This window comes from Octopus sinensis, linkage group LG9 (genome assembly GCF_006345805.1).
Source record: "Octopus sinensis linkage group LG9, ASM634580v1, whole genome shotgun sequence".
NCBI lineage: Eukaryota > Metazoa > Mollusca > Cephalopoda > Octopoda > Octopodidae > Octopus > Octopus sinensis.
The window spans coordinates 28,942,443-29,189,942 of record NC_043005.1 but is presented as its reverse complement, the minus strand read 5'-3'; the positions used below and the strand labels follow the sequence as shown (position 1 = coordinate 29,189,942).

At 37.3% G+C, this 247,500-nt stretch overlaps 4 protein-coding genes across 9 annotated transcripts; 2 read left to right on the top strand and 2 right to left on the bottom strand.

Moving 5' to 3' along the window:
* The first annotated feature begins 47,770 nt into the window (after positions 1–47,770).
* LOC115215552 (hamartin) lies at positions 47,771–106,550 on the top strand. Of its 3 annotated transcripts, none has more exons than XM_029784745.2 (23): positions 47,771–47,914; positions 75,830–75,913; positions 79,918–80,115; positions 82,073–82,176; positions 82,639–82,791; positions 85,842–85,986; positions 86,685–86,839; positions 87,942–88,015; positions 88,909–89,129; positions 91,534–91,722; positions 94,160–94,200; positions 95,295–95,427; positions 95,873–96,439; positions 97,359–97,505; positions 97,985–98,151; positions 99,659–99,789; positions 100,397–100,493; positions 101,425–101,520; positions 102,393–102,534; positions 103,577–103,665; positions 104,181–104,249; positions 104,694–104,808; positions 106,308–106,550. In XM_029784745.2, the coding sequence occupies exons 3-23, from the start codon at positions 79,956–79,958 to the stop codon at positions 106,466–106,468; spliced, it is 3,156 nt and encodes a 1,051-aa protein (XP_029640605.1). In that variant the 5' UTR covers positions 47,771–47,914; positions 75,830–75,913; positions 79,918–79,955; the 3' UTR covers positions 106,469–106,550. The 3 variants fall into 3 exon arrangements, with proteins under 3 accessions (XP_029640605.1, XP_029640607.1, XP_029640606.1); XM_029784747.2 differs by lacking the exon at positions 47,771–47,914 and adding an exon at positions 62,152–62,448; XM_029784746.2 differs by lacking the exon at positions 47,771–47,914 and adding an exon at positions 64,459–64,628.
* On the bottom strand, positions 104,805–121,268 carry LOC115215553 (28S ribosomal protein S18b, mitochondrial). 3 transcript variants are annotated; one of them, XM_036505859.1, is made up of 6 exons: positions 117,838–117,993; positions 115,595–115,730; positions 113,788–113,882; positions 109,682–109,753; positions 108,477–108,603; positions 104,805–105,036 (listed from the first exon to the last, which is right to left on the bottom strand). In XM_036505859.1, the coding sequence occupies exons 1-6, from the start codon at positions 117,901–117,903 to the stop codon at positions 104,990–104,992; spliced, it is 543 nt and encodes a 180-aa protein (XP_036361752.1). In that variant the 5' UTR covers positions 117,904–117,993; the 3' UTR covers positions 104,805–104,989. The 3 variants fall into 3 exon arrangements, with proteins under 3 accessions (XP_036361752.1, XP_029640609.1, XP_029640610.2); XM_029784749.2 differs by lacking the exons at positions 104,805–105,036; positions 117,838–117,993 and adding exons at positions 106,636–106,722; positions 121,064–121,268; XM_029784750.2 differs by lacking the exon at positions 104,805–105,036 and adding an exon at positions 106,636–106,722 and having other exon boundaries at positions 117,838–117,991.
* Positions 121,269–123,291: 2,023 nt separating this feature from the next.
* LOC115215741 (HEAT repeat-containing protein 1) lies at positions 123,292–192,760 on the top strand. Of its 2 annotated transcripts, XM_029785035.2 has the most exons (45): positions 123,292–123,377; positions 124,942–125,093; positions 126,939–127,155; positions 127,975–128,116; positions 128,262–128,363; positions 129,439–129,696; positions 132,190–132,281; positions 133,878–134,138; positions 135,832–135,936; positions 137,216–137,438; positions 138,952–139,044; positions 139,230–139,312; positions 140,469–140,647; positions 141,042–141,124; positions 141,920–142,090; positions 143,348–143,498; positions 147,801–147,952; positions 149,746–149,929; positions 152,490–152,668; positions 155,007–155,186; positions 155,574–155,813; positions 156,509–156,640; positions 159,201–159,295; positions 160,664–160,804; positions 161,481–161,587; positions 163,000–163,121; positions 163,393–163,521; positions 164,910–165,155; positions 168,205–168,358; positions 170,208–170,374; positions 171,290–171,457; positions 171,824–171,958; positions 174,184–174,354; positions 175,471–175,655; positions 175,976–176,075; positions 178,949–179,016; positions 179,352–179,436; positions 180,810–180,944; positions 181,608–181,721; positions 185,818–185,888; positions 186,966–187,066; positions 188,780–188,916; positions 191,241–191,393; positions 192,413–192,521; positions 192,625–192,760. In XM_029785035.2, exons 2-45 carry the CDS (start codon positions 124,949–124,951, stop codon positions 192,711–192,713), a joined length of 6,354 nt encoding a protein of 2,117 aa, XP_029640895.1. In that variant the 5' UTR covers positions 123,292–123,377; positions 124,942–124,948; the 3' UTR covers positions 192,714–192,760. The 2 variants fall into 2 exon arrangements, with proteins under 2 accessions (XP_029640895.1, XP_036361749.1); XM_036505856.1 differs by lacking the exons at positions 123,292–123,377; positions 124,942–125,093; positions 126,939–127,155 and having other exon boundaries at positions 127,984–128,120.
* Positions 192,761–194,948: 2,188 nt separating this feature from the next.
* LOC115215818 (eukaryotic translation initiation factor 4E) lies at positions 194,949–223,105 on the bottom strand. The gene is made up of 7 exons (XM_029785133.2): positions 222,950–223,105; positions 217,682–217,878; positions 217,518–217,581; positions 196,446–196,559; positions 196,153–196,292; positions 195,819–195,873; positions 194,949–195,644 (listed from the first exon to the last, which is right to left on the bottom strand). Exons 1-7 carry the CDS (start codon positions 222,977–222,979, stop codon positions 195,585–195,587), a joined length of 660 nt encoding a protein of 219 aa, XP_029640993.1. The 5' UTR covers positions 222,980–223,105; the 3' UTR covers positions 194,949–195,584.
* Positions 223,106–247,500: the final 24,395 nt, after the last annotated feature.

Below are 247,500 nucleotides of genomic sequence, written 5' to 3'. Positions count from 1 at the left end.
CTTGTTGATCTCTCAATGAAGACACTAATTTGGACGACAAAATAATTAAATCGGATTTTTTTCTCTCTCGTCAGATTAACATCTTTATTGGTTCGCTGATGATGCTTTCTCAAATTATATTAATTATCAGTTGGGAAATTGTATTTTTCACTTCACCGTTATGATTACCACCATCTCCATCACCACCATCAGCATCACTGCAAACACCAACACCACTATCACCATCATCATCATCATCATTGTCATCATCATCAGTGGTTCAATTCCCCCTACCCCCCCCCATCGCCATTACTGATTCCACTGCCATCATCATCATCATCACTGTCATAATCATAACAACTACCAGTATCATTTGCCACTAAAACCACAATCGGTAACATCATTACTACCGCCGCCGCCTCATCATCATCATCATCATCATCATCCTTATCACTACCACCATGACCATCACTACAAACACCAGCATCATAAGCACTACCTCAATCACCACTACTACTGCCAACACTACTAATGCCAATACTACAATCCTCATCATCAGCAGCATCATCATCATCATCATCATCATCATCATCATCACCACCCTCATCATCACCATCATCATCATCACCATTGTCATCATCACCATCATCATCATCACCATCGTCATCATCACCATCATCATCACAGTCATCATCATCATCACCATCACCCTCATCACCCTCATCATCATCATCCTAACCACTATCATCACAGCCATCAACAACAACAACAGCAACAACAGCAACAGTCCATCAAGACAACGCAGGCCTCTAATACAGAAATGCCTTAATCCAACCATCACTTCATCTTTCTTCATGGCTGATCCTATTTCTCAAGTCCAAATCCTGGCTCGGTTAAGGGAGCCTGAACATAGTTACAGAGCCTGCTAGAAACAGCAGCCAAATCAATTTCAAATCAATGTTACTGTCTGAAATAAATTACAAAACTATCACAGTTGGAACACCTTTGACCATAGGTTTACTTAACCAGATTAAACCCAAGTAGGTTTTCTTCTATAAGCTTATGCGTTTGTATGCTGAAGATAACTCACCACCAACCAACAGAAGGGAACACATCAAGGAATGAGGCCCACAATGGTAAACTGGACTTTCAGCAGTTAAGAATCTTATCCAAGGACACATTACACTGAACTCTGCCACACTGTAGTACCTATTTATTGCTAATTTGACTGTGTTATTCGTAGTTAAGTATCTTGACCAAGGACACAATGTTGTGAAGTATAACACACTGTGGTACCTACATACAGCTAGATAGACTGGGCTCTTCATGGTTAAGTTCCATGCTTTCTTTTGAATAATATTTAACAAACAAAATACGTCACCATTGAATAACGTTAACCAACGGTGGATGACTGAGTTAGGTATGAACATCACAACATCACGTTTCTCTTTTACTATGTCCCTCATATTTTGTCACTAAGAAACTAATCACATATTATTATATTTAGGTGAACAGCATCATTGTGATAGATTTAGTTAATCCATATTGAGTTTCTAAGCAAGAAAGTCCATTGATAAAGATCAGAGGTAGAAGATTTTAAAGCAGATAAAAGGGTCTTAGAAACTTTGAAATACTTTCATTCAAAGGAATACGAGTTTGGCTGTAATTCTTCATTAATGTTCTCCAATGAACAACACTTTAAATAGAAGAGAGGAACAAAGGTGGCACCATGATATCATTTATTGAAGAATTACGTGTTTGTATGGAAACTGAATTATTGAAATGTATTCATACAAGACAGTGTTCTCTTTGAGACACTAACAGAATACTGAAGAATATTGACTAAAAACAGATGAGAGTCATGTTTATTTAAATCAAGTAAACTTTAATCACCCTCTCCACACAACCCTCAAGCAAATTCAATTGGATCATTTAATGAAGGTATAAACAATTTCATTTAGAATCTATAAACGACTGCTTAATTGCAAAACCTTAATGAGTCAAACCAGAGTTGAATATAGAATTCATGGTTCTGTTTTCTAAGTAAAGTGTGAATTTAGGTTTATATGGACAATGATGCAAAGCAAGCAGTCTCTCATGAGAGACTCTCTAGGTGAACGTTTAAGCTGCTAGAAATAACAGCTAAAGCTATCTCAATTCACACAAAAATAGTAATCTTGGGAAAAGAGAAAGGATTTATTGAATATTATAACCCTAGAGATCCCTAAATAAATGAGATGGTAATGATTGTAACGCCTGTTTCAAGCTTCTCTTCAGTCAGGGCTAACTTAAGTGGCTGGGACCACCTGGAGACAGGGCTAAACAACAGCAATAACAGCTCACTTCCTGGTCCTGTCTCTTTTAGATAGATTTATAGCTTTCATTCACACACACACATGTACTCATGCACCCAAACAAATACACATACAGGCATTCACATAAGTACATAAATGAGAAAGGCCACATGCTAGAAGTAGCAACCAAATCCTGCAAATCACACCCTGTCATTTTTAGGATAATAATAATAATAATAATAATAATTGTGTACAGTGCTCAGGTGCACTACAACTCATCTAATGTATATATAATCAGGTGTAGTTTCGACGGATTTCGGAAGCATGAGGCCTTAAAGGATGCAGTGTCATGGCAGTCAACACTGATGCAGGCAGTTTATTCCACGCTTCAGCAACCCTGAGCGTGAAAAAATGTTTCCGAAAGTCATGGAGCTGTGCTGTTTTCTGACTTTGTAGGCATGTCCACGTGTGTTAGACACATGGAGATCAAAAAGGTGGACAGTGTTTTGTTGTTGTGAGGTGGTTGATAACCTTGTGGGTGTTTACCAAGTCCGTCGCTAGACGCCGGAGCTTCATGAATCCATGCCCAGGGAAACAAGGCGCTCAGAATATGGTAGGTGTCTGATGGAGGGTATGCGTTTGGTTGCACGTCTCTGGACAGATTCCAGGAGGTCAATGTTCTGAGCAAGATAGGGATTCCAAACTGATGATGCGAATTCCAAGTGTGGTCGTACCATAGCTGTATACAGTTTTAAATAGATGGCTGGAGAGCGGCTAACAAAAGTCTTGCTGAGTGATGCCAAGACACCCTCGGCCTTCTTGACAATTTTAGAGATAATGCCTGAATAGCTAGTGCCATCACCCTGGCTATCAGAAACCATCAACAACTTCTTGGGAAATCTTCAGCCAACAGAAAGAATTTATCCTATGGGTGCTCATACTCTGAATTCTTGCTGTGCATCTACTACATACAATGTCCTCCTCCTCTGTTAGCCAGACTTTGATCCCTCTACGTCCGTTGTACTCTCATAGTTTATATGGGGTGCATTCTATGGCCATCTTTACCCACTCCCTAACAGCTTAATAATTATAAATGATAAATGGTATGAACATGAACCTGGTACAGTACTAGACAGTAAGAAATATAAGATGTTGTCGGATTTTACCATTCAGACAGACAGAGTAATAAAAGCCAGAAGACCTGATTTAGTAGATGAAGAGAATAGAAAGTTCTAGATAATAGACTTTATAGTTGCAAATGATGAAAAAAAATCAATATGAGAGATACAGACAAAATAGCAAAGTATTAGGACCTAGCTATTGAATTAAAGAGACTATGGAAAGTGCAGGTAAAATGTATCCCAGTAGTATCCCAGGTGCATTGGGAATTATCCATAAAGATCCAATCAGATGGATAGAGGAAATAGGCATAAAACCCAGTTCAGTACAGCTGCAGAAAACAGTGTTATTAGGGACAGCTAGGATACTTAGGAGGGTTCTTGGCAACTAAGGTTAACCTGATATTAGGGATTTTTCTGTAACAAAAGTCTAATCTGTTGTGCATAGAGGAAACAATAATGATGGTGGTGGTGGTGGTGGTGATGATGATAATTTCAAATTTTTGCCACAAGGGCAGCTTGCGGGAGGTGTGGATGGGTCGATTACATCGACCCCAGTGTCCAACTGGTATTTATTTTCTTGAACCCTGAAAGGATGAAAGACATAGTCTACCTTGGCGGAATTGGAACTCAGAACATAGTGGCAGACGAAATACCTATTTCTTTACTACCCACAAGGGGCTAAACACAGAGAGGACAAACAAGAACAGACAAACGTATTAAGTCGATTATATTGACCCCAGTGCGTAACTGGTACTTATTTAATCGACCCTGAAAGGATGAAAAGTAAAGGATGAAAGGTAAAGAATTTGAACTCAGAACGTAGCGGCAGACGAAATACCGCTAAGCATTTTGTCCAGCTTGCCAACAATTCTGTCAGTTCACCACCTTAATAATAATAATATAATAATAATAATAATAATAATAATAATAATAATAATAATAATATAATAATAATAATAATAATAATGATGATGATGATGATGACGATTTCATTTATTTGCCACAAGAGCAAAAGATAAGGGGGACAATACAGAGACAGACATAAAAAAGATATAAAAATGAAATGATAAATAAAAAAAAGAAAAAAGTATACATGATATACATTGGGAAAGAGAAGACATGCATAGCATACAGGAGTAGAAAAAAAGTGGGGGTGATGATAGAGATGTGGCCTTCCTGATACAGGAACGCCTCTCGGGATAATCAAGGAAGCCCACTGTCTGAGATTTCCCTGAAATTCTCTAAGCAGGTGCCCTCTCCAATTCCTTCTCTCTGACTCACAGCTCTACACTTAGAGAGGTACCATCCACAATTTTGTCAGTTTGAACCTTTAATAATAATAATAATAAGGATTTTCTTTTGTTTTTGTTTTTTTTTTTTGTTTTTTTGTTTACATGATAATGATTTCTTAATGATAATGAACTTATTATATGATATTCAGGTGCACAACAACTTGTTGGAAAAGAGTAAAAATGAGAACAGAATGTTGCAACAGATCAAATTGAGACAACAATAATGGCCTTGGAATATTAAACATTAACAGACATACATACACAAACATATTTGCAGGCAGTCATAGATGAATGTCCACAGCTGTCTTTCACTAATAACTTTAGGCTCCCCCATAACCATATATCATCGTCATCATCATCATCGTTCAACGTCTGCTTTCCATGCTGGCATGGATTGGACGATTTGACTGAGCACTAGTGAACCAGATGGCTGCATCAAGCTCCAATCTGATCTGGCAGAGTTTCTAAAGCTTGATGCCCTTCCTAACGCCAACCACTCTGAGAGTGTAGTGGGTACTTTTACATACCACCTGCACGAGGGCCAGTCAGGCAGTACTGGCAACGGCCATGCTCAAATGCGGTTTTTTACATGCCACCTGCACAGGAGCCAGTCCAGCGGCACTGGCAGTGACCTCGCTTTGATGTTGTTTTTCACGTACCACCAGCACAAGTGCCAGTTAGGTAATGATGGTAACGAGCATGCTCGAATGCTGCTTTTTACATGCCACCAGCATGGAAGCCAGTCAACTGCTCTCGCAATGATCATGCTTGGATTGTGCTCTAGCACTCCACTAGTACGGATGCTAGTCATTGAATTTGATTTCGATTTTGATTTCACTTGCCTCAACAGGTCTTCGCAAGCAGAGTTTAGTGTCCAATGAAGGAAAGGTACACATAAGTGGGCTGGTTACACCCCTAGCATAAGCTATGGGTTATGGTTCCACTTGGCTTGCTGGGTCTTCTCAAGCACAGCATATTTCCAAAGGTCTCAATCACTAATCATTGCCTCGGTGAGGCCTAATATTCGAAGGTCGTGCTTCAACACTTCATCCTAGGTCTTTCTGGGTCTACCTCTTCCACAGGTTCCCTCAACTGCTAGGGTGTGGTACTTTTTCACATAGCTATCTTCATCTATTCTCACCACATGACCACACCAGCACAGTCGTCTCTCTTATACACCACATCTGTTGCTTCTTAGGTCCAATTTTTCTCTCAAGGTACTTACACTCTGTCAAGTATGCACATTGACATTACACATCCAGCGAAGCATGCTGGCTTCATTCCTTGTGAGTTTACACATGTCCTCAGCAGTCACAGCCCATGTTTCACTACCATGTAGCATGGCTATTCATACACATGCGTCATACAGTCTACCTTTTACTCTGAGCGAGAAGCCCTTTGTAACCAGCAAAGGTAAGAGCTCTCTGAACTTTGCCCAGGCTATTCTTATTATTGCAGCTACACTTTCAGTGCACCCTCCCCCGCTACTGACTTGGTCACCTAGGTAACGGAAGCTATCAACTACTTCTAGTTTTTCTCCCTGGAATGTGGCAGAAGTTGTTCTCTGCACGTTTTCAGTGTTTATTGCTCCTGAGCATCTGCCACATACAAAAACTATCTTCCCAGTTAGCCTTCCTTTGATATTGCTGCACCTCTTATGTGTCCATAGCTTACCCTGGGTACATCTTATAGAGTTTCTACCTACGCCTTTTCTACAGATCGAGCAGGGCAATCTACCTGAAGGGTTTTGTGGTTTGCCTGCCTTTCTACATATTAGGACTTTGGTTTTAGCTAGGTTGATTCTAAGGCCCTTCGATTCTAATCCTTGTTTCCACACTTGAAACTTCTCCTCTAGTTCTGATAGTGACTCAGCAATTAGAGTAAGATCATCAGCATAGAGAAGCTCCCAGGGGCATCCTGTCTTGAATTCCTCCATATAGCCTGGAGGACTATGATAAATAAGAGAGGGCTGAGGACTGAACCTTGGTGGTCCCCTACCTCTACCTGGAATTCTTCACTGTACTCATTGACAACCCTCACCTTACTGACAGCATCCCTGTACATGGCTTTCACAGCTCTCACTAACCATTCATCAATCCCTAGTTTCCCCATTGACCACCTGATAAGGCATCTGGGGGCCCTGTCAAAGGCTTTCTCTATGTCACCAAAAGCCTGGTACAGAGGTTTATCTTTGGTTAGGTATTTCTCCTGCAGCTGTCTTACCAGAAATACAACATAAGTGGTGCTTTTCCTTGGCATGAAACCAAACTGCATCTCATCTGAACTGACTCTCTCCCTAATTAGTTGGGCTATGACCCTGTCCGTGACCTTCATTACCTGATCCAACAACTTGATACCTCTGTAATTATTTGTATCTAAAGCGTCACCTTTACCTTCGTAGCAGTTGACTATGGTACTGCTACACCAGTCATAGGGTATGACTCCTTTATGTATCACCTGGTTAACTATACAGGTGACTAGGTTATAGCCAACACCGCCAGATATTTTGAGCATCTCTGTGGTGATTCTTGATGGGCCTGGGGCTTTCCCTATCTTCATACTCTTAATTGCTTTATCTACCAAGGTACTATCAATTCAATAACTGGTCCCTATATATATAGTCAATCCAAACAAGAGCAAGCAAGAAAAAGCAACAATGCGGGGATGTGGAACAAATACTGTGTTATTGGACTTTCAGGAAAGGAAAGAAAAGAAAGAGGATTTCATGTTTTGAGTGGAGCTCTTCATCAGAAATATAGAAAAAGTCCAAAGAAGACAGAGAAAGAAAATCGCCAACAATACACATGAGGTCACATATTGAAATGACCAGAAGGGAATGAGTGAAGAAAAAGTTCTTTCCAAGACAGGAGAGTGCAAGAGAAGGAGGTATGTGTGTATATGTGTAGGTATGTGCATGCCTGTAGGTATGATTTTGTTGAAATTTACAAAATAACAAAAGACGAAGACAGGTGTATTAGGTGCAAAACACCTGAGAGACCTCCATTTATATACATATATGCATACATATAGATAGATAGATAGATAGATAGATAATAGATAGATAGATAGATAGATAGATAGATAGATAGATAGATAGATAGATAGATAGATGTGGTGTGCAAGAGAGACAACTGTGCTGGTATGGTCATGTTTTGTGACTGGATGAGGACATCTGTGTGAAAAAGTGTCAACCCTAGCAGTTGAGGGAACCTGTAGAAGAGGTAGACCCAGAAAGACCAGTGATGAGGTGGTGAAGCACAACCTTCGAACATTGGACATCACCGAGGCAATGACAAGTGACCAAGACCTTTGGAAATATACTGTGCTTGAGAAAACTTGGCAAGCTAAGTGAGACCATAACCATGGCCTATGCCAGTGTTGTATAACTTGCCCATTTAAGAGTACCCTTCACTCATTGGACACGAAACTATGCTTGCAAAGACCTGTTGAAGCAAGTGAAATCACTGCCAATGACAATACCGCCTGATTGGCACCCGTGCTTGTGGAACGTTGAAAGCACCATTCGAGCATGATCATTGCCAGGACTGTTGACTGGCTCCCATGCCGTTGGCATGTAAAAAGGCACCATTCAAGCATGGTCATTACCAGTGCTGCTGGACTGGCTCCTGTGCAGGTGGCATGTAAAAAGCACCATTTGAGCATGGCTGATGCCAGTACTGCCTAACTGGCCCTCATACCAGTGTCATGTAAAAGCACCCACTACACTCACGGAGTGGTTGACATTAGGAAGGGCGTTGAGCTATAAAAACTTTGCCAGATCAGATTGGAGCCTGGTGCAGGCTTCTGGCTTGCCAGTCCTCAGTCAAACCATCCAACCCCAACCCATGCCATCATGGAAAGCAGACGTTAAACGACGGCGACAACGACGATGATGGTGAGGAGTACAATAAAGGTAACTCTGCAACCGAAGTGACTCGAAACATACACTCAGTTTATGGGAAAGTGCTTGAATGAAAGAACTTGCAGGAGATCGTTTGCAAAATTGAAGATGAAGATCGAATAGGATGTCCAGTTGAGTTTGATGATAAGCTCCTTGAGGCATTACTTGAAGAAAATCCGTCATTATCAGTTGAAGAATTGGCAATAAAACTTACTTCAAACCATACAACAGTTCATCGTCATCTTCAACAACGTGGACATCTGCTCTTCTCTCCATTCTCGCAAACTCATTTCACCCTTTTTCGATAGACTTGTGACGAAAAATGGATTTTCTATCGAAATGTTAAACGTTGTAAACAGTGGCTTGGTAAAAGGGAAAATGCTCAACCACAACCGAGAAGAGAACTTCATGGGGAAAAGGTTCTACTCTATCTGGTGGGATTGCAAAGGCGTAATTCACTATATATTATTACCACCTAATGCAACAATCAATGCTCAAGTCTACTGTCAGCAATTAGAGCGTTTGAACCAAGCTTTCAGGGAAAAAAGAGCCGCTTTAGTGAGTTGAAAACGAGTGATGTTTCATCAGGACAATGCGCAACCCTACACTGCAAAGATCACATCACAGAAGATCGAAGAGGTTGGTTTGGAAAAAATTCTTCATCCAACTTATTCTCCCGACCTTACTCCTTCAGGATACCATTTGTTTCATAGTTTACAGAATTATTAGGGGGACACAACTTTCGCAAGCCAGGAGGAGGTCGAACCTGACAATTCAGAGTTCTTCGCTTTGAAACCAAAAGAGTTTTACATTGATGGGATTAAAAAGCTTGTAAATAGATGGAAGTAAGTCATAGATAATCAGGGAAAGTACATTGATGATTAACTTTCAATTAAATATAATATTGATCACTTGGATTCTTTATCCAAAATTCGGACAGAACTTATGGGATGACCTGAGATATATACACCGGCGAAAATATAATTAAGACCGACGATAAAAGTTCTATTTCTTACAAAATATTTTGTTACTTACACCATACAAATTATTTATATCTTTTACACCTTATGCAAAATTTATTTCTCTTTCGAATGATGCAAACAATTTTTATACAACTTGACGAATTCTAATGCTAAATTAATATATATTTCTTTACTGCCCACAAGGGGCTAAACATAGAGGGGACAAACAAGGACAGACAAACGGATTAAGTCGATTACATCGACCCCAGTGCGTAACTGGTACTTAATTTATCGACCCCGAAAGGATGAAAGGCAAAGTCGACTTCGGCGGAATTTGAACTCAGAACGTAATATAAACGTTTCAAATTTACCGGCAAAATTAGTTTAAGACCATGTAATATGTATGCAATTTTTTTGGCCAAAATGGGTGGTCACACAACGAGCCTAAATGCACCATATAAAGTTATAATTTAATGTTATTATACAATTTATTAATAATGGGAAAACAACGTAGCCTTAGTCCAGTCACGAAAGCAAAAATCGTATATTACAGCAAAAAGTTTCCTTTTCGAACATCAACAAGCAACTAAAGTGCAGTAAACCGGCTTGCGTGCAAGCGTGGAAGTTATACTCGGAGACTGGTCAATATAAAGATCGGCAGTGTGTATATTATATATATATATATATATAATGTATATAATACGAGAATTTTTTCTTTTTCCCGAGCTCGTGACGTATTTGGACGTAAGCCCTCGTAAATATATGGAGAAAAATCCATTCTTAGAGGGCCTACGTCGTGGAAAAATTCGGACTTAATCCGCCCGTAATCCTTCCGGCCTATCCTGTAGATATGAAAGTCTTTTGAATTCGTTTTTTCAACTCGTTTGGCAGTTGGGATAACTGCCAAACGGTTGACCAGTCTATTATTTGAGGCCTTTATGGCCATGTATGTGTTTTCTTTCTTTTTTAAATTCCCTTTGGGAGGGGTGGACTGTGTTTTGTTTTTCTTTTTCTTAGAAAATTTCGACCAACCCTCCTGTCTTTCTCTTCACTTTCTTCCGTTGTTGGTGATACAACTTTAGGTGTTGGTACTGGTGCTTCTGTTGGTATCGCTGTTGTCTCCTCCGGTGCTTCCTCCCTTCTTTCCTTTTCTTTTGGTGGGCAATCGGCCCTTATATGGCCCTTCAATCCGCAGTTGAAGCACCTCGGCTTTCTGCCTTCTACGTGGACTATGAGTCGCTCTCCTCCGCCAACATTTATGGTTTCTGGGATTTCCTCGAGTGTAGTCACCTCGGCTTGAATTGCCATTGTCAAACTCTGGCCTTTCCACCGGTCTTCCTCTACCACTGAGGCCTCGAGAATATTTATTTTCTCCTCCAGGCCTAGGGTTATTGCTGCCACTAAGCAAGTGGCATCAACCTCAGGGGGGATATTATTTATATTTATTTTTGAGGTTCTTCTTCCCATATATATTGGGAGAAGAACCATCTCCTCTGATCTCAATGTCTCTGACGAGAACCTCTTTGCTGCCTCCTCCGTTCTGAATCTTACCTCCACCGTACCGAATCTTTTTCCTCGGTTGATGTATGTGATTTCCGGTAAGATTGCTTTGAGGCACTTTTCTACTTTGCTCTCTTCAATTCGTTGTATCATTTTCTTTTCTATGCTGTATGTTTTATAAATTATTCTTATCCTGTTTACAGCATCTGTCTCTTCCTCTGTTGCAGCTACTGTTATTTCTGTTCCATTCCTTTTTAATACGTGTGTATATTTCTCCACGTTGGACCTTTCTGTATTTATTTTCTTCACTTTTTTTCCCGCTACCTCTGCAAATTTCTTTGGTGGGGTAGCTGGTGTATTTCCCTTTTGTTTTTCTGGCGTTATCGCCGGTGGACTGTCTTCTTCACCTGACACAGGTGAGTAGGAAATTGGTGTTTCTATAATGAGTTGGCTAAAAAGCCTTTCAAAAATTGGCTTAAAAAGCCTTTCGCAAGAGATGGCTTCAGAAGCCTTTTCACAAAAATGGTTTAAATAGCCACAGAATAACAATAATTCCCCCGCATGGGGGAATTTCAAGAATTAGCTTTCAAAGAAAGCAATTAACAGTTCTTTTTTTTTTTTTGAAAACCAATAATAATATTCACAGTAACAAATAACAATAATCACAGAAGCAAATTCACACACACCTAAGTAGTAGAGTTCAACAAACAAACCGACGGCACTACATGGTGAGTATTCAGTTGGTGTGAAAGTTCAGTTTTTGAGTATCGATGAATAAGTGACAGATTTTTAAACCACGTTTAAATAAGAAATGAAATTCATTGAAAGGTTAACTTTAGTTAATCATGCAAATAATAGCCAATGGGAATATTCCACTCTCTACTATAAAAAAATAATTTAAAATTACAGGTTTGTGCATAAGTGTTCATTGGATCTAATGATCTAATCGGACCGTATTTTCAAAAAGCTTTTATATTCTAAAAAATTATATTTTAATGTTTAAGAAAACTAATAAACCTGTTTACTGTTTACACACCAGTCTTTGTCTTTTGTTCGTTTCTTTTGTAAATTCCAAATATATATGTATGTATGAGTGTGTATGCATATATGTATATATATATATATATATATATATATATATATATATATATATATATATATATATAATATATATATATATATATATATATATATATATATATATATATATATATACACATGGATTTCGCAGACAGGAACTGAAACAAATCGATCGTATATATATGTATGTATATATGTAAGTGTATGTGTTTTGGTATTGGCAACATGAATGACAATGGCCAGAGACTACTTGAATTTGCACATACCATAACCTGTGCATCACTAACACATTCTTTGCCAATGGATCTCATCATTACACGAAGACCCTTTCTGAATTATGTTCAACTGACTCGTAGTCACTACAGCGCGGATTGTGACACAGATCATTCACTAATAAGAAGTAGGGTGAGGATTCTGCCTAAAAAGTCTATCACTCCAAGAAAATGGGCCGACCACGCATTAACACTGCCAGAACCTCCGACCCTACACTGCGACAATGTTTTGCTGTTTCTATCAAAGTTGCCCTCAGTAGCTGCCCAACCACCTCTGCTGAAAGTAGGTGGAATTATATCAGGGAAGCTTTGTATACCACATCAATAGATACTTTCGGCATGAGAGAAAGGCAAAACCCAGATTTTGTTCAGTGCTGGGCTCTCAGAGCTGGAAACAGTTATCGAAACAAAGCGTGCAGCTCTGATGTAATACAAGAGTGATTCTTCTATAAAGTCACTCGAAGAGATCATCAAAACCGGCAAAAACACCATCCTGCTTCGGCACATTCATGAGCTTCTCTGTCAGTGCTGGGAAGAGGGTACAGTCCCTCAGGATATGCGAGATGCTAACATCATTACGCTTTACAAAAACAAAGGTGACCGTGATGATTGTAACAATTACCGTGGAATATCTCTTCTAAGCACTGTTGGAAAGGCCTCTGCTCGCATTATCCTGTCCAGGCTGCAACTGCTTGCTTCTCGAATTTATCCAGAATCGCAGTGTGGCTTTAGAAGCAGATCAACTACTGACATGATATTCTCCATACGCCAACTTCAGGAGAAGTCCAGGGAGCAGAAAATGCCATTATATAAGGCCTTCATTGATCTGACAAAGGCCTTTGACTTGGTAAGTAGAAAAGGCCTCTTAATCCTGCTCCAAAAAATCGGATGTCCACCAAAGCTGCTGAGGATCATCACATCTTTCCATGATGATATGCAAGGCACCATACAGCACAATGGTTCAACATCAGCCGCCTTCCAAATAAAAAATGGGGTAAAGCAAGGTTGTGTCCTTGCTCCTACATTATTTGGCATCTTCTCGCTGCTGCTGTCACATGCCTTTGTGACATCAGATGATGTAGTGTTTCTGCACAGTAGAAGTGATAGAAAACTGTTCAATCTCTCGCGTCTGCGTGACAAGACCAAAATCAGAAGTGTCCTGATCAAGAAGATGCTATTTGCTGATGATGCCGCTCTGGTATGACACACAGAAGCCCTATAAAGGCTCATCAACTGTTTTGAGCAAGCATGTGGCAACTTTGGCTTATTTATTAGCCTCAAGAAGACCAACATCATGGGTCAGGCTACATCGACCATCCCAAACATACATATTGGAGACCACAGACTACAGGAGGTGGAGAAGTTTACCTATCTTGGCTCTACCGTCACCTACAACCTATCCCTTGATACTGAGCTCAATATACGCTTTGGCAAGGCAGCTGCTGTGATGGCCCAACTCTCCAAACGGGCATGGGACAACAATAAGCTGACCAAGACCACAAAAATGAAGATTTACCAGGCATGTGTACTTAGCACTCTACTGTATGGAAGTGAGACTTGAACGCCATACACACGCCATATGACGCCATACGTCGCCTAAATATCTTTCACCTGCGCTGCCTCCGGAAAATCCTTCGCATCAAATGGCAGAATCATGTCCCCAACAAAGATATCCTCAAGCAATGTATGTGTATATACGTGTATGTATGTAGATGTATGTATGTATGAATATAACGCGTGCGTGCGTGTATGTGTATGAGTGTACGAATGAGAGTGTGTGTGCGTGCTAATGAGTGTGCGTGCGTGAGTGAGTGCTTGTGCTCAAGTAGAAAGATAAAAGGGACTAGCCAAGATGTTTGTGACCAGCGGTCAAAGATAACAAAAGTAATAAATGAAGATAATAAAATTAAAATTAGGGAATGGGTTTGTAATTGTATGTATATATGTGTGTATGTGTAGGTATGAATAGGTACACATATGTATGTATGTATGTGTATATATGTGTATGTGTGTGTGTGTGTATACATACATATATGTGTATGAATGGGTACACATATGTATGTATATATATATATATAATATATATATATATATGTGTGTGTGTGTGTGTGTGTGTGTGTGTATACATACATATATGTGTATATGTATATATGAGTATATAGGGACTTGTGTGTTGTGTGTGCATGTGTGTATGTGGATATGTGTGTGTATGTGAGTATGTGTATGTGTGTGTATGTATATATATTTTTTTGTGTGTATGTGTGGTCGTGTGTGTGTATATATACATGTGTGTGTGTATATGTATATGCATGTATATGTGTATGTATGTATATGTATATGTATATATATATATATATGGATATATATGTGTGTAGATATATGTATGTATATGTGTGTGTGTATATATATATATATATATATATATATATATATATATGGGTGTGTGTGTATGTATGTGTGTATGTATATGTGTGTGTGTTGAGAATTTCCTTATTTACCTAAAACTCTATTCTTCTATATAATTTTTTTTTTATTCTTTTTTTATTCTTTTATTTATTCTTCTATCTAATTTACCACTGACTCCTTGACCACTCCCCCAAGTATGATTTTTTTGCGCTATGCCTACCCCCAAAAAGTCCCCCACCACCACCCCTATAAACCTGCCTAAATGTATAAATGCCAATACAATTCTTGTTAACTAGCTTCCTGAAGATTTCTCTTGAATGAAACAGTTCTAGTCCTGTAGAAGCTCCTTCTATATAATAAATTAATTTTACTCTGCTATGTATTGAGTACCTTATTTACTGTGGTTAACCCCGAATCAACCCGGGACCTACATATATATATATGTATATATATAAGTAGTTGAGTGAATTATCCTAGTATGGATAATTCGGTTAACCGATACCCGGGTAGCAAATTTACGTCAGAAAACATGGTTGAAGCTACATGCTAAGGGCAATAAATGCATTTGTTTTGTTAACAATTTCCTTAAGGAAGGTTTCTTTCGGTGGTATTGGTATGTCCTTAAGGGATGCGTTAATGTCGAACAACTCCATTTGCGGTATCGGTTAAGGTAGCCGGATCTCAAGGATACTGTTTAAAGGAATTTTGTTAAATCATCATTCGACTCCATTCTTTCATTTATATATATACACACACACACATACACGCACACACTCAGTGAGAAAGAGGCAGTCATTGACATATATGTATTGTGTGTATGTATGTGTGTGGAGGGGGGTGTTTATATAAATTTTCCTCATTTATTTTTCAAATTATTCATCACTAGAGAAATAATTGGTTTTCTAGCCTAGACACCAGGCTCTTTCATTGGAATTTAGGCAACATTAAACAGGGTAATCTTGCATGTATATATATGTATGCATGCAGGCATATATGTGTGTGTACATGTGTGTGTGTGTGTGTGTGTAAACATGTCTGCATATAAATATGTTTGTACACATGTAGATATGGAGACAGCGATGGGTAACATTGCAGATTATGGATCCTATTTCACATTGGCCTTCTTGAATGTTTTCCATATTTCGTATGTGTATGAACATATGTATGCATGTATACATATATAAGTATACGTATGCATATATATGCGTGTGTGTGTGTTTGTTAGTAAGTGTATATATATATGTACGTGTTTGTGTATGTACATTGTATATATCCATGCCTGTATGCATGTCTGTAGTTAAATATAAATGTGCATTGTATGTGTGTATGTATGTAGGCATGTATGTATATATATATATATATATATATGTATGTATGTATGTTCTCTCTCTATCTCTCTCTCTCTCTCTCTCCTCTCTCTCTCTTATCGATATTCTCTTAATTATTAATATAAAGTGAGGTCAATGTTAAACGGTGATTCACATAAACACACAGTCGATAATTATGTATGACATTGTCAATATTTAAATTTTATTCATACCTTGCCATTGTGTGTGTGTGTGTCTGTCATGTATGTGTTTATGCATATGTCTATACGTTCATATATATATATATATATATATATATATATACATACAAACATACATTTCTAAATATATATGTATATATATGCATATATATATATATATATTTATATATGTGTGTACTTTTTATTTGGTCTGCTCCTCCCAGGGTTCAACAGTATATGAATATGTATATACATATATATATGTATCAAAAGAAAAACAGGACGCAAAGGAGTTTGCGGTACATATGTTTCGGGCTTTATTGAACAACTTATATCAATGCATAATTGATATAACAGGTAGATCAAAAGCCTTCTTCAGCCACGTACAATTACTACACCAAGGACATGTATCACATTATAACAGGTTTGAGAAAAAGTTTGAGAAAAAACCGAGTTTCATTGGGAAAGTAAATCCTCATAGGCGTACATGGTATTGCGAGACTCCAAAACAAATATATATATATATATATATACATATATATATATATATATATATATATATATATATATGGCCTAGTCGCCCACATTGTAAACCAGGTAGTTCATGATGGAGTCATACACAATGATTGGCGTAGCAGCACTATAGTCAACTGCTACAAGGGTAAAGGTGATGCTCTAGATAGAAATAACTACAGGGGTATCAAACTGCTGGATCAGGTGATGAAGGTCACAGAGAGGGTCATAGCCCATCTCATTAGAGAGAGAGTCTGCCTAGATGAGATACACTTCAGTTTTGTTCCAGGTAGAAGAACCACTGATGCCATATTCCTGGTTCAACAACTGCAGGAGAAATACTTAGCTAAAGATAAACCCCTATACTTAGCTTTTGTGGACTTGAAGAAAGCCTTTGACAGGGTCCCCCGGTCCCTTATCTGGTTGGCAATGCAGAAACTGGAGATTGACGAATGTTTAATAAGGGCTGAAGAGGCCCTATAAAGAGAGGCTGTTAGTAAGGTTAGGATTAGCAATGAGTATAGTGAAGAAATCCAGGTAGAAGTAGGGGTCCACCAAGGTTCAGCCCTCAGTCCCCTTTTATTCATCATAGTCCTCCAGGCAATAACAATTCAAGATGGGTTGCCCCTGGCAGCTCCTCTATGCTGATGACCTGGCCCTCATAGCAGAATCACTACTGGAACTAGAAAAGAAATTCCGGGTATGGAAGCAAGGTTTAGAATCAAAAGGCCTTAGAGTCAATGTAGCAAAGATCAAAGTTCTAGTAAGTAGGAAGGCGAACTCATCACACACACACACACCCTCAGGTAGGTGGCCCTGCTCAATCTGTAGAAAAGGTGTAGGTAGAAAATCCATAAGACGTACCCAGTGTAAGCTATGGACACATAAGACATGCAGCAACATCAAGATTAATAAAGAAGACAGCTTTCATGTGTGGCAGATGCACAGGGGCAATAAACACCACAGATGCTCAGAAAACAGACTCCATCACACTCCAGGGGGAGAAACTAGAAGTAGTTGATAGCTTCCGCTACATAGGTGACCAAGTTAGTAGTGGCAGTGGATTGTCAGAGAGTGTTAGCACTAGAATAAGAATAGCCTGAGCAAAGTTTAGAAAGATTTTACCCTACTGGTGACAAAGGGCCTCTTGCTCAAAGTGAAAGGTAGATTGTATGACGCATGTGTGCAAACTACCATGCTTTACAGTGAAACATGGGCCGTGACTGTGGAGGGCATGCATAGGCTCGAAAGAAATGAAGTTAACATGATCCTCTGGATGTGTAATGTAAGTGTACACACATGACTGAGTGTAAGCGCCCTGAGAGAAAAGTTGGACATAAGAAGCATCGGATGTGGTGTGCATGAGAGACGTTTGCGCTGGTATGGTCATGTACTACAGATGGATGAGGAGAGATGTGTGAAGAAGTGCCACTCTCAAACAGTTGAAGGAATCCAGAGCAGAAGTAGAGCCAGGAAGACATGGGATGAGGTGGTCAAGCATGACCTTCAATCATTGGGCCTCACAGAGGCAATGACGAAAGGCCAAGACCTCTGGAGATATGCTGTGACTGTGAAGACCTGACAAATAAAGTGAGTTCACGGCTGTATCCTACACCAGTTTCACATAACCAGCCCCAGCTCATTCAAAAGTACCTTTTTGATCGTAGGGCGACCTGCTGTGCTTGAGGAGACCTATAGAGTCAAGTACATCAACATCAAAATAAGAATCAAATGGAAATTGTAGTTGTGATACCCGTGCCAGTGGTACATAAAAAGCACCATCCAAGTGTGGCCAATGCCAGCGCCACCTTGACTGGATTCCATGCCGGTGGCACATGAAAAACACTAAGCAATCATGGCCATTGCCAGCCTCCTCTGTGGAAAAACTGTAGAAAAACTGCCAGATCAGACTGGAGCCTGACGCAGCCTCCTGGCTTCCCAGACCACGGTCAAACTGTCTAACTCATTCTAGTGTGAAAAATGGATGTTAAACGATGATGATGATGATGACATATATATATATATGTATATATATATGTGTATGTATATATATATATATATATATATATATATATATTATATATATATATATATATATATATATATCATCATCATCATCAGGTGTTTGTGTATATATGTGTGTTCTTATGTGTGATTGTGCATGTATCTACGTGTATTTCTGTGTATGTATGTTAGCATGTGTACGTGTGTGTATGTGTAAGAAAGTGCTTGTTCTTCTATGTATGCATATGTGGATGTGTGTGTGTGTGTGTGTGTGTGAACTCTGCCTATCCAAGCTTTAGAGTAAGTATATCATGTACCTTCATGTCATAAGGGGTGTCTAAAAGGGTCGGCAACAGAAATGGTACACGGCCATAACACAGTGACTCAGAAAACCTGTCCAACCCATCACAACATGGAAAAGAGAATGTAAAACAATGTTGATGACAATGATGGTGGTGGTAGTGGTGGGGGTGGGGGTGGAAAAATGATGACGACGATGATGGTGATGGTGGTGGTGGTGGTGGTGGTGGTGGAAAAATGATGACGACGATGATGGTGATGATGGTGGTGGTGTGGTGGTGGTGGTGGTGTGGTGGTGGTGTGGTGGGTGGTGGTGGTGGTGGTGGTGGTGGTGGTGGTGGTGGTGGTGGTGGTGGTGGTGGTGGTGGTGGCGGTGGTGGTGGTGGTGGCGGTGGTGAGGAGGAGGATGGTGTTGTTGGTGGAGGGGGTAGCAGTGGTGGTGGTAGTGGTAGTGATAGCAAAATGATGATGATGATGACAATGATGATGGCATCAGCAGCAGCAGCAATAGTGAGAGTGATGATGATATATGCATGTATTTGTGTATATACATACATACACAAAGACATATATACACACTCACTCACAAACATATACATCTGAGTGTATCCATGTGTATACATGTGTGTGTGCACGTGTGTGCGTGTGTGTGTGTGTGTGTGTGAAGGTGTATATTTGAAGAGAATTAATATTTTTCTAAGTGACAAAGGAAATAGACTTTTCAAGTGTTCTTATTTATAACATGCGAAGGTGACATAGAAAGATTGAAGAATATATAATTAGTTCTGTATGACACACACAGAGGGAGGGGAGAGAGAGAGGGGGAAGAGAGAGAGAGACAGAGAGAGTCTTGTGTCGCCACAGCAATAGAATTTGACTGTCTTTAAATGGAACAGTTTCTTTACCAAGAGAACTGTTTTCACATCAGTTAATCTCTCAAATTATATTTACCTCTTCAACTACTTTTTTGCTCATTCTCAAGAAACTACTTTTCCTTTTGAGATTGTTTCCTTAAGGGACAATTAACTTTGAGGGACTATTTTCTCATAAAACTGCTTCCTTGAGAACGTGATTAAGACAGTTCACTAAAGGAACTACTTTCTTGAACTATTATTTACTGAACGAGCATTAGTACACAATTTAATGTCAACACATTTAATACATACAACATTAAGATGCTGACCCCCCCCCCTCGCCTTCTCCATACACTCTTGCAACTTCTGTCTGCCCACATTTCCTCTCCTGACGCCAATCACTTCTATTCACCTTCTTCTACCAACAGGGTCTGCCTTGACACTTCATCCCCATTCTATTATCTCTCTTTTCACCTCCTCTTAGATTATTCCTTCTGTAATGCAAACAGCCATGTCACTCCTTCACAGCAAGAAACCTACTTCAGCTCCTTCTTTCATACTTTAACCCCTTCTTACCCTGCATGAAGCTGCATCCCTTGATACTGTACCTACCCTCAATCAAAGGTAATCTTGGTCTTGTGAGCCACATGGTGACCTCACTAGTGCTGGTCCCACAAAAAAGCACCCAGTACACTCTGTAAAATGATTGGTGATAGAAAGGGCCGTCCAGTTATGGAAACCGGAGTCATACCAAAAGAGTTTTTGGAGATAGATGCAGTTCTTGGACCTGTCTGATACTGTAAAGTCATTCAACCTGTACTAGCAGGAAAGAAAGGCATTAAAAGATGATGATGATGGTGGCGGTGGTGGTGGTGGTGTTGGTGGTGACAACAAAGATGATGAGAATGAGGAGGAAGACAATGATGATGATGATGATGATGGTGGTGGTGGTGGTGGTGGTGGTGGTACTGACAACAAAGATGATGAGAATGAAGAGGAAGAGAACGATGATGATGATGGAGGAGGAGGATAATGATGATGATGATGATGATGTAACAACAATGACAATAATGACAATAATGACAATGACGATGACGATGATGACAATGATGATGATGATGATGACGACGACAATGACGATGATGATGATGATGATGATAACGATGTTGATGATGATGACATGGTGAGTAAAAGCAATATTAGTCAATGGTTAATTGATACAGGCTCAAGAGTAGATGCATAAACAACAAACTCACCTCACAACCAGTTTGATCCCACCACAAATGTCTCTTGTAATAGACTTTAGAGGCTGATCAATGCTGTGAAAATGGAATTTGACTGAAGAAAAACTGCTTATATGTATACATACATACTGATCTAGATAGATAGACAGATAGACAGACAGGTAGACAGACAGGTAGACAGACAGGTAGACAGACAGATAGATGGATGGATAGATAGATAGATAGATAGATAGATAGATAGATAGATAGATAGATAGATAGATAGATAGATAGATAGATAGATAGAGAGTTGGATAGATATGTATACAACTGAGTGGAGAAACGAATGAAAGAGGTTCTTGACACATTTAGTGGATGCTGCATATATTATTCTTTGTTAAAAGCCGCTGCCAGTACCACCTCACTGGCCCTCATGCCAGTGGCAAGTAAAAGCACCCACTACACTCTCAGAGTGGTTGGCGTTAGGAAGGGCATCAAGCTGTAGAAACTCTACCAGATCAAGATTGGAACCTGGTGTAGTCATCTGGTTCGCCAGCCCTCAGTCAAATCGTCCAACCCATGCTAGCATGGAAAGCAGACGTTAAATGATGATGATGAGGAGGATGATATACACACATATTATTTTTGTATTTCATGTTGTTTATGTTTTGTGATGTCCTTTACCCATATACACACACATATATATATACATATGTTTGTATGTATATATGTGTGTGTATATATGCATATATATATTATTTATATTATTATTTGATTGAATGCCACGCATCCATTTCCAAGTAAGCTTTATCGTTATATATACATACAAACATATATATGTGTGTGTGCGTGTATATATATACTTATACATATATATACATATACATATGTGTATATAGATAGACAGACAGACAGACAGATAGACAGACAGGCAGGTAGGCAGGCAGACAGACAGACAGATAGACAGATAGATAGATAGATAGATAGATAGATAGATAGATAGATAGATAGATAGATAGATAGATAGTCGCCATGATAGATCATTAGCCATTACACACATTTTTTTCTCTCCTTGTTTCTCTCCTTGTTTTTTCTGTGTCCCTTTCTGTAGAAGAGCATAGGCTTGAAACATAAAAGACTCTTTCTATTCCTTAGCATTATACTAATACATCTATTTGTTTTGTACACCACCTGTCTTCGTCTTTTGTTTTTTTCATAAACTCTCCCTAGATAGATAGATAGATAGATAGATAGATAGATCATATAAATTGAGGTTCTGCAAATCCATAATTAGGAAAGCCCAAAATATTTTTCAAGCTTTATGCTGCACTGCAGTGTGTACTGAAGCAAACTTCTCTGCATTAAAACACTTGAGAAAGCTGCCAAGATCTTTCCTTTTTCATATCACTCTTATTTCACTTTTGAAGTAACACAGAAAATTCCTATGAAACTCTGAAACTATTAAAATATGCCATTCGTTTATTCAATGAACATCTTCACAAATTTATATTTGTGTTCGTGCGTGTGTGTGTGTGTGTGTGTGTGTGAGTGTGTGTGTGTGTGTGTGTGTGTGTGTGTGTGTGTGTGTTGTGTGTGTGCATGTGTGTGTTGAGCATGAATTTTTTTCAAATATTAAGAATGACAATGAATAAAACAATAAATTAATATTTGAAAGAAATGTGTTATGTGAGAAAATATCATTTGAACAATACATGAAAGAGGCCATTATGCAATGTGTATGTGTGTGGAAACACACGCACACACATACACACGCACTCATACATACACTCACATACATTCATTCATATATACACACACATTCACACACATACACAGACATACATACATACACACATACATACACAAACACATACATACATGCACACACATACATGCACACTCGCACACATGCACACTCACACACACATATATGCATACATACATACACGCACATACATACACACACACACATACATACACACACACATACATGCATTCATACGCACACATACACACTTATATGCACATTCGCCAGCATGCACACACACACACACACACACACATACATACATACATACATACATACATACATACATACATATATATAGCATTTATACAAAATATTTCAGCAAGCGATGTAATGCACTGCAATGACTCCTCATTATTTACATTATTTACATTTGATAGATATTTGTCCTCATCCTGTTCGTTGTTAACACAGCGTTTCACCTAATATACACTCCACCCTTCATCAGGTGTCTTGGGGAAATTTCGAACCTGGATTCTCATTCCTAATAATATTAATAACATCGAATGAGAACCCAGGTTCAAAATTTCCCCCAAGACACCTGATGAAGGCTGGAGGGTATATCAGCCAAAATGTTGTGTTAACAATAAACACGATGAGGACAAATATCCGTCAAATGTAAATAATGTAAATAATATAAATAATTCCTCATCTCTTAAATATAGAACTGTAATGACTTCTCAGTTTGGTTTTCCACTAAAACTGCATCTGGAACTGCAGCTGGAACAGTGATGCTGAAATTGCCTATCAAAGGTGGCTAGAAGTGGTTCATCATTGAGCAGGTAGATATACATGAAAACAGGTAATGAACAAACAAAACATATGGCATTATTGAAAAAGATTTAATTTATAATTTATCATTTAAACATAAGGCAGAGTAATTATAAAAATGGATAACAGGTAATTTTAATTATCCTTTGCTGCCAGCAACTATCATAAAAACTTCACCTATGGAACAGCTAACTGACATTATTTTTGATGTAGGATTTTATTAACCTTTCAGTCATGGAAATACCAAACACATCTTTCTTTCACCTTGGAAATTCCTTGGTTTCTTGAAGAAATGTCATCTTATTAAGGTGGCGAGCTGGCAGAAACATTAGCATGCAAGGCAAAATGCTTAGCGGTATTTCATCTGTCTTTACGTTCTGAGTCCAAATTCCACCGAGGTTGACTTTGCCTTTCATCCTTCTGGGGTTGATAAATTAAGTACCAGTTGCATACTGGGGTTGATCTAATCGACTGGCTCCCTCCCCAAAAATTTCAGGCCATGTGCCTAGAGTAGAAAAAAAAAAGAAATGTTATCTTAAAAAATTCTGCATTTCTATATTTTGTTTGTGTGTGTGTGTGTGTGTGTGTGTGTGTGTGTGTGTGTGTGTGTGTGTGTGTGTGTGTGTGTGTGTGTGTGTGTGTGTGTGTGTGCAATGGCTTATGTTTATTTTTGTGCTGTGAAAACATGAAAGAGCTAAATACAGCATTGTGTTAAAAGTGTCTGGAGATTGAATAATGCAGAAGGTCAGTTACACCTTTAAGGACCACATATTTAGTCCCGTTTAAGAATTATATATCCTATGTAAATACACGTGTGTGGTGCACGTGTGTAAGTGTGTGTAACTGTGTGTGGGTGTGTTGTGTGTGTGTGTCTTTGGGCTTGTGTTGTGTGTGTATGTGTGTGTATGTGTGTGTTGTGTGTGTGTGCCTGTATCTTTGGGTTTGTGTTGTATGTGTGTGCATGTGTTGTGTGTTGTGTGTGTGTTGTATGTGTGAATATGTGTACGTGTGTGTGAACGTGTGTATGTATGTGTGAACGTGTGTATGTGTGTGAGTGTGCGTGTGAACGTATGTATGTATAAATGTATGTATGTATGTGTGTGTGTGTATGTATGAATGTATGTATGTGTGTGTATGTATGTATGAGTGCGTGTTTGTTTGTGTGTGTGTTTGAGGTGAAGCTTTTGTCTGCTGCTGTTCTAAGTTTAATGTTCCAAGTTTTGATTTTATTTTGATGTTTTTTATAGTTTTTATTTTTTTGCTATTTTATTTTCACAGCATGAAAAATGGAAACATGAAACTCAGCCTTGTGATGGAGATGGGTGGGGTGGGGGGTTCAGCATAGAATAAATACACACACACACACACACACTTTCACACACACATACATACACATACATGTACATGTGTATATATATCTATATATGTGTGTATGTGTGTGTGTATGTATGCACATATATATATATATATATATATATTATATATATATATATATATATATATATTATATATATATATATATATATATTATACATGTGTATGTATATATATATACATATTTATATATATGTATATACATATGTACATGTATGTATATGCATATGTATGTGTATATATAAACCTCAGTGTGTGTGTGTGCGTGCGCGCATAAAGATATGATGGTGTCACAATTACAAAGGAACAAAGTTCGACCTCAAACATACACACACATATATTAAAATCATAGTGGCATCATTGGTAGAGAGAGGCAGGCAAAGAACTTCATTTATAGAAGATAAACAAGAACAAGAATTTAACAGCAAGAATACACACAGAATGAATATTTTCAAGAGCCACCACCAAAAAGACAAAGGAAGAGCCATTGATAACTTCTCATATTATCAGCAGAACAAGCAAGATTTGTGAAAAGCACAAAAGCCAGATGAAAAATTTGGGGCAAGTTACAAATCTAAGGTCTCTATCTTTGAGCAGAAAATAGATCTGAAGATGCTTGGTACCGCCATCATCACCATCATTTAATTCCCACTTTTCCATCCTCACATGGGTCGGATAGAATTTGTTAAAGCAGGTCTCCTGCAGATGGATGTCCTTCCTGTTGCCAACCCTTACTTCTTTCCAAACAGGGTATTTTTTTTGTTTTTTCTTTCCATGACTGGACCTGTTTTCACAGAAGACTGGAGATAGATGACACCACTTGTATCATGGTGACATTCATTTACAACTATCATGTGATGTTAAGGGAAGGAAACACCAACTCATACCTGCACGCATGCACTCACACACACACACATGCACAAACATACACACATACACATGCATATTCACGCACATGCTTGGCTAACAAAGAATGGTACGAGGCCTAACCTAATTCAATTCTTTCTCCACCTTACGGTGCCTTGCAAAAGTCAACACACCCCTTGGAAACTGGATGTATTTTGTTTATTTTGATAGGAACAATTAATATTTTAAACTCCAATAATTTGTTTGAATAAGGAGATCTATCACACTTTTATTCAATACACAAAATACATTTAAAAAATTTTAAACTGATTCTTAAACAAGGATAATTTTGAAATATGTCTTTTCAAAAGTCTCTACCCCCTTTGGAATGTCTTCAACTAATACTTTATGGATGATCCTGCTGCATCAATTACAGCCTGCAGATGCCTCGGGTAGCCTTCCAGGAGCTTGCTGCAGTGGTCTGCTGACAGTTTTCACCATTCTTCATGGCAGAACTGTATGAGGAATGTTGGTGCACAGTCAGCTTTAGATCTCACCATAGATTTTCTATAGGATTGAGGTCTGGAGACTGGCTGGACCACTCCAAAACTGTGATTTTCTTGCTAGCAAACCAAGCTTTAGTGTTTTTTGACACATGCTTGGGGTCGTTATCTTGTTGAAACTTGAAATTGTGATCCTAATGCAGAGCTCTAGCAGATTTCAGCAGTTTTGCCTCCAATATTTCTTGGTACTTGACACTGTCCATGATACCTTGGATGGTTACCAACTTTCCAGGCCCTGCAGTTGAAAAACAGCTCCAAAGCATGATTAGCCACCACCATGCTTTACAGTGAGGACGATGTAACGACGTTGGTGAACAGTGCCTTTTTTCTGCCAAACATAGCGTTTCATATTTTTTCCAAATAACTCGACTTTGGTCTCATCTGATCACAAAATCTTTTGCCCACATGGTCATGGAATCATTAATGTGACTTTTGGCAAAGTTTAGCCTAGCTTGCTTGTGTATAGGCTTCAGAAGGGATTTTTTTCTAGCTACCCTCCCTTGCAGGCCAGACCGGTGCAATATTCTGGAAATTGTAGATGCATGGACATCTGTTACAGTGCTGGAAACTGAAGCTTTCAAGTCTTCCAGTGTTGCACTAGGGTTAGAGGTTGCCTCTTGGACCGGTTTTAACTTTGCTCTTCTGGTAAGTTTGCTCGGTCTCCCAGATCTTAGTAGGGTAGCAGTGGTTTTGTGCACTAACCACTTCTTAACTACAGTTTTAACAGTGCTTAGGGGCAATTCTAAAGTTTTTATCCTTTTATAGCCATTATTTTTATTGTACTTTTGAATACTAAGGTTTTTAACTTCCTGAGACAGAGGCTTGCCCAATTTCTTTCCCAAGTTGGACACCTTGTGTTTACAGCCAGAGTCCAAAGACCAACATACCAAAAAGCCATGTGGTGAATGATTTTGTAGACAGTTAAATCACCTCTTATAGCAAAATAATAGACTGGCCAAGTTTGTTTGTTATGGTAGAACGCACATGTCACATTTGATTGTTTTGGATTGTACACATCAATGACAAACTACCTGATAACACAGTATAATATCTGGTGGGTGTAGACTTTTGCAAAGACATTTTTCTAAGTTATATGATTTTAAGAATCAGTGTGAAATTTTTTTAATGTAATTTTTATATCAAAGGAAAGTGTGATGGATCTGCTTATTATTTAACAATCATTGGAATTGAAAAAATGTGTTGTTTCTGTTAAATTATGCAAAATATATAAATTTTCAAAGGGGGTGTAGACTTTTGCAAGCCACTGTATCACTCCATGTTTCTCCCTTACATCCTCCTATTCTCATCATTCCATCTTTCTTTCTCCTATTTCTATACAAAATACTCAATTTCCCCTCTGTATTGCCAGCCATCACTCTCACTTCACTGGCTCATTTTTATTATCATCCTCCCTTCATGTACTGCCAGCCATCACTCTCTCTTCCCTGGCTCACTTTTATTATCCCCACCTCCTTGCCTATTCTTATCTCTGTTCATCTCTGCTATTACTTGTCACAGCATCTTGGTTCTCTTTCACACACTATCTTGCAATCCAGAACACCTCACACCTCTGATCCTTTCTGCTTCTGTCCTTGCTAAATAGACCTGTGACCTACCTCCCCATCCATAGTTGTTTGCCCTCCTCCATTTTACCAAGCCTGCCTCCTCACTTTTGTGCCCCTGTCTACCCAAGTGTTCCACCCCCATGTTACCCTCAGTCTCATTGAAGCTTTCACTTGGCCACAGATTTGGCCTGACAACCTCAGTAGGCTGTTCTGTATTATCTGTCCCTCTCTTTTCTCTTCCTTGTTATCAAATGCCTCAATTAGATTCTCTCCAAATTTCTGATTCTTGAAAGAATCCTAAACCTTCTACAGCCTCCTTTTGCATCTCTGAGTCCTTCTCTTCCTAAATCCAAAGTCACTAACCTATGTCGAGCAGTACATTCCTCACCAGGGAAGGATTCTACATTCAAAAGTATCGTCCTATTCCTCTTTCTGGTGAGAATAATGTCAGTCGGGATTCTGTTCCCACCAGATTGGTTGTGATTATGTGACAGGCAGGTTTTCTACACACACACACACATACACACACACACAGACACACACATGCACACACGTATGTATGTTCGTATATGGACACATGTATATATGTGTGTGCCTGTGTGAGTGCACATATATATATATATATATATATGTGTATATATATATATATATATATATATATAATATATATATATATATATATAAGGTATAAGTTAGAGGTGTTTAAACCCTCAAAGGGATAGATGTATCCAAAAACACTCTTGGTAATTACCTCAGTAAGTATGGTCCTTGTTATAAGGTATATATATGGTAGTAGGTAATTTAAACGGTAAACCATAGTTAATGTATATATAAATGATAAGAAAATGGAGGAAAAATAACAGTGAGAAGTGTGTCTTTGGTGCTAAAAAGTCACTATTCAATTAATTAAGCAAGGTGAGGGTAAGAGTGAGTTTACAGCTGTTTCTGTGTACCATGTTCAGGTAAATATGTATTTGCCTTTTGCAAATGGTAGACGTCATCAGAACGAAGAAGTCATAGATAGACAAGGAGGAGAATAGAGTGAAAGACAAGGAGAATAGAGTGAAAGACAAGGAGAATAGAGTGAAAGACAAGGAGAATAGTGTGAAAGACAAGGAGGAGAATAGAGTGAAAGATAGAGGGAGGAATCGGAAATGAAAAAGTTCAATGATTCGAAAGTCTTACATTTTAGTTGGGTTCAAAGTTCATTAAATCCATTGTGAGGCAAATGAACAATAGAGGTTGGTTGAATCTAAGGTCTTGTAGTTAGTTATTAGCATGTGTGTGTGTGTGTGTGTGTGTGTGTGTGTGTGTCTGTCTGTCTGTCTGTCTGACCCATGCATGCATGGAAGATTGACATTAAACAATAATGATGATGATAATATATATATATGTATATATATACATATATGTACATGTGTGGTAGGGTGGATGTGGGTATATCATTGTCTGGACTTCATGTGAGGGTTCTAAATGAGCATCACTGTCATACTGACGATGATGTTTATTCTCAATCCTCAACAAAAGAAATGTCTGCCCGTGGGGAATTATTGCCGCACTTGGAAGCAGCTGAGTGTTAAGATACGAAAGGGCACCCAGCCATAGAGAATCTCCCTCAACGAATCCCATCCGACCCATGCAAGCATGCAAATTGCTGGCGTTAAAACGATGACGATGATGGAGTTGGTCGTGCTCATGATGTTAATGGTATACGTATCTGTATATCTGCGTGTGTCACCACACATCAATCCTTTTCCTTATAAAAATAAAGGACGTCACCATGTATCACTGAGTGTCACTATATCAATGCGTGTTGTTATATAACTATCTGTATCACCGTATATCAATCAATATATGTTACCACATTTCAATGTATGCCACCATATATCAATGTGTGCCACCATAAATCAATGTGTGCCACCATATAATAACGTGTGATACAATATCTATGTGTCACAAAGAAATTTTAGCAGACTGTAAGGAAGGTTATTTCCCTTGTAAGAGAGTTAACTCCCTTACATTTTATACATTTCGGGTCTTCTTTTTTGTCTTTTATTGGCAGTTTTGATCATTTTAATTAATCGATTTTGTTGAGACAGTTGGCATCATTCGCTTGAAATGTCTTTCTCGCGTTCCAAGAGGGAAGTCTTACTCTTCAAAGCGTGGCTATATTTTCTGGCTGGCCAAGAAGGAGAACTAACATGTCATTACTTGTAATGCAACGGGAACAAAACCCACTCTTCCCAGACCAATGGTGTTACTACTACTACTACTACTAATAATAATAATAATAATAATAATAATAATAATAATAATAATAATAATAATAATCCTTTCTACTAAAAGTACAAGCCTGAAAATTTGGGGGACAGGACTAGTCGATTACATCGACCCCAGTGTTTCACTGATACTTAATTTATCGACCCAACCACCAAAGGAGGAAAAGCAAAGTCGATCACGGCGGAAATTGAACTCAGAACGTAGTGCAATAGGCAACATACCGCTAAGCATTTCGTCCAGCACGCTGCCTTAATAATGACGGCGATGACGGCGGCGGCGGCGGCGATGGCGGTGGTGGTGGTGGTGGTGGTTATTAACGGCAAAATGGTTCAGAAAAACTTTGTACAATGTGAGAGTACATCAAATTGCATATAGAAAGGCGACTAACAGTAACAAAAAAATAATGAATTCCAAGCAATATCTAATTCCCCAGAAGAGGGAGATTTCTGATGGCTACTCGCAGAAACTCCCCAAAACTAGTTACCCTGACCACTAAGGCAAGTACCTTCTCCCTTGTTGTCCTCCTTCGATCTGTCTGTAGTAGTGGTAGTGGTGGTGGTGGTGGTGGTGGTGATGGTGGTGGTGGTGGTGGTGGTGGTCAGGGAGAAGGCCTGTGATTTTGAGTGTGAGGGTGTGTTGCTAATTGCCTCAACCCCTCCCCTGCTCAACTGGTATTATTTCTTTGACCCTGAAAGGATGAAAGACAAAGCTGATCTCAGCAGCATTGGAACACAGAACATGAAAATGGTCAAAATGGTGCTAAGCATATTTTCCAATGCACAAAAATGATTTTACCAATACACTTTCAATTCTCAACAGAAGGTCTGAAATTTTCGGTGAGGAGGGCTTATTTGATTGCATCAATCCCAGGGCTCAACTGAAAGTGATTAAACCAAAATTTGAAACTAAATATCTTGGAATTTTGTCCAACTTTCAGTTTACGATTTGAGTTCAAGTCCCATTGAGGTTGACACTATGTTTCATATCTCCAGGGTCCATGAAGTAAGTACCAGTTATGTATTAATACCAATTAATTTGATTGTAAATACTTTCACAACAGATTTGGGGCTTTGTTTAAATATAGGAATACATAATTATAACCTTCTGTGTATCGTTTATAATGGCAAATCATCTGAGACATTTGTCTGCGAATAATATCCCTTATAGATGCACAAAACACTATATCAGTAGCAGACAAAAGTTGTCCAACAATGATGGGGAAAATGCTAGATGTGTATTTCTGCCTCATTAGGCTTCGTCAGTAGTATGAAGACAAAGCACAACATGGCAAAATGGTGCAACTAGCACTACCACTGCTGGAAAATGTTCATCTATTGTTGGTATATTTTGGTGATTTTGAGTTCAGTATATCCATAAGGAATATCATCTCTGGACAAATACTATAAATAATTTGCATTTTGTGATGTATCTGCATTAAGTATAATACACAGATAGCAATTTTAATGTAATACTGCTTCTGTTGCATGTAACAAATATGTTATTCTGTTAATAAAAGGCCAAAATAATATTTTGTTAAATGTATTGCTTATTTATTCACTTTGTTTTCAGTTAATCATACATCATCTCATAGCTTCCATGTTTCGATGAGGTGACTGTCTATTTTTAGGATGACATTGTAGGGCAGGTATGAAAGGATGAATCTAACATGTTTCAACAGAATATTTGGTCCAGAAATGGCAGGTTTAAATGCTGATGGGTTAATGGATGTCCCACAGAACAGTATTTTAAACTGACATAAAATAGACAGCTACACATACACAAGGAAAGTGGTAATGTATTTCTGTTGTGTATGATTTATTAATGTCAACATTATTGCAAAATGCTGAGTTAAACATTAAATAAATGTTAATGCAGACATTACACATTAAAATAGATACATACATTTATAATGGGAGCGTTAATGCATGTTTTATTCATAATGTCTTCTATACAGCAGTCTTATCATACAACGTTCATGTACACATGCATGCACACACACACATACACACATATACACACACACATACACATACACACACATACATACACACATACACATACACGCACATACACATACACATACACACACATACACGCACATACACACATACACACACTTACACACACATAGACACACATACATACACACATACACACATGCATGCACGCACACACGTACACACACGCACACACACATGCACATACACACACACGCACACATACATGCACATACACACACGCACGCACACACACACACACAGATAACCAATTATGTTACCTGGGCAACATAACCAGATTATGTTGCCTAGGTAACTACTTCCAGCAAACATTTCTGACCAGTTGAATGGTTTCATTTCGTTGATGCTCTTACTGCTAATAACTGTAATTAAATAATTTTAATAAATTTATTAATTAATTAACTATTTATAATGACTTTTTTTTTTCTTTTTGAAAATTTTAATAATCAGGGACAGATATGGGTGGTTTAAAAGCTTGCTTTGCAACCACAGGAATATGAGTTCAGTTCCACTGCACAGTACCTTGGAGAAGGGTCTTCTTCAATAGCCCTAGGTCAACCAATGTCCTGCAAGTGGATTCGGCAGATGGAAACAGTGGAAGCCCAGCATGTATATGTGTGTATGTATGAATTTGTGCAAGTATGTGTACGTGTGTGTGTGTGTGTTTGTGTTTGTCCCCACCACCATCACTTGACCACCAGTGTTGGTTGGTTTATGGCCCTGTAACTTATCAGTTTGGCACAAAAAGACCTATAGAATAAGTCCCAGACTTTATAAAGATTAAGTCCAGGGGTCAATTTGTTCAACTACATCCTTCTAGGTATTGCCCCAGCATGGCCACAGTCCAATGACTAAAGGGAAACAAATAAAAAGAAAAAAGATGAAGATTATGGATTTTTTAATAATTACTGAAAGTAACAGGGCGGGGATGGAAAGGGAGGTTCTATTTTACATTTAAAACACGAGGGATTTTGTCCTTCATTTGATTATCTCAAGTTTCCTTCAACAGTAAGAAAACCCGACAGTCTTTCTCAAAGTGGGTGTTACTACCCCCACCACCACCCTACAGCTGGGGGAAGGAATCAATACTTTTATAAGGGTACTGAGGACAGAGAGGGTGGTAATCTGGTGGGGGGGGGGGTGATAAATGCATCTGTACAGTTTTTTTAGTGTTTCTTTCCTATTTGAATATTCTTTTCTACTCTAGGCACAAGACCTGAAAGTTTTGGGAGAGGAAGGGGGATCCAGTCGATTAGATCAACCCCAGTATGCAACTGGTACTTAATTTGTCAACCCCGAAAGGATGAAAGGCAAAGTCGACCTCAGCGGAATTTGAACACAGAACGTAAAGACAGATGAAATACTGCTAAGCATTTTACCCGGCGTGCTGTTTCTGCCAGCTTGCTGCCTTTCCTGTTTGAATATCTATATATATAAAACTGTAGTTGTGTGAGTGTCTGTCCCCTTCGATTTAGATTCCTAACTACTCCCACATTTTGCGGTGCAGTTTAACCAAATTCGGGTATCTTATAGTCGTGATTCATATCGAGCCCGTCTGGGTATTAGCGCGCATCTACGATGAGTCTACGATTTTAAAAATAATTTAACATCATTTTTTTCCATTTCTTCCAATTTTTTCGTGTGTCGATGGCGGCGGAGTTGGCGTCCATGCTCACACCTGCACCTGTGTTGCTTCTCCCCCTTCTTCCCTCCCTCGTGAAGCTGTGGGGAAGGGAGTGTAAGGAAATCAACGTCGTAAAGCGTTGTCAAGGAGACCAGCGTTCTTTTAGAACAACGACTTCATGGCTTGAAGACACCAAAATTACCATCATTTTTTATTCCATTTTTAATGCATTTTTTTGCTATAACTCACTAAAAATGCTTATATAGTTATTTCCCTTACAAACCCGAGCAACGCCGGGCGATACTGCTAGTTAACTTCTAAAAATAAATTCAAATTAATGCTATGATAAACTCAATTCTATATTTGTGAGATGAAGAATTCGTACATATTGTGTATCTTGTTTATATTTGCCGAACTGGTGTCCTCGTCTTAATTGTTGCTCTCGCTACATTTTGACTGTTGTACAGAGTGAAAGTAACAATCAAGAGCAGAACTCTACTCCGATATATATATAAACAGAACACACGGTTATGATAAACTGTTAGCTCAACTCACAACAACAACAATAGCAGCAGCAGCAGCAGCAGTAACAATAACAACATCAACAATAGACTTTGAAATGTGAATGAACACTGGAAACCTACCTCTACCCCTCCACTACGTGGATAAATTATAAACAATCAACTAAATCGCGATACACAGATTTTGTTTTGAGCTGAGTGGGGTTGCTAGATTCCCTTGTTCAAAAATATAAGGACACAGATCGTGTCGTATAGCCAGCTGGAGACGATGTCTCCTGCCTGGGGATAAATTACAGCAACATTCATCCTAAACCATGTTATGTTGGCAAACAAACTTTAATCCAATGTACTGTTGCTGAATATCTCTCGTTGTGAGATTTAAAAATAGTAATTTTTGGGGTCTTTCCATATATGTAATAAAGACAGTTTCTGCACCTGTTGCAATAGATAACATCCTGACTGATATGTATCCTGACATATACACATATATGACTGTATCCTGACATATACACATATATAAGGAAGATGCGGATGAAAACATCCAATTTTTCACTGACTCCACAGTTAAATACCCAATTTTGTAGAGAAAAACCTTACAAATATGTATATTAGGATGTTTTGAAAATAAAAACTAATGTAAACTATGTTTATCTGAATAGTTTTAATCAAGAATGTAATCACCATCGTTTTTCAATGACTGCAGCCCAGCAGGAAAATAACTTTTTAATGCCACATTCAAAGAAACTTATTTCTTTTCCTGGAAAAAAAAAGTCTGCATGTCTGTTTTCAATTTCTTCTCTCTTTCAGAATGTTTTGCCTCTCATAAAATGTTCTGGTAATCTAAATAGATGGAAATCCATAGCTGCTAAGTCAGATGAGTATGGAGAATGTGGAGGAACTTCCCATCCTAACAATCTTATTTTTCCTTGGGTTTCATTTGAAGAGTGTGGTTGTGCATTGTCATGCTGGAGAATAACACCTTTTCTGTTTACCAAAGCTGGCCCCTTTCAACATAATTTTTCATTTACACAATCAACTTGTTGGCAATAGATATCTGCATTGATGGTCTTTCCATGTTCCAGGAAACTCATATACCTTTCATGTTCCACCAAACACAAAGTAAAGAGGGGTTTCTAGTTTGGGTGTTGGCACTGGCCTCTCATTATGTGAGAATCATTGTCTTTTTTCCTTTCTGATGTGATGCAAAGCCCATTTTTCATCACCTGTAATATTGTGCTGCAAAAATGACAGGCTGTTATTCCTGGTTAGAAGACTGCTGCAGATGGTGGAACATTGTGTTCAGTTCTCAAGCATAAGGTCATGTGGAACACAAATTCCCTCTTTGCATGTTTGCCCAATAGTTGAACATGACACATTAAATTTTTGCACTAAATCTCTGGTGCTTTGACATGGATCTAATACAATAGTCTCATTCAAAAGGTCATCATTCAGAGTGGGTCACCTTCCATAACAAGGCTTGTCAGATATGTCACACCTTTTAAACCACAGAGTTCTTTGCCTAAAAAACTGCTCTGCAGTTATGAGTAAACCATTTGGAAGATTTGGTGTTGTTAGTTATGGTTCTGCATGGAATGTAGAAGTACTCATTAGACAAGAGAGCGTGTTATTTTAATCAGGGTACACAATGTTAAAATTATATTACGATATTGTTTTAATCAGGGTACACAGTAGTGTTATAATTACGGAAAATATAATATCTTTCTTTCATCATAGTTCAGTCCCACTGCATGGCACCTTGAGCAAGTGTCTTATACTATAGCCTTGGGCTGACCAAAGCCTTGTGAGTGGATTTGGTAGATAGAAACTGGAAGGATCCCGTTGTATATTATCATCATCATCATCATCATCATAACCATCATCATCATCATCATCATTTAGAGTCTGTTGTCCATACTAGCATGGGTCGAACGGTTTGACCAGGACTGGCAAGCTGGAAGGCTGCACCAGACACCAGTCTCTGATTTGGCATGGTTTTCTACAGCTGGATGCCCTTCCTAATGCCAACCACTCCATGAGTGTAATGAGTCAGCATGGGTGCCATTTGCATGACACCGGTATCTATCATGATTGCGATTTTGCTTGGCTTAATGCATCTTCTTCTCAAGCACGACATAGTGCCAAAGGTCACAGTCATTGCCTCTGTGGGGCCCAGCACTCGAAAGGAACTCATAAATATATTTGTGAGTCTGTATTTGTTCCCCCATTATTACTTGACACCGATCTTGGTGTGTTTACGTCCCCGTAACATAGCGGTTCTGTAAAAGAGATCGATAGAATAAATACTAGGTTTACAAAGAAAAAGTCCTGGGGTCGATTTGTTCAACTAAAGGCGGTGCTCCAGCATGGCCGCAATCAAATGACTGAAACAAGTAAAAGAACTCCCTGTGGAAAACACTGAATTAAAGGAGGTAACTAGGAGAGACATTGCTGTTTGACAGAGTTTATTAGGAATCAGGAAGAAGCAATCGCTTCTCATTTTGTTGTTTTGGCGAAGGGAGTTGCCAGTTGGAGCGCCTGGAACGAAATGTTGCAAGAAAAATAAGATTCTAGAAAATGTACACTTAACAGAGTTATCTCCCTTAGACTGTCGGATATGAAACAACAGCGCGAAGAAACTGTGTGTGTATGTGAGTTTGCGCGCATGCGTTCGTGTGTGTATGCGTTTGGTGTATGTTGTGTGTGTGTATGTATACGTGTTCATGTGCGCACGTGCTTCATGTAAGTTGTGTGTGTGTTCACATTTCCGTATGCGTGTATCTGCACACACGTGTTCGCTTGTTTGTAAACGTTGTTTACTCGTGATCTATTCTAATTGTAACCATCCTTTTTTTGTAGGACTCATTATCTATTCTGCACATTACTTTCTATTTCATGGCACTTAGGGTTACATGTATATGTGACAAATAAGTCAGGTTTGTCATACTTTACGACAACCGCCATGCAGCCTGATAATACTGATACATATTCCGGGGACTGCCTGTAAATGTCTCATAGCCCCACTCCTGGCTCAACATTCCACTGTGCAGGTAGGCCATAAGTCCATTGTACTGCTCTAAGCGCAACTGAGCCTGACCGTTGCAATCTGCTTCCCTCAATCTTCACATAAGCATCCACTAAGTACTGTTGAAATAGCTTCGCAGCTCTGGGAATGATACTGAAGCCTCCTCTGAAAACGAGACGATATCTGTTGCACACCATTGCATCGTGGGCCGATTGCGAGCGTGTGTTCTGTGTTCCGTCACATGTAGCGTCTCATAGTGCCATAGGAATTCTCCATGAGGGAACAGAAGTGGATAATCCATTGGATCTAAATGGCACGATGTGTATGCGAATCTCTCTGGAAGTGTATTCTTGGAATCAGTGGCGGCTCGTAGATAAAATTAGTTGGGGTGTAGTTTCACAAAATTTTTAGCCATTTTCTTAATATTGTGTAAAAGGAAACAAACATATAAAAAGAAAATTCATACATCAACTTGATCGGTTCACGTTTTAGCCACTACCTGGTAGTGTGTTTAATTTGTTCACTGAACACTGCCGCAAATTCCCCCTTGTTTTTCAAAAATCCCCCCTAAATCACAAAATAAGTGGTGGGTGGGGAATCCTCCCTAATTTTCAAATCATGGCAGCAACACTGTAGCTGGAAGCAGGATAATAATCTAATTCTACACTTTATTACATTCAAGAATATAAACATGTTTTTAAGCCCAACACACGCAAAGTCAAAAATAAACACTACCTTTCACCCGGCACACCAGGGTCGGCACTGCATGCACCACAGTACAATCTCTCCCTAGCATGCAGCTTCCTATCTCAGACATGTGAGCATGCGCACAACAGCCAAACACCGCGGCACTGGAACTATGAAGTGCACAGTTCTATACAAGGATTTTTGTATTTTTTTTCATAAACTATGGGATGGCTATTGACATTAAGCTTAAGGATTATATAATGTACAAGTATAAAGAAAGAATTAAAGAAAAAAGAACTCATTATATTGAATGTTATCGATAATATCAAATAGAAATAGAGAGTGCTGCAGTTCCGCAGTGCCTATACACGAGCCGCTACTGTTTTCACCAACAAACACTGCAGCTATTTCATTGCTTGTAGGAAAATTGTAATGCCTTATATCAGCCCCTCTTCTGAAGTGTAGTTCACACTTTCATAATGGTACATTTTCACTTCTGGCACGTTCATTATCTTGTTATTCAATTAAGGGCATGTTCCTAAATAACTCAGCATAAGGATTTGTTGCATAACATCATTAATGGCAGCCATTGTTTGTGGGGAGCATTCTGAGTTCTGGGGTGCTCCCATTCTGTGTTGCACAGCTTCATTTGCATCAATAATATACAACTGGCCATACTGCAGGCGACCATTGACAGGATGCAGGTTCGTAGTGTTGTAGTAATTTTGACCCTGAATACAGAAACAATATGGACTTCTTCCTGGTGGCACAAAGAGTTTCATACCAAATAATGTAAAGGAAAATATGCAGTTGTAATTTCAGATGTTTTCCTCTCTCTCTTCCTCTCTCTGCCTTTCTTTAATTTCACCATCAGAACCATCACCCCTCTGCTAAAATTATATTTGTAACGGTTAGTTCCTCGTTGAAGTCGAGGGTCACCAATTTGTAACAGTTGTTGTTAAGGTGTTGGTTGACAGTATGCAAGATGGAAGAAGAACAGTGATTAAAGTTGTAAAGAAATATTTATTTACCGTTACTTTGTATAATTCTAAAATCATGACAGGTTGGGGATTAAAAAATCTGTGCTTGAGATGGAAAAGATCCTGTACACAATCTCATAGTAGTTTATAGATAGAGATATGGTAATATTATAGAGAAAAGAAAGTGAGTTAGTGAAAGTTATAGAGTCGAGGGAAGTTGTGTCTCATAGTTGGCTGGTTGTAACCTTCTTTCTCCCTCTGGCCATTTGTCTTTAGTGGCTGCCTGCTTGTGACTATGACTCTAGTTGTCTGTTCACAAACTAATTTCACCTTGCCAAATTCTAGTATTTATAACTATCCAAAACTAGTTAGAAAGATGGACATATTGTTGAGAACAATAGATTTCGTTGGCAGTCTGTTATCTCTATTCTAACTTTTGGTAGCCTAGAAGAGATTAGAAGGGTCATTGGCAAAGATATTATTCTGCTTAGCAAATCATCTGGTAAATGTAACTGCTGTCACACAGAAAAGCTATTGTTTTACAGAGAGAAAAGTGCTGTTGAATTGTTAAGTAAAATTTGGCAATCGAGGATCGAATCCATGCCATGCCTGCATAACTTTTTTAATTACATAAAAATTATATTCTCCCTACCACATGTGATGGATGCTTCTCTCGCCCTCTTTTTGTCTCTCTGTCTTTTCTGTCTCTCTATTTTTCTTTCTGTCTCACTCTTTGCTTTATCCTCTTTTTCTGTCTCCTTTCTTTCTCTTGTTCTTTCTTTCCCTTCAACTAATCACGTGAAAGCGTTACAATTACATTCTCTCTAAATCACATCATGGACGCTTCTCTCTCCCTCTTTTCCTCTAATCACGTGACAGTGTTACCGACAGGCTAAGTAACATAATGACAAATGGAATTATTATAAGATGGCCTACCTTTCTAAAGATAAAAGGTTGTCATTAGAAGAAGATTTTGCTGCTATTTCCAACTCAAGCATGCATATATAAATGTGTCCACAAGTGTATGTGTGTGTGTGTGTTAGCGCACATGCACAGGCATACACACATGTGAGCATACACATGCTAGATACATACATACACACACACACATATACATACATACATGCAGGAATTCATGATGGCAGTCAACTCATGAAGACCATTTCCTACACCCATTTCTTTCTTAGAAACATCTCAAGTTTGATCTCCTCATTGCTGATGGCATCACACGCACACACATACACGCACGCACATACACACATACATACACACACACACACATACATACATGCATACATCATCATCATTAACGACATTTAAATGTTCCCTTTTCCATTCTTACAAGGTCATACGAGATTTGATGAGTGAGATTTTCTACAGCTTGATGCTCTTCCTGTCACCAACCTTCACCTTTTCCAAATAAGGTAATATTCCCCCGCCCCATGACCAGACATGTTTATCATGGAAGATTGGAAATAAATCACATTGCTTGTATGACAATGATGCTCGTTTACAACCATCATGTGATGTCTAGACAAGAGTATGCACACACACACACATGCACACACACACACACACACACACACACACACACAACACACATGTATTATCCCAACAGATTTTTCCTCTGGTTTTACTCTCTCTCTCTCTCCATTTTTCTCTTTCGTCCTTCTCTGTCAAAGAGCATAGGCTCAAAGCGTCAAGGATTTTCCATTCTTCCCAAACATCAAACTAATACACCTGCTTGTTGTTATTTCACCTGTCTTTGGTTTTCTGTATATTTAAATCATATATATATATACAATTACATTCTCTCTAAATCACATCATGGACGCTTCTCTCTCTCCCTCTTTTCCTCTAATCACGTGACAGTGTTACCGACAGGCTAAGTAACGTAATGACAAATGGAATTATTATAAGATGGCCTACCTTTCTAAAGATAAAAGGTTGTCATTAGAAGAAGATTTTGCTGCTATTTCCAACTCAAGCATGCATATATAAATGTGTCCACAAGTGTATGTGTGTGTATGTGAATGTGTGTGTGTGTGTTAGCGCACATGCACAGGCATACACACATGTGAGCATACACATGCTAGATACATACATACACACACACACATATACATACATACATGCAGGAATTCATGATGGCAGTCAACTCATGAAGACCATTTCCTACACCCATTTCTTTCTTAGAAACATCTCAAGTTTGATCTCCTCATTGCTGATGGCATCACACGCACACACATACACGCACGCACATACACACATACATACACACACACACATACATACATGCATACATCATCATCATTAACGACATTTAAATGTTCCCTTTTCCATTCTTACAAAGGTCATACGAGATTTGATGAGTGAGATTTTCTACAGCTTGATGCTCTTCCTGTCACCAACCTTCACCTGTTTCCAAATAAGGTAATATTCCCCCGCCCCATGACCAGACATGTTTATCATGGAAGATTGGAAATAAATCACATTGCTTGTATGACAATGATGCTCGTTTACAACCATCATGTGATGTCTAGACAAGAGTATGCACACACACACACATGCACACACACACACACACACACACACACACACACACACAACACACATGTATTATCCCAACAGATTTTTCCTCTCTCTGGTTTTACTCTCTCTCTCTCTCCATTTTTCTCTTTCGTCCTTCTCTGTCAAAGAGCATAGGCTCAAAGCGTCAAGGATTTTCCATTCTTCCCAAACATCAAACTAATACACCTGCTTGTTGTTACTTCACCTGTCTTTGGTTTTCTGTATATTTAAATCATATATATATATACAATTACATTCTCTCTAAATCACATCATGGACGCTTCTCTCTCCCTCTTTTCCTCTAATCACGTGAAAGTGTTACCAACAGGCTAAGTAACGTAATGACAAGTGGAATTATTGTAAGATGGCCTACCTTTCTAAAGATAAAAGGTTGTCATTAGAAGGATATATAAATGTGTCCACAAGTGTATGCTAGCATGGAAAACGGACGCTAAACGATGATGATGATGATATAACAGGCTTCTTTCAGTTTCCATCTACCAAATCCACTCAGAATTATAGCAGAAGACTTTTTCTCAGGTTAGTCACAGTTGGAACACCTTTGATGTTATCTGCTTGATCAGAGCTGAATTAAGTTATGTAACACCAACAACCACTTCACAACATCCTCGCTACCACTACCACCACTATCACACATACATGTACATACTACTATTATGTACACACCACTGCTGCAGTGGTGGTTAACACCTAGCTAATCCTGGACAGCAAATTATCACAATAGTAGTAGTAGTAGTAGTGGTGGTGGTGGTGGTGGTGGTGGTGGTAGTAGTAGTCGTCGTCATCGTAGTAGTAGTAGTAGTAGTAGTAGTAGTAGTGAGAGGAACCATTATGTGTGGTCGGGGAATGAGAGGTTGTAGTGTGTTGAGTGTGAGTTTTTATAATGAGGTAGATGACCTTTTGTAGTCTAGGGTGTTTGTATGTACAACACCATCCCAAATATGGAAGTGGTGAGTATTCCATTGAAAGTCTCTCACTGCTTGAAACAGCAGCCACATCTGCTGTATTTTAGTCATATAGGGTTAAATTTCTTCCCACTACTTGAAATATAGAATTTTGCCAACATAACATAGCAGATCGTGTTATATAGCCAGCTGGAGATGATGTCTCCTGGGGCTAAATTACAGCAACATTTGTCCTAAACAAGGACTGTCATGTTATGTTGGCAAATAATCTTTGCTACAAAGTACTGTTGCTGAATACCTCTCATTGTGAAACTTAAAAATAGTAATTTTCTAAAATGAAATATTTCAAATTTTCACCAGTTTTTTTTCAAATTTTCTACATTGATATTATTATTAATTTCTAGAAGAAATTTTTGCCTTCATCATGTAAAACTACATTTTTTGAAGATAATCTGTTGAATATATAAAATATTTCAAGTGGTTGAAAGAAATTTGATAAGACCTGTCATATACATTTATTTCTTTATTGCCCATGGTGGCGGGGAGGGGCTAAACATAGAGGCACAAACAAAGGGATTAAGTTGATTCCATTGACCTCAATGCGTAACTGGTGCTTATCTAATCGACCCCGAAAGGATGAAAGGCAAAGTCGACCTCAGTGGAATTTGAACTCAGAACATAACAGCAGACAAAATACTGCTAAGCATTTCACCCAGCATGCTAACGATTCTTCCAGCTTGCCACCCTTCAAGATCTGTCCTTATGAGTATCCTTCATTCCTTGGATAATAAACTTTGCTTGTGAAGACCTGGTGAGGCAAGTGAAATCAAAATCGCTGACGTGGTCGATGACAGTACCACCTGATTGGCACCCATGCCAGTGGAACGTTAAAAGCACCATCTGAGCATGATCGTTGCCAGGGCTGCTGACTGGCTCCCGTGCCGGTGGCACATAAAAAGCACCATTTGAGCATGATCGTTGCCAGCGTCCCCTTACTGGCACCTGTGCTGGTGGCATGTGAAAAACAACATTCAAGAGTGGTTGTTACCAGTGCCGCCAGACAGGCTCCTGTGCAAGTGGCACGTAAAAAACACCATTTGAGGGTGGTCGTTGCCAGTACCGCCTGACTGGCCCTCACGCCAGTGACATGTAAAAGCACCCACTACACTCTCAGAGTGGTTGGCATTAGGGAAGGCATCCAGCTGTAGAAGCTATGCCAGATCAAATTGGAGCCTGGTGCAGCTTTCTGGCTCTCCAGACCTCAGTGAAACCATTCAACCCATGCCGGCATGGAAAGCAGACGTTAAATGATGATGATGATGTTATGTAATTTATGCTACATAACATCATTTGCTAGATTTAAAATATACTAAATGTACTATTTAGTTTGTATATTCATATGGTTTATATTCTCTGTAGCAACCCTCACCAAATTAGATGTCCATATACTCTTAGGATGCTTTAAGCTAAGCACTGCAATCTAAGAAAATATTCTTAAATTACACACAACTCACACTGCTTATAACAGTGAGAAACACTTTAATCTGGTGCCTCTTTACAGATAAGTAGACTGGGCTAATAGTAAATTGTTGTCTTCGTTACTATAACTGGTAACAGGATATCAAGTGTAGATACTTCTACCAACAGTGTCTTTTCTGTAAATCTTGAACTTCTGTTATTATCTACCAATACATTAATACGGGATTCATTTAACAGTAAACAGGTCTGGTTTATGTTCTCAAGCAATGGAGACTTTAGAATGCATCTAATTGTAGACTTTAGGTATCAGGTATCTAACAACAGAATGTGTTAGGGGTCTAACAGCAGAATGTAGATATCAGACGTGTAAGTATCTAAGTGTAGGATAAAAATATCAGATATCAAACTCTAGATATCTATGCCTGTGCTGATGCCAGTTAAAAAAAACACCCAGACCACTCTATGGGGTGGTTGGTGTTAGGAAGGGCATCCAGCTGTAAAAGCCATGCCAAAACACACACAGTAGCCTGGTACAGCTCTCCAGCCTTGCCAGTACCTGTCAACCCATACCAGCATGGCAAGTGGACATTAGATGATGATGATGATGACGATAAAGATTATCGGTTGGTTCAGTTTATAAGAAGATCAGAGAATCAAAAAGTCAGTGGATTGTATTTCTTTGCTGGCGGTTGTCTTTGTCCATGATGGAGACTCTTAGCTATCAGTAAGTAGGTACCACTCCAGGGTATAATTCACTGTACTGTGTCCAGGACAAAGACATACAACTGCCAACAGCTTACTAAGCTGTAAGTAAGGTGCCACAATATAATACAAATCAATGTACTGAATCCATGAACAAAACATTTAATTATCAACAGCCCAGTTCATCTACCTCTAAGTAGATACTGCAATGTGTTATAGCTCACTGCATGTTCATACCCAAGACAAGAGTTCAGACCCTGCTTCCATGAGCAAGATACTTAACTGTCAACAGTAAACTCTACTTAGCTATAAGTGTTGGTCATGGACACACTACAGTGAACTATACCACATTGTGGTCACTATTTACTGATAGATGAACTGGGCTGTTGACAGTTAAGTATTGTGGAACTGCACTATGACCAATATACATTAATGTTGACTGCTCAGTTTTCTAGCTTTATGTAGAGACCACAATGTGGTATAGATCATTGTTCTAAGTCCACCACCAAAACATTTAATAGTCAACAGTCTACCTAGCTGTAAATACCAGCTGGAGTCAAAATTTGTTTTAGAATTTCTAGCTTTAACTAAGAGCTCAAACAAATTGCAAACAAAAAGTGCCAGAAGCTCATTTCAATGCTTTTACTATTTGGCTGGTTTGGAGGCAAAAGACTCCCTGCACCCGTTTTCAAACTCATCCACATTGTTGAACCTCCGTCCAGGCAGGAAATGAGCAATGGCTCAGTAAAGGTTGTAATCTGATGATGTAAGATTTGGAGTGTAGACAGGCTCAGGCAGCACTTCCAGCCCTTTAAGTTTGTGCTTAGTCACATTAACAGGCTGTGCTGGGGCATTGTCTTGCTGTAGAGTGCACATTTTCCGTTGACCAATGCCTAGTAACAGGACTTCAGTGTTATACAGTTGCTGCAGCTGTTGAGTATAAAGATTAACATTTACAGCATGAGCATCTGGGACAAGCTCAAAGAGCAGCACCCACTCAAAATTCCCCCAAACACACAATATGACCTTCAGTTTAAACTGCCCTTCTTTGACAACAGGTTCTGAAGCCTGACTGGAAAAAAGCCACTGATTTATTAGGATTACAAAAATAATTCATTTTGCATTCCAAGTTAGAATTCAACAAGGATTTACCAGCAGTTGCTTGTAAATGTTCACGCATCATTCAGCCTAGTCATTGATCAGTTCACGAGGAGCTTCCTTGTCAGCATCTGTTCACAATCGTGAACTGACCAATGACTAGGTTTGCTGGAAATAACTGGAAAATCTCAAACAAAAGCATCGTCTTAAAAAAGGTCACGTTGGATACGGTAGTTCCTAATATATAAAAAGACGATTTGACTGGAATTACTTTAATCAAAAGTTTGCTCGACCAGGTCTCATCTGGAGCTAAATAATAGCTGGAGAGGAAATTTAAAAAAAAAAAAAAAAAAAAACTGAATATTTTCTATTATCTGTATTTTGAAACTTAAATATAGCTTAAATGACACAGGAATGAGAAAATATCCAAAGTTCATGGTATCTTGCCATTCTTTGCTAAACTAGTTATTTTAATTATATAGTTTTTAAAATAATTTAAATATTTGCCAATTTTCTCCAACTTAGGTAGGCTTTCAATAATAAAAAAAAAACAGCGAAAATAATGTGATAAACTGTTGAAATACTACGAATTAATTTTTTTCTTCCATCTAACTTTCTGTGATTGTTTTGTATTTTTGTCCGGAGTCTGTCCAAACCCTATAATAAAGTTATTAAGACTTAGGTAATTGTTTAAATTTTCATAAACATGTTTAATACTTCTTGCTTTTCAGATAAAGAACGTAATTTTTCACAAAATTACAATTGTGAAAATCTAAAGTTTTATAAAGTTAGGATTAACCAATTCTCGATAAAAAGACTGATTTTATAACAAATATATTAAATATTTTAAGTGATTTTCAACAATTATTAATTTGCTAACAAAGAGGTTTGTTTTAACGACGTTATTGTTCACCAATTGCGATATAAATATAGTAACAGAAATATATTATTCAATTATTTCAAGGACGTAAGTTTTTTTCGGTTCATCTAAGGTTTTCTACGTTTAACGTTAAGATGTATCTTCGTTTAAATTCTCATCAGTGTAACAATTCTATATGTGCTATTATATATACATTATAAATGTATGTTAGATACATCGATGCAGTGTCAATCATTTAAGGTGCCCGTTGGTCGGCATGGTTCAAGAACATCAACATCGTTAAGCATGGCTTAAGACATACATAATGCAGAAAGGCCTATAATACTATTGCATCATGTTCCTATTTTATTATCGGACATAAACGAGGTAAACGAAACAAATAACAACCATGGAACCTTAGAAACAGACTTATGTAACACAGGATAGTTTTATCTCTCTATATTATAGTCGTCGTTGCCGAGTGAATGTCAGTTGAGAAACGTGCAATAACACACTCCTTAAGACAGATAGGTACCGTGATAAGATGCAGTTCCTTTCTATAAGAGACAGAGGAAATGTATAAAAAGAGAGTTTAATGAACAATGATGAATTTCCTCTCATGGATATGCAAAAAGCAATTGAAAAACCACTTCACAATATCATCCTATCTATATTTAATACATACGGATAGACGTCAATGGTAGCCTCGATATATTACTTCGACATATTCAGATAGTTTTACTATATGTATTAATAAAATTTAGAGCCTACAATAAAATCGACAACGTGAACAGGAGAGACACCTGCTAATATCCAGTCCACGCCTCTGTGTGTCAGTATGGCTAAGTCTTTCCCCGCCGTCTTCTCTCTCTGACTTCTCCTTCAGCAGCAGCTAAATATCTCTTTCTCTTTCCTTCTGTGTCATATGATCGGCGTATTTTTACAGAATGTCGACTACTCAACATCATCTGTTTCTATCACAGACGGCTGGTCTTTACAGCACTTACTTCACGGTAAGTAATAGACCAGACGGTCTACAGGCAAACTATAATTATATTTAACAGCTTCATTTGTAACTTCGACTAACTTTTAATATATGATACGCTTTAAAATCCTTTAATATCACAGAAACATAATTTTTCTTTTAATTCGGTTAGAAGACATGTATGAATGTAGAAAGACGTAAACTGTAGAGAGAGGGAGAGAAGCATTAAGTTTTATGTCGGATTGTCTTAAAAGAAACTACTATATTTTTCTCGGGCTGGTCTTTTAAATATAGAGACCAATAAATTTATAAATCCTAACAACTAAAAAAAAAAGCACTATTTGTGTAAAAAGATAAATTTCACTTTAAATTTGTAGAACCGCTAAGACTACACTGAACATGGTCACAAAATCGGAGACTTTTTTTATATTTGGTTTATTTATATTTAATGAAAAGAAAACCTTTTTTCCCCGTCTACATGAGTGCTCGTTGCCTGGTGATGGTTGCTCCTGGACCTTTAATTTTTATATATGCTGAGTGGATGTATAAGCATCGTGAAAAATACATCAATGGTATTTAAAAGCTCAATTATTATTAACAAGACTCCAAATACATTATTATAACATATTTATTGAGCTTAGTGTAAACATTGCACAGGAGCATTGTAACTCCTCGGAAAAGGGTTCAAAGAGAAGATTGAAAGCAACAATAAGAAGGAAAAAAAAAAGCAATGATAATCAAAAGCATGAAAAGATAATACAGGATAAAACACAAAAAGACAGAAAATTGAAAAGAACCATTAAGAGGAAAGGGTGCATAGACACTTCTGGAATAGTTTTGGCGAATTGCAGGAAGCATGGAATTGTTGAAGAAATTGTTGGTGTCCTGACTGCGGACAACCGCCCTGGGTAGTTTATTCCATGCTTCAGAGAGAGAAAAATGCCGATTATTGTTATTATTAGGATGATGATTATAATGATGTAAAATTTTCGAATGAATACGTAAACAACGATATCTTCTTGTCGAGAACGGAAGGAACCACCATACGTGTAGAAATGGCATGCTGGATTCCCCACCTCCAGATTCTAAAGCATGATGTTATTTTATTGTTTGTTAAATATATAGTAAAATGGTAATTAAGTTAGTTTACCATTTTTATCGGAGTACTCTCAACGCGTCTTCGTTTGCTCATAATACTCTATGCGGGTGAAATCACCTAATGTCTGAAAGAATTCTAAGATCTACTGTTTTACGTCTATAAAATAAATACACGATAAAACGGGAATTAACTCAGTTTAATTATGAATCTTAGTAGTCACGTAAAATTATGATTTATTTGCAAATTGGGTAAAGCGGTATGTCATTTCTATATTGTCCTTTCCGTTTTGTACAAGAGGTTGTTGTTTACATACATCTTCTACAGCTTAATCATCAGAGCCTTCGAGGTAAATGTACTTGCGGTTCTTTACGTTCCGAGTTCAAATTCGGCCCAGGTTGATTTGCCTTTCATCCTTTCGGGGTCAAGTACTGGGGTTAATATAATCGACTTGCCCCCTCTCTCTAAATTGCTTGCTTTGTAGCAAATTTAGAAATATTTTTTTAATTATTATTGACGTCCTATTATTTATGGCTTAATACGTTCTTCGAGATCCAATTCCAAAATCGAATTATTATTTACTTACTCCTTACACTTCGTTAATTTATTTTCCCCTTTTCCCGGCTCCTATCCCCTCGAAGTTCTGGGAGTCATTAAGTCTCCTCAAGACATCTTGATACTACTGGAGACGAACTAGACCATCCGGCTTCCAAGAAACGTCTGGCGTAAGAACTGAAATATGAGATTGTCAATGTCGTCTCTCTCTGAGGGTATGGAGCCTGGAGAGGAATTGTTATATTTATTTAGAGAAATATGATCATAGATATGGGTAGGCAAAAATGTTCTTGCTTATGGTTAGAAAGCCATTTGAATACATATAGGGAACACTGCCACATGCAACCATCAAGTGATTGATATATATATATATATATATATATTACAAATAAGAAAATGGAGAAACAATTTAGTTGGTTTATCAGCTTTAGGATATTAGAATGTTGATTTATTTATTTAACAAAACAAGAACCATAATAACATACATATATACATTAAAATTCAATACATATAAGATAAGAATACAATTTAAAAAAAACCTTAATATAGATTATATGTATATAATCAAAATAAGCAACAAGGATATCCAGAGGTAATGCAGTACGATCGTTTCATGCAACTCCATTTAATTTAATTGAATAATGCAATCATTACATCAATTTAAAATGTAGACCAGTCTTCAGCTGCACAAAGACAGAATTTAAGTTCCGACTATACTGTTGTAGTTACAAGATGTTCTTTGTCTATCTTCTTAACTTCTTGGAGATTATAGGTAAAATTATACTAATGTGTCCATCTGTTCTAATTTAATTATATTCTATGTCTTTGTGCAGCTGAAGATTGCTCCACAAATGAAATGGAGTTTCATGAAACGATCGTACTGCATTACCTCAGGATATCCTTGTTGCTTATTTTGATTTTAATCACCTTATTTTGAAATTGAATGGATAATACCGTTCTAAATTCCGGTGCCTCAACATAAGTACCATATTCATCTAAATATATATATATATATATATATAAATATATGTGTGTGTGACTTGTAATTTACCTAATCCCTCCACAGCACCAGCTTTAAGAAGTCTGCAAGTGAACATGACAGTGATCTACATTGTCAAAAAGGTGAAAAAGTATCTAAACATCATTCAGTAAAACATTCATTCGTCATTCACCGGCCATCTATTTTGAACTCACCCTCCTTTCTCATTCTCATGATCTTACCTACATTTTCACATCCAATCCTCTGGACCATATCTCTTATTTTCACATTCCTGTAATTTGAGGGAAACCCCCTGACACCTCTTCACCATCTCTTCTGCAAGACATCTATTTCTATTATTCTATTATACTTTAACCACTGGCAGAAACCCACCCCTTCAGTTGAGGGGTCTTGTCTTGCATGTTACCTGGTGACCTCACTTGTACCAGTACCATGTAAATGGCCCTAGAATACTGTAAAGCAGTTGGTGTTAAGAAGGGCATGCAGCCATAGAAACCCTACCAAAGCTGACCTTGCAGCTTGCTACAGTCCCCTGGTCCATCAGTTCCTGTCAAACCATCCAACCCAACATGGTCAAGGATCATCAAACAATGATGATATGGCTAGGGTACAAGATCTGATCTACAAGTACCTGGACTGTTGCCATAGTAACGAAGCTAAAGCACACAGAGTGAAGCCACTTGGCAAAGATTGACCTTGAACTCTGCTGTGCATATGCACTAAGTGCTAACATTCTAGCTCACTTCTGCTGTTTATAGCAGTGCTTGGAAGGAAGGTGTGTAGTGTATCATTGTTGCATTAACCATGACAGAAAAAGTTTGCCAGGGTGATACCTGCTCAGAGGCCTATACAAAGTTGTAGAAAGTGAATGGAGAGGAGTGTATGAGTGATTCAGATGTTTCCAAGATGGCCAAAAAGATAACAATGTTGACTGAGAAAAACAGTGCAGATGTGCGTGCAGCTGTGAGGGGAAATTGTCAAATCACCATCCATGAGTTATCAGAGGATGTGCAGGTTAGTTACAGTTCAGTTCAATCCATTATCACTGAAGATTCAGGTCCGAGATGTGTGTCTGCTGAGTTTGTACCAAAACTGATTTCAACTGACCAAAAAGACACTTGGGTTTCAGTTGCACAAGATCTTGACTGTGTCAAGAACAAGGAAAATTTTTTGAAAACTTTGCATATGCCTCTGAGCAGGTATCGCCAAGATTGGGTGTCATGTTATGCTCTTGGACAAAATACTCCATTTCACATGGCTTGCTCACCTAACCAGTGGGGTGGCATCATTTGAAGTTTAAAATTGATGCAAAGTGCATTGTGTCTATCACTGTCTAATTGGTCATGTGGTCCCATGATATGGCACGGGTATGAACCAAAACCTTTAGTTAGATAAAAATAGATCTTCAAGTTCTATAGACTTGCACTATATATATAATAACCATAACCGTTTATAATAATGCATAAATTGCACTGCATACTCTGTTATGTGTGTGTGTAACCAGACACTTACCCTGTCCCATCTATTCTACTTTTATCTTCTCAACCCTTAGCATAAAGCCACCTGCCTCTCTACTACTACTACTACAACCGCCACTCACTTGATGGGGACTTGTGTTGTTTGTTATTTCATGACCTTATTAGTGCTAATTCATGAAAAAAGCACCCAGTACAGTCCGTTGGCAGTAGGTATGACATCCAGCCATAGAAATCATGCCAGAGCAATCATCATGCTGGCATGGGTTGGACGGTTTGACATGGAACTGGCCAGCCGGTCAGCTGTCTAGACTCCAGTTGTTGTGAAATTCCTTCTACAGTTGGATCCATGATGATGTGTCCAAAGCATTTACTCTCAGGAGAAGAGCTTGCTATGTCTTTAAGGAGTTCCAACTGTTTCTGCAGGGGACAAAATATCTCCAATGTTTATTTCTGTCACTCATACACAGATATATATGCACAAAAACGTATGCACACACACATACATACATACACACACACACACACACACACACACACACACATAATATGTATTTATATACACATACATACACTCAGATACACGTTCGCCACCACAACCTCATTTAGGCTTAGCAGCCCTTCCTGTTTGTTTTCATTGTCCTGTTTGTGTTACCTATTCTGATCCTCCACAAAATCCCAAAGTTATTTAATTTGCTTTGTGGGAACAACTGTTTTACCAAAAGAATATCTTGTTGTTAAATGCTTGAAGTACGAAAGTCGAAAAACAGCCCACAACTAATGAAGGGTCGTTCTTTATGTTGTTTGTTTTGTTATCCATTTGTGTCTTTCGAAAGAATAGTTCATATTCTATGTACTTGTGCTTCGTATCTTTTTGTTGTACACATTCATGACGTCCTGTGCCCACATATGCATATATATATATATATATATATATATATATATATATATATAGATGTAAGTACGTACATATATGTATGTATGAGTGTGTGTATATATATATATATATATATGTATAATATCATAATAGAAGGAATGTAACATCAAGATGCTGACTGATTACGAATATCAACAAATTGTAGTCGTGGCTGATGCCAGTGCTGTCTGACTGGCACATAAAAAGCACTGTTCAAGTGTTGGGCCTCATGGAGGTAATGACAGGTGACCAAGACTCTTAACAATATACCATGCTTGTGTTGATCTGTCAAGCTAAGTGAGACCATAGTCGTGGCTGATGCCAGTGTCAGGTTAATGGCAAGTAAACTCCCACTACACCCTTGAGTGGTTGGCGTTAGGAAGGACATCCAGCCATAGAAACCTTGCCAAATCAGGTTGGAACCTGATGCAGCACTGCCCTCCCCCCCTTAGCTTACCAGTTTCAGTCAAACCATCCAACCCATGCCAGCATGGAAAGCAGATGTTAAACAATGATGGTGATGATAATGAACATGTCTAAGGGGAAAATGCCCCAAGGATAAAATGTTTTTTAAGCACACATATTATTCAGCATTTCTTGGGTTAGGGTTAGACAGAATTGGTTGAAGCAAATTTTCTATGGCCAGATGCCCCCCCCCCTTTTGTTGCCAAGCTTCACATGTTTCCAAGTAAGGTAATATTTCCTCATGACCAGACATGGTTTCATGGAATATTGGAAACTAATGAGACCACTTATATGATGAAGCTTGTTTAAAACTATTGCTTGATGTCAAGATGAGGAGGCACAAAAGATGCCTACACACACGTCTTCAGTTTTGATCTATAAAATCCTTTCACAAGGCTTTTGTTGTATTACACAGTAAGAGTGAACCTAAAATCACATGGTTGAGAAGCAGACTTCTTAACCTTACAGCCGTGCCTGCATCTACACTCTCAAATGCATAATTTAGTAGCTGAGCCATTTGTTCTTACTCAGTTTTTGGCACATGCTCAGACATCTTCAGGTGACACTGATAAATCATAAGCGCCATCAGAAGGCATGCAAACTTGCACCAAGATTCTCAAGTAATGCCAAACAGCTCAGCTGAGAAGACCCGACAAGCCAAGTGAGACCATAACCCATGGCCTATGCCAGTGGTGTATAACCAACCCACTTATGAGTATCTCTCATTCATTGGACAATAAACTTTGCTTGCGAAGACCTGTTGAGGCAAGCGAAATCAAAATCACTGATGTGGCCGATGACAGTACCGCTTGATTGCCACTCGTGCCAGTGGAACATTAAAAGCACCATCTGAGCGTGTTCATTGCCAGGGCTACTGACTGGCTCCCATGCAGGTGGCACGTAGAAAACACTTTTTGTGCATGGTCGTTGCCAGTACCTCCTGACTGATCATCATTCCGGTAGCATGTAAAAGTATCCACTACACTCTGAGTGGTTGGCATTAGGAAGGGCATCTAGCTGTAGAAACTTTGCCAGATTTGATAGAATTTTAAAAATATTTGTTTAAATAAACTCATTTCAAGAAAGTAACAAGCGGACTGCAAGATAAAAGTCTGCAGGCCTCTTGTTGGACCAGCCCTGTTCTTATACTGTTAATGTATACCTTGGCAGCTTATCACCATCTTTGTTATCCCTTTTTCCAGCCACTCCCCTACTTATATAATATAGGTTAGCCATACATCTTCCATGAAGCAAGAAACCTATTCCCTGCCCTCTATCATTCTTTAGCCTCTCAACACCAAACATAAATCCACTTCTCCATCTACTATATCATCATTAAGTCATGGATATCTCTTTGCCTTCCAAATTATTTGGTAAGCTCACTAGTACTGGTGCCAGGAAAAAAGCATCCGGTACATTCTGTAAAGTGGCTGGTGTTAGGAAGGGCATCCAGCTAAAGAACCTATTCCAAAGCAGACATTGGAACTCAGTCTAAGTCCTCTGGCTCATCAGATCTTGTTGAACCATCCAGCACATGCCAGCATAGATAAGGGACATTTAATGATCATCATATATCATCATTATCATTTTCATATCCACTTTTCTAAGGTTGCCTGGGTCAGATGGAATTAGTTGAGGTGAATTTTCTATGGCTGGATGCCCTTCCTGTCACCAACCTTCACTTGTTTCCATGTAAGCTAATATTTCCCCCCTTGACCAGACATGTTTACACAGAATATTGGAAATGAAAGACACTGCATTACAGTGACACTCAATTACAACTATCACACAATGTCAAGGCAAGGAGGCAGTCTCTCTCACACACACACACATTTTGTCTGACCCATGCAAGCATGGAATAGTGGAAGTTAAAATAATAATATCATTTACGTAAAAGCACCAACCGATTGTGGCCGTTTGCCAGCCTGCGCTGGCTCCTGTGCCAGTGGCACGTAAAAAACACCCACTACACTCACGGAGTGGTTGGCGTTAGAAAGGGCATCCGGCTGTAGAAACACTGCCAAATCAGACTGGAGCCTGGTGCAACCTCCATGGCTTACCAGACCCCGGTCGAACCGTCCAACCCATGCTAGCATGGAAAACGGACATTAACTGATGATGAGGGGAAGTCAAAATTATTTGCACTTTCACCATAACATACCTTTATAATTGTCATACTGCCTTCTCCGCACATGTGCTTATAGTTGGTACTATTGTGATCATGTGATCGAAGTTTGAGCCTGATCATGCCATCTTTCTTTCTGGTTTTACAGTGTAAGCACGGCTGCTCCACTAGCAATGTGCACCAAAGAAGAAGAACAAAGAGCAGCGATCCGATTTCTCTGGTCGGAAAGTGTGTCAGGTGCTGAAATTCATCGGAGGGTTTTAGCACAATACGGGGACAGTGCGCTATTGCATAGAAGTGTGTATGAATGGATCGAGAAGTTTAAAAGTAGCTGGACAAGCATGATGCATGAAGAGGGAGCAGGACACACATCAACCACCACCACTGATGAGAAAATTCAGCAAGCTTAAGAGATGGTAATGGTAAACCAGTTCCCCATTACCATCTTTCAGATTCCTAGTGGAGTGGCCATGCTTACACTGTAAAACCAGAAAGGGAAACGGCATGATCAGGCTCAAACTTCAATCATGTGACCACAATAGTACCAACTATAAGCATTCATGAACAGAAGGCAGTGTGATAATAATAAAGATGTGTTATAGCAAAAGTGCAGATAATTTTTGACTTCCCCTCGTGTATGTGTATGGAACGTTAAAAGCACATCCGAACGTGGGGTGTAACCAGCCTACTTATGAGTACCCCTCAATCATTGGACAATAAACTTTACTTGCGAAGACCTATTGAGGTAAGTGAAATCAAATCAAAATCGCTGACGTGGCCGATGACAGTACCGCCTGATTGGCACTTGTGCCAGTGGAACGTTAAAAGCACATCCAAGTGTGATTGTTGCCAGGGCCACGGATTGGTTCCCATGCTGGTGGCATGTAAAAAACACCATTCGAGTGTGATCATTGCCATTGTTACCTTACCGGCACGTGAAAAACAACATTCAAGCATGGTCATTGCCAGTGCCGCTAGACTGGCTCCTGTACAGGTAGCACATAAAAACACCTTTTGAGTGTGGTCATTGCCAGAACTGCTTAACTGGCTCCCATGCCGGTAACATGTAAAAGCACCCACTACACTCAGAGTGGTTGGCATTAGGGAGAGCATCCAGCTGTAGAAACTTTGCCAGATTAGATTGAGCCTGGTGCAGCCTTCTGGCTCACCAGTCCTCAGTCAAACCGTCCAACACATGCCGGCATGGAAAGCTGACATTAAACGATGATGATGATACCTATGTATATGTTTGCGTGTGTCATCATCATCATCATCATTTAGCATCCATTTTCCATGCTGGCATGGGGTGGACAGTTTGACAAAAGCTGGTAAGCATGAGGACTGCACTGAACCCTATTGCCTGTTTTGGCATGATTTCAATAGCTAGATGCTCTTCCTTATGCCAGCTACTTTACAGTGTACCAGGTGATTTTTATGTGGCATAGCACCATAGGGTCACCAAGTAACTTGTGAGACAAAGTCCCTTCAACTTGGGTTGTTGGGTGGGGAGTAATATTGAGGGAGGTGGCGTTGTGCCAGTTGATGAGAGGCTAACAGGAATAGAGGTAGGTATCTTACTGTAAAAGAGATACAAAGATACCCAAGTTGGAGAAGAAGGGAGAGAATGAGACTTAATTAGGAATATAGAGATGAAGAGAGTGAGAGAGAGGTGGTGATGGATGTAGAGTGGGGCATGAATATAGGTGAAGTGATGCGAAGGATTGGACTGGGTGAGTGGGAAGAGGGGAAACTTTCATGAGAATGTGAGGAGAGATGGTCAGATGGGATAGAGGTGAATATAGTAATCGATGGTGGGAAATACAGGAGTGGCTGAGGGAGGGTTATGTTAGATTTTTGAGGGGTGTTAAGGATGGAGAGGAGGAAGCATGGATGAATGAAGATAACAAGGATTGGAAGTGGGGAGCAGATGTTATATGCACCTATTCTGATGACAGGTGATTATGGTAGCCAAATAATAGCAGAAACAGAAGTGATGAGTGTTAAGGAATGAGATCTAGGGGAAAAGCTTGACAGGGCAGTGGGAATGGAGGTGGGGCAAAGCTCAGCATTTATCAAGGTGTGTGTGTGTGTATACATACACTTATCATCATCATCATCATTTAGCATCTGTTTTCTATGCTAGCATGGCTTAGATAGTTTTGACTGGAACTAGTAAACTGGAGAGCTGTATCAAGCTCCAGTCTGATTTTGGCTTGATTCCTGCTGCTGGATGCCCTTCCAAATGGCTACCACCCCAAGGGTGTAGTGGGTACCTCTTATGTGACACTGGCACCAGCCACAGCTATGATTTCACTTGGCCAGCGAAATCTTCACAAGCACAGCAAACAGCCAAAGGTCTCAATTGTTTGTCATCGCCTACGTTAGACACCCCCACTATCTGAAGATCATGCTTCACCACCTCCTCCTATATCTTCTTGGATCTACCTCTTTTACAGGTTCCCTCCACAATTAGGGATCACCACTTTGCACAGCTGTCCTTGTCCATACACATCACATGACCATACCAGCGCAGTCTTCTCTTGCACATGATTGTTTGCACACTGGCATCATACAATCTGCCTTTCCCTCTGAAGGAGAGGCCCTTTCTTATCAACAATGGTAGATACTCTCTGCACTTTACCCAACCTATTCTTATTCTTGCAGTCATGCTCTGAGAGCATCCACCTCCACTGCTGACTTGGTCATCCAGTTAATGGAAGCTATCAACCACTTCTAAGTATCCCACCTGGCATTTGACAGAGTCTATTTTCTCTACGTTTCTTGTGTCTATTGTTCCTGTACAACTGCCACACACAAAGATTATTTTCCCTGTTAACCTTTTATCCAGTGCAGAAAAATATTTAGAAATTCTTGTGTATTTCCGTTCATGCATTGTAATTGTATCCCTTGTTATGAAACCAAGGTTTGAGTGTTAAACAGAGTATCTGTAGATAAAATAAAACATAAAAGATGTTTAGAAAATTATTATTTTTAAATTTCACAAGAGATATTCAGCAACAGTACTTTGGAGTAAAGATTGTTTACCAACATAACATGGCAGTCCTGGTTTTGGACGAATGTTGCTGTAATTTATCCCCAGGAGACATCGTCTCCAGCTGGCTATACGACACAATCTGTGTCCTTATGTTTTCAAACAAGGAAATCTAGCACCCCCACTAAGCTCAAAACAATATCTGTGTATCGCTGAGTGGGGGTGCTAGATTCCTTTGTTCAAAAATATCAGGACACAGATCATGTCTTCTGGCAACATTTGTCCTAAACCAGAACTGCCATGTTATGTTGGCAAACAATCTTTACATAAAAGGTGTTTAGTTTTGTCATCTTACATATATTTCATTAACATAAGGTAATTGGTAATTACATAATGCAAATTATATAAGACATTGTGAGATCATCAGAGACATGTAACTTTTATACATAACATTATTGCATTGGAAAGATTACAGAAATTTACCATCATGCAGAAGGTTAGTAACTCTTGCTAGCCATCTCCATAATGTCATGTTGACAATGCAATAATGATACGCATAAAATCTGATGATTTTACAAATCTTGATTATGTAATTTGCATATTGTAATTATCACCTTGTGTTAAGTTGGTGTAACTAAATATCTTATAAACAATCTTTCATGCTTTGTTTTCTACATATATAGATATATAATAAGTATATATTTATATGGAATATTTATACAATATGTATGTATGTATATATGTGTGTGTGTGTATATTTTCACCATGATAGATTGCTAGCCACCAAACCTTTTTCTATTTTCTCTTCCTGTTTATTTCTGTGTTCCTTTCTGTCGAAGAGCATAGGCTCGAAACGTAAAAGACTTTCTCACCTCCCGAGCGTTAAATACATCTGTTTGTTGTTTACACATCCATCTTTGTCTTTTGTTTGTTTTTGTTTTGTAAATTCTCACTATGTACATATAGACATGGCTGTGAGGTCCCACTGTGTGGCACCTTTCACAAGTGTGTTCTATAGTCTCAGGACAATTAAGCCTTGTAAATGGAAGTGGTAAAGGAAAACTGAAAGAAGCTTGTCGTGTGTGTTTGTGTGTGTGTGTTATATAGTGAGAACTATCCAAGCCATGTACAGGGATGCTGTTAGTAAGGTGAGAGTTGCCATTGAGTATAGCAAGGAGTTTAGCATTCAAGCAGGTGTCCACCAGGGGTCAGTTCTTAGCTCCCTCTTATTTATCATGGTCCTCCAAGCTGTAACCGAGGAATTTAAGACTGGCTGCCCCTAGGAGCTCCTCTATGCTGATGACCTTGTTCTTATTGCTGAATCATTACCAGAATTAGAGAAGAAACTTTAGGTATGGAAGCAAGGTCTGGAACCAGAGGACCTTAAGAGTTAATTTAGTAAAGACCAAAGTATTGATAAGTAGGAAAACAGACAAATTGCAGATACATTCAGGGAGAAGGCCCTGCTCGATATATAGAAAAGGTGTAGGGAGAAACTCCATAAGATGTACTTGGTGCAAGCTATGGACATACAGGAGGTGCAACAGTATCACTGGATGACTAACAGAGAATTTAGTCTTTACATGTGGCAGATGTACAGGTACGTTAAACACCAGGAATGTACAAAAAATAGACTCCTCCATATGCCAGGCGGGGATCCCCAGAAGTAGCAGACAGTTTCCATTACTTAAGTGACCAAGTTAGTAGGGGTGGGGTGGTTCTGAAAGCACAGCTGCTAGAATAAGAATAGGCTGGGCGAAGTTCAGAGAGTTACTACATCTGTTAGTAATGAAGAGTGTCTCCCTCAGAGTGAGAGGCAGTTTGTATGATGCCTGTGTACAGACAGCTATGCTGCATGTCAGTGAGACATGGGCTGTGACTACTGAAGATGTGTGAAGATTTGAAAGAAATGAAACCAGTATGCTTTGCTGGATGGGTAATGTCAGTGTGCATATACGACAGGATGTAAGTGACTTGAGTGAAAAACTGGGTATAGAGGGCATCTGATGCAATATACAAGAAAGAAGACTGTGCTTGTAGGGTCATGTAATGTGTATGAATGAAGACAGTTGCATCAAGAAGTGCTGATCTCTAATTGTAGAGGGAGCATGTGGAAGGGGTAGGCTCAGGAAGACATGGAACGAAGTGGTGAGAAAGGATCTACAAATGTTGGGACTTACAGAGGGGATGACAGGGGACTGGGATTCTTGGTGGTTTACTCTGCTTGAAAACATTGGTCATTCAAAGCAAAAGCATGGTTGACTTTGCATACAGGCTTGTCCCTTACAACCCTCTCCAGCTGAACATCCCTAATCTTGCAGGCTCGAAGGTGCTGGTGCTATGTACAAAGCGTCTGTGCCAGTGCTGTGTAGAAGCACCCAGTACACTCTGTAAAGTGGTTGGTGTTAGGAAGGGCATCCAGCCGTACAAACCATGCTAAAACAGACATGAAGCCTGAACAGCCCTTCAGCTGGTCAGCTCCTGTTAAACCATCCAACCTATACCAGCATGGAAAACAGATGTTGAATGATGATGATAACACACACACGTATGTGTATCTGCCTCCATATCTTGACATTGTATGATGGTAGTTGTAAATTAGTGTCACTCTCATAGAAACTGTGCCATTAGTTGTCCCCCCCCATATCTATACACACATACACACACACATTTATACATATATGTATTACATATATACATATAACACATATATATGCTTAAGTATTTTATATGCATATATATATATATATATATATATATATATATATATATACGAGCAAAACGCCCCCCCCCCCCGTCCAAAGGATGGTGCCGAGTTGTCAAACATTTAAACCAAATTTTCTCAAAACAACTTGTCCGACCGTCCCATAGGCCTCCCCTTTGAGAAACACTGATTTAACCTAAATTTAAGACACCGTGCATTTTTCTCGCGTGCGCGTAGTATCGATCGCAACAGCTGATGTACTTGCGCATACAAATGCACGTTTCCACGGCTTTATCGATCGCATTCTCACCTGGAATCGATTTTTGTAATTTTTTCAAGACTTATACACGCCCTGATACCGTCGGTATCTACATATCAAATTTGAGCGCAACCGGATGGAGGATGCCCGGGATCCTAGAAGACACACAGACAGTCAGAACGGATTTTATATAATAGATTTAATATATACACACACATATGTATATTAAATATATTTATATACATACATATATATAATCTGTATACATATACATATATGCTGGAAGCTGCTTTAGTGGCCCTAAACATGTTTAGGGTATTATTACACCCACTGGATAATGTTTGCCGGTTATTTTTATCTTAAAAACTGCATCCCAGTCATCACAATTAGCTGCTTCCACTATTTGTGCATTCTCTCTCTCTCTCTCTCTCTCTCTCTCTCTCTCACACACACACACATACAAATACATGCATGTATACATACATACGCACGCTTGTGACAGCCTTGAGATAGTTTACAGATTGTTGTTTTGTGTTAGTACATTGTTTGGCATTGTTCCAAAACATCCATAAACGCTATTTGCTATTTATTATTTTATATACACTCAGTAAATATCTAGTGTATATGTGTGTGAAGTTGTTGCCACCCACCTCAGTAATTTCTGTACAAATCTACTTGGCTTGTCTTTCCATATAACAACATCGAAGTAGGAGGTAGGAACATTGTCAAATTACTACAAGTGTGTGGTTACGTTGATGCTGCTTGTGATGGTGATGTAAGACATACAACATAATTATATGCATCTAACATGTAAAATCGCTGCTGTTGCACACTGTCTTTGCTGGTTTATTACATCAAAGATCAGATGATGTCCTGTCGGCATTGAAACTTTGACCAATTATGTCATTACGGCCTGTCACACCTGCTAATAGAAGTTATCTCGTCAAAGTCCCATACATATATCAATTGACTAAGGTAGGAGACCGATATTTTTTTTTTGATGCCGTTGTAATTGCTTTAATTAAACGTAATATATTACTAGAATATATTTAATCAGCGACACCTGCCTTTGTGTCTGGCTAAATTAGAATTGGACCCGAAATAAAGGTTTTAAGAAAATTTCATCTCTTTTCATATAGTATGATAACCAACCATTTCACCATCCTCATCACCATCATCGCAATCCTTTATTCTGTCGTAACGGGATGTTTCGTCGATATTGTTGTTGGTAAACATCGCATAAAGAGAAATGTATCTGATATACTTATTTGAAGAAGAAAAAAATTAGTTGTTATAACGAAATTCAGTTCAGCATCTCACGATTCCAGACTGAAATTAACCCAGGGATTTGACTTCAACCTTTTATTTCTCTGAGAATGTGAAAATAAGTACCAGTAATACTCTTTTGAAATTCAAGGATTGGGTTGAAACATATATATATATATATAAATACATACATGCATATATATATGTGTATGTGTGTTTATATGTATGTGTATATATATATATATATATATATATATGTATGTGTGTGTTTGTATATGTATGTTTATATATATATATATGTATGTGTGTGTTTGTATATGTATGTTTATATATATATATATATATGTGTGTGTTTGTATATATATATATGTATGTGTGTGTTTGTATATGTATGTTTATGTATATATATATGTATGTATATATATATATGTGTGTGTGTGTGTATATATATATATGTATTATGTATATACACTCACACATATAGATATTATACCGATGTATGTATACATGTGTATATATACATATATATATAACACACGCGTTTATGCAAAAAAGTTTTTTGTGTGCTTTTTTCAGACGTGTATAACTGACTGATATATATGTGTGTGTGTGTATGAATGTATGTATGTATGTGTATATATATATATATATATAATATATATATATATATATATATATATATATATATATATATATATATATATATTATACTCTCTATCATTTAAATTTATAGTCTATATTTTATTGAACCATGTTTAAATTTACCTTCTAATGATCATCCCAATTTTCTGACATACTGTATGCTATTGGGGTGTAAAATATACATTTAAATAAATCACATGTATCTAATATTAGCAGTCAATGTGTAACATTAACTGCATTATTTATAATGCTAATGTTAACCAAACATATAGTTTGTATTTAAGCGTCTGAAATTTAATTCAGTCATAAACACAATCATACTGAAAGCTGACTAAATTGCTAATTTTTATTCAGAACATTTCTATCTTGGTAGAACTGTTCACAGTTATATAAACTGTCCTGACTGCCTGCCATCCATTCAAAGTCTGACAGAGATAGGATAGAATAAAATAAAATAATTTTAAAAAAGCATAAATGATATTGTTTAATCTAAGACAAAATATTTACACTTTGATCGTAATTCATGATAAATGAATAAAAAAAGAAAGGGGAAAAAAGCTTAGGAGACAATCACTATAATTTAAAAGATGTTGTGTGAAGCAAGTTGTGAATATTTAATATGTCCAGCTGTAAGCAGTAGTGTAATTGTTACCAACAGTCAGACCACTTTTACAGTAATTCTTCCTTCTCTACTTTTGTTTCTCTTTCATTCTTTCTTTTCTACAATGTCACACACACACACACACACACACACACACACACACACGAACATACTCCGGCTCTCTCTCTTTTTGTGGCTCATCTTTCTTATCTCTAACATTCTCTTTCATATGATTATCACTCTATCTGTCTATCTTTTTATCTATCCCTCTTCTCTTTCACTCTCTCTCTCTCTCTCATATATATGTATATATATAATCATAATCCGCTCTCTTTCAGCCCCTCTTTCATTATAACTTATTACCTCGCTTCTTCCTTACCGCTTCTATTTCATCACGTTTATTTTTTTCACCCACTGCCTCCGTCTTCTCTTTCTTTCTTTCTCTCTCTCTCTCTTCTATATCCCCCCTATCTTTCTACCTACCCCCTCCCCATAGTTCTTGCTCCTCCCTTATTGCCACAGACCTTGCCACAAGTCGTTAGCTGATGTCTGGGAGAAGATACAAGCCGTCGCCCGTTCACACCGAAATATCATTTCCATGCAGCGAGCACTTAACAGCATATATGTCCAGCATCTTAGACATATGGTATGGTACCACAACATCTCTCATTGCACCCGGATATTTCTACCCCTCGTTTGCAACTTGTTGGCTTTCTAGTTGTTGCTATGCATATATTATTAGTAGTAATATCACTAGCCTTCGCGGCTTTGTACACTAGATATAATGTATATGTATGAATGTATGTATATGCACATACACACACGTACGTATCTTGCTACAATACATTATGACTATTTAGTTAACCTATCTGTGTATATTATGTTGATATTAACATATTAATATCGCGATTTCTATTCGTTTTTCTTTCTTCCTATTGTGACAGATGTCGACATCGTAGCATAGTAAACTCGGCGAACCGGTTTCGGTTTCTCCGCTCCCTTAACTGTTTCACATTAGTCATGTTGCTAATATATTTGAGAACGGCATATGTGCCACCACGGCTCTGCCCTTCCTCTACCGCCTGTTCATAGAAAGAAGTTAACATTTTTACTTTTTAACAGCTAATATATTTGTTTCTCTTTACGTTTCTTTCTTTCGTTACTTCGAAAGTTATGGGCTTGTCCTCTGCTCGTGTGGCTTCGCGTTAGCATAGGATAGTGTTATATATAAAGTAATTTGACAATCACGTCGATGTTAATGTGGTAATTAACAATTAATTAACTCTCGTTATCAAGCACAATATTTACATTGTGCAGGCGTATGAACGAAATGTTATACACACATATTTATGTGTATATATTATGTATGCATGCACATATTGTGTGTGTGTGCTTTTATATATATATGTGTGTGTGTGTGTGTGTGTATGAATATACACGTGTTTATATGGCTGTATGTATATATAAATGCATGTATATAATGTACATTGATGATTTATTTACACTCCACAGAGATATTGTCTTTGTTATTGTATGTGTGTATGTGTTTATACATGTATGTATATTTTAGTTAAAGAAGGAAGCGCAGCACCCTTGACTTTCTTATTTTCAAGGTCTTCGGTGAGTAGGAGTTATCCTCGAACCAGAGAGACCTGCTATCCGAATTGTTGCCACAGAATGGGCTCTTGTTAGAGATTCTGAGGGTGATATAATGCTGGGCGACAGATAAAATCTGTGGTAAATTATATATACGTGTGTGTGTGTGCGTAACACATATATATATATATTCATATTCTCGGTGTTTATGGTATGGTATCAACTGAAGTCCTCCCTTCGAAATCACTGACCTTGTGCCTAAACCAGAAACAGAACAAAGCTAGCAGAATCGTTAGCGAGTCGGACAAAATGTTAGCTGCATTTCTTCGGCTTTTCACATTCTAAGTTCAAATTCTGCAAGGGTCGATGAAAATTAAATATCAGACAATTACTGGGGTAAATTTTATCTACAAGTTCCCCTCCCACAAAATTCCAGGCCTTGTGCTTATAGAAGAAAGAATTGTTGGTGTTAATTTTCTTTTTTGCTAGGGCAGAATCGGTAGAGCTTTGGTGAAGACGGTCCAAAATGTTCTTGTGTTATTAAAATTAGTCAGTCACAGATTCTAAATGTTTGATGTGCCTTTCATTCTTCCGTAATCGTTGAAATAAGTAGAGTAGTCCGATATCATGATCAATAAATACAGTAGCCTTCCCCTATAAATATATTTGACCTTGCACCAATGGTATATGTTTCTCCTACCGGGGCCGATAAAATTAGTGTCACAAACAGAGGGATATTTCAACCAACTTATTTCCTCATCTACAACAGCTGTTCTTGTGCCTAGGAAATGGTTACTGCTGTGGCAATTCGGTTGTCTTTCAAGAAGAAATAGGACCCGGGTTAAATTATAAAAAGTAAACCTTATTTCAAACTGCTTGATAAGAATTTTAGTAATCGGTGCTAAATACATATGATATATGTCTCTGGCTTACGAGTATATTATGCCAGTACATGTAGTGTACATGGGGTACTAAGAACAACAAAGAATAAAACAAGTAGAACAAGGTACTTCTTTACCAAAAGGTACCTCCCTCTTTATCTCTCACTATGGGGAGGAGAGGTAGGCTCCCTTAAAATCGTAGACCCATGGCAACTCGCCCTCTGTAATTGTCTCCCTCTGTTCTATGGTGACGAGTACAAAATTCGATCTCAATCTCCTGCTATTTATAATTCACTTACAATGTGTTATGTCTCATGCTGAGTCAACAGATATTACTGAACATGTTTTATAAAACTGTCCTATGATGAAGTAGAGCTGAATACTACAACTGAGACAGTGGTGGAGGTTGTGATGACTATATATAATATCAGAGATAATGGCTGTTCTATCAGGGATGATGGTCATGGTTGTACTATCAGGGATGGTGGTGATAGCAGTGGCTGTTGGTATTAATACAGTGGTGGCGGTATTGGTGACCGTAAATCTGTGTGGTAGTGGTGGTGGTGATGTAGTATCAACATAGTGGCGGTAATATCAATGTGATGACGGTGGTAGTGGCAGTGAACAGGTATTATACTACAGCTATCATCATCACTATCACCATTACCACACTATTCCTGTTTATCTCACAAACATTCTCTAATATCAGACTTCCAACATAGTTATATTGAGCACTTGTATATTTTCTACTACACGAATAAACAATAGCTTGTTGTATATTTTCTTATTTTCAGGCAAAGTGTATCTAGGACTGCAATATCTAGTCTAGTATATACTTCTCTTTTTTATTTTTATTCTTTAGATTGTTGTGTTCATTGAAGGCAGTTTGGCTGCTATTTTTCAGCTTGCGATCAAACTCTCCCGTTACCTCACTCCCAACTACATTCTGCCAGTCAATGACAAAAGTATGACTACCTCCTCGTCTCAAACTGTTTCCATTAATGTCGGTAGTTTTGTCCGCTGACCCCACCTTTTTATTTAAAAAGGGTGCCGAACAAAATACTCTTAATTTATTCTGTTCCCTGTACCAATTCATCAAATATCGACTTACTAATTATTCCCTCTCAATTGATAATTACCGGCTGTGTCCTGGAGATTTTTATCCAGTGGTCTGCTTTCCTTGTTACAAATTTGTGAGAAAATTTAGCCCCAGGTCAGCCCAATTTTAGCAGACTTTCTACTAAGGACATTCTAACTATGGCCATCCCACTTTTTATTCAGATATGGTGTAGCTTGGACTACATAAACAATGTGTGTGTATGTCTTTGTGTTTCTGTTTGTTCTCACCACCGCTTGACAATCAGTGTTGGTTTGTTTACGACCCCGGCATAAGAGACCAATAGAAAAAGAACCAAGCTTAAACATTAGTCCCAGATTAGATTTATCCGACTACAACCTTCAAGAGGTGCCTTAGCATGGCCGCAGTCCAATGACTGAAACAAAAGATATAAGCTGTAGTTTCGCCCAGGACAGTCCTGATTTTTCAGATCTACGATCAAAAACAGACCAATTTTGACCATACAGTCTTCTATTCAGACATTGTTTATCTGAGACGATTCCTTTTTATATTTATAACGATAGGGTGTTGATTAAAGGGATTTGGCTGTTATTTCTAGCAGTTCGAGTGACCACGTGAAAACTCTTGTACATGAGTCAAGGCGACAAGATTTCGATTCAAGCTTGTAGTTATTTCATTTTGTTTAATAACCTCGGACTTTTTCGGTTTCATCTTCACCTTCTCCTGTGAAAGGCATGCAAGCCACACGATCTCATTTCCTGCTCACTTTTTTTTTTATATATATAAGAAATTAGTTGCTCCATCGTCATCACGCCACCTCTTCTCCGCCACTGTCACCTCCATGACGATCATAACCTCCAACACTACCACCGAAACCACTACTACTACTACAACCACTAACACCACAAAAAATGCAACCACGCCACCGCCTACTGTGTTTAGTTCCCTTTGCATTCTGGGTTCAAATTCCACCGAGGTCATCTTAGCCTTTTATTTTTCTAAGACTGATAAAACAAAGTACCAGTCATATGCTAGCGTTGATTAAATCTTCCACTCATGTTGTTGTAATCGTCATTCATATGTGGTGGGGATTGTTGTGTGGCTGTAGAGTTGCTATTGTTGACGATGTCCTTCATATTCCCACATTGTTGCTGTTATTCCTGGCTGCTACTATGCCTGTCTCGCGGCGGCTGATGATGATGATGCTGTGGTGGTAGTGGTAGTGGTGGCGGCGGTAGTAGTTTAGCTCTAAGTCCTGCGTCAGCAAAAGTTATCACATCACTTATTGTTTGTTCATTCGCATAAATACTCCATCTTCCCTCGTGATTAGCTTGGTATGTGGTTGTGAGAAGAGGAATCTAGTTTTCAGGACTGGCCCTTCGTCTCAGAGATGTCTACAGACCGTCAACCAAATTGCAAGTACCTTGTTTTTTCTTCTACCCGACCTCTCTAAGGTCTGAAGTAACAATCACTGATGACGACCAATAAGCCTGAAACACGTTCGGTGTTGTCTAAGTGCTGTTAAACGTCAGATTAAACTCCCTAATTGTGTTTAATATTTAATAAATTTTAATTAAAGTCTCGGGGTCGACTCCCCTGCCTTTCTTGGTCAGAGTTTATTATTGAGGTAAACTTTTTCTTTCATCATTAACAGTGTAGATTTAGCGTGATTTAACTCACTTCATTAATCCATGTTATTATTACAAGCAAGGATGTTCCCATTGTGACATAGTGTATCTAGGACTACATTAGACATTTGCGTCAAAGATGTAAAACTAAAATTGGGTGGGGGTTCTTTCAGAAATCGTAATTCCCTTTGTAAAAAAATAAAAATCAATAAGTAAAAAAAAAAAAGGCAATTCTATGCCCCTTTCTTTCCAGGTGAGGTAATGTAATAAGATTTCGTTTTTGGATTTGGTTTGCAAGATTCTTTATATGAGTTCGTGTGTTGAAGCATATTCTGTTGTGTCTGGGGAGAATCATTTTGTTTTTGTGCCTTATAATCTAACACACTCATCGGTAAAATTTCCACTTTTTCCTTATTTTTATTTTCCTAAAATTTTCGTTGCGTCTTGCAACCTTTTCAATAGAGAGTCAAAACTATTGAAAAGGTTGCAAGACGCAACGAAATTTTTAGGAAAATAAAAATAAGGAAAAAGTGAAAATTTTACCGATGAGTGTGTTAGATTATAAGGCACAAAAAGAAAATGACTCTCCCCAGACACAACAGACTGTAATAAGAGCTGTTCTTAAAAAACTCCATCCTATATTATCTAACTTGTCCATCGTTATTTTTTTTTTTTTTGAGGCAGTGTCATTTGAAGAGGGTTAATATCTAGATCTGCACCCTTGAAGAGTGTCTGGTTGATATTTCTAGGAGGTCGAGCGAACACACAGAATGTTCCATGACACCCATTGTCTTCTTTCTTTCTAATCTCTTGTCAATGTGGTATCATGCAGAATGGACACTGTCTTTGCCCAGCATTCTTACCACTCCCTACTGTGAAGCCATACCGCACGCGCGCGCGCGCGTGCAAGGGAGAGACAGACAGACAGAGAATGGACAAACACATTTGGCGATGAAAAATATTGTCCTTGATAAGTTCGTAGGGTGTTGGATTTTAAGAATCTGGACTGGTCCGAGCACTCATTTAGTGTTCGTCTATTCTACACTTATACTAACAGAAATAAATTAATATAGATTGATAGATACATAGAATACATACATTCCGTTATTCTTTATTGCTATGCCAGATGTTTAATGTGCATATACACAGGTGTAGTCATACAAACATATTTACGTTATATGTTTTTGTAATAGCATAATTGCATGCACATGTATGTGCATTCATTACAGATTTGCTGATTTGTGCTGTATCGTGCATAAAATATTATTCGATAGAGATTTGACTTGCTTGTTGTAGTGATGACGAGCCCTCAATTAACTCGTAGAATATTTAATTGATTTTTAAAACGTTTCATATCAGAACGTAAATATGATCCTCGATACGGAATTTTTATTTTTATTTATTTTTCCTGTTTTGAAAAAAATATTTCCAAGACTGTGCAATAACGAAACTTTACATCTTTTGGTTTCCAGGACTGAAATTGTTTCTTACGTACTAAATGTAGTGTGCCTGTCTCGGTTGCTGCTGCTGACACACACACTTGTTTGGTCATTAGCATTAATTAATTAGTTGTTAACATTACGGAACTGTGATGTGACGAACGGGATGTGGAGACAAGTTTTCTATCATGAGTTGGCATGTTTGCTGTGTGTGATCCTATCATGACGTCACTTGTGATGATAGTGGTGATGCTTGTATCCTGGTAGTGGATGGCGATGACGGCCGGGGTTACTTTTTATATTTTCAATTATTTAATCCCTCAATCAGTTTCTGGGATGTATTTAGTCTGTTATAGGGGTTGAGTTTAAGTGAATTATCGGGTGGGCCTAATTTAATTATTGGGGCAGATTTATTCAACTACAGGGTGGGTTCGGCCAGTTATAGGGATAAGTTCAGTGAATAATAGAGGTAGATTTAGTCAAATGGAGTAGGGTACTTAATTATAGGGGTGGGTTTGGTCATTTATAGAGGTAGGTTTAGTCATTTACAGATGTGAGAGGGTTTAATCAATGATAAGGGTAGGGCTGAGTTTGGTCGATTATGAGGGTGGGTGAGTCAATAATGGGTAGAATTAGTTACTGGGGTGGGTTTAGTCAATAACAGGGGTAGATTTAGTTACTGGGGTGGGTTTAGTCAATAACAGGTGCAGATTTAGTCAGTCACTAAGGTCGATTTAGACAATAACAAAGCTAGATTTAGTTATTGGGGTAGATTTTTAAAATTCTGTTTTTCTCTCAAACGATGTCACTTCTTATTACTATATGTGTGTGTCGTCAAAATTAATGGCAGTTTATTAACTATAGAGAATAGCACATCTGTTCAGAAAAATTGAATTTTAAATTCTTTTCTAATTTTGGAAATATCGTCATCTCAATCACTTACTTTGTTTGTGTTTGTGTGAAGTTAAATGTTATGTTTCTTGTTTTATATAGGAAACTGTGAAAGCTTTTGGCTTTGTGGTTAGGGCATTTGGCTTATGACCATAAGATTGAGAGTTCTATATCCAGTAGTGAGTTATGTTGTTAAGCAAGACACTTTATTTCACATTGCTCCAAGCCACTCAGCTGGCAAAAAATGAGTAGTACCTGTATTGCAAAGGCCCAGCCTTGTCACATTCTGTCTCACATTGACTTTCCTAGAGAACTACATTAAGGTACATGTGTCTGTGGAATGCTCAGCCACTTGCATGTTAATTTCATGAACAGGCTGGAACACTTGTCATAACCAACAGAGTTCCCATCACATTGGGAACTGTGCTTTGTTGGTACTAAAAGAGTATATCAGAGCTAAAGTGAGTTTCCGCCTGTAACGCAATTGTTATTTCCCCACATAATTTCTGGCCTTTGCCTTTCATCCTTTTAGGTTGATAAAATAAATGCCAGTGGAGCATTGGGGTTGATGTTATCAACCAGCGCCTGTCCCTAAAATAATTTGAGGCCTTGAGCCTATGGTGGAAAGGTTTGTTATTATTCTAAGGCAGCAAAGCTGGCAGAATCATTAGCATGCTGGGCAAAATGCTTTGTGGCATTTTGTCCATCTTCATGTTCTGAGTTTAAATTCCACTGAGGTCAGCTTTGCCTCTTCCAGGGGTCAACAAAATAAGTACCAGCTGAGCATGGGGGTGGGGGAGCAATGTAATCATTTACCACCCACCCTCGCCCTCTGAAATTGCTGGCCTTGTGCAAAAATTTGAAAGCATTATTTTTATTATTATTTCTTTCTTCAATCTTGTTTCCATTTCTTGCCAAGTGCCTTTCCGACACACCAGGCATAGAAACTCATTCTATACATTGATAAACTATTAAAATAAACACACCAAATTATTAATTTATAAAATCAGATAAAGTTATGTTGAAAAAGACTTATTTACATGGAAAGTAATTATTCTCACAGAGACAATGCATTTCTTAATATGTATGACATACCAGTTAGAAAAAAAAATCTTTTGCACTTCTTGCAGGGATGGTAAGCTAAGGATCATTCTTAATTTTAAATTCCTCTTTTGAGCATTCTTAGAGTTCCTAGAATCATTAGTATTTTTATCAACTTGAGATGCCACATTTTTTTCAATTTCAATCAGCAAATCTTTATATTTTCTAAGCTTATCAGAGTTTTTTGTCAAGACATTTTGATCACAAAAGATACTCATGTCAATCTATAAACAGACTTTATTATTTTGGTCTTTTGCTATAATATCTGCTTTATTAGCTTTTTTGGTTCTGTCTGTATGTGCTGGAAAGTCCCAAAGAATTGTGACATTTTCACCTTTAGTTACAGCCTCAAGTTGATGGTTATACCACTTGTGAACAGTTTTTGTTTTATCATACCAACATATTAACCAGTATAGATATTGGCCAATTCTGTAGTGGTTAAGAGTGTGGGGTACTAACCCCAAGAGTCCGGGTTCGATTCCAAGCAGTGACCTGAATAATAATAATAATAATAATAATAATATCGAAAAGTACCTTAGGAATGAGAACCCAGGTTTGAAATTTCTCCAAGACACCTGATGAAGGCTGGCGGGTATATCAGCCGAAACATTGTGTTAACAACAAACAAGATGAGGACAAATATCTGTCAAATGTAAATAATCTGTCATATCTTCATTTATATTCGACTGGTGCTAAAACTTTATATCCAAAGATTAGGTGGTTCACCTTCAGTTTCATCATTGCAGAATTGACACTTTGGATTTACTCCATATTTCATCATAATTGCTTGGTAGTTCTGAGTCAATACGCTTTGATCTTGAGCAGCTAAGATAAGGTCTCCTCTCTCTGCCTTTGCAATGCAGAGGTTTCTGATTATTATTATTATTATTATTATTATTATTATTGTTATTATTATTGATATTTATTATTTTTTGATGGTGAGCTGGCAGCACATTATCACAAGACAAACTGCTTAGCAGCAGCATTTCTTCCAGCTATTTACACTCTGAGTTCAAATTCTGAATAGACAAGGTATATACCTGAATGGTTAAGGGTGTGAAGCAGCTACACAAATATAAAATAATTGTGAGCTACTGACCTCATTCATTAAATATGTAAACCCTTCCTCTCTGTCACTTGTATTGTGTTGTATACATAGAAATTACATGTCCCGCCTTACCTGATTAAAGCAGTGACAACCTACCTCCAGGTCATGAATAAATTAATGAATATCAAAGCTAGATTAATGATTATCAAAGCTTTTGTCTTCATGGTGCCCCAGAGATCAAGTAACAACAAGAGCACTCAGAGAGTGCAAACCTACACCAAGGCAACATCAGCGTCCTCTCAACGATTAGCCAGAGATGATTTTTAAAATGAGAATATCTGAAATAAACTTGACTGCTCTCACAAATGAGAATAGTAAAAATTAGCCCTACTGCTCTCAAAAATTAAGTAAAAGAAAACGGAAAAATAATCCAGATTCCTTGTCTGGTACCTATTCGATCCCAAAATCTAATAAGTTTGTGCCAGTCATGAGGCCAAACATCCCTGAAAGTTTCATCTGAAACCATCCAGCATTTCTTGAGATACTTCTGCCTTTGCTAAGGCAGAGGTAATAATTACCAACACACTTTGCCTGGGTGGTTAAAAAAACTGAAATAGTTAACCCTTTTGATACTACCCCACCTTGATTTAATGATACATACTTCCAGTTCTAAAGTAATCAAAATTTCTCGTTAATTTATGTTCTAAACACCAAATTAGTTATGACAAAATTATTTTACTAAATTTTTATTTTCAAAATTAATTGAAACAGAGCTAAAACTAAAGGAAAATAATAAGCTATGCTTACTTTATTATACTGTAATTCTTTGATTGTCTTAGGTGTTACATTTCAAATCCACCCATGATAGGTTAAAATCTGCAAAGTAGAAACAGTAAAGTACCATATATTTTTTATTGTTATTATTTTTATAATTTGTATATATTTATTTTATTATAAATGCAAAACAACACCACAGAGGAATCAATGTAAGCTTAAATAATAAACTGCAATATGGCGATAGATAACTATACTTCATTATTTTATTACTTGTATATAAGAGAATTATAAATAGCATGTTATTCAAGACACTTACTCAAGCATGAGTATGAATTTGTTAAAGTCATACATTTTCATCATCTTTGTTTTAAGAAAGTCTTTTCCATGCTTGCCTGAATCAAACAAGATTTGTTGAGACAGATTTTCTAGTCAGATGCCCCTTCTGTAACCAACTCTTGTTTGTAAGCAAATAAATATTTCTCCATGGTCAGTGTTATAATGTGGATCCCTGCCCACTTGTATGTTATTGCCAACACTAATATTTTTATCGCCACTGTTATGTTGTGGCGGTATTCTGCATCTTATTATCTTTGTCTCATCTATCGTGCTACTGCAGATAGCTCCACAAGACGACTTTGTAATGTCTACCTTGACGGTAACTCAAACTTGTATATATATCACTTAACTGACACTGACTCCAACTGAGAACTCATGCAATGACTCTTCTACTACTAACTCCTACAACAACTGACTGTCTGACTTTATAGTGGCTGGGTCATACCACTTTGTCACATGGGAAGGGAGTACGATTTTCACTACAACAGTTAAACATGTTTTTCATGGAAGACAGGAAATACCAAGTGCACTGCTTGTACGTCAACAGGGCTCATTTACAATTATTGTGCAATGTCAAGACTACACACACATATTTGCATTTATATGATGGGCTTCTTGTTTGTCTACCAAATCCACTCACAAGGCTTTGGTCAACCTAAGGCTGTAGCAGAAATCCTCTGCCCAAGGTGCTATACAGTAGGACAGAACCTGGAACTACATGGTTGAGAAGAAAACTTTTTAACAACACAACCATGCCTGTACCTAGATTATATTTTTTTACATTCACTGACGCACCATTTACAAACCACTGGACAAGGTGGTCACTAAGCTGTCTATAAACTACAGTAAAATATTTGGCCCTGTAAATTAGACCTGAAACATGATAGAACATATTTTCCACAATGTCCCATGATGTGATGTATTTATCTCCCCTTTGTTTCACCTCTTCATTTCTCTCCTTATCTATGAATTCATGTATTTTATGCTGATAACCACCTACATATATGTTTGTGTGTGTTTTGTCAATGTTAATGACTCTACTGAGAAAAATTCTTTACCGTTTATTCTACAGTCTGTCTGATGTATTCTAGTGGAAGGATTTTCAGAATCCGAAGACTAAATGAGGTTGACGGAAGATCCCAAGATTTCATTTTAGGTAAGAATTAATATCTTTATAGAAATATTTGTATTTTATATATACATGCACACACACACACACACACACTTTCTCTCTCCCTCTGTCTCTATCTATCTATCAAGTATATATATATATATATCCACCTTATCCACCTAGTGGTTTATCCCTAAATATACATATATATATATATCATCATCATCATCGTTTAACGTCCACTTTCCATGCTAACATGGGTTGGACGGTTTGACTAAAGGCTGGCAAACCAGATGGCTGCACCAGACTCCAGTCTTGATCTGGCAGAGTTTCTACAGCTGGATACCCTTCCTAATGCCAACCACTCCGAGAGTGTAGTGGGTGCTTTTACATGCCACTGGCACGGGGGCCAGTCAGGTGGTACTGGCAACGACCTCGCTCGAATCTTTTACACATGCAAACGGCACAGGTGCCAGTAAGGCGATGCTGGTAACGATCCCATCGAATGGTGCCTCTTACATGCCACGGGCACATAAGCCAGTTAGCCGCTCTGGCAACGATCACGCTTGGATGGTGCTCATAGCACCCTACTAGCATGGGGCACTAGTGCCAGTAAGGCGATGCTGGTAACGATCACACTTGAATGGTGCCTTTTATGTGCCACTGGCACGGAAGCCGGTTAGCTGCTCTGTCAACGATCGCGCTCGTATGGTGCTCGTGCCCGTCATCAAATTTCACTTTGATTTTGATTTTGATTTCACTTGCCTCAACAGGTCTTCGCAAGCAGAGCTTAGTGTCCAAAGAAGGAAAAGGTACGCACAAGTGGGGTGGTTACACCCCTGGCATAGGCCACGAGGTTATGGTCTCATTTGGCTTGCCGGGTCTTCTCAAGCACAGCATATTTCCAAAGGTCTCGGTCACTAGTCATTTCCTTGGTGAGGCCTAAAGTTTGAAAGTCGTGCTTCACCACTTCATCCCAGGTCTTTCTGGATCTACCTCTTCCACAGGTTCCCTCAACTGCTAGGGTGTGGCACTTTTTCACACAGCTATCCTCATCCATTCTCACTACATGTCCATACCAGTGCAGTCATCTCTCTTGCACACCACATCTGATGCTTCTTAGGTCCAACTTTTCTCTCAAGGTACTCTGTCGAGTATGCACACTGACATTACACATCCATCAGACTATATATATATAACATCTACGTGTGTGTGTGTGTGTACCCTTATCTCAACATCACTTAATTGTTGTAAACAATATCATTCGTTTTCAAAGTTCCATGAAAAATATGTCTTGCCACGGGAAAACATTATCCTGGTCGATAACAAATGAAAGTTGGCAACAAGGAGAGCACCAAGCTGTATAAAACCTGTCTCAACAAATTCCATTTTACCCATACAAACATGGAAAAGTGGATATTAAATAATTGTGATGATTTGCTCTTATCAACTACTCTTCTTCATCTATTACATACAAAATCCTTCTTCTGTATCACTTTGGCTATTGCAGTAGTGTCCTGTTTTCTTTGCTGCAAGCCAAAACTTTTCACTTTACCAGATTTACTTCAAGACATATTGATTCCATTGCTTTCTTCCACATTTGGAATTTTCTTTTAACCTTCAGCAAATTCATCTCTAATATTAGGTCACCAGTGTGTAACAATAACAAATTTTAAACTGTTCTGGCCTGGAGTAGTATAACTGAGAGGAAGGCCTTGAGAAATGAAACCTGATGGGCCCCTATACTTATTAAATTTCTCGCTAAACCCTTGCCAACTCTCACTTGTTGACACCATCTCTGTACATTAGATGGCTCCCAGAAGCCATCTAATCTGCACCCACTTCCCTTAGTATCACAGGCCTTCTACCAAGTCAATGAATGTTAAATGTAGTCGCTTGTTTTTTGTTCTTCTCTAATTTGTCGCACAAACTGCATTTCGTCTAAGCTAATACTCTTCCACTGGACATGATATTTTCAATATCTCACCAACTATCCTTAATGGTCCACCTGCTTTCCTCTCTTCATATTTGAGGGTTGAGAAAACCCCATCTCCTAACCCTTTAGCATTTAAACGAGCCATATCTGGCCTAAATATTCTACCTGTTTAATGTTATTCAGACTGGCCAGATCCAGCATCTCATGTCTACCCTTCAATGTTATTCAAAAGATATGCAATCACATCATTGAAATCTCAAAGTTATAACACCATGCATGAGTAATTCAAAACAATATGAATAAATAAGTATTACATTTGACAAAGCAATTTGAATGCTAAAAGGTTCAAATTGCTTACTTTGTGCCTAAATCAGAAACATAGTGGTGAGCTGGCTGAATCATTAGAGTATCAGACAAAATGCCTGTTGCTTTTGGCTTTTTAAATTTTGAGTTCAAATCCCACAATGGTCAATTTTGCTTTTAAAGTACCAGTCAAGTACGAAGATCAAAAGTATTAATTAACTTCTTTTCAAAATTGCTGGCCTAAATTAAAAACCATCATTATTGAATGAGAGAGCAGTGCAAGCCATCATAGTGACACTGGAGTAAAACATGTGAAGCCCAGTATACCCTTCATGACTATTCGTCTGATAAGGGTACACCAGGCACATGCATCACAACCATATATGCATGACACTGTGATCTCATATCAAGATAAACAGTACATGACCTTGCAGGTGGGGCCCAGTTAGAATTTTCTTCAGGTCAAGTAGCCTATTCCACCCAAGAGGTCCCTGAATAAGAGTTGTTTAAGGATGATGAAGGAAACACCCATGTTTCCAAAGGTGAATTATTCAAATCCCAAAGAATTCTCAGCACATGGCTATGATGCTCCCCCACTGCTTCTACTCATGATCAGAGATGCACATATCGTCAGCCACTAAGGGACATGTTCAACCAGTTACGGTCAAACAGCTGACAAGCAAATCTGTGGTATTGAGCAGAATATTTACTGTAGCCCTTCTTTTATACCAAGACAAAACAATGTGGTGTTGTTGTTGTTATTATTATTATAGGTGGTGATTTGACAGAATTGAGTGTAAAAATTCTTTATAATATTTAATAATGGCTCTTTATGCTCTAGGGTCAGTAAAGTACCAGCCAAATATTGGGGGTCAGTGTAGTTGACCAGTCCCTCCCCTAAAATCACTCATCTTGTATCTAAATTAGAAATTATTGTTATTACTTATTAAGGCTGCAAGATGGCAGAATCGTTAGCACAACAGGCGAAATTCTTAGCAGTATTTCATCTGTCTTCATGTTCTGAGTTCAAATACTGTGACGGTCAACTTTGCCTTTTATTCTTTCGGGGTCAATAAATTAAGAACTAGTGAAACACTGGGGTCGATGTAATCGACTCATCCCCTCCCCCAAAATGACTGCCCTTATGGCAAAATTTGAGACCATTGTTGTTATTATTATTATTATTATTATTATTATTACTTTAGGTGCAGCCATGGCTGTGTGGTAAGAATCTTTCTTCCCAACCACATGGTTCCAGGTTCAGTCCCACTGCAGGACACCTTGGACTAAAATCCTTCAACGCAGTGCTCCAGCATGGCCAGAGTCAAATGACTGAAATGAATAAAAAAATTAAATAATTATTATTTTTTAAGGTGGTGAGCTGGCAGAACCCTTAGCATGCCAGGTAAAATGCTTAGCGGCTTTCCATCTGTCCACCAATACTTTGCCTTTTGTCCTTCTGGGGCCAATGAAATAAGTCCCAGTTGAGGACAGGGGGGTCGATGTAATCACCAACCCCCTCCCCTCAGAAAATTGAGGCCTTATGCCTGGAGTAGAAAGATTATTATTATTATATTATTCAACATTTGATAGTTTCAGGCAGATTTCGGCTGCACCACCTGCTACTCCTCCATGTTGCTGGGGGGTATGTGCAGCATTGTGTGTTCTTTTTTGTTGTTGCAGGGAGGACAAACTCTTCCTGGTATTGTGTTGCATCCGTTTCTTTTGTTATGGGAGTACATGTTGTGGGTGATGTTTTTTATCATTATTATTATTATTATTATTGTTGTTGTTGTCTCTTTGTTTCTAGCTGTCTTTGCTGCTACCGAGTGTGTCACGTGAGCTAGAATGCCAGACAGAATGGCTACAGAGTGTCACAGTAACATTGCCTGCAGTTCTTCAACTGTGCACGAAGTAAATGTCAAACAATTGTTTAATCTCTTGGACAATAATGATCTGGCTGTGGTCAGTCAAACCCGACAGCTTATACAAGAAAACCTGCATACAAGTGAGTTATTCACCTCTCCCTCTTTCTCTCTCCTCCTTTCTCTCTCTCTCTCTCCTCCTCTCTCTCTCTCTCTCTACTTTGTTCTTGTACACTATTACTGTTATTGCACATGTTTTGCATTTCAACAGTTTCTTTGATCTGTTAGTTTGGTGTGCATGGCTGCTGCAGTTGTGACTATAGTGGTTGTATGGTAGCTTTAGAATTAATTGTAAAGAAGCTTGAGTAATAGTGTGGTTGTTATAGTGGTTAAGTGTGGTTGCTGTAGTAGTTGATGATAGAAAATATATTCCAATACTGTGCACATGTGTAGAAATAAATATTCTTTTATTAATTTAACTTTTTAGGTCTATTGCCATCTTCATATTCCATAAGAAGAAACAAGTTTTTACAACAGTAATCCCAAACAATGTCTCCAAAGTGCTGGGAATGCAGGGAAACTGCATGCGGCTATTGGCAACACTGTTGTGTTTTGTCCTGCATGCTCCTTGCTGCCACACTCAAGTGCGTTTCAGTTCCAATCTGTATCAGTCTCTTAGGCAGCATTTCAGGTGTTGTGCCAAGTCCACCAATAACCACAGGAAAAATTGTTGTTTTACTTTCCTGCAGACTCCTCAACTCCCTGGCCAGATCCTGATATTTCTGGTATTTTTTCAATTTCTTTTGTATCAACTCTGTTACCATAGGGAATTGCAAAATCTATGATCTTCCACTCTTTGTATATTTTGTCCTCTATAATCATATCTGGTCTTCTTGCTTTAGTTGTAAGACCAAGCAATTGAAGTAAATAGACCAGAGGTCATCATGTCAAGGGCACTAGAGGTAAGATCTGCAAATCAATTGACATTAATATACAGAAACATTGCCAGATCAGATTGGAGCCTGGTGCAGTCTCCTGGCTTGCCAGTCCTCAGTCAAACCGTCCAAGCCATGCCAGCATGGAAAGGACATTAAATGATGATGATGATACCATCAGATAAATATATATTGATGAAAATGTTTCAAAAGCCAAGTCAATACAAATTGAATTATATTCATACAATTCTACACTTATGATTTTATGTATATAGAAGTGGCTGTGTGGTGAGTAGCTTGCTTCCCAATCACATAGTTCCGGGTTCAGTCCCACTGCGTGGCACCTTGGGCAAGTATCTTGTACTATAGCCTTGGGCTGACCAAAGTCTTGTCAGTGGATCTAGTAGACAGAAACTGAAAGAAGCCCGTCATATATATATATATATATTATATTAAATTAGAGATAAAACCACTATTAGGCAAATCAAACAATGAAAAACTTAAGCCAATACATAAAATTAATTAATTTATATTATTTTAAATATATATCAAAAGTATTAAAAGTTTAATAAAAGATAATGATATATATGTGTGTGTGTGTGTGTGTGTGTTTGTCCTCCCACCATCGCTTAACAACCAATGTTGGTGTGTTTACGTCCCCATAATTCTGGGGTCGATTTGTTTGACTAAAGGCAGTGCCCCAGCGTGGCCGCAGTCAAATGACTGAAACAAATAAAAGAATATGTATAGGCACAGGTATGGCTGTATGCTTAAGAAGTTTGCTTCCAAACCACATGGTTGCAGGCTCAGTTCACAACATTGCACCTTAGGTAATCTCTTCTGCTGCAGCCTTAGACCAACCAAGGCCTTGTCAGTAGATTTTCTTAACAAAAACTAAAAGAAGCCTGTCGTGTGTGTGTGTGTTTTCTTGTCTTGACACCACTTGATAATTGTAAACAAGCATCACTGTTACAAAAGCAGTGTCATTTGTGAAAATGCGTCCGTCCATGGGGAAATATTATGTTACTTGGAAACAGGAAAATTAGCAACAGGAAGTGCATCCTGCTGTAGAAAACCTACCAAAACAAAATTCCATCTACCCCATGCAAACATAGGAGAATGGACGTTAAAACAATGCTTATGATGATGTATCATTTTATTTCAGCCAAAGAATCCTGGATGGTATCAGGTCTACTTGACTACTACCTCAGTACACATTCTGATGAGGCTCTTAAGATGTTGTCTGCCATTAACAAACAACATGAAAAGGTCAGTACTAGCTTCTCTGGTTGCAATAATGGTTGTTAAGGAGCTCTATTCTACCTGTTATTCTAATAACTATCTTACCATGTTGTATTGTTATGTGACATAAATATATTAATACCACTTGATAATATCATGTGGCAATAAGATGCCATCATATTCTAAATGTTATTCTATCAATCACTATTATCTTGCCATGTAGGAAAATTCTTACATGATATTGATGCTTTATTGTATGTTAATGACATCCTTCCATTTGGTATGGTTACTAGGCTGTATTGTTATCACATGGCTTAGATATTTCACCATGTGATATTGTTACCATATGATATTGATGGGACATAGCAGATATTGACATTCTGCCATATCTCATGTGGTATTGTTATTTCTATTTTCCATATGTTAACATGTATGTTCTACTGCTGCCTGATTCTTTACCATATGGCTGTGCTGTTGATCTCACTAAAGGTATTGCTGGACAAGCTACATGAGAGTATGAAATTCCCAGACCACCGCTTGCCAATTCTTAGAATTGTACTGTATGCTGTCGGTGAAGAACCACAATGGCTCTACCAGATTGGAAACGCAAATCTTTTCTATGACATCATCAAGTGTGTTAAGGTTAGTTTTACTTCCTTTTTTCCCCTTTATCCATTTCAATGTTGTACAAGACATATCAAATGTAGATCAAAGAAGAGATTTACAGACATATTCCACCCATCTTTACTTGATTGCTCAATGCAGGGTAAGCTTTGCTGTCCTCTTCTACTATGCTGACCAACAATCCATATTGGATGTTATATTTTGAAGACTTCCACTCCCTAATAAAGGACAAAGGTCATTTAACTACATTGATGTTATTGGTAGAGACAGACAGCATGAAATTGAGAATCTATTGAAGCTAATGGGGAATCCTGGTATGGAACTGTGAAATGCATCTCGGTTGTGGCTTCTTGAAGAAGAAAACATATCCCCAAGCTGAATTTATTCATTTCTCCAGTAAAGTTCTAAGCCATTGTGTCACTACTGCATTGATGATCAAACCAATCAAAGCATAGGGTATAGATTAATATTGTTTACAGTATATATATATATATATATATATATATATATATATATTATATATACATGCCTTAAACAAGGTTAATAGTACAGATGTATATTTTTGCCTTTAATAAAGATGAGGGAGATCAATGATAAGATATGTTGCTTGTATATATATATATATAATATATATATATATATATACATGCCTTAAACAAGGTTAATAGTACAGATGTATATTTTTGCCTTTAATAAAGATGAGGGAGATCAATGATAAGATATGTTGCTTGTATATATATATATATATAATATATATATATACACACACATTCTAAAGATGAAGTGAATAGTGTAGATATAAATATTATTTACAATATACACACTATATTTATATAGAAGTAATTTATGTACAAACATCAAAAAATATATCCATGATAATTAAGAGCTTGTTAAACTCTAATACAATAAATCCAGGTGAAACAAATTTGCATTTTTATACAGAATCATGGGTGGATGTTGTCTACCTTGACTTTGCTAAGGCTTTCAACTCTGTGCCACACAAAAGGCTTATGGTGAAACTCTCTGCAATGGGTGTGGGGGATGACCTTTTTAACTGGTTGAAATCCTTCATCCTCAGCCGAAAGGAGGTAGTCACAGTTCTAGGACAGCACTCTACACCATATGAGATGTCATCGGGTGTACCACAGGGATCTGTCCTTGGTCCCCTCCTGTTTGTGGCATACATTAATGACATAGATGCCAATTTAAAGAATGCCACAGTATTGAAATATGCAGACGACATCAAGCTGTACCTTGAAATCAAGAGGACTGATCCTGATGTCTACAACTCTTTCCTGCAATCAGACCTAGACGCAATGGATCACAGACTGGCAACTGAAACTGGCTGTGGACAAGTGTACCACCATGCATTTTGGGAGAAAAAACCCTGCGTCCACATACTCCCTCCACAACACTGATATCAAGAAATCCTCTTGCGAGCGTGACCTAGGCATCACTGTCAGCAGTGATTTGCGTTGGACAAAGCATATCTCTAAAATTGTCAAGAAGGCCGAGGGTGTCTTGGCATCACTCAGCAAGACTTTTGTTAGCCGCTCTCCAGCCATCTATTTAAAACTGTATACAGCTATGGTACGACCACACTTGGAATTCGCATCATCAGTTTGGAATCCCTATCTTGCTCAGAACATTGACCTCCTGGAATCTGTCCAGAGACGTGCAACCAAACGCATACCCTCCATCAGACACCTACCATATTCTGAGCGCCTTGTTTCCCTGGGCATGGATTCACTGAAGCTCCGGCGTCTAGCGACGGACTTGGTAAACACCCACAAGGTTATCAACCACCTCACCAACAACAACACTGAACACCTTTTTGATCTCCATGTGTCTAACACACGTGGACATGCCTACAAAGTCAGAAAACAGCACAGCTCCCATGACTTTCGGAAACATTTTTTCACGCTCAGGGTTGCTGAAGCGTGGAATAAACTGCCTGCATCAGTTGTTGACTGCCATGACACTGCATCCTTTAAGGCCCTCATGCTTCCCGAAATCCGTCGAAACTACACCTGATTATATATACACTTTAGATGAGTTGTAGTGCACCTGAGCACTGTACACAATTATTATTATTATTATTATTAAAATGATCCTTTAGAGCATGTTTAGGATAAAAAGCAGAAAAGTCTAAATTTTTTAAACATAGGTCATAATTTAATTGTGCACAACAGGTGTGTCATTAACAATAAACATCGTTAATTACAAAATCTCATAATTACCAAATTAAGATATATAATTTAAACTTATTTATAAGTGACGTTGACTCTAATTAAGAGTAATGTGTTAATCAGGAACCATTAATATAACACATAAATGATTTAGATAAACATTGCTTTTAAATTAATTAGTTATGCATGTTAATTATGGAATTAATGATGTTTATTGTTAATGAAATAGCTGGAGCACAATTAAATTATGAATTGTATGTGAATGCTCTAAAATATTGTTTTAGCCAATGTATGTATACACTGTGGTGATGTGGTTATAATATAATCTTAACAATTCATCTTTGACATTAAGACATAGAATTACAGCTTTATCATCTAAGATACATGTGTGTGTGTGTCCTGCATTATTTCCTCTAATTATGTGTCATGGTACAAATAGAAAATAATTGACAGGGAAGGCTTAAACGTTTTTGTTTAGCTCTTGGTCTGATTTTATTCAGCAAATTTATAATCATTGACATTCCAGTTGTGATCATCTTGTCTTATTTTAAAACATAGTGTTAATAGGGTGCATGATCTAATGTATCCTGTTTTAAGATAGCTGGGTATAAAGAGAAAAATACTGGGTCACTTAGCCTGCTGTTGCTAGCAGGCTGAGTGACCCAGTAGCATGTCCCTCATCAGTTTGACTGAAAGTGTTAGTCATATGTGACATATCAGAGTAGATTATCAACAAGGATTACAAAGGACTGTGGTGTGTCTATAAGAAACACAGATTTATTTTTTGCTTTTTAAATCTCATTGATTTGTTTTTAATTATTTAAGTTTGTTTTTGTTTTTTTTTATTACAATATATTCCAACCATGTTTCTCACTACAGACCGACACCGATGTTCCTGTCTTGATGACTGGCTTAACCATTCTCTCCGCCCTCATGCCTGTCTTACCAAAACATACAATGCCATACCTTACAGACTTCTTTGAGATATTTGGCAGAGTTGCAGAGTTTACCTGTGAAAAGCCAGGTAAGATTTTGTCAGGCTTTTAGATTTACACATCTTTCTCCTGCCCTTCATGTAATATAGGGATTGTAGTGGAATTAGGGCACAAAATGTTATAGTATAAGATATACTGGGATTAGTGTTGGATATGGCTAAGGGCATTGCTGATGTTGTTATTTAGTCCAAGGTCAGCCCTAGTCAAAGCAGATCTTTGATCAAAGATGTTCTAATTATGACCAATCTGTATCTTTGTATATCAGGGATCTATTGTCCAATGAATCCTTCTTTATTTAAAAACAGTAGGGTTTTATAATTTGAGTAATTTTGGTTGTTTATTCTAATATGTCTCACTACCATGTAGATGGTTCCCTTGTTAGCTCATACATACATGTATGCATAAAACTGTTGATGTGATTTGAGGGAGATTCGGCTGCTCTTTATAATATGTTTAGTTATCTTGAAGAAGTTTCCCTTGTTACCTCTTACATATATAAAACTGTGGGTTGTGATTTGAGGGATATTTGACTGTTATTTCTGCTAGGTCTAGCTCTCATGGAGATGTCTCCCTTTTACATATATTCATAAACCAATGAGATGTGATTTGCAGTAGATTTGATGTACTTGCAATAAAATCAAAATATTTCTTTGTAAACTTCCTGTTGACTCTCAAATTTCCTTAATCCCTTTGCCTTTCATAATAGAATTCTTTCTTTGTCTTGCAGGAAGCGTTCCCAAAATCTTTGTTATACATTTGAAAGCAGCTCTGTATGCTTTTTTCTACCGTCTGTATGGAATGTATCCCTGTAATTTCTTGATTTTTCTCCGTAACTTTGCAAGACGAGAAGAGAACCGAAACATTTATAAGGCAATAGTGAAGGTAAATCAGAAAGTTTCAATTGAAATTTAGAAACATATTCCCTCTCCCAACCCCTTGGTTGTCCAGTGTGTGGCATCTTGGGCAAATGTTTTCTACTATAGCCCCAGGCGTGGGGGGATTTAATGGATGAAAGCTGAAAGAAGCCCATTGTGTGTGCGTGTGTACACTTCTACTTCTCTGTATCCTGTTGCTACAAGCAATGATGTTGCCATTTCCCCTATCAACAATCATCCACTGATATTGTGCATTCAAAGTTATGTGAAATAAGAGATCCCATACTTGAAAACCAAGTATGGGTTAACAACAGCAAAGGCATCAGGTTGTAAAACAAAACCTTAATAACATTTGCATCTAACCCATGCCAGTATGGAAAAAAGATGCAAAACAAACAAATATTTTCATCCTTTTTTTATATTTAATATGTATTTATTCTATCACAACTCTCGTCAATGTGTGAGTAGTGGCATCATTCAGAATAGTGACAGTCAATCATAAGCTTCAAACAAGTCAAATATACTCTAGTATAATGTATTGAGTACTTTTCTCACACACACACACACACATTTTATATATAATCATATATATAATATATATATAAAAACGTATCTTATACATAAACATGCATCTTTGGTAGACAAAAACTGAAAGAAGCCCATTTTGTGTGTGTGTGTATCTCTCCAGTTCCACCCAACCACTCCCACCTTCTCTTCTAAAAAGTGAGTAGTCATGTAACTCCTTTGCGGCAAGAAACCTGTTCTGCTCTGGTCCCTTCTTTCATACTTCAACACTTCATCTCCCAGCTTAAAGCTGCTGCTTCACTCGGGGTTCATTGTTTTACAAATTGCGTGGTAACCTCACTAGTGCTGGTAGCATAAAAAAGCACCCAGAAAACAGTATGGTTGATGTTTAGGACTGGCATCGAGCCATAGAAACCATGCCAAAGCAGACATTGGAGCATAGTGTGGTCGTTGGATCCATTGGATCTTTGTCAAACTGTCCTACCCATACCAACAGGGAACATGGACATTAAATGATGATGTCTTATATTTAAAATATATGTTTTGTATGTAAATATATGTTTTATATATAAATCTGTTTGTAGCCAATGCTGGAGAGAGTACGCTTTAACCCACTTCTTGTCACAGAATCAAAGGAAATGGAGACGGTATCCAGCCGGTAAGATGTTATGCTTTGTTTTCTTTTGTTTTTCTCTTCCTTTCAGATTTTCTCTCAATAGTTGTTGCTCTTGTCTTCATTAACAGCACATTAAAATATACTTTCTGTACCATTTTCCTTCAAAAGTACATTTTGTTTTATAATAGAATTCATTACAAAAATGGCACTTAACATTTTTATCATCTTTTCTAGCTTAACTTCCAGTGGTAGATATTTTGGTACAATTGGAGTTTTATTTGAATTTCAAATGCTGACAGGCTTCGTTTCACCTGCAAAGGGCGCTAGTTTCTTTTAGAGTTTAGCATTACCAACTAATGTTTGTTACTTGCACTTTTGCTATTTATAGCAGCAACCTATACTTCATTAGTACCTTTTTACTACTAGTGGAATGAATTCAGTAATAAACTGTACTGTCAGCTGGTACTTAGGTGCAGTTGGTGACATGTACCTTACATTATGTCTAGATTAAATGGATATAATAGGGAAGCTCATTCTCACACCAATTTTCGGAAATGTGGTATTAGTCATTAAGAGTTAGATATTTGAACCAACAATACAGTGCAATGCTGGTTACAGAAAATGAACACTGGACTATTCAGATAAAAGACCAATCGCATATAGATGAGGATAACCGTTTGTAGTTGATCTAAATATTATTTACAGACTTAACAAATCTTTACAAAGAGATATTACTTGTGAGTGAGTGGATTGAGGATTTCTTGCCATGTCTGATCCATCTTCCATTCCTCTCTGTCATCTTTGGCATTTTTAAGCTTTGGATAAGTACATCTTGTATCTTCTATCATAAGTCCATAGAAGTAGATTCTGGTGCATTCTTCAATTATCCCATCCATGATGTGTTTACATTAATCCTAATCTCCTGTTCATTTCAGTTGGCACAGTAAAGAAACACATGACATTCTAGCCAGCTGTACATCTCTCATCCTCGATCCTATCGAAGGCACTGTCTACAAAGATGAAGAAATTCCAGCATTGTTCTTTTATCAAAAACAAGGTCAACGTCCGTCGGTGGACCTGACAACGCAACCAAACAACAATATTGTTACTGGAAACTGTTCCTACAGAGATTCTTTTCTGTCTTCAGGAAGTCTTGGTAATTATTTTTCAACGTTACCTTTATTATCTCCCCTTCACTCCATTGAAGGACATTGTGGTTGTCTTTCCTTGAGTTACCTCATAGCAATAGATTCGAGTACAATGTAGATCAATTATATAACGCAAAAACACTCTTCTCCGTTGTGTTCGCCTCGAACCAGTGCTATCAAGTTTTTAGCCTACAGTCCAAGATGAAGTTCCAGAACGTAGTCTATAGAAAAACCATGTCAACAGAAGAATATTTAAAACAGTTTTTCCCAACCTTTAGTTTGGACCTGAGCTTGCCCTACAATGGGACTAAACCCCAAACCACATGATTGGAAAGTGTGTTGTGCTCTTGAACAAGACACTTTATTTCAGGTTGCTCTTGTTCACTCAGCTGTAGAAATGCGTTATCAGCTCACTGGTATCGGCCCTTTTACTTTTCCCTTTTAATAACATTGGTGGCATGGAGAGGGGAGGCTGGTATGTATGAACGACTGCTGGTCTTCCATAAACAACCTTGCTTGGACTTGTACCTCAGAGGGTAAATTTCTAGGTGTAATCCAATGGTCATTCATAACCATAGCAGGAGGGGGCTTTACTTTATGTGTGTGTGTGAGGCCTTTTTAATGCTAACCAGTTTACAGGGCGCATCCACAATACACTCTGAAAAGTGGTTGGTATGAGGAAGGGCACCCAGCCATAAAAACCAGACCAAAACACACAGGAGCTCAATACAATCCCCCAGCTTGGTGGGTCCTGTCAAACCATCCAAATCATATTAAGATGAAAGATGGACACTAAATGATGATGCATGTATACAAATGATATATGTTTTAATTAAATGGGTGTGTTTGAGCAATGTCATTGTGGGATCATTAAGTTAGGGTGGCAACTTCATCGACATTGGCATTGCTATGTTAAATGTAGTGACATGATGGCCTTAAATGGTCTGGAGTATTTAGCTATGATTTTTAACAGTCTGAGTTTAAATTCCACTGAGTTCACCTTTGCTTTTCATCTTTTCTGGGCTCAAAAAATATGTACCTGTCATAAACAATGATCAGTTCAAACAAGCTCACTTTTAAAGTGAGAGAATTTAAAACCAGTGTCAGAAATTTGTTATTAATGGAAATTAATGAAGGGAGTGGGGAAGAATAAAGTGGCAGAGATGGTAGTGTGCTGGACTAAAAGCTTTATAGTAGTATCTTGTTTCATTTCTCTCCATACTGGGATCAAATAGAATGGGGTGATTTGGACAGTGAACCTGTTTTGGGTATGTTTTTTTTTTCTCTCACACACACACACACACACATGTGCATACACAAGGAAATTCATACATAGATCAATAGACAGAAAAAGAGAGAGAAACGTTACATTCATTGAACTTGAATGACATGACACTTCCCCTTTGCTTGCAGTCAAAAATAGAGAAGGCACAGAAAGAACAAGAGAGACAAAATGTATTAAGCAAACCCAAATGCATCCCTTCATCATCATCATTGTTTAGCATCTGTTTTCCATGCTGGCATGGGTTGGGCAGTTTGAGGTCTGGAGAGCCAGTATCTGCCTCAAGCTCCAGTCTGATCTGGCAATGTTTCTACAGCTGGATGCCCTTCCTAACGCTAACCACTCCAAGAGTGTAATGGGTGCTTTTTACATGCCTTTATGCATAAAGAAAACTCACAAACACATAAACAATAGATTGAAAGAGAAGTGTCTGTGGCAATTGGAGCTCATTTGATACATTTTAGTCTCTCTCTCTCTCTCTCTTTCTTCTGCTCACAAAACCAAAATTTTAATTCACAGTTCTGTTTACCTTGTACAGAAACGCATTGTGATAAAAAAAATTTCCTTTTTGTCATTATTTCACCAACCATCATCATAAACATAAAGCAAAGCAGAAAGTTAAATGAAGTTTAGTAATTGAGATTACCTGTTAGTTCTGGAATAAAAATATCATTTTCATGATGCCAAAAGGTCCTGGAGGCAATACATCTGATGTTAAATAAATTCAGCATAAAATAAGCTGGACCAAAATAGCGATGCCAAACTCTCCCATATCTGAGATCAAACCACTTCCAGAGATTGTTTAACCCTTTTGTTCCTGTATTTATTTTGAGATGTTCTGTGTTTCTTTCAATTACTTTAAATATAACAAAGAATTTAGTAAAATAACTTAGTTATCATCCAGCTAGTGTTAGGAACATAAATTGTGACTAAGGTTTGGTGGAAGATTTCAATTCAAAACTTACGAAAACAAGACATTTGTATTCAGAGCTAGAGCTACTTTCAGCCTGGTTGGTAACAAAATGGTTAAGTAACTATCAATATTATTATCAATTTTTTTATGCAACAATATATTCTGTGTTTTCTGATTTGAGTAACTAAATATTTCCCTTTGTCTTTTCTTCTTGTAGATTTGAACTTGTCAGCCCTTTGTCAGCCATTGAAAGGGGATGTTTTAACCCCAGACGCCATGCTTTGGTGGAGTCCTTCATTGGATGCCCACCTTTCTACCCCACCCATGTCCCAAGGAAATTCTGCAGCACCCAGCAAAGGAAACACCCCAATTTTAAATTCATGTGAAGTAGATACCCAAAATACAAGTACGTATTTTAAACACTATCAACTAACAGGAAATTATTATTGACTGATCTTAGTCAAATACATTAGTGATCTCTCCACTTAGTCAGACTGGACTGACTGTCTTGCTATTCAGAAATAAATTGCTAGTCATTTTGTAACAGCCTTTCTTAAGATTCTAGTTTTCACTCTTTAAACATCTCCATTGCATATTCATTTCTAATTTTTATATGTAAACTTTTAACCTCGTCTTTACATTGTATATTTACAATATTTATGCATACACTTTACATTTGCAGCACATATTTATTTGAATGATTGATCACTAGCCACGAAACCTTTTTTATTTTCTCTCTCTGCTTATTTCTGTGTTCCTTTCTGTTGAAGAGCTTGAAACGTAAAAGACTTTCTCACTTTCCAAGCATCAAACTAATACATCTGTTAGTCGTTTACACACCTATCTTCATCTTTTGTTTTGTTGTTTTTTTTGTAAATTCCAAGTATATAAAGATGTAGTTAATAGACACAGCTCCCATGACTTTCGGAAACATTTTTTCACGCTGAGAGTTGCTGAGGCATGGAACAAACTCCCGGCATCAGTTGTTAGTTGTCGGAGCACTGCATCCTTCAAAACTTCCATGCTTCCTGAGATTCGCCAACACTACACCTGATTTTCTCCCCTCCATACACACACAAGCATGTATCTGACTCATACATTGTTCGCTTTCCAGACATTTCTACATTACTGCATGTACTTTATATGCACTTTCTGACAAGTTGTGGTGCACCTGAGCACTGTATACAATAATTTCATTATTATTATATACACACACACTGTTAACTACATCTTTATAAATATTGGTGGCATGTAAAAAGTACCATTCAAGCGTGATTGTTGCTAGTGCTGCCTCACTGGCTCTCATGCCAGTGGCAAGTAAAAAGCACCATTCGAGCGTGGTTGTTACCAGTGCCACCTGACCGGCTCTCATGCTGGTGGCATGTAAAAAGCACCATTTGAGTGTGGTCATTGTTGTCAGTGCTGCCTGACTGGCTCTTGTGCTGGTGGCACATAAAAAGCACCATTCAAGTGTGGTCAATGCCAGTACCGCCTGACTGGCCCTCGTGCCAATGGCACCTAAAAAGCACCCACTACACTCTCAGAGTGGTTGGCGTTATGAAGGGCATCCAGCTGTGGAAATTTTGCCAGATCAGATTGGAGCCTGGTGCAGCCTCCTGGCTTGCCAGCCCTCAGCCAGACCGTCCAACCCATGCCAGCATGGAAAGCAGACGTTAAACGATGATGATTGAAAGTACATGCTGTACTCTTTGAAGCATATCTAATAGTCAAATAATGTTGGTCTTCAATTCTAGTTTGGGATTTAGTAGATATGCAGGAGTGAGACGCATAATGAAGATTGGTGACCGGAGTCATTAAAAGTGTAAATACACTACTTAAACGAAGTTATTAATCTGGAAAATTATGGTTTTGATAACAAGTGAAAGATGATGCTCCAGTGTAGCTTTAGCTGTGATGCCTTTAATAAACTGAAGAATTAAAAAACCATTTCAAAAATTATAGACTTTGAACCAACTTTGGTCATATTACTTTTTACTGCGTATCTGCAATTTGAAATAAGATGTAAATGTGGTTTTAGATGTATGTTTCCGGCATTGATTAAGGTTTAGGAGAGATCATGTTGAAAAGGTTGTTGATGAAAGTCAAAAAGAAAAGGAAAATGTTTTATCACTCAACAATGAAATTAATTAGTTATGATTAACATATGTAATGGTGTGAGTAATATATAATTAAAATGACACTCAAAATTCATTGGCTTTAATGATAATTCTTGACAATAACAGCAAGGGAGACTACTTCAAAATTCAAATTGTTTAAAAATTTAATGTAATGTAGTGGAGACTGAGTGTTATCATAGGGAAGTATGGTGACAACTCTGAACATGTTTCAATCTTATTAGACCTTTTCTGTGAAGTGTACGCAGAGCAGTATTTACTAGACTCACCATGACAATAAATATTTGAGTAAAAAGCAAATTTCTAATTATTTTAGCCCCAAGTCAACTTTGAACCACTAGACCTATAATCAAAAGTATACCAACTATTACATTTCAATCTTTATTCCAGTGTGTTTGAGCCTACATTATTTAATATTTCTCCATTCTTTATGATACTGGGGTGTTCTCTGTAAAATAAACGAAATGAATTTTAAAATATTCGGTGTAAATGGCAGGGAAACCCAACGAAGTTGGAATCCCTATATGACAAATTTGTCAAGTTTTGTAGACAAAACTCACATTGGAAACTCACTGCCTTAAGTAAAAAAAAAAAATTCAAATTTAATGTAAAGCAAATTTAAGTATATATTTTTTCATAATTAGTATGGTGTAGCTGAGTTTCATTAGCAATTTTTACTAATTACATCTTAATTCTTTTTATCTCCAGATCACCATTCTTGTTCGAAAATGGCTTCTTGTGATATGGAGGTAAGTGTATTGCCTACTGATGATGCTGCCCTCCTATTTAGTTCTAAATATTTACAACCACCAGCAACACCATTATCTTTATCATCATGAATTTATAAACATTGTTTTTAGAAACAGTTCTAAAAACCAATGGAAAGCACTCACCTTGTGACAGCATGTTAATCAGAGCATGGCTGAAGATTTTGTAATTGGGATTCCTTAAATGTGCCAAATTCTTGACAAAGGATTAACTAAAACAATTTTGGGAGTCAAAAGGATGCTTGATTCTGTTCTATTTGTATCATGTGAAAGGTAACCTATGAACTCATATGCTGGTAATCCTTACCCTCCACAGAGTTTATCCAGTATCTCCTGGCATGAAGAGGTTAAAGGAAAAGCCTCTCAAATCTTGCCGGGGTTTCTAATTTACTAATTTAGCTAATGTGGTTAATTCTATGTTTGAGATAATTGTGAAAAGTTGATAGAAAATGACTGCAGAATTGAATTAGCAAAATAGATATTATATCTACCCTGAAAGACACAGTAATGCAATGTTCTCTGTATCCCTGGGTATTCAGCCCTAACATCTCAACAACTCCCCTCTGACCATTGTCAGGAATAGCATATTTGGTTCGTCAACTTGCTTATCTGGGGAATGTTACCTGTTATAGAAAAACATCTCATCTGGAGAGAAACATCTTTTATCTACTGAACTCCATAGCACCAGAGCTAAACAAAGAAATAAAGTCTCTCATAGCTTGAGCAGACAAATAACTTGATCTCTTTACTCTCAACCTTTCACAGAGGACACAGCTCAAGCCTGCCGTTATTTAGGTCAATGTTTCTCAGACCATTTTAGTCCTATCTTGAGAAACGTCATTTTTATGCTAAATATCAGCTGCCCCACTTGCTACAGTTTACCTCATTGAGAAAAAAAATTATCTATAATTCTCTTTAAGAAAATCCTTCAGATGATTTACAAAGAACTTATTGCCAAACTATATAAACATCTAAATTTTCAGAATTGTTTAATTGTTGTCCCATATAAAATTGTGGAATGGTCAGAAACATTGTTGCTGAGTGCTAATGTATCTGTATTGTTGGATATTTTATAGAGGCCATCGCAAAACACGAAAGTGACCCCTGTATCTTGCTGCTCCAGTCCAATAGAGGAAAGAAAAGCTCCTGAAATATCAATGCAGTCTTTACACAGCTTTGTTGACACATTCGTTAGCCAGGATCCATCAGGTTTGTATCTGAAATACATCAGAACAACTCTTCATTAACGGATTTTTAACATCACACTGTGGCTTTCCATTCTTCTGACTTAGCAGTTTGTTTCACATAATTTTCACTTTTATCAGAATTATTGACTACAACAACAACAAAAAAATTACTTAATGTTTTATTTCTGCTTTCTCAATTTTTCAGTTTTCTCAATTTTTAAAACCAGAAATTGATACCATTTCCATGTAAATCATTTTGTAATAGCTAATTCTTGTTAACCCTTCTGTTACCATATTTATTTTGAGATGCTTTGTGTTTTTTTCAACTAATTTTAAATATAACAAAGAATTTAGTAAAATAACTTAGTTATAATTAAACTTTCTCCATATATTAAATCTTCAGCTCTTAACTGCCACCAATCGAACTTGTTATCGAAAATTAAATTGAAACTCCCCTTACTTTCCAGATGTCTGTGATGTAGAGGTGGCCGAACTAACGAAGCGCTATTCATACGAACACAGCCATAAGTTGATGTCTCTCAGTAATGAGGAAGGTCAAAGTTCAAAGGTTGAAACCTGTGAAAAGTTATCCTCAGATTCTGTAAAACAGTTCATGGAGAAAATGAATCGTATTCGTTTCACCAGCATTACAACAGAATCAGACATTGATAGCTTTGTCATTCAGGACCGGTTCCAGAATCGTGTGAGGAGTCGCTCTTGTCCTAATATTCCTGGTGCAGAACGCTCCATGGAGACCTCCATGGATTCCAAAAGTATTAGTAGTACATGTAGTAAGATAGATGGGAAGATAGTCCAGGTGGAAACGACTGGAACCCAAACTGAGGACATTGATCTGATTGCGTCTTTCAGTGATGATCAGAATAATGCCAACCTGGTTGATGTCGTTCCAAGTGCTGAACTTATCAACCTTTACCACTTTCTTCTGAGTCCATCCCCTTTTAGCTTATGTATCCGCTGTAAGAAATCTCTGGACTCCGCCAAGGAGACCGAAGATTGTTCTCTTGAGCTCCTAGGTAAGTTCTCTTGTTTCTCAAAATATTCTTTTAAATTCTATTCCTTTATCGTTATTTTCCTCTCATTAAAAATTATGTTTACAATGAAAGTAAAACAATATTTAACATTAAAACAATAGTACACAACATTTCATCGGAACTGTGTGGCCAAATGAAGTTCACTTGGAAACCATGAGGTCTAGGTTCAGTTCCAATGCATGGCATCTATAGATTATATCATAAATATCATAATTTATACAATATATATTATCTCTATATATATAAACGGCAAAATGTCTGTCTGTGTGTGTGTGTATCCTTTATACAAATCCACAATTTTTCAGTTAGAGGGCTTGCACTTTCTATGGTCATTCAAAACTGTCCAAGGGTGGTCGTGCACATCTTTACATTTCCCCAGTCACCCTGCAAAGCCATTAAAAAATCAATAGAAGTGACTTTTTGTGAATTTTCTATCCAAAACCCAATCAAAATGCCTGAAACTTGATACGCCAATTGAATGCCAGCTGGCTGTATGTGATTGGTCGGAGATTTGGACAGTACTCGTGTGTATGTGCACACGCATGCAGCTGTATATGCATGCACTAGCACTATGACCCGGCAACGCGGGGTCATAGTGCTAGTATGATATATTCTTGTGGACTGGGGTTGAGCAACATCAATTCTATGCTAGTGCCACTTGTTTATAACCATCATATGACGTTAAGACAAGAGGAGAGCAAGAGAGAGACACACATACACACACATACCTCTATGTATACCCATACCTAAACACTGTCTCTTAAACCATAACTAAAAGCTCTCCCTTAAATCAAACTAAGCAACTATTCTGAGACTTTTTGTCTTTAGGAGGTTTGGAAATATTATTTAATATGGTTGAATAAGTTGCAAATTTTTAAAGTTAATTTTGTGGCTCGTTTAGGTGACTGTCCCAATGACCAGTGGATTAATTTATCTCCTGTGGAGATCCTTGACAAACTGCTGAGTAGAGGTGCTGCACAACATGATAAAGAGCTTAGTCAAGTCCCTTCAACTACTCAAAGCAACATCACCCGAACATGTTTCGGGGGTAAGTATAATTAGACCCTTTTTTTTCACTCTCTACACATTAGGGTTTTTTTTTTCCTTTTTGCTTTATATTTGTTTTTGTTGTGGTTGTTTATCAAAATAATAATGATAAATTTCTTAACACAAGGCCATATATAGGGAGAAGGATTTTAGTTAATTAAATAAACATAGTATACGACTGGTACTCTTTATTTTATTGACCTTGGTAATGTGAAATGCAATGTGGACTTTGGTGAGATTTGATTTTAGAATGTTAAGACATTGTAGCTAAATTATTTAAGATTATATTCCATATTCAGCCTCTCAATACAATGCTGTCCTATATCTTTAATTTAACAATACATCAGCTCTTTCTCCCTCCCTCTCTCTCTCTCTTTCCATTGTTATCATATATATAAAACAGTTCCATTCTACCATGTTATATCTAACAGTGATACACTTGACTAATCTTACTAATATCCATGCTATATCCTCTGCCAGGTTCCCCGCCCGCTGACGACATTAGTATCCTTCAGAACCAAATTATTCTGATGCAGAACCAGCTCATCTACGAACGTCTCCAACGTGAAGGATTTGCTAAATTGGCTGCAACGAAACAAATCAATGCTTCTCATGTGACAGCTTTGAAGGAACAAAATTCTGCTATAGTATGAATCTTTTAAATTTCTTATCTATTTCACTGTTGTTGTTGGCAGTGGTGCTGCTGCTGCTATTGTTATTGAATCAAACAAACCTATTACCAAAATCTTTCCAGCCATAACTATCCATTTCCATCTTCACCGTACGTCAATCATCCCATGCTTGTGTGGCTTACACAGAGTATGTTGATAAAATTTTCTACAGCTGGATGCCCTTCCTGTCGCCAACCCTCACCTGTTTCTTTCAAACAAAGCAATCTTTCCCAATGGCCAGACATGTTTTCCATGGAAGACTGGTAACAAGCAACACTACTCGTTTACATCCATTATGTGCCGTCATGGCATGAGTACACAGAAACACACACATGACAGGTTTCTTTTTACAGTTTTCATCTACCAAATCCATTCACAAGGCTATAGTAGAAGACATTTACCCAAGGTACCACCTAAAACCACATGGTTGGGAGTAAGCTTCTCAACCACACAGCCATGCCTGTTTCTTGCTTTTAGGCAAGATTACCTTATCCAGTGTATCCTTTTTTTGACACAGTAAGGGAATTTAAGGAAGATTTGGTTCTTATTTCTAGCAGATAAAGTGATAATATAGCTCTTCTTTGAGTGGCTCCTATTGTTCTTGTTTCTGAGATAACAGATTGGTCAGACAATTGATATGTTAAGTCATAAGAAAGCTAGGTGAGAAAGAAGTGGAGCAGCCGAGACAGTTCTTAGACTGGTGAAATTGATGTGGCTGGTACTCAGCTTTGACATCAAGTTCTGTGGAGGAAGGATTGGAGGAAGTGTTTAGTGTGGGATTTTAGAAATGTCACACAATATGGGTACATGAAGAGGACTGATAGATGGGTCCGGTTAGCAAGAGAGTGTGTGTACTGTTGTCATAGCAACATCAGAGACAATGTGAAGAAGTGGCAAACTTGTGAGCTGTGGATTCTGTTCTGTTCTTCAGTGAATCTTTATCAATCAACTGAATGACATTTTGTTTAATACAGTTCTATATTTAAGAGATAAGGAATTATGTACATTATTTACATTTGACAGATATTTGTCCTCATCTTAACCACTACGCCATATGCCCATGGGCATATGGCGTAGTGGTTAAGAGCGCGGGCTACTAACCCCAAGATTTCGAGTTCAATTCCAGACAGTGATCTGAATAATAATAATAATAATATCAAAAAATACCTTAGGAATGAGAACCCAGTTTCAAAATTTCCCCAAGACACCTCAGGTGTCTTGGGGTCCCCATTGAAAGACATTCTCAAGGTCCCTGTCATTTCATGTAATACAGGTCTGGCTTGAGATGTTTAAGAGAGGTGCAAATCATGTTTGTGTGCAGCTTATGAAAGATGGTAAAGGAAGGCTGTAAGAGTTAGTTATAGGTAATACTGCACAATTATACTTCAGTTTGTTAACATCCAACAACCAATAGTTATTTCATCATTTGAGAGACTTTGTTGTATTGAGAATTCAGTCAGTTTACTGTTTCTTCTTCTTCCAGTTGGATCAATTGCGTCTCCAAGAGAAAGAGATCCGTGATTTACAAGAAACAATCAAGAAACTGCAGGAAGTTAATTGCCAACTAAAACAGACTGAAGATAAAAATCAATATTCATCTATTGAGAAATTGAAGTAAGCTATTTTATTCTTAATTACGACATTTAATTAATGTATCTGGTTATGACAATTGTTATTTAATCTCAGACCTATAATCAAAGCTGTTCCAGTCATGACCATCCCACTTTCTACATTATCACTGATATAGGAAGAAGTGAATAAAACATTCACTGATGCTGCACATAGCTGCCCAGACTAATACTATCACCAGTGTGTATACATTAAGTATGATACATAGATGACTATTTTAATTAAATACTGCCTCAATTGCATATACATTTTTATTCAGCCAAGTGGCTATTCACAACATCAGTAAATGTTTTATTCACTTTTTCCAATATCAGAAATCCAAATTCTCATCTGAGTCTGTGGCTGACTGGCACCATTAAAAAGGCCAAAATGCAGCTTGGATGAATTTTCATCTCTCTCTGATATTGTGTCTTTAACATGTCAAGAGATATTATCTCAGAGCAAATATTGTATTAACTGGACTATATACAGTGTGTTTACATTATGTTAAATAGATGATGATTTTAATTAAATACAGCCTCAACTGCTTGTGTGTGTGTGTGACTAACACGTTAACCAATATTTGTTAAAACAACTTTATTTTTCTTCTCAGAGTATGTCAGGCATTCTGTGAGAAATTGAAAGCTGAAAATGAACTTTTGAAAAATGATCTCAGTGAAAGAGAAAAAATGGCAAAAGAAGATAGAAATGTGAGTATTTTTATTTTGAATTTCTTTAACAAGACTCTTGTACACTTTGATATTGTGTTGATATTGAGACTGAAGAAGCAGGGTGATGTGTGTGTGCATGTCTATCATCATGATCTAACACCCACTTTTCCATGTTTGCATGGGTCAGACAGAATTTGTTGAGACAGATTATTTTTACAGACAGATGCCCTTCCTGTTGCCAACCCTCACATATTTCCAGGCTAGATAAGGTTTCTTCATGGCAGACTGGAAACTAACAACATTGCTTGTATGACAATCATATTCCTTTACAACCAACACATTGTCAAGACAAAAGTACATATACACATGCAACATGTCATTGGAGAAGCACACAGCCACTTGCACCTGTGTGTGTGTGTAAGTTCATCAAGTTGATCATCATTTAATATCCATCTTCCATGCTGGCATTGGTTGGATGATTCAACAGAATCTGACATCCCAGAAAAGCATGTCAAGTTCCAACATCTGCTTTTGAATGGTTTCTATGACTGGATGTCCATCTTGGTTCCAACCATGTTACTGTACTGCTTGCTGTTTCTTTTTTCATGGCACCATCACCAGTGAGATCATGAAATAACTTGCAAGACAAGCTTCCTCCTCCAACTGAGTGGAGGTTTTAGTAGAGATGGAGGTGGCTTTTTGCCAGCTGTTGAGGAACAGCAACAGGTGTCTTGCTCTAGTGGAGATACACGATTACTCCAGCTGGAAGGAGAGAAAAAGTTGGTGATGCTTCTGAGAAAGTTTACAACTCTACAACTGGAAGGCATTTGCAGGAAAATGTTACATTCTACAATTAATTCAAAGTAATTGCCAATTTAGAGAATTATTTGATTTCTGTGTATTATTGTGGTGGTGGTGGTGAGAGGTTTCAGTGTTTAATCTTATATTTTATGTATTCATTTTTATTTAGAATTTTCAAGAGGCAAACCAGAAATTGTTCCAAGCTGAGAAAAGGTTGGAACTAATGAAAAAACAAGTTTCAGATAAAGAAAAATTGAAAGAACAGGTAAGTTACTGACAGAAAAGCTAGGCATTTTATCATCATCATCACCATCACCAGCAACAATAATAACTGAGTGCTAAGAAGGGAATCTATGTTTTTCACCCACTATAAACAGCAGCTAAACCTCCCTCGAATCACACCTTGCTATCTTAGAAAAGGATCGTTGGATGTCATTTTGGGTTCTATGCACATAGAGAGCAATGATGAGATGGTCATTACTGGATTGCTTTTAATCACATAGGTCTGCTCAACCAGAAGCTAACAAGGGGGTTTAAATAACAAAGTCTTCCTCAAATCACACTTCTTCATCATCATCATCATTTAACATTAATCTTCCATGGTGGCATGGCTTAGACCATTCAGCAGGCTTCAGTGAGTCTGAGAATTGCATCTCGTACTCCAATGTCTGCTCTGGCATGTTTTCTACAGATGGATGCCCTCCATAATACTACAGAGTGTATTTAGTGCTTCCTCCACCTCTAGCACCATCATTCTGACATTGCCATTTTGCCTTGCAAATCTAAAAGAAAAAAACCCTTGACTGAGTGTTGTATAGAGGAAGAAGGCAGTTTCATGCCAGATATTGAGAGGTTAAAATCTGATGGAAGAACAGGAACGGATGTCTTGCTATAGAGGAGATACATGACCACTCCATAGAAGGGTGGGTGGGAATAAGAGTTGTATGTTAAATGGTGTAGACCCCTTTACACAAAAAGACAGAATGGTCTTGGTGACAGCACCTTTGATCATAGACCTGCTCAGTCAAAGCTAACCTGGGGTTAAAAATCAGCAATGACTTGCTTTGTGTTTACAGCTATTTAAACTGAATTCTGTTATGACTAATTATTGAATGTTTGACTGTGTGTCTTTGATAGATGTTCCTACTACAGAAGGAGTTACTTCTGATGGGAGAACTCCAGCAACGATACCAGGAGAAGCTGGATGGTGTTTATTATCAGTGTAATGAGAAAGAAAAGAGACAGCATTATGTGAACACATTGGAAGAAGAAACACAAGGTAAACCCAGTGAATTTGTTTTAATTGCTCTCTTATCTCTGTACAAAATAACTCCTCGTTACCATTTTCACATAAATATAAGGTGACTGTCACACAGATAACGGTCAATTGAAGTGGGCAACCTTCCTGACATTGATGGCAAATGATATAATGTGTTGTATATGGAGAAATTTGGTGTTACTTTATGTTTTAGACAAGGAGCATGGTGAGAAATTGAGGATACATTAAAATAAAATGGTCACATTGTCACATGTAGAGCATCGCTGTGTCTGTAATTTGCAGTTGTGTTACAAGTCATCATAATGTCCACTTTTACATGTTTGCATGGGTCAGATCGAATTCAATGAGACAGATTTTCTAAAGCTGGATACCCTCCCAGTCACTATCCTTCACCTTCAAGTAAGGAACTATTTCCCCTTGGCTGGACATTTTCTCACCAAAGATTGGAAATGAATCCTGCCACTTGTGTAATAGTGTCACTCATTTACAACCATCACATGATGTCAAAGCAATGAAACATACACATTATATATACATACATGCACACACTGTGTGTGTATGTATATATATATATTTCATCATCCTTGTTTAATGTCCTCCTATGCTGGCATGGGTTGGACAGTTTGATAGGAGTTGGCCAGGCAGAAGACTGCACCATACCTCTCTGTCTGTTTTGGCAGATTTTTTTTATGGCTGGATGCCCATCTTAGCACCAACCACTCCACAGAGTGGGCTGAGTGTTTTTGACGTGGCACAATCACATTATATATATAATTTTTCAGTTTCTGTCTACTTAATTCATTTGCAAAGCTTTGGTTGTCCTGGGCTATTGATGAAGACACTTGCTCAAGATACCACACAGTCACATGTAAAACATTATGTCAGCCAAATATGTTATGATTCACATGTAGAACATTACTGTAACTAATCTAAAGCCATGTTAGAGCCACATGTCTAACACTGTTATGTCAGTAAACTGTAAATATGTTTTTAATTGTCTGGATGTTGTTTTTTTTCTCTTTACCAATTTTTTTGTTTCTAGAATTGAAAAAATGTTTGCAACAAAGGGAAGTTGTGGCTGAGAACTGGAAGTCCAGGTGGCAAGAACTTGACGAAAACAACAAGTCTAAAGTATTTCTTAGCTAATTTATTGATTACAATCTTTCTGTATATTTTCTATAGTGCCATGGCATTACCTGTCCTCTTACAATATGTAATAAGACTACCTGAATGATTTTGGCATTTATCTGCACTACTATGACCTTGCCTATTATGACATTATCTATACTGCTATGACAGTACTTGTACTACTGACCTCACCTGTCCTTTTATGACATTATCTCTATTGCTATGACAATACCTGGACTGCTTTGATTTTTACCTTTTCTTTTACAGCATTAGCTACTGCTATACTTTTACCTGTTGTATTGACATAACCTGTTCAACTATGATCTTGCCTGTTCTATGACGACATTAGCTATACTGTTATGACAATCCTTGTACTACTATGGTATTAACTGTACTTCTATGACAATATTTGTACAAATATGATGTTAGTTATTGTGACATTAATAGGTATGTCTGTTGTTAACATTACAACATCAGCAACAACAATACTAAATTAATTTCTTGTTTGTTTATTTTAGGACATTACTGTTGAAGAGCTGAAGAAATGTCTGGATAATGTCAGGAACAAGTTTGGAGAACAAATTCGAGTAAGTTGACTGAAGAATATATTGGAATATTTTACTGACTCTGCTGACATGAATTGGGTGGTTTGATAAAATCTGATGAGTCTAAACACTGTCCCAACTCAACTGTCTGCTTTCGTATGGTATCTGCAGGTGGATGCTCTTCCTAATGCCAACCTCCTCTCAGCATGTACTCGGTGCTTTTTTCATGCTACCAGCTCTAGTAAAGATGCCATGCAATTCACAAGACTCCAAGCCAATTGGTTGTGTTCCTTATCTAAGGATGCCATGGCTGCAATGAGATTCAACTTTGCTGTCTTGCTACAAGGAAACTATTCTTTCTGCTTTAATATTTTTCAGTTTTTATCTTTCAGAAACTAAATGATTAGAAGAGTGCTTAAGATAATAAGGTAATTAAGTTGGCGGTAGATTGGACATCAAGTGACTTTCTCCCTTTATTCTTTACAGGTGAGTGAAGCCAAATTTGACAGTGTTATGAAAGTAAACCAGAATTTACAGTCTCATATCTTAAAATTGCGAGGAGAAATTGTAGTCCTGAAGAAAGAAGCTCTACAGAAAAATGGTAAAGTTTAGTTTTCTTGTTACCTTTGAGATGTTAAATATTTGTTTCATTTATGTTTTCTGCTTTTTCATGTGTGTGTTTACCTACACACAGGGATGGAAGTATATTAAGAAGTTTACTTCCCAACCACATGGCCCCAGGTTCAATCCCACTGCACGGCACCATGGGCAAGCATCTTCAGCTATAGCCCCAGGCCAACCAAGATCTTGTGAGTAGATGTGATAGAGACTGAAAGACAACAAAAAATTTGTAGCTTATTCTTCATCAGTCAACACCCAAAAGATCATTACAATTTCATGCTTTTATATATATATAGAGAGAGAGAGAATGATGGGTTAATTGTTGCCATTTTATATTTTTAATTTTGAGCATGCACATTGTTTTTGATTTTGTCGACTACACAGTGTAATAGGGTTAGTTGGGCACCATATATGAAAAAAACAGCACCATGACATAATTCACTCTACTAGAAATTTGGAAATGACATGCTGTACTATTTGGTATTCATGCTGGAAGCGCCAATATGAACATTTCAGAGTGTTTGGGTGTCAATCTGAAGACATGTACAGAGAGTGATAAAAATCAAACATCCAATTGGACATAATGGTATTTGGAGGGATCACTAGTGATGGTGACGCTATTACTCCATTCATCTTCTCACATGGCCTCAGACTCAACAGGGAGGTAGTGCCCTGGTTCAAGAGGGTGGACCGCTGGAAGACCGTGTGTCTGGTAACAGGACTCTGCGCTATGCCACACAAGCAGGAGAACCCAGTCGTGATTATCAGACAATTTCTGTGAACACATTACCCCTAACATCTGGCTACCTAACTCCCCAGACTGCAACCCCATAGATTATTATGTGTGGGACACAACTGAGAGAGAGAGAGAGACCAACAAAACTCCTTGTAACACACCCAAGATGAACTGAAGGCAAAGATTATGGCAGCATTCACCAACTTAAACAAGGAGACTGCCCAAAAGAGTTGCAGGAGATTCTGAAGTCGTCTGGAGGTTGTGGTTGAAGCCAATGGCGATTTTATTGAATACATTTACTCTTTGGTATTTAAAGATCTTTTTATGTAAGTTTGGTAAATATATCTATTAAAATGAGATGTCAGTGTTATTTTTATTTTTGCATAATTCAGACAACAGTTTATTCACCACACCCTCTGTATGTATGTATATGTATATATAATATATATATATATATATATATATATATCAAAAAATAAGCGACAAGAATGAATCTGGTTGCTTATTTTTTGATTATATATATATATATCCTTGTTTAGTGTCCACTTTCCATAGTGGCATGGGTTGGACAGTGTGACAGGCCAGCTGGAGAACTGTCTATTTTAGCATGGTTTCTACAGCTGGATGCCCTTCCTAATATTCCATGTGTTTCATAAACTTTTTAATATGAAATATGTTAAAATACAAAGAGAAAGCCATATGTGAAAAGATGTATTTTAAAACGAAACTTCTCTTCTTTGCAGAATATTTGCCAGAATCAATGATAAAAGAAACAGCATTATCAAGTGAGATTGTTGGAGTGAACAGCTTAACTAATAACCTGCCGCCATTAGACACTGCAGAGATGCAACTGGACAGTTCGATGTTACGAAACCCTACAACTCCTGGTATTTCAATAGTATGATTAGTAGTGGGGTGGGGGGTGAAAAAAAATGAATGCCAAAAACAAAACTACAAAAAAACAACAACAATATTCTATTATATAATAAATTATTATTAGTGAAGTGAAAGTCTGGCTTTTTTTTCTTTTTGTGTTTTATTGCAGGAAATGGTTAAAAGAATGACGGAATATTTTTTAATGGTAGAGAAATATTTATTTTCAATCAATATAATCACTGTAGTTGTATTTCCGAAATGGTACCATCATTTCTATTAAACCTGTAAGATAAGAGGAATCAGTATTAATAATTTGATCTGGAGAAGGTTAAATGAAAATGCAGTGTAAGATAAATTATCTAACAACTTTGCCAATTTTCATCTTAATACTGTATGAACTTTGGTGATCCTTCGTTTTGACTTGAAAAATGTAAACAATGAATTTGGTAGTTTCCGTGACCACGTCTTGTCACGTCAACTGTCAGTTGATGTATTGAAATGGGAAGAGAAAGCTAATGAGTTTTGCATGCGTGCTTGTTCTTGTTTGAGTGTGTGCTTGTTCCTGTGTGTATATGCATGCTTGTTCCTCTGTCTGTGTACAAGCATGTACACACAGAGGAACAAGCATGCACACACTCACACACACAGAGGAACAAGCACGCATGCAGAACGCATTAGCTTTCTCTTTCCATTTCAATATGTCAACTAACAGTTGACATGACAACACGTGGTCATGGAAATTCGACTCAAAACAAAGGATCGCCCAAACTTTTTGTAATTTATCCTCCTGGAGTCGATCAAGGAGTAGGGTTGATGTAATTGACTGTTGCATCCTTTCAAAAACTGCTGGTGCTCTGCCAAAATTTGAAACCATTATTATTAAGGCAGCAAACTGGCAGAACTGTTAAGATGCCAGACAAAATGTTTAGGGACATTCCATTAATCTCTACATTCTGAGTTCAAATCAAATGTCAAGCCTTCTGCCTACAGTAGAAAGGATTATTATAAGCGAAATCAAATTCAGTAACAGCACCGCATGACTGGCATCCGTGCTAGTGGAGCTTTAAGAACACCATCTGAGCGTGATGTTGCCAGGGCCACTGACTGGCCCCTGTGCCGGTGGCACGTAAAAAAGCACCATTTGAGCGTGATCATTACCAGCGTCACCTTACTGCCACTTGTGCCGGTGGCATGTGAAAAACATTTGAGTGAGGTTGTGGCCAGTACTGCTGGACTGGCTCCTGTGCAGGTGACACATAAAAAACACCATTTCAGCGTGGCTATTGCCAGTACCGTCTGACTGGCCCTCGTGCTGGTGGCATGTAAAAGCACCCATCACACTCTTGGAGTGGTTGGCATTATGAAGGGCATCCAGATCAGATTGGAACCTGGTGCAGCCATCTGGCTCCCCAGTCAAACCATCCCAGCATGGAAAGCGGATGTTAAATGATTATTATTATAAAGGGTGAAAAGTTGGAGCATCAAACAATCCATCAGTTTGCAATATCAAGGCCACCTTCAAGCTAAATCTATCAGTATTAGTTCTGCATTCCTATCTAAGAGAAGTGCAATTCCTCTTAAAAGGATGTTGACTAAAATAAGGTTCACTATGACAGTTATGTTAGAAAAGGATTTACTGGGGGTCAACCCCAATGAAAAATAGTGACAGAACTTTCAAAGGTAAAGAGTTATGGATCTTATTATGGCACCAATATTAAAGATGTTGTCACATCCTCAGACAGACTTTTAGTTGAATTATGGCTTGCCTTTAATGTCATCGTATCTGCTAATTAGTTTTTAACTCCAACCAATTGGTCATTAACAGAAGAAAGGATCATTTGATCTATTTTATTAGTGTGAGAGACGAACATGTTGACGAGGTCACAGTTGTTCCATTGATGGCTCTGAGGGAACTGTGCTGGGTTTCATCCTTACTACAAAGATTGCTGAATGTACATCTCTCAAAAGTTAAATGCCAATGCAAAAGTAGACATTATTCCAGAGAAAATAATCCAAAAGAACACAAAAGAACTTACCTAGATCAATGGCAATGGCTACTTCTATTTGAAGTGTTCTAAATGTTTGCTGACAAATTCCGGTTTTTATTGAAGGAAGAATTTCTCCACTATGTGGACAGATGAACTGTTGCAGAAGTTTCACATTCTTTAACACAAATAAAACACAGAATGAGTAACAAATGTCGCCTGGCAGAAATTGGGGAATTATTGTTCTTAAGTGTAAATCTGAGACAAAAAGGTACAAAATATAGTTGGGGTAAGTAAAAGAGGTGAAATTTATAAAGGTCTTAATAAGGGGTGCAACCATTTGTTTCCTTGGGTTAGACATATTTATTATTGGGACATTGTTTTATAGCTATGTGTAATATATATATATATATATATATATATTACAACCTGTGCTAGCACGGAAAACGGACGTTAAACGATGATGATGATGATATATACATACACATTACAGGTTTGGTAGAACTAATGTGGAGGCGCAATGGCCCAGTGGACTTGCGGTCATAGGATCAGGGTTTCGATTCCCAGACTGGTCGTTGTGTTTATTGAAAGAAAACACCTAGAGCTCCACGAACCTCCGGCAGGGGGTGGGGCGAACCCTGCTGTACTCTTTCACCCCAACTTTCTCTTTCTTCCTGTTTCTGTTGTACCTGTATTTCAAAGGGCCAGCCTTGTCACACTCTGTGTCATGCTGAATCTCCCCGAGAACTATGTTAAGAGTACATGTGTCTGTGGAGTGCTCAGCCACTTACATGTTAATTTCACAAGCAGGCTGTTCCATTGATCTGATCAACTGGAACCCTCGTCGTCGTAACTGTGCCACGAAGGTAGAACCAACAGGAGAGATAGAACTCAATGCATGGAAATATAAACTTTTATTTTTTAACTGACAGAAAATTATAAAGTGACACAAGGACCAGGGGTTGCATATGAGGTAAACTTGATAAGTGCCATGCATGAAATTCTCATCCCTTGGGTCACTTTATTTCTGCTTATTAAAAATTATGATATATACATACACATCTATCATCATTTTAGCTTTTCCATGAATCAGACAGAATTTGTTGAAGCAAAGTTTTTATGCCTGGATGCTCTTCCTGTCACCAACACTCACTTATTTTCAAGTGAGGCAATATTTCGCCATGGAAGACTAGAAAGATCACCACATGATGTCAAGACATACACACACATCAATGCTGAAAACAATAAGTAATTACCGTGTGGTGTAAAACAAGGAATTCATCTCGACATATTGGACAGGGATTACCTGTGGCTATGTATTCAGCTCTCTGGAAAAATAAAATGAATCTGGATTCAGTTGATTTCATAATAAGACAACTTAAATAAACCAGTAATTAGTAATAAACAATATCAAAAGAAAATTATTATAGGCATATGTGTGGCTGTGTGGTAAGAAGCTTGCTTCCCATCCACATGGTTCTGTGTTCAGTCCCACTGTGTGGCAGCTTGAGCAAGTATTTTCTGTAGCCTTGGGATGACCAAAGCCTTGTGAATTAATTTGATAGACAGAAACTGAAAGCCCGTCGTGTGTGTGTGTATATATATATATGTATGTGTGTTTATGTCTGTGTCTGTCCTCATTACTTAGCAATTTGGCAAAAGAGACTCATAGCATAAGTACCAGGCTTTAAAAAAAAGTCCTGGTGTTAATTTGTTCAACTAAAAACCCTTCAAAGTGATGCCCCAGAATGGCCACAGTCCAATGACTGAAATAAGTAAAAGATAAACTGTAACTCATAAAATGATTTTAAATTTTGGCACAAGGCCAGCAAATTCAGGGAGAGGTTGGTTGATTACATTGACCCCAGCACATAGCTGGTACTTATCTCATCAGCTCTGAGAGGATGAAAAGCAAAGTCAGAACGTAACCACAGACAAAATGCCACTATATTGTCCAGCATGCCAATGATTCTGCTGGCTCACCACCTTACAAATAAACTAAATGACACCATAAAATATAACAGCATATCTAGATATAAGTCATTGTGGACAAGTTTATATTTGGTACAACTGACCCAAGCAAATGGAAACCAGTTTTCATACTCGGCTTTTCTATTTTTTGCAACAAAACCCAACAAATATGAAAGTTTAGTGGAATCAAAATAGTTTAACTGAAACTGGATTAAGCTTATAATCTGGAGAAATGTTTTCACTAAGATGTCTGTAGAAAGCAGTGTTGCAAATATTTGAGCAACCTTTATATTTCCTGAAGTATAAACAGAAACATTAAAAAGAAAATCTAAGATGGCTATGTTACAGTGAATAAAAATTAGCTTTAGGATTGAATTGCAAAGTTGAAATCTTCAATAATAAAAATCTTGTGAACCACATTTTGATAAAAAAAAAAAATATTAAAATTGGAATTTATAAGAATTTTCTAGACAGTCTACATTTTGGAAATTACATTTTCTTAGTAAAAGTTAACATACTCCAAACTAATTAATAAGCAGCTTTCTTTATTATAGCATAAATATCTAGAAATAAGGCATAACTATAAATTACAACAGATGTCTAGATTTCAGTGGAGAGATTTATATACTTTTAGAGTTTAAGAAATCTAATTTTCATATCAATTAAGGTATTTATGATTTAATTGAACCCTTTTGATACCAACCACCAGAAATCACTATAGTTTAGTGATACAAATTCCCTGGTTTGAAGTGATCTAAATTAAAACTTGCCATCAAAACTCCTCATTATATATACCAAATGCTAACTTAATAATGAGAAAGTTATTTTTATATTTTCTGCATCATTTTCAAAATCAATTGAAACAAAGGCAGTGTACTTGAATAGAAATATGAATTAGCTTCCAGATCTTTCCGTTATGTTTGTTAAACTTTTGACAAAAGACCATCTCTGGTTCCCTGATACAACTTGTTTTAACATGAAAAACCAAAATATGGTAATAAAAGAGTTCATCTAGTAAATTTACCACTCTGGCAGAAGAGACAAAGAATTTACATGAAAGTTATCTACACACATAAAACAAAGGATGTCTGTGTGTGTAATATGTATGCATTTCTACAGTCTCCAACTGATTTTCACCAAACTTTACATACACATTACTTATGTGCCAAGGATGGTCATGCACTATAATTTTTTTCCCAGAGCTCCCGCATAAAGCAAGAAACTGGGAAAGAGGGTGTTTTACACAGGTTTTTCTCTAAAAACTGCAGTTTCCAAACAATTCTCTCCCTTTTCTCATTCTTTTGCTTACATATATACTCTCTCACCCTCTGTAATAGTTCCTCTCTTTTAGTCTGTCTTCTTTCTTTCTCCCTCTTCCTTTCTTTCCTGTTTTCTCCCTCCCTTTCTTTATTTCGTTTTCTTTTTTTCTTTCTTGTTCTTTCCTTCATTGTTTCCTTCTTTCTTTCTTTCTCCTTTTTTCCTTCCTTCCATTCTTTCTTTCTTCTTCCCTCCCTACCCTCTCCTTCCCCCTTTCTGTTCAACAAAAGGTGGTACTCCAGCATAGCCAAAGTCAAATGACTGAAATCGAAAAAGAATAAAAACCTATGCAGTTTTAATCCTGAGCAATGCCAGGTATCTCTGCTAGTATCAAAGTAAAACAATGTTTATATTTGATCTTTTACTTGTTTCAGTTAGTCAATGGACTATGGCCATGCTGGGGCACTGGCTCAAAGGGTTTTAGTACTTATGTTTTATAAAGTCTGTTACATATTTTATTGGCCTCTTTTGCTAAAGCTGCTAAGATACTGGGATGTAAACAAACCAATACCAGTTGTCAAGCATTGTTTGGTAACACAGACACAAAGACATATACACACATGACAAGCTTCCACACAGTTTCCATCTGCTAAATTCACTCACAGAGCATTGGTCAGCCCAGAGCTATAGTAGAAGACACTTGCTCAAGCTGCCACGCAGTGGGACTGAACTTAAAACCATGTGGTTAGGAAACAAGTTTCTTAACAAGAACAAAGCCACTCTTGCACCTACCTATATGTGTAATAGAAAAGAAAATGGTCTTTAAACCTACAACTTATGAGTCAATTGGTCAGTTTCTTCTTTTGTATTGATTTGTTTTTAATAAACAAAGTTCTAAAAATGCTTCTGATTAAACATTTCTTTATGGATTGATCAAAAGAAAAAAACTTGGCATCGTAGAAACTTAATTAGATGACAATATCAGAGATTTAACTTCATTTACTATTTTGGTGATGGGAGGAAAGAAAAAGAGAGAGCAGGATAATTCTTGGCCAACCCATTCATGCCAAAATTTTTCTAGTGAATGAAATTGCCTGAAAATTCACAGATACAATTATTTTGAGCGAAATAACTGAAAGAAATTTCATTGAAATCCGTTTGATATAGACTGCATGTGTGTTAAGAACATGTTTCATTCTTTGGTTCAGATCATACACAAATCACAATTTGTATCAAGTATTTGTTTTATACCCTTACAAATTAAGGGTCAGTTTAAACAGACAATCAACATGAATGATCTGATTAGTCCTCACTGCTGATTAAATTTTAGCTGGTGATGTAACATGCAACTCCTTTGTTGGTTAGTTCTCGCAACCTCTTGTTACTGGCCAGTAAAAATAAAATGTGTTTACTACACCATATGAAATGTAGAAAATTCTAGAAAGTAAACCCACTGTCAAAAACAACTTGGTTTCAATGCAATAAGGATTAAAATTGCCAGCTGGAGCTGTTTCTTCATTTTATTTGAACAGCATGTTACATCTGCTTTTTATGCTAGCATGGATTGGAATGGTCATTACAATCCAAATTATTTCCAGTTAGGAGCTATTACACCTACAGACTGATGCTTCGAATGAGAGCATGTATCCCTGCCCTGTAAAATTCTGTTGACTGTTCTTTAAGCCACTTCTTCACTACAGTTTTCACTTCCTCATCAGACTATCATCTCTTCAACTCCATGAAATAGGGTTTGGGAGGCAAACATTATTCCAGTGATGAGGAAGTGAAAACTGTAGTGAAGAAGTAGCTCAAAGAATAGTCAACAGAATTTTACAGGGCAGGGATGCATGCTCTCATTTGAAGGTGGAACGTTGCTATTGAGAGAAACAGTGACTATATTGAGAAGTAGGGATGTGATCCACAGAGGACCAGCTTCATTTTGATGTATGTTACATGTTCCTGTGTTGGTAATTATATCTCTCCTAAACAAAATGGCATTACTTTGTGACTCACCCTCATACATAAAAACACCATTAGCACCTGCCTAACTTCACTAACACCAAACCAATGGCCTGGTAAAATATGGGAAATTTTTCTGTCACATTCTTTATAACTGTTAAAAAAAGATATTTACAATGCACTTTTTTCTGGTTGGTGGAGGGTACTGTCCCTTGAAATTTCTTCTGTACAACTCCCACACTAGCTTGTCACCATATGTTTCTTTGTAGGCTACAAAAGAATATGATCAAAGTTATTAATCATAGGAACTTGTAGTATATAGCAGTAAAACAAGAGCTGTGAATGCAGAAGATTACATGTATGTGTAAGATGTGCAAAAATATATGAAAGCTACAGAGACAGTGAACGAAGAGGACTATAAGTAGTGTGTGTAAGAAGTCTGATGGTTTATTGTAGTGAAAATATAGTAGTGAAACATGGGCAACGAATACAGAATAGCATCAAACTCTGGGGAGGAATTATTTAGCTATGAACCATCAAGATGAGGTACAATATATTACAAAATATAATGTATGTGAAAATGTGACATGGAAGACGGAGAGCAGGGGAGATAACTTAGTTAATTTTTGGTCATGTAACGTGAATGAAGATACACGCTCTCTGTGTGGATATATATATATATATTGCATAGTACTCCCTCTTTATAATTTATATATATATATATATATGTATCTTTTCAGAAGCTGAAAACATCCCCCCAACCTTCTTCTTAGAGCTGCCACAATGTTGGCTCAATGAAAGGTAGATCTGGAAAGATAGTTGAGATGCCAGACCAGAGATATGAAGATGTATGTTGTGTCCAAAAGATACAATGGAGGGGAGCCTTAGCTAGGCTGCTTACAGGCAAAAGACGTAGATACAAATTTTTCTTGTTAGGCAACAATGACAGCCTGGGTGGCATGGGTTTTCTACTAGTAGAGAAATGGGTGGAGAAGGTGATTGAAGTAGTCAGGGTATGTGATAGGATTATTAAGCTAAGAATAGCCTTAATTGATGTAACTGTGCCAGTTATCTCTGCACACCAGACTCACTGATACTCAGGACTATTTTTATGAATCCCTTCTGAGGACTACGTTAACAATGAAAGATGACAACATTCTCATTGTAGCAGAGAACTTCAATGGACATGTTGGGCAACACTCTGAAGGTTTTCAGGGTATGCAAGGAGGCTATGACTTTGGCTCGAGAAATGAGGTGGGGACAAGGCTGCTGGAGTTTTGTGATGCTCATGGCTTACTGATCTGCAACACCAACTTCAGAAAACTTGCCAACCATCTGATCACTTATCAACTGCGAAGGAGTGGGGGAGCCAAACTGACAACCTCCTCACCAGACATAGGAACAGATATATGCTCATCAATTCAATATGTTTCCCAGGTGAAGAATGTACAACTCAACGTAAGCTAGTAGTTAGTGACTTCAGGATCTAGAGACACAAGTTGATATGAAAAAAGAGGTTGTGAAAGCTCAAGGATCCTTCAAATGGGCTGGGATTTAGCGGTGTTCTTTGATGAGAAAGTGGAAGATTGTTGCAAATGAGTATCACCATCATATGAGTGATGTCCTTCGTCTCCAATCTTCCATGAAAAACATGTCCAGCCAGGCAGAAATATTATCTTATGTGGAAGTAGATGAAGGATGGCAACAGAAAAAGCATCCAGCAACCATGGAAAAGTAGACATTGACACAATGAAGATGACTTAACATAGAGTGAAAGACACTACTTCTCTAAGTGAAGAACCACGCTACACAGAGTGAAGGACTGCACTTCAGGACGTTGCAAAGAGGGCTCTAAGATGCAAATATAAAATTTTTAAAAAAGTTTATATGGCAGTGCCCCAGCATGGCCACAGCCTCAAAGCTGAAACACAGAAAAGAATACAAAAATGTAGAACAATAGAACAATGGAATGAAGAATTTACCATCGCTCTCTAAGTAACGTTTACTGGTTTCTGGAGAAGCTCTGATTATTTTATTTGGATATGATTTAGCTGAAGTTGTCTCTTTCTGGTGTAATTGACAGCAACTTGTCACAAACCTCTGACTGCTAGGACATATCTGAAAGAAGAAGAAAACAAATCAGTACAGAGATCAGTAACTCTCATAGGTATTATTACATCTATTGCCAAGGTGGTCAGCTGGCACAATTGTTCGAACATCATCATCATCATCGTGCAACATCCGCTTTCCATGCTGGCATGGGTTGGACGGTTTGACTGAGGACTGGTGAGCCAGAAGGCTGCACTAGCCTCCAATCTGATCTGGCAGAGTTTCTACAGCTGGATGCCCTTCCTAACGCAATGCTTTATGGTATTTGTTCCAGCTCTTTGTTTTCTGAATGCAAATCCTGCTGAGGTTGATTTTGCCTTTTGTTTTTTTATTTCATCCCATGGACATTACCGTCTCTCATCCTCAGACTTGTAAGACCAGTTACAGTTTCATGAGGCACAAGTGACTAAGATCACAACACTTCTCTTAAATAGGACGCCAATCCATCACAAGGTTTACATTGACAGCTGAGTGAACTGGAATGGTATGGGATGAAATGTTTCACACAATGCACTGCTCAACCACAGAATTGACCCCATGATCATGTAATCACGAGTGCAACACCCTAGCCACTAGGTATACACCTTCACATTTCATTGTTTTGGGAGTCAATAAAACAAAGGATCAATGAAATAAACTGATCCGACCACCTCCACATTTATTGGCCTCATTCTTAAATTCAAAGCTATTACTCCACTCATCATTGTCCCATGGCTGAGAAAGTTCTGTTTAGTGCTTTACATCCCTTCTATCATGATTATCTGGCTGGAATGGTTTCTTTGCTTATTTTTCACCACTTGGTTCTTTGTTTAGTCAGAGAAATTTGAGCAGCTGAAGTTAGATGCCTTTTGCTAAGAATTACAACTGAATGGATGTGGGAAGATGTGAACTTGCAACCATGTGGTTAGTAATACAGTTCTATATTTATGAGATGCAGAATCATGTACATTATTTACGTTTGATGGATATTTGTCCTCATCTTGTTTGTTGTTAACACAACATTTCGGCTGATATACCCTCCAGCCTTCATCAGGTGTCTAGGGGAAATTTCGAACATGGGTTCTCATTCCTAAGGTATATTTCCATGTTGTTATTATGTTATTATTATTATTATTATTATTACTATTATTATTATTCATGTCACTGCCTGGAATCGAACTCGGAATTTTGGGGTTAGCAGCCCGCACTCTTAACCACCTTAAGAATGAAAAATACCTGAGGAATGAGAACCCAGGTTTGAAATTTCTTCAAGACACCTGATGAAGGCTGGAGGATATATCAGCCAAAATGTTGTGTTAACAACAAACAAGATGAGGACAAATATTCATCAAATGTAAATAATGTAGTTAGTAATTCAGCACTTTTTCTCACATCCACTGTATTACTGGTAATACTAGCATAGTTCTCAAGAGGAATCAAACTCAGTAGAAATTGATTTTGCATCACAAAGATAGCCTAAAGCACTAAGTCTGTCATTCTACACAGAAAACTTCCTGCCTACATCTTTACACATTCACAAGGCATTTTGTATTGTTTAGTTTCAGATCAACATTGATCTAGTAAGCCTATGATCAAAGGCATTCCAGTCATTACCATTTATTTTTTAGATGTCATATAAGTATACCTAGGACTACATTATTCAAATGATCTTGGTATGAGCTAAGAAAAAAATTGGCTGTTGTTTCTTACATGTCAAGTGATCATATAGAGGCACCCTCACTGGTTCATACACTGTGCCACTGTGAACCAATGTCAGGTCTTCTGGGAATGTTCCCATAGAGACTAGCAGCTTATCCAGTGGAATAGTATTTCTCATTGGTTTGTACCCCTTGACTGGCTGCCATGCCTGTGGCAAGTAAAAAGCACTATCCGAACGTGATCGATGTCAGGCCTGCCTGACACGCTCCTGTGCCAGTGGCACATAAAAAGTACCCACTACACTCTTGGAGTGGTTGGCATTAGGAAGGGCATCCAGCTGTAGAAACTTTGCCAGATCAGATTGGAGCCTGGTGCAGCTGCTGGCTCTCCAGACCTCAATCAAACTGTCCAACCCATGCCAGCATGAAAAACGGACGTTAAACGATGATGATGATGACATAAGACTGAAATTACTTACTAACTCATTCATTTCATCCAGTGCCAAACTGCTGCTGTTATTTGTTTTACTAATCATTATCATCATTCTAATTATTTTAATATTTTGGTATTTTTAAAAACATTATTATGCAACGGCGGTGCAACGGCGGTGCATCAGCATGGCCGCAGCTCTGAGCTGAAACAAGAAAAAAAAATGGACAGGTCTGCTATACACCATTTTATTATTGTCTTCCTTGATCTTGTATCTTCTCTTCCATGAGCTCCCATTATCCTGAGATCTGACTTCACCACATCTTCCTCAAAGACAGGTATTTCACCTTCGTCAGCACACAACTGCATTTTGTCAGCCAGGCTTCATTATGTATCCACATTACAGTGGTGATTGTTTGGTGAGATAGATTTAGTGATGACAGGTATTGATAGAGGTGATTTAGTGATGTAAAATATTTATTTCACTACTGCCCACAAGGGGCTAAACACAGAGGGGACAAACGGATTATGTCAATTACATCTACCCCAGGGCGTAACTGGTACTTAATTTATCGACCCCGAAAGGATGAAAGGCAAAGTAGACCTCGGCGGAATTTGAACTCAGAACGTAACGGCAGACGAAATACGGCTACGCATTTCGCCCGGCGTGCTAACGAGTCTGCCAGCTCGCCGCCTTTGTGATGTAAAATATTGATGAGGCAGTGGTAGATTAATGAGACATATTCAAGAGAAATGATTTTCACAAACAACAACAAGACTATATGTCGTTATTAAACACTAGCCCCGTGCCACCAAAAATGACAGCTAATTGTAATATTTTATATAAAAATAAGGAGAAAAGATAAAATATGGATGGTAATTCAAACTAATACACTTTTCAATGCTATCTAATGGTTGTATTTTGAGATATGACATCGATCATCGTTTGTTACTAAAAGAATGCTGGTTCACACATACATTCACATATTTCTCTTGTACACTCACACACACACACATATGTTGAAACAGTTTGATTTTTCTTTTCTGCATTGAATGTTCACCATCCCACTTCCATTGCACACACGTACACACACCTCCCTTTTTTTTTCAAGGTAGAATTTCCATCATCCCACTACCAGTTTGCCATCACTCCTTCTTTTCTTTATCTATCACCTCTTCCTTTCTCATTCATATGTTGTGACGGAGAAAAACACAAGAGTATCATTATAGTAGATGGTGATTCCTCACTCAATCTAATTATTAAAAAATCTTGAACATCATTTTGCAGTTGTAACAGTATGCTTTGAGATCCCTACATGTTTTCTAATTCACTGCAAGTTCATTGCAGTGAAATCAAGACGTTTGATAAATTCAGTAGAGACTTTATTAGTAAAGAGATTTATAAGCGATTATCTGAAGGATAACAGGGCGCTGTAAAATGTTCTTGGGTGTTGTAGAAGTGTTACGATAATGTTGCAGTACTGTCCTTGGGTGTAGACACTTGCATTTTTTAGTTTAACGTCTGTAAATCACAGTTAAGATAAAGATTAACGGTTAATATAGGGCGTAACAAATATCAGAAAATCAAAAAAAAAATGTGTGTAATAGGTGTAAAACAACTTCCTATGAACGAATATGAAAAAAAAATTCGCGCACGCGAAAGGGGGTGGGGGAGAGGCCTCGGAAAATTCACATCGGGAAGTTCCGAAAGCGTCTGAGGAGCTGACCCGGGCACCAAAACAAAAAAAAAAAAATAGTGTAATATGTGTAAAACAACTTGCTCTAAACGAATATGACAAAAAAAAATGCGCTCTCGCGAAAGAGGGGTGGGGGAGAGGCCTCGGAATATTTATATCGGGAATTTCCGAAAGCGTCTGAACCGGGCACAAAAACAAAAACAAAAACAGCGTAATAGGTGTAAAACAACTTGCTCTAAACGACTATCATGAAAAAAATGCGCGCTCGCGAAAGGGGGTGGGGGAGAGGCTTCGGAAATTTCACATCTTCAGTCCACGGCCTTTAAACTAAGAAAAAATAGTGTAATTGGTGTAAAACTACTTGTTCTAAACGAGTATCAAGAACACACACTCACACATGAATCATAAACTCCGTATTTCGCAAAAAAAAAAAATAAAGAGAAGAAATTCTGGAAAAAGTGAAGAAATGTTGGATCTCATTCCTTGGTTAAAGCTATTTTAAACATTAAATTTATGCTTTTCTTTGAAATAGTTCAGATATATGCAATTCTTCTCACTTATTAAGATGCATTTATCAGAAAAAAAGAGACAGAAAAAATTATTATTTTGTGTCAATCCTTCCCTAATTATCCTTTATTAATTAGTTTTGGCGTGTATTTTTTTCCCAAATTTATTTTTTCACCTTTACAACACTGTTTAGTAAAGCAATTAATTATCTTTATAATTTGCATATTTGACTTATTAATCAAAATTCTCTAGATGTAATATATACTAAGTAATGCATCCTTCATTTATGTGTTCCGTTTTGTATTATGCATGCGTGACTGTTTGTATGTAAGTGTGTTTAACTGTGCACATGAATGTGAATATTAAAGAACATATTTATTTACTATGATTGTTATTTTCAGAACAAATAAATCTTTTGGCTGTTATGTTATTGATGTTATTATTATTGCTAGTTAAAGGGTGGTGACTTGAGTTTGGATAAGTTTGTATGTCGTGGATTCTGGCGCTTGAGCCTGTCTCTTAATATGTGCATGACAGAGAGAGCTCGAAATGTACATAGTCCGAGGTATATTTGTAGAGAATTTCATCTAAAAAAACATCCATTTTCTTGAAAGTTAAGACGAATTGGACTCCGGTGAATTTTCTGAAATTCTTGACCCCTCCTAAAATACTTTCCCCAAAATACTTTCGGAATCTATATGATGTAACACATATTCGTAGAAAATTTCATTAAAAAATATCGATTTTTCTGAAAGTTATGATCATCCAAAGTCGGTGGGGCAGAAATCTGTAGTTATGCCGTTTTTTTTTCTTGAGGAACAGATTCCTTAACCTCCTACGCCTTATGAACCTAACCAAACTCACAAAGTTCACATTTAATGTAACAACACACGGTATATCAACATATCGTAAGGCAAATTAACATTTACGATCTATCTGAAAGATTCAATGAGTCCAATAAAAAGCTGTTCTCGATATTTCAGGGTCAGAACAAACTTGTTTCAGGGTCACGCGTGTACAAGCATTAAGGAATATAAAACATGCTTTAAAATTTAAATCGTAAACACTGACCTTTGCACTTTGTAAGAAACCCTTAATAATATTCCTCGAAATGTTATATATTCCAGCCATTTCGGTGAATGTGAAATAAAGGAAAGATTCGGAGAGAAATAATTGATATTGACGTTCGTTACCGGTGTAAGTCGAAGGGAAAGAACTCTAACAATCACATGTGGTGTCAACCTTAAACCATATCTCTCTCTCTCTCTCTCTCTCTCATTGATTGTGTGTGTATCGAAACCGGTACATATTTCCCTTAAGTTTTCCATAAGTTCTGTAAGCATTTTCGTCTTACTTTTCCGATGATTGATACCATTAAGGTTCCTCTTGAAGGTTTGAAAGTCAATATCTGCAGGAAAGGCATGAGTAAAAAGAAATTCCAGAGAGCTGATATGGGGAGTAAGAACTAGATGTTGTGAGTAGTCTGATGTCTGTTGGGGTGGGGGATATTACAAAGATGCGGAGAGGAGAAAAAACAAATAGGTTGAGTTGCATGATTGCATCTAGACAGAGACGGAAACGTTGTTTAGTTTGTTGCTTGGATCTTTGAAGGAGGCAAAGAAATAATAGAGAAAGAAACGACACCATATTGTTCAGCTTAAACGATGATTCTTCTCTGTTCAAAAGACTGCAATATAAATTCAGTCAGTGGTTCAGAAGACAATATCTATGAACTTCTCCATCTCTACCCATCCTCACTCCCTGATGTTCTGTTCCCAGGGGCGGACTGAGCCGTCGGTCAATCGGACACTGCCCGAGGTCCCGGAGCTCTGAGGAGCCCGCACTCTACCTGTTAACTGTACTATAACACACATTTAAAGGGGCCTGGTAAACAGTTATGCCCGAGGGCCCTTATACTCTCAGTCCGATCCTGTCTGTCACCAATCATTTCTGTTCACTCTCTTGTACTTCAGAAGTCCATCCGGGCACGTCATTATCTTATTTCTTTCCAGCTTCATCCCGGTTACTCCTACCCACTCTCTTCTAAAATGTGAGTAGTCCTGTAGCTCCCCTACGGCAAGAAACTTGTTCTGCCCTATTCTGGCCCCTTCTCTCACACTTTAATCACTTACAATAAAGTCACCTCCCTCTCCACTGTACCCCCATTAAATGAAAGGGGTCTTAATCTTGCAAACTGTATGGCAACCTCACTAGTGGTGGTACCAGGAAAACAGCCTCTAGTACACACTGCGAAGTGGTTGATGTGAGGAAGGGCATCCAGCTGTAGAAACCATGCCAAAACAGACACTGGGGTACAATGCAATCCTTGGACCCATCAGACCCAAACAGTCCAAACCATGCCAGTATGGAAAATTGGCGTTAAATGATGAGGAGGAGGAGGAGAAGGAGTCCAGGGCTTGTTATATATAATGAAAGAATTGGTGGAAAAATATAAGGTCCCAGCAGAGTTAATGATCTCCTGGGAAGTTGGGAAATATCAATTCAATGATTCCACCTCATGAGAATTTCTCAAAATCTCCAACTTAATTATAACTGCTGTTGGGCGGAAAGTGTTTTCAACAAGTTACTGGTATTCGTATAGAATACAGAATAGAGTCGGGAATTATCTAGTGTGCCAAATATAGTAATTTCTTCGGGCCTGTTTTGGTGTATGTTTTAAGCATTGTAGATTACAAATCTGAAAATTTTACTTTTTCAGAGAAAGGGTGTAGCCCCTCTTTTCTGTAATTTTTCAGTTTAGACTTACTTTTGAAATGTTCTTGCGTAACATAAATCCGAAAAAACATATTGAAAAACTTCAAAGTGCGGTATATTAAGGAAATTGAGGGGGGGGGGCATCAAATAACTTTTTTTTTACAGATTATTTGCAGTGCTTAAAACATACAAATCCGGGGGGGGGGGATTAAGTTTTTGGCGTACGAATGTATTTGCGACTCTTTTCTACAGCAATGCCACTTACTGAGAATTGTATATTTATATATTTACGCATTCGCAGAGTTTTATTTCAGTGAGGATATATTGACAGTTTAATATGGATTTTTATTAAAATTGTGTTTGAATGAATGCATTCACAAAGTCTGAAGTTGATAGTGACATATTGACAGGTTGTATAAAATGTGTTAGTTTCGTATTATACAATTTAAAATATTTAATTAACAAGTTTAGAATGTCTTCATAAACAGAGAATTTATAGCCTATTTTTTTAACATTGATATTTAAAAAAAATTCTGTTAATAAGTTATTTTAGCTCTCAAAGTTATTTCATACTAAAATGTTGTGTAAAGTTAGCATCATTTATGGCGTCGTTGGATCACACGTGCGTTATCTTATGTGTTTAAGCTCTGCTTCAACTTTTGTCAACATTGTAAGTATTTCTTCTCGTATTTTTGTAAATTTATTAGACTGACTTTTTGCAGTTGATTTTACATTGATGACTGTCGTATTTATTCGTTAGAGATTCCTCAAGGAAGGTTATTTATCATTGTTGTAGACTGTTTCGATTTACTGTCGTTGTTGAAACAACCACAATATATACAGATAAGGGAAACACCATAATGCATGCATTTTATCTTCACACACACGTAAAAGCACTGGCTTTAATTCAGGGCTGTTGTCGGACATATACGAAAATATATACATACACAATCTGGTTGGATTTTCTGTTAATAATCCAGAATTGAATGAATTTTAAGATAATACTTACTGTGATAGTTTTATATCAGCCCTGGCCGAGCAAACACATCACGAGTGTTCTAATGCTTGAATAAATGACACCCTATTATTTATTCAAGCATAATGTTTGATTTGTTTTTATTTGAGGGATATTTGGCTGCTACTCTTAGATTGACCACGTAGAGGTTGACTCGTATATGTGAATGAGGTTCGTGCTAGATATTAATTACTGTTTATTTTCAAATAGGCTATCCGTCGTTTTCGCCTATATATATATGTCGCATATAGACCCCTTCTCGCAAAAGTGTTAGTTGGTTCGTGACACTTGCTCAAGGTGCAACGCAGTGGGACTGAACCCGGAGCCATGGTTGGACAGCAAGCTTCTTACCACACATCCATGCCTGCGCCTATGTAAAATATGCTATAAACATTATTTTTGTTAAAGGTAGCTATATTCCACGTGTAGCTTTGAAGTGTAGTTCTAATCTCCCTCGTAAACGCCTTCACTTCTCAGTCATCCAAACTTGTCCCAACACCAGTAATATACATTGTGCCGATTCCATCATCATCTCAACCATTAGTTTCGCCTTTGCAAGTAGTGAAGTGGTGGATGGCGTGCACAGGTATCTCGGTGTATTTGAGATGTTTGTTTCTCAACTACGTGGTTTCTAGTTTGATTTGACGGCACGGCTTTTTCAGTGTAAGTCTTCTATAACAATCTTGGGAATAAAATTTGGTTTATGAAAATTATTAGAGAGCGTATCAGAAGGATAGTGTTTCTCTTCTTTAATTGTAGATTTGATTTGTTGCCCAGTTTAATACCACCAGTCCTTGGGTCTCTTCAGTGGAGGTGGCTCTGTTGCAAACTCTGCTCGGATCATTTCTCTTCTCGCCAATGTCTTGGATTCCAGTACCCCCAGACTGGCTCCCATGCCAGTGGCACGTAAAAGCACCATCCAAATGTAATTGATGCCAGGCCCGCCTGACTGGCACATAAAAAGCACCCACTACATTCTCAGTGGTTGGCATTAGGAAGGGCATCCAGCCGTAGAAACATTGACATCAGATTGGAGCCTGGTGCAACCGCTGGCTTTCCAGACCTCAATCAAACCGCTCAACCCATGCCAGCATGGAAAACGAACGTTAAACAACGACTATTATTATTAAATATGGTAAATATTCTCATGTGAAGAATCAAACTTCCACCACTCCAGTGAGAGCATTGTTTATTGATTATTTTATTTTCCCTCTTTTAGAAGAATCATGACATCGTTACAACGCCAGTTGGAAAAACTACGTATTCCTCAAACTAAAATCATCCAACTTCAGGAAAAAAAGAAAAAAGCATCTTTATTATTTGACAGAGATGAAGCTGCTCGTTTAGACAAACGGACTTTTTATGAAATCGGTAATTTAACAAATTTATCATTATTGTAATATGTGAGTTATGTGTTGAAACTTGATTTTTTGCTTTGTTGAGTGGGGAGACATTGATAAGTTAAACATTTCTGTTTATTAATTTGTCTGTAATACTTCTTTTCAAAGTCTGAATGCTTGACAGTATTTAATTTTGTCATGATTAAGTCCCAGAGTGAAACCATTCTGCAGTCAATATCACTTTTTATCCCTTTGAGGTTGATAGCATAAGTACCAGCTGTTGCTGTTCACACCAAGATCTGCCCTAATCCAACAGAACCCTGATTGAAGATATTTCATCTGTGACCATCTCATGTTTCCTTTGTGCAGCGAACCCAGCTCCACATTGTTCAGTGTGTCCATTTCTAAGACAGCAAGGTGTGATTTGAGAGAATTTGGTTGCTATTTCTTGCGATTTAATGGATTACATAAGGCTCCATCATTGGTTTGAATAAGAACCAGTAAAGTCTTGGGAAAGTTTATTTACTTACCTATTTTTGTCTTTGTCTTTGAGCCACCATAAGAAAACAGAAGGTGTTGCAGATACTGGGTAATATTAAGTTACATTACCTTATGTTCTGAGTTCAAATTTTGCTAGAGTCGGCAAAGATACCAGGAATGTACTGGGTTAGTTTAATTGACAACCCTTGACAAATTAATTAATAATGAGCTGCTAGTATGTGTGTATCTATAACACCAGACTAACTGAATTTAGCTTAGTGACTAAGTAATATAGAGAGAAATCAATTCATTACACTAGTTGATCTAACTATAAGATAGTTCCATGGTAAAGTGCAGTTCACTTCTACAAGAAGCAAAAAGAACTTGTATAGCTGATGAGTGTTTCCTTAATGTGCAGAAGGCCATAGGAAACCACTTCATTATATCATCCAACCTACATTTCATACATAATGACCATCATCAGTGGCAGCTGCCAATATACAGGCATGGCATGGCTGTGTGGTTGTTAAGATGTTTGCTTCCCAACTGTGTGGTTTGGGGTTAGTTCCATTGTCCAGTATCTTCTACTATAGCCCCTGGCTGATTCATACCCTGTGAGTGGATTTTGTAAATGGAAACTGAAAGGAGACCATCATAGATGTGCATATGTTTATGACTTCATGTCTGGACCTAGTTCAATAGTTGTAAATGAGTGTCTGAGCAACATCATTCATTTTCAACCTTCAGTAAGAACCTGTCCAGGCATTGGCAAATATTACCTTGCTTGAAAGCAAGTGAGGGCTGGCAAGAGGGGCATCCAATTGTAGAAAGTCTGCCATAACAAATTCCATTGGACCCATATAAGCAAAACCAATTCTTTTATTCTTTTACTTGTTTCAGTCATTTGACTGCAGCCATGCTGGGGCAGCGCCTTTATTCAAGCCTAGTACTTATTCTGTTGGTCTCTTTTTGACGAACTACTAAGTTACAGGGGATGTAAACACACCAGCATCGGTTGTCAAGTGATGTTGGGGGGGACAAACATAGACACAAAAACATATATATATATACATACATACATACACACAATGAGTTTCTTTCAGTTTCCATCTACCAAATCCACTGACAAATTTTTGATCAGCCCGACGCTATAGTAGAAGTCACTGGCCTAAGGTGTCACTCAGTGGGACTGAACCCGGAACTGCGTGGTTGGTAAGCAAGCTAATTACCACACAGCCACTGATGATAATATATTTACCATATTAATAAATCCTTTAAGAATTTCCCAAGCTAATTACTGTTCCACTTAAAGGCCCATTGCATACCAGTCAGGGCTCAATAGTTTCCCATGTGAAATGGTTGGTGAAAAGTTAAATTTCTACTTTTTATTTGACAGGAATCAATGGTTTACAAGAACTAGAGCAGTTTGATAAAGAATTTTCCAAATTCCATTTGGAACTATTTTCTGAAACATCAGTTCTGTTCAACAGATCGGTACAGCATACTGACATTAATAAAAAACTAGATGCCATCATTAAACGATTCCTGCTCCGTTTGTCTCCTTATTTTCTACTGAAACCTGCTCACAAGGCTCTGGAATGGCTTATACAAAGGTAAATGTTTTGGAATTATTCTTGTAAATCTGTGCTAGACTTACAGTCATTTGTTAACCCCACTAAAACTGTTGTCCCCAAACTTTATATGGTGGTATTTGTTCTTGTTGTTTAGCCCAGGTCAGCTTTGATCCAACGATCCCTATGGCATATCTGTAGATTAACAAATGACAAGGTGTGACTTACAAATCTATTGCTCTGGCTATACAATGTCTCTAAACTTCTGAGGACCATTCTTCATATTTCACCATAGAGGAGTGAATTGTATGAGGTGCTGTATAACAGTTTAGATATGTACTTCTTCACTGTCGACCCTGTTTCTTCAAGCCTGCAGACTTTTGGTATTGTCCATCGAGACAGGAAGCAAGCTGGACTTGGAACCAGAAATGTCCTCTGCATTGTACAAATGCTAGTGATAAAGTGTTTGAACTGTAGAAACTAAAAGGAAGCCCCTTGTATTGCATAATAGTTGTACAAGCAGTTTCTTTCATTTCCAGTCTTTGTTGAAAACATGTCTGGTCATGGGGAAATATTACTTTCTGCAGAAACAGGTGAGGGTTGGGGACAGGGAGAGCATTTGCTCATGGAGAATCTACCTTTGTGTTTTCTGTCTGACCCATGCAAGGATGGGAAAATTGATATTAATATAATGTTAGATATCATGAGACTAAACTATATAATAACATTTTATATATTAGTATTAGATTTAGTTATCAAACATACCATGAAATAACATCCTCTATCATAGTGTATTAGATTTAGATACCTTCTGTACTGTGTGATAATATTTTATAACATATTCTGTTTGTTTACTTCAAGGTTCAACATAAATTATTATAATGTAAATGAAATGCTGCTGTGTGTCCTGCCTTACCATGAGGATAAACTGTTTGTCCAAGTCGTGCGTCTCTTTAGTCTTCCTAAGAATGATAAGAAATGGGGTTGGTTATCAGGTGTACAAGTAAGTACTTTTTATTATTATTTCTTTCTTAATTCCACCTGAACATTTACAGAAAAATGTTTTAGTTCACACACACATGTGTGTGTGATTACATACACAGAATATAGTTTTTGTTATATTTTTCCTGTAATATTTTATTTTTCAGAAAAATGGCATCCATCTTTCTCGTCAGACTGTGATCAACCACTGCCTTAGTGATCTAAGTTTTTTATCTTTTATACAGAATATGGTGTCTGACTATGTTGAGGTAAAGTATCTCTCCTGTTGCTACTGTATCTTCACATTTAGCTTAATTCAAACTGAGACAGTGAAACATTATTATTATGAGTGCAAATTCCACATGCTGGTACAAAGTAAAAAGTGCTCATACCAGTGCCATGTAAAAGTGGTTGGCATTAGGAAGGGCATCCAGCCATAGAAACCAAGCCAAACCAGACTGGAACCTGGTGCAGCTCCCCAGCTTGCAAGCTCTGGTCAAACTAGCCAACCGATACCAGCATGGACAACTGACATTGAAGGATTATGATGTAAACTTTGCCTTTTATCCTCTTGGCATTGATAAAATAAGGACCAGTGGGGCACTGAGATCAATATAACCAACTAATCCCCTCCCTCAAAATTTCAGGCCTTGTGCCTATAATAGAAAGGATTATTATTATTATTATTATTATTAAGGCTGCAAGCAGGCCAAATTGTTTGAGCAGCTGAGAAAATGCTTTGTGCTATCTCTTCCAACTTGCTACATTCTCGGTTCAAATCTTGCTAAGGTCAACTTTGCCTTTCATCCTATCGTGTTTGATAAAATAAAGTAACATTCAAGTACTGGAATCGGTGATATTGGCTAACACTCATCCCTTCAGAATTGCTGCCTTGATGCCTGTATCTGAAGCCATTATTAAAGTAGTGAACTGACAGAATCATTAGAGTTGGATCTGAAAGGCAGAAGCATCACCATATATCAGTATTTAGCTTTTGGCAATGTATATTGGCGAAGGATACAAACACTGGTATTAAAAAAAAAGTTACATTTTCTTCTGCACTGAGTTACAGGCACTCCCTTATTTCTTGCTCTCAGGAACTACACTGAACTAATGACTGGCTGTTGTACTCTAATGTACTCCCATTGTGATATAAATGAATGAAATTTATTATATTCTGACTTCAAATCTTGCTTGAGTCAGTAAGTGCCACCAACCATTTGGGTTTATCTAATTAACTAACTTCCCCACCACCACTCCATTTGTAACCTTCGACTTATTTTACAAATCATTGTTATAGTATTATTAATTTCACAAATCTAAGTCGTTTATATTCTTCTGCAGGAATTTTCAAAGTCACCATCATCAGAACCTCAGTTACGCCATATATTTGCATTCTACACACAAGTCATTTGTGGTATCCTTGACCAGAAGGAGATTTCTGAGACTGTTATTGGACAAGTTTTACCATTCCTTGATGAGGGATTGCGTTCAGGTTTTACTGACTACAAAGCCGGTTCCTTAATGATTGTATCTATAATATTTGTCCGTTCTAAGCTCACTCAACCTATCTTGGAATCTTTGATTTACACCATTGTTAAAGTAAGTTGACTCTTTTAGTTTCTCCCTTGTTATCTTCTTGCTGTTATAACCATTTTCTTGATTCCAATCAAGGGAAGCTGTTTCAAGAAAGCTTACAAATTTCAAATGGAATGTTGGACATTATTGTTTTTCAGTTCTATATTTAAGAGATGAGGAATTATGTACATTATTTACATTTGACGGATATTTGTCCTCTTGTTTGTTGTTAACACATTTCAGCTGATATACCCTCCAGCCTTTATCAGGTGTCTTGGGTAAATTTCGAACCTGAGTTCACGTTCCTAAGGTGGTTAAGAGCACAGGTTACTAACCCCAAGATTCCAAGTTCACTTCCATGCAGTGACCTGAATCATCATCATCGTTTAACGTCCTCTTTCCATGCTAGCATGGGTTGGACAATTTGACTGAGGTCTGGCGAACCAGGCTCCAATCTGATCTGGCAGAGTTTCTACAGCTTGATGCCCTTCCTAACACCAACCATTCCAAGAGTGTAGTGGGTGCTTTTATGTGCCACCGGCACGAGGGCCAGTCAGGCAGTACTGGCAATGGCCACATTCAAATGGTGCTTTTTATGTGCCACCTGCACAGGAGCCAGTCCAGCAGCACTGGCAACAACCTCGCTTGAATGTTTTTTCACGTGCCTCCAGCACAAGTGCCAGTAAGGCGATGCTGGTGATGATCACGCTCGAGTGGTGCTTTTTACGTGCTACCGACTCGGAAGCTAGTTTGTTGCTCTGGCAACGATCACGCTCGGAGGGTACTCTTAGCGCTTCACTAGCACGGATGCCAGTCATCGAATTTGATTTCAATTTCACTTGCCTCAACAGGTCTTCACAAGCAGAGTCTAGTGTCCAATGAAGGAAAGGTATGCATTATATAATTGGGCTGGGTACACCCCTGGCATAGGCCATGAGGTTATGGTCTCACTTGGCTTGCTGCAGCCTGGTTCCCTCCTCGTTGCGGGAACCAAAACCGTAGCCTCCATGGAAGCCCCCTGTATGTTGTCCATCATGTCCATTGAAGTCACCAACCACAAAGAGAAGGTCCCTGTCATTCGTCAACGAGGTAGTCTGCAAGAGAGTGTCATAGAATCGGTCTTTCTGTCCATTGGGTAGCCCCAGCTGAGGGGCATAGGCGAAGATAATGGTTGGTAACCCATGATGAAGCACTAATCTAATCTTAAGTATTCTGTCACATACTCTGACTACATCAGTTACCTTATCCACCCATTTCTCTGCTAGAAGTCTACCCATGCCCCTGTCCCCATCAGTGTTCCCTGCCCAGAAAATCTTATACCTGTGTTCTTTGCCTGTGAGGATCCTAGTGGAACCTCCTCTCAACCTTACTTCTTGGATGCAGCACATATCGACACATCTCCATTCAAGCATCTCAACAATCTCACCAGACCTACCTTTCAGTGTGCTGACGTTGAGAGTGCCAACCCTGAGAGTGTGGGAGGTATGGGTCCTGTGAGACCCCGGGACGGGGGACAGTAGCTTCATGTACAGTAATAATAATAATAGCATTGAAAAATACCTTAGAAATGAGAACCCAGGTTCGAAATTTCCCCAAGACACCTGATGAAGGCTGGAGGGTATATCAGCTGAAACATTATGTTAACAACGAACAATATGAGGGCAAATATCCGTCAAATGTAAATAATTATTGTTTTTACTACTAAACATTATTAACAGATTGAGAAGATTTGTAGATACTGGTTAATTAAGAACGAAAAGAAGCAGTGGCTGATCTGAAAATACTTGAGTGTAATCTCTCGTTGACTGTTATCTAAAGACTCATGCTTGTACTTGGTATGTTAAGTTATTGTATGTATGGCTGTATGATGTAATATAAATGTTCTTATATCATGTGTGAATGTGCACTGAAATGTAACTGTTTATTATATTATTGTATTTTTATATGTATGATCTCGTATAAGGATGTATTTATTGCTATTGCATGTATGTAATGTAATTTTCCACTTTTACCTTTTTTTTTTTTTTACTAGTCCTGGGTATGACTCTAAACTACATCCGGTAGTGGTGCTCTGGTTTCAGGGTTTGAGGGGTGTGGAAACACCTTAGCCACTATTGCTCCCAGGTCTACTCTGGCTCAGAGTGGTAGCACTTGTAAGGGTCCCAGCTATGGATTAACTAGCAAACCCCATCTGCAACTATTGGAGTGGGGTCGGTAGAATGCAGTCATGGTATTCCCTGCATGACGTAAGAGGGAACTAAAAGGGGCAGGAGCAAAGGGACTGGGAATTTACTCCTAGTAATTTCATATTCCTAAAAAGACAGCAAGAAAAGACAAGGGGATGAGAAAAGGTTAACACCAAATCTCACCCTAGTACTAGGGTCATATGTACCTTTTTTTACTGACTTAAGTAATACATCTATATGTTTTTGTGTGTATTTATGCAGAGTAAGATATGTCTGTACATCAGTTTTTAAGTCTTCTCTTAAATTGTTACTTTTTTTTCTCCTCCTCCAGTTTACAATGAAGACAAAGGCCATTTTTGAAGAAGCCTTGTGTTGTCTGGTATTACTGTTCCAAACTCAAACTCTGAGAAGATTAAAAAAAAGGTATAGAATTTTTTTTTTCCTTTTCATTTAAAATTTAATGTTTTTAGAATCAGTTTAAGTTTCTCAATTTTTAGGATCTTAAATGTTATTGCAGCACTAAAATTTAAAACTATTAATTGAAATATAGTTCTATAATAATAATAATAATAATAATAACATTCAAAAATACCTTAGGAATGAGAACCCAGGTTCGAAATTTCCCCCAAGACACCTGATGAAGGCTGGAGGGTATATCAACTAAAACGTTGTGTTAACAACAAACAAGATGAGGACAGATATCTGTCATATGGCATAGTGGTTAAGAGCACATGCTACTGACCCCAAGATTCTGAGTTCGATTCCAGTATAATAATAATAACATTGGAAAATATCTTAGGAATGAGAACCCAGGTTCGAAATTTCCCCAAGACACCTCATGAAGGCTGGAGGGTATATCAGCCGAAATGTTGTGTTAACAGCAAACAAGACGAAGACAAATATCCGTCAAATGTAAATAATTAATTGAAATGTTTTCTTTTAAAGTGTTCAGCATTTAGTTTAAGTTTAGATTTATTTGTTTGTCTTCATCTTTCTAGTTGAAATATAGCAATTAACTAATACTGTAATTAAGTAAAGTGTCTGTATAAGTGCTATTGTACATGACAATCTAATGAAATAATAGATACATCGAAAACATGATGAGTAACTGTTCTATATGTGTCCCTTCATGTTCCTTGCCAAATTCCAGAACCTACAACTGCACAGGCAAAAAAACATTACTTAGAAGAAGACAGCAATGGCTACACTGTACACTCTACATCCTGCATTGTTTCGTCTCTGAAATTACTGTAGAACCTTCTGGTCCTTCATCAATAGGGTCTTCACATCAGAGTTGCTACCCGCATGCCTTCTCCCCACAAGCCTAATCTTCACACTTACTGTGTCCCCTCCCAAACCCTTCACTAGTCACAACATGCTTCATCATCATTTTACATTCACTCTCGTTGCTGACATGGGTTGGACAGTTATGTAGGGAATATAAATATGTTATACCCAATGGAGACACAAGTAGACTAGCAAAGGTTATAAGCTTCATATGTGGTAGATGCACTGGAGCAGCATGTTCTTCTAAAACACCAGGAGTAGCCTCCCTTGAACGCCTTGACGGTTCACTAGAAATAGTTGATGGCTTTTGTTACTTGGGGAGTGGTAATTAGCAAGGGAGGTGGTTGCTCTGAGAGTATAATAGCCAGAGTAAGAATAGGTTTGGAGGATGTTTAGGGAGCTACTAGTGCTGCTGACAACAAAGTTTTATTCCCTTACAATGAAACGTAGATTGTGTTTGCATATGGTAGTGAGACATGGACCTTGAACTCAGAGGAGACTAGGAAGAAATGAAACCAGTATGCTTCCTTGGAGCATGGCTCAAGTTTCAAGTCTCCAGTAACATATGATTCTAATAAAAATTTGAAATGATCCTTTGTTGCCCTTTTTTTTCTTCCTTTGACATAATACTAGTATTTTTATGTTTTAACAGCTATTTTCCCTTGACATCTTCCTGTTTAAAGCCAGCCAATCCATAATACTTAATGATGTTGAAACTGTGCTTACTTTCAGAATTTGTAGGTATTTGGTCAATCATCAGCAATTAGTACCAGTTCTTGAGAAAATTGGCAAAGATTACAAACTTGATAACTTCCTGATGGCATTATTCCAGAACTTGGTGCCAAAAGCATTATCAAACTGCCTGAAATTGTCCAGTTCTGCAGAAAGTTCTGATGGAAGTATTTCTGCACTAAGCACTCCATTTAAGAGTGTTCTTACTGATATCCTGCGTTATATCCCCTTGAACTCGTCAACATCCGGTGAAGTTGCATTGTGAGTATAGGTTCCATGTGCATGTATATATATATGTACATATGTGTGTTTATTGAAGTGGTTTTGGTTGACATGCATTTTGTGTGTATATGTGTGTGTGTGTAATAGTCTTAAACTTTGCTGTATATTGTGTAAATGTATATATAGATAGATAGATAGAAAAACAGCTAACAACTGATGAAGGGTCGTTCTTATGTTGTTTGTCTTGTTTTCCATTTGTGTCTTTCGTTGTATGAAAAAATAGTTCATATTCCATGTACTCGTACTTCATATTTTTTTGCTGTACATGTTTCATGACATCCTGTGCCCACGTATGTTTATATGCATATATATATTGGCACGTAAAAAGCACCCACTACACTCACGGAGTGGTTGGCGTTAGGAAGGGCATCCAGCCGTAGAAACACTGCCAGATCTGACTGGGCCTGATGAAGCCTTCCAGCTTCACAGACCCCAGTTGAACCGTCCAACCCATGCTAGCATGGAGAACAGACGCTAAATGATGATGATGATATTACTTATATATATATATATATAATTTTATAGTTTGCTTGAAGCATCGTATATGGAATATTATGTTGAAAAATGTAAAAGGCCAAACAATGCAAATAGATTTTAAGATGAGGTAACGTAAACTAAAAGTAACTGGTAATCTTTGTTCTTATGTGTATCCAATATTTCAGGACATACAAATCCCTTCTTCAGGGTTAAAAAGGAACTGTCTTTGGTTAGAGGTTTTTTGTCAGAGATAAAATAATTTTATGATTATATTTGAATTTTCAAGCATTTCTCTTTGTGAATGTTAGTGACGTCAATTATTAACTTATCTCTGCACAAATCAATTTTCATGACCTCTTTTCTAATATGTAGCAAATGTGCCTGTGTGTATATCATGTTATGTATTGCATGCCCAGCTCCAATCTATTATTTATTTGTGGGTTTAATTTATAGATAATCAAAGCTTCCTTAATTCCTAAGATTTCTATCATTGACTTCAATAGTGACTTTTATTTGTTTGTTGGTATTTTTACATTTATCTATGTGTTTTTCGAATGAGGACATTCAAAGGTGACATTTTAACGTCTTTTTATACAGTTACTATGTGGAGAGTTTATTTCTACTGTTTTTACATTAAAAGTGAAAATAGAGGAAAATAAAATGCATAGTCATCATTTGACTCTCTTTTGTATCTAGAAAGATTAAAAAACCTATGCAAACGGCAAACCAGATATGTGCAGTTGGGAAGCAAGCTACTTACCATACAGCCACTCCTGTGCCTATATGTACATATATCTAAATTTTGTTTTGGAATTTTACTTATAAAACAGCATGAACTTTTGTTCCGATCAAATGTTATTGATGGTTATGTGAAATAAATGGATTACTCTGGTCTGACAATGATAGGTATCAGGTTGATCTAGTTTGAGACAAAACTAGATTAACTTAGTACCTATCATCACTGGAAGGTTCCTGGATTGGTAGCATTGTCATCTAAGATTGAGTTGCAAAGCTGGGTGAATCAGGGCAAGAGAGAATGCTTTGCTTTGCATGAAAGAAATTTCATGAAGTTTTAGAAGCTGTTAACTAGTTTTGTTCTTTGAAACCTAAAAAGGATAGAGAAATGATTGAAACTCTTATTTGTTTGATCATATATAAGTTGTTCTTGAATTTAAAGTATTGTTTCCCTTTACAGGTGTGTCATTAGAGTCTATGTGGAACGTGCCATTGAGATAAAACATCATCACAGAGAGCAATTCCAGGTCAACGTTTGTGAGATCATGCGTGTATTGGAAGCAAAGTAAGACATTTCTTCATTTGCATTATTAGTGCACGAATGCACATTTAGTTTATTTATGTAGCATTTACTTTATTCTATTAGCTTAGATTAGTTTAGTTTTGTAAATTTAACCATCTCCATGTCACCTAGAGTAAAATATGTTTTCAGTCAGGCAGACCGAGGAAAATTGTCAAGTACTTTGACATAAAAAAAACAACTTCTATAGTAAAATTAGAACCTAGAACTATCACGTTTGTTGTACAGCAATATTTATTCACATAAACAGTGAATTGTTTGTAAGGTTATATAGTGAGTAGAGGTTAGATATATTGTTTATTGTTGTTAGATATAATATACTGAGCAGAGGCTTATATATACTCTTGTACTGTTATAGCAAGAAGTGGTTGTTGACTGAAGAGCAGTCATGGGTGAGATAAAATGGTAAATCATCCTTCTTTAGGTTCACCTATGGAAAACCTGTTCTAACTTCTACTTCCTTTAAGCAGTCGAGTTTGCTCATCTTTTCCAGGCCATCAGGGAAACCACCGTTGATGGCATGGAACATTGCTGCACATAAGCAGACCTTATGTTGCCCAGATCTGAGGGCCTTACTGAACCATTTGATCAGTAATGGTGACAGACTACATCATGTACAAAGTGCAAGGTTGTGATTAATGCAGGTTGATGACCCACACTTTGTATACTGTTATACACACACACATATGTAGGTGCAGGCATGGCTGTGGTAAGAAGTATGCTTCCCAACTACATGGTTCCAGGTTCAGTTCCTCTGCATAGCACCTTGGGCAAGTTTCTTCTACGATAGCTCTAGGCCAACCAAAGCTTTCTGAGTGGATTTGTTAGGTGGAAACTGAAAGAAGCCCATCATGTGTGTGTATATGTATATATATATATATGAGTGTGGTATGATCACCATGGTGTATCACAGAAATAATCACAGCACAATAAAAATTAGGAAATAATGTTATCTGCTACAATAATACTGACCAGCAAACAACTGGAGGGCTGGTCATTGTCTGGTGATTTCATGCAGTAATGGTGGACATGAGCACTCTGCTGATTTATTCATCAGACGAAAGAGATTGTGCTCATTAGTCACTCACCCAATTATGGAGACAAGGCTTTGGTAAGTATACAACATTTTTCTACAATTGCTTTTCCAAAATTAAAGTGTGTCTTCCACATTGCAGCATCCACCATGCTGTAAAATACAGTAACATTAATGTATTTGTTGACTCAGTGTAAATATCTTGACAGTTTCTTAATTGTTTTCTTTCAGACATGCAGTAGCATTGGATGAAGCTATACAGAGTTACATGGAGAGCCACAAAACCTCGAAATCCAAAAAGATCATCTTTAATCTTCTTAATTATTCATTAGAGTCTGCTCAACATAAACTTCTACGCGGAACTGGAGCAAGTCTTACAACTAGTCTGTACCATCCTTTAGCAGAATTCCGGATTCAAGCCATCTCTTTTCTTAAAAGTGAAAAAGTCAATGTGGTAAATATATAGTAATCATCATCATCATCACCATCATCATTTGGTGTCCATGTTTCATGCTGGCAGGGATTGGTTGGTTTGACAAAGATCTGATGGGTCCAAAGATCATTGTGTTCCAGTATCTGCTTTGGCAGGGCTTGTACAGCTTAATGCCCTTCCTAGTGCCAACCACTTTACACAGTGTTCAGGGTGCATTTTTGTGCCACTTGCACCATTGGGGTTGCCATATGGCTTGTGAGTGAACAAAACCTTGGGGGGGGGGGTCCTTATATTAGACGAAAGAGGGTATGAGGGAATAGGTTAGGGCAGAGCAGGTTCTTGTAGAGGAACTACATGGCTACTTACATTTAAGAGTGAGAAAGTGAAAGAATTGGTAGTATCTCCAAAGAGATAGATAATGGTGATGTGTCCTGGTGGCACCTGAAGGTACAAAATGAGTAAAAGTGGGGTGGGGATGAAGAGGTGGGGGAAATGGGAAAGGAGGAAGTTGGTAAAGATTTGTGAAGGCTGGGGGGAGGGATGCACAAGTAGTGGGAGGCGAGAGGGATGTCAGCAGCAGATGCAATTGACTGTGGAAGGACACTGATGATGTGTTTGGGTGGGCTGCGCAAGATGGGAGTAATGTTTGAGGAGATGGTTGTGGATATGGAGAACTATATTAATGGATGAAGAATGGTTGATAAGTAAAGTGCCATTGGATAGCATGAGAGAAAAGTGGTGTAATGAAGGTTCTGTATTACTGAGCAAATTGTGGTTATGTGTGAAGTTAGGATACTAAACTATTGAACATAGATGCATAAATTAAACTCTTAGTTTAACCATTGTCTCATGTTTCTGGTCAAGGCAAAGCTTTCAAATTTTCTGTGAAATGATTACTAGTTGGAGATACATATGTATCATCATCATCGTCGTTTAATGTCTGCTTTCCATGCTAACATGGGTGGGACAGTTTCACAAGAGCCAGCCAGGCAGAAGCCAGCATCAGACTTCTGTGACTGTTTTGGCAGGATTTTTACAGCTGGATGCCCTTCCTAATACCAACCACTCAGTAGAGTGAACTTAGTGCTTTTTACATGGCACAGGCAAGGTTTTTACGGCTGGATGCCCTTCCAAACACCAACCACTTTACAGTATGGACTGGGTGCTTTTAAGTGGCACCTGCACTGACAGGGTCAACAAGTACTTGCAAGACAAAAATAAATGTGTAATAATAAATATATATATTTATAATTACACGCACACACTGAGCTTCTGTCAGTTTCCATCTATCCAATGCACAGACACAGCTTTAATGATAAATGATCTTTGCCCAAGGTGCCACACCATGGGACTGAACCTGAAATCATGTGGTTCAGATGCAAACTTAGCCTCATCCCCCACCCTTATACACACAAAGAAAGAAAGAGAGATACATAACATCTATTACAATGTTTCCCAATCAGTTCATTAATTCATTCCGTCTCTCATCATCCCTTCTGTATGCATTCATTCGTTAATTTCTCGTTTGCTTCAGCCTGATGACACCAGTTTCTATGAAGAAGCTTTGTTGCTGCGTCTTGCTGATGATGTACCAAAAGTGGTGGAGGCAGTGACTGAATTAAAGCATGTAAGTGTAGAGGTTTGTGGTCTTTTAATTGATTATGGTGATGTGCAGAGGGAGGTGGAGAGGACTTTAACATCATGGTATCATTGAGGTGACCATCACCAAGGATACAAGGTAACTACACATAAATCCTGTAACCATTTGTGTTCTGGTAATGATAATGTATATTCATTTTGGTTTTCTTTCAGAAACTCTGGCAATTGTTAGATGGTAAATCACTGATTGAAGCTATTAAAAAGATTCTTCTCAAGACGGACACTGAATCAGAGTGGTAGGTCACAATTTACTGTTGTTGTTGTTGTAATAAAGTACTTTTTAAACAACTACTTCTGTTTGTGTGTGTTCACTACGTGTATCTGGTTGCTGTATGTCTAAAGCAACACATTTGACTGTTGTAGATATTTGTTTGTAAATCACAAGTTAGACTAAAGGGTAGATACAAATGATAGAAGCACTGATACAATCGTAACTGGAGAAATATACAGCTGTGACAAATCTTCCTTACAAATGTAATTTAGATAGATATTTAAGTAGGCATCAAGATGCCAAGAAGATCTCATCTTACAGAGATTACTTATTCAGAAATACCTCCTAGTCACTACTTTTGAAAAATACCCTTTTTTCTGTAAAACATAGGTTTCAATGTTACATTATATTAGCCATCATTGTGTTCAGAAACTAAATGAATTTACCAAAAGCATAGAAAAGATGGAAACATCTGTCGTAGAATTTTGTTGTGGACATAATAAACACAACTGATGGAATGAGGCTATTTTCAGCTATTTTTATGACTTTAGCAGTAATTATCTATTTTATCTTTCTTTGTTCTTTTCCTTTTCTTCTGCTTGTTCTAGTCATCAGACTGTGACCATGCTGGGGCACCACCTTGAGTTGAACAAATTGACCCCAGGACTTATTTTGACGTCTGTACATAGTCTAACAGTCTCTTTTGCTGAACTGCTAAGTTACAGGGACTAAACAAACCAACACCAGCTGTCAAGTGGTGGTGTTGAGAACAAACACAAAGACACACATACACACACATGTATATACATATGATAGGCTTCATCACAGTTTCCATCTACAAAATTCACTCACAACGTATTGTTATAGATGACACTTGCTTAAGTGGGATTGAACCCAGAACCGTGTGGTTGCAAAGTAAGCTTCTTAACCCCCACAGCCTTGCTGGTAAATTTATTTAATTTACACAGTGACAGCTAAATTCTTTCAGTATACTCCATAATAAGCTTTAGTATGAAAGCTAAGTACTGCTGGTATGTTAGTAATTTGCATTGAATTGTATAAAATTTGTGACTTGTAAACTTGAGAAATAAAAGATGCAGAAGTTGGGAAGGCTTTAAGCTAACTAACTTTGCTTCCTTCTGTAATGTTTGCTGAAATAATCTTTATTTGTTATTTTGTAGGAAATCCCTTAAGATCCCTGCTATCGAGATTTTACTCCTCTGTAACGATGTGGATCTCTATCCAGAGATAATAGCCGTACTGGCACCATACATCTTACACATGACAACTGTTGACGAGAGTCTCTTCAAAATAATTATTTCTAGTCCTTTTGCTGCTCAGAATTCTTTCCCCAAAGAATGTAAGTGTAAAATTTTTGTTTTTAATGTTTGTAGATGTGTGTAATTAATTGCATTGTCTGTTCTCTTGCAGACATATTTACTCAATCTGCAACTCACTCACACAGCTTATTGTATCACCTTTGGGATGATAATCTTCCTGTTTTATCAGTTTCCAACAATTCAGACAATTTCAAATGTAAACAAAGATATGCATACACACACACACACACACACTTGCATCCATATTTGTTTCCATTTACCAAATCCATTCACAAGATTTAGTCAAACTAGGTCTATAGAAGAAAACATTTGCCCACATACATACTAAACATTCTCTTTCCCTTTATTTTTCTCTTCTTCCATTTTTCATGGTGTACATTCTACATAAAACCTTTTATTTTCCTGAAATTCTAGTGTCTGGCAATCCAAGACAATTTCTCATTGAAATCATATCACGGAGAATATTAGAGGTTCCTGCTCATAAAGCACTGAGCACTGTAAGTATTGATTGTATCAGTTAATTGTTGTTTAACTCCTGGTCACTTGTGATCAAAGATGTTCTAACCATGACCATCACATCTTTACATTGTTCAGCATGTTCTTTCTTTTGTAAATCAACAGGGTGTGAGTTGAGAAAGATTTAGTTTCTATATCTAACAGACTGGAAGTTGCTTTCTGTTATATGATGGTAGGGGAGTGTGTGTGCGTGCGTATGGTGGAGGTGGTTGAGATATGATGTGGGGGGTTTGACTTTCTGATGTATGGTAATGGCTGTCAGTGATGTTTTTTGTTTTGTGATGTGGTGGCTTAGATGCAAGACATGCTGCTCTTTAAAAAAGTCGCTGTCTCACACAAACACATGCACCATCTTGAGCTGATCTGACCACAACAGCAGTACAGGACATGTTGCTGGTGGTCAAAGCTAACTCATAAACTATTTAATGTATGCACACTTAATGGAGAGCCTCTTTCAGTTTCTTTCTACTATATCCACTCACATGGCTTTGTTCAGCCTGAGGTTATATTAACAGACACTTGCCCAAAGTGTCATGCACCGAGACTGAACCTGAAACCATGTGGCTGGGAAGTAAACTTCTTAACTTGACCACTCAGCCACACTTTCACTTCAGCCTCAAATTTGTGTTTTTCTGTAGATTTTGAAATAGAGTAAAATGAGTGTTGAAAATATTTCGGTATTTCCTTATAAATCTTTCAGATTTCATATTTTGATCTGTTAGCAATTTTTCAAATACTACCTAAATGTTTTCTAATTCTATATTTGTCTCTTCCAGTTCAATATGTTTCTAGATTCTTTACCAAACCAGTCTCCTCGCAGAGCTTGCTTCCTGTGTTTTATGTTAGAAATGTTCTCATTCCTCTATCAACAACTTGACAAACACTTCAAATCAACATTTGACCTGTGCTTATGTACAATTAAAATTATAAAAGAAATTCTGACAAAGGTAAACCTATGTTGTATTATCTATATTCTCATCTACACAAATATTTCTGTTATCATCATTTCATTTCCACTTTTCTCTCTTTTCATGGGTCAAACAAAATTTCTTGAGGCAAATTTTTTTTACAGTTGGATGTCCTTCCTGCTGTCAACTCTCACCTGCTTCCAAACAAGATATTTCCCCATGGCCAGATGTCCTTCGTGGAAAACTAGAAACAAACCACTTTGCTTATATGGAGGTGATGCTTGTTTAAACCATGATGTCAAATATATGTATGCACATACACACACACAAGTATATACTTATATATATATATATCCTTGACTGGCTTCCATGCCAGTGGCACGTAAAAAGTACCGTCCAAACTGGTCAATGCCAGTGCCACCTGACTGGCTTTCTTTCCAGTGACACATAAAAATCACCCATTACACTCTTGGAGTGGTTGGTGCTAGGAAGGACATCCAGCTGTAGAAACTTTACCAGATTAGATTGCAGCCTGCTGCGGCCTACTGATCTGCCAACATGGAAAGCAGACGTTAAACTGTGATGATGATGATGATATATATATATATATGGGAAGAAGAGATGTATTCCCATGCAGGAAAAATACAGGAGGATTTGTTTTTGAAAAACTTGTAGTTGTTTTTAAATAGATTTATTTACATACATGCCTAACTAGTTTTAACAACTTTTTGTTTATCAATGGTATAAACGTATATAAAACAATGGTAATTTAACAGAGTTTAAAATTACAAAGTAGAAATCAAACAAACATATTTAAATGATCAAATGTTCACATAAAATTCAATGTCAGAGATAGATAATATCAAAGTAAATGTTCAATGAAGAATATAATAAATGTATATATACATATATTTATAAGAGGGATTTCCGTACAGTTTCTCTGTACCAAATCCATTCACAAGCCTCCATTTTCAATCTTTATAAATATTCCAACTGTATTATATAAACAAAGGGTCTGTTGTAACTTTCCAAAAATGACTTAGATGAGCCGTTCTGCCTTTAAAGCACCAACCAGAATTGAACTCTACACTTGTTTGGATCTTTCGTTGCAAAATTACATTTGAGACAGTTGTGACTGTGAAGTTGTTCTACAGATTGTTGTAAACCTAATTACATGTTACCACCATAGCTTCTGTTATGCCCAGCTCCACCTGGTCTGTCAATAGAGAAACAGTTTCTCTTTCTTTAAAGCATTCTGTTATTTTGAAATTCTTGATGCTTTTCCACTTCTTTCAGAAACAAATTGCTGGAAAGAAGTCATTTCATGAAGAAATTGTCTTGAGACAAGGTTCAGTTGGCATGGACAAAGATGCACAGGTCAGACATTGTGCAGTATTTTTGGAAAAATTCATTGATTCTCTGACAATAGTCGATTCCTTAACAAAAGGTAATTATTATTAAGGTACCAAAATACCTTCTGGTTTCTCACTTTTTGATATTTGATAATATTGATCTTAAATATTTGAGTTTCGATCCTTCTAGAATCAATAAAATAAGAACCAGTTGAGGTCAGTGTAATCGATATCCCCTACCACAAAATTGCTGGCCCTGTGCTGAAATTTGAAACTAATATTATTAATATTTTGGTTTTGGCTCAGGTTCGGTCTTATTCCTGTTTGGATTTATGTGGATAGCAGGTTACTACATGTAACCTTGGAACTCTAAACGTACAGATACCTATGGTTTCAAGCACTAACCCGCTACCCACATAAATCCAGCCGATTATTATTATTATTGTCTTTGTTATTTTTCTGCTTTCAATTTTGTTTCTATTTCCTGCCAAGTGTCTTCCCAACACTTGGGGCATTATTATTATCATTATTAAGGTTAGCACGTTCGATGAAATGCTTAGTGGTATTTCACCTGTCACTATGTTCTGAATTCAAATTCTACCAAGGTTGACTTTGCCTTTCAACTTTTCAGGGTTGAAAAATTAAGTACCAGTTACACGCTGGGGGTCAATGTAATCAACTCTCCCTCTCCCCCAAAATTTCAGGCCTCATGCCTATAGTAGAAGGCATTATTATTATTATTATTATTGAGTGAGAGAGCAGTGTATGCCATCAAAGTGACACTGGGGTAAAATATACGAAGCTCAGTATACCCATCATGACTACCCGTCTGATAAGGGTACACCGGCACAACCATATGTGCGCGACATGGTGATCTCATATCAAGATAAACAGCGCATGACCTTGCAGGTGGAGCCCAGTTAGAATTTTCTTCTAGTCAAGTAGCCCAACCACTCAAAAGGCCTCTGAATAAGGATTGTTTAAGGATGTTAAACGAACCACCCATGTTTCCAATGGTGAATTATCCAAACCTCCAAGAATTCCTTTCAACACACAGCTATGATGCTCCCCCACTACTTCTGCTCGTGATCAGAGATGCACATATCGTCAGCCACTAAGGGACATGGTCAAACAACTGACAAGCAAATCTGTGGTATTGAGCAGAATGTTTGCTGCAGCCTATCTTTTATACCAAGACAAAACAATATACATTATAACGTTTCCAATCAGTTAAGATCAGAAGCCACGAGAGCCACTGCCTGGTACTGCATCAGGGCATTTGTTATTATTATTATTATTATTGCAGCAATGAGCTAACAGAATTGTTAGAGCATCAGACCAAATGCTTTGTACTATTTGTTCTTCCAACCCATTACATTCTGAGTTCAAACTCCACTGCAGTTGACCTTGCTTTTCATCCTTCAGGATTGAAAATATATATATCAGTCAAGTACTGAGATTGTTGTAATCAACTTGTCTCATCATCATCATCATCGTTTAATGTCCGTTTTCCATGCTAGCATGGGTTGGGCAGTTCGACCGGGGTCTGAGAAGCCAGAATGCTGCACCAGGCTCCAGTCTGATCTGGCAGTGTTTCTACAGCTGGATGCTCTTCCTAACGCCAACCACTCCGTGAGTGTAGTGCGTGCTTTTTACGTGCCACGCAAGGCTGGCAACAGCCATGATTGGATTGGTTCTTTTTATGTGCCACCGGCACAGAAGCCGGTCAGGGCGGCGCTAGCATCGGCCACGTTCAGATGGTGCTTTTTACGTGCCACCGGCACAGGGATCACAACTGCAATTTCCATTGATTTTGATGTTGATGTACTTGACTCAATAGGTCTCCTCAAGCACAGGGTCGAAACGGTGTTTCTTTACTTGCCACCTGCACAGGAGTTAGTCCAGCGGCAATAGCAACTGCCAGGTGGGTGCCAGTCATAGGATTGGTTCAATTTCGATTCCGATTTCACTTGGCCCAACAGGTCTTCACAAGCAGAGTTTAGTGTCCAATGAAGGGAGTTTGGCATGGGTGCCAGTCGTCGGATGAGGTTCGATTTCAAATTCAATTTCGACTTCACTTGCCTCAACAGGTCTTCGCGTGTCCAAGGAAGGAAAGGCATGCATAAGTGGGCTGGCTACATCCCTGGCAAAGGACACGGGATGGACTCACTTGTCCTGCCGAGTCTTCTCGCGCACAGCATATTTCCAAAGATCTCTGTCACTAGTCATTGCCTTGGTGAGGCCTAATGTTCGAAGGTTGTGCTTCACCACCTTGTCCCAGGTTTTCCTGGGTCTACCTCTTCCACGGGTTCCCTCAACCGCTAGGGATTGGCACTTTTTCACACATCTATCTCCTGCCCACATAATTGCTGGCCTTTTACCAAAATTAGAGTTATTATTATTATTTATCAAGGCAATGAGCTGGCAGGCTTATTAGCATGTCAAACCAAGTGCTTTGCAGCATTTCCTCTGGCTCTTTACTTTCCAAGTCCATATTCTGCCTAGGTTGACTTTACCATTCATCATTTTGGCGTCAATAAAATAAGAACCAGTTTAGCCCTGAGATCAATGTAATTGACTAATCCCTTCTCTCTAAAACTGCTGGCCTTGTGTCAAAATTTGAAAGCATTCTTATTATTTGTGTTGTTGTGAGTTCCAGTTTGGATATCTTGCAGTATTTTCTTACATCTCTTTGTATTTTGATTTCAAATTTTACCAAAATCAATCAGATACCTGGGTAGACTAAACTTACAATATCCTTACTCCAACATTTCTTGCATGATGCCAAAGTTAGAAATCATTATTATTAGTGCTGTTATTGAAGTCTGAGTCATCTGATTTGCATCACATTCCAGGCCTTAGCACTTGTTAATTTGCTTCTGGGGCCTTCAACCATGGTTAGACCATGTCGAGTAGGATCAGAGATTTTGTTTTTTTATTGCAAGAATATGAAGACATTGCAAATAAACAATTGTTACAAATAAATTTCTTAAATATGTCACAGTAATCTATGTCTCTTTCACTTACTATCACATATGTATGTCTGTCTGTGTCTGTCATTCAATCCAGTCACTATTACACCTCAAGATCTCTATCTGACTGTCTTTCTGTCAAAAGACATTTTGGCGACATCAAACATTTTAATGTTTCTCTCTCACTCTCTCTCTCTCTAAATATGTGTGCGTGTGCATTTATTTAGTATATATAAATCACATTATGTGTGTGTATATTGACTAACACAAACTTTTCCTCAATTCTCAACTGATTTTCACCAAACTTTACACACACATTACTTATGTCCCAAGGATGGTCATGCACTATATTTTGCCCAGAGCTCCCACATAAATGGACAAACCAGGAAAAACAGTGGTTTACACAGGTTTTTCTCTAATTCATTGTATGTACATAGTTTTTTGTAGGGTCTTCCTTACTTTTTTACTGTATATGGTCGTATATTGGCATTAGAGAATATTTTTAGTGGTTTTCACATTTTTTTTTATTTGTTTTTCATTTATATGTTGTAATTGTGTTTTATAACTTTCTATACATTTTTTATATGTGTATTGGTGTGTATTGTTTGAGTGTTTCAGTTAGAGAATGTTATATTTATTTATTTCAACTGTTCACCTGCGACAGTGATTAAATTGACTAGAAACACTGTACATAATGAATATCCAATACCAAACAATGTTAATCTCCCTATTTAAACTGCATTAAACTTTGGCAAGCTTACCTTTACCTATTCTGAGTTACTTCAAAAGTGATGTTCCCTTCCCTCTCTTCTATTTGTTGATACCTTTGTTTACCTACCACTGCATTGTTTCACTTTAAGCAATGCTTAATTACTCATCCATTATGATATTTTGACTGTTGTCCATTGTTTCAAATACGTTTTAGCATTGTCATTCTAGCTTCTTTTAAACAATCACAAGAAATTTCACTTTTATGTAAAACAACTTTATTTTGTGGTCATTATCCGTAATCTACTCTCAAAACGCTTCAGTAGCTCTACTTTGCATCACTTGCAAACTTATATGTTTTATGATCAGAGTGCAACGACCTCCACAATAACCAGCCTTCAATTTGGTTTTCTGTTCCTGTGTTAATCGGAAACATAGATTGCCGTGTTACTCGTAAACCTTCTTGGTAGTTCAATTATTTGGTTGAAAAAAATACCACCAAAGCAACTTAAACGGTCCAAAGGACTGTTGCATTTACTAGTATATTTATATTTCCATGTACACATGCATGTATATTTGCTTTCCCTCATCCCATTCCATTGTCTGTCATCTTATCTGGTCATTGTCACACCTCAGGAATTCTGTCGGTCTGTTTGTGATATCTCACTTGGAGCATTAATGGTTTCATGTCTCAGTTCTAAGTTTCTGTTGTTTTAGGTACCATATTTTGGGAGTACTACAACAACAACGGTGTCCATGATACTTGTATACAACTGATCATTCAACTGTTTGGACTTTTGGTAAAATACACAGAAAAATACAAGAAATTTAAAGCTTCAGAATCAAATTTGGTCAATGTCTTTTTTGGGGTAAGTATTGTCATCTATGTTTGGGTATTCAAAATGATTTACCTGTTGGTGCCCTTTAAGCCACATCACAGTCTCATGACAACACAAAAGAATACATTTATAGATTGCTTCTTTTGGTTTTTTTAATTCTCCTCTAATATATACATTACATTTCTGTATAAATATGATCTCAGACTGTTAACACTACTGTGACATACTACTATAAAATGTAGTGTTAGCTCTGGCTAAAGCATTGTAAAATGTAAAACAGGTGTGAAATCATAAAAGTGTTGAGACGACTATGGTATTAACGAGTGACAGCTATGACATCATAAAATGTAGGAACAGCTGTGACATACAAATAAATATATTTCATCAATGTCATCTTGTTTCGTTTGTTCACCTCTTCTCTCACTCCATTTCTTCCACCCAGCAGCTTCTCCATTCTGATGTCTCGTGAACACTTTGGAAATACATTCACAACCAATTTCATTGAGCATGGTGAACAAGGCTGTAGAATACTAGAATGTTATATTAAATGTTTAACAGTCTCCCTATGTTTTGAGTTCAAATTCCACCAGAATTAACTTTACCATTCATCTTTCCAAGACCCATCAAAAACTCTCTGTAATATATTGGTTTGGGGATCAGCTGACTACACTATTCCCTCACAAATATGTGGCTTTATATGTCAAAAGAATGGTTTGTCTGGGATATAGGTGGAGCTACAGGGCGGTTGCACAACTTCAGTTGTGTCCAATCTAGGAAGAGTTAAGGTAAATATTAGGGACCACCTGGCTTTCAGCTTCTTTTAAGGGAATTTCACTCAGTTGCAAGCATTTGAATCATTCTCTGGTTTCGGAATAACTTCCCACCACTCCCCAAAGAGCCATGGAAGTTGTCCTTTCTCTCTATAGCAGTTGTTGTTCATTCCTTCTTGAGCTGTGCCTGGCTCATAAGGGCCGTTTCATTGGTGTGTAGGTTCCCCACCTGGATGGGACACCGGTCCGTTGTAGGTGAGTTGCTAGATGCAGGAGGAAAGAGTGCGAGAAAGTTATGACGAAAGAGTCAGAAGTTCGCCATTACCTTCTACCGGAGCTGCATGACACTTAGGTGTTTCGCTCATAAACACACACATCGCCCAGTGTGAGATTCAAACACGCAATCCCTCGCCTGCAGGTCCGCTGCACTAACCACTAAGCCATGTGCCTCCACCTCTGTAGCAGTAGTTGGGTGGATGTAACTATTTTATTTCTTTACTAATACATTAAGAAAACCAGATGTGGCTGTGTGATAAGAAGTTTGCTTTCCAGCCACATGATTTTGTGTTCAGTGCCATTGTGTGGTACTTTGGCTGTCGACCAAAGCCTTATGAGTAGATTTGGTAGATGGAAATTGAAAAGAAGACCATTGTATGTATAGATGTGTGCGTGTGTTAAGGTGTCCTTGCCTTGACATCACATGATAGCTGTGAGTGAATGTCACTATCACACGAGCAGTGTCTTGTATTTCCATTGTCCATGAAAATATATCTGGTCGAAGGGGAATATCAACTTGGAAACAAATGAGGGTTGGCAACAAGAAAGACATCCAATTGTAGAAAATCTGTCTCAATGAATTCCATCTGACCCAGTGCCAGCATGGAAGACTGGACATTAGAATGATGATGATGAACATCACAACCTCCTGTTCTCTCATCTCAAGTTGAATTCATCACTCACTGATAAAATATATCTTATGATTCTACTTTATTTTATTTCTGTCCATAAAATAAATACTTTATTGACTTACATTTTTTTTATCTTTGCTTTCAGGAATTGGTCAAATATGATGTATTTGATAAATTCTTGTGTTTCTTGTGGACAGCAGACATGCAGCAACGATCTGCTGCCCACATCATAAGCCAGCAGCAACTTAGTGCTCTAAAGACGGGTTACATATGGATTAAATCTGTTGATCCGAACTATGTCCACAAGTGGATGTTGTCTCCTGTACCAGGTTAGTAGAAACACTTCACTTTCTCAATATTTCAGACATCACATGGTGGCGAGCTGGCAGAATAATTAGCACGCCAGGCGAAATGCTTAGCGGTATTTCATTTGTCTTTACATTCTGAGTTCAAATTCCACCAAGGTCAACTTTGCCTTTCGTCCTTTCGAGGTTGATAAATTAAGTACCAGTTGCATGCTGGGGTCAATCTAATTGACTGGCCCCCTCCCAAAAATTTCAGGCCTTGTGCCTAGAGTAGAAAAGAATATTTCAGACATCACCATGACCCTTGCCTACCACTACTGACATAACCATTACCTGCCATTACTACCGTTTCTTCCTACTCCTCACTACCCGCTTTACTCTGCTTCTCATTACTTCTTCATCCCACCCACCAAACCACTATCTCTATTTACCCTAACCACAACTACTATTACTGATCCCCATACTCACCATAATCCCACCCCCAGTGCCATTGTCCACAATATAAGAAAAAGAAAAGAAGTCACATGAGATGACTGGAAGCAATCTAAATAATATTTAGCAAAGGTGGGTGCCATTAATCAAAAATTTAACTTCATTAACCAAAAAATTAACTTTGATAACCATTAATCAGTTCTTTAAAAATATAGCGGAACTTATCAATAAACCATTAACATTAATTTTTATTATAGAATGAATAAAAAAAATTCAGTTTTTTTGCTCTAAAAACACCTTTTAAAACTATAGAATTGAATTGAAGTTAACGGATGTTAAATGTAGCAGAAGTTAATTACTCTGATAATGATTTCCAAAAGTTAAAGGTTAAATTGTTGACGAAAATGTTAGCTTCATTAATTAACAATTAATGGGTTGGTATTTAGTTATAATGGCTAAAGTAATTGGTGTTAATAGCTGTTGTTGTTAGATTTGCTGGCTATAGTAGTTGGTGGTGGAAATGATTGTAGTTAGTATTGGTGGTTAAAGTAGTTGGTAGTGTTTGGAGCTCTAGCACTTAGTATAGGTGGTTAAAGCATTTAATATTGGTAGCTACAGTTGTTGTATAGTCCAGGTCAACTAAATTTGAATGGAGTGCACCAATCCGACCGTGGCCATTGCCAGCCTCGCCTGGCACCTGTGCAGGTGGCACGTAAAAAGCACCCACTACACTCACGGAGTGGTTGGCGTTAGGAAGGGCATCCAGCTATAGAAACATTGCCAGATAAGACTGGAGCCTGGTGCAGCCTTCTGGTTTCCCAGATCCCCGGTCGAACCGTCCAACCCATGCTAGCATGGAGAACGGACGTTAAACGATGATGATGATGATAAGATGTATGTTTTATGGTATTTATACCTGCAGTATTAAAGATATCTATGAAGTGTGTGTGTGTGTATAGATATGTGTATGTAAGTGCTTGTGCCATCTAACAGAGATGGGATATATATATATATTGCCGGTGGAACGTAAAATACACCAATCCGACCGTACGACAGGCACCCATGCCAACCCCCTTTGCTTGCGAAGACATGTTGGGGAAATCGAAATCGAATTGAACCAGCCAGGATCCCTGGTCTGGTGGTACGTAAAAAACACTATCTGACTCGTGGCCGATGCCAGCGCCGCCTCCACTGGCTTCTGTGCCGGTGGCACATAAAATACACCAATCCTCGCCTGGCCCCTGTGCAGGTGGCACGTAAAAAGCACCCACTACACTCACGGAGTGGTTGGCGTTAGGAAGGGCATCCAGCTGTAGAAACATTGCCAGATCCCCGGTCGAACCGTCCAACCCATGCTAGCATGGAGAACAGACGTTAAACGATGATGATGATGATCTTATACTTACACAATTAACCACGAGCCTCCTTTCAAGTGCTGGGCCTCACAGAGGAAAGGTGGTTTAGTTTCTTTCAAGTGTTGTGCCTCACAGAGGCAATGGCCAAGACCTTTGGCATTATGTTGTGCTTGAAAAGAAGACCCATTAAGCCAAGCAAAATTGTAGTCGTAGCAGATATTGGTGTCATGCAAATTAGCACCCATGCTGGTGGCACGCAAATGACACGCATTCTGGTGGCACATAAAAGCACTCATTACACTCTTGGAGTAGTTGGCGTTAGGAAGAGCATCTAGCTGTAGAAAGCCATGCCAAATCAGACTGTAGTCTGGTGCAGCATGTCAGCTCAGTCAAACTGTCCAATCCATACCAGTATGGACAACTGGCGCTGAATGATGATTCATCATCGTTTAACATCTACTTTCCATGCTAGCATGGGTTGGACGATTTTGACTGAGGGCTGGCAAACCAGATGGTTGCACCAGGCTCCAATCTTAATTTGGCAGAGTTTCTACAGCTGGATGCCCTTCCTAATGCCAACCACTCCGAGAGTGTAGTGGGTGCTTTTTACGTGCCACCGGCACGGGGGCCAGTCAGGCTGTACTGGCACCGACCTCATCTGACTGGCCCTACCTACTGTATTATGTTGTTGTTCTCCCTGGTATCTATTTGTCATTCTACCTTTATTGTCTGGGACATTTCTTCCCCTCTGATTTATCTTGAAACTCACTCACTGATTCTATTTTATTTCATTCCAGTTATGGTGAGCATGATTGCTGCACTTGGCAGCAAGAAGTCAATGATCAGGAAAGCTGCTGTCAGTTGTATGCCGGTGGTGTATCCAAAGGGTCACAGAAAAACTCTTCCTTACCATTATTTTCTGAAGAAACTGATTGCTGACCTAGACACCATTGAGTCATACGAGGATCTCCCAAGAGTAAGTTATAGCTAGAATGTAGATCTGCACATTCTTGCAATTCACATGTACTCTTATACACTACATTGTGATATTCCTAAACACTGTAAATACATCCACATATAGACAAGCATATGTTCCCATACACTTCACTTTACAGCTATATGCAGACACACAAACACTTGTATACATATACACATTGCTACACAGAAGCATACTGCTATATGCATATACATTATTATACTTACATACAAATTCCTATACATTTTATGGGCATTCACATCTTACTACACACAAATTATAATAATCTTTTCAACTCTAGGCACAAGGCCTGAAATTTTGGGGGAGTGGGGAAGTTGATTAGGTTAATCCCAGTATGCAACTGGTACTTAATTTATCAACCCCAAAAGGATGAAAGGCAAATTCAACCTCAGTGGAATTTGAACTTAGAATGTAGAGGCAAACAAAATACCGCTAAGCATTTCACCCGGCATGCTAACATTTCTGCCAGCTCACTACCTTACACAAATTATACTAATATCAGAAGCATGAGCTCATCTTTGTGAGCAAATGTTGCTTTTGATAAGCCTCAATTTTTGCTGAAATTAACTCCTAATAGCCTACCTGATCTGAGAACAATTTAAAGTTTTTGATCAAGCAGGTAAATGCTGAGTACACCATGCAATTGCCAAGGCTTATCTTTCAGTGTTATAGTATCTTGTTTCAGTTGTGATTATATATCCTTGACAAATACAGAGTAGTTGGTCTGTGAGAGTATTCCTGATGTATTCCTTTTCATTTACATCAATTGTGAAGGTAACCATTTTTATGGCATCATAAATCTGAATTACAAACTTTGACGCTAACATCAGTTATACATCCTCAAATGCTTTTTGTTATTGGACTCACCATAAAAGAGTGACGATACGTGGTCTGGCTAATGGTCAACATATTTCTGAGGGACATTGACAAGATGAAGAAATGATTTTCATTACATTTAATTTTTAGTAATATTGCATCCATAATTCTCACTGCCAAAGGATGATATGGAAATATCCTCACCTTTCTCAGTCCGCATCCTCTCCAAAATCCATTTCATCAGTCTTTAACAGATTTATCTTGATTGATAATCAAGCCTGATGATTTTAAACTTTATGCACAATTAAATACATAGATTTATATACTGCCTGAAATTGATTCTTTTTTACATTTAAAATACATTTTACCAAATGCAGAACATTTTGACAATGCATGCTTATATCTAGAAAAGCAACTTATAGAACCAGATATATACTTGTTTCTCTCACCAAATGAATGTCATATCATTAAGGTTAGGCTTATTTTATATTAATACACACACTTGAAATAGCATTGGATTAAAATACTGCAACCCACTGTTATTCTGAACAAAGCCGTGTGTCTTTTAACATACAAGTCTCTTAGAAAAGTTTCTCTGAGACAAAATATCGTGGCTAATGCCATTCCACATTTGCTATAAATGTTATACACACTGGTGCTTATTTTATACAATCATTTAAGTCATCTGAAATTTAGAAATCATATGAAACTCCTGAATGGATTCAATATAGACATTAAGCCTCCAAGAACCTGACAGAAGATATTTAAATGCTTTTATACAATGTTCAGATGATTGCTCTACATCTATGAGGCTCATTTGAATCACTTCATTTTCTGTATTTTTTTCCCTTCAATTCCATTTTCTCCCAATTCACAAAACACAAGCTGATCCACATCATCTCTGATAATAAGTTTGAAGGGTTTCAGTCAGATTTTGATGTCCAGATAAGAATCTGACTCTCAACAATTTTCTGGTTTTTTAGGTGAATAAACTGAGGATATTATTGCAGATATATAAACAAGCCATTTCTTTAAATTCATTGCTGTTTTTGATAAAAACAATTTGGTATTTGTTTTTTATCATTAGTTTTCATGAGAACATTTAATCTTCCTGTGCAGCAAGACCTTCCAGCCAAGCATCTTGAGTATTTGAGTTGAGTGGAAGTTCATCGTTACATGCAAGTTAACTCTTCTGATACTGCCCCTGGGTTCTGTGATATAAACTTCTTGTTTTAAAATAATCTAAATTAAAATCTTCCATCAAGATTTTCTGTTAACTAGTGCTCCAAACATCAGCTTAGTAGTCAGTTATTTTACTAAATTCTTCATTAATTTCAAAATTCATTAAAAGAAAAAACATTATATTTGAAGGGAAATATGGTAGCAAAAGGGTTAAAGAAGGAATGAAGAATGCTGACATCAGTGTGTTTACAATTGACAGCAAGCAGAAGGAAGTATACAGCTTTGTTATTAAATATTTTCCTTTTTTATCTTTCTTCAGGTGATTGGACAAGTGATGAATTATGACTCAAACTATGATTCTGATAGTTCCATGAGAGACGTAGATAGCTCCTCCAGAAAACGGACAGTACAAGACATCTTCAATGTGATGATTATGGAAACCACTCCATTCTATATAATCAAGACAATGCTGGAGGCCTTCAAGGAATTCAATAATATGGTATGTTGTATATCCATGTACATGTTGTTTTTTGTTACCCATAATAATTGTTGTTGTTGCTTATAACCCCAAGCCAGCCTTTGTAGAGCAAGCTTATGATCATCCTTATCTTTGTCATCATCATCATCATTTAATGTCTGTATATATATATGTATGTATATTTTCTCTCTATCTTTCCCCACTTCTCCATTTTCTTTCTTCATTCCTTTCTGTAGAAGAAGTATAGATTCTTCAAAACAGCAAAGGCTCTTCCATACTTCCTGAGTGTGAAGCTAATACACCTTGTTTGTTCTTCCCTCACTTGTCTCTCTCTTTTTGTATTGAATCCTATGTCACAACACATGTATGTCTAATCTCTTCTGTTCTTCGTGTGTTTACTCATTACAGGAACTGATGTCTCAACTGATGCCATTACTGAGTCGTTTGCTGGACATGCTAAAAAACAAGTCCCTTACTCAATGCCAACATGATTCCCTGAACCTGCTATTATTACGTTACAGTCCAGAGATTGCTTCAAACCTAACGGTGGAATCACAAGCTTTCAAATTGTTTGGTAAAGTCATTTGTCTCAAAAATTGTGCCAACCAGAAGCAGCAGTTAGAAATTCAGGAATTTGCTATTAAATTGGTAAAGAACATTAAAATATCTTTATACTTGATCTTAAAATAGTTTTGTACAGCACTGTAAAGCATCTTCTGCGATGTGTCTTCTTTTCATTTGTTTTCTATGTTATTATATTACCATATTCTTAGATTAGTACTTTCAGTATATATTATTTTCTGCCTTCAACATTGTCATTAAATTCAAATTTTAGAAATAATCATAAAACACCATTTGTATGATCAATTAGACTACAAGCTACACATCTTTCAATGAAAATATATATACTACAATCAGTAAAGTGCTACTTACCAAACTTTTCATAAAAAATGTATTAATCATCATCATCTTTTAACATCCATTGTCTATGCTGGCATGGATTGGACAGTTTGATCAGGGCTGGTAAGCTGAGGGGCTGCACCATTGGCATGGTTTCTACAGATGGATGCCTTTCCTAATGCCAACCACTCCAAGAGTGTAATGGGTGCTTTTATGTGCCAATTGTGTGACACCAGTATCAAGCACAGCATATTGCCTAAGGTCTCAGTCCTTTGTCATTGCCTCTGTGAGGCCCAATGCTCAAAATTAGTTTATGCAATATTTAGTAATACTTTGTTGGTTTCAGAATATATAATATACTACTCACAAGTATATTAATATATAAAAGAACATGATTAATGAATTAGTGATGAACAAACCATATATTACACTCTTTACTACAGATTAACAAAGAGTTTTACCTGAGTTTACCAAATGATGACAGTCAACAACAATTAATGTCTCACCTGTTCACAGCACTTGTTGAATCTGATTTTGTTGGGACACCCGAATTGATTCGTAAGCTTCTGAAACATGTAAGTTATTTTCCCTCATTTATTTATTTTGCACTTTGTACTGGAACACATCCCGTAAGCTGAGTGGTGTTGTAGTGGGGCCCACCCACCTTATGTGATGTGTTGTGTAGGATGTTGTATTATAACTAACGAACAGTCGTGGTGTGTACATGTGTAGAGGATTATTCATATCTGTGCTGCACACCCTAACAACCTACCTCACATACAGAACTCCTCCTTTCATCTAATGGAAACCCTCACTCACCAATACTCTACAACCACTTGCTAACAGACATGCTGTATCTTCTCACTGTCTCTTCTACCACTACTACAACAGACTTTACAAGGATTTACCAACAAACTACAACCACTGTCTCACACACTCACTGAGTCTTCTCCCTGTTTCTTCTAACACTACTACAACAGCCTCTGTTCTTATGAACTAGCTATCTGCAACCCTCCTCCACCGGGTCACTTATATATATATGTGCATATATATATATATATATATATATATGCATATATATATATATATATATGCATATATGTATATGTGTATGCATATATGTATATATATATATATATATGTGTGTATATATGTGTATGCATATATGTATATGTATATATATGTGTATATATATATATATATATGCATATATGTATATATATATGCATATATATGTATATGTGCATATATATATAATATAGCAGTGAGTTTAGTCAGTGCATGTACTTATTAGATATTGATTCCATCAAAATATAACCAGGATGTTTTATAATACACAACATTTTCAGAACCTTGTCAAACATATTTACACAGAACAAAATATATTTAAACATGTATATGAACAGCTATATAAAGTCAGTTAGGTACCTGGATGTCCAGTTACAGTACAGGGGTATTCTTGTCTCGCTACAGTAGATAACTGGGTAAAATATCAGACTATGAACTGAAGGGCTATGAGTTCATATCCTACCACTGGACCAGATATTTTTACATACTTCACTTTTACCTTAGTTGGAGAATAGGTACCAGGTGTTTAAGGGTGATAATAATTGTCCACCAGTGTTTGGCAATCTATCCAGGAAAAGACTGATCATTAATTCACTCATTACTATCAAAATTGGAGTTTAGCATCATCCTTAAAGATGGCAATAATTCATATCAGGATTTGACTGCAACTTGGATAAGAGAGGGAGGGTATCCATTTCCAGCTGAGCAGACTGTGCTGTCGTTATTTAACGTCTGTTATCCATGAGGGCATGGGTTGAGCAATCCACCAGGAGCTCGCAACAAGCCAGAGTACTGTACCAGGCTCCAATGTCTGCTCTGACCTGGTTTTTATGGTTGGATTCCTTTTTTAATGCCAACCACTTTACAGAGTATTTTGGATGCTATTTTTTGTAGCACTAACACCAGTAAGATTACCAAGTAATTCCTAACTGGTACCTTGCTGAAGAGGAGATACATGGCTGCCTCAGTTGGAAAAGAAAGAGGATTGTGTAGATGTGTTAGGATGAACTTCAAGTTACTGGGAAGTACCAAGTTAAATCAAAAGTTTTTTTTCCATATTTCATGCTTGGTTTGAACTGTACGCAGGGTGAAGCAACACTTCTAGCCTCTCAAGTTTGCACTTGGTCACATTAGCAGTGTATGCTGAGGCACTGCCATGCTGTAGATGTGCATGTCTTCAATTGACCAAAGTTGGGTTGTGGGCTTTCGAAGTGTCATATACTCATTGCAGTTGTTGAGCATAAAGGTTAGCATTCATAATATGACCGTCTGTCTAAACAACCCTTGTTTGTCAGCAGTTTCTGAAACCTGGCCATTTTTCATCCCCAATTCAACACCAAAAATGGGCATCTCAAGGATTTGCTTGCAACCATTAGCAAAGGTTCACACATCATTCAGCTTGGTCATTGGTCAATTCATGAAGAGCTTCTCAACAACATCTGTTCACAAGGTTGAGCTTATGGAGTTGTCAATCAATTGTGGTTTGTGAAGAACCAAGTTCTGCCAACAATATATGAGTGCTTGTGCTTAGCTGTTGTTCAACCATTTCAAGCAAAGCCTCAGCTTCCACAACAGAGGATCTTCCTGACCTTGATTTGTCTTCCAGACTGGTATCACCTTAAAACATCTGAACTAGATTTGTGCCACATGTTTGTTGACAGTTCTTGGGCCTTCCCCATCATTACTTTCTTGTGCTGCTCTCCTTGCATTCAGTCCCCCCCCCCCACCATAGCATAAAATGGCTGTAATTGCAATTTTTTTCACCACTCATTATCAAAGCTGTAAATTAAAGAATAAACAATTCAGCAATGATTGGATAACAAGTTGTATCAAACCAACGAGATAACATTGAAATACAAGTGAAAATCCATAAAATCTTTTGACTGAGCCTAGTAAACATTGTGCCATTTAGACTAAAATCTCTTTGAGAATCAACACAGGTTTGTCCACCTGACCAACAGCCATCATCATATAATCTCACTAATGTCACTAATTTTTTTTTTTTTTTAATTAGTAGTAATACATGTTATTGTTGTGGTAATATTGTTTCTGTTTTATTTTGATCAGTTTTCAATAAAGTCCTCCTATCTATTGAACGAACTTGACATATTTCAATCTCACCCTGTCCGCAATACAGTATTTGAAAACAAACGGTTCCAAATGTAAGTATATTTCTCTGCATGAGTTTTGTGTGTGTGTGGGGGTGTTCTATATGTATTTGTACAAGTTGCACTATTTTATAGTTGATGTTACCTGGGCTTGCCACTTATACATGGACTTAAACTATGAAGGGAGAAGATTTAATGCTGAATTATGAGTGCATTAATGCACAAGCGAATACAATATGTGTATATATATATAAAGTGATGTGTGTGTGATAGCATATGCTGTTATTAACTTCAGGTCAAACCTGATTGACCAGATCTCTTTTCCTGTTCGGAATATAAACAAACATGAAATTTTGGGAAGTTTTGGTTTTAAGTTAGGTCATATTACAACAGTGAATTTATAGCATGGATCCAGGAGTGGCCTTAGGTAGGTTGGTTGGTATTGGGTGAAAATAGAATTCCTATGGAAAAATATGTGTTCATGTTCTCTGAAATAACTGAAGTCAAAAGACTACAGCCATCATTATTTTGATTATGAGGCTTGGAATGTTGGAATGTTCAAATATACATTTCGATTGGACAGAGGTAAGAATCTTACCTTACACACAACTAGGGTTGTTGTTGTTTTTTTTTTGTTTTTTGTTTTTTACTTTTTAGTCAAAGAGTGTAGGGTCACACATATGACCCTTTTATTCTTTTATCTTGGCCTCTAAGACTGATCGTAGAGGGTGACCTTGAAACCAGGAGCATAGTCTGAATGCTTGCAGCAGACTGAACTCTGCTACAGGCACTCAAGGGTCAGGAGGTATTGATGTTAAACTTGCCAGCAGATTGTCTATCGCTCGAGAACTCTGAAGGCAAAGAACTAGAACAAATAGCACAAGTTATCTTGTCCCACCTACCAACAATTCTATCACTCACCTGGATTCTTATTTTATCAACCTCAAAAGAATGAAGGCAAAAGTTGACCACAGCAGGATTTGAATTACAAACCCCCAGACACTAATCCTGCAATGTGAGTCTGTTCCATCCTTTGATGATGTGATGGTGTTAGGTTCTTGTTATGAGAATCTGACCTTGGTCACTAATTATCAGTCCTTTCTTCCTTTCCTTTCTCCTTCTGCTAAAACTGGGTCTTTAAATTGACCTCTGCTATATTGTTGGCAATAACGTTTGTTGGTATTCCTTCAAGCCATTAACTTGGTGGAAGAAATAAAGGTTTTGTTTTTCTTTAAGCATAGATGTGTAGAAGACTGCAATTGAGAGGGGTCAGTCGTCTTAAGGGATCAGGGTAGATATAGCAACAATAATTCTGTTACCTTAATAACATACTGCCATCCTTCTTCTGGCAGCTCATGTTCTGTTTTGTTTTATGGCTGTTTCTTCACTGTGTGATGTCTATAATATTTTCTTGTTGTTAAGGTTGACTGGTGAAACTGAAGCTAACCAACTTGATAGTCTGTCATGGCAGCGTGTTATTGTGGTTCTTGAGATCCTTCAGAACAAGAAGAAATTACGGGAACCACAGATACTTTTACCCATTTGTTTTAAACTGTTATCCAGGTGAGAACTGTTCTATTTATGTCTTGGGTTTAACTTCCTTTCACCCTTCGGGAAAGCTGGACATTAAAATGATGAAGATGATGACAACAACAACATAAGCACTAATATAAGACAAAAAAATGAACAGCAGACCCTCCACCCAGCTTGTAACCTTGTTATCTCTCTGTCTTGCAATTTATGCTCTTTATTTTCAATCTTCTGTGAAAACATGTCAAGCCATGAGAAAATATTACATTGCTTGAAAATAGTTGAAAGTTGTTAACAAGCAGGACATCTATCCATAGAAAATCTGTCTCAATGAATTACACCTGGCCTCTGCAAGCATAGACAACTTTTTGTTAAAACAGTGATTTTTATATATATATATATATATATATATATATATATACATATGTGTGGTGTGGAAAGAGAGAAAGAGACATAAATTTCGCATATAGTTCATACTTGAATTATGCTCAACAGCTGTTTCATTAAGGTAAACGCTACCAAATGTGATATATATTTACCTTAAATCAAATTTAACTCATTTAAAAACTTATCATGAATATTGTGTTATGTTAATCAGAAAACGATTTTATATATATATTATGCATATTAGTGTACAATATATGTTCTAAACATACACATACATACATCCGTATGTAACTGTTACTCCTTATCTCTCACTTTGGTATAGAGTTCTGGAATTGGAAGAGAATAACTCTGCTGAATATCTGAAGCAGTTACTGCTGTCCTGTATCTGCAACATCTCAAATCATATGATCAATAATCCAGACCTGCTTGGTAAGACACTATTTTTACTGATTCATCATTTTCTATTTTATCACCTACATTTTCACCTCTAATTAACTTCACTGGTTATTGACCTACAATAATCAATTATCCCATTCTAATAATCAGGCTTTATCAGATGTCATTTCACTTGTTCATTCATATTATCCTCAACTCTCATGTATGCTGTCAACCAAATGAAGTTAGCAGTGATTTCAGTAACAAATTTAGCATGCACGTAAAGCTTGGTTTTCAGGGCTTTGTTTATTAAAGAACTCGAGGCCATAACAGAAGTTCACGATTGGCTGTCCCTGAGAATTCCTATGTACCAATGACCTAGTTCTCATAGTCAAATCAGTTAAAAAATGATAAAAAGTTACAAACATGGAAGAAGAGTCTAGCATCAAGAACCCTAAAAATAAACCTAGTAAAGATGAAATCCATAAGGGAAAATACAGTAATGTTACCTGGGGAGTGATCATGTTTGTTTGATCATCCATTTTATGTCTGTTTTCCCATATATGCATGGGTTGGATGAATATTTGAGACAATATCTACTTCTCAGACAGCCAACAAATGATGAAGGGTCGTTTTTGTGTTACTTATCCTGTTTTCATTGTTTTGTTTCTCTCTTGTTGTTTGCGTATTTAACTTGCTTGTTTTCGTAATTCATGTTGTTTACAGTTGGTGACATCCTGTACTCATATATGCATCATCATCGTTTAACGTCTGTTTTCCATGCTAGCATGGGTTGGATGGTTTGACTGAGGTCTGGAAAGCCAGGAGGCTGCAACAGGCTCCAATCGGATCTGGCAAAGTTTCTAGAGCTTCATGCCCTTCCTAATGTCAACCACTCCCTGAGTGTAGTGACTGCTTTTTACGTACCACGAGCACAAGGGCCAGGAGGCTGGCAATAGGCACAGGGATCACAACTACAATTTCCATTTGATTTTCATTTTGATGTTGATGTACTTGACTCAGTAGGTCGCCCTATGATCCAAGGTACTTTGAATGGGCTGAGGCTGGTTATGTGGAACTAGTGTAAGATACAGCTGTGAACTCACTTTATTTGCCTGGTTTTCACAGTCACAATGTATCTCCAGAGTCTCAGTCTTTCATCATTGCCTCTGTGAGGCCCAACATATGAAGGTCATGCTTCACTACCTCATCCCATGTCTTCCTGGGTCTACCTCTACCCCAGATTCCTTCAACATACATATACATATATATATATATATATATATATCTTCAGCTCGTTTTATTTTATTCACCAGTTTCCCTGTATAGTTGTACATTGTTTACTCCTTCACAGTTCCTCACCACATTGATTTTCTCACCCAGAACTACAACTTACATTATCCACAGTTAGTCTCCATGGTGCTTTTCTGTGTAGCTCATGTTAATGGTTTTCTTTTATTTTTCAGCAATTCTTCAAACCCAAAAGTTTGACATGGAACTTATAGTTAAATGTATTCGCACGTCTAGCAGTCCGCAGACCCATCACCATGCACTGTTACTGCTTACTGTTGCTGCTAAAATAGACCCGGTAAGGTATTTTCTCTCTGTGTGTGCGTGTGCGTGCGTGCGCACATAATGAATGGAGAAGTTTTCAACTCTGCAAGCTACTTTTCAGATAGTCTGTGAGGGCAGCAACTGAATAGGGACGGCTTTTTGATTCTTCCAGAGACAGCTATTTCTAGTACTAAAATATGCTCTTTAGATCTGAGATATTTGGTTAAATGTTATGTATGTGTGTGTGTGTGTATATTTATACATATTGGGACACAATTATTGAGTCTTGTTATTATTGTTTGCAGGAGATGTTGTTGCACAATGTAATGGCAGTGTTCACATTTGTTGGTGGCACAATGGTGAGACAAGATGACACATACAGCTTCAGTATGATATATCGGACATTGGAAACGGTCATTCCAGCTTTGTTAGCGGTAAGTCTGAACTTTGACAATAATTATTATTATGTTGTTGTTGTGGTTGTTGTTAAGTATCTTTAGTGTTGTGTGGATGGGGGTATGTATTATTGCATATTGTTGCATAATATTGAAGTCAGAGGCACAGAAATATCATAATGGAAAGATTGGTGACCCTAAATGGGACTGTGAAAAACTTGCTTCTAGTTGAACTGTTGGAGGGGCCAGTAGGAAATAAAAACCTGCATTAAAATAATATATTATATATTTGTTTATTTAACATCCCTTTTTCCACGGTATCCTGGGTTGGAAGGAGATATACTTGAGGACAAGTTCTTATTGCTAGATATTCTTCTTGTTGCCAACCCTTAGCTATTTTTCAAATAAGGGTTTTCTTAGAAAATTACTATTTGCAAATCTCATAACAAGAGATATTCAGCAACAGTAATTTGTAGTAAAGATTATTTGCCAACATAACAAGGCAGTCCTGGTTTAGGACGAATGTTGCTGTAATTTAGCCCCAGGAGACATCGTCTCCAGCTGGCTATACAACACGATCTGTCTCCTTATATTTTCAAACAAGGGAATTGTGGGAGTGCTAGATTCCCTTGTTTGAAAATATAAGGAGACAGATCGTGTTGTATAGCCAGCTGGAGACGATGTCTCCTGGGGCTAAATTACAGCAACATTCGTCCTAAACCAGGACTGCCATGTTATGTTGGCAAACAAACTTTACTCCAAGGGTTTTCTTATTTCACAGATATTCTGACCTGTCAGAATAGCTACAAGAAAGAAATAAAATTATTTTATTGCAGCTGCCACAAACATATAATCCCTTGTTTCACATGCATTCCTGCAAAAATTGTGTCCACATTTTGTAGCCTTGTGCTTAGAATCAGTAGAGAAACAGTCAGAATGTCATGCAGTATTTAGTTAGGTTACTTTACATTCTTAGTCCACACTCACTGATCTGTTTTTTTTTTTGTTTTTGTGTGTGTGTGTGTGGTTGATGCCAGTGCCCCATGACTGGCTCCTGTGCCAGTGGCACGTAAAAAGCACTATCCAAACGTGATCGATGCCAGTCCTGCTTGACTGGCTCCTGTGTCAGTGACATGTAAAAAGCACCCACTACGCTCTCAGAGTGGTTGGCATTAGGAAGGGCATCCAGCTGTAGAAACATTGCTAGATCAGATTGGGGCATGGTACAGCCACTGGCTCTCCAGACCTCAGTCAAACTGTCCAACCCATGCCAGCATGGAAAACGGACGTTAAATGATGATGATGATTGTATCCACCCATCAAGTTCTGGATTGATATATCCATTGTTTCTCCCCATAAATGTTATGGTTTTCTAATTATTATTTTAATAAATCATTATTTTCTGTTGTATTTTTCTAACTGTTTAGGCCTGTGAAGAACGTGCCAAATACCAAAATGCCGATGTTGGAACTGTTGATGATGTTATACCAATGGTTCTGAAAGTTTTTGTCGATGCCTTCCCTCATATTCCAGCACATCGACGTATCATGCTATTTAAAGAACTTTCCAGAATCATCAGTCAGGGTAGACATCTATCCTGCCTCCTCCTGCTTTTTGTTGAACATGTTGTTGTCCATAGTGTTCCTAAGGAACAGACAGATGACAATTCACAGGTAAGGCTGGCTGTTTATGTGTTATTTCATATTGCACACCCCTTCTATTAAATATATCCCATCACCACAAAATTAACTCTGGTTGTTTTATTTAGTTTTTTTCTTTGATTGTCTATAAATACAAGCTTTTTATCAATGATTATTTCATCCTCTTTTGTTACATTTCTGTTGAAATGTCCTCTTTTGTTTTAATTTATTTTGAAAACAATGAAAAACTTAATAAAATAACCCATCATTTAGCTGATGTTTGGAATTTTACTTGCTTCAGTCATTGGATTGCAGCTATGCCAGGGTATTGCCTTGAAGGGTTCTAACTGAACAAATCAACCCCAGTACATTTTCTTTTCAAATTTGGCAGTTATTCTATCTTTTGCCAAACTGTTAAGTTACAGGGATGTAAACAGACCAACACTGGTTGTCAAGTCATATGAGATACACACACACACTCGCTTGTATCTGTCAGGCTTCCATAGTTTCCATCTTCTAAATCTATCAACAAGGCATTGATTGACCCAGGACTATATAGAAGACACTCGCCCAAGGTGCCATGCTGTGGTGTATCTGGAAACCATGTGGTTGCAAAGCATACTTCTTTACCATACAGACAGTTACTCACATGATCCAGCTATATTTAACTGATCATATGTTGGGTGACCTATGAGTTGCTAATTACAAATTCCATCTATGTTAGAGGAATCAATGGAATAGCTGGCAAGGGTGAATGAAGTGTGGTGGTATGGGCATGTGTTGAGGAGGAATGAGGAGCATGTTCTGAAGAAGGTGCTAGAGTTTGAGGTAAATGGACAGCGAAAACGAGGTAGCCCAAAGAAAATGTGGAGGAGATTGGGAGAGTTGGCTTGAGAAAGGAGATGCCCAAAACTGGGCAAGATGGTGAGATGCTGCGAGGGTGGTTGCTATGGTATTGAGGTAGATCTGGCCACCCCTGTTAATGGGGAGAAAACTTGGATTTAAAAATGATGGATGATGATCTGAATCTAACATGTTGAGCCAACAATGGACTCTTTGTTATACTGTCCAGCTACATTCAATGTGCTATTCACTACAGTCTCCTGTTTTATTTGACTTGTTTATTGAGTGAAATGTTGATTAAGCCTGAAAGAAAATAGCTTACCACCAGCAACACAATCTCTTAAACATATTTATTTCTTTATTGCCCACAGGGGGCTAAACGTACAGGGGACAAACAAGGACAGACAAAGGGATTAAGTTGATTGCGTCGACCCCGGTGCATAACTGGTACTTATTTAATCAACCCCCAAAAGGATGAGAGGCAAAGTCAACATCGGCGGAATTTGAACTCAGAACGTACCAGCAGATGAAATCCCGCTAAGCATTTCGCCTGGCATGCTAACGATTCTGCCAGCTCGCTGCCCTTATCTCTTATACATATTGGTGGCTGTAGCAGTTCATATCAATGGCTATGATAGTATGTGGTCATAATAATATCATTTAGTATAATATTAGTGCCCACAGTAACTTAGTATTGGTGGTTGTAATGGTGGTGAGCTGGCAGAAACGTTAGCACACCGGGCAAAATGCTTAGTGGTATTTTGTCTGTCTTTACGTTCTGAGTTCAAATTCCACCAAAGTTGACTTTGCCTTTCATCCTTTCAGGATCAATAAATTAAGTACAAGTTGCACACAGGGGTCAATCTAATTGACTGGCCCCCTCCCCCAAAATTTTGAGGCTGTGACTAGAATAGAAAAGGATTAGTGGTTGTCGTTGTTGGTGCTAGTGGTTATTGCAGTTAGTATTGGTAACTGTAATGGTTAGTATTGATTGTTGAAACAATTGTGACTGGTAATTATTGGTTATGATAATTAGTATTGGTGATTAGAAATTATTAGTATTTACAATAGGCGTAGGAGTGGCTGTGTGGTAATTAGCTTGCTTACGAACCACATGGTTCTGGGTTCAGTCCCACTGCGTGGCACCTTGGGCAAGTGTCTTCTACTATAGCCTCGGGCTGAAAGAAACCCATTGTATGTATGTGTGTGTATATGCTTGTGTGTCTGTATTTGTCCCACCAACATTGCTTGACAACCGATAGTGGTGTGTTTACGTCCCCATAACTTAGCGGTTTGACAAAAGAGACCGCTAGAATAAGTACTAGGCTTACAAAGAATAAGTCCTGGGGTTGATTTGCTCAACTAAAGGCAGTGCTTCAATATGGCCACAGTCAAATGACTGAAACAAGTAAAAGACTAAAGAAAGTACAATAGTAATTATAACTTGTCGTTATTATTGTGTCTACAATAGTATAAGTAACTGTAGTAGTTAGTATTTATTCATGTCTATACTAGTTTACTGTATCTAATAGAAATACTGACTGCATCTGTTACAACTTTAATTGCATTCATTAATATTAGCTTCCAGTTTTGGCACAAGGCCGGCAATTTCAGGGGATGTGTTCAGTTGATTAAATTGACCCCAGTACTCAACTGTTACTCATTTTTATCAACCCCAAAAGGATGAAAGGCAGAGCCAACCCTGGTAGCATTTGAACCCAGAACATAAGAAATGCCTCTAACCAGTTTGCCCAGCATGCTAACGATTCTGCCAGCTCACTGCCTTAATTCCATTCGTTAATATTAACATCATGTTACAATATTTTTTATGTGAGCTGTGGAAGATGGGGTCAGTAGATTGATTGACCAGGGCCATACATGCTTCATTACTTTCATGTTATTTTAACCCTTTTGTTACCAACCCAGCTGAAACCGCCTCTGCCTCTGTATTACGAATGTCTTGTTTTCATAAGTTTTGAATTAAAATCTTCCACCAAACCTTAGTCACAATTTATGTTCCTAACACTAGCTGAATGATAACTAAGTTATTTTATTAAATTCTTTGTTATATTTAAAGTAATTGAAAGACACACAGAGCATCTCAACAGAAATATGGTAGCAAAAGGGTTAATGTAGTAATGATCAAGAACTACAAATAGTTTATATAATAATTTTCTCTGTTGCCATTTTTACTGAACACTCACTTATTTCTGTTTTCTCTTTTCATTTCTAACAAAAGACATCATTATATAATTCTCAATCTCCTGAGGGTCCACCGCCAGAGCTGGAATTTGCCTTGAATTTAAGCTTCCAGTTCCCACCTGAGCAACAACTTGATGCTATCCGAGATGGGTTGCTGTATTTATCTACACTTCCAACTGAGATAAAGCAAAGTAAGTTTATTTCTAATTAGATCTCTCAATCAAGATTAATCATTTTAACAATTCATCATCATCACCTTTTAATACCCATTTCCATGCTGGCATGGGTTGGATGGTTTGACAAGATCTGACGGATTTGAGGACTACATCATACTCTGTCTGCTCTGGCATGGCTTCTACAGCTGGACACCCTTCTTAACACCAGCCACTTCACAATGTACTGGGTCTTTTTCCATGGTACCAGCACTCATGAGCTCACCTTGCAGCTCACAAGACTAAGATCCCATTCGACTGACAGAGGCAAAAGTAGAGAGGAAGACAGCTTTATGCTAGGAGATGGGAAGTCAAAATATGAAAGATGGGGCCAAAACAGAACCAATTTTCTGTTGCAGGAAAGCTACATGGCTACTCACATTATAGAAGAGTGGGTGGGAGTAACAGGGGTGGAACAGAAAATAGAGATAAAATAATGGTGATGGAATATAAGGGTGGGCCTTGAAGGTACAAGGAGGTGAAGTTAATGTTGTTGAGGGTTGGACAGATCTGCAATGGCATTATTATTTCTCCATGTATTATCTTATTTGTAAAATATATTCTCTCAGATATGCCATAATTACTTCTTTCCGCCTACCTCCTGATATTTATCCTAAATTAACTTACTCATAGTTCACCTGATGGGCAGTTCTTGCAGTCCTATCAAATGGAATAAGTGCCACCATGCGATATATAGAGGCACTGTGGCATTGAGGTTAATGTACTGCACTACTGGCCATCTTCATTGGCAGCATCATTTAACGTCTGCTTTCCATATTGGCATGAGTTGGACAGTTTGACAGGATTTGATAAGCACCAGGGCCACATCAAGTTCCAGTGTTGGCTTTGGCATGGTTTCTACAGCTGGATGCCCTTCTTAACACCAGCCACTTCACAATGTGTACTGGGTACTTTTATTGTGTCACCAGCACTACTGGAATCACCAAGTAACTTGAAGGACAAGAAGAGAGAAATGGGGAAATATGACCATGAATTATTCACTGATCATTCACATATTTCTTATAATCTTTTCTCAACTGTTAAATCTGAATAAGTCTTCATCTCCAGTTGTTGCTTAACCCAAGCTCAGCCCTGATTGAATAGACCTATATCAAAGACATTCCAAATGTGTCAGGAGGCCCTTAGTAGCTGGTGCTGCGACACTATCTCATGTGTCCTTTTCTAAATGGACATGTCAATAATAATAAATGGCAAGTTTGTGAATTTGTTACTTTTACTCCTCCGAGACTGTCCAACAGACCTTAATGAAACTTGACACATGTGTGGGGCTTATGTCCATGCGGTCACTTACGCACTTGGAATTTTAAAAAAAAAGGCAATTTTTAATCAGTATTGATTTTTCAAAAATCATAAAATTTCAGCAATTTTTGCACTAGCCATCATGACATCAATTTGACAAAAAAATGTTTCATGAGTATAAACAAAGAGTTTATTAAAGGTAATCTATTTAGCATTTGCTAATTCTTCATTTCAATATGAATTGTTTTGATTAGCTAAAACTTATTATTTCCATTCGTTGTTTTAATTCCCCAGGTTTTAAATAGACAAGAGCATTTTATTTCTCAAACACAATTTAGGCATTTTGCACGCTAACTATTGTGATATCAATTTGACGAAATCTGCCCCAAGACGTAAAATTTTACCTTTCTTCGCACATACACAAAAAGGACAACAACATTTGTCAAATTAGTCCTACCCATTAATATAGATTTAAAATCTTTGACAAATGTCGAAATTTGACGCAAAATGTTTCATGGCTATAAACAAACATCTTATTAACGGTAATTTATATTTTTTTCCTCTTTAGGTACAGGGAAGAAGAAATCAGTCCCTGAAATTGTGACACAACTGCGATGTGCGGATACTGAAATCTTTAACACTGAATACCACACATCCAAACAGCTGCGACATTTCAAATATTCCTCCGTGAACTTCTTTGTGAGTCTACTTGAACGGACAGAATTTATCAGCCAGGTATTGAAACTCTAATTTTTGTTTGTAGCTGATTGGTTAAACTTTAGAACTTGGTATATCGTTTGTAAAAATAAACAAAAATGAAAAACTTAAAGGAGAAAGGGAGATGTCCATGACCTTTTTGAAAGCCTCTGAGACTGGCTTTGATTAATTCAAAGCTACAGCAAAGATACTTGCTCAAGGTATTGTACATGTAGTTGCAAAGCAAGCTCCTACATCACACAATCATGTCTGTACCCTTTGGTAGACTGGAATCTGAGTCAGCGGCAGGTGTATCCACTCAACTGATGGACTGGGGTAGTGTTTGTATATGAGTGGTCTGCATTAGCGATACTCTTTGTGTGTGTTAGTAGTATAGTGTTGTCTATCCGTCTGTTTCTGTGGAATGGTTGGCGTTAGGAAGGGCATCCAACTGTAGAAACATTGCCAGATCAGATTGGAGCCTGGAGTAGCCGCTGGCTCTCCAGGCTTCAGTCAAACCGTCCAACCCATGCCAGCATGGAAAATAGACGTTAAACGATGATGATGATGATGATGATTTCCTGCATCTATCAGTCTATGTCTTCCTACGTTATATGTCTATCATGTTTGTGTCTGTCTATCCATTTATCTGTAGGTGTATTTATGGGGCTGACTTACTATTTATATATATGCAAATGTATTGGTGTGTGTGTGTGTGTATACACACACATGCACACACATATTTATAAATGTAAATTTCTCTTTGCGTGTAAATTTGTGGTTTGGCCTGGAGAGCTTGAGTAATAACTATGCTAGAACAATTGTTACACTTTATAACATAATATATATAAATACACACACACACATACATGTGTGTGTATATGTATGTATATTTGCGCGCACACATTTTGAATAGATTTCTGCATGTATATGTTTTCTGTCACCACTCTATAGATAGCAAATACATCTGAGGCTACACTTCAAGATCATTATGAGAAACTACTTGAGGTTGTTTTTAACTACTTAAGTAAGGTCTCCAAGACGGCTGACCAACAGCAACAACTACCAACATCACGATTCTGGAAAATACTTTTGGGCCGAGTCTCTCACTTATTAGATAAGGTAAGCTGATTTAATTAATTATATATAATTAACCATATATATCTGTTGAAATACATTGTCTTTGTTTTAATTAATTTGGAAAATAATGGAGAATTTAGTAAAATAACTTTGTTGTTAGAATATAAGTGAACATGAAATTTTGATAGAAAGTTTTTAATTTTGAGCACTTAAAAACAATAACATTTCTGTCTGTGCTACAAATGGTAAAGCGTTCTTTCAATTAGTTGATAACTAACAAAAAAATAACGGTACCAGTAATATGCAAATGAAGGCTTTTTATAAGTAACTCCATCTTGTTATGGCTGGTGATGCTAGTTTGCTAATAGTTGTTCTTTATTTGCTATGTTTGTCTCTATTTCTGTCTAGGTGTGCACCTTACTGCCCAATCGAGTCTTCATCAGTGTCATATCAACTCTAATTACTCATCAACTGACCACTGTCCAAAAGAAGTCCATGGATTTACTCAACACCAAACTCACTGAAGAAATCCCACGAGATATGGTTAGAATTTCAACTTTGAACTCACAAATTCAATTTTGCTTCTTTGAAATATCTGCAATTTTATGCAGATTTGCTGTATTGTTTGGAACCATAGTTTGTATGTGCAAGCTACGTAGCTATATGCAATATTATCTGTCTTTCTATGTTTGTATGTATGTATAATTTTGAGGAATTTCAAGTTGCACATGAGAAAGTAAGGAGGTATGTCAGGTAGGGCATTGCTGTTGCACTTCCAGATGATAAGGGTCTTCCTATGATGTTGACATGCAGTGTCTGTGTAAGACCCTACCTCAGTAAAGCTGGACTCAAGTGTCATCTTCAGTCATAAAGCGAGACCGATAATTGACAACCAGGCCGCTGGTGGTAGTGCTACACACCATACTAATCATATCTGTCAGACATGTAGAAGGGAGCATAATTTCGCGAGAGGACTTAAACAACATGCAAAGGTACATGAAGCCCAGTTACAACTACAGCTGGCTATTGCCGGTAAAAGTTTTAACTACCAATTCTGTACAGGACATTGTAGATCTTTAGCTGGGCTAAAAAGTCATGTTTGATCACATCACCGTTAACAGTTAAGCCTCATGCAATGGCCATACTCGATAACGAGAGGGCAGCCATCATATATATATATATATACACACACATATATACATACATACATACACACACACACATACGTATATATACAATTGTCATCATCATGTCCACTTTTCTCTGCTTGCATGGATCAGATGAGGTTATGTTAGAGCAGAGTTTTCTATGGCTGGGTGTCCTTCTGGGTCTCTGCCCTCACTTGTTTTGAAAGGTAATAAACCCCCAGTCTGTCAAACAATGAACAGCCCAGACTTGGTTATCATAATGGATGGGCATTGCTTGACTATTGCAAGTGTATGCCTGGGTTTGTAGCTTTAGTTTGATAAGCATCAAAAAGGGAACATTTTATACAAATTATGTAATGAATGTTTCATCTTTAAACATGTCTCTAAGTCAGTTCTCCTTTCTGGTGAGGTAAAATTGTTAGGTTCTAACTATTCACTTCATGTTTATTTGTAGTCCTCTTAAACCTTCTGTTATTATATTTCAGTATAAAAACACTATTTTTGTGCCAGTTCATTTTGAAAATAACAAAGGATTTGTTAAAATAAATTTGTCATGGCAATATGAAGTTCTTGAGAATACCTGCCCACGTTCAGCGAAATTGAGTTCTAGAAGCACTGTGTGTCCCACCCTCACTTAACAAGAAATTTCTCACACACTCTACTACAACAAACCAAACTGCATCTCTACATCTCTTCTCTTCCTCACATTTCCACTTCATGCGCTAGTCTTATTTCCCACTCCCCAATCCTGTCCTCTTGGCCCCTGTGTGATTTGCTTTCTGCTAGCTTCTAACTTGTGTGTTCCACCCATGCTGTCTCACTGTATCATTGCATATGTCCAGCACTTTGCCGCCATCTCTGTCCTGCTGTCTCTTTCGCTCCTCCTGCACTTCCCTCAGGTTTGGTAACCATGTATTTCCTTTGATCTCTCTCTCTCTGGGTAACCTTGTACCTCCTCCACAGTAAAACACCTGTTTCTGTCTCTCTGCTTCACTGTAACCTTTCATCATCTGACACAAGATCGCCTCCTCCAATGCCCTCTCCCCTCTCAAAATCGTTTTTTGGTTTGTTTTTTCTTTTTGTCTTGAAAGTACTTGGTGACCCTGTCAATGCAGGTATCACTTAAAAACACCCAGTCCACACTGTAAAGTGGTTGCTGTTAAGAAGGGCATCCAGCTGTAAAAAGCACTAGGTCCCCTCTGCTGAGTGGTTGGTGTTAGGAAGGGCATCCAGCTGTAAAAATCCTGTCAAAGCAGTTACAGAAGTCTGGTGCAGGTTTCTGCCTGGCTGGCTCTTGTCAAACTGTCCCAGCCATACCAGTATGGAAGGTAGATGTTAAACGATGATGATGATGAATCTGGTGTTTGGGACTTGATACAAAATTTTGATGGAAGTTTTAATTTAGCTCATTTTAAAGCAGGAAGTTTTATGTCATAGAACTAGGGTTGGTCTCAAGCAGGCTGGTATCAGAAGAATTAAAGAAAGCATTGAGATCTCGCAATCTCCTGCTACTTTGACTATAAATACAAAGTGTTTTGTTTGAAACAGAAATTAATGAAGATTTAGCATCATTTTACTTCTTGTAATTAATCTCTAATATTTTTCTTTCTTTTATTTTAGCACAGTATGTTGTTGCCATTGGTAACAAAACTAACAGACATTGTTGAAAAGAAGATAGTCACAGAGAACTCAATGGATGATTCTTGTATTGTAATCTGCCAAACAGCAATGTATTCGTTGAAGTTACTGTGTCGTCATCTCACATGTGATGGAGCAACCGAACTGAATAAGGTGACTAGTAATATTTTATTAATATATTCACTGAAAAGCTGGGTAATTGCCTGAGTCTGAAGGATTGGCCACTTTTGGATAGTTTCCCTAACACCAGGACAAATATCTACTGTAGTATTTGTATTTTCTTGATGTTATTTTCAGTATGTTTTATTGAGACATATACTGCATTGTTACTGGTGCAGTAACTGCATTGCTGTTGGTGCAGTAGCTATGTTACCAGAGCACTTGTTGCATTATTGGAAGTGTGGCCTCTTTAATTGTGCATTAGCTGCATTATTGACACACGAACAACATTAGTGGTAAGTAGTTACCTGATTGAATTGTAGTAGCCTTACTGGTGCTGAACCAGTTTTCTTAGAGACATACTGACTTGCAGTTGCAAATTTTGAAGCAAGGCTATAAACAAGTCTTGCATAAATTAATGCCACATGCAATACAGGTGTCACAGATTGTTGCAGCGGGCTAGATCTTCATGCATATGTCCTCTAACTATATCTCTCTCCGCATCATATCTATCCATCTGTAAGACATCACAGCTAAATGATCAATCAAGTGAACACCTAGGTTGTGAACTCTTAGTCTTATGACAACAACTTTCTATTTAGTTATCATTTCTGCTACCCTTTTATTGCCCAACACAAGCCCACCCTTGCTACCAGGTTGCCACCCTACCCAACAACCACCACCACCACCTCCTGGTGCCATGTTGCCAACCTACTCGAGAGTGACCCTAGTATCATGTTACCAATCCACCAACTGAAAACTATTCCTGTTAAAGAGTTCACATGTAAATTGAAGTTTCCACTCTAATTTCATTAAACCCTTCTAATTATAATGAATGAAAGATGAAAGAAATTTCGAGGTAAGAAGTCCATATTTTTATGTATAACCCTTTATAATGTTTTCCAAAAGCCTTTGTGTTTATACCAGTGAAACCATTTTCTAATCCAGCTGTATATTATGGTTAAGTATTGTGTGCTCTGGTTGATCACACAGAACCAGTGTGATCAAATTGGTCACACATGAGCAGTGAATTCTGATCACCTAATGTATCTTAGTTATAAATGTAATCACAGAACGGTTGAACCATTTTCTTTTACTTCTATCTTGCAGACATTATTAGTCTCAATACAAATATTAAGACAACGTGAAGACAGTCCACAACTGATGGCCTGTTCCTTGCTCTGTATTGGTGAAATCTGTAGCACACCATTTGAAGACCCCATTGTACTGAAACAAATTCCAACATTGATGCCTATTGTCATGAATTTGTTGGATAAAAGAGATTTTCTCCTCAGGTAACAAATTTTATGAAATGCTTTTCAAATTTTTCTTTCTTTGTATCTGTTTCTCTCTCTCTCAGAGTTGATAATTAATAATACAAAATGTATGCAAATACTGACTGCATGTGTAAAGGACTATTTTCTTTTGTTTTTATTTAAGACAAAAGTTTTTCATATAACAAGTTGACACATTTGGATGCACAATCGACATAACTCTACTGCTTTATATTATTGGATGCACATTGAACATAGCTCTCTACATGCTTTATATTATTGAGTACACACTTAGCATATGGTTGCATGTTTATATATATATATATATTTTTTTTTTCCAGAAACACATTGCTGTTACTGAGTACTGTCACCTCTCTACAGCGCCTGCTTCAGTACCATTCTGTATTTCTCTCTCCCTACATTGGAAATATTCTGGATTATGTAAGTTTTCTTAAATACTTGGAATCTCTTGTATTAACAAGAATCTACCAAGTGTGTGTGTGTGTGTGTGTGCTTGTTTTCTTAACATTATGTGATTGTTGTAAATAAATGTCACTGACCATGCAAGCAGTGTTATTTGTTTCCAATCTTCTGTGAAAATATTTCTAATCATAAGGAATATTATTTTGCATGGGAACAAGTAAGGATTGGTACCAAGCCTTAGAAAATCTACCTCAATGAAAAATGAAACAGTGACTATGTCTTTCTCATTTTATAGAATATACTGGTATTATGAAACTGTGTATCGCATTGCATATTTTAGCCATAATACCTAGAAAAAACATACAGAGACCCCACAAAGGTATTGTTTGTGTTTTAATATACCCAAGGTAAATATGACAAGATAGTAAGATATTAGCCCATTATCGTTACGATGGTAACGAGAAATATTAGAAAATAAACCGTAACACCTCAAAAAAACGATACTAAACTCTCTTGTGCGAGTTTGGGTGAACGAGTGTCACGTCAATAGTGTCAAGGTACAATTTTTTTCAGCTGGATTTTTGACCTCACCAATTCTTCCTTCCAACTTTTTCAGATTCTAGGCATCAAGACAAAAAAATTATATACTAACCTCAAAAATGGCCAGGATGGTGCTTACAATACTCTGTTACTAAACGCCTCATATATTATTGTAATTAAGGATATGAAGGCAAATAAAGCATCTGGTCAGTCAAGACTTACTGTTGTGATACTTAAAAATGCCTGGCAGACTAGGGTTTGAGCTAGTCACCCACATAGCCTGTCCAGAAGTACGTGAAGGTGTTATATCTAATGACTGGTATGGCAATATCATTGTCAACTGGTACAGAGGCAAACACTGCTAAATAGAGGAAATTACAGAGGTATAAGCATTATTGGACTTGGTTATGAAGATTATGGAAAGAGTCATAATCCAATTGATTTAGGGCGAGAATTAATTTAGATAAAATGCAGTTTGGTTTTGTGCCAGGAAGAAGTCATATTGTTGCCATTTTCCTAATGAGACAACTAAGGAGAAGTACTTAGTCAAGAGTAAGACGCTATATCTGGCATTTGTTGAGCTGAAGAAGGCCTTTGACAGATTTTCATTGTCTGTGATTTAGGTGGTCACTGAGGAAGCTGAGGGTAGATGAATGGTTTTTGAGAGCTGTACAAATCATGTACAGAGGCACAGTCAGCAATGACTACAGTGATGAATTTAGAGTACTGGTATCAGGGTTGAATTCTTAATCCCCTTTTATTTATTGTAGTTTACCATGCTCTAACAGATGAGTTTAAAACCGCATCTCTATGAAAAACCCTATATACATCTGACTTAGTTCTCAAAGCTCTTTTTCATCACCATGGAACGTTAAAAGCACCATCCAAACGTGATCATTGCCAGGGCCACTAACTGGCTCCTGTGCCAGTGGTACATAGAAAGTACCATTCGAGCGTGATCATTGCCATCGTCACCTTACTGGCACATCAAAAGCAAGATTCAAGCATGGTCATTGCCAGTGCCACCAGACTGGCTCCCATGCAGGTGGCACATAAAACGCCTTTTGAGTGTGGTCATTGCCAGTACTGCCTGACTGGCCTTCATGTCGGTGGCATATAAAAGCCTCCACTACACTCTTGGTGTGGTTGGCATTAGGAAGGGCATCCAGCTGTAGAAATTTTGCCAGATCAGTTTGGAGCCTGGTGCAGCCTTCTGGCTCACCAGTCCTCAGTCAAACTGTCCAACCCGTGCCAGCATGGAAAGTGGACGTTAAACGATGACAATGATGATGATGATTGTTATCATCATCCTTGTTTTGATGTTCACTTTTAAATGCTTGCATTGGTCAAATGCAAGATAGAAGACCAGGCTTTGCTACCACCAGAGAAGCAAACTTACTCAATTAGCAGAAAAGGAGTTGATAGAAATTCTGTACGATGTACTCAGCATAAATTGTTGGGCTGGAGAGGTTTAGTGGAATTACAGACAGGGTAGTGCTGGCACTGAAGCAATAAACACTAAGAGCATAAATAAGATGATAATTTATTTTCAAATGCAGGAATATTGAATAAATTACCCTTACAAAGCAGAAAAATTTGTCAGATTCTCTCAAGTGCTTTGATAGGTTCTGTTGCCTAAGAGACCTAATTAGCAGTGGGGATGGATGTTCTGCAAATATAGCAGCCAGAGTGAGAATGGTTGGAGAAAGTTCAAGAAGATATTACAAGTATCTCTACTGCTAAGCAGATTGTAACATATTTGATTATGAATTATGGTGTTGCATTATAGTAAGACATGGGCCCTGAATTCAGAAAACCTGCAAGGACTAGAAAAGAATGAACCAAGCATGCTCCACTGGATGTGCAATGTTAGTGTGTGTGAACTACAGAGTAGAAATGAGATTAGAGAAAAACTAAGTATTAGCAAATAATATTAGGAAAAAGTATTAGACTGCCAGAACAGGTATGTGATGCTTAAGAAGCATTAGAGGTGTATAAAGAATTGCTGACTATCCAAAGAGTATAGAATCTGTGGAAGAATAAGACCCTAACAGGGTTGATTGGTGCTGTCTTTTGTCCTTTGAGTCACAAAATAAAATAAGAAAACTATTCCTTACCAGGGAGTTATTTATTGACCAGTGGGGGTGGGGATAAAAGGCAAAATGTACATTGGTGGGATTTGACCATTTGCCTACCATTCTAAAAAATTCTGTTATTCCCCATCTTTATAACAATAACTGCTTTACCAACTCTACTGCACTAACAACCACTCTATAATTTAACCATTCATTATCCTAATAACATTCCCTTTGGTTGAAATAAGCTACTGTTCTCTCTATTTCTCCCTCCAGATCTGCTGTTTGTCGTGTGAAGAAGATATTAATATACCAAACTTAGCTCTGAGATTAAAAAGTGTGAGGTGAGTTTTTTGGGGGTTTTTTTCTCCACGCTAATAACTGCCCTTATTTCTTTCATTCTACACTGATTGAGGATCAATAACGTCGGTCTGAGTGTTCTAGATGTCACAGAAGAGATGATGAAAGACCAAGATAATATCATATGGAAGACTTAAGTGATAGCAGCATAGAGAAATATTCATGATGATGATGTTAATGTTGGTGATGGTGATTGATTTAAGTCATTTGAGGGTTTCAAAATGTTTACCATGTATTTAAATTGTTTCCTAAACTTGGCATTTAGCCACCCACATCTGTAACCATGTTTTCTAACACTGTTGTTGTTGTTTAATTTCAGTGCAGTGATAGCTTCCAAAGTTCAATCACGGATATTGGTCACCGTTATTACTAAACAATATACGAGCTATTTGCTTAAAAATAAGGTGAGAAAATCTATTTTATCCAGAATGCTGTAGATTTCTTTGTCTAGTTCAACCTCTACTCTACAAAATATTTTATTCTTGAATGAGTTATCCTGGCTATAAAGAAGCCTTTTGCCTCAGAATTTCTCATCCGAAATTAGTCAAGCCTTTTGGTTTAGTTATTCAATCCAAAGAAGAGAAGTTCTTGGAAAATCTACAAACATAGCATCTTGTGTTTTTATGTATGTCCAAGAGAGAAATTCTTTCCCAAGATTAGTTCCACAGCAGCAGGTCTTCTCATGTCTGATTGCACTCTTACATGTTGAATATGGCATAAAGATTTTCAGATTTTCCCAAGAACAGCATCACAAGCTCATCATAGTTGACAAAGAAAACATGAGAGTTGCAGTTCTGGGAAGGAAAACTTGGGGCAAGTGTTTAGATGGTAGGGGCAACAGTGAAGTAAGAAGTGGAACTAATTGTTTGCTAAAACAATTAAGATTTCAAACATAGCTACAAGGTCACACATTGGTGAGACTGTCAATTGTAGTGAGCCCAGTATTTGTGTGTGATTGCATCAAGACGACTGGCTTCATTGTCTGGATTGATTTGATCATTATATCACATTCTCTTGCTAGGAAACAAATTAAGATTGGTGACAGGAAGAGCATCCAACCACAGAAAATCTACCTCAGTGAATTCTGTGGGACCCATGCAAGCATGGAAAAGTAGATGTTATGATGTCAATGATAATGAGTTTATCATATCTGGGTCACATATCTTGTCTTTTATTCTGTTCCATATAGCTTTCTAGTTTGTGTGGCTTATAACCCAAATTGAGCTTAATTACATATTAACACTTCAGCATTTAGATTACTCTGTCAAATGTAATGTTTATTTGAATTAATCTTGTATTATCTTGTAGCTTTGAGGTTTCAATGATGTAATTGTTTATTTTTAGTATGATATTGTAGGATAAGTGTGAAAGGCTGAATCTGGCCAGTTTGAACATGAAACTGATACAAAATTTTGATCAGATATAGCTGGTTTAAATGTTAACGGGTTAATTTCTATTTTGAAATGAAATCTAAAGACAATGTGCAAAATAAGAATGTCTCTAAAGAGTCTAAAGATAACTTATAAAACCAACACTTCTAGATTCAGTAGTGTTTGGCAGTTGTGGAAATGTCCTTCAGAATAAGATTCTAGGTCCTTCAGAATAAGATTCTAGTCTACCAGATACCATTCACAGAGAATCTGGCAATTTCTGCTAACAGCTGAATTACATTATGTTCAATTCAGTGCCACAAATACAACACCTACATTTTGTTATAGGCTTAGGGGTTGAACTCCTTCTCAGTTACTTACTTCCTCTTGTTTATTGTATTTTTCAGTCTTATATTTCCTGTTTGATGGCCATTCTTTCTGACCATATCACAAACTCAATAACCAAAGAAGAAGTCAACAACCAATTCCTCCAGTTGGAACAGTTTTTCCTCACAGGTCTTGAATTCCGACTTCAGTGTAAGGTGAGTCACTGCTGTTGTTTGCCTTTTTTCTGTGTGTGTGTGTGTGTACATGTAAATACACACAAACACACACATATATATGGTCGTGTGGTTAAAAATCTTACTTTCCACCCACTTGGTTTTGGGTTCAGTCCCAGTCTGTGGCACCTTAGGCAAGTGTCTTCTACTATAGCCTTAGGTCAACCAACGTTTTGTGAGTGGATTTGGTTGACAGAAACTGAAAGAAGCCTGTCGCATGTCTGTGTGTCTTGACATTTTGCAATTGTTGTAAAGAAGTGTTGCTGTCATAGAAGCAGTGTCATCTGTTTGCAATCTTCCAAATGTGTCTGGCCATTAGGAAGTATTACGTTGCTTTGTAGCAGGTGATGAGAAAGACATCCAGCCATAGAAAAGCTGTCTCAACAAATTCCATTTTACCCATGCATGGAAAATAGACATTAAACTGACAATAATGGTGTGTGTGTATTCTCAGTTCAACAGAACTGTCATACATTTTGTTTTTCACTATTTTCATTATGTTAACCGAATTCTCCATATTCAATTACAATTATTTGTCACCTGTTTAATAACAACAGTTATCTCACCTATTTATTGACCATCATGTTTGTAAACATGTTCACTGACTATCCCTTTGTTAAACTGTTCATTTTATCTTTTCACTAGGCTAGCAAAGTAGACAATGTGGATGTTGATGCTATTGAAGGAGAAATTATTAAAGGCATCATCAGTTTGGTGATGAAATTATCAGAGTCAAAATTTAAACCATTTTTCCTCAAGGTAAGAACACTTTTAGGAATTCCCATTTGTAGTTTATTTCATGTATCTGTTTGTGTTTAACCCTTTTCATACCTGACACTGTCCCTTGTTCTTCAAGGTAAACTTCTTCCTGTAACCCTTTTGTCACTGTATTGTTGAAATACACTTCCTTTACTTCAATTAATTTTGAAAACAAGAATTTAGTAAAATAACTTACTATTTGTAAATTTCACAAGAGTTATTAAGCATCAATACTTTGGAGTCTAATGTCTCCTAGGGCTAAATTACAGCAACATTCATCCTAAACCAGGACTGCCATATTATCATCATCATTATCATCGTTTAACATCCGCTTTCCATGCTGGCATGGGTTGGACGGTTTGGCTGAGGACTGGTGAGCCAGAAGGCTGCACCAGGCTCAATCTGATCTGGCAAAGTTTCTACAGCTGGATGCCCTTCCTAATGCCAACCACTCAGAGAGTGTAGTGGGTGCTTTTACATGCCAATGTCACGAGGGCCAGTCAGGTGGTTTGGCAATGACCACGCTTGAATGTTGTTTCACACGTGCTGGTAAGGCAAATAATCTTTACTCCAACTTTGTCCTTATTAAGTTGTTTGAAACATAAATTAACATGAAACTTTGGTGCAAGATTTTAATTTAGATCACTTTAAACAGGAAGTTTCCTTCATAGTCCCAGGGGCTGTCTCAAGTTGATACCAAAAGGCTTTACTAAAACTTCCTTTAAAATTTCATGTTAATTTATGTTCCAAACACCAACTTAATGATGACACGGTTACTTTACTAAATTCTTCATTGTTATCAAAATTAATTGAAAGAGAGATAATGTATTTCAATAGGAATATGGTAAGATAAGTGTTCCCAATCAGTTTGATTTTGTGATTTGGTGGATATTAAATAAAATATTACCAGGAGCCCTTTGAATGGAAAGATAAAAAACAAAACTTTAACATTCAAAACTAAAATATATAAACCTCAGCAGATGTATAGCTGTGTGCATAAGAAGCTTGCTTCCCAACACCATGTAGGTTCTGTCCCACTGTGTGGCACCTTAGAAAATGACTTTTATCATAGCCCTGGGCTGACCAAAGCCTTGTGAGTGGATTTGATAGGCATTAACTGAGAGAAGCCTATATATTTGTGTATGCCCTTGTCTCAACAAGTGTTGCCATCGTCCAAGTGAGGTTGTTCATTTCCAATCTTCCATGAAAACATGTCTGGCCTTTGGGGAAATATTACTTTGCTTGGAAACAGGTAGAGCATCCAACCATAGAATATCTGCCTCAACAAATTTCATTCGACCCATGCAAGCATGTTAAACTGGATATTAAGTTATGATGATGGTATACAAAAAACTGTTTACCAATCCACTGAAGACCACCCCTGCTCAATGATATTGTCTTCTTGTAGGGCAGTGAGCTAGCAGAACCGTTAGGATGCCGAGCGAAATGCTTAGTGGTATTTTGTCTGCCATTACATTCTGAGTTCAAATTCCGCCAAGGTCGACTTTGCCTTTCATCCTGTTGGGGTTGATTAAATAAGTACCAGTTACGCACTGGGGTCGATGTAGTCAACTTATTCCCTTTGTCTGACCTTGTTTGTCCCCTCTATGTTTAGCCCCCTGTGGGCAATAAAGAAATAGATATTGTCTTGTTGTAAATTGAGGCATTCCATCAATATTTCATATTAATTTATGTTCCATTTACCAGCTTAATGAGATCAGGGTTATTTTACTAAATTACTTCATTACTTTCGATATTAATTGAAGCAAAGACAGTTTATTTCAACAAAAATATGGTAACAAAATGGTTAATGATATAGTTTTATTCTTAAGAATCCACAGACTGGCTGGACACCCTTCATTATGTACCATTTCAGAACTTCTCTTGTAACATGTCTGGGGTGGTTGCATGTCAGGATATATAACAGGTACAACATCCTGAGTGACCGTCAGGTTACATAATACAAAACATGATGGGTGAAGAGATAGCACATGCTGCTTGAATCTATATATTCACCTAACCCATACTAGTGTGGAGAAACAGATGTAAAATGAATGAATGAGCGAATTTCTGGTTTATACTTGTTTGTCGAGTGACTTGACCTGAAACTGTTGAAGCTAAAACAATTAAATTAAGAATGTGACATGATGACCATTTAACCTACACACACACATATACACGTGTGTGTATATATATTGTTATATTCAACCTTTTGTTTTATTTCTTGACAATATTGTTTACTTTAAAGTGTCATAACATTTTCTCATTGTGCATCTATAAATTAGTCACTGACATAATTCAACTGTACGTGTATATAGGTGAACTGTGTCATTAACCAGGTTGCCACAGTACAGCTCTCTGTTTTTTGTTTGTTTTTTTAACATTTTATTGACTGCAATACATAAAATGTGATTGTCAGATAACTATGTTTTGCATTCTAGGTTCAAATTCTGCTGAAATCAACTTTATTTTATCTCCCTCCAGGGTTGATAAAATAATATATAGTCAATAGGTAGTAATGCCAAGCCCTATAATTCACTCCATAATTGCCCATGGGCATATGGCGTAATGGTTAAGACCACGGGCTACTAACCCCAAGAGTCCAAGTTTAATTCCAGGCAGTGACCTGAATAATAATAATATCGAAAAATACCTTAGGAATGAGATGCCAGGTTTCAAATTTCCCCAAAACACTTGATAAAGGCTGGAGGGTATATCAGCCAAAACGTGTTAACAACAAAGATGAGGACAAATATCTATCAAATATAAATAATGTAGTCACTGATGGATGTCAATATTTAATAACTTTCCCTTTAACCCTTTCATTTCCAACCCAGCTGAAACTGCCTCTGGCTCTGTAGTACAAATGTCTTGTTTTCATAAGTTTTGAATTAAAATCTTCCACCAAACCTTAGTCACAATTTATGTTCTTAACAACAACTTAATGTTAACTAAGTTATTTTACTAAATTCTTGTTAAATTTTAAATAATGGAAAGAAACACAGAGCATCTTAACAGAAATATGGTAACAAAAGGGTTAATGTAGTAATGATCAAGAACTGCAAATAGTTTATATAATAATTTTCTCTGTTGCCATTTTTACTGAAGACTCACTTATTTCTGTTTTCTCTTTTCATTTCTAACAAAAGACATCATTATATATGAAAGGGTTAACTTGAATAAAGAGGGGACAAACAAGGGATTAAGTCGACTACATTGACACCGATGCATAACTGGTACTTATTTAATCAACCTTGAAAGAATTAAAGGCAAAATTGACCTTGGCGGAATTTGAACTCAGAACGTAAAGACAGACAAAATACCGCTAAGCATTTCGCCCAGCATCCTAATGATTCTGTCAGCTTGCTGCCCTACTGTATAAACTAATATAAACACATGAAACTGTATTAAATTGAGACACTGGTGTGTATGACATATTGTCTAGACCTTATGCTTAAATCAGAAGTAATTATTTATTATTACCTCTGCCTTAGCAAAGGTTTGAGGTATTGTTTTCAGTCATGTTTGTTTGTTTGTCTGTGGTCAAGATATCTCAAGAACCACTGGATGGGTCCGGATGAAACTTTCAGGAATGTTTGATCTCATGACTGGCACAAACTGGTTAGATTTTGGGATTCTAGATTATTTTTCGTTTTTTTCTTTTCACTTAATTTTTGAGAGCAGTCGGATTCATTTTGAAAATCATCTCTGGCTAATCGTTGAGAGGACGTTGGTGTTGCCTTGGCGTAGGTTTGCGCTCACTGAGTGCTTGTTTTCATTTAACTTCTCCGAGCTCTCAATTTTCCTTGCTCCAGTTAATTCTTTAAGAGCAAACAGTAACCTGGTGTCACAGGGTGTCTTTTCACAACACTTAACACCCAAGTACCAATCTCAAAACCTTTGCTCTTTTCTGAGCATATTCTACCCTCACGTCAATCCCAATTTCTCTAACATATTTCTCAAACCTGGTTGTTAGTGCTCCCAGTACCCCTACAACTACTGGGATGACATTAGTTTTTTTATTATTATTATTATTATTATGGTTAATACAATGTTATAAACCATAAATTATTTATATGTAAATTATATTTTCTAGTTTTTTAACTGGTGTGTGTCCGACAAAACCAATAAATTACGTGTGTTGGTGTTCTATCGATTGGCTGAGAGGTGAGTACACAGGACTTGGCTTATATTTCACAAAAGATTCAATCCCTGATTAAATATGAATACAATAATATATCTAGGCCTTTTTTTATTTTAACCAAAGACAAGACAAACAACTCTTTTATTATATAAAGCTAACATTCTTAGTCCTCAAAAAGATTATGAGGTCTAAAATATGCCATCACATCCCACCATTATATGTGTTACCATTTTAGATACAGCACAATCAAACTGCTTGCTTTGCAATGATGAGGCTTCGGGTTCAATCCTACTTCATGGCATATTGAGTATGTCCCATTTACCAGAGCTTCAGGTCAATCCAAGTAAGGGAGGGAGTATTACTTTGAAACAACTAAGGGTTGGCAATTAACAGGGCATCTGACTGCAGAAAATCTGCCTCAAAGAATTGTATCCAACTCTTGCAAGCATGGAAACTGATCATTAAAACAATGATGGTAAGGGCACCGGTGGTAAAAAAAACTTTTAAGAATCTGTCAGATGGACTGAAGCTGTAATTCAATGACTCGGCTTTGTTACACTGTGTCACACCAGTTTTTGTTTAAAGATAACATTAAGGGTACACATGTCTGGAATACTTATCATCAGGATAGGTGAAAATCCATATTTTATTGTATTTTATTTTAATTTTCTGACTATGTTGCTATTGGATTTTGTTAAAGCTTTTATATATATATATATATATATATATATATATACCAGAAGTAGTAATATGCTTTATTAAAAAGCAGCAAAAATATCACAAAAACTATATATATATATATATATATATATATATTGTAAAGAATAAAATATTTTGAATGACACAACAATGGACTATAAGAACTGTTATAATTTAATCATCCATAGTCTGATATGATATTTTGGAATAAAAATTCCTTCTTCAGATATCCCTAGGAATTGATCGAGTCACTGCTATATTGTTTGTATTATAGTGTCATTCAAAACATTTTATTCTTTACAAACAATACACAATGCTTCAAGCGAACTACAATACTCTCATATATATATATAAGCTTCAACAAAATACAATATATTCCTCCACTGTCCCACTTTCTTTAGCCTTGCTGTCAGTCTTCGAAGTCTCTTCCTCATTTTTGCTGGCCACATCGTCAAACATATGGCTGAAGTATTGGACCAATATAACAAAGACAAAAATCCAGGTTGGTTTTATGTTTCTTCATTTCTGTTCTTTCTAACCATTTTACTATATTTCCATGCCAGTTTATTACTGTGAGCAGTGGTTTTTACAGCTGAGTGCTAACGCTTACCTCGGTTCACCATGCAATTCTGAAGAAGTAGTTGGTACTAGCTTTGTCATTCAGGCCAACTGGAGCAGTTTCTTTTTGTTTTGTTGTTTTATAAATTCCAAATCAGCCCTAATAGAACATATCTGCATTAACAATCAAAAAGCTAAATGTTTTCCATGGAGGTAACAATAAACCATACTCCACTTAGTTAGGGGCTACACTGTACCATCCGACATGCAGTGATGGTTGTTATTTCCAGTCTAGTGGTCATGTTACTTGTTCCCACTGTCCAGTCTATTTTTGTATAAATCTAGATTTTGAGAGCAACCAAGATGATATTTCTGTGTGAATATGTTTATATTTTAGTTTGGCCTGAAGTGAGAAAGGTAGATTTATTAGGATGACGTAGTAATTTTTTAAGATGTTAGGGGATGTGTTTGGTCTGTGTAAGAGAGAGTTTAGAGTTACAAGGGTGGTTTTATAGTATTCAAGCATGCTGAGGGTATGTCTAGACTATGTAAAGGAGATGATGTAGTTCTCTCAAGTATTGGAGATGAGTCTGGATGTTGTTAGTGATGGTGTTGTAGTTGTTCTCCAGAGTGCTTGGGATATGTCTGGATTGTGTGAGAGAGCTAGAGTTGTTGTAGTTCTCCAGGGTGCTTGGGATGTGTCTGTATGTGATGTGTATCTGGTTAGTGATAAGTAGGACATCCAGTCTATATTTCCATAAACAATTACATGGTGACACCCTTGTGGAGTTTTGCATTTTATATCATTTCTTCAATGTATTTAATATTTTGTGTCAGAGACCGTTATTACTAATAAGGAGGTTATAACAAAGAATGGGAAGGCTCCAAGAAATGGAGTCAAGTACTTTGTTGATATTGGTAGTATATGCAGACCGTTATTTTACTGACACCCCTACACATAACCATCCTAACTACTAATTTGAAGGTGGTTTGGTTATTATTTGTAGCAGATCAAGCAACCACTTTTGTACACTTTAAAAAAAAAAATTCACCCTTCATGCAATCCTCCAAAACCAAAGGTGCAAACCTTTTTATTTAATGACTGGGTTGAACCGTCAATCATTCTGTCATATTTTAACCCTGCTGATAGCAACCAGCCTAAGAATTACTGAGATTAGAACTTTCCCTTAAGATAACATGTTAATTTATGTTCCAAACATTGGCTTAATAATGACAAAATTATTTTATTAAATTCTTCATTATTTTCAAATTTAATCAAAACAAAAGCAGTGCATTTTAGCAGAAATATGGTCGAGAAAGAGTTTAAAGGACTTTTCTACTGACCACATAGCGGTTATGTGGTCAAGGTACTGTAGGACTGACTACATGGTCTTCAGTTCAAACTTTACTAGTATATAATTCTTGACAAACCACTTAAGTCGGTTTGCCTCAGTCTATTTGGCTGACACATAACATTTTTATTCGACAATTGAAAGTAGATCAATTAGTTAAAACCAATTACTCTCACAACTCCCTCCCCTGAACTAAAGAAAAGCAAAACTCTAACGAACAAAAAATCTGACGTTAATAAGACAACTGTTGATGTTTTAACCATTTTGACAGAAATGTTTCCCATCTCTTTACCGTTTCTCTTTAGACCTACAATGGAAGAAATACATGTCCACCTTGCTCATCTATGTCATAGACTGTGCACACAAATGCTTCCTCTATGATACTGATGGTTTTGTAAATAAAGAAAGTTTTGACCTATTGATGACTCCTCTTGTTGACCAGGTAAGATTTTCACTATTAATCAACTACAGTTAACAACTAGATATATTCTATCAATTAAACTAGATATACAATATATAATAAACATACAACACACTATTTAGTCTATTACATACTACATATATAGTTACTGAAACTGGAGATGTTCTTTTTTGGTTTTCTTATCTGTTTCATCTTAGGGTTTTTCAAATGTAATGGAGAAGGCTTTTAAAATACCTATTGGATAAATTAATATATATTTCTTTATTGCCCACAGAGGGCTAAACATAGAGGGGATTAAGTCAACTGCATCGACCCCAATACATAACTGGTACTTATTTAATCAACCTTGAAAGGATTAAAGGCAAAATCGCCCTTGGTGGAATTTGAACTCAGAACGTAAAGACAGACAAAATACCGCTAAGCATTTCGCCCAGCATCCTAATGATTGTCAGCTTGCTGCCCTATTGTATAAATTAATATAAACACATGAAACTGTATTAAATTGAGACACTGGTGTGTATGACATATTGTCTAGACTAGTGGTTCTCAACCGTTTTTGGCCTAGGCCCCCTTTGATTGTTATTTTACTCAGATGGGCCCTTGTAACCATTCCATATTTAAAAAATCTTAGAGTTTTAGAATTATAGAATTATTGGGAATTGTCAAAATATGTTGTGTATTGTAGGAGTATAAACAATTTATTGCACAAATTTTAACAACAAAATCTTAAGGACCTAGTTGAGAACCATTGGTCTTTATAAATGTGGAATGACACTGGCTGCTATTTTGTCTCAGGAAAACTTCTCCGGCACAGGGTTTCATTCAGAATGCCAGTGAATGATTCAGGCAAAGTGTTTCAATCTGAAATGGTCTCCTCAGCCATTCTGAACAGGAGTAAATATTTTCTTTGTAAAGAAAACATTTACTGATGCATGCTAAAGGCAACAATTAAAATATTATACAAACACTTGAAACATTCTTAGATTACAATATCAGTGTTTCCTAAAAGTCACTGATGGGTTTAAACTTTTAATAACTTTCTGAATTTTACAAATAAATGCATGAAATTTTGATACAATATAAAGGACATACTGGAAATTAATATGCACAAGTCAAATTTTGCAACACCCCTACATAACATGAAAAATGACATTGCTTCACATGGCCATGCTCTTTCCAAATCTTGCACCATCACACTCTCAAGAGTTTCAGACCCCACTTCTCTGAGTTTTCTATTGATGTTCTCTTTCAGTTGCACCAGGGTCTCCGGTTTGTTGACATAAACCCTCTCTTTCAGGTATCCCCACTAGATAAAATCCAGGGAATGTGAAGGTCATTCAAAGGAGACCTCATAACTGCTAGTTTTTTCATGTGATGTGGTGGTGTTGCAAAATTTGACTTGTAAATATTAATTTCCATTATGTCCTTTATATTGTATCAAATTTTCATATTTATTCAAGTTAACCCTTTCGTTACCATATTTCTGTTAAGATGCTCTGTGTTTCTTTCCATTATTTAAAAGTTAACAAGAATTTAGTAAAATAACTTAGTTAACATTAAGTTGTTGTTAAGAACATAAATTGTGACTAAGGTTTGGTGGAAGATTTTAATTCAAAACTTATGAAAACAAGACATTTGTACTACAGAGGCAGTTTCAGCTGGGTTGGTAATGAAAGGGTTAAAGGGAAAGTTATTAAATATTGACATCCATCAGTGACTACATTATTTATATTTGATAGATATTTGTCCTCATCTTTGTTGTTAACACGTTTTGGCTGATATACCCTCCAGCCTTCATCAAGTGTTTTGGGGAAATTTCAAACCTGGCTTCTCATTCCTAAGGTATTTTTCGATATTATTATTATTCAGGTCACTGCCTGGAATTGAACTTGGACTCTTGGGGTTAGTAGCCCGCACTCTTAACCATTATGCCATATGCCCATGGGCAATTATGGAGTGAATTATAGGGCTTGGCACTACCTGCAATATGTTATCTCAGAAATATTTGTATAAAAAAAAAAAAAAACTTCAATCAGAATGTCAAACAAGTCTTTCAAGCTGAATGAACACTTTCTGAGTCGAGACAAAAATGCATTTAACCCTGGCTATTTGATAGTTCATTAAGCTTTTGCTTGACAGCCAGAGATGCTCTTGTCACTAGCCCATGTATTTTTCAAGCAAGGGATCACTTATTTCACATGTCTTCAAAAGGTGTAAAGCTAGGGGGGGTCAATGACATCCATTGCTTGTAGCTGAGCAATTGTTGAAGTGAAATTGTAGACACGTCCATGCACAAGTCAAATTTGGTTTGCATTCAAGTGTAAACAATGTTTTCTATTTTTCAGTTCAGTAACATGTATGACAAGAGATACAACAAACGTGTGAATGACCACTTAATACCCTGTTTAAGCCAGCTGGCTGTGGCTACCCATGATGACACATTATGGAAATCTCTCAATTACCAAGTTTTACTCAAGACTAAACACTCTTCAGTAAATGTAAGAAGCTTCCTCTCATTTCTACTTAACCTACTTTTCTCTTGCTGTATATACCTCTTCATCATTTACCATGCTGTCATGGGTTGGACAGTTTTGACAGGATCTGAGTCATGTTGAGCTCTAATTCAGCTTTGTAATGGGTACTTTTGTGTTACTGGCACTAATGAGATCATCAACTAACTTGCAAGACAAGCCCCTCCCCCCTACTCAATCTAGAAATGGTAGTAGGAGGGGGAGTATTTATACCAGGTATTTTCTCCATCTGTTTTCTAACATCAGCCACCATGTTAAGAGGATTCACATCTTCCCATTGCCTGTACCTTAACTTTATATCATTGCAAAATTAATACCTTTGTGAAGGTATTTAACATTACAACTCCCCTGTCCTGTAAATCAGTGCAGCAGTATGCTTACAGTTTACTAAAGAAAAAACTTTTTTTTATTAAATGAAGGCTTTAGTTGCTAATCAGTGAAAATTGTTTGTTACAATAGAATTTATATTGAGAGAGATTATTCTTGCTGTGCCCATCACTTTCAAAAACATTTTTACAAAGTTGAAGCGTGGAAATACCCACATTAATTGTTAGCTGACAAGACATTCTGTCCTTCAATAATTCCATGCTTCTTAAAATTCATTAAACACTGTATCTCCCTTCATTCTTTTATTGCTCATTTTCTGTCTTGTGTGCTATGCTGTCTTTCCCATTTTCTAACACCAAATTATTAGAATTTATGAAGCTCACCTACAGGGCTGTGATTAGGCTTTTTTTTTTTTTTTTTTTTTGCATTGACTAAATTTCGCCCATATTTTTTCGTTGGGTTAAATTTATAAAGATTGCTCTCTCTTACTATATTTCTATATTTAAGAGATGAGGAATTATTTACATTTGATGGATATTTATCCTCATCTTTGTTAACATGTTTCAGCTGGAAGATATCAGCCGAATCATGTTAACAACAAACAAGATGAGGACAATGTAAATACTGTGCTATCTCTTACGACTACTTCTTTGTTGTAGGTCCGTCTAGCAAGCTTAACAATGATCAATGAATTACATAAAAAGCTTGGAGAAAGTTATCTAAATCTGCTGCCTGAGACTGTGCCATTCTTGGCAGAACTAATGGAAGGTAATTTTTTTTTTTTTTTTAATTTTATTGACTAAACTCATGAAATTCTTCTTATGGATTTTACTTAAGGACAAAAACTAAAATATTTTTGTTTTTGTTGTAGATGAGTGTGAAACAATAGAAAAGAAATGCCAACAAGTGCTGTGTGAAATGGAGAAGACACTTGGGGAACCTTTACAGAAATATTTCTGAGGGTTTCATTTGGAAACTGTAAATAAGAATAAAGGTTTATAATTAATGATTTGTTTTTAAAAAAAATTCTTTTCAACTGCACTTTTATGTTCACAGCTGGATGCCCTTTCTATCTCCAAGCAAAGTAATAATTCCCCATGAGTGGACATTCTCACAGAAAAGTGAATACTCAACAACCATCACACAATGTCAAGCACATGATAGTCATCTTTCAGTTTCCATCTACCAAATCCACTCAAGGCTTTTTGCCTTGCCCAGAGACATACCATGGGACTGAACCTTGAACTATTATAAAAACATATGAACCCGAAATTTCCGTAACACAATAAATCGATCCAAATTGTAAAGCAAACTTAATCAGTCATGCCCAGCTGCACTACCTAATCTGCGTGTATATATATATATATATACACACACACACACACACACACATAATGAAGGCAGTTGAAGGTTAGAACTGTCTCCATAGTGCTTGTTGCCAAGGAAACAGCTTTATAAAAAGTGTCCTGGTAAACACAAGCAGTGAGGTTGGCCTATTGTGGTAGATTGTACTGGATAGTCATTAGCAGCAGCAACAGTGGTTACAAGGAAGTAAGATAGTCTTATAGTGATCAGTCTAGTTTTACGATTTTTCTGTGCAACTCAACTGGTTTCAGTATATAAATTTTACACCCAAAGCTGATCATCTTTTACCCGAAAACCTGAGTCACCTCAGAGCTGCTCATAACCATATAATAGCCAAGTTCTAGCTTTATAATAGAATTAGACTTAGCAACTCTGCCATTGTCAGATATTTACTGGAAGATATTGAAAACTTTATAAAACATTCTTTAAGTCTTAAGATCCTTTTGATAGCAATCCACATGAGACAATAATCCTTGGGTCAATGATAAAACTCTTTTTCACTTGTAATAATTTAAAAACCATTAGTTAGGTCCTGAACAACTAGATTAATAATGAGCTTATATTGAAAATCTAGCAAATTTGATTAACTTTGAAAATTAAAATACAATACACTAATATATTTCATTAAAATCTTGCTATTGACTAATTAAACTCTTTCAATAGTAACCAGTGTAACACTGGTCAGCCATAGCCTACAGTGTCATTCTAAAAATAAACTATAATGCCATAAAAATCTCAAAGTTACAAGATAAGCATTGTTTGACAGAACAATGCTAAAGAGTCAAGACATTGACATCTAAAATCTTTCATTTTATGCAAGGACATTTTGTTAAGCTTAGTTCCAATTTAGTGTGATACAGAAAAAGTTATTTTACCAAACCCTAAATTTTTTTATTTTGAAAATTAATTGAAATACATTTTGTGTATTTTGTTTACCAGTGCCGGTGGCATGTAAGAGAACTTTCCGTTTCGCGACCGTTGCCAGCACCGCCCCGCCTCGTGTCCGTTGCCAGCCTCGCCCTCGTGCCGGTGGCACATAAAAAGCACCATCCGTTCGTGGCCGTTTGCCAGCTCTGTCTGGCACCAGTGCGGGTGGCACGTAAAAAGCACCCACTACACTCACGGAGTGGTTGGCGTTAGGAAGGGCATCCAGCCGTAGAAACACTGCCAGATTTGACTGGGCCTGATGAAGCCTTCTGGCTTCACAGACCCCAGTAGAACCGTCCAACCCATGCTAGCATGGAAAACGGACGCTAAATGATGATGATGATGATGGTGATAGGTTTAACAGTGCAATGGATAACACAGCCAATCAGTTTTTTTAGAACAGCTCATTTTGAAATTACAAGCAAACCATACAATACTTGTATATTTGAAAAGAGAAGAGAAAAAATGTTAAAGATAAAGTATTTTATTCATGTATTGTCCCAACAACTAGATAAATATGGCATGGTAACATCACAATCCAGATAATTACATGAATGACTTCAGCATGTACATAAGTATCTTTTCTATGACCATGATGCTTTGAAAGAGACCACAATGACACCTCACCACATGTAAACAGTGCTGATCCTCATACTTTTACAAACAGACCATTTCAAAATATAGAGAGAAAAGGAATCGCCTCTGACCAACACACACAAAAACAAAAAAGGAAAAAAAACGTTATTGTAATTATTTACTCAGATCTGAGGACATTGTTATATTGTTCTTGTGTAAACTATTTGGCAAGTGATCAACAAGCCATTTCAATTGAGTCCATATTAATCAGACTTATCAAAGCTGAACACAGTAAATGTCCCCCCCCCCATTATATTCTGTTATTTATTATGGGTTAAGTCAATTGTGAGCAATTACATTTTTTTTTTCAAACTGAAAAAATTACAACCAAAAAAAAAAAAAAAAAGCAAAAAATACAAGACACCAGCAGCCTTCGTTATATCATCTCTCCAGATAATTGCTAAAGGAAAGCTATGCATGGATCAAATTACATTTGTTTTATAGAAAGGAGCATGCAGTATCAAAAATGGAATAAGAGTCAACAAAATAGTTTTTTTGCTTCCATTTATTATCAAAGAAAGCAGGCATTAAATCCTTTTCAGGCCAACAATGGCGAATGTTTAACAGTATTTCTTGTAGGTTGAAGTGTATGTATGCTGAATCAAGTAGCTTTCTTCTTACACTGCAAAATCAGATCTGACATCAACTTTCATTCATCAAACCTTTCATAGTTTAAAGCCAATAACTTTTCCTTAAAAAAAAGTGTTTTTTGTTTTGTATTTTTGAATTGGGAGTGGGATCAGGTAAAGGGAAGAAAACTCCCTTCATTTTCTTGTGTCAAAGAATTCATTTCACACCAAGCAACACCAGTGTTGCAAGACTGGCGTGAATGTGTGTATGTGTGTGTGTAGGGCTGTGTGTCCCAATCCTGGCCACCAGAACTTGTGACACACCAATGGTTTTCTATAAAGTGTAACGGTCACGAGCTGTAGATCCAGATTTTTTCGATGTGTCTTCATGCACCTACAAATCAGGTAAGAACAAAGAAATAAGTGAAACCTAATAATTTTCTGTAATTAATAATCAAATATTAAGGCAAATTAACTAGAATACATAGACATTTAAAATCTACAAGGGCAAAATATAACTTGGAGTATTTTTTTAGTTAAACTCATTTAAAAACAAATATCTAATTACCTGGTATCCTATAGAAATTTTTTGTGGTATATGAAGTCTCTCTTTCAATTTCTGTCTGTTAAGAAAAAATTTTTAAAAGAAGGTCAGTAACAGATCTACCACAATGACAAATGGTGGCAAGCAGCAATTGGTAGTTAGAACTGTTGGACTAACATTGACTAATGTGAGGATTTAGAATTATTTAAAGTAGCTTATGTTATTTTAGTTTAGAAATGGTAACATTTGAGGTTATCAAAATATGCAGAAAAACAAACATTCCAAACGTTTACAAAGTATCTCAACAGAACTGATATTCAGAATGATTATGTTAATAAGAAATATTCATGCTACTCACCCAATTTTAATATTTGCATCACCATTGCCTGCATCTCTTGTCCACAGCCCCAATTTGTTACCTTTGGCACGGACACTAACAACAGCCCCACATACAATGTAGCTCATTTCATCAAAAGCCTCACCAATCAGACACAGTAACTTTATAAATGAAATAAATACAAAATATTTGAGGAAAAAAAAATTTTTCATACCCCCCTCCTCGTTATACAACTACAAAACCAATTTAGTGAATCAATTAAAAATATAAAAATCAACAATTTAGGAAAGAAAATTGAAAGTGAAAAATTTTACCGTTTCCTGCCATAAATGATCCAATTCTGAAGGTCTCTGTTGCCTGTTAAGATTAATAACCCATCTACCACCTCGTTGGTTCTGCTCATCTTCCCACATTGGCTGGATACCATCCTAGAGAGAAAAATGAAGGCCAACAGTTTAAACATGAGGCAGTGTCTATTGTACAACACATTTTGACAAATCTGTTAAATTGCCGAGTAAGCCATTAAACCTCAAAATGTCACACCCCTAAAACAAATCATTTAATGCTGACAGCCAATTTCAAAATATCTCCAAAAAAAAATTGTAACCCATGAACTATTTTATTGCTTTCCCATGGAAAACAGACATCAAATGAGATGGAAAATTCTGATGCTGGTCAAACCAATTAAACATTGCAACTGTTTCAGATTTTCCCAGTTCTTTCTTTAAATCACAGAATGCACCATTTTGAAATTAGTATGAAGTCCACTAGCTTGAAAATATTTAAGGCTTAGATTAATAAAAAAGTTGCCATCGATATAAATTTTTAACTAACTTTAAATTTGTAAGGGAATTGGGGGGAAATTTTGCATAATTAGTGTGAATTTTATTTTTATTTTTGAAACCCTGGTAAATTTTGGTACTCAATATATTTTACTTTAATGCATAAACCGTTTCATTATACGCCCTCTAGTTCAATTGAAAATACATATTATACCATTCTGCTTTTTTGTCTTTTTCTTGACAAAGCGATATTTTACATAAAATTTTAATAATTTTACAATTCAAGTTAATTTTTCTTATTAGGTTGGAGACAAAAGCCGCCATAGATTTATGTATAAACTAACTTTTATAGTAATTAGAATTTAAAACATTATCTTGGTTTGAAATATCTGAAGGAAAAGCTTAAAGGATGAAGTGTTTTATCGTTTGTTTTAATTAAGTAAAATTGCTGTGATGATAGCCATTTAATACAATTTTGACAAATAGTGAAAAAATGTATACAGCTAAGAAAAAATTTTAAAACATATATACATCATCCAAATATCTAATAAATCAACCATATGGTGTGGTTTAATCCCCTAGCATTTAAACCAGCCATATCCAGTCAAAATATTCTACCTGCTTCCTGTTCAAACCAGGCTCCTCACACCTCCTTGACATTGTCATTCTAAAAATAATTGCAACATGAAAATCTCTAAGCCACAAGGGAATCCTTGATTAATTCAAAACAATGTGAATGAATATATTTGACAGAATAATCTGAATGCTAAAAGCAATATCCAATTTCTAACAAATTTTTGAAGCTTTCTTTTCCACATTACCTTGACAGCTAACACTGCATTGAATTTTATTTAAGAAATTCCAACTAATGCAGTCTTGTCATTACCAATCATTTCCATGGAAAGACTATTTTCTCTCAGTAATTTAAATCACCTGAGAGAGAGAAAAAAAAGCTTGCGTGGTTGTCTAGCCATGTGCCATTTAAAAATAAAAAAAAAGTTTATATATTTAGTCGTCTTGGAAACATTTAAGAATTCCTATCTTCATTGTCACTTCCAACATTTTTCATGCTTGCATGCACCAGACAAGTTTTCTACAGCCAGATCCTGATCTCAACTCTCACCGCCAGTTTCCAAGCAATGTTATATTCATCTAATCTATAGATCATGGAACAGCACAAATATAGTTACACAAAAGACTGGGAACAAATGATACTAAAGATCATGCAACAAGTGAAGATATCCAGGCGTAAGTTCAAAGTGAACAACAAGCAAATAGTAATGTCTTGTTCACAAACAAACACACATGAAGATGAGGAGAAATATTAACTCATTCTCTCACATACATTCACTCACATAGAGCTTCTTCAGTTTCCAGCAACTCATTCCTGTTTTCATCAGCCTGTGGTTATAGCAGAGAATATTAGTTATGTTCATTTGATGGGACCAAATCCTAACCAGATACATGGTTTAGAAGTGAATTCCTTAACCACTACTCGGTCATGAAATTTTATAAAGAAAGGTTGGATCAGGTGATGAAAGTTACAGAAAAGGTTCACCTAATTAGGTTTGGTTTTTGTGCCAGGGAGAAGCACTGCTGATGTTATATCCCTTTGACAGTGTCCCCTGCTCTTTCAGCTGGTGGTCAATGCAGAAACTAAGGGTAGAGGAGTGGCTGGTAAGAGCTATACAAGTCATGTACAGGAATACCATAAGGAGAGGGTTGGTAACATGTACAGCAGTAAATTCAGTGTACTAGTAGTAGTTCACCAAGGATCGGTCTTCAGTCCCCTTCTGTTCATCATAGTCCTTCAGGCAATAACAGGAATTTAAGACAGGCTGCCCTTGGGAGATCCTCTATGCTGATAACCTTTTCTTATATCCAAATCACTACCAGAACAAGGTCTGGAATCAAAGGGCCTTAGAGTTAATTTAGCAAAGACCAAAGCCCCTTCAGAAAGATGGTCATGCTTCATATGTAAAAGCATAAGTAGAAACTTCATATGATGTACCCAGTGCAGAGCATGGACGCACAAGAGGTGCAGCAATATCAGAGGAAAGGGAACAGGATAAAGTTTTTGTGTATGGCAGATGTATAGATACAATAAACACTAGAATTGTACAGAAAATAGGCTTCATCAAATGCCAGAAGGATACTTAGAAGTAGTAGATAGGTTCTGTTATCTGGGTGATCAAATCAGCAGTGGAGGTGGATGCCTCAAGAGCATAGCTGCTAGAATAAGAATAGGCTGGGCAAAGTTCTGTGAGCTTCTACCTTTGTTGATAACAAAGGGCCTCTCATTCAGAGTTGCAGGCAGATTGTATGATGCCTGTGTGTGAACAGCCATGTTACACAGCAGTTAAACATAGGCTGTGACTGCAGAGAACATGCAAAGACTTGAAAGAAATGAAGCTAGTATGATTTGCTGGATGCGCAATGTCTGTGCATGTAAGACCAAGTGTGTCTTCAGAGAGAAATTGAGCATAAGAGGAATCCAATGTGGTGTGCAAGAGAGAAGACTGTGCTGGTATGTTTTTTTTTAATGCAAATGGATAAGGACAGCTATGTAAAGAAGTTCCCATCTGTGGATGGAACCTGTGGAAGAGGTTGACCCAGGAAGACATGGGACAAGGTGGTGAAGCATGATCTTGGAAAGTTGGGTCTCACAGAGGTGATGACAGGTGATTAAGACCTTTGGTAATTTGCTGTGCTTGAGAAGACTCATCAAGGCAAGTGAAATCATAGTTGTGGCCAGTGCCAGTAACATCTAAAAGGCACCAACTTTACTCTTGTAGTGGCTGGCATTAGGAAGGGCATCCAGCCATAGAAACCATGCCAAATCAGATTGGAACTTGGTACAGCTCTCCAGCTTACCAGTTTCAGTCAAACCATCTAACCCATGCCAGCATGGAAAGCAGACGCTAAGTGATGATGATGATGATAGCACAATCATAAAATCTGAATCACAAATATATAAGTGTTACTCTCTCAGATTGTTACCTATATATTCCAGTTGGGTCAATACAGCTGATGTTTCTACAGACTGCTAATTTTAGCACGTATATCAACACTATAGGGTCATGGTAAATGCTTTAAAGTCACCTTCGAATTATTGCAATATTTTTGTAACAGCATTTACTTTGTGCTAATTGCATCAACTCAATATTTTGGTTAAAATTCAAAATGTTGAAGCCATACACATGGCAGTATGATGTCTTTGGCCAAGAATATTGTACTAAAGCATCAAGTTTACCGGTGCAAAATGAAAAGAATTTCATAAACAGTGACCTTTGGATCATAGGACAACATACCATGTTTGAGGAGACCTACTGAGTCAAGTACATCAACATCAAAATGAAATGGAAACTGTAGTTACGGTCCCTGTGCCAGTGGCACATAAAAAGCACCATCCAATCATGGTTGATGCCAGTCCCCTCTGGCCCATGCCTGTGGCATGTAAAAAGCACCCACTACACTCTCGGAGTGGTTGGCATTAGGAAGGGAATCCAGCTGTAGAAACATTGTCAGATCAGACTGGTGCAAGCCTCCTGGCTTTCCAGGCCCCAGTCGAACTGTCCAACCCATGCCAGCATGGAAAACGGACATTAAACAATGATGTCTATGTGTATTGTTCACTAGTTCTAGCTGATCTCTCAAAGTAATGGACTATGATAAATGGTTTTTGACCAAAAAGTAGTCCTGCAGCAATAATTAATATTTGTGAACTATATTAGCTTCAACTTCAAGAGACTCCTTGACCCTTTTTAGCAAACTACCTCCCTATTTATATTTAAATCAATAGACATATGTTACTCTTTATTTCACTGGGTAAAACATTTGTTGTACATCCAACTTTTGTTGCCACTTGAATTGCTTTTCCACCCTTTTTTCTATATATTTTTATGTTCCATCCTTTATAAAAATGACTCAACAAAATAGAGATATTTGAATCAAGCTTTCAATTTGCAATACTGAGGACAATTTTAACAGTGATCATCAAAGAGAAAAGAATGGCCAGTTTTAAACTATCTTCCAAAAAAAATTTTTCCTGGGGACTTAAAACTCATTGATAATTTACTTTAGTAGATTCCAATTCATGGGTTTCCTCTAGCTACAAAGACAGGTCACTACACAGAATATAAATAAATGGATCCTTCATGTCTCAATGCCATTTGCTATTTTTGTCATCTACATATCAGCTTTGCATATCATTTATCTCTGCTAAATATATCTCATATGTTAATGTTAAAAAAAAAAAATTACATTTCACTGAATTTATTTGTAGGTACAATAGATTTTAAGATAAAAATTGTATCTAATTTATTATCTAAAACAAAATTTGTGACCTTGTGTTCTAAATACGATAGTGAAAGAATTACTTTTTTTCTTAATGAAACCAATTTATTCATGAACACTTTTGAGGTGTGTGAAACTGCAACAATACTTTCCCAGGAAACCATGAATACAGGTAAAGTAAATAATGACATTTATAAGACTACTTCCGGACCTGTTACATGCAAATTAAATTGTAATCTCAGGAGGTTTTCAACAATATAAACAAGGAAAACCCACAAAATGGAATAAGATCTTAAATTGGATAAAAGTTACTGTTGTTGGTTCTCAGTTTGTAGAGGAAAGAAAGTGTTGTAGGTCAACAGGGTTTCAAAATTTTAGCCATTCCATACAAATAATTAAGACCAATTTTTGTATTTTGAAAGCAACACTAGTCAAACTGACACAGGAATTAGAAGTTGCTGAAACATACAAGTGATTCCAAACATGGGACATATATAATTTGGAATTTTCTCTTCCCCCATCATATGAATAGAGAAAGGATACTAATTGTAAACATAACAGATATATTGGTGGTGGAAATCATTTTAATCCAATAAGCTAATACTTGGTACTTTGAAGTAAATCCACAAAGGAGCTCAAAAGTCATGTAACTAACTGCAAGTTTTAGCAATGGAATTAATGGCAGGATACACATAAAAACTTTGGTGGGAAAGTGAAAAGTCAGAGAGTTACCCCTTACTAATTCCAGTCCAACTACATAAAACAGAAAAGATTGTACTGAGAATTCTAACCTCAGAAGAAAGATCCAAGTGGACATTCTATTGAAATATTTCTGCAGAGTGCATTTCTTTACATCTTACCATAAAAAAAAAATAGAGGAATTTTTTAGTATCTTAATAGAAATTATTTTCTTCTAAATATCAGATTTACATTGTTCTTGACTTATTTAAAAATACTAACAAGTTCTGCTTATGAGAGTAAATTGTTCTCATAAGGAATGTATCTCTACAGTTACAGTAGATGCTGCTTTGCCCACCAAACCAAAGAAAAACGGTTTGGGTGTAGAATCCAGTCTCTTGAGGCCAATAAGGATTATATACATAAATTGCTTCAAACACTAACAAATTTCAAAGTTTTGTGCTATCTTTACCTCTCACTTAGAAGTATTACATTTTAATACTATATTATAGAATAATTCTACAGATTTTAGCAACACTGCATGTGTAAGTTAAACACGATATATGTAAGCAACTTGATTACAGACCATAATTGCAACTTATTCCATCTCGTTCATTGTAAACAGGGATTTTTGTACAAAATTCAAATAGTTGTTTTACAAAACCTATTTAAATTCATGTTAAAATTCAATTGAAGGATATGGTCGAAATATAGTAACAAAAGTTTAAAATGTCCAGTAGATATAATAATGCCAAGAATAATGGGCAACGATGACACTTTCATGACCATATTTCATATAGATGGTAGATATCTCCATGTGAATGATAAGGGTTCCACAAATAGCCTTTGGTTAGATAACTACTGAAGTAGTCAAACAATGGCAGTTCTAAAAGTATTGTTAACTCAATATCAATTTATAGAAAACAAAAAACATAAGCTTTAAGTTTCTAGTTGGTTCACAACTGAATTTTAACTCACAACAACTGTTGTTAATTCACTTCAATTCTCTTTAACTCTGTAGTGTGAATCAATTCTCTTTAAGCCTGTAGTGTGAATCAATGCAACTGTCACCAGGTCCAGAACTGCACATAAACACAATTCAAATAGCATTGTTGTTTGGAGTCAAAAACCGGAACTTAGCATTCTTCTGTATAAGAAAATTTAGTCTTATAACACAAGGAACTGCTTGTTAGAAGATTTGCTGTTTGTACCTTGTACATTTAAGTGAACTTCTTTGAAATTTTTTCTTTCTCTTTCTGAGAATCGCGGTGGTTAATTCCTCAAGCAGTTAGAATTTGCCGATATCCTTATTCATTGATTTCGTTATTAATGATTTTATAAGAGCATGGACTTGGAGAAAATAATTGAATATTTCAGAATTCTCAGCATGCATCAACAATCTATCGATTCTAAGCAAGAGCGGAGTTATGCAGTTGATCATTGCATCAATGTTTACATTAGTGCTGTAGACCCTATAAAACTGTTGAACTTAGAAGCAAAGCCTATTTAGTATTTTCTTTGACTTTTTTCTTAAGAAATCTTGGCCAGGATAAGTGATGAAGTATGTACATCAACATGGTAACATCACCTTCATTACACTAATGGAGATGAAGGTGGTATATACCAGAATGATTTTTCTGATTATTATTTGTGCAGCTTCTAAGTTACAGACACCAAGTGGAACAGAAATACAGCTTTGAGACTGGAAACCAATAACCAGGAATCAATATCTTGTACATTTATGTGAAAACACAAATGTGTAATCAACTAACTTGTATTCAGCTTGCCTGGGAAAATGAAGATGACATGACAATAGGCCCAAACCTCATTCACCATGTACAACAATCATTACATCCAAGTACCTCGTGTCGTCCCATTCGTACAAGTTATATTTTTATAACTTTTAAACAGGACCATAGTTTCTAACAGGATTCGAAAATTGATATAGAAAAAGTAGAATAAGACTTTTAAAAATTAACTTGAAACATTTGTGATTACACCAAGATAAACTTTATTAAACCCGCAGCAAAATAATACTAGTTGTTTTAATGTAGATTATTCTCTAGGGCATGCTGTAGCTACAACTTAAACCCTTATCTTTTTTAACATTGGTCCCATAAATTCGAAAGACCCTTTACCAAAATAATTGCAACAGAATCAGCTTGTCAATGAGCATTTCTCAATATCTTGTGGTGATAGTGCTTCTAATGATCACATCTTTAGTACTTCTACCATTGTTCCAGATCATATGAAGGACCCAGTATCAGATTGTAAGTTAATGAATCCTATCAATTATGTAAGCAATACAACTGCTTACTGGTCTGTGGAAAACAATGATCACCACCAGCTGGTTAGAACTCCTAGCAATTAATCTACAAAGAATTATTGAAGATGAAAATAAAATTAAATCATCACAATTACATCAATTAAAATTTATCAAAAGCAGACTGTTCAGTACACTACTGCCAGTTTTTATCAACATTACGTGCCAAAAGTAAGAAAAACCAAAAAGTGAAATTAGAAGTAGCAGAGATGCTTCAAAACTGCAATAACCACATTAAAACAGCTGTTGATTAGTTTGGATTGTTTCCCTAAGTGTAAAAGGAATTCTTTTGCACCTTTTCAGCTATGACCATCACCCAGAACATCTAACCTCATCTGAGGTTAATACCTCCGAGATATTAAGATGTAATTTGAGAAATATTTAACTGTCAATTCTAATAAATTGAGTGAGTACATAAAGCAGGCATGAGCAACCTTTTGCAAAAAGCAGGCTACAAGAGGTACAGTTTATCATGCAAGCCACACTACTAAAAAAAAATTCAAGGTAATTTTACATTGGCATGCCTTTCAGAAAGTCACACAGGCTATCATTTGTCCATGACTGACACAAGGCTCCTAGTGCAATTGTTTACTAAATTTAGTTAGTATTACATATGAGACTTGGCTACTAGTTTTATAACCTGCAGTTAATAATTACTAAGAGATGAGGTGTCTAGGAGAGATATACAGGCTCTCATACCTGCAGCTTTTCAACTCAATGGTTTAGTAGTAGATGATGATGAGTTCCTGTATGAAATGTTCCACCTAGTCTCAAGACCAAGTTTTGCAACCAAAAATGAGGCCAGACTATCTCAATATAGAAGGGAATTGAGAAATAAAATTACTTTAAAAGCACCAATAAAATTCTTGATGACATTACTGAATTTTATCCTGGTTTTCATTCGTAAGCTGACATCAGATTTTCTCCAATCTGCCAATTATATTTCAAATGGAATTCCTTCTTGTGTCTAACATCAAAAGCAAAGCTAAGAGAGTGAGTTGGAAAGATTGGAAAGGGAGCAGAGAGGTGCAGCAAGTTGTTAGAAAGGAAGAGACATGTTATGGTGTACTAAGGAAAATGAGAGAGAGAAAATTAAGCTACTGGTCCATCAGCAATTATTGCTGAAATGCTTAAAAACTGGCAGAGTCGGGTTCAGGGTAGTCACTTGCACAATCAATACAGGAAGGTGTAACACTGTATGATTAACATGGAAATATTAACTGCTACAAGGTCAAAAGAGATCAAAAATTTCATAAGTATTAAACTAATAGACTGGGTTTTGAAAGTTACTGAAACAGCCATAGCTCACTTGATCAGGAAGAGAATTAGCTTAGATGAGACATTTCATCTTTATGCCACCCAAGTGAGCCAACTGCAGAAGTGTTTAACCAGGAGTAAACCATGGTACCTAGCATTTGTTGATGTGGAGGAAGCCCTTCACAAATTTTCTCTCTGTCCCTAGCTTCTTCAATGACTGAAGACCACATGAACCATGCACAAAGATGTAATCAGTATTGATTATAGTATGCAAGCAGAAGACTACAAGGACTTCGGTCTCAGTCCCTTTATTTGCTAATGTGACAGTTCTTACAAATGAATTTGGGGTTTAGAGCATTCCAGACAGAAATTGAACCTCAAATCAAGAGACAGGACACTATTGTCAGAAAAATGGCCTTGCTTAAGGTAAAAGAATAATAGGTAAGAATTCAATATTGTACACCTAGTACAAATTATGGCTGCATAAAAGAATATAATAGAACAGGAGCTACTGGAGAATATGGGCTTCAAATATGACATGCACAGGAACAATAAACACTAAGGGTACAAAGAAAATACCTAGAAATAATTGATAGCTTCAGTAATATGGGTAATCAATTTAGCTGTTGAAGTGGGTGTTCAAAACATACATTAACCAGAGTAAAGATGGGTTGGAAAACATTCAGGAAGCTACTACTTCTGTTGGTACAAAAAAGGATTCTCATTCAATGTGAAAAGCAGACTGTCTCTTGTGTACAGATACAATACTGCATAGTTAGGAGATGTGGTCCCTGAATGCAGAGGACCAGCAAAAACTAGAAATAAATGAAGTGAGCATATTCAACTGGATGTGCAATGTCTGGCACATGAACCACAGAGTACAAATGAGGTTAGAGAAAAACTGAATGAAAGAGGAATCAAAATACGTGCAAAAGGAAAGACTGCAATGATACTGGTGTGTAATGCATATGGAAGATGGCAGCTCTATGTATAAGTGCCAAACAGACAAAGTGAATAGAATCCATTGAAAAGGGAGACCAAGGAAAGTGGGTGCGCACATATTTGAGTCTTGCTTAAACTGTCCTTGTCAAGCCTGCATGTCTTTGTTACCCATTTATCTCTTTATCTCCACTCACCCTCACTTCCATTTGCTGTTCAGTAACTAATAAAAGAACCCAATTCACCATTCCATCAACTTTTCTGTACTATCAGTCATTACTCACTCTCCCCATGCCATTTGCTATTGAGATCCATCACTCACTGATCACCACACATACTTTTACAATCTTCACCCACTTTTCTAGATTCTCCTGTCACTCTTGTATTTACCTTCTCTGACTTTACCTTTAGTACTTGAACACATCATTGGGCAATGACAACTCTAGCTTTACATGACAATGTCACTAAGATTGTTGCCATGATAAAATGGCACTGTGCAATACTCTACAAAATAGCTGGTAAATGATCACTGAGTTGAGATGGTCATTTAGTCTTGCAGACGACATGGCAACCTAACCAGTGCTAGTAGCAAAACAAAATGCACTCAATATACCGAAGTATATGGCAAGAGTAAATGCATTGACTTAACAAATACCAAGCCAAGAATGAAGGAGTGAAACAATTCTTTAACTTATCTTAGAAGAGTAGTGGCACCAAATGAGAACAGAGTTAAACCGTGATGATCTATCCAACCCATGCCAGCACAGAAAGCAGACATAAAATGATAATACACAAGTGAATTTTTTTTAATGGCTTAGTCTAAAAAGTAGGGGGTTATACCGATGACATTTTTGCTGGGACTCCAAAGGTAAAAAAAAAAAAAAAAAAGGAACAAGAAACAATGTCTGGTCCGAATGTTTGCAACACAGTAGATTAGGGTAGCCAAGAACCACATGAATGTTAAAACACTAACCCCCACCATCAAGAATATATACGACCCATCCAAAACGCCTCCCCATTTACACTCACAAGGCTTGAGGTAATCCTAATTTATAACAAAATACTTAGCAAGAGTGTTGAACATTGAATTATTCAGTAATTGAGAAAATGATGAAAAATGTATCGAAAATGTGTGTGAATACCATTTTCTTCCTAATGTAAGGAATTTGTACTAAACCTCATAACAAAAGCAATTGTAGACAACTGCTATTTGACAAAACCACAACTATTTTGACAGATCAATACTGCCATAATTGGGTCTCACTGAAGCAATGACAAGCGACTGAGTTCTTTGAAGATATGCCATGCTCAAGAAGACCCAGCAAGCCAAGTGAGATCGTAGCCATAGCTGATGCCAGTGTCACATAACTGGCCCATTTAAAAGTACCCTTCAATTGTTGGGTGATATGGCATGCTTGTGAAGTCCTGTTGAATCAAGTAAAATCATGATCATGGCCAATGCCAGTGCCACCTGACTGGCACATAAAAAGCACCATTTGAGTGTAGGCAATGCCAGTGATACTTGACTGGCACATAAAAAGCACCATTCAAGTGTGGTCAATGCCAGTACCACCTGACTGGCTCCTGTGCCAGTGGTACATAAAAAGCACCCACTACACTTTTGGAGTGGTTGGCATTAGGAAGGGCATCCAACTGTAGAAACCTTGCCAGATCAGATTGGAGCCTGATGCAACCTCTTGGTTTGCCAGTTCTCAGTCAAACTATCCAACCAATGCCAGCATGGAAAGCAGACCAATGATGAATTGTATGTAAAAACAAAATATTAAATGGACCATCAATTTGATACATTAACCAAGCAGATATTAGAGTGCTCCTGTGGAACTCTTAAGCTTTGATCACAAATTTTCTTTTTGTGATTAATCTGAATGTTTTCTCTAGGATACTGAAAATACTGAGAGAAAATATCTGAATTTCACTCCAGATGATACAGGTATGTGAAAATGAAGTTGAATTTTCTGGATGAAATTCTGATGTGACATACCAAGCATTAACTACCACTGAGTTTTCTGGACCTACACAAAAATTAGACAAAGTTCTTGTTAAATATACTTTCCTTGCAGAATTTCTAGTGATAAAAACACACAAGTTAGATAGTATCAGGAATAAGCCTATAAAACTGCCAGCATGCATTTATAATTTTTATTCCGTTTCATGTTCTATTAAAAGTTTATAATAAGCAAAATTACTTTTACACCTTAAATGATATTCTGTATATTCTTTTATCCTTTGGTTTTACTCATTTGACTGTGACCATGCTGGCGCATCGCCTTTAGTTGAGCAAATCGACCCTAGGACATTCTTTGTAAGCCTAGTACTTATCATATCGGTCTCTTTGGCCAAACCACTAAGTTATGGGAACGCAAACACACCAGCAGTGGTTGTCAAGTGATATTGGGGGGACAAACACAGACATGCAAACATATACACATGTATACAACAAGCTTTTTTCAGTTTCCGTCAACCAAATCCACTCACAAGGATTTTGTCAGCCCAAGGCTGTTGTAGAGGACACTTGCCCAAAGTGCCACGCAGTGGGACTGAACCTGGAACCATGTGGTTGGTAAGCAAGCTACTTACCACAACCACTCCTACACCTATGAGCCCTTGCTGAAAATTATAAGGAAACAAATTGAAATACTGAAAAAGTGTTTATCTATAAAGGTGTTTGTTATTCTAAACTTTGATGTGTGAAAGTCAAGATCAGCGGCTTAAACTGACAATCAATTGAGAGTCAGTTGTACAAAGTTATTCAGTTGGTGCAAAATCTATTATTGAAGCAGACTCATACACCTCAACAACTCAGGAGGTTGCAGAAGAGCCAAAACATTGACCATTCAATAGTAATTTGAGACTTGCACCACACTGGAAAGTCTAAAAGATTGAAAAATAATAGCTGCACAACCCACAAAGCTTCCTTATGCTAGTTTTGCACAGATTCTATACTATAACTGGCATTAAGTGAAGCACCAAAACACTTTAGATAAAAAGGTTATGGCCATTGTTTGGTGGTTAAATGGAACCATCTACTATTTCATGAAACTTAGTGAAAACACCAAAGCAGGTAAGTATTGCTAGGAAATTAACAAAATGCACCAAAAACTACCATGTTTAAATCTAGCAATGTGGTCAATCAAAAAGGACCAATTCCTTATAATAATCCCAGCCACAATAGGAATAACTACAGACTGAGCTGGGTTATGAAATTTCTTCATCCAGTTTATTCCATAGATTTCACATAAACCAACTATCCCCATTTTCTAAAGGTCTTAACTTCCCAAAATGCTTGAGAAAAATGATCAGATCCAAGACTTCAGAATTTCATACTACTGGAATAGATGGATTTTTTGTTGGCAAAAAATGTAGATTTTAATATTTTAATTAATAAAATTTTAGCTGAGGTATATTAAAATACTTATTACTGTTGCACCAAGCCGGTATGTGAAGGTAGAATACTCAAGATATGCCGGCAGAATGTTGTGGGCGTGAGAAGATATACGAAAAGGAGTAGGCAGGAACTCAATATTGCATATTCAGTGAAAGAAACAAGTACATAAAAATGTGGAATGAAATTTCTGGCAGGTTGACAGAACCAGGATGTAAGATGTGAAAGATACACAGGAGTAGTTAGCAATAGGAGCACATGACCTGCTCAGGTGGCTTGTCAGAAATAGTCATTTTTTTTGGTTACCTCAAAGTATTTAGTGCTGCAAGTGATTGTAAAAGACAACATAGTTTAAAAGTTCAGAGCAAGCTATGTGAAGTTTGTCTAAGTACAGTACTTCACCACAGTGAGGTATAGGCACTGAGTGCAGATGCATGGAACTGAAAATATGATGCAATGAACCCCCAGTGAACTAACAGCATTTGCTAATATAAGGACAAAAAGCAAAGGATTATGAACTTAAGTGATCCACATATGGTATGTTATGAGGTACTACTGATAGTTTAAACTCAAACATTTATACAGAAGTAGATGGCATGATCTTTTTAGTGTTGTTAGAATTGCAATCACCCAGAATGAGATATATACATGGTTTGAGTTATAAAAGGAGAAACTGGTCTTATGTTCACTCTCCATGGTGGCATAAGCTGGACAAGATCTGAGGAGTTGGGGAAGGGGGGGTTGAGTCATGCTCCATTACTATCTCTAACCACTTTACAGAGTGCTTTTTTGTGGGTACCAGCAACTAGAGACATCACTTTGCAACTTTCAAGACTGAAGGGCTTAAAGTAAGCCCTATAACAGGAGAAGTGGAGTGTGTATGATGATTTTAGACAAGGTGATGAGGGTGAGGTATGAGAGATTTATAGTGGTGAAAAGGAGGGTAAAAGGAAATCTGGTTAATTAGGAAGAAGTTGTGTGGAGAGGGTCCAGGGCTACTCCACATAAGAGTATGGATGGAAAGTACAACAGAAGGGAACATGAAAGAGAGAATAAATGGGGATGAACAGGTTCCAGAGAGAATGGCTGAAGCTGAGTGGTGGAGGACAGGGCAGGGAGAGAGGGATGGCAATAGTTGGGCAAACAAGAATACAAGGCATGATTGATAAAGTAATGACCAAGGTGAGGAGGGAGATGGACAGCAGTAGAGGTGGGTATAGGTAGAGTGATGAGGAAAAAGCAAAAGTCTTACATACATAGGCCAAGTGAAGGATGGGTAGAGGTACAATGAAGGGGGTAGTAAGTAAGATAACCATTCATAGTTTGTGAGCTTCATAGGTGATGGCGAGATAAGAGACAGAAGGGTAAATATGTGATTCAGAGGAGGAAAAGAACGAAGCTAATCAACAGGTAGATAAGAAGGATGATCAGCAGAAGTACCCCTACAAATATAAACATACCCAAATGCAATATATATATTCCAAGCAAAATCAGTTATGGCAAATACCGGTGTCACATACAAGCACCCATTACACTCTCAGAGTGGTTGGCATCAGGAGAGGCATCCAGCTATAGAAAACCATGCCAAATCAGACTGGATCCTAGCGCAGCCTTCCAGCATGCCAGCCCAGTCAAACCCATGCCAGCATGAACAATGGAGGTTAAAATGATAATGAGATATAAAATGCTCAGCTTCCATGGTAACATGGGTTGGACAGTTTGACAGGATCTGACAAAACAAAAGTCTAAGTTCTGCCACAATGTCTACTTTAGAATGGTTTCTAAGGCTGGATTGCCAAACTTTACAGACCCTTTCTTAACTATATTTCTAAAATAATCTTGGATTTGCACTGGTTTCATAAAACAACTAATTTTTATATTTATCAACATATTAATGACATTTTTGGAACACAATTTAATGAAAGGTTCTTAACAAAATCTGTTTCGTCATTTTTGTCCCAAAGTGAATCTAATTCTAGGTAAATTCAACAAAATAGAAATGACTTAAATTTAATTTGAACATCAGCATAGATAACAAGTCATTGGCTAATATTCAATGAACATACAAAATTTAATATGAATTGTGCAAATTACTGGATTATTTATCAGTTGAACTTAATGCACATAAGACAAGTGTACCATAAAGGCAAAACAGAATGAAATAACCTCATACATAAACTTAAATACACAGAAGCACATATGATTCACAATCCCAATTAATCAAACTTAGTCATGCATCTAACAGGTAAATAAAAAATAAAAACAAATTTGAAAAAAATTACTTCACACACACATACACACTTCCTAAAAAATGCTCAAATTTTTTATTTTCTTACACTTATGTGGGAAAACTCAAAATACCTTTTTCTGCATAACAATTTGCTTCTGCAGTAATTGATTCATTATCATCATAAAAACTAAAAAATAATCTAACATTTTCATTTCCTTAGAATGACTGTAGCTCAGTCTAATATCATCCTAAAAATAACTAAGAAAAACAGTTAAATTCTCACTATACTCAGGTATAAACTCATTTTTCTTTTATCACCATTGAAACTGTTTCACTTTTCGGGAAAAGAAATATACAATTCATAATGGAGGCAGTGATGTCAAGCCAAGTGAGATCGTAGTCATGGATGATGCCAGTGTCACATAACTGACCTGTTTAACCCTTTAGTGTTCACATTATTCTGCCAAAATTAATGCTTTTTCATTCACATTGTTTTGAACTAATCAGGCATTATCTTGTAGATATGAGATTTTGATGAGGTAGCTGTTAACTTTTAAAACAATATTGTAGGGTCAGTGTGAGAGACCAGATCTGGCCAGTTTGAACATAAAACAGGCAGAATGCTTTTGGCCGGATATGGCCGGTTTAAATGCTAAAGGGTTAAAGCACCCTTCAATCACTGGGCAATATGCTGTACTTGTGGAGACCTGTTGAACTGAGTGAAATCGTAGTCGATGCCAGTGCCACCTGACTGATATGTAAAATGCACCATTTGAGCATTGGGCCTCATGGAGGCCCAATGTCTGGTGACCAAGACCCCTGGCAATACCATAGTTGTGTTGACCCATCAAGCCAAGTGAAACCATAGTTATAGCCAGCAAGTAAAAGAACACCCACTACACTCTCAGAATGGTTGGCGTTAGGAAGGGTATCCAGCTGTAGAAATCTTGCCAAATTAGATTGGAACCTGGTGCACCCCCTTAGTTTACCAGTTTTCAGTTAAACCAGCAAACCCATGCCAGCATGGAATGCAGACATTAAACAATGGTGATAATGAAACATGGTTTTCATGCTTGTCATATATTGTCTTCTTTCAAAAGTTCTTCAAAACCAAACTTGCTGCTTGACAAAATGGAACAAGTATCCATTTTTCATCCAGTGAACATTTCAGAAAATCAAAATGAAAAAAAAAAAAAAAAATCTCCAAAAATTCGCAGCACTCAGATATCATGTACAATGATGGCAGACAGTACAATTCAATTGTTTACATAGTGAAACCACATGTGTTCACAAATGTGCTAATGAGATTTGCGCCGAAATTCTAAGCTGGTTTGATAATATAAACCAAAATATTTTTCGACCAACTACAGGCAAGTTAGTAATGAAAGCATTAATATATACACATAGATGGATGTATAATACTTTCGTACATACACAAATATATGAAGCCTTGTGTGTGTATGTGTGTGATTGAATAAATATACCTACACGCAAAAACTATATAATTTAAGAGGTTCTTATGAACAGAGACATCTACACACACACACACTTGTCTGCTACAATCATTCTAAGTCATATATCTAAATGTATTGGCTTTTCTTTTAAAAAAACGTCAATCTAAACACAATATTCTCTATCTGCATAACCATTAATGTGTGTGTGTGTGTCCTATTATCTTACAATATAAGGACTGAACAGTTATGGCTAAAAATAGCAGCCAAATGATCTTCAAATCAGTTTTTTAAAAAATGTCAGACAATGAATATACAAAATGGCTAAACAAACAGCTTGAATGCTTTTTGGCAACTCAGGACTAAACAGTAACAGCTTAACATTCTACGCAATAAGCAGAGCCTTGGAGTAATTGTTTGAAATGCTGGAAATAGCAACTAAATTTCCCTTAACTCACAAACCTACAGTCTTAAAGGATACAGAGAACAACATACTTCCTGATATACAAAAAGACACTCAAACCATTTTTTTTAAAGAAAGACAATTATATAAGGAAGATGTGATGGTCACGATGAGCATTTTTACAGGCTTGCCTGATCAGACTTGACCTGGAGTTAAACAGCAACTAATGACACAGCCTCTAAACAGTTACTTGACATGTCAGAAATAAATCTCCCTCAAATAGACACAACTAGGGAGATCATGGCTTCAATGCCTTTTATCATAGGGCAGATTAGAGTTATCATGGGACTAAAAAACAAGGACTGCTATCGATACTGGCCAACTAAAAATAGCATTCCAAGCTCACACAAATCATTGTCTCCTGATATGCAAAAAAGCAACAGAAAAGCTTTCATTGAAAGCTTACTCAAGTTAGAAATAATCAGCTGAATTCCCTTCAACCCCTACATACTACAGCCTTTAAGAAGATAATCACCAGAAAAGCTAATCCCAATGTCAGAGCCACTATCTTTGAGATGGTTATATGTGCACTAATAAAATATATATGCACAAACAATTGCTGAAATGTTCAATTACAAGGGTAAAGTGGTAATCTTAATTTGTGTGTGCGTGTGTGTGTATATACACACACACACACAAAATTTTGTAGGAGATAAACTTTGGTTATCCGTAATTTACATCCAAATAAACGAAATGTTTCCAGTGATTTATAAGACGCGATACATTGTTCCATTCATGTACTTTCAGGATCAATAAACATGTATATATTAAAATAATTCAAATTTAAATGAAGACATTCTATTCGAGTATATAATGATGACATAAAAACATAAGAAACGTGTATGCGTATGTAGATACACGTAATTGAGGGAGATTAAAAATTATGAATAAAGTTCAGCAATACAAAATATGAAAAGTAAAAGTTAGTTAAAAATCTACAGTTGTTTCAGAAAATATTAAAGGGTCGTAGGAACAATCCATATTCAGCTCCATCAAAATGATATTTTCTTCTTCAGGGTTCACTGTTCATGGTGAAGTCAAGCTCTACATGATGAATTTGTATTAGTGGGTAGACGTCAAATAATTAAATAATTAAAAATATAATTGACAAAATAGAACCTGAAATAGAATCGTTTATAAAGAAAAATAGTTGAATAGGTAGACATGTGGCCTATTGGAATATTTCATTGTGTATTTATATATTTTTAAATTATTTTAATATAGGATGCTGTCAGTAAGGTGAGTGTTGGAAAGAGTAAAGTGAAGAATTCTGAGTAGAGATCAACTAAGGATCAGTCCTCAGCCCCTCTTATTCATCATAGTCCTCCAGGCAATAACAGAGGAATTCAAGACAGCTTGCTCCTGGGAGCTTCTCTATGCTGATGAACTTGCTCTAATAGCTGAGTCACAATCAAAACTAGAGAAGTTTCAGGTGCTGAAGCAAGTTCTAGAATCAAAGGGCCTTAGAGACAATCTAGCAAAAACCAAAGTCTTAGTAAGTAGAAAGGCAGACAAATCACAAATCCCTTCAGGTAGATGGCCCTGCTCAATCTGTAGAAAAGGCATAGGTAGAAACTCCATAAGATGTACCTAGTGTAAGCTATGGATACATAAGAGGTGCAGCAATATCAAAGGGAGGCTAACTGGGAAGATAGTTTTTGTATGTGGCAAATGCTCAGGGGCAATAAAAACTGAAAATGTTCAGAAAACAGCTTCCATCGCATGCCAGGGGGGGAAACTAGAAGTAGTTGATAGCTTCCATTACCTAGTTGACCAAGTCAGTAGCGAGGGGTGGACGCTCTGAGAGTGTAACTGCTAGAATAAGAATAGAATAACAAGGCGGCGAGCTGGCAGAATCGCTAGCATGCTGGGCAAAATGCTTAGCGGTGTTTCGTCTGCCGCTACGTTCTAAGTTCAAATTCCGCTGAGGTCGACTTTACCTTTCATCCTTTTGGGGTCAATTAAATAAGTACTAGTTACGCACTGGGGTCAATATAATCGACAATCCGTTTGTCCCCTCTGTGTGTAGCCCCTTGTGGGCAGTAAAGAAATAAGAATAAGAATAGACTGGGCAAAGTTCAGAGAGCTCCTACCTCTGCTGGTGACAAAGGGCCTCTCACTCAGAGTAAAAGGTAGACTGTATGACTCGTGTGCAAACAGCCATGCTACACTGCAATAAAACATGGACCGTGACTGCTGAGGACATGTGTAGGCTTGCAAAAAATGAAGCTAGTATGCTCCACTGGATGTGTAATATCAGTGTGCATACATGACAGAGCGTAAACGCCCTGAGAAGAAAAGTTGGACATAAGAATCATCAGACATGATGTGCAAGAGAGATGACTGCACTGGTATGGTCATGTGGTGCATATGGAAGAGGACAGCTGTGTGAAAAAGTGTCACCCTACCAGTAGAGGGAACCTGTGGAAGAGGTAGGCCCAGTAAGACATGGGATGAGGTGGTGAAGCACGACCTTTGAATGTTGGGCCTCATGGAGACAATGATGTGTAACCACGACCTTTGGAGATATGCTGTGCTTGAGAAGACCCAGCAAGCCAAATGAGACTGCAACCATGATCTATGCCAGTGCAGCATAACCAGTACATTTAAGAGTACCCTTCCATCATTGGGCAATAAACTGTGCTTGCAAAGACCTGCTGAGTTAAGTGAAGTCATTGTTGTGGCTGATGCCGGTACCACCTGACTGGCATGTAAAAAGCACCATTCGAGCATGGTCGATGCCAGTGCCGCCTGACTGGCTCCTGTGCCGGAGGCATGTAAAAAGCACCCACTACACTCTCGGAGCTGTTGGCATTAGGAAAGGCATCCAGCTGTAGAAACCTTGCCAGATCAGATTGGGGCCTGGTACAGCCTTCTAGCTTGCCAGTCAAACCGTCCAACCTATGCCAGCATGGAAAGCGGACATTAAACAATGATTTTAAATCCATATATTCATGCGTTCTAATCTAAGCCATATTTTTATACTGCAAAAAATTTAGAAGTGATAAATATTCATGCTTACAGCATACTAAAACATCTGTAATCTTATTAAATAGTACATTTTTATTTTTGTTGCTGGCATAATGGATACTAATCGATTCTTTTATGCAAAGTCTACATTTTCATAGATGTGTTATAAGGTGCAGAGTCAATGATTATCAACCATTTCAAATTGTACTGTTTTCCACTTTGAGATGATTAATATATGTTGCTAACAGTTCTATATTTAAGAGATGAGGAATTATGTACATTATTAATATTTGATGGAATACCTTAGGAATGAGAACCCAGGTTCAAAATTTCCCCAAGACATCTAATGAAGGCTGGAGGATAGATCAGCCGAAACGTGTTAAACAAGATGAGGACAAATATCTGTCAAATGTAAGTAATGTAAATGATCTTTAAATAACATCAGTACACTGTAGGTTTTACTGCAGCTGTTTTCATTGGTCAAACTTTTTAAAGAAATAAGCCATTCTAAGCTCTCTTCAACTATCCATTATCTTTAAGCATTAGCAAGAGTACTATCATCAGGTATTTCAACACAGAATAGTCAAAGCTTACCTTGAACATAGAATAATCACAGCCATATGGGATCTTGCTAGCTCTCTGAACATGGTTATATAACCTGAAAAGCAAAACAGGAAAAAAAAAAAAAAAATCAACAACCAAATTTAACAATAGATTAAATAGAAATTTTCAAATATTAAAAATAACATTTTACTTACGACCAGAAGTCTTCGACAGTATCAAATGTTGTCACTAATTTCAAGTTGGAAACCCAATTTTTAGTTTTATCATTTTTGTAAAACCATAAAGCCCATTTGAATTGCAATGGGTGCTTGATAAGGGCATCAGGAGAAACAGTGTCACATGATTCAGAATTCTCTTCACCTGACTCAGGGTCTGGACTCTGCCGGTTTTCCTATTGTTAGAAAAATACACAGCTAGATTATTTAAAAATATATATAAACTTTGGTAAAAATTCATAACATTAAAAAAAATGTCATAAATGCATGTGAAATTATAGTTCATTAAAATAATGTTAGAGGATACAGATTTTTTAAACACTACTGAATACAAGTCAAGTTTCAGACTTTGACCACCAAAGCAAGACAATGAAGAGAGCCAACCAAGACTAGTGACTATGTGGAATGTGGAATTAAAACAAAGTAAATGGAAATAATTATTGGTGTTTAAAAGAAAAAAGTATATAAAAGTTTATCTTTAAGTTATCTTTATGTCTTAGCTAACTGGCTGTTATCTACACAGGAAGCTTCTTGGAGATCAATATACAACACAGTTTTTTCGACAATGGTTTAAATTTCAAAGACAAAGGATGTGCTTTAAGACTCAGTGACAGTTGACACTGGAAAGAACTTCAGTAAAAGAATACGGAGACAAAGTAAAAGTAACAGACAAGGCTATTTTAGTAATGTAGGTGACAACTATAGAAGTGAACAGGGGAAGGAGTTTATAAAACAATTCAAAGTTTGCTTGTGACATGTCATTATCTTCATTTTTATTTTTTTACTTTTTTATACAAAATATTTGTTAGGTTTTAAAAGAGAAACAAAAGTTAAAGTCCCAGAATGGAAGTGAGATGGGGAGATGACATGGTCATAAAATAGTTTTAAATTATAGGTTATGATCGAGAAGGTCGAAGAACAGCAGTGGTTAAGGATAGGGTAACCAAGTTCAGAGCAATGGTCATGATAATGAAAAACAACAGTTAAATAGTGTAGATGTGATTTAAAGACATTCCAGATGAGAGAAGGGGTTGAGTTCAAGAAGTAATAGTGAAATGAAACTGAAAACATCAATGCAATTTTAGCTTTAAGGAGGTTGTGGGCTGGTTTTGAAATTTTAATCCTTTAGTTACCACTCAGTTGAAATATACTATTTTCAATAAATGTTTAAAATTATTTAACAAAAATAACTCATTAAACTGGTGTTTGGAACAAATTAACAATCACTTTAAAACTAGAATTTGTATCATAGAACAAGAGGCAGTCTCAAGTGATGTCTTAGTGCTGTCATTCACTGAAAAACCTAAACTTGTCTGCTGCAGTTTGACTGAGGGGGGGGGGTCCACAAATAATCGATCAGGTCGCCCAATTGGAAAAAAAAAAACAGTTGCTCCCACACAAATAGGTACGGAAAATGTATTAAAAACAAAATACTTAAGATTAATATATTTTGCAGAAGTGATGGATCTTTTCGGTTTGAACGGCAGTTTTTTCTAGCGGTGTCATATGAAATTGTCACCCATAATTATGACCCTAGTATCGATCTATTGCATTTCAAGCTGTGTAAGGGTTAGGGGGAAGGGTATCTTTTTTCTTCAGAAATATAAATAAACCCAATCTGTTTCTTAAACGAGGGACATATTCATACGGCACAGAATGTTTTCACCTCAATAGACATAATTGATTGGTTGTTGAACTTGAAGGAAAAAAAGATATTTTACAAACTATAGAATTTTCTCAAAGCGAAGAGAAAAATATGTTTTATAAACACATTCTACCAGTTTACGAAGTTTAAAAGTGTCTAGTTACGTGGAAATTTTTAAAAACTGCAGTTCAAACCGAAAAGATCCGAAGTGATTAGTATGAGTCCTTGCAGTTAGTTATCAAATGAATAAAGTTAAATCAATGTTTAGTGATACCAACAAACCCGTGCCAGTGAGTAAAAAGGACGTTAAATGATAAAGGATTAAATCATTCACTTAAAACCTAGTTCTCTTTTTAGGGGTTATAGTTCCAGAATTATTTTTTAAAGACAGTGAAAAGATTTGGGGGTATATTCTCCTGTATCTTTACATTTCAAGTTCAAATCCTGCCAGAACTGACAGTTTCATTCCTTCAGGGGCTTATTGTATGTAACAGGATCAATTCCAACCAACTTATAATTCCCCTGCAAGTTGTATCAAGGTAAGAAGTTACCGTATAAACAACAAACGTCCAAGTAGTAGCTAAAAGCTTAACATTTAAAACGGATTTTAGTTTTAGTACACACTTTAAGCAAACGCATATTTTTAACTGATATTTAATTTTAATAAGTTTTATACACTTTAAATTATATTCCTTCTAATATGACAAAGAATTTTCTGGAAAAGTATCAGAAAATTGTCTGGAAAATATTTTTGGCAATAAAATTTATGTCTGCCAAAAATAAGTTTTACACTTCACTGTAAGAGGAAGGGAGGAAAAGAAGTATTTAAAATATTAATCAATTAGTGATAGTAATTAGAAATTATTTTGGAAATGAAGACCTGAAGGTCGTGGCTATAAATATAAGTATTATCTGCTATTTATACACTGAATTAACCGTTCTCAGCTTCTCTGCTAAATAACCTGTTTGTAAACAGCTGGTTAGAAATACAAGTGGATTTTACCTACTAAACACACTAAAAACAGTATCTGACACATACACACAAAGCTATATATACTGTATATACACTAGTTCAAACATACGGTGGAAGAAAAATACTAATTAATTTTGTTAATTGCAAAACTACATTGTTTTGAAGTCAATGAATAGCACAACAGTCAGCAGATAGAGTATTTTATTTCATTAAACTAAATTATACATTTATGTAAAAGAATTTTTCTGTGAAGGGTAAAATACTGCGATGAATCAAGTATTTTTTTTAAATACTTTTTAATTCTAATCCACGTGTGCGTTTTATATGTTAGTTAAACGTTCACGGCATCATGTAGGACCAAGTAATTCAAATAGTGGTAAACAATACGAGCCGGTTTCTATTCTTGATTGATCAACCCGGTCAGTCCTAATCAAAGACATTCCAAACGTGACCATACTGTCTTTTTAGATGAAATTTAGAGTTACATTATCTAAAGGGTCCTTATAACAATGGGATGGTAGGATGACATTAGAGAGTTATTTGAAGGGTTTCAAATAAAATATTTCTCCAACATCAGTCTCATTAAGCAGCAATAACTCCATGAGATATCTAAGCTAAGTTGTTAGGATAACAATACCACCCACTTCGGCCGCAAGTGTGGTTCGATAAAAATAGGGGAAAATATATTCGTCTAAAGATACGAATTTTTTTTTTTGGGGGGGGGGAAGACAGAACACGCAAAGAAATAAAGATATTTTAAATTCTAATTCTTATAAGGGAAAATGAAAGGTAGTGTTGAAGCCAAGTCAGAAGAGAAACTGTCAGCAAAGAAAATAAGTAAAAACCGATGTAATATTATACGAGCGTGTGTGTGTGTGAGAGAGAGGTATGACTATTTAAAATATGGTGGGAAGAAACAATGCAGCGATCAAAACTCGAAAATTAATTATATTTATCAAAAAATTTCGATGGATGAGTGTGGCTAAACTAAATGCAACTATAAAAAAAAGTCAGAGCAGTAAAGTTGCCAATGACGAAATGGCAAGTCTTTTGTAGAGTTGGAGATGGTAAATGAAAAATAAGGTTTGGTGGGAAAGAGAGGGAAAGTGAGAGGAGCAACGAGTAAGGTGGTAGCAAAACCTAGCTGTGTGCACTGTCAAACCGCCAGAGTTTTTCACTTTCTTACACGGCATTATTAGATATCTCCCACAAAATTATTTTAACCGACTTAACAGCACTTACAGAATACTGCAAACACATATATGTATATGTACGCACACACGTACTATGTAAAAAGTCTAACAAAACGATTCTCTACAAATGTTAATAATATTACACAGGCTACTACTTAGAAATTAAAAAAACCCTGCTAACCTAATATGTATATTAACAAAGAAAAACCAGTCATACAATTTTGTGGGTGGGTGTATGTTATACATATATATGTGTGTGTGTGTATATATATATATATATAGTGTGTGTGTGTATTAAATGATTGCTTGATTGATACGACCGATAGCGTTACATTTTAACACCTAACAGTTGCTGATAAACTGAATAACTGTGTGTGTGTATGTATGTGTATATATCTGTATATATAGATAGATACATGGGTAAGTGTGTGTATGCATGTGTAATAACATCCTAAATCAGTAACGTTTTTATCAAACTCGGGCACAAATTCGGGCCGAACAAAGTGTAATGTGGAGTCTTCGTTATTTTTTTTTTATTTGAAAAATAGAGTGTTTGATGAAAGAATTGTTGTGTGAAAGTAATGATAATGCAAAGTGTGACAGTAGATAGACGACAAAGCTGGGTTAGAGAGACACACATGTTAAAAGATTTCCAAAGACAGATATATATAAAACGGTGTTGAAGGTGGTTAGGAAGTGTTCCGAGTTTAATAAAACAAGAGATGGGCGAAAAAGCGGAAAGCGTTTCATTTGAACACATGTTACACGGCGTTAGAGCAGAGATGGGATGCCTTCTAGGCACGCTTACATCGTTCAATAAGGTTAAAAAATCAAATAGATTTGTCTGTTGCGGTTATATTATACATGTGTGCATTTGAGAATATTCGAGAAACTCAGGAAAAAGTGAAAGGAACAATCCCAGCACATATAAGATTTTTCTATACACACACACATATATATATATATATAATATACACACACTTCTATCGGTTACTTCATGGTTCAATCGAAGCCGACTTCGATGGCTTTCATATGGAGTACTCAATACACAAAGCGTGTAGTTTCAGATTTTTTAAAATTTAATATTTCACACTACGCTCGTTCTGACGCCTCGTCGTTTTCAGTATTATATATATTATACAATATTGCACATACACATAGAAATGTTTAATGTACACGTATGAGGTTGTGTGTGTGGTTAGGAGACAAAAGGAAGACAGTGTGAGTGAGAGGCAAATAATATAGTGATTCAATCTGTACCAGTAACAGCATAAAAAAAAACCGACCAAATGACGGGTACATTATACATGAAGTAAGAAAGAAAAGAGAAGATAAATCCATCGAGGAGGAAAAGAGAATCGAGGATATGTATATAAAGATAGATAGATGCATACATATATGTATATACATATATTTATAAAACAAGAACACATTACCTCTCGCTCTTCAACTTGCTCGGAAGCCATGATAGTTGTAAAGATAATCTCTTCACTGTCACGTGGTAGCCGGCGTTGCACGAGAACGAGGCAATTGTGGCGTCTTTTAACGGAAATATCCGAATATCTCAATTTAATATCACATATCAACCCGCAGCCAGTGTGTGTGTCTGTGTATTAAATGGAAGTTTTATATTAAATGTTATTTTAAATAGTTATTAAAATTTTCCTCCGATATTCACAGGACCTTATTTATAAGATGAGAAAATAATAGCGGCATTTATGCTTTTCAAAAAAAAAGTTACAGTGGGACGGGTTTCAACTGGGAATCGAAATCTTGATTTCTGTGTACCGTGAATTTCCCTCCCGTTATTTAGACGGCAATTAGCAATTATTTTATTGGTTTACAATAACAATTTCGAATATTTAAAGTAAATCCTATTTCAGTGATTATTATTATCTAAAATTCATATGAAAATCACCTAAAATTGGTCATTCGAAAACTTATGTATTTTAAATTCAAACTCCCAACAAACTTATCGTCAATTGAATAAAACGGCAGACGTCCTTCTCCATCAAGTTAATATTGTCTTTGAAAACAAATTCTACCACTTTCTTTGGCATTTGTTTTGCACTTGAGTTTCCTCTTCTCTACAAACCCCAGCCGGTAATTTTGTAGAGAAATTATGGCAAATGGAATAAATGTATCTTTTGAATCCATGAGCTAAGTAAAAATCAAATATCTGCACTATCCAGTAACTTTATACTGTTCACTGAGCCTAGGTTATTCCTGCAGCAGCCGTGGTCAGATCTACACCAAGTGACATGACTGCTTTATCAAACAAGACTACTTCTACGGCATGCCTGTCCATTTGATCAGTGTCCAAGGTATGATCAAATAATCAGCTGTAAAAAAGTGCTGATTTAAAATTTGGTATTTAAATCTTGGAATTAATTTCTGTTCCAAAGATAGTAAGTCATTGCTCACTTCTGATACTAATTCTCTTTAAGGCTCACAATAACAAATGTAAATTTCCGTATAAATATGATACGCTTTAGAAAAAAACAATTTATATAGGTGAATGAAGAAGTCTTTTCGTCTGGATGTAATCATTCTCAAACAATAAAATGTTTCTGTTGTTTAGCCCCAGGTCAGACCACATCATAGATATGCAATGTGTGTGTTATTCATACAGTATTAAAAATTTAGTCTTATAACAGCCAATTCACATTACTGAATGGTTACATGCTAAAGATTCTTTCAAGCCTCTACTTCCTGGAGCAAAGGCAGGAGAGGTATGCAGTAATATACATCTGGAAGATCCTGGAAGGAATTGTGCCAAATTATGGCATTGAAAGCTACACCAATGCCAGAACGGGTCGACACTGCACAGAGCCAAAGATCCCAGCAAAGCCACAGCTTTTTAATATTCTCCCAAAGAGCCTGAGGAACCTGCATAAAGTAGATGTGGGCGTTTCTAAATCAAGGCTGGACCTCTTCCTATCGAGAGTCCCATATGAATCTACCTCACAGCAAGAAGTGCAAATAAGGGTAGCTACATCAAACTCCATTCTTCACCAAGTGGCACATATTAGAGGAGGCTCTCAGTAATATCAGTGTAGCAAAACGGCAGTGCTCCAGCATGGCCACAGCTCTCAGCTGAATCTAAAGGAAAAAAAAAGCCTGGAAAAATAAATTTACAATCATCAGACTGTGCTGAATGTAAGATTGTATCTTGGGCTATAACTTCCTTTTCATAGTGAGGGGTCTTTTAATGAAGTAAAACCCAATCCTTACTGCTACTATGGAACCAACCAATTGACTAAAATATATTTCAGGTCATGAAGACAAAGAAACAACATTGCACTTTTAAGTTTCAGGTAGGCCCTTAGGTGGATGGAATTCTTTGATATCCTTTTCTTTGCTTTTAAGATAAAGTCTGCATATTTCCAGTAATCTGTTATAACCCGAAGAATTGAATAGTCTGCCTAACCCTGCATTGTCTCCATTCCTTCACTAACGACTTTACAGTATTTTGGGTGCATTTTATGGCATCAACACAAGTGAGGTTGACTTATGATGTGTTTGTACCCCTCAAGTAAACATGACTAAAAACATACATAGAACAGAGAGTGATGGAGGTAGTGGAAGATAAATTTTATGTCCATTTATTTATGCTAGCATGAATTGAACAGGTGTTTTTTTCAGGCAGATGCTTTGCCTGTCACTAAGCCCTTACTCACTTTTTATGACATACAGCATGCAGGGACAAAGTGTACAGGTACTATAACTGGAATACAAACATGAAGCACTACCACCATCATCATTGTCATCGTCATCATCATTTTAAATCCATTTTTTGTTCTGGCATGGATGGATAGTTTGACAGGATTCAACAAACTGGAAGACTAATCTTTGTCCAATATTTCATTTTTCAGATGAATTCTACAACTGGATGCCCTTCATAACACCCACCACTTCATAGAGTGCATTGGGTGTATTTCTTCACAACACCACTACAGAGTTTGCCTAGCCATTAGCAAGACTAAATACCTCTCTCAAGCCCTCTGTGTGTGTGTAACCTTGTCAAGACAAGGTTGGCTGTAAACAAGCTTCATAATCATACAAGCAAGGTTGTTCATTTCAAGTTTTCTGTGAAAAACATGTCCATGATTGGAAACAGGTGAAGGTTGGTGACAGGAATGGCATCTGGACATAGAAAATCTGCCTCATCAAATTCCATCTGACCCATGCAAGCATGGAAAATTGGATGTTAATGATAATGATAATTGTGTGTGTGTGTCTGTTTCCATTCAAGCATGGACTGAATAGTTTGACAAGAACAGACAAGCCAGAGGTCTCCACTAGGTTCTATGTCTGCTTTGGAATGGCTTCTACTGCTTGATTCCCTCCCGAATGCCAACCACTTAATAGAGTTTACTGGGTCCATTTTACATGACACCAGCACTGGTGAGGTCACCAAGTACCTGTAGGATAAGATCCTTCAACTGAGTGTTGTATAGACTGGAGAAAGAGACTGTGGCGGAGGGAGAGGAGTAGGTGTCTTGCTCACCTGGAAAGTAAGAGAAAATAGAGGAATATGAGACAGAGTAGGAAGTGAACTGAGTGAAAAAATAGTGTGGAAGATGATTAGAGATAGGGAATGAGTTGGACAGAGAGGATGTCAGTTCAGTGTAGCAGGAAGCAAAAAAAATAGAAGTCAGTGGGGAAGGCATGACAACCTCAATTCTGCTGAGATGGATGGATCTTCTCATGCACAGTCCAATGCCATTCATCTTGGTCTCCATCATCTCTACAGTGAAGCTTCACCACTTCATCCCATATCTTCCTAGGTCTACCTTTTCCACATTTCCTTCCACATTTAGCAATTACAACTTTTTTATACAGCTGTCCTTATCCATCTGCATCACATGACCATACCAGTGCAATCTTCTCTCCAGCAGGTCTCTGATGCCTCTTATACCCAATTTTCCTCTCAACACATTTGTACTTTGTCATACACGTACACTGACATTGCACATCCAGCAGAGCATACTTGTTTCATTTCTTAAGCCTTCACATGTACTCTGCAGTCACAACCCAAGTTTCACAGTCATATATCATTGCTGTTTGTACACAGGCATCATACAATCTACTTTTCATTCTGAGAGGCCTTTTGTTAACAACAGAGGTCAAAATTCTCTGAACTTCTCCAGCCAATTTATATTCTAGCAACTATACTTTCAGAACATCCTTCTCCACTGCTAATTAGGTCACCTAAAAGCAGAAACTATCTCCTATTTCTTGGAAACCTCCTGGGTAATGCAGAACATCTATTTCTCATGTGCTCCTGCTCATCTTCCACTGACAAATTCTACTTTCTCTGTTAACTAACCTTCCTTTGATTCCACTGCATCTCTTGTGTCCAAAGTTTACCTAAACCTTGTCTACGTATGAAACGGGGCCATTTACCCAAAGGCTTAGTGTTCTGTTTGTTTTCCTGCTAATTAGAACTTTAATCTTTGCTATGTTAACCTTAAGGCCCTTTGATTCCAGATTTTGTTTCTATACTTGGAATTTTAATTCTAATCCTTCTACACTTTCACCTATAATAACAAGGTCATCAGCATAGAGTTCTCATGGGCAACTGGTCTTAGATTCCTCCATTATGGCCTGGAGGATTATAATAAATAATAGGGGCCTGATAACCTAACTCTGATGAACTCCTACCTGCACACTAAATTCACTGCTGTACTCTTTCTTAATTCTCACTCTGCTAATAGCATTCCTGTACATGGCCATTCATTTATTCCTAGCTTTCACAATGATAACCAGATGATGGATTGAGGCACTCTGTCAAAAGCTTTCTCCAGGTCAACAAATGCCAAGTACAGTGGTTTACTTTTTGCTAAATACTTCTGTAATTGCCAAACTATAAAGAGAGTATCAGAAGTGCTTCTCCATGGCATGAAACCAAACTGCATCATATCTAGGTTAACTCTCCTTCTAATTATCGGGGCTATGACTCTTTCAGTGACTTTCATGACCTTGTCCAGTAATATATACATGCACACAGGGAAATCACAAGTTGCTTCAGAGAGATGGCCCAGCTCAGTATGTAAGAAGGGTACTGGTAGAAACTCCATATATTATATCCAGTGCAAACTTTGGACACATAAGAGGTGTAGTAGGATCACAGGAAGGTTAGCAGGGAAAATAGTCTTTGTGTATCACAAATGTCTGGGTACAATAATCACTGAAAATGCACAAACAATAGACTTCCTCAAATGCTTGGGGAGATCCTTAGAAGTAGTAGATAGCTTGTTACCTAGGAGACCAAGTTAGCAGTGGAGGAGGAAGTTCTGAAAGCATACTTGCTAGAATAAGAATGGGCTGGGCAAAGTTCAGAGAGCTTCTACCTTTGTTGATAACTAAGGGCCTCTCCCTTAAAGTGAAAGGCAGATTTTATGATGCCTGTGTACATACAGCTATGCTACACTGTAGTGAAACATGGGCTATGACTACAGAGGACTTGAAGAGGTTTGAAAGAAATGAAGCTAGCATGCTCTGCTGGATGGGTAATGGCAGTGTGCCAAAAAAACTGGGTATAAGAGACAGCAGATGTGTACAAGAAAGAAAACTCTTCTGGTTTGTTCATGTGATGTATATGGATTAAGACAGCTTAATCCATGTGATGTGTATGGATTAAGACAGTGCCAATCTATAATTGTGGAGGGAACCTTTCGAAGGGGTAGACCCAGGAAGATGTGGGACGAAGTCATGAGAAAGGATCTTCCAACGTTGGGCCTCACTGAGGAACTGACAAGGGGCTAAGAGTTGTGATTTGCTGCACATGAGAATACATGTCAAGCAGTCATCCATATTCACAAACATCTCCTTTACAGGTGTCAGTGCCACATAAAATGCATGCATATTTACACTTGTAAACTCCTCTTGTAATTTTTATGTTTAGTTCACAATTAGGATAATTATCAACAAAAACCTGCTGACCTTCCTCTATAAGTGCCAACCCTCTAACAATAATTTTTGCAGTCAATTTAAGTGGTGTAGGTGGGGCTTCCATTGTCTCATCTGTATTCTCAGTTTGTTTTTTTATCACAGCATCAACTCCTCATTCAATAAACTTTCTCTTTGGGACACTAGCAACTCAATCACATCATCCTCTACAACTTCCTCAAATTCTACATCCTTTTCAAGTGTCACAATATCTTTCCAAATCTGGTGTAGACTTTCTGCTTGACGAAAACTTGTGATGTCATGAATATAGTCTGGCCATATACTTTTCCAAACCTTATTCAAAGTGGGAGGTTTCACTCCATTCCATGACTCAGCTATATTATCCACAGCATCCATTATGTTGAATTTCTTCCAGAAATCTCTGACTGTAGGTTTTTCTTACTTGTCAGTTTCTTTCATAATTAATTGGAAAGTTCTCATAAAATATGCCTTGAAGTTAGCTATCACATCTTGATCCATTGGTTGGAGCAAAGAAGTTGTAGTCTTGGAAACATAGTCTACTCTCACATTATCAGAAAGGTCATCTAAGTTCACTAGATGGCTCAGTGCATTGTCTAAAAGAAGGTTCACCAGATCTGATAGACAATTCACCGCATTTCTGACTTAAGACATAAACACACACATGCACAAACACCCACATGTGCACATGCACACACACACACACACACATACACACGCACACTTTTCAAATGTTCCACTTAAGAATGTTAGTAATCTGTCTCTATATCAGATGAGACTACATTTAATTTTCACATTTGTTATTTTTGTACTGGCATAGGTTAGTTAAGTATTTTGAGATTCTACAGCTGGATGCATTTCCTGATACCAACCTTTAATTGTTCTTCAAATAAAGTATTCTTTATTCCAATGGTTTTTATATGCCCAGATTGATGAAGCTGCTGATAAATGAGATCTTTTGTTGACAGACAAAATATCATGGTAGATGATGAGAGGTCAAGTATGAAAGAAGAGGTCAGAACAGGTTTAGAGGAGATACGTGACTACCCTGCAGTATATGAGCATATGTGGGTATATTTACAGTGGAGTTGTGAAGAGAGATAAAGATGGTAGTGACAGGGTGACGGGTTTAGAAGAACAGATAGGGTGCTGGATAGAAGTCATGAGAGTGTTTGGGGAGAGTGAAGTATGTTTAGTGAGGAAGTAGGAGTGAGAATAGGTAAATATAATGAATGATGAAGAAGAGGAGAGGGGTGGTCAATTCTAAATATGAGTTGGAATAAAACTTTGGGGAGAGTAGGTGATGACTGTAGAGATTGGAGAGTGTTGAAAGATGGCTGTAGTGAATAATGGAAGGGTGATCAATGATACATATGAGTTGGAAGGAAGGTCAGAGAGCATAGGTGCAGACTGGCAGAAGTGGTACAGGACAGCAGAGTTGGAGATTGTTGATGATAGATAAGAATTGGAGGGAAGGTAGGGAGGAGTAGGTAATAACAAGAGATTGAGTAGAGTTGATGGATGAATACAGTGAATAATAGGTAACGGTGCAGGTATGATCAAAAATACATATGGGTTGGAAGGAAGATCAGGAAGAGGAAGTGCTGACTAGTAATAGAGAAGAGGTAAAGAGCAGCAGAATAATAATAATAATAATAATAAATGCCCTGATGCAGTACCAGGCAGTGGCTCTCATGGGTAACTGATTGGAAGTGTTATCATGTACATTGTTTTGTCTTGGTATAAAAGATGGGCTACATCAAATATTCTGCTCAATACCACAGATTTGCTTGTCAGTTGTTTGACCATAACCAGTTGAGCATGTCCCCTAGTGGTTGACAATATGTGCATCTCTGATCATGAGCAGAAGTAGTGGGGGAGTATCATAGCCATGTGTTGAGAGGGATTCTTTGGGGTTTGAATAATTCACCTCTGGAAACATGGGTGTTTCATTCAACATCCTTAAACAACCCTTATTCAGGGACCTTTTGAGCAGGATAGGTTACTTGACCAGGAGAAAATTCTAACTGGCTCCACCAGCAAGGTAATGTGCTGTTTATCTTGATATGAGATCACCATGCCGTGCACATATGGTTGTGATGCATGTGCCTAGAGTACCCTTGTCAGAGGAGTAGTTATGATGGGTATACTGGGTTTCCTATATTTTACCCCAGTGTCACTTTGATGGAATGCACTGCTCTCTCACTCAATAATAATAATGATGATAATAATAACAATAATAATAATAAATGCCCTGATGCAGTACCAGGCAGTGGCTCTCATGGGTAACTGATTGGAAGTGTTATCATGTACATTGTTTTGTCTTGGTATAAAAGATGGGCTACATCAAATATTCTGCTCAATACCACAGATTTGCTTGTCAGTTGTTGACCATAACCAGTTGAGCATGTCCCCTAGTGGTTGACAATATGTGCATCTCTGATCATGAGCAGAAGTAGTGGGGGAGTATCATAGCCATGTGTTGAGAGGGATTCTTTGGGGTTGAATAATTCACCTCTGGAAACATGGGTGTTTCATTCAACATCCTTAAACAACCCTTATTCAGGGACCTTTTGAGCAGGATAGGTTACTTGACCAGGAGAAAATTCTAACTGGCTCCACCAGCAAGGTAATGTGCTGTTTATCTTGATATGAGATCACCATGCCGTGCACATATGGTTGTGATGCATGTGCCTAGAGTACCCTTGTCAGAGGGGTAGTTATGATGGGTATACTGGGTTTCCTATATTTTACCCCAGTGTCACTTTGATGGAATGCACTGCTCTCTCACTCAATAATAATAATGATGATAATAATAACAATAATAATAATAATAATAAAGATAGAAGTATAGGAGAGATAGAAATTTGGAATGTTTTATTTAAATAGGGTAGAGGAGTTGATTTGCTCAAAATTTTACTCAGAATTACAGTTACCAATTTCTAATAAAATGTATTTTTATCAATTAATGATACAAAGTTTTCACAAATTACTCAATACACCCAATGAGAAAGAAATTGTATTTTTTGCCCTTCTTTGCAGCATATATATATATATATCAAGCTTATATATATATCAAGTTAGTGATTTTTGCCAACACCTTTTTCTGCTGCACAAAAATTTAATATTCCTTTACTGTTTAGTCACATTTGAACCATTGTACTGCACAGATATGTCTTCATTTGTATGCAGCAACTGAATAAGTACTCTGCAGAACATGATGTAGCAAAAATGCTTGCCAAGATTCTTGAAGTTTTGTTGAAGATTGGCAATATGCCATGAATATGTCTCGTGCAAACCATTTCAACAACAGCACCAACTGCAGTTGCCTGTGAGCCTGAGGATGTGTATCATCTGTGACAAACTTTGCATAGCATGGTTTTATTTGTGTTATAAGATCCAGATTAACACACAGCATGATGTGATGCAACGTGTTACAAGTGCACTGCTGCACTGCACCATCTGATGCATCCTGATTGAAAAAAAACAATATCTTAGTCATCATCACCACCACCATCATCATCATCGTCGTCATTTTAATGTACTCTTTTTCTTGCTTGAATGGTCAGATAGCATTTGGTGAGGCTGACTTCCTGCAGCCAGATGTCCTTCTTATCGCCAACCTTCACTTGTTTCCAAATATCACAGGATGTCAAGACATGGGGGCATAAACTCACATACACACACACATTCATAAACACATGCATAAATAAATATATATACATATACACAGATAAACACACACACACACACACACACACACACACACATATATATATATATATATATATAAGCACACACACACATATATATATACACACACACACATGCATACATACACATATGTATAACATCATCATCATTTAATATCTGTCTTCCATGCTGGCATGAGTTGGACAGTTTGACAGGAGTTTATAAGCCAGAAGACTATACCAAGCTCCAATGTCTGCTTTGGCGTGGTTTCTCTGGCTGGATACTTTTTCTGATGCCAACCACTTCACAGAGTGGACTAGGAATGTTTTACATAGCCATGGCACAGTAACTTGCAAGACAACACCCTTTAGCAGAGGGGTGGTATCAAGGGATGTGGTTTTATGCTTGGTGATGAGAGATTAAAATATGATAGAGAGACAGGTACAGGTGTCTTGTTGTGAGGGAGAAACATGGCTACTCCTGTTGGAAAAATGAGAGGAGGTGGTGGTGAAGATGTGTCATGGCATAACCTTTGAGTTACAGGAAAGTGAATATAAAAAAAATGGTACAGAGGATTGGACAGGGTGAGGGGGTAAGAAAACAAGTTTGCAAGAGAGTGGAAGGATGTGTTGTGTACATGCATGTATATATATATATATATATATATATATAATGTATGTATGTATGTATATACATATATGTGTGTGTATATATATGTATATGAACATGACCAATGCCAGTGCCCCCTAACTGGCTCCCATGCCGGTGGCACGTAAAAATCACTATCTGAATGTGGTTGATGCCAGGTATGCCTGACTGGCTCCCCTTCTGGTGGCATGTAAAAAGCACTATCCAAACGTGATTGATGCCAGGCCCATCTGACTGGCTCCTGTGCTAGTGGCATGTAAAAAGCACTCACTACACTCTCAGAGTGGTTGGCATTAGGAATGGCATCCAGCTATAGAAACATTGCCAGATCAGATTGGAGACTGGTGCAGCCACTAGCTTTCCAGACCTCAGTCAAATTGTCCAACCCATGCCAGCATGGAAAACAGATGTTAAGCAATGATGATGATGATAAGATCTAAGGATCAAGATGTAGGAAGAAGATATCCTTGACTTGGATATTTACCACCTCTGCGGTTCCACTCGCTATGAAACATGTAGCCTGGATCTAATCTATTCCATTCCTTAACTCTTATGTTTATAAATATATACAGATATATATATAAGTCATACGATATAGTGTATATTTAAACACATAAGGAATTCACTTATAGGGAATTCAACACGCTAGAGAGAACAGCTAGGTTCTGTAAACCACAAAAATAACAGATAAAATTCGACAGGAATAAATTTGGAAATGAATAACATTTACCGTTATTTTTGTGGTTTACAGAACCTAGCTGTTCTCTCTAGTGTGTTGAATTCCTTATAAGTGGATTCCTTATGTGTTTAAATATACACTATATCATATGACTAATATATAGTCTTCTTGACTAATTTTTTTTGCATGTTAGACCACTGGAAATGTAAATTTTGATTGAATGTTTTAATTTTAATTAAATTCCATTTCCCTTTGACATGATTATATATATATACTAGCTTAAGGTGACCCACTCTACGTGCGGGTAAGAGTGTGGTTGTTACTTTCTGTTGCTTCCTTTCAGCACGTAAAAAGCATCATCCGAACGTGGCCGATTGCAGCGGCACCTTGACTGGCTTCTGTGCCAGTGGCACGTAAAAAGCACCAACCGATCGTGGCCGCTGCCAGCTCCCCTGGCACCTGTGCCGGCGGCACGAAAAAAGCACCCACTACACTCACAGAGTGGTTGGCGTTAAGAAGGGCATTCACCTGTAGAAACACTGCCAGATTAGACTGGAGCCTGGTGCAGCCTCCTGGCTTCCCAGACCTCGGTCAAACTGTCCAACCCATGCTAGCACGGAAAACAGACGTTAAACGATGATGATGATGATGATTCTCCCTCTTTGTTTCTCTCTCCTTTCTCTCTCACTTTCCCACTCTCTTACTTTTCTTTTCTCTCGGACTCTCCCTTGCTTTCTCTTACTCTCTATCTTTATCTATCTCTCTCCCATTTATAAACAACAAAAGATCTTGAATAAGTTGAGAAATAAAATATTTTGAAAGATCAATCATAAATATCAGGCAGTGACAACGGAAAGGTCTGCTTCAAGGCAGACAGCAAAACACTAACATTTAAAAGGGACAGACGAACTTGCGGGCTGAATAAAAATAATAAAATATTGGAAACCAAAGTTTGAAGGGATAGAATCTGAGGATAGTAGAGTCACCATGGCTGGCATTTCTTAACAACGGACAGCAACGTATTGATAGTTTAACAGCTGGCATAAAATTTTGAACTTGATGTAAAAGAAAATTCCTAAACACCAAGTTTTGAAGTGATTCTTTCTCACGGCAGTAGAGTCACCATGGCAAGCATTCAAAACTTCTTCATCATGGACGGCAACACATTGATGATTAAAAGGCTGGCGCAAATTTTTTAGCTTGATGTAACAGAGAATTCCTAAACACTCGCTCCTTTAAATTTTAGTCCCCTTCCAGCCCCATTTAGACCCCTTTTCACATTTTGGTTAATATAACCCGATTTCATTTGGGTCTACTGAGGCCACATTTGATAAGATGAGGAATTTTGTCCTAGAGGTCACGCCTTTCATTTCAGGAAAAAAATAGTTGTCATGCAAACTTGCCAGCACTTTTAACATAGGTGTGCATATTTTCAGCTCAACCAACCACATAATGCACAATATTATATATATATATATATATATATATATATATATAATAATATGTATATATGTGTGTGTGTGTGTGTGCACGCATTATAAATACAAATGTATACAAAATATATATATATATATATATATATGTATAAATTAAATTAGAGATAAAACCACTAATAGGCAAATCAAGCAGTGAAAAACATAAACCAAACATAAAAATAAAAATATAATATACAAAATATATAAAATATAAAATTGAAAAATTTAAATTATTTAAATTTAAAATTAAAATTATTAATTTATATTTACAATTTTTTAAAAAATATATATAACTATCAAAAAGTATTAAAAAGTTTAATATACATAAATACAGATATATACACTTTGTATATATACATTATATATACATATTTATATATAGAAAACACACATACACACATATATAAATTAACCCAATAAATATCTGATTCATAATATTTGTTCTCATGATTGTGTGGTGGTGGTGGTGGTGGCAATGATAATTCTCTCTATGAATGCAGACAGACGTAGAGAGAGAGAGAGAGTGTGAAAGCACTGTTGAAGGCGGGGAGGAGGAGATATAGAACGCCGTGACACGACGTTATAAAGAGAAAGTGAAGGTAAGGGAGTTAGACATCGTGAAACAACGTTATATATAGAAAGTGATGGGAAGGGAGGAAAGAGAGTGAGTGACAGAGGAAGACAGATACATAAAAGAATGAGAGTAGACTTGTCAAAGTGCGTTTTTGGCCCTAGCAACGACACGTTTTAAGATGCCCACTGGCATCCTCACCTCATTTTACATGTCCCTGTAAATTTTGGAGTCAATCCGACGGGATCTAATGGCCTTTAACCTGTTCTCAATGCCAAAACCAGACAAACAAACAAACAAACAAACTTTTCGCATTTCAGATTTATAATATATATATGTGGTGTGTGTGTGTGTGGTGTGTGTGTGTGGTGTGTGTGTGTGTGTGGTGTGTGTGTGTGTGTGTGGTTGTTTGTGTGTGTGTGTGTTGTGTGGTATATATATATATATATATATATATATATATGTATAAACTAGCAGAGAAACCTGGCATTGCTAAGGATTAAAATGGCATAGTTTGTATATTACAGTTATGTTGAAACAGGTGATGTGGGAAAGTGCAGCATTGATGACAAAACATTTGTGGAGTAAATTTTAGAGCTTTGCAGAAACAACAATTTGAATTTAGGACACCAATTTGGACAGGAGATGTGAAGAATGAATTTGTACATGGTCTGTTTCTGAGAGCTATTCTATTGGACCTCTGTGTAATCTGGTGTGCTAAATGTTGTTTTAATGATTCAGTATGCTTTACTGATCTTGGGAAAGTCTCATCTCCTTTCTATCTTGAGACTCAATCTGACATGCTGCAGTATGCCTTTGCTGATCTTGAGAATGTCTCATGTCCCTTATCTCTTGAGAGATAAGCTGAATGACAAGAGTGTGTCTATGTACTGAGAGAATAAGACAATAAGTCTTCATAGTTGATGAGATGTTCTTTTACCATGGCTGTCAACACACCTAGAATATCTCTAATAAACTCTGTTAAGCTTCTCTCCTCTCTGATTTGTCTTTTCCACACATCAATTTATGATCATATTTTGGTGGGAAACTGCATGGAAATTTCCATTCAAATCATGCGATCACACAAATACACCTATATGATTGGGCAGAATACAAAGAAAAATCACCTGATGTATTGTGGCCTTTTTTTATTTGTTATTGTTGAAACAATTGTAAGAAATGCTTTACTTCCATAGAGTGTCTAAGATGGGTTCCAAGAGAGCTTACAGAAGTGCATAAGCGTAATTGTGTGGAGATCTATCTGTACTTGCTTAACCACTACAATGAAGGCGAAGCTTTTTTGGAGAGAATAGTTACAGGAGATGAGACCTAAGTCCATCACTTCGAACTGGAATCCAAAAGGCAGAGTATGAAGGGGAAACCCCCAGAATCACCAGTGGCAAGAAATTCAAGACTCATCTTTCTGCAGAAAAATTGATGCTAACCATTTTTTGGGATGCAAAAAGGCTTATACTGGAACATTGCCTGGAAAAGGCATCTACAGTCACTAGTGTAGGCTACAGTGAAATGCTGACCAACAGACTGAAACCAGCAATTTTTACCAAACACTGATGTCTGCTGTCAAAGCAAGTGTTATTGTTGCAGGACAATGCATATCTGCATACGGCCACCCACACCATTGAAACCATTGAAAAATTGAGTTTCGAGTTGATGGAACACTCTGCATACAGTCCAGATCTTGCCCCTTCTGACCACCACCTCTTTGGCCAGCTCAAACATCCTTTACAAGTTTGTCAATTTGCTACAGACAAAGAAAGTGGTGCATAAATGACTGTGTGACCTGCCAAAAACCTTCTTCTGTGATGGAATGAGTAAGTTTGTGGACCACTGGTAAAAGAGCATTAAAAAGCCAGGAGACTATGTCAAAAAATTATGTAATTGTTCAACTCCTGCTTTTGTTTCAATAAACTACAGAAACAAGAGTGCTTATAATTTTTAGCTTACTTTGGTATATATTACAGACAACACAGTGTAAACAAGAGGTAATGAAATAAATTCAAATACTAGAAAGCCTTAGCTGTGATAACAAACCATAATAACGTAAACATATTCCTACTATGCTTTTAATGTGTGGAGTTTTCTAATGGGCTGTTTTCTCAATTTGTTGACTGTTTGTCACAGAAGATGCACCTAATCTCCATCCCTCAGTTGATAGCATAGAGTATTCAGGTACTATATAAAAGCAGTCAAGAATCAAGCTATTACCATGGTTGATAGCTTAATTTGCATATTTGAGTCCCGGAGCTTTGTCATCAAAAGGATTGGAAAAGCTTTAAATATTAAATGTCTTTGTAATGGGAATGGGCGGAGAGGAGTTGTTATTTTTATCATCATCATCATCATCATCATCATCATCATCATCATCATCATCATTATCACCATCACCATAATTATTATTATTATTATTATTATTATTATTATTATTATTATTATTATTATTATCACTAACATTATCATTATCATCTCTCTATATATAAATGGCAAAATGTCTGCGTGTGTGTCCTTTATACAAATCCACAATTTTTCAGTTAGAGGGCTCGCACTTTCTATGGTCATTTAAAACCGTCCAAGGGTGGTCGTGCACATCTTTACATTTCCCCAGTCACCCAACAAAGCCATTAAAAAAATCAATAGAAGTGATTTTTGGTGAATTTTCTATCCAAAACCCAATCAAAATGCCCAAAACTTGATACGCCAATTGAATGCCAGCTAGCTGTATGTGATTGGTTGGAGATTTGGACAGTACTTGTGTGTATGTGCGCACGCACGCAGCTGTATATGCATGCACTAGCACTATGACCCGGCGTTGCCGGGTCATAGTGCTAGTTCTTCTTCTTCTTCTTCTTCTTCTTCTTCTTCTTCTTATTATTATTATTATTATTATTATTATCATTCAGTATTATTTTTATAGCGTGCTTTCACTTCACTATCGAGCGCAGCTCTGTGTGCCTTAGGTATGTGCTGTGATTTGTTGTGATGCTCTGATGGTTATTGTATGGAAAATTATTATCATTATTATTATGGCCGGGTAGTTGTGATAGAGAATGAACCTGGATAATGATACAGTGATGGAGGCTAAGAGAGAGAGAAACAGACTGTCAAACAAGCAGGCAGACAGGCAGGTAGACAGACAAACAGTGAGGGAGGGAGAAATGAAGATAGGAATGAGAATGAGAGTGGAAGTGAAAGTGAGAGTGAAGAGAAATAAATAAAGTTGCACATATAGGTTTATGAAAATTCTAACAAAGCCTTGGTAAACTAGGAGAATTGCCAAATGAAGTATTTTTCTAAATAATCTCATTTCAATAGTTGAACATTTCTTGAATAACTTTTATGATTTCTTATCTTTATTATCATTTTTATTTTATAAACAACTTGTTTACATCCACAAACTGCGTTAAATAAATTCTTGCAAAGAAATTCCTACAATCTGGTTGTCATTGTTACGAAAATTTCAAACAGCACCAATAATTCTGATGCTAGAATTTAGTTTTATGTTGTTTTGATGATCTGATTCAAATCTTGTGCCATAGTTTGTAAGATAAGTAAAAATTTACAATATAATAATAATAATAATAATAATAATAATAATAATAATAATAATAATAATGATAGTGTTGATGGTGATGATGATGATTATGATGATGATGATTATGATGATGATGATTATGATGATGATGATTATGATGATGATGATGATGATGGGGGTGGGGGTGGTGGCGGTGGTGGTGGTGAAATTATTGTGTATAGTGTTCAGGTGCAGTACAACTCACCAAAGGTGTACGTACAGTACCTAGAATTATGTACAAAAGTCAGGAAAGGGAATACATATGTGTTGATTTGTAAATTAATCCATCTTTGTGAAGTGAGGTCATGAGTTAATCTAAAGAATGGTTATACTAAGGTATGGCTCAAGTATGACTAGTTAGTGTACAGCAAAGAGATTAGCTTAATGAAAGTGTAGATAGACAGGTACAAGCATGGCTGTGTGGTTAAGAAGCTCACTTTGCAACAGTGTGTCTTTGGGTTCAATCCAACTGAATGGTACCTTCAGGAAATGTTTCCTACTATAACCCTGAGCTGACCAATGCCTTGTGAGTGAATTGGATTGACAGAAATGTGTGGAATCCATCAAGAAGATCCATTCATCACAGCAATCCTAAAACCACCATGGCCATGCTTGTACATGTGGGGGGTCCTACCCCCTCTTCTCCATCTCTCTCTGCCCTTTCAGCCATTTCCCTCCCCCATCCCTAACAGCAATAACTTCCCTATCTATGGTACTACTCAGGCTGCTGTAATTATCTGAGAGCAGAATATTACATCCCTTCCTTCTGGTTACTTCCCCCTTTCAACACCTTCCAAACCTCTCCCATTTCTATCATCCCTGCCCACACTATTTCCACCAATCACCTTCTTTCTGTGCCTTCAGCCATTGTTCTTCCTCTTAACTGCTATCACTGTCAATGTCCTCTCATATCTACCATCACACTACACTTACTGTAGGCCCTCTGAGCCACACCTGTATCTCTCACCATCATTCTTTACATTCACCTCTACCCCAATCTTTAATCATCTCCCCTCACATTTATGAAACTCCACCCCTCCTATGCAATCCTCTCCCATACCTACTTGTATCTTGAGATGCACTAGCATCCCACCACCATATATATATATATATATATATATATATATATATATATATATATATTTTTTTTTTTGTACTTGTTTCAGTCATTTGACTGCAGCCATGCTGGAGCACCGCCTTTTAGAGTGGTGAAAGAGTACAGCAGGGATCACCACCTTCTGCCGGAGCCTCGTGGAGCTTTTAGGTGTTTTTTCGCTCAATAAACACACACAACGCCCAGTCTGGGAATCGAAACCGCGATCCTCCGACCGCAAGTCCGCTGCCCTAACCACTAGGCCATTGCGCCTATATATATATATATATATATATATATATATGTATGTATGTATGTATGTATGTATGTATGTATGTATGTATGTATGTATGTATGTTTATGTATGCATGTATATATATATATATATATATATATATATATATATATATATACAAAGTAAGATAGGAGTTATGGGTGTAACCCACTAAGGGATAGTATTTATCCAATAATATATATATATATATATGTATGTATATCATTACTCAGTTTATTTCTAGATTTCTTGCCAATAGAGTGAGAACTGGTTTCTAACCTAGATCCAAGGTTCCTTCATTGGAATTTCAACATCAACAACAGGGTATTTTTGTATGTATGTATTTATGTATGTATGTATGTATGTATGTATGTATGTACGTATGTATGTTTATGTATGTATGTATGTATATATTTTCAATATTAATTCAATTTTGGGGGATTAATTGATATGCAGGTATTCTATTTCAGATAATACAAAAATAACCTAATGAGTATATCTGACAATAAACTTATATCTGACAGTAAACTCATTAGGTTATTTTTGTATTATCTGAAATAGAATACCCACATATCGATTAATCCCCCAAAATTGAATTAATACTGAATTTTATCAGATACTTTGTATATTTATAGATAAATATATAAATATATGATAAATAAGATCCCAAATAAATATATAAATAAATACCATCACACAGCATAGAAGGAGGGTGTTAAACAATGATGATGAGGAGGAGGAGGAGGAGGGGGAGGAGGAGAGGAGGGGGATGATGATGATGATGAATAAATAGGCATTACATTGACAGATTAATCTGAATACTAAAGGGTTAAATCAAAACTAAATACTAACCTTTAAATAAAACTAAGTACAAGATCTTCACCCATCACTTAGCACTGGGCTCTACCAAAACTAAACATTTCGCCTTAAACAGGTGCTTCAAGAACACTTTAATACTAGTCTAATTAGTGTTACATCATCATCATCATCATCATCGTTTAACATCCGTTTTCCATGTTGGCATGGGTTGGACAGTTCGACTGGAGTCTGGGAAGCCAGGGGGCTGCACCAGACTCCAGTCTGATCTGACAGTGTTTCTACAGTTGGATGTCCATCCTAATGCATACCACTCCAAGAGTGTAATGGGTGCTTTTTACGTGCCACTGGCACAGGAGCCAAAGGGGGCTGGCATCAACCACGATCAGATGGTGCATTTTTCGTGCCACCGGCATAAAAGCCAGTCAAGGTGGCGCTGGCATTGGCCATGTTCAGATGGTGCTTTTTACGTGCCATTGGCACAGGGATCACAACTACAATTTCTAATACTAATTACAATTATTCAAAGAAAATTAATATTTTAGATGAGATTTAATATAGTAGTATGAATTCAGTCTAAGTTTGTAAAATAGTTCAACTGAGGCAGGCATCCACCCCCACCCCACCCCACCAAAAATAGTTTGTTACTAGCACTGGGTAGAAACTTACCATTTGTTATTCTTCTAAACTGGTAATAAATAGACTTCAATATTTCAAATATCTAATGCTGCGAGCTGGCAGGAATGTTAGCACACCAGGCGAAATGCTTAGGGGTATTTTGTCTGTCTTTACATTCTGAGTTCAAATTCCGCTGAAGTTGACTTTGCCTTTCATCCTTTCGGGGTCAACAAATTAAGTATCAGTTGCGCACTGGGGTCAATCTAACCAACTTGATCCCTCTCCAAAAATTTCGGGTGCCTATATGTTATACAATACCACATTTAAACTTCATGTCTTATGGTTTCAGTAGACTGAGCATGGAATGGGTGGTGGGTACACATTTAATACTATAATAACCGATTAAAAGATAATACTTCTTTAGCAATGGAAGTTGTGACTTATTCATTATTGTTGTAAGTGGAGGGTATCCTTACACCCCACCCACACACACAACACCTCTCCTCGCTAAATCTATCATTCCTCCCCATCTCTCTCTCTCTCTCTCCCTCCTCAAATCCCCTCCAGCTCTTTATTTCATTATGACTTTGCAACTCGTCTTCACCTCATTCCAACCCCCGCTGCTGTCTACCTTCTACTCCCTTCTTGCTCTCTTTCTCTCTCTCTCTCTCACTTTATATCATACTTGTCTGTGTGTTATTGCCTTTGCAATTGTATGCGTGTGTATGAATGTATATCTATGAAAAATTGTGTGTGTGTGTGTGTGTGCATGAGTATGTGTATGTTTATATGTCTGTGTACAAGAAACTGTGTCTTGTGTGTAGATGTGTATGATAAAATTTGTATGTGTATGCATGCATGTGTGTGTGTGTGTGTGTGTGTGTGGTAGAGACAGACAGACAGACAGACAAAAAGTAAATCTGACTGAACCAGGCCATGAGGTATTAAAACGTAAAAACCTAATATTTCATAACATTACGTCTGTTTCACTTAAGCTGCTCACTCAGAGCACAATCAATGATGGCTACCTCTTCCTTCACCTTCCACTTTATCTCTCACTTGTAAATGCAACCATCTGCACTGCCATTGCTGTCTTTAGCCTACCATCTTCACCATCATCACTACCAGTCGGGTAGCTGGATGGGACAAGGGAAACAGTCTGTCTAAGCAATGCTTTTTTGGAGGGCAGCACTTTTGGGCCTGCTGCATAAGCCTATATAGAATAGAGGACACAGCAGTGGGGCTGTAAACGCAAAGGCTACCCCAGAAAGCATACACATTAGCTATGCCACTGACTACCACCATATCTGCTAATCCCCAAGGGACCTAATCTAAACTGGCCCTTCTGCAAACATCTTTCCTGCCCTCAAAGTGGGGACTACACAAACTAACAAGCAAGATTCTCTATAATCAACTGAGATACTTGACTCAGTAGCCAGATATCTCTTGATTCAGTGTTTATCTTGAGTTTGGTATAATCAGCAGATTACCAAACAAGATTTATTTCAGTATTTTATTTTGTTGTGTCCTTTTAGATTCTGAGTTCAAATCCCACCCACTCTGTGTGTGTTTCATCTTTCAATGAGTTAATGAAATTTACACCAATCAAATAATCAGATCAATAAAATTAACAATAATTTACCCCTAAATTTGTAGCCTTGAGTCTGTCTTAGAAATCTATATCAGTTTAACCCTTTCGTTACCAACCTGGCTGAAACCAGCTCTGGCTCTGTATTACAAATGTCTTGTTATCATAAGTTTTGAATTAAAATCTTCCACCATACCTTAGTCACAATTTATGTTCCTAACACTAGCTGAATGATAACTAAGTTATTTTACTAAATTCTTTGTTATATTTAAAGCAATTGAAAGAAACACAGAGCATCTCAAAATAAATAGAGTAACGAAAGGATTAAACAAAATAATTTTTTTAAAATATATAGGCAGTTTTAAGAAAAAGACAATTACAAATGTTAGAAAACCTTTTCTATATTACAGTTATGTTGATATCCACATTTTGTTAAATCAACATTTCAACTAATCCACAAATTTAGTTCAAATTTAGACTTATATTTAACTTATCTTCCTCTACAGTTGTCAGCTTACCAAATTTCAAGCTGAGTATCACCTACTTTAATATCACCAATCTGAAAAGGTTTGTGAATGTTATAGAATGAGTCCTTTATCCTTCACTGAACCATTGACAAACAAATCTCAAACTTAACTGTGCTTATGTTTGAATCTTAAGATAACATTAACCCTTTCGTTACAAACCTGGCTGAAACCAGCTCTGGCTCTGAGTACAAATGTCTTGTTTTCATAAGTTTGGATTTAAAATCTTCCACCAAACCTTAATCACAATTTATGTTCTTAACACTAACTTAATGATAACTAAGTTATTTTACTAAATTCTTTGTTATATTTAAAGTAATTGAAAGAAACACATAACATCTCAAAAGAAATACTGTAATGAAAGGGTTACTTACAATCAATACTGGATAATCACAGCTGATGATTTATTAGTAAACTACATAACTTCTGTACAGCAACTGGGACAGCAAATGGGATCTTCTGTACACCTACTGGAGCCATCTGTAAAACTACTGGAACCATCTGGATAACAACTGAGATGACCAGCATTAATACTAGTTGTATCATTATGCTAGTCCCTCTCAGATTGTTTGTAGAGTGGAAAAATAAGAGTGATAAATACGCAGAGGTGGAGCTAATGAATGGTATCTAGAGCACAACTAGTGATCATGACAGACCTCATTGCTGAAGTTAATGAGATGGTGATCAGAATGGATATAATTAATAATATTAAGAGGGGGGGACATCAGAACCAGCCCTTCTCTTTGTTATCCTTGCAGGGCTCTGATCTTAGCTCTTGCTTTCCCCTCCTCCTCCCTCCCCACACAATCCCTTCAGCTGGCATCCTCCTCTTCCTCTTACTACATGACCCACACCAACACAGCTGCCGAATCAGGTTTGACTTCCGTGTCTCACAGATCTTATGTGAGAGCCAAGATGGGTCCTTTCAGTGTTGCTTCCAACCAGGGCGCAGCAGATAAACAACAGCATCAAGCCTGCAAGAACTCAGTATATTTAGCGGGACAACAATTTATGTACACATGTACCTGATGTACCCCAGACTGCACTGATCGATGCAATACAATTGGATGCACAACATCCTACCCATAAACAATAGTCACAGGAGGATTCGAAATGATTGTTGTACTGAATAAAGACTAGTACCAAATATATCTTCTGTTTCCTTCATCAGTTATTATTATCTCAGCTAACATTGCAGAATTCTTGAAGTAGATCCACTAGTAAAATATACCCCAGCCGTGGTATATTTTATATACACCAGGTAGCCCAAACTGTGAATGTGCTTTACTCAACACACTAACTGACGTATACTCATTAGTCCAAAAAATTACATATATATATATATATATATGGTCTGGCCTTTGTCCGTGCAACATCAATATTTCTCCCTCTGTGTGTGAAATCTTGTATCCCTGCTGTAAGGCTTCATTTCCACACATGCCAGCTTAATTTAATTTGTCCTTAGTCGAAAGACACCTGTTGTTATGTCCTGTTATTATTTTTATTGTATTTGTGTAACATTGTCCATTTATTTCCGTTCTTGTTTTTGTATACTTTCATTGCTTTCTTCCAAGGAATCTAATGCTCTTAGCTTAGTTTTTCCTAGGGGCTGGCCAGATTGGAGCAATCTCAAGTATAATCAGCTGAAATTGCAAAGATAATCTGGTACTCAACTGAGGAAAGAAAACTTCAAATGACCTATCCTTGTTTTCTTTGTATCGTCTATCTGGATGTTTTGTTGTCCCTTTTTGTATCACCTAACTGTCTGGATGTTTTGCGTTCTTGTCCCATTTTGTATTATATATATATATATATGAATGGGAGAAAGAGAGTCTGCTGAATGTTGACCCAACAGAGGAACCAGCTATCCAAGTTGACAGTACCTTGGTAGATAAAGCAATTAAAAGCATGAAGACAGGGAAAGCTCCTGGCCCATCAGGAATTACTGCAGAGATGCTCAAAATATCTGGCAGTGTCGGCTATAGCCTGGTCACCCGTATGGTTAATCAGGTGATACACGAAGGAGTCATACCCAATGACTGGTGTAGCAGCATAGTAAACTGCTACAAAGGTGAAGGTGATGCTTTAGATACAAATAATTACAGAGGTATCAAGCTGTTGGATCAGGTAATGAAGATCACGGAGAGGGTCACAGCCCAACTAATTAGAAAGAGAGTTAGTTTAGATGAGATGCAGTTTGGTTTCGTGCCAGGGAAAAGCAACGCTGATGCTACATTTCTGGTAAGACAGCTGCAGGAGAAATACCTAGCCAAAGATAAGCCCCTATACCTGGCTTTCGTTGACATGGAGAAAGCCTTTGACAGAGTCTGCTCTCAGTAAGGTGAGGGTTGACAACGAATACAGTGAAGAATTCAGGATAGAGGTAGGGGTCCACCAAGGCTCAGTCCTCAGCCTCCTCCTATTTATCATAGTCCTCCAGGCAATAAGGGAGGAATTCAAGACAGGATGCCCCTGGGAGCTCCTCTATGATGATGACTTTGCTCTAATTGCTGAGTCACTATCCAGAACTAAAGAAGTTTCAAGTATGGAAACAAGGATTAGAATTGAAGGGCCTTAGAGTCAACCTAGCTAAAACCAAAGTCCTAATAAGCAGGAAGGCAGACAAACCACAAATCCCTTCAGGTAGATGGCCTTGCTTGATCTGTAGAAAAGGCGTAGGTAGAAACTCTATAAGATGTACCCAGTTTAAGGTATGGACACATAAGAGGTGCAGCAATATCAAAGGAAGGCTAACTGGGAGGATAGTTTTTGTATGTGGCAAATGCTCGGGAGCAATAAACACTGAAAATTACCTAGGTAACCAAGTCAGTAGCTGGGGAGGGTGCACTGAAAGTGTAGCTGCTAGAATAAGAATAGCCTGGGGTAAGTTCAGAGAGCTCTTACCTCTGCTGGTGACAAAGGGCCTCTTGCTCAGAGTAAAAGGTAGACTGTACGACACATGTGTACAAACAGCCATGCTACATGGCGGTAAAACATGGGCTGTGACTGCTGTGGACATGTGTAAGCTCGCAAGGAATGAAGCTAGCATGCTCTGATGGATGTATAATGTCAGTGTGCATACTCAACTGAGTGTTAGTGCCTTGAGAGAAAGGTTGGACCTAAGAAGCATCAGATGTAGTGTGCAAGAGAGACGACTGCGCTGGTATGGTCATGTGGTAAGAATGGATGTGGATAGCTGTGTGAAAAAGTGCCACACCCTAGCAGCTGAGGGAACCTGTGGAAGAGGTAGACCCAGGAAGACCTGGGATGAGGTGGTGAAGGATGACTTTCAAACACTGTTCCTCACCGAGGCAATGACTAGTGACCAGGACCTCTGGAAATATGCTGTGCTTGAGAAGACTCAGCAAGCGCAAGTGAAACCATAACCTTGTATCCTATGCCAGGGGTGTAACCACTCTACTTATGCATGCCTTTCCTTCATTGGACACTAAACTCTGCTTGCGAAGACTTGCTGAGGAAAGTGAA

Bases quoted from the DNA above. Each gene is read 5' to 3' on its own strand.
- LOC115215818 (XM_029785133.2), bottom strand. From the start codon at position 222,979: ATGGCTTCCGAGCAAGTTGAAGAGCGAGAG. The intron at 217,582-217,681 runs GTAAGTAAAATG...TTTGCTTTTCAG, and splicing joins ACTGTCGAAGACTTCTGGTC to GTTATATAACCATGTTCAGA. The intron at 196,560-217,517 runs GTAAGCTTTGAC...TTTTCTCTCTAG, and splicing joins GTGATTATTCTATGTTCAAG to GATGGTATCCAGCCAATGTG.
- LOC115215741 (XM_029785035.2), top strand. From the start codon at position 124,949: ATGACATCGTTACAACGCCAGTTGGAAAAACTACGTATTCCTCAAACT. The intron at 127,156-127,974 runs GTAAATGTTTTG...GTTTACTTCAAG, and splicing joins CTGGAATGGCTTATACAAAG to GTTCAACATAAATTATTATA. The intron at 129,697-132,189 runs GTAAGTTGACTC...CTCCTCCTCCAG, and splicing joins TGATTTACACCATTGTTAAA to TTTACAATGAAGACAAAGGC.
- LOC115215552 (XM_029784745.2), top strand. From the start codon at position 79,956: ATGCCAGACAGAATGGCTACAGAGTGTCACAGTAACATTGCCTGCAGT. The intron at 97,506-97,984 runs GTAAGTATAATT...ATCCTCTGCCAG, and splicing joins CACCCGAACATGTTTCGGGG to GTTCCCCGCCCGCTGACGAC. The intron at 100,494-101,424 runs GTGAGTATTTTT...ATTTTTATTTAG, and splicing joins TGGCAAAAGAAGATAGAAAT to AATTTTCAAGAGGCAAACCA.
- LOC115215553 (XM_029784750.2), bottom strand. From the start codon at position 117,903: ATGATGATAATGATTAGTAAAACAAATAACAGCAGCAGTTTGGCACTG. The intron at 115,731-117,837 runs GTAAGTAATTTC...TTCTTCTTTCAG, and splicing joins TGGATGAAATGAATGAGTTA to ATATGTCCTAGCAGTCAGAG. The intron at 108,604-109,681 runs GTAATTACTTAT...TTTGTGTTAAAG, and splicing joins TCCTTGTTTTACACCACACG to AATGTGAAACTTCTGCAACA.